The sequence below is a fragment of the Amblyomma americanum genome, chromosome 6, assembly GCF_052857255.1.
Source record: "Amblyomma americanum isolate KBUSLIRL-KWMA chromosome 6, ASM5285725v1, whole genome shotgun sequence".
Classification (NCBI taxonomy): domain Eukaryota; kingdom Metazoa; phylum Arthropoda; class Arachnida; order Ixodida; family Ixodidae; genus Amblyomma; species Amblyomma americanum.
Genome location: NC_135502.1, coordinates 21,922,798 through 22,150,518, shown reverse-complemented (window position 1 = coordinate 22,150,518; position 227,721 = coordinate 21,922,798). Strand labels below are relative to the sequence as shown.

At 47.2% G+C, this 227,721-nt stretch overlaps 1 protein-coding gene across 10 annotated transcripts; it reads left to right on the top strand.

Annotated features, from left to right (window-relative positions):
• Positions 1-73,749: 73,749 nt before the first annotated feature.
• Positions 73,750-197,590, top strand: LOC144136438 (protein couch potato-like). 10 transcript variants are annotated; one of them, XM_077668754.1, is made up of 11 exons: positions 73,750-74,338; positions 175,668-175,745; positions 176,926-176,979; positions 177,830-177,892; positions 180,402-180,543; positions 182,740-182,796; positions 184,262-184,398; positions 185,795-186,027; positions 190,263-190,332; positions 192,778-192,885; positions 196,366-197,590. In XM_077668754.1, the coding sequence occupies exons 1-11, from the start codon at positions 74,261-74,263 to the stop codon at positions 196,378-196,380; spliced, it is 1,035 nt and encodes a 344-aa protein (XP_077524880.1). In that variant the 5' UTR covers positions 73,750-74,260; the 3' UTR covers positions 196,381-197,590. The 10 variants fall into 10 exon arrangements, 6 of the variants coding, with proteins under 6 accessions (XP_077524880.1, XP_077524882.1, XP_077524881.1 ...); XM_077668755.1 differs by having other exon boundaries at positions 73,894-74,338; positions 184,265-184,398; XM_077668756.1 differs by lacking the exon at positions 182,740-182,796 and having other exon boundaries at positions 73,778-74,338.
• Positions 197,591-227,721: the final 30,131 nt, after the last annotated feature.

Here is a 227,721-nt window from a genome sequence, read left to right as displayed (position 1 = left end):
CATGTCGGTCCAAGTTCCTCTTTGCGGAGTTAAATTTTTAATAAGATTGGACAAAAGATGCCGGTTGAAAAACATGATTCCGAGACATTCACTATTGGGCCGCTCACTCCACTTCCACCGTGTGCACCGCGATCAAAGCGATCGCAGTACAAGAAGTTCCGATAAAGCAGTGCAACGTGGGTCAGGGTAGTTATTTGGGTAATTGTATCTCCCGTGCCATGCGGTCGAATAAGAGGCAGAAAATGCAACAAAAAATTCATTCGGGCGCGGGGTCCACTGCGCGCCAAAGCGCGAGCGTTGGGAACAACAACGCGCTGAGTATATTCACTATAGTGCCGCGAACTCGCTCGCGCACGCCACTTCCAACGTATGCTTCGCAATCAAAACAATCGCAGGACAAAAAGTTTCGATAAAGCAGCGCAGCGTCGGTCGTGGCAGTTATTTCAGTAACTGATTTTTCGATCTTCCATGTCATCATGTCATTTTGACCGAAGCCAAGGCAAAAAACGCACCACAAAAATCATTCGGGCGCGCGGTCTGCTGCGCGCCAAAAGGCGAGCGTTGGGAGCGTCTGCTAGCATCCCCCGGCCTAGATGCCGCCACCGTCGGTGCCCGGCAGGAGCCGAGAGAAGGAGCGCCGGCATAGGAGGAGGAGGAGGAGGGAGGAGATGTCGTTGAAGGCTTTAACCGATGGATGAATGGATAAGGCTGAACCCTTTAAATCGGGTGGTGGTTCAAGCCACCTAGCCATGACTTGTGAAATTTTACTCGTCTTGATTTTAGCCACCAATCAGATAACCTTCGCTTGGTTACTTCTACCCGCTTAAAATCTACTTTGCCTTCACTGTCCTTAAACCCCAACGCCTTGGGATCAAAGCGCCATCTCTGGCTGCAACTAGAAAACAGCGCATCTGGCATTGAGACTTGTAGCGCCATCTACAATAGCATTGTTGAAACAACCACCTGCCGCGTGCCAATGATGACGCCACGGTCCGATATGGTGGATAGAGTTGGAACTATGCGAGTATGACGTCAGGGGACGAAATGGAGGCGTAGTTTCGGATTCTCGAATCCAAGATGGCGGGCATTAAAATTGGTTGTGCCCTCTCATCCCGGAAAATTTCTGCCCGATTTTGAAAATACAATGGCCCTTTCTCAAGGCATATACTCTGAAAGCTGTCAGTAATAACGTCCGGCCACTTAGCAGGGTCACTTCGGAGAATCTCGCAACGTACCTCTTGCTGCGGGGGTGTCTGTACTTCTCTGCTGCCGCAACGAGAAGCCGTCTTATTCGTCCTCTCGAGGCACACTTTGTGGGTGGGAACATGATTATTTGAAGCCAAACTAACAGGAAACAAGTGAGTCGGTTCTTGGAGTGTTGTTTCCTGGCGCTCGTCAGTAGAAGGAGTCTCATCGGGGAGGTTTGGCACCTGTTGATCAGCAGTAGTAGAAATCGGGCGTGGCGAACCGGACACCTGGAGCTCTGTGGCAGGGACCCGGCCGAGTAGCATAGGCGTTGCTGACTCAGGAACAGGACAGGGCTCGGTTAGCTTCGGTTGCTCAGAAATATGGACGACGGAGGTTGGCACCGTTTTCACAGGATCCAGACAACCAAGATGAGTCAAACCTTGCTTCTTGCCAGGAAACCGTGGTGATGGAGTTGGCAAGTCCTCCACAGAAGCACAGTCGGTACTATTGGGAGTTTGACGCGGACTCTGGGTAGAGCGATCATACTGCTCCGTGGAAGCTGCATTCAGTAAGTACTTTGTAGTCTTTGGTAGCTTCTTTTCACGCTCTTTATAACTTCGCCTTTTGTTTAGACGCACCACTTTGATCCTTCCGGTCGAGCATTTTCGCATGAATGGATGCTAATTGTTCACCGCATCGGGCACTTCGTCAGTCCGACGCGACCGCAGGTGTCCAACGGTGGCCGTCCCGATGACTGGCGCACGCTGCCTGGATGGTCCGTGGCTGGCCGAGAGTGGTGCGTCCCCTGGGAGCTCCTCAACGAGCGTGCTTATGCAAGCTTAACCGGCGGCTCGGGGCTGAATCGCAGCCCGCGATCAACTTCCTTTCATAGACGCGCGCCGCGTCTGTCTGTTACTAGCGCCAAAGCAGGCGTTCACATACGCATAGAGTTCCTTGTACAAATTCCCTCCTTCTCGGTACAAACTCACTCCTTCTCCTGTTCCTGTTTCATCTTCCTATTGGCTAGGATCAATCGTCTGGTCTGGGAGGTTCTCGATTTTTCTTTCGCCCCGTCGACGCCGAGCGCGAGAACGAAGGGGAGGGGGCGACTCCTAGTGCGGGCGAAGTTACGCGCCCTTCGTTGCCTCTGAGTCATCTTTTTCTACTTCTTTCTGGAAAGTTCGGCGGCCAGTCTGACCTACTTTTTCCGTCGAGCGCGCGCGAGGGTGCGCAGCCACTAGGCAGGAATGGGCCCTGGAGACAGGCCTTTGTGTCCAGCTCTCCAACTTCCCCCTACACTCTTCCGCAACCCTAGCCCGAACAGTGAGCATTCCATGCCCCACGGCACGCGGACAAAAGCACGTGTGACGTCTTCTTTCCTTTCCTGCCTATACCCTGCTATCGGACTCATCCTCCCCCGCCTAAATTACTGTCACGGTAAAGATAAGCCGAATGGGAGGCACTGTTGGGTACTGCAGCACATCCTTTCTATGAGAAGGATAGCGGCGGAACTATTTGAGAGGTGGCGGGTGGCGTGGTGGTGACGAGGGGCAAGGAAGATTTAGGTCTTCATCCCACATTACATGTTTTAGGTGTTTCCCCCTTGCCCCTCCTCTCCAGACAGCACTGGACAGACGGACTGACAGGAAACCACGAAAACTCTTCCAAGCAAACGCACCTCGCTTCGTAGGAAAGAGGGCCCCGCCGGGGTGGCGGGGGATTCCTGTTTTTGCAACTCGACAAGCTCTCCCTAAATGATCAGGCTAAACGCATGCTGTTACATTAGGCGGGGGGCATCGTCTGCTCATTCTGGTTTTCTCGCTTCATACATGTCGCTCGAAGTTCCGTTGCCCATGGTTCCATATACTAAGCAGGTTAGAATAAATGGGCCCCCTTCTCCTACTGTCCGAGGTGAGGCCCTGGGCCGCAGCCCTGTTATCCCCCCCCCCCCCCCCGCCCCTTAATCCAGGAAGGAAGGAAGGCCTCAGACGTTGCTGGCACATACCCACTACGGGGGAGTGGCCAAGACACAGGCGGATAATTGCTGGATACAGGAAAGTTTTGACGGGAAAAGGTGTGGTAATAGTATGTAGTCTGATAGATTGGAAGACGGAAGGACAGGGGTCCTGTTAACTTGGAGATCGAGGACGGGATAGTGGCTTAATGTGCATAACAGTATACAATGCCTGTAATGTTTCAATGTCGTACTGACTGAGAGCGGGAAAAAGAAACTAGAATGGGAGTCGCTGCGTTTCTTGAAGAAAATTTTGCACAGCAGAGCGCACACTCCTGTCGCTTCGTCCAAGCAAAGAAGCGCCAATGGAAAGAACAACCCCGGAGGACACAGGCAAGCCCAGTTGATGAAATGGAATTTGCAAAAGACGCTTCCTCAAATGAGAGAAGCGGCGGCAGAACAGCAGGAAGTATCTATTGTCTCAGGTTGGGCACAAAAAGGGCACAATGGGAAGCCGCCAGGCCAGATCTGCGAAGGTAGAAATTTAGAAGGGGAACCCGGCAACGCAAACACGTGAAAGAGACCTCTAGTCTGCGCGAGCGCCAGTCTTTGCTACTCCAAGGATGCAGAAGATGCTGATATTCGGGAGATGTTGTTAGCCTATCAAAAGATGACACATACCCACACTGGGGGATCGGCCAAGAATCGGGTGGCTATTCACCTGAACGCAGTTAACAAAAAGGAAAAGCACGTGGGAGCGTGGGAGATGATGCGAGCGGTGCGTTCTTCTTCGGTCTCATCATCTAGTAAACCAAACAGCTAACGATCGTTACTTCAACGTTTTCCAGGTGGTGGCAGCCTTTTTTTTTTTCGCAGCGTTCACGGAACATCTGCACCGCCTCAGAACTGTCCTCGAAGCCGTTCGATCCGCCAACCTCTCCCTCAAACCACAAAAATGTCACTTTGGGTTCACATCATCCCTATTTTTCTTTTTTTCCTCTTCTTCTCTCTCTGTACATAACCCATTCCACATCGAGACGATGTTGGCTTTTGCGGGAGGGAACAATGCCACGTGCCTAACGCGCCGCGCGGCCTCCGCGCTTAGTCAGAACGACGACGAAGCGGTGGTTGGCTCTGCTGGAGGAGCCCTTGCAGCCTCTTGGCCTTAGTTTAAGCAGCCCGCTCTTGCTATGATTTGGTGCCACCACATTTGGGATCAGCCAAAGATCTGTTTGTGCCGCTGTTCTAAATTTCCTGCTAGAATCTCACCGACTGCCTTGCTAAATGTTACAAAATTTTCTTTTCTATCAATTATTACATTTTGACTTAATAATTTGGTTTAAATCCCTCTCTTTATTATTATTATTATTATTATTAATTTTGAAATCAAAACCCTTATCCCTTTTCTGTTCATGAGGAAGAATCCTCTGGTGTAGCGCTCCCGTGTGCTTTTCTTTTTTATTAACTGAGTACAGGAGAATAGTCACCCGATTCTTAGCCGATCCCACAGTGTGGGTATGTGCCATATCTTTTGATAGGCTGACAACAACAACAACAGCTGGAAGCTGGCTCTCCAATTAAAAGAGGCTCTCAGTCTAGGGTTCTCCCCGACGTCTACCTGCACGGCTCCTCAGGTCGTGACAAGTGCATTTTTTAAAGTAATTTCAAAGTGCTTTGAAAAATTTTAGCTCCCAAATGAAAGCTGCATAATTACACACAACTTAAGCTTCAGTTGTCACTGGACAACCAGCTGAGCTTAAAAGGGAAGCCACTGCAGCGGCTCAGTGGTTATGGTGTTCTCCTGCTGACCCGAAAGACGCGCGTTCGATCTTAGCCACGGCGCTCGCATTTCAATTTCGATTTTTCAAATTTTCCGCCTCGCTTCGTTCCCGCCCACTCACTATATACCCGTCCATTGCCTTTTACTTCTCGTTAATTACCTAATTGCCGCTGATTTATCATTATTTTTTTCTCCTGGTTACGTATCGATTACTGGCGGCCACATGATTGCCCATTTCGAGTTTTCAAAATTGTCACGCTTTGGCTCCGTCCACACTTCCGGTGTTTTCAAATTTCGCGGTACTTTTGCTCTGGCCCTGCCCACTTTTTGGACATTTTTGGCTCTAACTATTCATCCGATTTCGAAAATTTTTTGTCGGGCAGCATTCTCACATCATCCTCTTTCGATTACAACCACTCGTTTGACGCTACCTCTTCTGAGTTGCCCACAACTTCTGCCGACACATTTTGAGGACACGATCACAGCCGACATAGCCTAGTAAAGCTTTCGCTTCAAAAATTACTTACCTGCGTTAAACTTATCCGAGCGGCAGACATCGTTACTTCTGAATTGGCGCCGACAGCGCGGCGGCATAATCGGAGCCAGCGAAGCGATCGAATGGACTATTCAGGACAACGCTGCTACGCTACCGCAGCATTAAAAAAAGGCAGGGCGCCGCCACACGCCACGACAGGACGACGTCGCACGAGACAATCGAGAACACTTCCAGGAGCAGCCTCAATCGCACAGCACTAGCAGACGCAGATACACCAGCAGCACAGATGGCTGAAATTCCGCCTGTTGCAAACTTGAGAGAAGCGCAAAAATCGAATAGCGCGCCACAATAACCGAAAACGCTTGACGTCACTTGAAAACTGTCACGTGGCTAGGACATACTTCCGTGCGTGGCAGCTCCCTACCGCGCTGGTGACACGCGCCTGGCACCAGCAGTTGCCTTTACTAGCTTTACCCGGTGGCGCGTCTGTTTCCATATAGTTGGCATGACAACAGCTGCTCCGCGGCTCGTTGGAGTGGGCAGTGGGCTTGGCTCGAGCGGCTAGCAAGCAAAAACACGCGATCGGTACCAGGTGGCACCCGGCCTTTATTCGGACCGAAATTTTGAAAGCGCAGGGAAAGACGAGGACAAGCACTGGACAGGACTCAGGACAAGCGCTGTTCGCTACTAGGTTTGTTCAAACGGTGTACAGACCGCCTGCGCAGTCGCAGTTAGCACCGACTTGCACAGCGTAATCGCCAAAGGCAGAACAGATAAAAAATGATGACATACAATCTAAGGAATGGTGCCACGTGTGTGCACCGCTTGATATGGCACAAAATTGCGTGCTAGAGCCGCCAAGTCTTGTACATAAGCAGCAACTTTTTGAAACACTCTCGCAGACGTTTCGCTCCCTCACTTAACACCAAAGCCATAAATGAGCGACGCTTCCAGTATATGTCTTTCAAACTTTTCTGCCGTGTCCTAGATTACAGCAGCGTAAAGGTTTGGGCAAGTTGCTGCGACATGCTCCCGGAGGGTAAAAACACACAAGGCCGACTGTCCTTTACGTCCTTTACGTGGGATTGTTACGTAGGCGCAAGGAGAAGTGTGTCGCACAGTGCTAGCAAAGCAACCTGGCATTACTTGCGGTTGAAAGCCCCTTTCTGGTCAGAGATTCGTTTGCCGTCATTGATTTACTACAAACTCATGGTCACAGAAGGCTCTGGGTCTTGTCCGTTGGTGTTTTGTGGTGCCGAAGGCCCAGTCAGGTGACTTGTACGTCACCTTTAGCCTCGGTCCCATTGCAAATTTGTATTTGCTATAAATTTCAATAAATCAAATCAAAATGTTGGCGCTTGTTTGTGTGTGTGTGTTTCCTTTTATTCGTCCAAGTCTTTCGCTGCCGCGCCATCCCTCCCACAGCTAGATTTCGGTTATGTGCTGTTGATGGAGCACCAGTTCCTGCAATGAAGTCGAAGATTCGCTCCGCTGCTTGTTCCCAAGCGTCGCGCGTGTTCTTGAAGGCGGTCATTATTACACCGGCCCGTTTGACTGTATACATGTAGACGATACCAGTGCAACAAGGTAATTAAAGTACACGTTTTGGCGGTGCTTCCGGCCGCCAGCACGGCGACATGGCTCTTCTACAAGTCTGCATAGCTGGGAAAGCTATAGCTTTCTTCAGGATATGAGATTGTGCCGAATGTATATAATATATAATTGGTTTTTGGGGAAAGGAAATGGCGCAGTATCTGTCTCGTATATCGTTGGACACCTGAACCGCGCCGTAAGGGAAGGGATAAAGGAGGGAGTGAAAGAAGAAAGGAAGAAGGAGGTGCCGTAGTGAAGGGCTCCGGAATAATTTCGACCACCTGGGGATCTTTAACGTGCACTGACATCGCACAGCACACGGGCGCCTTAGTGTTTTTCCTCCATAAAAACGCTGCCGCCGCGGTCGGGTTCGAACCCGGGAACTCCGGATCAGTAGTCGAGCGCCTTAAACACTGATCCACCGCGGCGGGTTAGTGCACATAGGAGGAATGTATTCAAAGCCACCCCCTGTTATGCTTGCCTTATCTTGGAATCCACTCCGTTACCCTTAAGCTCTATTCTGAGATGTCATGTGCAGCTCGATCACCCAATGACAACACTGACATCCAGGGGATGCTCCTTCGAAATCATGACATATCCGCATATTCCCAGGAAGTGCGGAGAAACTCCCGCTGACATCCCTCGCATACCCTATGAGTAAGTCCCTGAGGATTTTCATTGACCTTAACACGGACATATTGGATATTGGCTAAACAATGATAAATTTCCCCGGGGAGTTTTATAGGCCTAAGAGAAAAATGAAAAACTTGCTAGGCATACGTGAAAAAAAAATACAGAATGTTTAACTCGTTTAATCACGGAATATCGTGCAGTAGCACTCCGCTTTCACATGATTATGCTTGTTGTGTTTGAATGATCAAACATTGGCGTCACAGTTTCCAAGTCACTTCAAAGTTCCAAGTCGCGCATGCCAAAGTCTGGCACACACATGTATAAGGGGGGTGTGTTGGGCTTGTTGGTTCACGACCATGCATAGGTAACAGCGCGAAGGCGAGACGTGTGTTGTGTGTTTTCTCAGTCGTGCCGTCCCCGCACTGTTACCAACATGATCTGCCACACACAGAGCACCAAAACCCGAACAGTTTTTCACAAACTCGCGGATGAGGATTTTCCTCGCTACAGCCTTTTCAGAAGACGTTGTTCCGATTTTCGCTTTTGGTAAGCCGCCTTTGCATACAGTCGCAACTTCCGTCTTTCATCGGTTTCTTGCTGACGTCTTCCTGCTGCATACTGCCTGTGTGCACAACAATTCTTTCTCTTAGCCACGACATCGGCCTCCGTTGATTCCCGTTGCCGCTGTCGTCGTACCTGTTGTTTCCATAGTCGCGCACAACGATACTCTTCAACAGACAACTCGGACGACCCTGGGTTAGCCTCCATGCTCACCCGAGAAGCAGGCCATGGCAGAACATGTTCAAACACACCTAGCTGCGAATGCGAAGCGAGGCAAGATTATTCTGTTGCTTTGGGATATTCCAGCTAGGGGTTTCCCTTTACCCCCCGCGCGGCAGCTCCGGCGGAGTAGTGTTCCTGTATATGCTGTATATGCATGTACAGGAACACTACGGCGGAGCAGCCTGTGACGTCACCTGTGGGGCGAGCGCAGAGTTCTTTAATCTCAGAAGTTGCGAAACTCCGCTTCAAAAAATGGTTAGTATTAGTATGCTGAACGTAAAAGCGCAAAAAAGACAAGAACTAGGAATAAGACAGACAACACTCGGCCAAACGCGGTCACTATTGAATTATAGTATTAGTAGCTACTTTCCGGGTGCTTACGGATACTGCGCCATCTGGAAGAGGCAAATAAAAGCTAACGCCATACGGCGCCATTGTCTTCTGAAAAGCGTTTTCTTTTTGCTTCTTTTATTTAAATTTATCTATTGGACTATTATATCTGCGTATTTCGTTATTGCATCTGTTTCATTTATTTTGTTAGCAGGCGGTTGTGCGTTTATCAACAATATTTAAATTTGCAACTTGAACACATTTTACGTTATTCATTGTGAGCGGCGCGCCAATCCGTAAACACCCGAATTTTGGCCACATCAAACCGCCGTTTTTTGATGCATGGACACCACACAGATACAGATTTTAAGGAAATATGCGATTATTACAAATCCACGCACCAAACTCTTCCCACCGCGTGCAAAGGTCTGAGGAAGGCCAACGAGCGGGTACTCCTGCGCCTGCTCACTAACACGATGCTGTGCCCGGCAACTCTAAAACATTTCGATCCTCAATTCGACGGGCGGTGCTCACACTGTGGGGAGGTGTCGGACACCTACCACATGGTGTGGGCCTGCCAGCAGAACCCATCCCAGGTCACGACCCCCAACACCTTTCTCTATGATTAATAAATGTTTTCACCACCACCACCACACAGATACGGGTTGTGACAAGAGCGCTAGAAGTCACCGATCGCCACGGGCTCATGGCCACTTGATGGGGCTATATAACCACACACCATCTGCTAATTTGTCGACGAAAATAAATTTATCCTCCTCCTCCCATGGGAAGTTTCACAACTGGTTTAAGAGCTAAGAGCTCTGGGGCGAGCGCTGTGATTAACTGCGCCGCCTGTGACGTCACATATGGCACGCGCCTCTGATTGGCTCCTCCGTGCTGCGGCAGTGCTCCTGTCTTCTGTGCCTTCCGTGGGAGCGCGCAAAAGTCGGCTTCAGACATCGGGTTTTTGCAAGAAGGCGGGTAGTAGTGCTACTGCACTAAAATATTCGCCTAGCCTAATTTACATTTTCTGCGATTTAGACGTGAAGAAATTACTACAGCTGATAACAATGGTGTAGTTGCTTGGCTCAGTGTTGACATTTTTACAGGTAAAATCTGCATAGCATCACATCAGTCACACGCTATAATGGCAAACTTGTCTAACAACAAGCATAAAGCGAAGCACACATCAGGCGACAGAAACACTATAAGGCAGAAAACAGGCAGCACCAACATATTGAGCATACATACACAGAACAAAGAATTTCCCCGAGCTTATATACTCCAAATCTAAGACCCTTCTTTTGGAGCTAGTGGCTCTTGCACGATAATAAATAATATTTCATTCAATTATGAACCTATACGACACAAACAAGAAATGAAAACGAGCGGACTGCGTTGCAGATATCTTGTATTCGAAAAAAATCCCCAAGTGTCCACTCTGCCATCTCTGTCGCGAACTTTATGCAAACTTAATGTGACGCGATTCAAGTAAATGTTCGTAATATCACCCGAACGGGATATCCACCGGACAACGCGTCCGAACATCTTTACAGAAAGAATGCATATCAAATTAGTGTCCATAATATCACTCAAACAGGATATCCACCGTATATCGTGTCAGGACATCTAACACAAGAACTTGCCACGGACATCCATCGCAATTACTCAAAGGTTTTATGATATTTGGCTATGATTCGGATGTCCCTGTTACCTGGCGTTGCCTCTGGGCGGACGGCAGCACAGTTGCGGCTTTGCGCATTGTGCTCGAGTTACGACAGCATTCTCTCGAAACTTCTGTAAGCAAAATATGGAGGAAGGGTAGAAAATAGGAGAGGCTTGGCGTCACCTTTTATGATTTTGGAAAAGAGCATGGTGCACGTTATCCGGACAATTTCTCGTTTACGCAACCTCCTCATGCCTCTGGTGCGCGCGTGTCAGCGGTGCGCGACTCGCAGTCCTCTCGCAAGAAGGCTTCAGAGCCTTCGCTGCCAGTGTCGAATTTGGCAGCCTTCGCTGTGTTGAAAAATCGAACGTGAGTGCATTTATTTCACGACAGCCGGACTGGAACAGCATCAAAAGACGGTAAATTTCACGCACAGAGAACTACACATATCTGACGAGTACTGGATTACAGAGAGACTATTTAAGAGTCAATGAAGAGCATCTCGAGAAGAAAGAAAACACGATAAAAGGCTCCGGCACCCCCCCCCCCCCCCCCCCTCCGCTAAGAAAAGCTTGACCTGGCCTTGGAAAAAGAAGGCGGTCCGAACTTAAGAGTGGATATGTGCCTGAGACAATCCAGCGTCTGCACCCCTAAACCGGGCCAATATTGAATGCAGTCTACACCGACATTGGTCCAACGTATTTCCATGGTACAGTCAAGGTAAGGAAAAAATGTAGAACAACAATTACATATTCGTGGTAATGCCCGTGTAGTACAAAGTGGGCTATGAGGTGGCGGCCCCTGCATGTCCTATGTGGGTAGCCCATGTGGGAAACGAGCGTCCTGCAACTGGTGCCCAAATGGGCCTTCTGGGGCTGCCCGCAGATCACCTCGATGATTCCCATTCGAACCGACGGGTGCATCCTTAATGCGGCTGCCCACTTCGCCCCGCTTTGCCGAATGGGATCAATGCGGGTTCCGCAGGGGCCAGACCAAACTGGCTTGCCCACATATTCCCCATAGAAGGTCGATGTCGATATTTTTGAGGCTGGCTCAGTCAGTTGCCCCCGTGGGACCCACAGGTGCCCAAAATCGTGAACTAATTTTTCACGAGTTATTGCAATCTGAGTTTCCCATCGGGAATTTTTTGTAGCATAATGCTGGTAGGAAAAAAGTTTATTTTGACGATGGCACGAAGGAGGCGCCGTGAAAATTGCCCATGTGTGTATTTCATGTTACAATTAATTTTTGTTGTTGCAACTCAAGGACTCCTATAGACGTAATGTAAAGATCCATTGAGCAATTATATATGCAACTGTCGCTGAAACGTGGACCAGTCCAGGACCAGACCTGCCAATCATTAGAGCAAATAGCTTCCATTGAAATCGAGAATAAATGCCGTGGAAATACATGCCACATCGACACACTCACCTGATCCGAACTTCATACCACAGGCTCGTGCTTATATATTCCCAATATCTCTCAACAGAAAAGTGTACAACAGCTATATCTTACCGGTACTCACCTGTAGGGCAGAAACGTGGAGGGAGAGTTAGTGAAGGAACAAACGCGGGTTATTGACATCCTAGTCGAAGTCAAGAGGAAGAAATCGGCTTACGCACGGCATGTAATGCGGATGCAAGATAACCGCTGGTCCTTAAGGGTAACGGAGTGGATTCCAAGAGAAAGTAAGCGCAGCAGGGGGCTGCAGAAGGTTAGGTGGGTGGATGAGATTAAAATGTTGGCGGGGATACGGTGGCCGCAGCTGGCAAAGGACAGGGTTAATTGGAGAGATGTGAGAGAGGCCTTTCCCCTGCAGTGGACGTAGTCAAGCTGATAATGATGATGATCACGAGAAATTGAAATAAATCATGGCGTGGTGCTTGAAGCAGATACTGCTCTGATGTCTTCATGCATCATGACTTGTGCTGAAAAACCAAGTTTTTTTCCACCGAAAAGTTAATGCAAAAATTCACCATGAATTTGTAACTCTGATTCAAAACAGTATTGCAAAAAAAATCATATATATTGCTTGATTTCATTGTGATGAAAGAAAGAGTAAAGCAACAATTATGGAGGGCACTTTAAAGATTCCTTTTCTAATTACTCACCAACTCACTAGCATACAGTCGTAAGGAAATGCATGCACTAGGTTCCCTTATATTTTCCCAGAAGCAACGCTTCTTGGCAAATAAAGCTTTGAAAATAGTTCACCTAACTAGAATATAATTACAGTGTAGTAACTACCATGTTTAAAAAAAATCTTTTGTGGCCTACAGGTTGCATGCTCGTCTCACATCCTAAAGGTCCTTGTTTAATTTCTCGTACCTTCGTAAGAAATTTTTTTTTCTTTGCTGTAGACGTCATAATCTTGTGGTCTACTGGTGACGTCGTGCGAGACTATCACTTCACTTCACTTTATTACCTTAAAGGCCCCCGGGATTGGGGGTGTTACATAAGGGGTGGGTTACATGTATAAATCAGATTTAATAAACAAAGAAAACACGTAAGGTACATAAATTATTCGCTGTTAAATATAGTCGCTAAACAATTTACAAATGTTGATGGACAGGTGATCACTGGGGGGTTTTCGGTCCATGGCTGGTCAACGGCGCTGGGTTTCGCCGCCAATGAGCCGTATAATGCCCTCTCATTAAAAACTGATCAAGAATTTACGATAACGTTTTGATGTAAGCGCACTGCAGATAATGCCCTCCCGATAAATTTATGATGACTCGGTATGAATATATCACAATATGATATCAGAAATACAGTATCCATTTCTGTAAGGGGAGTTTCGATACACATCCCCGGTCCTTGCCTTAGGCGCGATCACGCCGTTGAAGTGGCCTAGCCGCCTTTCCACCCCGCGCGAAACACACTGCAGCGTTTCAACAGCCGGCGGGCTCGCTTTACGGCGCTTTGAGCTTAACGCCATTTTTTTCTTTGCGCCGCCCTGCTAGACACTCTTGGCTGTTTGCCTGCCACTTCCATCGCTCGAGGAACTATCGGTGTAGTTTGGTTCTGTCTTCATGAAAAAGAACGGAATCCGCCATTTCTTGTATCCTCAAGCAGACCGACGACGGCTGTTAAGGGAAAAAAAAAAAAAGACAGGCTTCGGTATGCTTTCCTTGGTTGTCTCCTCCATTCAGTCTTGCGCAACTGTTGAGATAACTTTGCCAGATAAAAATGGGTCTTTGGAGCTTTTATGAACCGCTGTTATGTTTTTTTTCTTTCCCCTTTTCATATTGCCCCTAAACGCTTTCGAAAGCACGCACAGAACCGAATTCTTTTTTACATCATCGATTGCATTTTTCTTGGTAGGGAGCAGGTTGAAACGGCACCAGATACCCCAACGATTTCCAAAACGGTGCAAGTGCAGACAAAATTCGGGGAAAGGCGGGAGAGGAAAAACCTGATTACGGAAAAGGAATTCCTAAAGCGCCAAGCGTGGCTCCTGGGCAACATTCCCTGTGAGCTTGCGGGAATATTGGATCCGCGCGCTCGCCGAGGCTGTTCTGGGGGCGAATAAGTTTAATGTAAAAAAAAATAAAAAATAAAGGAATGCACTTGTGACAACGTTGCTTGTTCTGTTTATAGCTGCGGCACTTCTTGTTTCATCCGTGCAAAGTTTATGAGGTCGGCCCGTGTTAATATTGCGCGGGTTAGCCGGCAAACCCTCGAATCGCCGTCCGAGATCCGGTCACCGCAAAAAAAAAAAAGAAAAAGCGTGTTTCTCCACGCACTTTTTACTAGCGTCGAAAGCTTGAACTGCCGACGGACTCGGCGGACTGCGGAGACTGGCTAACTCGGCCTGTAGATGTCGGTAGTCTCTTCAGTGTGAACAGTCTCGGGCTCATTGTGGTCGTTGCAGCGCCGTAGTGAAGACGTTAACAGCTTCGACCGCGTCGAGTTGTAATGTTCTGTCCCTGCAACTATGACCATACTGTTTACACCGCACGCTCGAGGTTGTGTTTTGCTAAAGCAGAATGCGTGTTCAAGATAGCTTGAAGGCGTGCCCTGTGGTATCACATTTCGTAAGTACATCGCCGGAAGCCTGTACAGTCTTGGCCAAAAGTCTCTGACCGCCCTCCGACCTAGTGCCGGCCTAGTTCCCACCTAGTGCCGACCTAGCTCTGATCTAGTGCCGCGCTGCATGCGGACGCCATACCTGAGGATGCACTTCCTGTGTCGAGATTGGTTCAGTGCGCCGGTCTCAACGCCAGAAGTGCGTCGTTAGGTGGCACCCGCATGCAGCGTTGCCTAGGATCACTGGATACGTTTGAAAAACTTAAAAACAACAGTTCACAATTGGTAGCGAGATGCTGGAAGTGGTAAGGGAATACGTTTACTTAGGGCAGGTAGTGACCGCTGATCCGCATCATGGGAGGGAAACAAGAAGAAGAATAAGAATGGGGTGGAGGGCATATGGCAGGTTTTCTCAGATCATGAATAGCAGGTTACCAATATCCCTCAAGAGAAAAGTATACAACAGCTGTATCTTACCGGTACTCACCTACGGGGCAGAAACGTGGAGGCTAACGAAAAGGGTTCAGCTTAAGGTAAGGACAACACAGCGAGCAATGGAAAGGAAAATGATAGGTGTAACGTTGAGAGACCGGAAGCGGGCAGAGTGGTTGAAGGAACAAACGCGTGTTAATGATATCCTAGTCGAAATCAAGAGGAAGAAATGGGCTTGGGCAGGGCATGTACTGCGAAGGCAAGATAATCGCTGGAGTGGATGACGGAGTGGATTCCAAGAGAAGGCAAGCGTAGGCAAGGGGCGGCAGAAAGCTAGGTGGCCGGATGAGATTAAGAAGTTTTCGGGGTCACGGTGAAAGCAGCTGGCGAAGGACAGGGTTATTGGAGGGACATGGGAGAGACATTTGCCCTGCAGTGGGCGTAGTCGGGCTGATGATGATAACTATGATACTGTGTGTCTACCCAGCGCTCAGACCAACCATGTTCCGCCACCTGGCGGCAACGAGTATCCCTCTGGAGCGCGCAGCGTCCTATGCTGCTTGAACACAGGGACCACATCATCAGCACCTTCTGGGCTTGATTCGTTCAACGAAACAACTTCTACTGCGTTAGCAGTATAGTTCCCCTTAGACGAAAAAGCCATGGTCTGTGTTTCTGTGTGCAAATTCCACGCCCGTGTGCCTCTAGCGGATAGGGCAGGATCGGGACACCTGGGCACCCTCCGTCAGGTTTACCTCGGGCACCCTTGACAGGCAAATATTTCCAGCAATCATTAAAGCGTGCTTCGTCTCCTCCTTTGCACACCCACTGATAGAAATGTGCATATCTAATATACGTGTTTCCTCCCGACACTCGGGTGCGGAACAGTGGGAGGGGATGCTCTCCAGCGAGGACCCGGCCTTCCAGCGCGGATTGGTGCGGAGAGCCTACCTGGCGGCATACCTCAGTGGAGCCCTGGACCAGGGGTCCCAACCCTGTTAAGACGGGCTGCGATAACTCATCGGAAGATGAAGAAGACAGCCCGCGACCGCTAATAACACATTTTAATATCAAATATAATTAAAGTTTTTCCTCCTCTTCCTATCCCGACACTCACCCTCCAGTAGCCCAAGCATGGCGGAACGAAAAAGCGATGGCGTAATCAAGTTCAAAGACGCAATCGGAAGGCCGTAAGTGTGAAAGCTAAATGTACAACCAGTACTGCTTACGCAGATTTGTCGCATCACATATCATGATCGCCTGTGCTTTTTTTTTTTACATTCATGTATTGCGTACCGTATGTGCTGTGAGGCGACGATAACCACTTCAAAATAGGTCGTAGACGCCTTGAGCGGTTCTAGACGCTCTGGATTTCTAAGGGCGCACACTATTCGCCGATGTTTTTGTAGCGTTTGGCTTTTAGTGCGACGAATTTCCTGGGGGCGTCCATCAAGAACCAGCTTAAATTATGTGCTAACAACGAGCACGGTTCAGGGAAGTGCGGAGAAGAAAGTAGAAATGTCAAAAGCCAAAGGTGGGGCAGTGTGAAGCATCCTGGAGCTACAATTACGTTCGGTACAAGCGCCAGAATGCGGATACTAAATCTTCTGCAACTCGGCGCTTCGCTACCACACGCAGCAGATCAACGTCGGGTTTATATGTCGCGGGCGTTTGGCTCGGTCGGTCGGTCACCGTTGCTATCACGTTCCTATTCGACAGCATTCCCGTTCCATGGTTTACCGTTAACTCGAAACCGCTGCACGCCCTGACAGTTGGAATCAGTGAATGCGACTGTGCTTTCCAAGGGGGAACAAAAAATGAAGAAAAAAAGGACGCCTAAAAAGAGATAACCATACCTCCACCCCGTAGGAGCGCTGGAGCTTTCGAGCGTTCCAACAAGAAAGGAAGGACTTGTCGGCTGACAGCCCGGGCCCGTCGGCCGCGCGTCGGCCCCCGGCGTCAACTGTTAGTGGCGGCCGCCGCACACCGCTTGCTCTTCTTCCTCAACGGCGCGGCTTCCCCCTCTTGGGAGTCGAGCACGCGCCGACATTTTAATCTCTGGGATACCGCCCCGGGGCGCTGTGCGCGCTGCTGCTCGCTATCTTCGCTGGCGCACCGATGCTGCCTCTGTGCCCGTTTTCTCTCTCTCTCTCTCCCCCCCCCCCCCCCCCGCTCTTTCCAGCCGTGCTTCGCTCTTCCGATACGATTACACCAAAGCTCCGCCCGGGGCGCTTCGAAGGTTGTCGCGCGCAAAAGGCGTACATTTCAGATTAACTTCTTTTCTCTATATGTGACAAGTGCCTGGCCGTTTTCGCTTAAAAAAAGGGGGGGGGGGGGGGAGGGGGAGGGGGGAGGGGGGGGGAGAAGGAAAAAAAAAGTATGCGAGGAGTCGAAATCGTGGGCTACCTCGGGGTCATTTAATATTCAGGATACACCGCCATCATCGGCACATGCTTCCTTCGCTACTTTGGAATTATGCGGATTCGGTGCCGGTAATTATGGCGAAAATTCACGCGGTCAAGAAAAGAGAACGTTTCATTTCCTCTCCGGCGAGGCCCTCGTCTGCGGCCGCGAAATTTCCTTGGGCTCTTCGGGGTTCAGTAATTGTGCGAACTTATCCACAGACTCACCTGGATTCGCCGAGCGCAGTCTTATTAGGGTTGTCTTATTTCAGTGTATTTCGGCGAGCTCAGTTTCTCGGAGCTTTCTCGAGTTTTTGGTTTCCATCTCTTGGACATCATTTCTCGGTTGTATGTTTCGCATACTGCGCTGTGAAGGTTGGATTTACACTATGCAGCGGTATCCAGAGGACCCATATCGGGGTCCCGCGGCGGCTGAAGAACGCAAGCAGCTCATGAAACTGCATGGAACTTAATTCCGGCCTTTTGGCGTGAAGCACGTCGTTAGTATCGAAAATCACTACGATGTAGATGAAGAGATTAAATTGAATAAGGTCGATTACACTTAAAAAGTGTAACGATGATGCCAGCGCGCGGCATTGCTGCGTGCTGATGCTATTCAACGAAACGCCACGCGCAAGCCTCGAGAACTGCGCCTTGCGTCCATGAACTTGATCTTTACTGGCAACAAAACCGTTGTGAAGGAAGTTGATAAAAGTTACCGGCTAAACTAGGTTAGCTATGGTTTAGGTAAAACATTCGGCTAGAGCCGTGTTGTTGTTGTGCCTTTGAAGAATGTCCCTTTATATTCTCCCCCTTCTTATCTTCGTCGTCTTCCTAAGTTTTAAGATGATCGTGACCTGTGTGAGCACTTCCTCGAACCACACAGTGCGTTTACGAACGTATACTGCAGTCCGCGTTCTTGGTAATGAGAATGCGCATACTCTAGCGATTGAGTTGTTTAATAACATTAAGTGCTTTGTGTCTTATGTTTTAACGGAATTCACGCTCAGATCATGAAGGGTAGTTTACCAATGTCCCTCAACAGAAAAGTATACAACAGCTGTATCTTACCGGTACTCACCTATGGGGTAGAAACGTGGAGGCTAACGAAAAGGGTTCAGCTTAAGTTAAGGACAACACAGCGAGCTATGGAAAGAAAATGAGGGGTGTAACGTTAAGAGACCGGAAGCGGGCAGAGTTGGTGAGGGAACAAGCGCTGGTTAATGACATCCTAGTCGAAATCAGGAGGAAGAAGTGGGCTTGGGCAGGGCATGTAATGCGAAGGCAAGATAACCGCTGGTCCTTAAGGGTAACGGAGTGGATTCCAAGAGAAGGCAAGCGTAGTTGGGGGCGGCAGAAAGTTAGGTGGGCGGATGACATTAAGAAGTCTGCGGGGATACGGTGGTCGCAGCTGGCAAAGGACAGGGTTAATTGAAGAGACGTGAGGAAGGCCTTTGCCATGCAGTGGGCGTAGTCAGGCTGATGATGATGATGATGCTGTTCCACATGCGCAAACTTATTCGCAACCTACTGAGTTCGCCACAACTCCCACGCCCATGAAATGCGTACTCTCGCCCGCAGCAGTGAAACTAATTTTATCCTGTGAAGCACATTTACACCAATCAACAGGTGGCAGAACCATAGTATTGTCACGTGCTTTGCGTCGACGACGAAGCGAAGGAGAAGAAGACTGTGGGGGTATAACAAACTGGTAGGCCTGGCCGTGCTGTGGTCTCCGTCCCCGTCACGGAACGTTGTAAATAGACGCCTCAGTACGTGCTCAGTGCGTGCTGAGTGTATAACAGTTTTGGTGGAGGTGATGGGCACTTACGCGAATCCCTCTGGCCTTCGACGGAGCGGCTGACTTGTTCGATTACCCCCACTTAATTCAGTAAGATATGCCTCACGACGGCAACGCCGAGCCACTGGCAGCATCAGTGCGAACCGCAGGCCTTTGCTGGAAAATCTAACGAACACATCGTTGAGTGGTTCACGAATCACGAGCGGGTGATTCGGTACAATCGATGGAATGAAACCGTGAAGCTCGCCAACGTCGTACCCTTCTTGGAAGCAACTGCGCTAATTTTGTTCGACAACCAGGAAGACTCTGTCACTACATGTGGGACCGTTGTACGGACGAAATATAAAGTGCTTTGGTGATGGATCTTTCAGAGAAACGCGCAGAGCAAACCTAGCTTGCTTCAAAGGGCACACTTACCTGGTGAGACTTGCACCACGTGCATAGAAGACATCGTAAAGTTGTGCAAGTCAGTGAACCCAAGGATGTCGGAAGAAGATAAAGTAGGACACCTGCCGAAAATCTCTATACCTTCCTCATCAGCACAGAAATTTTGAACTCTACTGCTGACGTCATCAGGCACTGCAGAACATTCGAGGCCTTGAAGCTTCGACGTATATATGCGAGTAGTGTCGAAGTTGGCGCTGTGCTCTTCAGCGCCACGGCAAAGATCAGCATGTGATAGCTTATGCCAGCCGTTCGTTGAGCAAGTCGGAACGCAACTAGTTACCGAGCAAAATCGCCTCGCGGTTGTTTTTGCGGTGCAATGCTTTCGGGCCTACCTATCGGCAATTCTTTTACCGTCTTCACCGTCTTCGCTCTGTTGTCTCGCGAACCTCCGTGACCTATGCGGCCGGCTCGCCCGCTGGGCTTTGCGCCTACAAGAGTTTAGCTTCACACTGGCGTGTAAAAGCGGTCATCAACACGTCGACTCTGACTGTCTCTGCGCTTGCCGCTCCAAACGACCGGCTGCGATGGGGACAACTTCGATGACTACGTCGCTTCGATATCACCAACGTTTCCCGATCTTCGCCTCTTCAAGACTGGACAACGCGCGATACCCCTGCAACCCGTTTTTGTATTCGTGCCGGTTTGCTTTACAAGAATTTCACGCACGGCGGTGCGCGGTTTCTTCTCGTCGTGCCGGAAAGCTTTCGTATCCCCGTTCTTCAACTGATGCACGGCGGCGCCACGTATGGAGACTTGGGAGTTGGCGGGACGCTTCGCCGCACATAGGAACGATTTTACCGGTCCAAAATGCGCCAAACGCTTCAACGCTGCGTAGCCAGCTACGTAGCCGTTGCGTGACCAGGACAGCTGTACTTCGTCACACCGCACCATTTGAACGAGTGGACATCGATCTGTTAGGCCCTTTTCCACGGTCTGCCAATGGTAACCGCTGCGTTATCGTGTCTATCGACCATCTAACAAGATACTGTGAAACAGCCACCATACCGGCCGCCGCTGCTTCCGATGTGTCTGTTTTTCTCCTGCGCTTTCACGTCCTCCGACACGGCCCGCCTTGAGTTACCATCAGTGACTGTGGGCGCAAATTTGCTGCGGATGTTGTTCAATAACTTTGTCTTTGCGCATGCAATTTTCATCACTCAATACCGTATTATCCCCAAACGAATGACCTCGTCGAACGCACTAACCGCACCCTCACCACTATGCTGGCAAGGCGTCCCGCCTTTGATCACGTATGCGTAAAACACTGCGCAACACGAGACAAGTGGCGACAGCCCCTTTTGCGTTCTGTACGCTCGCGTAGCCCGCAGCTGTCTGGACACCATCCCTCCTGTTTCTCTGCACGAGGAGCCTTCCATCGCCGCCACACACTGCCGAGCTGAAGATGCGCTTCGACTCGCCCGCATCCTCATTTTGGACTGACAGGAGCGCTCTAAGCAACACTACTGCATTCGATGCCTCTGTCTCTGGCGATGTAATGTGGCTGTGGGAGCCGTCTCTCAAGCGTGGTACGAAGCTCCTGTCCCACTACACGGGCCCTTTTGTTGTGCCGGAGCGCATCAGGGATTTGAACTGCGCCGCATCGCGCCGTACTGAAAGTGGCCGATGCTCACGAAAGACTCGGGTGGTGCCTTTGAATTGGTTTTTGTATAATAATATATTATGTCGTACGCTTTTGTGTTGCTCTTTTTCTTCCTATTTTTTTCCCTTTGTTTTGTAACCACCTCAATCTCTACGGACTCCCTGCCCCCTTAGGTAATGCCTTCGGTTCTTTAAGGAAAGAACAAATGAAATGTCCCTCGACTCAGAAGATTCAACTCTCAAGACCCTGTTAAGCTCGCCCTGGGGGCTCCATCTGCGAAGGTGAAAAGTCACGTGCTTTGCGTGGAGGTAGAAGAAGCTGGTCGGCCTTGCTCTGCGTCCCCCTCACTGAGCGTTGCAAATAAACGCTAAGGCAACAACAACAAATAGACACCTCAGTACGTGTTCAGTGTGTGCTGAGTAGGTAAAAATGTGTAGTCGAAATAAATAGCTTTCCAGGTAATACCGATTCGAGATATAGCAAGTCATCCACTCAATAAGAAAACGCAATCTAAAAACAACCTTTCGAAGAGTTAGCGATTTAGAGCTGCTTGTTTACTTAAATATTGACGATATCAACTTCACAACGTATTTCGTAGTACGCTGCATTCGTACTGCGCTCGTTTACAGTTATTGCGCAATGCTTTTGTGGAACCTTATATGTTGCATATTTAGATCAATTATCCGGCTGGTTTGTCGGTGTTGTCATCATAACGATGCTTAATTTCGTTAAGTTTGAAACGTATGGCACAACCCCGAAAAGAATAACACTACCAAATTTAAGGCAGTACATGATTAATGAAATTAAATGTTATATACCACCTAATAGTGATAATGAAAAAAAAAACAATTGGGAACAACCTACACGAAACACTTTCGATATGGAATTGCCCGCGCAGACAGCCCACAATGTGCGTGTGTCCATGACTATGAAAACGTAGCTCACATTTCATTCGATTACCTATAACATGACTATTTTAGGATTTTGCCTTGAAGGCCTTTGATGAAAGGCCTTTGAGATTTCAAAAGCTTAGGTCCACGGCCTTCGCGTGAGCTACGAAAGTGGTTAATCATGGCGCTGAAATCTTTCCTTGCACAGAAGCATCCTTAAGAATACAGGTGATAAATCCACTGCCTCTACTCCACTATTGTGGCTGTCTCCTCTGTCTCTACAGAATTTCCTTCGCTGGGCTTGCATTACTGGTTAAGATGACTGCAGTGGTTGCTTGAACGAACTTCGCGCAAAATGTATCTGTGATAATATCCCTCTTGTGTCCCTTTAGTCGTGCTCATAGTTTATTGTGATTGCTAATTTTGCTTGCTGATTGTTTAGTGTTTATTTTCCATTTACTGTTAGCATTTGTAGCTGTGTCTTGTTGAGTATTTTGTCGTCAGTTGTATATAGGGAGATTTCCTCCCCCTTGCTAGATGTATTCAGGAACAAACCCTCGATCCTTACATGTACATGTAAATAAAGAAAAGCGTAACGAAAAAACGACGCACAGAAGTTTAGTTTCAGTGCGCAGTTTTTACGTGCTATTCACAATTAGCACGAAATAGCCGAATTATTTGTCTTAACTGTGTACCAGCTACCCCACTTCAATACCTTGGCTCATTTCTTTTTAACTCTTATTGTATGGCATCCTTCGCAATAGTTTCGGAGCTCTCCTTTTGTGTTCTAGTGCACTAAGCATTGCGCATAACAACTGTGCGCATTGCTTAAGTTACAGGCACGAGCCTATAGCATGGCCTCGGAGATTGTCCAATAGTCTCGCGCCTAATGTCATACTGCCGGCACAGCATGCCACGTGGCAACGCGGGAAAAAGAGAAGCTGGATTGGAAAACAGTTGAAAACCTTAGCATGCTGGCTGAAGTACGTTTAACTTACAAAAATTTACCTAGTTTTAAATAAATTTTTATTGACTCCCTGCAGTATATTTTTTGGAGATTTATTTTAGTGCTTATATACTTCTTGTGTTGAGTTTCAATTTGAAATTGGCCAGCGTGTTCCTGTTGGCTCTTTATTAACTCAACTCCACAGATCCAAATTGAGGTCTTATACACTGGCAATTCATTACTAAGTGACTTTTTCGCTATCAAGCGGTCCCTAAGACGAGGCCGCTAGTAAGACGCCTTCTCCCTGGCGTTGCGCTACTTCACAGGCAAATTCCGCCCTAGACCCCCACACCGTTCTCTTTTCTTTTTCATTTGTCCGCGTGTGGCACAAAAGAGAACTCTCAAAAATCGAACAACACCAGATGCTTTTAGTGTGAACACGTACATAAGACATTAAAGGGCAACTGCCCCACTTTTTGAGAATTTCGCGATATTCAAGGATTCAAGTCTATATAGACTGAAGGTAAAGCATGAAAAGTATTTTTGCGTCAGCTTTTAAAATAGTGACGCAATCGACAATTGAATTTTGCGCTTCTCCTCAATGCTATGGAGGAGTGCGGGGAAGTTCAGTTTGACGTCACGGAAGGTATGACTTCAAATTACCGCTGCCGTGAGCACACCCTACCGTGCCCCGTCGGATGCTTGTAAACAACGGTCGGCAGGCTTTGCCTTCGGTGCCGTTGGTTTTTTTTTTTTTTCAAAGCAGGCGTTCATGCGTTGGAAATGTACCGATACCTTCGATGACGTCATCATGCGCTCCCCACTTGGCGTTGTGCGCTGCGGAGAAACTTGAAGGCCTTAGCGATTTTGAATCGGCGATTACGCCACCATTTCAAATGCTAGCCCAATAGGGCTTCATATGCTTTACCTGCAAGTCTCACACATTCAACCCTTTTAACCTCCTCGATTTATAAAACATATGCAGATGCCCTTTAATCGTACTCGGAGGCTGTGTTACACACAAAAAAGCTTTGCTTGTCTTGGTCCCTATGCCTCTCCTGGCAGACTATTTCCTTTCACAAAGCCTTGTGTACGTGTCCTTCAAGGGCGCCGCCGTAGGTGACATCTCGCCAAAGCAGTGCTGCCGTGCAGCTGACAGGCCTGGATCGTTCGTTATAATGGATAGAGCAGGCGAACAGGGCTGAGCACACAAGGAAGTGAGAGAGCGGGGCAAATGCTGCTTCGTCTATCCACAGTCGACGCTACTTCGTCTCGCTCGGTGAATCATTATACCGAGTCGTCCATTGTTTTCGTGAAATTCAGAAGCGATGTCTCTTATTACTTCTCGCTGAGAGCTCACGCACATTACTAATCCACTGCCTTGATATGCATATATCGTCTGCTGAAGCGAACGCATGGCGTGCACACCTTTACTGCGCTTTGGATGCGGACGTTTCAGGTGTCTTTGCAGTATTAATCAGCACAAAGGCCAGTTCTGGCACGAACATCCGCTGACGCCGCTCAACGGCGGTGCTTTCTAAATTTCCGCGAGAGACGCTAACACACAGTGAGTTGCAGGAGCTCCAAAGGTGCTTCTGGTTTGGAAACTTCAGCGGACAGCAATGCCTTGGCGTTACGTTCAAATTTTCCACCTCCCAGTGTTCAATCTCCACATTATCTGGCATTCCCTGCAGTGCACCGAAAATGGCAAGCCGCCAGGATTCCTCCGCTTAATTTCCCCGCCCTTCTCCCATTGAAGCACGTTCATTCGTTTAATAGCGACCAAAAATTTTAAGCAATAACACGCCTTCTGATCGTTCTGCGAAATTTAACGCATGTATTTGCCCAGTTGGGGAGAATTACTAAATTTTTTTTTTGCAATGATCGATCCTTGCAAAAAAAAACACGAAAAATAAACAATTATCCCCAACTGGATAAATACAAGCGTTAAATTTCACAGAATTACCAAAAGTCGCGTTATTGTTTTAAATTTTTATTCACTATGCCAGGAGTGCGCGGCCAAAATTTCCACCTTCCTGGATGATTAATTATGCAATTGCTGCCAGGTCCTCGAGTGGCCATGCCGTGGCCAAACACTGATTTTAGGGACTAGATTATACTTCTTTTCACCCATTCCTGTCGTATGGAGTCGCTATGTAACCAAATAAACGCCTTTTTGTCCTCTTAAAATGTCCATGCTTTCTAAGCAAGCAAATAGAAACCTATTCACTGTAGCCATACCAGAGCTACGGCTTGTCCATTATGCATGCCTGGTTTGAAATGGCTCTAGCCAAGGCTTTTCAGATTTCAGTGCATTTTAGTTGCACCCACATTCGTGTATATTGCACCCTATGTCCGCGGATCTGATAGCGTTTAAGGGCCTTTTCTATAACAATCCATTCCGTTTCATTTGGTTTGGACATCAGTGTCACGAAAGCAACCGCAGGTAGGAAAGCAAACGGCTAATCACAGACCCGTATGCCTCGTGCCGCAGCTGAGTCTCAAGACCCACGCTGCGCCAATTCGTCGAACAAACGACGCCCAGTTTATTTTCTGAGACTGCATTAACAGCGATAAATCTCGTCTGGAGCGTGTGGGGTTGAAATAGGGGGACAAATACGTTTTCCGCGCTTAACTGCGGCTGACACAGTTCAAAAACCGCCGCACCCCACACCGTGATAGCGCGCGCTACCTAGCGCACGCCACCACGGCGGGCCTTGCTCTGAGAGAAACAACGGAATGATACTCTCGCTGACACAAACAAGGTAGTATTTATTGCTCAAACAACAATAACGCAACTAACAACCAAACACGCTAAGGAATCGAGGTCGTCCTACTCACCAGCAATGCTACGAGCGAATGCTTGCCCACGTTAGGGCAGGGGAGAAGCTCCGCGGCCGGACCGGACGAGCTCGCGGGAAAATGTTCCCACGAGGCCTCGCCTCCTTGGCGGAGAGCGGAACCCCGCGCCGAAACGTCCGCACGAGACCAGTTCCTGAGCCGAAGAGAGAGAGAGCTGCTGTCTCCCGCGCGCGCGCGGAATAAATCACGCCGTCCGTGGCGCTCGTGTCGCTGCGACGCCGGTGCCCTCCCTTGTCAGGTAAGGTAACTAGGGAGAGGGAGGACGCATTGCGGGGAAGCAAACCAAAGGGGACGGAGCGGAGCGAGTCTCCACAAGTGTTAAACGGGCCTTCGTGCTCCCTCATACGTGGGTTGCAGCGCCGTCCCGCCAGTGCTACATGGACTCGAGACGCGTTTATAAGGTGGTATTGGCTTATACATGTAAGCGGCATCGCGACCGCGTTTCTGTCACGACCGGCGTGACGTTTGCTCTAACGCCCTACGTCAACGGCAGAGGCGACCAATGACTGAGGACCAATGGATCGTTACAGAATACGACCTCAGTGCTCGTCCACAAACGTGGACTAACACCTGAAGGGTGTATAAGGTCCGAGTATTCGCTGACGTCACAGCAGCTGCCAGTTTGCTGTTTTTGGAGCACTGCGAAAGACTGCAGGCGTGTCTAATGGGATTATCCCCCCTGCTTCGGCCTACACTGCTGAAGCTACGCGCTGGACAACAAAATGGCGCCCGTGACGTCACGTGAATACCCCCTAATAGGGGGTATTGCCCGAGTTGTCTTTTCTCCTACACGCTGATCACCCTTAAATATCTCTTAGTTTAATACATCTTCCCACAATCTTATTTTTCACTCCTCCTTCATGTGGTGTCGTTCAGCGTGTAGTCATGAAAAGGAACAAAGTTTGAGCATTTATTTATTGATTACTCTATTATTATGCGTGACAAGCACACTTTTTTCTATTTTTAGCTAGTTTTTTTCTTGGAACGTAATGACCAAAAGTCAATCTCGAATAACCAGAGAATTCGTAATTTTGTGCTAAACCTTTGTTCCCTCACATAACACAATTCGCACGACTGTATACATCCCAGCTGGAGTGCCTCCCTCGCCTTTTCGTTGGAATGCGAAGGAACGCTCTTTCATGCGTCCTCTATGGCTTGCACGCTGCCCAAGTCTACTTGCAGGTTCATTTGGCACAGAGTGTTCTGACTTTTCTGAGAAGAACAATTTTTTGCTTTGTTGCGCAGTCCCAGACAGAAAGGAGACACGCACGGCTCCAGACGTGCACAGCATCACTGCACGCATGCCGGTTCCGTGTTCAAAATTCGTGGCTTTTTTATTTACTTTTTACGCCTTGAACGCGTTGCGGAGCGCCAGGAAAATCAATCTTTAGGGCCAGCGGCGTGCGCATTTCGTCTTCTCGAGACATGTCTGACCGTCGCGCCCCGAAAACAATTTCCCCTCGCGATATTCCTGGAAGTTCGCTGAGAACTAAACCACCTGTTCCTCTTGGCACGGCACGGCTTGCGGAGGCGGCGGCTTCCGCTGGCGTGACGCTTGACCACAAGCTTAGTTTAGGCTGTCTTGCCTCCCTCCCCGCTTCAGGCACCTCGGTGATGCGCCAAGCTCCTGCAGGAAAATCGAGTTCAACTTGATTAAAAGTTACTTCCCGAAATATGGGAGACTGAACTTTAGGTTATGGTGAGCTTGTTCTTGGGCTGCGTGGATACCAGGAAACGTGGTCGCGTAGAGTGCCGCCACTGCCTTCTGGAATTCGCATGGACTTTCGCTACACCTTCGAAAGGCAATCGCTGAAAAGTGCTGACTAGCCCAGAACTTGCAACATTTATTTGAGTGTGTGTCGACACTGCATATAGTGGCCTGGCGCAGTTGATAGGTTATTTTATTTAATTTGTGATTTTTACGCATTAGTGAAACCAGTAAATAAAATATTGACACCGATTGCCCGAAAACAACTTGAGCCTGGAATCAGTGTTGAGCTAAACGAGTTATCTGCTATCCTCTCTATCTCACTGGGGTGGCTTAAAAAAAAACGCCGAGTTGGCTCAGTGGTTGGAGCGCTCGTCGCTGATCCTGAGCACGCGGGTTCAAACCTGACCGCGGCGGCCGCGTGTCGGTGAAGGCGAAACAAAAAAGATGACCGAGTGCTGTGCGATGTATGTATAGGTTAAAGAACACCAGGTGGTCGAAATTAATCCGGACCCCTCTACTACGGCGTCCGTGAAAGCCCATCTGTCGCTTTGGGACTTCTTTAAATTCATTCATCGGGTTTTTTTTCCTAGTGAAGGCTGATTGGTTTCTATAGTCCACGGCAAATACATCTCCGTCGCTCACATACACAAACTTCGAGGAAATCTGCTCCGAACGCATTCGCAGACAAATCGCAATGCGAAGTTTGTGGGCGAAAAACTTTCTTTTATCGCAGTGCATCGGACATAGAAAAGGGCTGAACAAATGTTGACAGTGTCAGTTGAAGTCCCGTCCACTTCTGTTTATTTGTCTACGTCTTTTTTGCGCTGCCTTTACGTTAAGGGGGCACTGAGAAGAACTTCCTTCAACTATTGTCCACAGTAAAGAATTGGTTCTCTGGCTTTTCTTGGATACGTTTATGTTTGCCCACCAGCAGGAAACTTTTTGCTGAAGTGTGTTTTGAAGTTTTTTTCAATTTAGTTCTATTTTCTGGTTGGTTGCTTACTATTGTATAATGGAGTTAAAATAACCATCGTCTATTTGCTTCTGTTTCGCACCCCAGTTATGTAACCCCCTCACATAATAATAAAGTCGGAGCCCGTGAGGTATTTAAATAAATAAATAAATAAATAAATAAATAAATAAATAAATAAATAAATAAATAAATAAATTCATTTATGGCTGAGAAAAACTGATTATAAGAATTTTTCCGGCCACTCAGTTAAAACTCTTGACATCCACACCGATGATGATGGGTGGCCGTCGTTTTGAATCGAACGGCGGTGTACCGTGGCCTCTGAGATCCGCACAAGAAAATCTACGTCGAAGAATGCATTTTAAATGCGAAGTCGGCCGGTGACGGCGACAACTGTATTTCGTTATTTTTTGTCTTTTCTGTAGCTTCTAAAAGCTGCGTTTTCGGTGAGAGTGGTCTCGTTCTGATTAAAAGCGGTACTTTGTCAATACATACCAACTTCAGTTTTACCTCAGTAACATGAACCAATTAGCTCAGACCAAGGTTTTGGCGCAATTCTCCAGTTACAGGATTTTTTAGGTGCTTGCACGAGCAGTGAGAACGGCCTGCTACAACACTGAGCTGTGCCACAGATAATGATCATGATCATCAGCCTGACTACGCCCACTGCATGGCAAAGGCCTCTCTCACGCCTCTCCAATTAACCCTGTCCTTCGCCAGCTGCAGCCACTGTATCTCCACAGACTTCTTAATCTCATCCGTCCACCTAACTTTCTGCCGCCCACTGCTATGCTTGCCTTCTATTGTAATCAGCTCCGTTACCCTTAAGAACCCGCGGTTATCTTGCCTTTGCATTACATGCCCTGCCCAAGCCCATTTCTTCCTCTTGATTTCGACCAGGAAGTCGTTAATCCGCGTTTGTTCCCTCGCCCACTCTGCCCGCTTCAGGTCATGTTGTGCTTTGATTGCTTATTTCACAGTCCTTTCTTAGAGAGTTCTCATCATCATCGTCGTCATCATCATCATTCAAGTAATATTCACTGCAGGATAAGGGTCTCTCCATTTATTTGTACTAACTGTCCCTGTAGTACACGCCAGCCGCGGGAACACTGTCCCAGCAAATGTTCCGATTTCACCTGCTGCCTAATCCTCTCTGTCTTCTGACTATACATTCCCATTACTTGGTGCGCACTCTGTTATCCAAACGGTTTATCGGTTATCCGTTCTCACAATTACACGCTCTTCCAGAGTCCAATTGCTTGTATCCATTCCCTCTAAAATATCGTCGAATTCTTCCCCTAATCCGCGCTGCTCCCTTTCTTGCCGGTGTCGTTTTCTTTTCTGTAGCTCCCTGCGGTGTCCTTAATCTCACTACAAACTTTTTTCGTTCTCCTCTAAATCTCGGCAAATACAGGTGAGCGCTGACAGGAAACAACAACTATTCCATTTTTTCCCCTCACGTCTATTTTAGCGAAAAACACCTACTGAGGGGTGTCAGTAAACTTAAAATATAATGTGCTGCTGCCATCACATGAATGTATAAATAGAAGCAAAACCTATTTTCAAAATTTCCGTGAGTAACATTGGCGACAAAAGGCGAAAGTGTGGAGGTTGGTCGAAGGTAAAAGAAAGCAGAGCCATTCACTCCAACATCGAGTAATGGAGTTCGGGCTGCAGTGGCTTTGCGGCAAACAACTTTTTGTCCCCGCGTGTCATTCTTCGGTCTCTCACATGACGTACTATGCAGTATTAATCGAAGGAGAGAGACGGTGCGGCCTGAAAATAACCGCTCCCAATGGATAGCGTGTCTCTTCCTATAGATTACATTGGACTGGGGGAACTTATAGGGTCTTTGGAAGCGAAACAGAGCCCTTCAGGGCAGTAAATGTGCCGACGAACTTAACGTTTTTTTTTGTTTAGCAGTTATTTGACAAAATAAACCTTTTTGTTCGGTTTTCTTGAAAGATGAATACAAGATTTCTTTTTCTTCAATACTTTTTTTAGGCTGGTATGTAGCGAGCGCGATTGTTTTAGTGTGTAGTTGAGAGCGTTGGTTGGATGGAAACCGTTCCCACTCTAGGGCGCGCTATACAGATAAAGGCAGTTACTGTCTATTAACCGTCAGGACCAGAAATTTCCAGAGGACCTGGTGAATCTGGAAAAGATTTTCGGTTCACTTAATAAGCCCCACAGTTGATTGTACAGCGCCGTGCGTATTGTCTTGCTTTCTCTCTCGCCCATCGCCTTTTGCGCTGCTAAACCATATTTGCTCTCCTACTCATTGTAAATCTAAACTCATTCCGGCACGAGTGCATTAGCGCAGATTTGAGATCTGGGGCCAAAAACGGCGCAGTTACCGGCCACTTATATCTGCCGAGGCCATGAAAAAGTACGAGCCCCATCGGAACAGCAGGTCTTGAAGGATCATCAAAGAGTATGGCATAATGAACGTATACGGCAACGGTGCACTGGCCCGGAGTTAGCGAGTGAACAAGAGAAGCCAGACCGGTGAAAGCGCGCCGCTAATCCTGCCCATCGTGTTAACACTGCTACAGCCAAGAGACAATGGCGCGAAGCAGACACGGAGTTGATGGTGCCAGTTGCCGCGGCGGCTAGGGAGCACCGGCAGCAGATCAGAGAGTCCTCACCGATACTGCTGTAAGGTTTTTTAAGTATGACGAAGGGAGTTACAAGAATAAAACAGAAAATTAAAAAGAACTTTGGTTCCCCGACTTTCATGACATGGTTATTCAAAGAAACACGGTAATGCTCAAGCAGAACGCCTGATGGCATACTTTATATGCTTGCAGCGCTCCTTGCACGGTAATGGCGACCTTCTTGTTACCATGCTTGTTGTTATCTAAGCGTACGCCTGTAGCCCAGGATAAGCGACAGAATTGCTGCTCTGTTCTTCCCCTAGAATTTAAAACTACAATGTTACTGAACTTCATTCCACACGCTACGTAAACCTTTTTAACTATTTTGCTCTTTTCGGCTCTGCACTGTAACAGCACCCGAAACTATAACAGCTCCGGTACTCCGCCTCAGTCGTTCGCGGTCAATCACCAACCACGTCGACACACGTGGCTCACTAGGCGGATGACACGTTCCGATTGGAACGACAGCGGCGACCACCAAGGCCTCCCTGACCGTTACCTGGTTTGGGCTTCCAAGAGTCAGCTGACCTCTGCTATCGCGTACCTCGCGAACCGCAGCATGCAAATTGTTTTTATGCCCCTTCCCTCACCACTTTTGTCTCTGTTTTTCTTATACCCTTGGAGGTGTCTCGTCTTGTGAGGGAGGAAGTGTGGGTCTCCACGGCCCCTTTTTACACATTTAAACTGCGCGCGCTGTCTTCCGGTCATCTAGGTGCGTACGGGTGCAGCGCAACTGCGCATGACAGAGCTGCTGCTCGCGAGATGTGGCCTGTGATCGCTGTGCGACGAATTGATACGGGCGGCGAAAGCAGCGCGTCGACGGTGGATTCCGGAGAGGGCGCTGCTGGAGCGCGGTCACTGCTGTCACGCTTTCGGCGGCCAGCCCGAGCCGTCCCGATGTAGCACACGGATGATACCAGGATGACAGAAGATGGCAGAGGCGTCTGGGAAGATGGAATAGCTGCTTGGTGTGAGTGGCCGCTACGTGTGCAGCCTGGTTTCTTATGCCGCATCGAGCCCCTCTTGTAACTGTGCCGCATCGTCCCATTCGCGCCTCAGTGTGCTTGTTTTGTCGCGCTTAGGTCTTAGCGCCCGTTTCGTTGCAGTCTGAGCATTGCGCTCTCGAGAGCCTAGACCGCAGGCTTTGCTCCGCCGCTACGTTCGCTGTTGTGCCCCGTTGGAAGCGCTGGTTTGGTCCGGAATAAACCGGTGCCTTTTGTGCTGACTGGTTGCGTCACTCGTCGGGTGAGACCATGGCTTGCGAACCACGTTCCATAGAAGGCGAGGCCTTCACCTGTAATGGTTTCTATTCCTCCACCCTTGTTTCCTGCATACCTGCTGGTTAGTTTCCTAGTCTTTTTCCGTCCCTGTGACTTAATGCTCTTTTTGTATCTAGGTATCTAAAGGTGTTTAGATACTGCATAAGTAACTAAATACCGTAGCTGCCCACTTGTTATCTTGAGGCGTTCTTCATTTAAGATTTTACACTGAACTTGCCGTGCTTCGAACGATGCCCAGTCCCTGTCCCCCTGTACCGACTTGTTAGTGGTTTTGCCGTGGACACACTGTGTCAGTCAGCCAGCAGTGCCATGGGCGGCGCCATCAGGCGGAGGAGGAAAGGCGACAGGAAAGGGCTTACGGGGCCAGCCATAGCCTTCCTGCCGGGAATCTGAAAATGGAGAAGGCGCTGCCACAATTCAAGAAACGTAGGGGAGTTCTCTACCCTAGAAAAACTCCACTAAGGAGAGTAAAGCTCCTATGGACTAAAACTCTTTCCAGTAGTTTTGGCATTTCTGGCTGAAAACTTCCGCCAATAAGTGCGCACCAAAGCGAACTCAATCTTCGTCACATGAATTCCACAAAACCGGAGGAAAAGGATCATACCTGCGGCCTTACTGTCATATTTAATTGGAATTAAGCAAGAAATGTCATCCGTGTTACCGCAGGTAACAGTGCAAAACTTCTGCGGCGGACTAGCTGCCTTTCTCCACACGGGGTGCCACCTACATCCGTTCGTTTGAGGCGTTAATTCCGGCCGATACCCTCATCAAAGGACACCTGACGCCAAACACGGGGACAAAAATCTCGGTCCCGCTATGGTCTGCGCCCCTAGTTTAGAAAGGGTGACGAAAGAGAGTGCTCGACTTTTCCAGAGGTTTACTTCTTTTCGCTTAAATATTGATAATGGCGATAGCAATGACACATTTAGAAAAAGGACAAGCATCGAAATTCAGGAAGGAGAATTGCTGCCGGGCTGCGGAGAGCGTGCGGACGGGACGCGATTGAGTCGGCGCTCTCGCTCGCAGTTTCGCGGGGTGTGTGATTAATATCGCCGAAGGCTTTCCCATTTGGTAAACCAGCCGAGACTCGCAGGAAAATTACTTGCCACTCGCGCGGGCCGCCCGACTCTGTCGCGGATCAGAGAAACGGCGAAGGGGAAAACGCGAGGTGGAGCGCGTTCTTCTTCATATTAATTATTTTCTCGCTTTCTTGCTTTTTTCTTTTTTTACCCAGAAGCGGACGCAAAGCGGGTCTTCGCGCCCAATTACACTGCGACGTGTGATTGGTGCGTTCGAGGTGTGAGTGCGCAATTACGAGACGAAGCAAATAAGAACACGCTGAGAACGCGTATCGTCCAAGTCGTTATCGAGACCGTAAGAAATTGGAACAATGCTGTTGTTGCTTTTATTTTTTTTATTTTGAACGTTTCTGTCGGAGCGTAAAACATTAATGTAACGAAGGAAACGAAAACCTAATGTTCACTAGCACGTGAGTGAACGCTGAACATGTTCTTTCCTTTTAATTTTCCTCTGCACTGGAGTGTGTGTACTAAAGAAAAAGATGAAAGGAAAATGAGGTCTGCTTATTTTCTTTTCTTCTGAGCATGTTGCAATCTCTGTTAATACATCAGCCGTGCTCTGCGAGCTTTTTGTTGTCCCATGAGCACTACTGCACAATGATTACCCGCGAAGACGGAATAGAAATAAGAAATGATGGGAATATATGAAACGTCTTAAGCAACGATGGGTATACACCGGTCGGTAGAGCGGGATGGATCCGGGACCACTGCAAATAGCCAGTTATTAAGGTTTGGTGAAAGTATATTTGTTCTAATAATTTCTGAAATATACCAAGCCGCCCACGTAGATGATGATGCAGCAGCTCCACTACAAGCTTGATCTTGAAGGTCACTCTTGAGAGTCTCGGTTACGATGCTCATTGCATCAGACAGGACTTATAAGTAGTCTGCCGGTATGAAGGTTTCAATGTGTCATAGCTAGCATAGACTGAAGGTCACAAATTCAGGAAATATGAACCGCAAGGTTGAAGCCCATACGGCTGCGCCGCGTTGGCTCAGCGGTTATGGCGCTCGGCTGCTGACTCGAAAGACGCGGGTTCGATCCCGGCCGCGGCGGTCGAAGTTCGATGGAGGCGACATTCTAGAGGCCCGTGTACTGTGCGATGTCAGTGCACGTTAAAGAACCCCAGGAGGCTGAACTTTCCGGAGCCCTTCGCTACGGCGTCTCTCATAGCCCGAGTCGCTTTGGGACGCTAAACCCACATAAACCAGACTAAACTGAACCGAAAGCTCTGTTAAGCATGGTCTGCACTGTCTCAAATCAAATGTCAAGATCAAAGGTCAAGGTCAAAGTCGGGGTCAAGGTCAAAGGTCAAGGTCAGATAACCAATGGTCATAGTAATACGATCACGCGGTCATACTACCACTGCTTGGGCCATACGACCACGCAGTTAATTTCGATTTGACCTTGTGAGGCATTGACAGTCATTGCCTCATCCACATCGAAATCGGAATTTCACCCCGAGAAGTAGAGCTGTCGCTCTAAATATATCTTTCTTGATCGCATTCGAAGTCGCGCGCGCCCGCGTGCGCGTCCCAGCTCTCGGTCCTGACTCTCCTCTCCAGATGACCTTGACGAAGAGGCGTGCGCGGACAGAAGGTTCAAACTAGGGAGAGAGATGTAGCTTAGCGCGGGCTGCGGCGCCTACTACTTCTCTCAACGCGGCCGCTTGCTTCAGCAGGCATAGTGTTATTCGTAATGCAGTTATCGGCCAGGCTTCGTGAAGCGAAGAAGACGAGCCCTGGCTTTTGGGAAGCCGTCATCAGCTTTCGTAGTTCAGTGTCGTGGGGCCAGCTTTAGGAGCTCAAGGCTGAGTATTAAAAAATGACGAACACTGCAGTGTGCTCTATTTTGAGAAATACGAAAGCATTTGTCTTTGAACGTCAGCAACTTTTTTTAGTCATCGTTGTCATGTGATAGTGACCCTTGGATGACATTGGCAACTTTTTGCAGGTCATTGTTGTCTAACATCTGTACGCATTCCCAACACACTTTACCGTCGTACCCACCACATCGCGTGCACTTCGTGCCTCTCTAACACGCTTGAACCAAAGACAAGGCCTTCGTGGCGTGGCCGCATGAAATCTGTTTCTCGCCACTGAAATTTATTATGTACTACAAATTATTCATTGCACAAGACTTTATATCCAGCGCTTCCACAGAGTTCTTGCAACTTTCTTGTGGGATTCCTCTTTTAAATCAATGAGGCGTGTTAGGCTTTTCCGGCCTGTAAGTGCTGGCGGCCTCGGTTTAGTCCACCTGTATGTTCGACGGATAGTTTCATGTTTTTCCGGGATACTACACAACCAATAGTGCGTGCATTCTTGCAAGTAAATTTAGTTCATGCTTTACCGAGCCTCACTGCGTCTTCTAATGTTTCTGATCATCCGTCTTTGTGAGGATTTATGCATGAGGTGTAGTTGTCTGTTGCCTACTTTACGTTTTTTCCTTGAGTTCCTTTTTTCAGTGTCGAGGAAACCGTTGTACAAGGACTTAATTTGTATGCTCTTTCCTCCGCCAAATATATTGCTTTGTGTATTTTGGTTTAGCAGGATATGACGTACTCATGAGAGTACGTAAAATGCCCCTCTGGCCATGTACAAAACCATTATTCCTTAAGCTATGCATTGAAATTACCAATTAAAGCATGGCAAGAGAAAGAGGGTATTTTCGTGTCTACGGTTAACTGTCGCCTTTGTGATGCTCCTGAAACAGTTGAGCATTGTTTCATCAATTGTAAAGATGCAATACTCTTCCGGGACATCATGCAACGGACATTGAAAAAAAAAACTTAATTTGATGCCGCATTCTTTACGGTATCTCGCTGCACTGCCATTTGTTGATGAACCCTTAGATAAGTTATTTTTAATTAGAATACACAGCCTCTGTAAAACGCGCATGATGGACTGACATTGTGAATCTGTTCTTTCTGCTAAAGACCATTTCAGTAGAACGATTGTGCACCTAAAAGGATTGTATGCCCAGACCTGGTTTAAACCGGAGTGGCACTCAATCTTAGTGCATTGTTGTTCATTGCCTTTTCTTCTAGTTCTTTGTTGCTTAGATGCGTCGTATTATGATGTACTTAGTTATTTATTGGATGGGCAATACATGGTACTGCCCGTGAGGCAGGAAAAGAGGAGGTAATTAGTCTCCTGACGAGGCCCTGGCTCCACTGGGCGCAATAGCAGCGGTTACAAAATACATGTACACAGTACACGTACCACTGGACATAACAATGATCACCGTACAAAAATGCACATGAAGCATGTAACAAGTTCAAAAAGAAACACATGTCACTGTTAACATTTTGTACACAAATATAGATATCAGCACACAACTTTGCAATTAGAAATCATTATTCACACGTTTGGCCTTCTATTTGAAGTGAACAGAAGTTGCATTCTGCGTTTGAAAGATCTCAGACTTCTACATGTTTTTGCGATCTTGAGAATGTTTGGATAATTATTACATATTTTTATAATTTGATGATAAATTGTCTGTTTAGTATAATTTGACCTTGGTTTTTCTATGACAATGAAAGTCCTACGCAAATTGTGCCCAGTATCTCTATTTAGATAATGACTAACAAATCGACTGTAATTGCTTGATACTTCAGAAAATATGTACGCAGATAATTTCTGTATGTATATTTCGTGAAAAGGTCGGATATTTTAGGTTCTCATTAATGTTACAGGGTGTACATTTTCTTTATATATTGTTCTAATCGCCCTTCTCTGCTGTGCAGATAGTCTATCATTATCAGTCTTAATTCCGGTTCTCTATATTAAGGCACAGTAATTAAAGTGTGAGTGTACAGGTGAAAAATAAAGCTCATTTTTGAGCCTGGCAGGGACAAGATTTCGAAGGCGACATAACATTCCAATACATCTCGCTACTTTGATTCTTATATTTTCTACATGATAGGACCATGTTAGGTTCGACTGAAAAGTAGCACCTAAAATGAATGACGATCTACGCGCTCAAGCAATGCATCATTAAAGTTCAGGTTTATATTGAAGACATTGGGCTTATTTTTTGAAGAAAATATCATCTATTTTGTTTTCTTTGTATTTATTTAAAGCTTGTTTGTTGATACCCATAAACTGAGCTCATGCAGCCATGTGTTTGAAGTGGCCTCAAGTTCCTCAAGACTCTCCCCGGAAAAAAATACACTTGTATCATCAGCATACAGCAACACTTTTCCCGCTATGTGTTATGTGTTCCGAATTGACTCGTTTCTCATGCTTCGTTGCTTATGTGTGTTGATTTGCCACGGTTTTCTTGATATTTGCAGATAGCTCATGTATATAAAACATCACATCATTGCAATAAATACATAGTTGTAAAAAAGAAAAAAAAAACCTTCGTGGGGGCGTAGGCGTTCCGTTCCCGCCTGGCAAACAGCGTCTGGGTTCGAAACGCGATGGCGACGAATTTCTATTTTCGAACTGTCATTTTTGTGCGGACGCGCTCTGCCGACGCGCGCGCTATGGAAGTCCTCTGCCAAATCAATTGAACCCCGGAAGAGCACAAAAGAACTTGGCTTTGCGCGTATCTCGCCTTAGAATAGGCGCGTGCGGACTGTAACTGTGAACGATCATGTTGCTGTCAAATTGCGTTACAAAGAACGCTTACTCCGACCGAGACAAGGAAAGAGGGGGGAGGACAGGAAAGGGCGGCTGCCGATTTCCCCCGGTCGGGTCTAGTCTGGTCAGGCCGGAGCTAGGTGCCGTCTACAGGAAGCTGGGGCCAAAGTGGTGTGTTGCCTCCGCCGAGATCCCTTAATGGTCCAAACGTTCGGCATCGGCTCAACCACCAGAATCCATTTTCCCCCGGACACGGCTGAGCCACGCACGGCTAAGCGCGGGTGCTCGGGTCCACAATGACGCAGTGCTCAACATCACCCCCACTGCGGGGATCTCCCTGCGGATACTCAGGAACCCGTGGTGTCGCAACTCACCAACATCTGCACGTTGCTGACGTCCGTGCGGTGTATACAGACTTGCATACGGCTATGTGAGCTTCTCCATCGTTGTTAGTTGAACCTTACTTTTTCCTGAATCTCCTTACTTCTTCCCAAATCTGCTAACTAGTAAACAGATTGTAAGTGATTTTCACGAAGAAACGGTAACTAACACTGTACTATCGACACGAACAGCGACACGGTCGGGACCCAACATGTGGCTCTACTCTGCTGCGCTATCGTTAACATCAAACGTCCTAAATTTACGCAAGAGCACACATTCACGAGACGTTTCGTTCGCATGTGAGGTTTGAAAGCGAAAAGTTCGTCGTATTTTGGACTAGTATTCATTTCCCTTATACACAGAAAGCGTTAAGTCATAGTAAGATGGTTGTGTTCGGTGGATAAGAAGGCATGCAGAATAGCAGGTTAAGCAGCCGAATGTAGATAGTGAAAACGTCGAGATATTGTACATTACTGCTTAACGCTGTATGTACAAATACTGAACACGAACTAGTTCGTCTTGAGTCCCTGTTTTTTGGCGTTGCAACTATATCTTATTCTGTTGAAAGAAACAAACCAATCCAGATTTATCCCCTTCTTTGTAAATAGTGACGCAGTGCTGCAGAGTTTCAACTCCGTCGGCCAAGCTAACGTGCGCACTATAGCTCCTAAGCGTCTGGCCAGGGTCCACAGGGCGGACTGCCGGCCGCACTTGTCACACATTTAATAAACACTGCTTTCCAAGACACGCTATTAATCACATGTATCACAGACTACACGCGGCCGCAAACGATGCCTTGTTTGTTCAACGAAATGAAAAAAAAAGAACACGCAATACTTCGTCAGCGCTTCCGTTATCGATACAGCGTTAAAGGGTGTCGGCACGCAAAAGCCTGCACTCGTTAGCAAGTGTCTTCTGCCGGAGGTGCCCGCTTGGCGAACGCCGGCTGAGAAACGTGCAAACGGCCGTAATTAGCAGGCAAGCGGCTCTTCGCCAGAGCGGGAAGCGCACTGTTGAGGACTGATTTTTCTCGGAGCGCTGCTACCTGAGGCGGTTAATGCTGATGGCAACACTAACGCGCTCGGAGCGCCTAACGACGCGCCGCCGGTACCAGCTTCAGTCGTTGGGAACAGGCGCGCTAATCGGCGCCAGCGGCGGCTGCACCTGATCGCGGCACATGCGTCGTCGTCGCCGCCGCGTCGAGGCGCAACAGGTCACAAGCCCACGCGCTGGTGGCCAATTTTAGCGGACAAGCCTGTTGCTGAAATCTTTCTCTCTCTCTCTCTCTCCAGCTACTTTACCCTCTCTCCTGCAGTCTTCGACGGGGGCTAATGGGGTGAAAGCGACGACAGCGAATATACTCCCGCCTGTTAGGACTGGTACACCCAAGGTGTCGCGTGTAAACAGCCCCTGATTTCAAGCCCGGTCACTAGGGGAGGACCTTGGACGTTCAAGGTGTATAAGCGTTTGCATAGCGAGAATGCGCGCTTGATATCATCGGCCGCCGCAAGCATCAGCCGTGATTGTGGCGCACACACGGTGCTATTACACGGTGCTGCGTCTAGACGCACACCGTGCGGAGCCTTCTTCGTGATACGCAATCACTCTGAAATCTGTTAAAAGATCATTTTGTACAGAGAAAGAAAATAATAATTGGCGCCATGGTCATAGCAATGTAAGGTGAAATTCAGTCACATCTGCTGCACAATGGGAATGTTCTGGTCGACAGTTGGAAACGCCTCTTGCAACGTGTTGCGGTCAGCCGATTGAGATGGGGTGAGGTCGTTGCGGAACCGGAGATGATCACGCACCCGCCGCGGTGGCTCAGTGGTTAGGGCGCTCGGCTACTGATCCGGAGTACCCGGGTTCGAACCCAGCCTCGGCGGTCGCGTTTCGGTGGAAGTGAAACGCAAAGGCGCCCTTGTGGTGTGCGATGTCAGTGCACGTTAAAGATTTCCAGGTGGTCGAAACTATTCCGGAGCCCTGCACTGCGGCAAATTTTTCTCTCCTTCTTTTCCTCCCACAAACCTCCCTTCCCTCACGGCGCGGTGCCAGAAGTGAGACAGTTACTGCGCTTTTAATTTCCCCAGAACCAATATTCCTTCCCTGTGTGGGCTCCGCCGCTGACCTGCTCGACCAAGATCTCGAACGCCTCCGATGACGACGAGACCTCGGTCTAGAGAGCTAATGCACTAAATGACGTTGCTGGAAGACGGTTGAGCAACTAGGGAGGCCGAGAGTAAAGTACGTCCGCCTAAGAGTTAATATCAAAACTTGTATCGAAACTGAGTATCGAAACTTGTTCCGCTCTGACTGACTTCCTTTTCTCTTCGTACAGTCCTTTAAATCTCTGGCATCAACTGTTTCGTCGTTATATGTTCGCACAATTAGCGCAATCACCTGCCTATTAGGTTTTGGGCTTCTCAGTATCTATGTGATTCCAACTCCAACTATATATCGTTATATATGCATCGCACGACGTATGAAACGATATCCATGAAATGTTTAAAATATTTACGCTTGTTGTCATCGTATGATTACGAATTGGTAAAATTTTCACCCCTACATGTGCCGAAAGAATAGAACACCTGCCAACGAAGTGTTCGAAGATTTGCAGTGTTCACTTCGATGGCAGAAAGTCGTTAATAGATGCGGCGTCACCGTCACATGCTCCGAAAATATTCGCGCCACCACCAGTAGCATTGTGATTCTTTCAGTTGTTCACAACATTTTAAGCGCAAAACGTTAGAAAAAGCGCTAGGGCTGGAAATGCACAAGCATAAGAAATGCCCAGCATATCTCACATATATGAATCCAGTTAATTTTAGTGCCTGCTTAAATCAAGTTCGATATCTGAAAGCATTTGATGAACTTAACACTTAATTACAGGTGTCGGCGAACTTGGCGCTATTCAAGAATTTATGCAAAGCGACGATTTATACAGATTTGCCACTGACTACCACAGCGGTAGTCTAGCGGTTTGAGCTATCGACTCGCATGTGGGAGGTGTATTGTATCACTCACCGGTGATAAAATGGGTATATATTTCCTCTGGCCTGGTTCTCAGCGTTTTTGGAGTGGAATACTTGGCAAATGTGTCGTTTACCTCATCTTGACAAAGCTAAAAAACGCCATATGCCATGGTGCTCTTTGGCCACAGATTCCCTTCCGGCACAAAAATTAATCACTGTCATCAGACTTGCCACTGTACGAACGCGCGATCCGGTCAGACTACACAACATTATAGTCGTTCAATATCACAAATAGTTTCTGTTAAAACTACCATTTAGTCACTCGTTGTGAGACACAGTCAGACATTTTCGGCAGATTAAACTTGTGTTGCTATTTATCCGCAGTTTGTAGTGTAGCTTCAACACTACGACGCGTTTTTGTTTTTCATCTGTACACATCGCTTTGCCCAAGTGGCTAACCTTCATAGACAGGTCACTCCATAATCAACAGTATATTCGTGGAGTACCAGCTCTTGTGTAGACTCAACTAGCGCTTTATAAAAAGAAAAATGCCTACAAACTTGCAATGTAAGCGAGCGCACTTCAGCACATTTGAATTAGTCTGCGGCAGGCAACGTCGCTTTAGCGCATTGCAGTGCGAGCTTACATTTTCTTCTGAAACGTCGAAAACATGCTTTTTTCCGCATAGCTTTGCTCAGTTATCTATCCTTAAATCCCGAAAAATACAGCGCAGTAGAGGCTTCGAAGCCCAGCAATGCTTGCTGCCATCGCGCGCCGTTCGACACGCAGATGACAGCTAAGGGGTCGTCTGCAGGCACTCACGCGAATGCGGACGCAGCCGTTGTTGGCGCTGCCACCACGGTGCACTTGGTGCGCCATCTTCTTTGGGTGTTGCACGGTCCAACGCCCATGTTCTCCGGTCAGGGGCGTCGCAACGCAACAAATCCATGCGCACTGCTTACGTCTTCATCGCAGAGTTAGAAGAACATAGATTCAAATAAATAAAGAGGCCTTCTCATCGGCGGTGCTTGTGCGGCGCGTTGCTGACGTGACTGACTCAATTTTGAGTTAATAGCGCTCGATGAAGGCGGACGCGAAATTATGCCCTACGGGAAAAGCTTGCGCAAATACACACTCGCTTCTGTGATTATATAACGCGGGATGAAGGTTCATGGTGACGGAGCACGCAATAAAATACCAGGTATAGTACTATTTGGCGGAAATGTAGTTATCGCTGAAACTGTGGCATTTTAATGCAGCTATAGGAATATAGTTAACGTCTACAATCGCTTGCTTCTGAATCCACGTTTTTTTTTTTCCTTTTTGTCGGAGCACGACAATCGTAGAACAAGACTGGTCCACATTGAAGATAATATGAAGAGTTTTTTTTTTTTTGTAATTGAGCCAAATCCAGAAAATTAAACCAAGTCAATTTATACTGTAACAGCAAGCAAGCACTTCAGCACAACTTTCCTTTGGAAAAACGATGGTAGAGAAAGTTGCATGCGCGCGAATCATATTTCAGATAACAAAAATGAGCCAGATCTGCTGATGATTTATGGATCAAAAAGAGCCATATTCACTCGTGAGAGCCTTCTTTGTTTCATCATCAAATTTTGGGCTATTTCGAGCGTGGTTTCATTTACTCATTCTCCAGAGCTGCTTTACGATCTACCGCATACGTTATGAAGATATTGCCGGAAGACCTGCACCCGCAAGGCGACAATTACAAAGGGATCATTAGTCCCGTTGCCATGGAAGCAAGGATGGGCCTTTGCTACATTTACAATAAAGTGTTTAGTCGGGCTAGTTTGTGTGGGCTTCCGAAGTTGATTACTGCTGGCGAAATGGCAGACGCAAACAGGAACAAGACAAGCGATTTTCCATTCGTACTGTGTCGTGGCTGTGTCTACCGTATCGCTACTAATGATCAGTTTAGGATGCTAGAGGGTAATAGAACAAGTTCTAGATCCCATACATATTATCTAGCTTAATTTTTCGGCTGCCGAATTGGGAACACTAGAAAAGAAGGGTTTCACGTCAGCGCTTGCGACCGAGGCCTCTTATTCATATTTAGTTGCTTGTGTTGATAAAGCACAGGACTGCCCCTGATTACGCGCAATGAATGCTTTAATTGTTTTTCTGCTCAATTCACAGCATAATCAGTTCTTAAGCGTTATTATAATAAACTAATCTTGAATTTGTACTGTCCAAATAAAGTTTTCCGTGGTAATCTGGCTGACATCTGGAGTTTCCCATCGGAAGAAGCCAAATTCAAATAATGTCGATGCAAGAGGTACATATGTTAGATGGCATTTGACAAACCAAAGTGAGAAGTGAGTCAGTCACTTACGGCGCACCATCACTGCAGCGAAGCAAGACGTAGTGGTTACCTGTCTACAAAGCTGGTGTCTTTGATGGCAGCGACCAGCATCGATTCAGAACTCTGACGGAGGAATTTCCAATTCCATAATCTTTTGGTATAATCAAAACACCTTTAATTATGTGGCCCTTAGAACGCTGGTAACTGCTGTGTTGTTGCTAATCGAAAGTGGGCTATGGGACAGCGCAACGATCCACAGGCAGGATTACGATTCGCTTGAGAAAAAGCTGCGTGTATTATATAACAAAGGCGAGTTGATATGTTCGTTGAAATCAGGGGGCTTAATAAATTTGCGACATAAAATGCGTAGAACATATTGTTACGTAGTGGTGACGGCGGTTCAGCAGTCGGTAAGACAGCAAAAAGGTTTCCAAAAAGAAACCCTTTATTGGCTGAATAGCGCTCGCAAAGAACTGAATGACCCGGCGGCGGGGATAGTAACAAGCGTGCTGGGCAGTCGTCGAACAAAATCCCTGACGATTTTGGCCGCGCTCAATATGAAGCTGGCAACGAACCATCGAGATAAGACGTCAAGGCAACTACAAGTTGGAAGCAGTTGCGCATGGCTGCGATCATTAGAGATAAGTCCCGTCGTATCCCGCGTCACAAGCAAATGCAAAAGCCGTGTGTCTGCGGCTCTAAGCGTGAACAAACAAGCAGTAAAAAGATTCGTGGCAATACTAGCGGTGGCATGTCAGGGTAACAAAGTGGAGAAGGATAGGGATACGTAGCCGGCGTAACAGTCAGGCGGTGAGATGAGATTAATAGAGTTATAGCATCACTTACTACACCTCCACCGCCACCGCTTACCGTGACCGCCAGCTAGCAGTGCTCACGCATAGATGAAGCCAGGTGCTTATACCTCGCCCGTCGGCGTCATCTGCGCGTGCACATTTTATGCGCTGCGCTAAAATTCTCTAACAGGGATATTTAGCATACCGGAGCATAGTATACCGTAGCATACCGGAGATTTAGCATACTAGCTCATACGTACACCGGTTTTACATACGCCTGTCGCTCACGCGCAGTGGTCCTACCCGGCTGCACACTTGCCATTGCTCATGCCCAGCACCGCAGGCAACCAGCGCGCGGACGAGCGGGTGGGCTTCGAGCACTGGCGCGGACGACGCTTGCCTTGCGGAATTCCGGCCAGTTTCCGAACCCGCGTCTGTTATCCCTACCCGCCGCGGTGGCTCAGTGGTTAAGGCGCTCGACTACTGATCCGGAGTTCCCGGGTTCGAACCCGACCGCGGCGGCTGCGTTTTTATGGAGGAAAAACGCTAAGGCGCCCGTGTGCTGTGCGATGTCAGTGCACGTTAAAGATCCCCAGGTGGTCGAAATTATTCCGGAGCCCTCCACTACGGCACCTCTTTCTTCTTTCACTCCCTCCTTTATCCCTTCCCTTACGGCGCGGTTCAGGTGTCCAACGATATATGAGGCAGATACTGCGCCATTTTCCTTTCCCCAAAAAAGCCAATTATTATTTGTTATCCCTGGATCCTGTCCTGAAGCTACGGTTTCCATCCGCCCTAACACGACGTGAGGCAACTTCGCTACGTCGCCTGTGGCTTGGTGTCGCATTCACAAACCATTACTCTACTGTGATCGGCATGGCTGATAACCCCGCATGTGACATCCGTGGCCGCGATGAGACCATATCTCACATTCTTTGCGAATGCCCGGCGTCCAGTTCTGAAAGACATTCCCTACGCCATGCGCTGGAACACATCGATTCACGCCCGCCAACGGAATTCAAGATTCTTGGACATTGGCCGCGGCGATCATCGGCGGCGAGGGCCTGCCAGGCCCTCCTGCGGTTCTTCAGAGTGTCGAGCCTGCACGACAGGCTCTTACTTTGACCAGGCCTTTTCGCCTTTTGCTTTTTCTTATCTCTCCCTTTTCTCCCTCACCTTTATAGCCCCTCATCCCTTTCCACCAGTGCAGGGTAGCAAACTGATTTCATCTACCGGTTAACCTCCCCGCCCTTCCTCGTCCTCATCCTCATGCGCAGCTCCCGTACGTGAAACCGTCACAAGTCTACGCTAGCACGTCTCCGCTACGCTAAATCTATCTAATATCTGGTATACAGACAGGGCTAGTGGAAGTTTCCAATCTGAGAGGCCTTTGCTCTGCAGGGGACTCAGTCTGGCTATTGATGACGTAGTTGTCGCCCACGCCACACTTCTTGAGATTGACCTTGAAAACACCACCGCAAGAACTCCCGTAATAAATGTCAGCGTTGCCGTTTCTATTGTCTGCAGAGCTAATAAAAACCTGCAGAACTCCCGTTCCTCTGTGAATTCCATTTTCAAAGAAATAAAAAAGAAACCTGAAGTCAGCACAATCAGTTGCATTCAATCATTCCCAGCGGCTGCTAAGCCTAACAATGCAGCTTCTTATGAGCTGTCACAACAATTTGTTCCGCTACAGCTTACAGTAGAGAAAACAAAAGCCAGTTCGGATCATGCGCCATTTCCATTATCCATATTTTAATGTCAAAAGCACAAATTTTATCTCTCCAGGCGCTGTTTTTTCTTTTTGCATTACAGTCCTAAAACTGCAGCCTAAATTAGGTTTGGTTAATTTGGTTTATAGGGTTTAAACGCACGCTAAACAGGACTTTGAGTTCGTCTTTTTATCGCGGGTACTCTATCTACAAGCTCTGAGCATTAGTAGAAACTTGCAATTATTATCCTGTGTTCGATTTCCCAATTAAATTAAATTAAATTAAATTAAACGTCTCAGCTGCCGTAATTTTATTTTAAACTGACCGTAGGAAGTTTGGGGGGGGGGGGGGGGCAACCAACATGGTTGCCACGACGAAAAGCACGCACGGAGTGCCTTTCGGGTGGCTTGCCGCTCGGCCGTTGGCGGAGTAATGCGCGGAAAGGTCTAAAATGTGCGCGTTGCTGCACCCAAGCAACAAATGTAATTGGCCCATTATTGAAAGGGATGTTTCACACTGTTCCTTTGTATGACCATCATTTGCCAATATATTCCAATATTGGGCCGATTACCTGTGCTGGTAGGGCGGTCGGACTATGTACAGCGCAAGCAGGCAGTCCCGCGCATAACCTCTGTGGCTGCAGACGAGGAGAAAACAGTCCACCTGCTTCAACCTTTTAATTTCGGTGGTAAGTTCTCTGAACACGAAATAGTCCAAAAAGACAAAAAAAATTACTTTGGATATCTTCGCGGACTGACGCATTTTCATTGGCCATCGCAGAGTGATGAGGTTGAGCCTTGCGACAACAAATAGTCCCATACGTATTTTTATTTCTGTGGTCTCGATTTGCAGCTATGCTGTTTACGACGGAAGCTATTTACTCACGAATCCCTCCGCCCCCTCCCCAGGAAAAAAACAAACAAAATACAAGCGAAAACGAGTTTTTCCCGCAACGCTCTTTAGTGCACCTTTAATGTCCCAAAGCGACTCGGGCTATGAGGGACGCCGGATTGGAGGGCTCCGGATAATTTCTACCACCTGAAGTTCTTTAACGTGCACTAACATCGCCTAGTACACGGGCCTTTAGCGTTCCGCCTCTATCTAAATGCGACCGCCGCGGCCGGGATCGAACGCGTGTCTTTCGGGTCAGCAGTCGAGTACCATAACCACTGAGGCACCGCGTCGGGTAAATTAGTGTGTGCGAGCTGTGTAACATAAATGCTATGTCAAGCAGCCCGCTCCAACCCTTCCTTTCCCTCCAAGGAAAGAAATGGGCTTATTGCCTACGACTGCGGGTAACATATATGACACAGGATAAATCAAAATCCAGGACACAAGTTTATGCTGCTACACCTGTTCACAGCTACAGAAGGTTCTACAGAAACGTTCACTTGACATAAGGCACACATTCACTTGGTTGAAGGTGCTCCCATTGAAGACAGGAACTAAGTTAAATTCCATGTTAATATTAGAGCCAATAAATCGCACTGTCAAACAAAGCGAGTTGAGGGCTCAGGCTAAGTTTCGAATTTGCCAAAACTTGTTTAAAAAGCGATCTAAGCAAGCGCTATTCCATATACTGTATGCGAACTCGCGAATCGGCCTCCAGTGTGACATTTGTGTACACTGCGTGCGCCATGACCGAAATTCTGAACGTAGCTTTACAAACGCTTTTTGAGCGCTCCTCGTTTTCCCCCTAACCTTAGTGCGTCATTTTATTGTGATTTCGTTTGCAGTGTTAGTGAGGGTTAGTTACTGCTGTTGTAATGGGTTTGCCGGCTTGCTCAAGGTGTTTGCACTGGGAGTCGAAATTGTTTGCCAGACGAAGAACGGAACAAAGATCCAGCTTAGTACTCATCACGGAGAAAAAGGAGGTTAAGCAATGTATGGGGAATAAAGGGGGAAAGGGAGTGAGATTAACGACAACATAATCCGGCTTGCTCGCGTCTCACACCGGTGCACCGGACAGAGCGGAAGCGTGCGATGGGCAAAGAGCTTGAAAAGACAAGAAAAAGTAGGTACACATGCCTCGAAGAAAAAACACGTGCCACAGGTGCGTGTTCACAGGCCCGTGGGGCTAAAGAACCGTGGCAGTACGTACCTTTACTGCTTCTAGTGACGAGGCGTAGAGAGGCCGAGGGCGGCACTTGAGGGCTCTCGAGCACAGGTCAGCGCACCGGGTCGAATGCTACACCTTTTGTTTCGTCTTTTCGTCTAGAACATTACCTTTATTTTTTTATGACGGTAAAGTGATTACATTTTACGTGCAAATATGCTCAGCTTTGATTGGTGCAGCGTATAGCCGGAGAGGTAATAGCAATGTATTTTAAGATACAGAGATACATCTTGGGGTGTTGAACGAATGACGGAGAATGTAGACCTTGAGGAAGGGCTTGGTCTAGCGGAGTACTTTTTGATTATTCAAAAACCATTATTGTACAGTTAAACCTTTTATAATGATATCGAAGTCGTGCGAAATTTCTTCGTTGTAATCACAGCTGACCGTGACCAAGACTACTATGCTAAAGTGGGCAGCACTAGCCAGGTGTAAACCGAGTTCGACATTGGAGGGCGGTAGGGAGTGTGAGGGAGTGTGACGCGGTTAAATTTAAAGGCCTTAGTTTGCAGTGCGGTGTGAAACTAATGCATTTGTATCTTACCGCGGAAAAGATAGCGACACGTGAACGTCACTGACAGTGCAGTATAGTTGCCTTTTAAAAACGTTAGGCACTCCAAATAAATAGCGGGACACAAGTGTGCATTGAGTCAACAGTGCGCACACGCGGAACTTTAAGTTCTTTCGGTTTTACGCTTGCATGGGGACCTAAAGCCGACAGCCCGAGAGAACGTGGTGACACAGTGCGAAGCGCAAGCTACTTGCTTCATCTCCAATTTGTTGGCGCTGCAGCCGTATGACCTAACTGGCGATTTTTACGGTCGAGAGGGGTCGCCTCAATTCACCCAATATGGTGGCGTTATGGAGGACTACATCTGGAGTCAGCCTAGGTAGAATCACGCCTGTGTTAGAGCCTCACGATAAACTCGTGGTAGTTTCTGGATAATGGGAACTACATGAGTCAAAGAGCCTTGAATGAATGCGAGACAAGGAGGAAATCGATTTCTGTCGTTTCGAAACGGCCGGCGTGATAGCGGAGAGGTAGGCCGTCGACGCGCTCTTTGGAGCGAATTTAAAATTAATGACATATATGATGAATACTATGGTACAGCGAGTGAATGACCAACCTAGAGGCGCAATTTTTACATTTAGCACAACTGGTAAGCAAGACAGAGCGTCTAAAATGCTCTACGTGCAGTAAACATGCTATGAAATTTTGCTGCTCACTGTCACTCACAATTAACTGCTAACGCAGCACCCTTTTGCGGTTTTTCGTGCTCATAAATTTTATTAAACACGTTATACTTTAGATATCAGTGTGGATTTCTATGCACGATTAGAAATCAAGAACAACGAGGTCGCATTTTTTCTGCGCATCGTTTTCTCGGAGCAACTAATCGCGCCTTGTGTTCCCAGTTTCTTTGTAAGCAGAGAGTGGAATGAACGGAATGACTACAAGGCTGATATCATATAATTCATCTCATTCGATTCTATTCAATTCTTGCCATCTGACTATCTAATTATACAGCGAATCCGAAGGCATGGGGTAATAACGAAGTGGAAAAATTTACTTCCAGTCGACCTTTTTCACAACATGTGGTGCCCTCTCGGAAGTGGCGAAAATTCATCTGCTACTGGTTGAAAACAAACGCTCGTGGGAGACGCAGACGCGATCCGGCTCCACAAGGCGCCAGCTGCGCCTGCGAAGTAGCGAGTGTGTGCTTGACAGCTGCCGCCATCTGTCGTATGCGCCTGTCACTAACATGAACTGCGCATGCGCAGTCGGAGCTGGCGGTTTTGTTTTTTTAACGAGTGGATCTGGAGGAGAAGAGGTGCGCATGCGCAGAGCGGCCTTCTGAAGAAGGTGGGGTACGTAATTTCCAATTCCGCAAGCTGTGAGCCCAAATCGGGCTTGGAACTCGGCCATATGCAGTCAGGGTTGGCCACTCACCTAGGTGGGGTAGGGAAGGAAGGATTTCCCCAAGTTGAAAAAGAATTAGAATAAAGTGGAATTATAATAAAATCATTGTCACCCTCCCTACTCTCCGTGGATAACAAAGCACCATTATCACTATCAAATATCGTAATAAGTCCTGTCGTTCCGGAGAGGTGCACAAAACTACTGGCGCTTGAAATCGTACGGTACTGGTGTGTACTCAGCGACGCTTGTTTACAAACGCTCACAAATAACACACTCGTAGGCCCTTGTAGTCCAGAAAAATAATCTTTAGAGCGCTAGCACATATGTTGGCCATTCCACACATTTGGTCTTTGTGTGTTTGTCTGAGGCCGGTTTTGTGGCAGGCTGCTCATCTGCCCTCCGTGTCAGGTGGCAGCCCATTGAATCGTGAGAGGCTGCTCGGGAAGAGCAGTTCAACCCAAGCAGCCAAATCCCCACCGACGCAAACACCTGCCATAGCACCTACCTTATGCCACTGCGCCACTGCTCACGTGCTCACTGGATGGCTTACTTGCCAAGGTGTAGCCGGTGGTAACCAGGAGAGAACCTGGAATGCTAATTAGACGGCACCACCCCTAAGCGCACCGAGCTAAGCGGAATGAGTATCAGCGGTTAGAAGGAGAACGTGACTCGAATGATGCTTGCACAGCAGCTAAACAGAAGGAGTTGGGGTGGTAATTAGATGGTAGCCTGGTACTACCTAGTAGGTCGTAGCTCCAACCGACAACTGACGTCATGCTAGCGTAAATATTCTCAATTGGCCTAGTTACCCAAATCGACTGACATTTTTTTTTTTTAATACATGCTCGATACCTGATCAGATCTGCCCTGCCACTGTCCTGCAAGCGTTCCACTATAGGCTGGAAACTCCACAAGTACAATGCTGTGTCTGTTGTTGGCACCAGAAAACTGACACAAATAGAATTAGCGACTGTTGAATTGAATTGAATTGAATTGAGTTTATTTCCGTTCGAAACAACGGAGGGGGCTCGAACAAAAAGTGAATCAAGTCCACTTGACTACGTTCGAGCCCCCTTTACATGGCATTTGGTGAGGACAAAATTTTAGTAAAACAACAGATACATTTACAGATTGCAGAATAGAACAAAAAAAAATGTTAGTTATGCACAGAAAATCTTACAAAATAATTTACACAATGCCAATATGCAATTCTAAGTGCAGGGTTCATAGAAATAAGTACATATAAAAATAATATGGGGGAACAAGGCAAAAGAAGTATTAATTACATAGAACAAGCTCGACAAGACAATTCACACAGTGAAATTATACAATTGTAGATAGAATATGTACAAAGCAAGTTAGGAAATAAAATAACGATGAAAGTATTTATTGCACCGCAGCAGAAGCCTAATACAATAAGGCAATGAGAATGATGACATCAGTTAAAAGTGGGCAGTATTGTTCGTGAGAAAAGCCTTTACCTTGGAAATGTTAGTGCGGTTGATGTCAATTTGATTGTAGTGAAGTGTGTTTAGTAAAGTTGGAAGTGAGTGGCGCAACATTTGTTGTCCTAGCTTTGTCCGGGAAAAAGGAATTTCCCAAGGCTGTGAAAATCGCAAGTCACGGCAACTTGTTGACTTGCTTATTTGTGCTATTGCATTAAATTCTAGCTGGTTATTTCGGAGTTGTTTGTATTTTTTTACCAATATCTGTGAGTATAAGCAATGCACACTTGTTATCTTAAGCTGAGTAAAATATTCTTCTGTATGTGCTTGTGGATCGGCCCCTACAATATGACGAACGGACTTTTTCTGCAGTACATGTATGCGATTTAGATTAGTTGAGGTTGTTGTACCCCATACAAGAAAGCAATAGTTTATATGAGAACATATTAATGCATTGTATATGTGTAGTTTCACGGCTTGCGGTAAGAACGAGTGAAATTTTGCCAAAATTCCAACTGATTTAGACATCTTTGTTAAAATATAATTGACATGGTTGTCCCATGACATGTTTTTGTGCAGATATACTCCTAATGTTTTAATTGTGTCTACGACTTGTATTGCCTCTGATCCTAATGTAATAACAAAAGTGTGCGGTATCTGAAACTGCCTGGGCGAAAAAATGACGGCTTTTGTTTTTTTAGCATTAATTTCAAGGGAGTTCTCAGTGCTCCACTCATGAAGATCACGCATGACGTTGTTTATTTCAGCCTCTAGCAGTTGCGAGTTACTGTTTCGAAATAATAGGGTGGTGTCGTCTGCATATGATATGAAATGAGCAAGCGGGCTAATTCTAGTGATGTCATTCACGTAAAGGTTGAACAAGAGAGGCCCAAGAATGCTTCCCTGGGGTACGCCAGTATTAATTGGTCTGCGCGATGACAGGTGGTCATTTATTGAAACGCTTTGCATTCGATGTTTAAGGTATGATGTTATAAGGGATAGAGCTGTTCCTCTTATTCCATATATTTCAAGTTTTTTTAACAATGTTTGGTGATTGAGTCGATCAAAGGCTTTTGAATAATCTATGTATATACCAACTATGATTTCTTTTTCTTCAAAAGCTTTTAATATTATTTCTTTCTGCGTTAGTAGGGCTAGTTCTGTTGATTTCCATTTCCGAAAGCCAAATTGTGTTGGTGTTAATATGTTGCACTTTTCGACAAATTTGCTAATGCGAGTGTGAATTATTTTTTCTAATCCTTTTGAAAAAATAGGTAGCAGCGATATCGGACGGTAGTTAGACAAATTGTTCCGATCTCCACCTTTGAAAACTGTAATCACTTTGGAAGTTTGCATCTTAGCTGGGAAAACGCCTGTGGTAAGGGCTTGATTGAAGATATAGGTAAGATGTGGAGCTAGCAGGTCCAGTGCGGACTTGATAGGCCTTACTTGAAAACTATCAATGTCACACGCAGAACTGTTACGTAGGGACATAAATGTTTCAAATACTTCACTGACGTCTACAGGACAAAGAAAGAAACTGTTTGGATTCCTAGTCATAGTTCTCACTGATTCCGGACAATGAGCATTGGTTACCTGATTTACAAAATGGTTGTTGAATGCTTCAGCTAGTTGCTGTCCATCAATAACTACCCCATTTAAGATTACCTCAAGGGGATCTTGGTTAGAAGATTTTCGATTAAGTAGTTCATTTAACCTCTTCCACATGATTTCTGATTTCATGTTATGACCTGTTTCAAAAAAGTTATATAGGTACTGCCGTTTTTGACTCCGCAGTATGGCATTTGTTTTATTTCTACATTTCTTGAATAGTTTCCAATCCTCAGTGTCTCGTGTGCTCAAAAATTTTTTGAAGAGTTTATCTTTCTTTTTTATCATTTTTAAACACTCCCTAGTAATCCATGGCTTACGTGTTTTTTGTGAGTTTCTTACGGTAACAAGATGGAATGATTGCGAATATGCTTCCAGTACGATACTAAGAAAATTATTATATGCATCATCTGGTGATGACGAACTGTAAACTTGACTCCAGTTTGCTTGAGTCAATTTAAAACGGAAAGCCTTGATGGTTACTTCATTAATGTTTTGAATTTTTCTAACCGGAAAAGTTATGGTATGGGTACGTTTAGGGGACGTTTTGCTAAGCAAGAATCACTGATATTGCACGAAAGTGCTCCTCCTAATACTTCATCTTCAGGTAAAGTTGTGATAAATAAATCTATTAGTGAGCTTGAGTTGATTGTTATCCTTGTGGGCATGTGAATCATGTTACTGAAGCCGTGAGAGGCGAGTGCTATTTGGAATAAGTGTTCCGAGGTAGACGAGTTGAGTAAGTCTATGTTGAAATCTCCCCCTAGAATTAATGTGTAGTTATTTTTATTAGTGAATTCGAACAAGGCTTCAAGGTGATCTATAAAATCCCCCACACACCCATGTGGCGGCCTGTACGCTACAGCAAAAATATATGGCTCATTAACTACAGCTAAACATTCGATGCAGTCATTAATTACTGTGAACTGCTTAAGTAGGTCACACTGAATGTATTTTTTTATGTTCAGTTGTACTCCTCCACCCCGTGATTTGGAGCGGTTCAAGGCAAATGTCTGATAATTGTTGTCTGATATGGCATCACAGTCTGCAGTAGACCACGTCTCTGTTAGCATAATAACATCGAAAGTAAACTTAAACTGAGCAAGAAATGTAGTCAGGACATCTTCTTTCTTGCGGCTTGATCTTATATTCAAGTGAAAACACTTGATACCCTTTATATTTCTAGTTTTGATAAGATCGCCAACCTCAGCAGGCTGTGAAGCCATTTCGAACGATGAAGTAGTATAGGCAGGCTGTACTTTCCGTTCTACTGAATCTTTTGAATGTCGTTTTCACATTGGACACGAAGAACTTTTGATGTTTCATGTTTCCGCGCAAATACTTTTCCATCACGAACCCACACACATTTCCAATCGTGTTCCTTTTTCTGTTTTTTTGCCAAGCTAAGGAGCTTCTTCATGGTAGGGCAGAGGTGCTCATTAATATACACAGTTTCAGAGTCATCAAATCCAAGGTCTTTGTTCGTTAGGTTAGTCTTTTTGGCTTTTGCGAGTGCAATGTCGCGCTTAGCACGAGACTTAAATTGAATGATTATATTCCCTCTTTTGTGGTTGTCACGAGCGGGGCGCGGTGACATCTTTCGATATCATTCTCAGAGATGGTTTCACTGATAGCATCTCCAATCTTGGAAAGGATTGATGGTATGCTTTCGTCTGCTTGCTGTACTACTCCTTGAATTTCTAGGTTCGTGCTCCGTGAGTACTGTTCCAGTAACACTACACGTTTTTCAAGTTCCTCATTTCTTTTTTCTAGAACCGCACATCTTGCCTCAGAAGTGGCTTTTTCAGTGCTCAGATTCGCATTTTTTTCCACTTTTTTGCAAGTTGTTGTTTTAGCGTCTCGATTTCAGCATGCGCAAAATCAAGGCTGTCGGTCAAACTTCTTTGCTCATTTCGAAGCTCTCGGATATCAGTTCGTACGTCCCTTTCGAGCGACAAGCGTGCAGTTTTAATTTCCTGCTGAAAGTTTTTCTTTAACTGAGCGAACTCTAGCTTTAGCTTTAGCGTTAGCGTGCAAACATATGTTAAATACATATTTACCGCAAAACTCTGACAACGCTCTCAATGTGCTGGCGAACCGCTCACAAACGGAGCAAACAACTTGGTCCCGCGCGCGCCCGTCCTTCTTAGACAAATTCGATGCGCCACCACAGCGTGGCGTTAATTTCGAGAATATCGACAGCTCCCGAGTAATGAATGTATTGGGGATTTATGTTTGCGAGGTGAGCTGATAGTTACGTGCAGATAACCAGATTATAATACGATGAACAAGAATGTATAAGACGAAGCGATGAATTCGTCGAGGGCCGTAATGATCCTCCCGCACTACTGGTCACTACACTACCTGTGGTTTTCAACAGACAGGCAAGCTGTTCACGCACTGGTTGATGTATGCTGTTAGCACCTCTGCAACGTTCTTTTGCCCTTGTGCTTCGCTCGAGGCAGACGCTTAGTGTGTTAATAGTGGGCCGGAGCGGTGCATATTCGCTAATGCCTGCTTTTTACGAGGGCCATCGGGACAAAAAAACGCCCTTATTCTCAGCATAAATGAGCACGCCGCTATTTTGGTAATGTGGAAAATATCGAAGGCATTTTATGCTTACCCCGTTGTATACGGCATCCCATTGGTGGAAAACTTGAAAGTGTTGAGAACTGCCCACGCAAGGCGCCCTGGCTATTAGCACACAAGTAAAATAACTTCAACCAAACGAATATAATCGCAAATCGCTCTGGATTTGACGAAGGTTTTTGGATAGCGTGGGATACTTTCCAGGTTTTCTCATGATGGAGAGAGGTGATGATTGGTTGCTTAAACTAGGGTGCGTAATTTCTGAAACTGCGCGCGGTGCTATTCTTAACTTGAAAGAACAAGCCTTTGAAATCAGCTACTCACCTGATGGCTCTCGTTCATGAAACTGCCGGGTATTATGCTCGAGGGCTGTTTTTCTGACGAGCTTCCACTTTTACTCGAAGGAAGAGTAGCGTGAAAAATGTTCTACAGTTTGATAAAACCTTCATGGGCCTGCCAGAGTGAATTCACATGCAGTCAAATGTAGACTGATGATTCGTGGGATGTTCGGAACAACCTTTCTTTCGAGTTATGCGGTATAAATCGGACAATCCTATCTTCGTGCCGCAGTTATAGAGGCTTCCTATATTGTGGAACGAGAGTTCTTTGCTCACACCGTAAATCCGACTTGGCATCTCGCCTTGGCTCTCCGAATTTTTTTTTTCAGGATAGTGGTTTCGATCGTAGTGATAGTGCCCTGAAACTTAAGCCGCACAGACGCACTAGACGTGTTCTTACTAGACAAAATAGGGATGTCTGAAGTCTTCAAAGGTCAGAGTGCAACACACTCACTCAGACACTGCTATTTTGGTTCAAAGAAAAAAGAGAGAAAGAAGTAAAAAACAAAAGCAGCAAGGAAGGAACGAACGTACCAGGAAAGCAACAAAAAATGACAGAAAAAATGATACAAAGAAAGGAATGAATGAGGAAGGAAAGAGAAAGAAAGAAAAAATGAAAGGAAGGAAGGAAAGAAGGAAAAAAGGACGGAAGGAAAGAAGGAAAGAAAGGAAAAGGGGGAACAATAAGAAAGAGAAGACAAAAGAACGAATCAAGGAACGGATGCCTAGGCGAACGAAGTAACTCAAGAAGTAACTCAAGAAGTAACGCACGAAGTAACGCACGAAGTAGCGCACTAAGTAGCGCACGAAGTAGCGCACGAAGTAGCGCACGAAGTAGCGCACGAAGTAGCGCACGAAGTAAAGAACAAGTTAATGAACGAAGTAACGAACGAAGGAACGAACGGAATAAAGAGAAATGAAAGGAACGACCAGAATAAAGGACTTATGCCCCTGTCCTCCCTCAAGTTCTTTTAAATACCGCCAAGCAGCTTTGTACATGGGCCTATTAGGTACGGGAAGAAGAGGATAGCGTAACACTTGCGTGATGTGGAGACGAAGCGCAAGTCACAGAGTTAATTCTGTGATAGGAAGCCAAGTGAGAAACCAATGTGTTTGGTCTGACATTGCAGTAGCCGCTGGAAGAGGCCTCGAACCTCAATGAGCTTTGCTCGACGCGGCCGCGAATCCACTCCCTGATGAAGAAGTAAAAAAAAAAATGAGCCCGTGCACACGTCTAAACCTGAAGGAATTAATCCTAGCTTCTGGTTCCTTTGCTCGACACACTATGGAATGATTTATTGTTTTCAGATGTATACGTAATAGGAAGAATAGAAAGTGTTATTTGTTTTCGTCTTAGCGGAAATTCCGTAACTGTGCATGCAGAAAACTTATTGGCGAATAGTTGTTTAATGCTCATCACTGTTGATTAGCAGTTCTTTTCGAATCAGGAGCGTATTAAATATGCAATCAGTGCATAGGCACCGTGTGCAGCGCCATTTCCAGCTGCCTTGTGGCGTGCTTTTACGGTGGACTCGTGAAACGATGTGGCGAAACCCGCCGCTTCGTGCGTTATAAGAACCGTTGCTCGCAACTACGGCTTTCCGCTGACGAGCACGCGACACGTAGGTATCGCTCATGGACTTCTATTGTTCCTTCGTAATCTAAGTGAATGATTTAGTTTAGGATGCAAAAAAAAATATTAAAACTTCGCACATGTTGCTGAAGGAAAGGCTGCGATCATCAATAAGCAGATGGAGACGAACTCCATTTTACGAAGCAGATTAATAATTTTTTCCCGGTAGTGAGTTCCACATAGTGCTTGGTCTATCGAAGAGTTGTTCAGGAAACTTGAAAGCCGCATTGCAACCTTCAAGCTTGCAAATTTCAAAATGCAGCTGCATGACACACTTTACTTTCTACCAGTGCTATTTCGGTGCGATCTGACGTTAGTCATCGTTACAGAAATGTGGATTAAAAAAAAAAATGTCCCTTTACAATAGGGGGTATAATTTTGTTTTGTTTTCTTTCTCGTTAACAGTGCTAGACGGGGGCAACTAACATGAGCGCCTAGCGCTGTAGCGCAGTGCAGAGGTGGTGATCACTCCGGCGCAAAGGCTCTGGCAGTCGGCGCGAAACGAGGTGAAGCGCGGGAAACGGAGCATCTGTTCCAAAGGTGAAATCAATTGCCACGTCTGAGCACGCACGCACAGATGCTTTGAATTTGGGAACTGTTGGCGGTGTTTTCGTTTCCTACATGCCTGTAGTTTCATTCGAGTTAAAACGTCACGTTTTAATTGCAGCTGCTGAGTTGCAATCCAAACAGCAGGCTTATAAATATAGAGCGTCGCTTTGTTGTTGCTTCATCCAAAGGAAAACAAAAAAAAAACACAAAAGAACGAATGACGTCCGGAACAACGTTTGGTTCAAAGCTTCTGTTAGTCTGATCTCAAGAGGAAACGCGACAGTACATTGTGTAGACCCGCAGACCCTACAGTGCTCACAAGTTAGCTTTGGAATGCTTGTATCGTTTCTTTTGCAAGCCTCGGCAAAACGGGATGGGATAAGTGAGATAAGTCCCGAGGCAGGGCAGTCTCGAAGCTTTGGAACGCTTGACTGGAAATTTCAGTGCGGGAAATTGATGCGAACGCAAAGCTCTTCCTGTGCCTGCGCGTGTGCAGCTCTTCGGATAGGCGAAATAATGGAAAACTACAAACGGCTGCGGGCAACGCAACTGCTTCCCTCTTCGATAGGAGTCGGAACTATCTTTGAATTTTTACGTCTTACACTGCGTCCCGTACTTCAGCCCACTGCTTTGCGACTGGAAGTTACTTTTGAGCGCGTACATTTTAATGCGCCAGCGTTAAAAGCTTCATCGAGGAATAAAATGTGTCGTCGGTAAGAAAATTCGTCTATTGGCTGGGGCATGTGACGTCGCCAGACAAGAACTGACATCACTTTCGGTAAAAGCATCAACAGCTTCTAACGCTATCGCATTGACAGCACATTATGTAATTAGGTGGCCCTGTGAATTTTATTTTTTTCAGGCATCTATGGTCTTAGGCTGAGGTTTCTCCTCTTTATTCGAAGTATTGGCCTTGCATCCCACTCCCATCAGTTGCTTCTACTTAACGACAATTCAGATAAATATTAACTTAAGGTCGTCACCGCTTCCGGGTCAGCTGTATCTCGCGAAGGTATATGAGAAATCGGCAAGCCACCTTCCGCAACTCCCGGTTCTTCCTCGGCAAGATGACATCTCGCATGCACCCATGCGGCAGAAACTCGCGTACAGATACGTCTTGCCATATAAGGCTCCGGGGCAACATATTATACAACGTTGTAGGTCGTCTTAACACTGCCTGAACTATGCCTGGACTCTACTAACTTTTAATGGGGAGCGTCGCCATGGAACGTTACAAGAGGAACTGTACAATGCCGCTCTTTGCATTGTGCAGCTTGTCCAGACGCTGTGCATTAAACAAAATAGTGGCTGCCAAGGCGCATTATATGGAGCCAATCACAGCTGTTCTTGGCAAAAGGGCTGCGCGTAGAGGTAGGTGTCGCTTGATACGCAAGCGGTGTCGTTTGCGCGAGGCAACAACGGAACATAATGCTCGCATAGGACATGCTTTCTTCAAGTATTGGCGCATAAGGTGTACGCAGCGAATGCTCTGGGCTATTTAGAGCATCACTGTGATAGTCTATCAGACTGGCGTGCTCATTTTGCTAAACAAGCCTATTGTGGGGGCCAAAGACATTTTTGATGACCCGGTCATATAGCAAGCCCAGAAATCTTTCCAGCAGAGACGTCTTATTTCACGAGAACAGCAGAACCTGAAAGCAAGGAAATACAGCCACCCTCACTGTATTTGACAAATAGAAAGCAAGATTGAACGTGGACAGGTTTTGATGTGTGCTTCAGACCTGCGTCCTAACCTTCAACGTCTTTGTGACGCACACTCGCCGCCAGTGCCGTCTATAGTAGAGCAACATGTGCCTTCCGCTGAATGGGCTTGAATACGCAAAAAAAAAAGAAACACGCGTCCTCCTGAGACCTTCGGGTGTAAATTGTTTCGCTGATTTTCTTTAAACCACTATAATTTTTAGGGTAAGAGGGTTTGATTTCCAAAGCGTGATTGAAATATCCTTTTCTGCGTTTCGAGCTTTTCGGCTGTGCGCTGTGAAACATCAAATATAGAAATAGTAATGAAAATTGAGAAACAGAGATGAAGATTAGCGGCTCCTCTTTGCCCAAATGTGTGAATATGTGTACTAGTTGCACTGATACGATTGCTAGAAAAGTAAAAGTACTTGTATGAAAAAAGTACAAATGGCTTAAACACATTTTACCCCCTGTATTTTAAATGCGCGTGAATTCGCTCGCGTTTTTTGACCGCCTTAGTTAAATGTGTTCGTACTGATTCCTACATTCTTGATAGCTCCTGAAGGAGAGGAAAACCATACGACTTTGACCATATTCATGAGATAGCAGCACAGGGTTTGAAAGTAGCTGAGAAAGAGCGTTTTGAAGCTCTAAACCTCATTTCATGGGCGCAGACACAGCTATTTTGTTGTCCAATAACATTGAACAAATGCTCCATTGCCGAGTCTCTGGAGCATATAGGAACAGTTATAGGGCACAAATAAGGCCATCAACACCCTCTTCAATGGTTCTAGCGTCTTCATAACAGGTGTTGGGAATGAAAATGGTTAGCGAAACGGCCGCCTACGCATCGGATGTCCTTGGGGCCAACATGCTGAATAGCCATGCTTTGCTAAGCCACGATATTAGGTAGCTGCAGGATTTGAAATATGCAATATATCTGCTTAGGACCATTCCGCCCGCGTTCGTCAGGTTACTACAATTCGCACTCATTTATCAGCCAGTAGAAAACGCACACGTTTTTCCCCGTTTTCTAAGCGTGTTTAACCTTAAGAATGAAGGAACTGAAATGTAATTTTTGCTTCGCAATTTTGTTTCATTTTCATACTTCTGTAAAATGGTTCTGCATTAGCGGAACTCCTCTTGGCGTTGCTGGCGAGACTTTTTTCCTTCTTTCGTACTACAATGTACACGGGAAAAAAGGGAAGCTTGGATCGTGCTCGCTAACTGCGGTGTTTGTAACTCCTTAAGCTTAGGGTAAGCCTAAAATTAAGTTAGTTAGCGGCTGCAAATACGAAATAACCTAACAATATGGGCTCCCCGTGTTTGCCTAAAACGCGCGTGTGTGCAGCATAGAACGCAAGAGAGGGACGGACACCCAAACCGGTCGGCGATTAGCCGGGTGGACTCATCACCACTGCAACAACACCAAAAAACCATTCTTCTACCGCCTTACGGAGCTTAGCGCTGGCGCGGAACAGTCAGTACTGTGGTTACCTTATTAGGCGCGTTCATCGACGCAGATGTCTGGAACACTTTTAATAGTCACCTTCCGGGAAAATCGATACCTGCGCATTTCCAGACCGCAGACCACATGGGTCCCGCTTTTCTTTCGATCGCGTCGCCGGCACTGCGCCCCTTAATCTCGGCTCGAGGCGCACGCTGACGTGTTTCCTGCGAGCGGTGTACCAAGAAAATAAGAAAATACTTATTCGGGCCGTGCACTCGAACGCACTCATTCCGCTAGGATTCTTTCTGGCGGGATCGAAATTTTGTGCCCAAAACAAAACCAAACGACCTCCACGCATTTTGGTCCGAAATCAGGCCTCCTGCAATAGAAATTCATTTTCGTTTTTCTTAATTTTCTGGTTAGTTCAGTCAGAGTCGCTGGCGTCAGCTTCTTGAATTTTGAATAGGAAAGCGCTATCGTAGAAAACAGTAAAAACAAATTAGAAAGTGGGAAAAAAATGGGCGGACGATTACGACAGTCGGTAATGCGAAACTTGAGCGCAGTTATTCACCTGCCACCGCTAACTATACGACACTGCAACCTCCCCCCCCCCCCCCCTGACCCCTTTTTGTTTCCATTCCTACTTCCCACTCTGCCCAAGAGGCTCTTTTTTCTGCAGCCTTCCTTACCTTGCCTCCTATGACGGGCACTGTCATCCGCGCCAACACCCTCCAGGCAGGCACTCCTGCTACGATGCGTCAGTCACAGCCTAATGATTTGCCAAATATTAAACATCTGGCAACTCACATACTTCGGTCAATGCGTATTGCATGGGCTACAGGTACAGGTATATGGGATACAGGTACAGATTATTGGGCTATCGCCCATTGCTATCGCCCAGGACTAACAATTAAGGATCCCCCATCACTGTGCCAACGGCAGTGCAAATATCACATGCAGCGTTTTTAAAGGTAGTAGGTGCCACAAGTCGCCCATCCCATCACAGTTCACCCCGGCGGCACGGCCTGCCTCTGCGCTGTGATGTCTGCGGGAGCCATGTGAGCACCTTACAATTCCCAGGCATAGCCAAAAAATCGAACTTATCGACGCAGGGCCCCCGAGCGCACAAATACAGCATACGATTTTCTGGGTACCGGGACACGCCGGTGTGAAGGGGAACCAGAGGGCCGATGATCTAGCTCGCGAGCTTACTAACCGAGCGAATACATCAACGGACTCGGAACCCACCACGACGGTGGAGCCAAGGCTCGCGGAGATACTGAATTATCGCAGAGGCGGGAGAATAACGTATCCCCCGCCACACCCACTCTTAACACAACACGAAGCAGTCGGCTGGCGACGACTGCAGACAGGAACCTTCCACAACTTACACACACTGCAAAAAATATATCCGAACCAATACGCGGACACATGCACGTGGTGCGGGGCAACCCCCACGTTATACCACATCACATGGGAATGCAAGAACTTCTTCCGTAAGTTAAAAGAGCCCAATGCGGAACAGTGGGAGGGCCTGCTCACCAGCAGCGAGCTGTCGGTCCAAAGAGGACTAGTGCAGCACGCATGCGAGGTGGCACGGCTCAGTGGGGCCCTGGAACAAGGGAACCAACCACCGGATCAACCGGGACTCCAGGCCAAGGGATCAAGACATCCGGAAGCCGCTAACACCTCTGCTTAATAGAGCAATAAAAGTTTTTTCCTCCTCCTCCTCCTATCGATGCCGATCATTGAACGGTTGACACTCAACCTACTCCACGCCGCATATAGTGACCGCACTCATGTGTATACAGATGGTTCGGTCTCATCTACAAGTTCAACCTGCGCCGTGGTCATTCCTGCGAAACAACCCAGCATTAACCAGCTAACATCGCATCGGGCAACCTCCACCGGGTCAGAATTGGAAGCTATTCATGCTGCTGTGCAGTACATCGGTGCACAAACACGCCAGAAATGGGCTGTGCTCAGCGACTCAAAAGCAGCCCTACAATGTCTTAAATCTACATTACGCCATGGCGACACGAGCAACTCGTAGCTGAATTAAGACGTCTTCAACACCAGGTACAGGAAGAGGGTGATGCCATCGTCTTCCAGGGGATACCGGGACACTGTGGCATTGTTGGAAACGACGCAGCTGACGCTGCAGCTCGATCGGCTCACGGCAGTGCCAACATTGTACAGATACCGTTGACAAGAGCAGACGCAGCAAGACATCTGCGAATGCTTGGCCGAAATGAGATTTTAGCGTCATGGTCTTCTCCTGGAAACTCCGCATGCATGCCCTCTGCACCGCCTCGACCACTTAATTCAACTCGAGTCTCCATCCGGCCTCTCCCGCTGCGATGCTACGCTGTTGTGTCGCCTGTGGCTGGGAGTGGCGTTCACAAATGCCTACTCCCACTTGATCGAAATGGCAGACTCTCCTGCGTGTGAGATCTGCGGGCGCGACGAAACAATAGAGCACCTACTCTGTGACTGCCCTCGGTTTCAGCGTGAGCGTGCACACCTGGATGCAACACTCCGCCGCTTAGATCATCGGCCCCTTACTAAAGGCAAGATTCTGGGTCCTTGGAGTAAACCTTCATCGCAGATGACAGCTGTGAAGGGACTTTTCCAGTTCTTGAAGGACTCAGGACTGAGTGCAAAGTTGTGAACCATTAGTGCGTGCCTTGTGTACCCTGCAGGTAATGGCCAACGGACATGTGGAAAAGTGATCTCCCTTTCCTATCTCCCCTTTCTATCTCTCTACGTTCCCCTTCCCACGTGTGGGGCGGCATACCGGGCGTCGCTTAATTATCCTCCCTGCCTTTCCGTTCGTCTTTCTCTCCCTCCCTCTCTCTCTTTCTCTCTATCTGAAGTTACGTCTTACCTAGACTGTTGTAAACATCACAAGTGTGGAAAAGGCGTGTCGTCTTCTCACGTTTTAATACGCTTGCTATTAAGCATAGATATATGTTTCCGTTTTCTCTCGCGTGTGCGATGGGCCGAGTTTCCTTTTTCTTACAAAATTGTGTATGCAGATCACAGATGTGCGAATGTAAGACCCAGGTACCACTGAGATGGTTGAAGGAAATAGATGCTGCGTATTAGTATGTAGCACCGCATTGCAGCAAGTGCAACCGCGAAGGCCACAGGAGCACCGCAAATGCCTTTGAGAATCAGGTCTTTATGTTCAAATGCGTAAGGAGTGCAGCTACATGGCACAAATGTTGCGCCTTTGCAGCTAAAGGCCTTTGGAGGCGAAGGCGCCCGTCCGATGCACTTGGATCCCAAAGGCGCGCCCTTCAAGAACCTGCGATCGCATGCTGTTCAACGTAAAAAGTAAAAACAAAGAAAAAATATTTGCAGCTAACCGTATTTGAAAACAACTTAAAAATGCGCAAGGCTTGTTTGGTTTCGCTATTTGGACGAGTGGTTATATTTTAAGCCCAGGTTTGAAGACAATAAAATTGTTGCAGCAACATCGAGTGCCCCTGTTGGCCTAGGAAATACACAAAACCGGTTGCTGCATGATGAGACTAGCTGTTGGACTTCTTTTAAGGAAGCAATAAGCATAAAAAAATGTCTGAGCTCAACGAATGAATAGAATACCTAAATTTAATTTTAAAACACCTCAGCCACCTCATGCAGAGCAGCGGGGGTTAAGCCTCAAAGAATGTTTCACCTTTAGGCTGCGACGTGTAGCATCGTCGCTGCTCCTTTGAGCTTTCTCTCCTTTGGTGAAAAGAGGTGCCTTTGCTGGAAAGGCAATCGTGGAATGCCGTGTGACAGGGATATAAGCCTGTGTGCTCCGGCGCAAAGGTGCCGTTTCGCCATCGCAATAAAACCGTTCGTGAAATTATAATTTTTTATTGCAAAAAAGGACAACAGATATTGTGTTAGTCAGCCTTTCATAATCCTGGGTGACAAGGAAACGCAAATATTTTAATCTTCTTCACCTCTTTGTCTTTTAACTTTCTGTGCAGTGCACATAAGCTCCTTTCTCCTCCTTCTTCGGCAGGTGTTCCTTGTGAGCAAATAAATTTAAGTTGATAGTCTGCGCCTGCGCGTTTCTTATTCTGCTCTTCGGGGTGCCTATGTTTCGCCTCGATGTGCGCGGTTTTACTTTATCCATGGGTACATAACAATTCTTATGTTTTGAAACTCTGTCTGATTCCAACGGTGCTGTGTGATCAGTGCATGAGCAGCCAATCTATCAACATGGCACGGTTGACAAGTGAGAACACTTTGAGCGTGTCCTGTCGCACTACCCTTGGCTCCTCACAGAAGATTTATCTATGTGTGGGAAAATTCTCGCCTAGTGTATTCTTCACTTAGAGAATTTTTCACCGCCAGATCTTGCCAGATCGTCTTTGCACTTACGCGCCATGTGAAGCTGAAACGTCTCCAGCACTATATATCCAGAAGTGCTTGCTGTTGGGCTAGTTGGTTCATCATAAAGTTGAATGGCGCAAGGGAAGGAACACAGGAAGAACGAACACGGTGCGGGAAGAGGCAAAGTTTATCGGCAGAGGCAGAGAGCAAGTTGAAAGGGAAGTTATAGAAGCATTTCACATACAGAAAGGTTGGCCCACGTGTATAAGCACTTCGTCGGTCAAACTCAGCGGGCAGGAACTGGATTTTTTAGATGGTCATGTGTAGATCTTGTCATTCAATCTTGCTATCATGTTCGTAAATTTTTCATGCCTTGTTCTGTGAGTAGCAATTCTCTGGCTTTTATGCATAAACGTAATCTTTTTCTGTACATATATTTTTCTTGTTAGCTTGTCCTGGCTATGATAACGCACTGGTGGTGATAGTGTACTGGCGTATAAAGGTGGTGTTTTCCGAAATAAACTCAGTTGGTAGTAGGCGCTCTTTCTGTCTCTGTGTCTTCTTGTGTTCGTTCCCTTGCGCCATTCAAATTTGTTTTACTATATATCCACTCTGACGAAGTCTCACGGAAGTTTTGAATGAGGGTGCTTAGAAGTTCAGTTCTCTCTGTACGCGTTAGCAACACTTCTCTCCCCTCTCCACCTTCATTCAGGTGCTTGAAGCATGCAGATGAGTACTGAAGCGCCTTTCGCTCAGAACAGCAGCGTCAAATTTTGAACCAGACCTCGTATTTCCCCGTTCCACATTCCTGCTTCGTCGCTGTCTTTCCAAAAAGTGTGTGATGAATTTCTGATTCTAGCCGCCGTGGTGGCTCAGCTGGCTATGGCGCTCGGTTGCTGACCCGAAAGATGCGGGTTCGATAATGTGCGCGGCGGTCGAATTTCGATGGAGGCGAACTTCTAGAGGCTCGTGTACTGTGTGATGTCAGCGTACGTTAAAGAACCCCAGGTGGTCCAAATTTCTGCAGCCTGGGTCACTTTAGGACGTTAAACCCCCGCAAACAAACAGTTTCTGACTTTTAAGTCAATTATTTTAGGCATAACCCTCATATTATACTTGTGATGACTTCTGAGTTGAGTTTCTGATGCACTGTCGGTTTAAAACTGGCCACACAGTTTATGATTAAGACATCACATTTTTTTCTCGTTGAGGTCCTCATTAATTTGTGATGTACACATGTTAAGGCCATGATACATTTCTATATGGTTTATGACGCATTCAAACTAGTTTTTTGGTCATAAAAAATAAATCTCTCTAACGCCATATTTTTAAACATCTCTTTAACGTTACTCAGAGACACTGCGGTAATCCTCTCTTAGACGTAATGTAAACATCCATTCAATAATTATATATGTAACTTACGCTCAAATGTGGAACAGTCCAAGACCAGACCCGCCAATCATTTGAGCGCACAGCTTCCATCGACCATCCGAAAGGAGAAGGCAGCAACAAAATCGAGAATAGGGCACTACAATTCTGTGAAAACACATGCCACACCGACATACTCACCTGATTCTAACTTCATTTTAGCCACTTAATTTGTTGCCGCAAACGTTGGCTGGAATATGCAATTTTTGTGGTTGTCATTTTGGTTTCCGTAAAACTAGGTCTTAGGTTCGGGAGTGGTCGTCCATGTCTTCGCGATATTCCCTCCTATTCCGCCTTACGTGCTATAGCACGACCGTTGCAGGCTATATGCTCGATAGCAGTGCAACGATTAAGGAAAATCGCCCATATTGTTTGCTGCTGCTACGCGAAGAAAAAACACATTGGACAAAGTCTTTGGTGCTTATGATTTATTGATCGAAGCAGACATTGACTCGTCTGCACGTGTGGAGCCAATTAATCGCTGGGATACGATATATGAACTTTGTGGATTGAGGGGAAATTCACTCCGCAGAACGCGCCGACCACGCTAACACGAAGCCGTTCATGCGCAATTTCAGGCCTGTCGCATTTCGATTAAGCGCATGCTTCCCGACAGTGGACTTATATGCCCCAGGTGTGTTCCGACAGGTTGCTGAACCATGTAACGTCGCCGCTTTTCTAGTTGCCCCAACAAAAGAGCCGCGCTGTCCGCGGCAGCAGCGTCCGCCTCAAAGTCATCATCCGGTAAGAGGGGGCACCCCACTCTGATCCGCTGGAAACAGCAAATGAATGTTGCACCTTCGGAAATGAAATACTGGGGCGCATTAAAGCGAATTTAAATGGGAAGGTTTTCGCTCATGGAATGGTTAGAAGTTACCTGAATGTCAAATTAATGCTCGACTCCTGAAATAAACTAAGACATATTAGTTTCTTTTTCTCCTGAAAAAGGCGTGGCTTTGCAAATGACAACGCTTCGACTATAGAAGCGCTCATAGTGGCGAGCAACTCGTTCTAATATGTGCGCACTGAATGATTAGAACTGAGCCAGAAACGTTACATGTCACCCAAGTGTAGCTGAAGCCCATTTCTGGCTAGGCTTACATTTGACAGCAAACAAAGGATAAAGGTATGGAACTTTTTAGACTCAACTATACAACTTTAGGCAGTAATAAAACTTAAAGATATCAGAAAAAGTCGTAGCTGCCAAAAAAAAAAACAACGATCAAAATGTTTTATATACCACGTTATTACATCGTCGAGCTTGACTTCACTTTCTTCAGTAACCGGAGAAATTTTATAAGTCTTCAGCCAGGGAGATCGGTTGGCGTGCAGTGCACATCTGTGAAGACATTGAAAATGTATATATATACGAAGAACTACACGTATGTTTTATGCTGAGTATTGTTAACATCTTCGCCAAGTTTAAACCTGGGCTCCAGTTTTGCGGGTAAGATTTATTTCTCTATCTTTTTATTGACTACTTCCGAGGACTTAGTAATTTCCCTTGGGGATTTGCATGCTTTCTGAAGGAAGAGGTTTCAGCAAGGCGTCAACATTTTCAAGCACAGGGTGATGTCAATCATCAGATAAAAATTAGCGATAAACTTCGAGTATTTTGCCGCCGCATTTTATTGCTTTGCGAGAAATTTTTCTTGGATTCACAAAAACATTCTCAACATACGGCACCGTTAAAGTTACCATTTGTTGAGTAAATATTCACGGACGAATGCCAACTGAACACTGATACATATTAATCTTTCAAAATACCACAAAGATATACAGGCTTAGGAAGAGTTTGAAAAAGGCTACGGGATTTACCCAATAGTTTGTTAGGAAAGGGAAAGAAGTGCGACATAATTTAGTGACAAAAGAGCACCAATCATTGCCAAATTTCTACTTTTTGCCGAACGGCGCAGGTATATTTCCAAAACGGGAGCAACACATGCTAACAAAGTGTTGGGGGCTCAGCTTAGTTTTCAGTATTTTCCCTGTGTGCTTAATAGTGTCAGTTAACGAGACCCTTTGAATGCATACTACGCTCATGAACAAGACGTCCATCAACCGCTTCAGAATATTTATTTATTTAGTTTCAGCAGCAGGCACTATACACAGCCTGATGCAGGAAGAGAGGCTAAAGGTGGCTGAAGCCTGACGAGGCCTCTGACCCTACACAGTTCGCAGCAGTATTGTTACAAATGTATATCACAACATATACAAAACGAAGCACTTTTTGCTTTCTGGAATTATACATGATTCAAGGACGCGACATTTGACACTGTACTGGAGTCATATGAACTTACTTACTAACCCAATATCCGTAATTCATACAATTCATGGCGCTATCCTAATATAATTAGATGCATAGGTCACGAAATAAAATTTTACCACAGCACACACAACAAGAAAAAATACTTTGTACTGATCAACAGAACATGTTTGAACACAATAACACAGGCGAAAATTTTCAAAGACATGCAGTGTTCATTTACAAGAGAAGACAACAGTACCCCCCTAACATGCCGTTTGAACGTTTTTGATGTGCATTGAAAATTTAGCTTCCCTTGAAGTTTATTTAGGGTGGCAGTTACTTGATATGTCATTGTTTGCTTTCCATTTGTTTTTATTCTCGGTGTTGGATGTTTTCGGTGCCTTAAAACACATTCAGCGTTTTCGCTGTCAATGGCTTCATAAAGTTTCTTCTCATGTATTACTTGCAATACTTTTAAATAATATAGCTGGTCTCCCCTTAGGATACTGCTGCATTTTTCCGTGGAAAGATTTAATACAGTGAAGAACTTCTTTTGTAATGTAATTAGTTTTGTGTAATTGTACTACATAGCGGTTCCCCAAACCATTAGACCATATGCTAATATTGAGCAGAAATGAGAAAAATAAATGTTTCTTTTTAGCCAGAGAGGTATGAGCCGAGATAATTTGTGTAGACACCCACCTCTGCGGGCAGGTTCTACACTAATGTTCTTTACGCCTAAAGACCAGCTCAGGTCTTCTTTAAACCAAACCCGAGAAAGTTATGTTCCTGAACTTGACGAATATAAGTGTCCTCAAATTTGACCTTAAGTTGGTTACGTGCAGGTTTGTTGGCAGGACGAAATATGATATAAGTATTTTTGGAAGCATTCAATCTCAATCTATTTTTACTTAACCACGTTGAAAGGTGTAGAAGGTAATTGTTTACAGGAGATTCTAATGTGAGTAGGCTGCGTGAAGAGATGATATTGGTATCGTCTCCATAGATAATTACTTGAGGGGAACTCTCTATCTCGACAATGTCGTTGGTATAAATGAGAAATAATAATGAGCCTAGTATTGATCTTTGTGGCGCTCCTTCTTTTTAACTTCGCATGCATCGATGCCGCGTCAGCAGTTTTCATAAGTTGAAACCTGTCATTCAAATAACTATTTAGAAGGTCAAGTGCAATGCCACGCACAACGAATGACGATAATTTGCTCAGTAATAAATCGGACTGTACAGAATCAAATGCTTTCTGAACGTCTAAGAACAAGCCTAGTGTATATTTTCTATTTCCTATGCTTTCAATTAATCTGTCTTTCATATGCAAGAGAGCTTTTTCAGTCAACCGACGCTTCCGAAAGCAATATTGAGACTGAGTTAATACTCGATGCTTCTCAAAAAAAAAAAAAACTAATCTGTCATGAATAATGTCTTAAAATATTTTAGATACTGCGGGAAGTATAGAAATAGGCCAGTAATTAGATAAAGTGTTTGATTCTACACTTTTCAATACTGCAGTGACTGGCATTTTTTAATTTTTAGAAGTGCACTAGTATTAAAAGTGAGATTAATTATATAGTTAGGGGCATCGCATATCAAAGGCAATATCAACTTTATTTCATTTGCACCAACTTCATCGACACCAGTAGATACATTTACAAGTTTGTCAATTATGTTGAAATTTCACTTCGGTCAGTAGGTCGCAGAAAAAGAGACCGAGTCAGCATTGGACCCACTGATATAGTGTCATCACACATGTTTGTATCAGTGTTAATGTAGGAACCCGATATCACGAAGTGTGTGTTCCTTGCATTAGCTAACCTTTCACCACTGAGACTTGCACCATCAACTATACGGATTACATAATTTTATCGCTGGTTTTCTTACTGGAAGTGTGCTAGTGTCTCATATTTGTCGTTTGTGATTATAAACGCTTTCAAATAGGTTCTGATAGTAATGCCGTTTTGCTTACCTTAACTCTGTCGTTAAAGCGTTTCGATACTTCTTAAATTCCGCACATTTAGTCGGGTCTCGTAAACGGAAAAGTCATGGTATAGCTTGTTTTTTTAAATTTTGATACGATGATAAAGGTCAGAATTAATCCATGGCTTTCTGTGCTTTCTTCCACTACGAGAGGACGGCATTAATACAAGAAAAGCGGAATTATATGAGGCTCGCAGCAAAGAGAACGTTTCGTAAGCTGTGTTGGCGTCGCCTTCTTGGCGACCAGGAGGAAAAATTCCTATTGTGTTTCAGGGTTTATGGATCGGCGACCTTCTCCTTTATTGCCTATGCTTGCGTCTATCTATCTTATGCTTACATCTTGTGATGGAATTAAACGTTTATGCAATTAGACATTGCAGCCGATTCTCTCCAGCTCGCTGAAATGGCTGACGTGAGCACAGCATGTTTTGAGAGAGTGCCACTCATTCGGGATTAAATACTGGGTAAAACTTCTACCGATATCCTTCTTTTTCTTTAAAGAAAAGTGTAATAATAATAATAATAATAATAATAATAATAATAATAATAATAATAATAATAATAATAATAATAATAATAATAATAATAATAATAATAATAATAATAATTTGCTTTTGGGGAAAGGAAATGGCGCAGTATCTGTCTCGTATATCGTTGGAAACCTGAACCGCGCCGTAAGGGAAGGGATAAAGGAGGGAGTGAAAGAATAAAGGAAGAAAGAGGTGCCGTAGTGGAGGGCTCCGGAATAATTTCGGCCACATGGGGATCTTTAATGTGTACTGACATCGCTCAGCACACGGGCGCCTTAGCCTTTTTCCTCCATAAAAACGCAGCCGCCGCGGTCGGGTTCGAACCCGGGAACTCCGGATCAGTAGCTGAGCGCCCTAACCACTGAGCCACCGCAGCGGGTGTATAAATGTTGCATCGCGCCAATACTCGCCCATGGAGCCGAAATTAAATTGGTGAACGGAAAAGTTTAAAGTTAGAATAATGGCGAGCTATGAAGAGGAAAAAGATAGGGGTAACGTTAGGACACAGAGATGGCAGCGTTGATCACAGATCGAACTCAAGTTAATGATAGCCTAGAGGAAATCAAAAGTAGGAAATGGAGTTAGACGGGACGTGTATCGCGGAGAACGGTGACCGATGGTTTGTTGGGGCAAAACAGCGGGTTTCAAGTAACGGAACACGTAGGGCTGAGGCTGTAGAGAAAACAGCGACAGGAATCCAGCGCTGCCTAGAGCTCGATCCCGCACGAAAAGAACAGCGGTTAACAGACAAAATAATTTTTTTTCTTGCTGTCGCACGAGCCACGAGAGTTTACCCATATCCTGTTAAAAGTTCATAATTCTTTGTTTTGCGATGCGCGGGTGAGCCACAATACCGGAAGAAAACTGGATACGGAATGTTTCACCAGACGGTTCACCGCAAAGCTTGCGAGCTATCAATCTAAATTTGGGTGGGCTACAGCAGTGCCTTGCGACTTAGTAGAGCCCTCGGAGGATCAGTCTACCCAGCAAGTCGAATATTTTAAATCATTTTGCGATAAGGTCCTCGGCAGTCAGCTCATCAATAGGCATACGCCAGAGTCTTCAGAATACTTCAGGGTCTAGAGGAGTTCAGATTTTTCTTGGAGGGCCTGTTCGTAATGATGTGCGGGTCCATGGCACCAAAGAAGGATGTCGCCTCATTTTGGGCCAAGGCCTTCTGGCTGGCCGCGTCATTTGCGGTCTGTATATACTACGGGCGAGCGAAATGTAAGCAAGCGCGCTTTCTTCCGCACTCATTTGGGCACGCTCGTGGCGCCAGACCGCCGCTCCCGCGGTTTCGGTCGCATCGAGTGAGGAAACAGCGTCCATGGTGGACACTGGCGAAGGGACACGCGTGCAGCAGAGAGCCCCGTGCTCGAGGCGGCAGCAGCGAAGCGGGGCAGGTGGCCGACTGGCGGGAATCAATAGCGCAGGGGAGGTTCGGCCGTCTGTCGCGCGCGCACACACCTCCCCCCGCTCTCCAGCGGCGGCGCCCCTATACCTGCCCCTACCTCCGTCCAGGTGTGCGCGACCTCCTCTCCTGCCTCGACGCCATTGGCCCGCCGGGGCCGCTGACGTCAGGTGGGGCGCACCACAAAAGGTGCGCCCTTGGAGGGAGGGTTGAGCGGCGGCGGTGGGGGGACGTGAATTAAGGAAGGCGAAGGAACAAGCACAACGCACAAGAATCGAAAAAAAGAGGGAGAAGACACGAAAGCAAGCGAGCCACGGCCCAGCGAGCAGCGGCGCGGGGCACATGGGCGGCGAGCGAGGCGAGCGCGAAGCGGCGGCGACGGCCAGCAGCAGTTGTTGCGAGGAGAGCGTCTGAGCTGCTGCCGTCGGGCGGACTCGAAGCCAAGGCGCGTCAGCCGCAGGTGCGCGCCTTCCAGCACAGCCCGGCCCTTGAGCCGCGCTCGCGCGCGCCGCTCCCCACGACGTTCTGCCGCTGCCTACCGAGGCGTCCCCATGCGCGCAGTTAGGCCTAGCTAGAGAAGAGCCCCATCCGCTGCCGGACGACGACGACGACTCAGGCCGGATTACGAGAGAGGCGAGCTGCGGCAGCGCGCGACGTCGTCCCCCATGTCCGTGGCCAACACCGAGAGCTCGATGACTCTGAGCCAGAGCATGGATTCCGTCAACACGGTCGCCGAGGAAGAGGTGAGGACCAGCGCTGATGCGGTGTCTTCTTGCACGCGCTCAAAGAGCACGAGGCGCGCGCACCGCACCGGCCCAGGGCTGCTACTCGTGAGCAGAGCCTGAGAATGGCGCCACCAGAGATCGTCGTGAGCAGGCGCCGCTTTTGAACGCTTGGCTTTTCTCTTTTTCCCCCGCCGTCTCCCGTTGTTATATGTCAGCTGTTGTCGGAGAGCACTTAACGGAACATCTGCGGCGCCTGCCTCAAGCGTCGTTGCCATAGCTGCCTCGTGTTCGCCGGCGACGCCGTGCATCGTTGGCACTGGTTTCGTATTTACACTTATCGCCCGACACTTTCGGCACTGGCCGCTGTGAACACTCTCCAAGGGCTACTGTCGGCAGTTTGAAAGAGAGCGCGCTTTTTCACAGCGTATTTCGGTGTCGAATCGAGACGAGCACCTAAGCAGGACGAGGAGTTCACGCCATCTCATTTCTGGCGCTGTCTTCAGTCAATGCGGTTCCTGTAAGGTCCACAGCGGGACGCGCTTTGCTGGGTGGTTTTTCGACTGTTTCTGCCAGTTACTGTAAGTACCTGTGCGCTGAAGTTGGAACTCCACTACTTAGGTTCAACACCCTGTCTTTGCTTGCGCTAGGGCGATAGCGAAAAAATATGGCTTCAACACTGCAAACGCATATTCCTCAAAGCGTACTTACATCGGTGATCCACAGTTGGCTTGATACCCAATTTCAATGCTCTTTGTAGTACCATTGTCTGTCAGCCTTCGTGGCTACGATCGCTTGGGAAGCCGACGTCATAGAAGTAACTGACCAGAGGTCTGCGGTGCAATCCACAGCATAAAACTTTTGGCTCAGTTGACTACGGTGTATCGCCATTTATAAAGGAGATTTACGAAAGACTTCTGTTCAGTGTTATGCTAGTCTTGCGACTTTTGTCTTGAGACTTGAACGTGTTACTGAGCTTCTCCAAGCCTTAAACACATCCTTCAGATGTTCCACTCTCACATCATTTCAGCAAAGCAACAAAGACAGTGCATTGTATTATTACACTACTATACGTGAACTAGTACTCTTAGACCGCTAGAAGAAGATTCCGATTTCCCCAGAGGGTCTGGAACCCTCTCCAGAGGGTTCAAAATTGTGCTCGTTTGCAGGGTGGCGTTTGCAACTTATTTTTGACGCAAGCTCAAGAGACGCCAAATAAGCGCTCAGCAGTGACGTACAAGTGAAATGTACATTTGAGAAGACAATAGAAAGATTTTATTTCGGCGATTCTTGTTTCGGCCCGGTATGGTTGTGGTGCTCACGGGCGCCACTTAAAGGAACTGGTTATGAGCACAGGAAAGGCGCAGTAACTGTACCACCCTTGGTGGACACCTAAAGGTGCAAGAGACGTGCGCCACTATCTGTGGCCGTAGAGGTCTTCGAAAGTATATATGCAGCTGTCCCAAGAGTGAGATCTATTGGAGCACTCGTTCGGAGGTTAGTTCTTGGAGGAAGTGGAACGATCAACCGCTTCTACGGAAGTAGCACGCAGAGGCATCAGCCCTGATTATAGTTCGTCGGCCAAGAGAAGCCACGCCCTTCACTTGTAATGGCGCTTACTCTGAAACGCGGTTTTGTTAGAAGTATAGTGATGCCACTGAAGGAACTGGCTTGAAGTGCTCTGTTCATTAAGTACCATTCCAACGTAAAGAAGTTCTCTGTGGCTGCGTAACCCGATTGCAAACTCAGTGATTCAAGATAGGTCAGCTTGGAGGCCCCCACTTCATACTCGCTGGAAAAAACAATGCAGAATTGTGCTTCTTGGCGGCATCTTTTTTAAGTACGAATGCACTGACCTTGTGCGCTTCAGTTTCGCGTACAAACGATAATTGATTAGTGTGCCAGGCAAATATGCTGGCTACAAACTTATTTTCCGCTGTAACAGAAGCTGGGTAAGAATGCACAATCCTTTAGCCAATAGTGAACTGCTCCGGAAAATAACTCCACGGCAATCGGTCAGCCTTTTAAGGGTGCAGTAGTTCACTTATAGCGAAAAAAAAAAAGGTAAAATAGAGGACAACTTCAACAGAAATACCAATCTTGGTATGCATATTTCTGCAGTGCACCACAAATGATAAGAGCCATGGATACCGTTGCTTCGTCGGTACCATCCACTGATGGTCGCGATGTTCTCCCGTCTTCGGTGCGCACAACCAACGCTGCTTATGATTTTCTGCGACAAGGAGGCACGATAGCTTCAACATAACACATCGTTAATATTTCTGAAATGGTTAACAAGAGTAGGTACTGAACTTATCTCCTTGTAACGCCCCAAGTATATTTATAACATCTCCAAAGCGAGGGCATGCTTAGAAAACAGCGCCTTAATAACACGGTCTCCGCGAAGAGGCAACCCGAATTATGGGTGCAGCGCCCTCTCTGAGAGGCTGTGCTTTAACATTGTGCAAGCGCTCTGGGAAACCTTTCAACATGATTTATAATGAATGCAGCAATGGAGAGAAGTCGTTATTTCGCACAAGGGTTGTGATTTTACATCTCGCACGAAACACTTCAAGCAGGCTTGCAAACGTCTGAAAATCACGTTGAGCGGTACGGGTTAAAGAACTACGTGACTGCGCAGAAAAGTTGGTACCGCACGGATCAAAATTTTGTAAGGGGTGCATCGCGATGGGATGTTAAATTGTGCACGAGCGACATTTTTTTTCTCTCAACCCGTATATAACTTTGTAGCTAGTGGCAGGCGTCAGAGGCTTGCCAGACTACGCTATCTCTGCAATCCAGGCTGATAGAGGAGACTGATTTATGCTTCGATGGCATGCGCGACATTGGTTGTGTGATCCTCTACTTTTCCATTTTCTATTGTACGGGTGACCGCCATATCGAGCATTCTTTCGCGCTCGCGTGGAAGCACTGGCCGCCAATCGAAAATGGTCCGCCACGTAGCGTTCTGCCATTCCCGCGCGCTCGAATGCAGAAATGTAGCCATTGTGATGTGCGCCTTTGATGGACTACAGCAGCTGGTGCAGGGAAGAGGTTCCAGTTGCCTGGTTTTTGCGTCGGCGTAGTGAAATACATTGTTTCATGATCTACACCAATCGGATCGACTTCTTTAGTATAGAAAGAGGAGATCTGTGCAGTTTTACGCCGCAGCTTAATAACTAGCTACGTCTGGTTTACTGCCAAATAACGCTGCTGGCAGTTCGACCAGATTCATATTTAGAGGTCTGTAAAGGTTCTAACGAAATTACTTGTTTTCATGCCTCACAGCTGCAGACTGCGAGGAATGCTTGCACTGAAATCGGAGGACACGAGCGATTGTGAATTGCTTTTTATTTTACTTATCCAAATGCAGCCTCCGTGCGAAGCTACTGAGCGGTAAACCTCACCCACACCCTGGGAAGAATATTATGACCATGCATTCAATATAGAAGTGGTAATACAAACGGGGGGCTGGAAAAAGATTCAAAGATTAAAGTTGAATAAAGAAGAAAAACACGTTTCTCAAATCGCAGTCAAAACACTCCCGGCCTCTTCAGAAGAGATTGCTTTACTGACGCTTGATGCCTGTCCATTTTTATAACTTTCTGACGACACCCAATCGATGGTATTTTTCAGAGCGAACAAAAGAAGTTAGCGAGAAGACAAATCTAAAATACAAAAACAAATAATCAAAAGCGTTTGCCGCTTGGGATCTGCGATTTTAACCACGACATAACTGCTGCTGTCGGTCTTATGTACACTCTAAACACGTATACACCCATATGGGAGTAAAAACTCCCTTTTCACAAAAGGGAGCGCGCTAGAGGACAGTTTACACTCTTTTTACTCCTTTCTGTTTGGAGCGTAGCATACATTTACTTAAGAATGTCAGTTTCAGCCAGTTAAACGGCGAATCGCGGCAGTGATTTCGCTATTCACTTTGCTGGCCTAGCCCGACTATTTGCGATATCGCTGGCAGCGGCAGTTCTCCCTCCCCCTTAATATACCGCCAGGAAAGGAGGCCACAAAAACTGATTGTCTCTTTTTCTCGTTATCCCCTGGTGCGGCTGTCACGCTTCCTTGTCACGAGCGCAAAATGAGCAAAAGTGTGATGCCCAAATGATTCAATTTATTTTGAGCCTCTTTTCTCCCTCTCTCGTTCTCTCCCCCTGTCCCTACGAACCATGCTGCAGGCTCTGTAAATTGAACTGCCGCTACATGCCATTATTTTGACTGGCAGCCTTACATTCCGACCCCAAAGAATTTTGTTTTCCGGAACGAAGTTTACAATTCTGTATCACGCAGCGTAGCCTCGATTCGTTCCCGTCCTCCTGGACGAGCGTGGTTTCATTTCGTTTTTGTTTTGTGAATAGCGCAGCCTACTGCAGCGCGGCACTGTTCCTGCGCAGTACTGATCTGCGTATAGTTTGTTGCCTATTGGTGGCGTGCATGTACCGGTTGTCTCTATGATATGAATAAATTTTGAAGTCCCGAAACTGTACTACTACCTATGGGGCTACCTGAAATAGAGGACACCAAACTGATTCTGGTCACTTCGAGTTCTTTAAACGTCACCGAGATGGCAGTACACGGATGCTTTTGCATTTCGCCTTCAGGTCAAACCGAGTGGCCGCCGCGGCCGCCGGGCATCGAACGGGCTACCTCGTATACTCGGCTCCTTAGGGCGGGTCTTCAGTTATCCGTCGTTCGTGATGACAACAGTTCCAGTCACTAGGCGCTTCTATTGTGGCTATGGCAGATACAACGAAGGCAATTCTGTGTGTCAGAAAGTGGTGGCATTCACTGCTGAATGCACCATCTGCTGAATGAGCCATATGCTGAAGGCTGAATGAACGGTGGCATAAAATAGCACCGTTTTCTGTTCCTCATGTCTTCAGTGAATGCCCTTCGCGGTAGATCGGGCAATCTGCCAGCTAATTTGTGCTCGTGCCGCATTGGTTTGGGGTCGAAAGATCTTGGTGGTGCTAAAGGATTCCACTCGTTGCGCCTAGAGATAGATAGCTGCGGTTTCGAGTGCTCGAATGAAGTTCGTATTCATTACGGTGAAAGCCCCCAAATCTGGTCCTTCCTGGTGTCCCTTATGTCCACTATTTACTCTACAGGCAGGGCAATCATAAGAACTGCAATTTTTTTCTTTTTCGAGCTGCAGGCTACGAAAATATTCTTTTCTTGGAGGCACTTAGTCCGTTCACATACAAACATACAACCTTTTCTCAGAGCCCGCGTTCGGGTTACCGTTGCAGACCTTTTTTCTCTGTTAGTAACGAGTCCGATTAGCTGCTAGGTGCAGCTAAGAGTTCGGTAATGGGAAAAACAAAATAACAGCTGCGTTACTGGATTTTGACAAAGTTGTAGTTTCAAGGCTTTGATTGGCTAATGTTTAATTATGATTTTGTCGTTGTCAACAGGCATTAGGGAAGGGAGCGGTTACAAGGGAGAAATGATCTCAGTAACGAATGCAGCAAACGTTTCTTGCGTAAAACTAACGACCTTTATTTGCACAAGTTAAGTCAAATTCCTATAAAAGTGCGTATATTAATTAAAAAATTAAAATGGCAGTAAGTATTACTCACACAACATGACAAATCGTCTTTTAATGCAACAGAAGCTAGTCTTCGTTGAAAGGGATGGTTAGCGATCAGGACATCTGCAGTATACGTTGGTCCGGACCAATAAAAGAATGTGCAACTCCGATAAAATAACTTTCCGGTGCTAAAAAGGTCTCGCATAATTGCGCAGGAAAGGGTGCCGCTCACTCATTCCCTTCGTCACAAAGGGCAAGACCCCAAGACCAGCCGAAAAAGCATTGAACGATTAGAATGCTGCTCCGAAGATAGGTTATCGCTTGAACGGTGCCAAAAATAGACCTCTCTATCTCTACCGTAAAAACGCAAACGCTAAGGCGCCCGTGTGCTGTGCGATGTCAGTGCACGTTAAAGATCCCCAGGTGGTTGAAATTATTCCGGAGCCCTCCACTACGGCACCTCATTCTTCCTTTCTTCTTTCACTCCCTCCCTTATCCCTTCCCTCACGGCGCGGTTCAGGTGTCCAACGATATATGAGACAGATACTGCGCCATTTCCTCCACCCCCCCCCCCAAGAAAAAAAAATCCAATTATCAATTATCTCTACCGCGGTCGGTTGCAGGATTGTGAGCGGCATATTTTCGGCCAAAATGCGTTCGGGAGCGCACAGAGCGCTACATTTTCGTGTCCCGGAGCAGCTATTAGTTGCAAGATCCTTCCTTGTCCCACATGGCAAACGCTAGAATATACATAAAGCGCAATAATTAAAGCCCTGTTGCCTTTAACATAGTTTGTTGGCCAATCGGCGCTGATAACCCGTGGAAGGACTGAGCACCAAACTGTTCCCTCAATGAAGGGTTTATTTACCCACTGTGTCTACATAAAGAACCACGACACGTCAAGAACAGCGATTTTCGTCGTCCAGATCAAGTTGACTCTTAGTAAAAACCGAAATTTGACTTCGCCGCTATCTTCTCTGACCGTTCGGCCGTACGACACAACTCTATGCACTATGTCGGAACTAAACCACATCTCGGTAGATCTGATCTTGTTTTGCCTGTCTGGAAGGCACAAGACTGCCTCGGAGGCACGTTATGAGCGCGTGAACATGAATAGATATTTTACGCCCCATTTCAGCACACTATACTAAATGTGGGAGATGTCGAGTAGAGAGCAAATACTCGACATTATTGCCGGCCCGCTGGCATTCAGTGGACGTTAGACATGTTCTCCTTGCGGGCTTGTAGCGACATGAGAAACACGGTCACCGAGTGTACTCGTACGATTAGAACTAAACCCTGCCTACCACGCACAGCGGCAGAATGCCTCGCCAACCGAGTCACTGCGGCGCGTGTCAAGATGTGGAACGACAGCTCAGACGCTCGCGCGGTATATAACGCGGAGATGCTGTTTCCCCGATTACCCCAGAGACGGGGCCTTGCTGTCCAGAAAACCACCACATTGTCGATGCCTGTGATTCTAAAGAACCGAGTAAGGCTTTTTACTCGTTTTTTTTTTGTTTCTGAGGTAGACGAAAGGTCAGGAGAAAGGGGCTGCGTGAGCCTTTAGCGGTGAGCGCCAGCTGGGGAGCCGGGGGAGCGACAGAGGTTCTTGCCGCAGCTGGCGGCCGTAGAGGCGCGTGGCGGAGATAGACGCAGGCAGCGGGGCTGGGTGACAGCCCACTAGGCGAGCGGCGTGACAGACGCGTCACTCGAACGTGGGGAAGCGCGTCGCTCAGTTTGGGCCCCGTATACGTCGCCCACGTGATTCGTTAATATAGGGGTACGTCCTGTGTTCGTTTAAACTGATTGCTGTGTTACGGCGCTCGGCTTACACGTAGGCCGGGAAGGACGCGTCGGCGGAGAGGCTTTCGAATTAATTTTTACCGCCTGGATCTTGCAAACACGCAGATAAATGTGAACAAAAAGTTGGTCTTTCTGTCGAACCCATGACTTCGGGCTTAGTGACAGTCACTAATTCAGGTAGAGCTCCTTTTACATGAGAGCGAAGTGGTACCGGTATCTGTGCGCAAAAACTGCATCTCGCTGTTGTCCATTACTCAGAAAGATCGGGTAGATGCACATCAGTAACAAGAACGACACGTTAAGGTTTATTTTTCTGCCAGGGCTCCCCTAAAACCCTCCCGTCGCCACTTCAAACTTCGTTGCTTTCACAGCACTGTGAAGTTTGCGATAATACGCGTATACACTTTCGTCAGACCTCCACTTATTGAGCGTTACCTCCAGTACGCTCGACATGAACTGACTGGACGGTTTATGCGGAGCGACGTCCTCCCTACGTGCGCGTCATCTTTGCACAGTTGTCCTCCACAGCCGTTCGAAAAGACCGGTGCGCACCGCGAGTTGGCAACCCTGGTAGCCGGAACGGAGGCCGGTGGTTCGGCGGGCGGGGGGGCGCCGAAAGGCCGCACTGCCAGCAGCGTCGGCAGCAGCAGCCGCTCATGTCCCAAAGCGGCAAACAAAAGCCTGCATCGCTGCAATTTCCGGACTCCCCTTTGTGTCACCGGTGGCCCTTTTTTTCTTCTTTTCTGCGCCCTCGCATGCGCCCGTTCCCGCGTTTATTCGCTCGTCAGCGACGGCATCGTTATTTATTTGTCCTCTGCGCGAGCGGCCAGCCGTTTCGGAGCGCTGGTTTCGCGGCTGCAGCGCTGCGTGACACCCGTGGCATCTTTGTTCCGCAGCCACAATGCGTCGTAGATATTAGAATGCGCGCCGCCCCGGCGAGGGCGACCAGCAGAGCAGCCAGCGTGTGGTGTCCTCCTCGCCCGTTCCCCTCCGGGCGCTGACGACCTCAGCACTGCCGTCGTACCGCGTTCGAGTCACTTATGTGCTCATGGGCAGCTGCTGAAGCCTCCGTCGGCGCACTCCACGCTGAGGCGATGTCCTCTGGATGGACGACATTGTCCACGGGCGGCGGCGGAGGATTGGAAAACGCGACGAAGCCGCGGCAGCCATCGCGTGTGGACGTGCGTTCGGGTGCGGCCGACTGGGGGGTTGCGTGGTCGGCGGGCGCTCTTCCTCTTCGCCGCGTTAGGAAGTGACGCACCGCTGCGGACGGCCCCAGTCGCGTCAGTGTGGCGGCGGCGGCGGCGAGGCTTGGACGATCGCCTCTGCGGCTGAGAGGCCGCAGGTAGGGGTGTCCCCAGTCTGCGTTTATGGTACGTGCGCGGCGGGAAGCCACGCTGTCACGTTGCCGGGGCAACGCGCCAATCTCGAAAAACGGCCGCTCTCCATACAGGCCACGCGCTCGTTGCGTCCACGAGCAGTGGGGCATGGCTCTCATGTCATCGCACGGGGTTGTCGTCTCAACGTGTAGCGGCGCGGAGGCCCGATCGCGTTTCTTGCGAGAATAATTAGGCGGAGCAGTGATGCGAACCGAGACGATGCGTCTATTGCGTAGGAAAAAAAATGATTACGTATTCTACTTTCGCAGAACTTTGCAAAGTTTCCGTTTGAAGTGCAGTCTTTGTCAAGAGCGTAACCGCCCAAGGGGTCTGCTTCTGAGCCGTGCAGCGCGACTCCTCTTGCATACTCAGGAACCCTAATCTCACGAAGGCGGGAGGAACTGAAGTCCTCAATCCTCGGCCAAGCTTATAACTGTCAAATGTGCTCAAGAGCCCCGATATACGGCTTGAAAGCAGACTCCTTGAGCTCTATATTTTTGACAAAGACTGCACATAATTTGTTTCAGCACATGACACGTGCATATTGAAATGCAAGCCATGGCCAAGTAGAGTAACTTGTAATACTGGAAAAACAAGGAAGATAGGGAATTTAATACATTGTAAAAGTGAAGTCGGTGCATTAAATTCGAAGTTAATTGTTTTAGTTTGCTGATCGTGTTTGAGTACTAGCGCGCAGTGTTCTCATAAATCACCTGACTACCATGCATAAGCGCTGAATTTAAATTACAGTAAGAAGAGTGCGATTTTTTTTTGCGATCATTTGTGTGACTTTTTATACAGAATAATCAGCGACTGTCTTATCGGTTCGCTCCTTCCCCTTTAGGAGCATGTTTCTTACTTCTTTCAGATTATGGCTCAAACACAACGTTGAAGTCATGGCAGTAAACACTGAAGGAGGGTACAAAACTGTTCTTATATATTGACGCTAACAGCCACAACACAGCCGGCAACAGCGCAGACAACAGCAACAAATAACACTGAGGAAACAATGCTCAGTCCTTTTCTTCACTTCTTTGTTGTCTTCGACATCTTCGTTTCTAACGGGAATGGAACAAGCTTACCGACTGGGATGGAACAAATTTAGGAACCGCAAAACGCAATGGCTTCCTGGACAGAGTCCACACGTGTTCACTTGTTCATTGCGCAATTAGTTTATTACCCAGCGCATTATCTGGATCCCTAGGGGTTTAATAACTCTCGTGGTTTAATGTAGGGCGTCTAATAATGCCTGAGGTTTAATGCTTCGTCCTCCAATCTGTCTGCCCCGACTGGATGAAACAATACATCCCATTAGCGAGCTCGATCCGCCTGAAGCGCTACCCAGCAGGTTGGATGATATGCAGGAAGAAATTAAACAAACCAGAGCACACTGAATTCTATTCGAGAACGCGGCATGCGCGTAACACTGATGCACCTTGCTGCGAGCAGCAGGGTGTCTTTGATTGGACCACGCCCAGTGTGCAAATAACGAGCTGAGACATACAAGAGAGAATGTGGAGAGTGAACCCGGCCCTCGCCTCGACATCTACGAGCAATGCCGAAATTTGCGATCGACTGGAGGCAGATGCTTCCATTTTGACTTAAACATTTTTAACCTAGTCATTTGCAGGCGGCATTAGCAAGCGTAAAAATGAAGAAAAAAAAAACAGCATGCGTTCCAGTAGGAAGGTAGATGTGGAGGGCTGCGCTCGCGAATTGCCGTTAGCTCTATGTATATGCCTTCCTGTTGCCGTTGCCATCACGTGAACATGAGGAGAGCTATCCAAGGGTTTGTCTCTTGCAAGGGTTTTAATTATCGGCTGAGGAAAGCGTGTGGTTGAAAAGGAAGGAAGCAGATAATTTAGAGAATGCACTTGGTCATGCGTCAGTCGGCTAGTATAGAGAGAGGCCTCAATCCTCCACTGTGGATATGAAGAATCTCCAGGGCGTGTGACTGATGATATTGGCTCATAGGTGCCAAGTGTGCAATTGTTCGGCTGATTTCACTAGCACACATTGTACTGTCCAAGGCCTAGTTTCATCTGCGCACGAGTGTGATCTGCAATCACACGCTGGTAACAAAGCTATACGCTTTAATGTCGATCGCGTGTCCTGGGCACTTTTGTCCCCTCTAAGTACAGTTGCGGTTGTGTTGCTGAAGGAGTTGCAGAAAGTGCATTCGTTTAAAATTAGCTTGTGTATTCAGCCTTATATTATCGCAAGGTGTGAAGCATTCACGTTTCATTTTTAAATCGTTAACAACCGTTCCACAAATTAACAGAAGCTGTTGATAAACCACCGTTGCTGGGCATCTTTTTGATGTGACGTGCAGGAATGCAAATTATTGTGGAAAACTTGGAAATTTTAGTACAAGCGAATAATTGCGGTCAACAATGTTTAGTTGGTTGCGATAGCTGGAATCAGTAGTGGCTGCAGTATTTGTGGGTAGACTATGCATATATGCGCGATATATTTTGTTTACGAGAAACGCCACCAGCGGCGAGCACACGCTGGCTGGTGCGACCACTCATCCGTGCAGTAGCTGCTCGCTGTTTCAACTGGAAAAGAGCTGTGACGTATAGTACTTTTGCTGTGCCCGAACAACGCAAGAAAAACAAAATTAACTGCACGGAACGCAGAACAATTCAAAACCGAGGCTTAGAAGCCACAAAATGCACCGAATTGATTTCTCAGTGCTGCGCGCAGTCCAGTAATATGCCTCATATGAACCATTAAATACTTCTTAAAACCGGCGCTCGGGAACGTACGGAACGCACTGTCTCATTTTTTATCCATAGCCCAATCTGAGTTTCAGCATTGGAAGAATATCTTCCGAACTCCCGCCATTGATTGCCTGGCTGTTCGAAGAAATAATGCATTTTAATGTTCGAGTAATTGCTTAACGTTTTTTTTTTTTCATTACAGGCAAAATTCTCGGCCAACTACCAAGCTCTTTTTTTGGTGCCCGTGGCCATCGCGGTTGCGATGGTGATCTTGCATTTTTTTTTCTGGCTGTCTGAGAGGAAAAACTGGTTTACCGAACACGGCATTTTAGCAGCATCAGTCACTAGATTAGTTGTTGGTTGTAGCTAGATAGGCTCTATATATATATATATATATATATATATATATATATATATATATATATATATATATATATATATATATATATATATATATATATATATATATATATATATATATATATATATATATATATATATATATATATATATATATATATATATATATATATATATATATATATATATATATATATATATATATATATATATATATATATATATATATATATATATATATATATATATATATGCAACAAATGCAAGATCACCATCGCAATCGCGATGGCTACAGGCACAAAAAAAATAGAGCTTGGTAGTTGGCCGAGAATTTTGCCTGTAATGAAAAAAAAAACACGTTAAGCAATTACTCGAACATTAAAATGCATTATTTCTTCGAACAGCCAGGCAATGAATGGCGGGAGTTCGGAAGATATTCTTCCGAATATGTCTTGGCAGCAAAGAAAGCGTACTTTTGATCTTTTTCCTTCTTCTTTTCAGTATAAATTCCCTCCTCTTTCAGACACAAATAGAGGCTTACCATGCATCATAATCTGCACGAAGTAGCAGCGAAATTTAAGCAAGCGCTGCTTAAGAAAATCCGCACGCAAATGAAACCGCCGAGTCCCACGAACCGACTGACTCCGCGCTGATTTCGCCCTCATTTCCTTAGGCCGCAAGGTTATGGCGGGACTTAAAAAAAGATTTATTTTCCGCAAGCAGATAAGCGAACCACTAGAAAGAGAGAGAGGGAACATGACAGGAAAAAAATGCAAATAAGCGAGCGCCACCAAGAGTTACGGACTGAGCAGGACACACTGCACGCTCGGTTTCCACAGCTGCACTCCACCCCACCGGCCGCGACTGCCCGGTCGATAATCGCGCCTGTGGCCGGCAAAGCGACGGAAGCGCCACGACGCGGTGCACTGAGGGAACTGGGCCACAGGAAACGGCGTCGTCGAGCTCGTCTATATTTCAGGCATAGGCAGCGTCGCCGGCTGTAGGCACGACGACTCGCGACTGCTCGATGTGTGCTCACGTGATCGAGAGCAGCGGTCCTCACCAGAGACGTCGAAATTGGAAGCGAAAAGAGAAAGCGGCTTATTGCTTTGTCCAAGCTAAGTTTGGTTTAGGTTTTGTTTGCGGTGGTTTAACGTCCTAAAGCGACTCAGGCTATGAGGGACGCCGTGGAGGAGGGCTCCGGAAATTTGGACCGCCTGGGATTATTTAACGTGTGTCCATGCTAAGTGTCCATGCACATGCCTTTGTTGGAACACTGCACAAGAGGAGGAGTTCGTTTGCGGCACTCGCGATAATGTAGGGTGTACTTAATATGCAAGGTCTTCTTTGAGCTATTCCGCTAGACACCCATTGTGTGCAAATTTTTCAATGTATATCCAGAAGCTGCTTTGTGAACATCATGAAAAATTCTCGATGCACGGCTAATTGCAAGAACAATTACAACCAGCTTTCCCTTCTTCTAGCTTTTTTGTTTCTGGCGGGCACTTCATGGCCTGTGTGCGTGGCAAAACTTCCACATCCTGACGCAACTTGACCCTCGTTGAATGTATATCGACGCACAAACGAACAGGCCGAATGTACAAACTGCACCAAGTAACAATATCAACGCACAGCGGGCCAGCGTCGATGTCATCGAAAAAAATCCTGCGTCGAGACTTTAGAGCTTCTCTTTTCTCTTCCTGCCCTTGGTGAGGGAAAAAACCAAGAGGCATGGCTGTCGTGCCTGTCATTCGCCTCCTAAATGATACTGGGCACCCATACCTGCAATCACCACAAAATGTATTGAAGGTATCGAACGACGGATGCATTGCTTCGAAGATAAGTGCCTCATCGACTATGCTCTGTCCACACAGCAGGAGCCCACTATCCCCTACAGCATTGTTGGTAACTCTGACCGTGTAATGCTCAAGTAGCGAAAAATGAGCCTCTCTGACAGTGAGAAAATCGGTTGTAATATACCCAAGAAACAGTTTTCTGAGACAAAAAAAAAAAATCCGGTTATACTTCGAGTGTCGTCTTACATGAAATCGGTGGACAGGTTCTCCTCTAAACTTGCGAGCTCCCGCTTGGCTCGTTCAAATGAAAAAGGAAGAAACGTTTAGTGGTAGAGCATAAATGCAAATCTAACGACGTCATCAAAATGCAATTACCGTCCTCGTATATATTCGTTTACTAATGGCGAATATGTAACATTTCACCATTTGCTAAACAAGCGGGGTCACGCTACCGGAGCCCGGTAAGCAGACAGATTCTCGAGCAGCCGGAATAACTGTCGGAGAGACTTGAGACTTGTTAATGTTGAGCCCGCGCACGTTATGATCAATCCGACGTCTCGTGATCAGGGATTTTCGGAACAGTGCTGCCATCTATCGGCAGTGAGTAGCTTCCGCGCAAACCTTGAGGTGACGAAAAGGCCACCGACCAGACTTGCACTAAGCGGGGAAGTGCGATTAGCAATGCCGAATTAAAAAGCAATGCTACGCCTCCCCACGACATGACAAGTGCTCCATCCAGCTGCTCTGGGCGTCGGCTTGCTGGTTCTGTTGAACTGGGCGCGCGTCTGAAGGAACTACATAAAACACTGTGGTAATATTTTTTTTTTTTTGCGGCTGTGATATTAAGTGAGATGGATTACTCGACCGGGTTTCGCTATAGGAGATGTGCGAGCAAGTTGGAAAGCGACGAACGCAGGAGACCAGCCAGCTGTTAATTTTTATATTTGAGACAGTACCCAGCTGTGATTTTTTTTTCGCGGTTTCTTGTTGAGTATTGGTGGGTTGTCTAGCCACACTGGCCTAATGGCGAAATCTTTTTAGCTTGTGTACCTCAGAAGAGGCAGCTGTCAGGTTACGCTTTCGCCATAACCGAATTGCATTGCTAATATCGCATAAAGTTTAATGCGTGCCTCACATAAGTAGCATATGTCATATCAGAGATTATGAGTTAGTCAACGCGTCGCCGAATTTTGCGGAAGTGATCTTGGCTCGAGAAAGACCGTCTAGAAAGTGGATTCTGTGGGCACTGATAGTACTCGGTGAATTGAGTGCGACTAGCGGTAATAAAGCAGCGATAAATTTCCATACTGTCTTGCTTGCGAGTACACAACAGCGGCTAGTAGTTTTCCTGCGCCAGGTGTTCACAGTAATCCCACTTTTCGAGTAATCTGCGCGGGTTCTGTGGGTTGTGTCAAGATGTCCGCACAATAACAAGTGATAACGGGCGAATCTTTTTACGACTAGAATGCGGCTCGTTCTTCGAATGTCATTAAAGATTTTTGAAGTAACTTAGTGGTAGGACCTGATGTGCGAAAGGTACTGGGGTTGAGCTGCGCACCGCTGGGAGTTTAACGCTTGACCTAAAGGGTAGAAACTTCCGTGGTCTGATGCCCGTCTGGTCCAGGATGAAAAGCATAGAAAAAGCGCCATCTTGTTTGCCTCGCCAAGTTGTTCAGGTGTACGTGGACGGGCAGAGGCACTGCAGGAGAACCAAGGTGGCTCGTCTGTTCCTATAGAAATAACGTCATGCCGATAAAACAGCCGATACTGTGACATTTGCGACCGTAACAAAACGCGTGCTCTTTAATTTTCCACTTCTGTCGTGGACGCGCGTGAATATTGAGCTGTTTCGCAAGAACAACTGCGATAGACCGCTGCCCTGTAGCAGGCGACGCCGGAGTAAGCGATGGCTCCCATCGCGCTGCGTACGGTACCTCTGTGGAAGCAAAGTACGTCTGCTTCCTCTGGCCACTGGCTCGAAGTGCGCATGCGCGAAAGGCGCGAGTCCGAGTGCTGCGCCCTTTGCGCGCAGCCGGTCGCGCAGCGACCAGCTGCGTCACGACGTCTATTGCACAGTCAACGTTGTCCACCCGAGGCTCGCACCCGCCGACGACACCACGACCGACACGTGGCCGGAGCTCTCTGTCTGTGGGAACATGTAATCCGCCTGTGGCAGGTTCTTTTGTAAGCCTCCACGTCAGTCACATGTGCGGCGGTGCCCGCGTTCTAAGACAGAGCGCGGCATTAAATAAGCGCGCCTTATATCACTCCCACACGGCACAGAAAGAGCGAAACGCGGAACCAAACACAGAAGGCGGTGCCTGGCCTTTGCGCCGACTAGAAGCTCGCATCAGCTCCTTACGTGGCAGCGGCCGACGACGTGTTAGCCTACGATGCGTCTCGCGCGGTCACGTGACAGCGCGGCGAGTTCAAAGCGTTGTACGGTTCATTTCTCCTATTCCTCGAAAAAATATTGAAGCAACTGCACAATTGTTAAGCGACCTTTAGCTGTCTTCGATTGCTACGCGCCGGTAGAAGTACATATGATAATTTTGCTAATAGCGGAATTTCAATGAGAATGTGATTATTTTTGAGTTGCAATAAAAGGCGCTTGCTAATCTGTCTTTGAAGCACTGTCACCATAAGTACAAATAGCATTTAGTTACTGGACTGACTTGTATTGCTGATTACTCCCGAGCAGATGTTATTTGCTCTGAGTCGATAAGAGGTACGAATTGTGGGGTTGAGTACAGGCCTTGATACCGAAATATATTTACAAATTGATTGCTGTCCACAGCTGTGCGCATGGAAATTAGAACACACCAGTAATCTGGGAAATGTTAAACTGGTAATAATGCGTGGTGAATGAGTGACCAAGTAACGAAGCGAATACGTGGAGACTACTTGGTGACCAGAGAATGTTGTGTGTCTGCTGTTGCACGGGACTCTGGACGTGAATGAGGCTGAAGACTGCATAGGAGGTCGAAGTGTTACGGTTCGTAATAAATTCGTACTGGTAAGGATGCTTGTTCACACACAGGTGGCAGAGGTTTGGATAATTTGAGTCTTCCCGCTTAGCCGGATGAACTGGCGCGTGTAAAAGTCAACGCCAGCAAATCTCCTTTCTTCTCCGAGGCTTGCTCTCATTGGCGCACCATAACTGTAATATTAAGTGGTAGAGAACACCAGTCTTTCCTATTTTTCTCTTGTCTATCTCACCCTACATTTGGCTCTATCAGGGAGCCATTCATGCGTTATCTAGTAGTTTAAACGGGCGAAAGTTAGTTTTGTGCGTTCCACAATATTATACATAAAAAAGGCACGATGGCCAAGAAGTGAATACTGCCGCTCCACTTAGGCTTACATGGCCTTTAAACTTTCATCGCACGGCATGGCAGCGAGGCAGCCTCTTCATTGCAATGCCGATCACTTTGGGTTTTTTTTATAGATGGTACATTAATGACTTCATTCGTCATTCGCTGGGGTAATTATCCTCCGGGCCACAACTCGAAAGTGCGAGATTCAAGTCTGAAAACTACTAGAAATCTGTCGGCCTCGTTTCAGCCGCTCTCACTTTCTCGCAAGCCCAACAAGTAAATGCAGTACAGCCTGGCTTCTATCGATGCAGCTTACACACACACGCACACGCACATGGCGCGTGCTTTTTAAAAGACCACCTTCGCCTTCGAAGGTGTTAAAGCACAGATCCCGGTCAGGCGGGGCCACCGCGGCAGAGCGCGGTTCTCGACCTAAGTCTCGACGACAGCATAATCCTCTCACAAGAAGCTAATCCACTTATTTGCATACATATTGACACGGAACGGCCCGGGGTTGGTGTTAAACGCGGCCCCGGTGGATTTTCTGGCACCGCCGACCGAGACTATACACAGCGCCGTTGACGCCCGCCGCCAGATGTCGCGCCTGCGAGCATGGTGCTCTGGGACGTGGGACACGGTGAACTCTGCTGGGGAATCCTGGACTAGTTACCGCCTGGCTGAAATAACCACACGGAAGGTGCTTCGGCAACAGTATTGCGATTATATTAAGTTCTGCGGCACTGACGCAAGATGATGTATCTCACTCCAAGCTTACCACACCAGCGTCTCTTGACGCCATCCTGGGTGCGTCCTATGCACGGGACGCAGAATTACCTGCCCGGCTTATAGAAGCGTCATCAAAGGTATGCGTAGTAGTCCACACACACAAAGGACGAAAACACTGCAAATCTATACGGGGAAAAGCTGGGCTTCTTCAAAGAAGGCGGCTTGAAGAACCAATTAATGATCATTTAGTTGACCATAATATGTATTGGGCCACATATGAACTTAAAATCGAGAATGACCGATTCCGCATATATGGGCCTTAACTCAATAATGCTATCGCGTCATACCCTTAAGGCGGAGCTCAAATATATACCCTCCAGACTTTACATTCTTAAACTAAGAACCATCTCGCCCGTATGAAAATTCCGTTGAACCTGCAAGAACCAACTAATGAACAAATGAAAGCCGTTCGACATAAGCCGCCAACCGCCGCCTGGCAACTCCCTGTTTAACTCTCACAGAGTTATCTGTATCACTTACGGAGTTATATATATATATATATATATATATATATATATATATATATATATATATATATATATATATATATATATATATATATATATATATATATATATATATATATATATATATATATATATATATATATATATATATAACCGATGACTCTTGTCGCTAATCGTCTGCAAACTGCGATCAGCAAAAAACAAACCGTTAAGGCACCGCATATGATCTTCCACGTCTCATGGGTTGGCGCTCTATGTGCTGCGAATGAAAGGTGCAAGCCCAGATTTGTGCAAGTGAATGAAAGGACCAGGATCCTGAGCACTGTTAGCTGCGCGCTATTGTGCTGCAAAGGCTTAACCAGGGATAAATAATTCTATTATGATCTTTCATATGCGATGACTAATAAAGGAGAATATCTCAGCCAGGAGAAAGCAATGCAGTCGAACCTCATTATAACGAGACGGTTTATAACGAAATATTGAATTTAACGAAAGAATGATGATTCCCCTTGGAAGCTCGGTTAGCATGAGCTATAACGAAACTACGGCTATAACGAAGTAATCGCAGGGCCCCCTCAGCTTCCTTGTAACGAGATTCAACTATATAAGCTTTCATGTTCACATAAGCGAAAGCCAACAGAAGCACGCTTGAAAGGAAGCGCTGTCGCCGTGTTCGTAAAAATCCCTGAAAATATTAGAAAGCAGGCAAAAAATAAATTAAAGAGGACGATGAAAAGAAAAACTTTGTCAGGCCCGCCTCTCGGTCCCGCGAATGTTTGCCCGACACGCGGGTGCGCTGCGCTCATAAACCCGAAACTGCGCGACGTGCGCGCAACCTCGGCGTTCATTCAATTAAGCGAGAACTCACGCTGAGGTCAGCGCGTGTGACCCCCGGACGCCAAGCCTCATATGCCCACGCGCCTGCGCGCTGGGCGTCATGCGACCTTCCGTGCTGACCTCTGACCCTCTAGCCGCTCAGGAGAAACTGGCACAGCCGCCCTTGGTCGCCAATTTGCCCCGCACCCTGTCCTGTATCTGTGTGTGCTTGTGTGTTCTCCGTACACCCCCCCCCCCCCCCCTCCTCCCATCGCCTTCCCTTTTGCTTTGCATTATTCTAAGCTCAATTGCTGCTTTTTGTTTTCCCCTTAATGCCTGCGCTTTTTTTTTACAACGCACGTTTGACGCCAGCTGTGAAGCAGTTGCTCCCGGCTATAAAACGACGCGGCACTCGGGTGAGAACTCGCTGGAGGCGGAATCTTTTCGACCAAGATGGCAGCTATGCTCAAATCTTTATGCCTCATACTTCAAAAGACTCCACTCGCATACATTATCATTCACGCGCAGCAGCAGTGAAGGCAGGTTCCGGGGAATCGTTTCTGTCCACAGTAAGTGAAAGCTTGGACGGGAAATTTGCATTTGAATCTGTCGCTTTTTACGACCAGGTGCGACAGCTGGGCCATAATGGAGCCTCGTGCTGCGCCTACCGGAATCAATTCGGCGAGCTGGTGCTTACTAGCGAGAAGGTGAAAAATAAGCATAAATAAAGATACGCGCGCCCCACGTCACACCTTCGTTCAAGTAAAGCTTATTCGATAACCGATATGATACCCTCTAGGAGATTGTGCGTTGCCGCGTTTGTGTTTTAGCTCATGTCATCGTTTACACCCACTCGCTTCTTTCTCAAGCTAGCGAGAGCTACGCCCTGTTTCTTTTTTTATTTACTTTCTTGCAACGAGCACTGGCGTGTATTCGAAAAGCGTTCTCGAAGATAGCTTTCGCGGCTCAGCTCACCTCAAGCTAAAGCCACAGCAACGAATTAAAGCGCAGGAACGGTTCAAAAATTCGGGAAGCAAATGTTTGCAATAGAACAGTTAATAATAATAATAATAATTGTTTTTTGGGGGAAAGGAAATGGCGCAGTATCTGTCTCATATATCGTTGGACACCTGAACCACGCCGTTAGGGAAGGGATAAGGGAGGGAGTGAAAGAAGAAAGGAAGAAGGAGGTGCCGTAGTGGAGGGCTCCGGAATAATTTCGACCACCTGGGGATCTTTAACGTGCACTGACATCGCACAGCACACGGGCGCCTTAGCGTTTTTCCTCCATAAAAACGCAGCCGCCGCGGTCGGGTTCGAACCCGGGAACTCCGGATCAGTAGTCGAGCGCCCTGACCACTGAGCCACCGCGGCGGGTATAGAACAGTTCCCAGTTCTTCATATAGAGATGGTTTATTCGTGTCTGATGCGTCTGTTGCTCAAATCTCCAGCTTCTAAAAAGACACGCACTGAATGCCGCACTTACAGACGTAGACTGTATACGTAGGAATATGATTTGATCTGGGATATTTTGCCTGGCATGGTGCGCGTTATTTACGGCTGTATGCAACGACTTCAAGTTCGCTATTGTCCTGCATTCTTACAAATAGTGAGAGCGCGTGCACCGTTCCAGCCCCCTCCCAATCACACAAAGCACATTTCGAACCAATCACACTTGGAACCGCGCGTTGGCGCTCGGAACTTCCCCATTAAATTGCGCCAAACGGGGAAGGCAGCCTGAATGTGCCGTAGCCCATTCCGTCAGGCAGAAACGATAAGCCCATGGCGATAAATGCGGCGAATCGCATTTTGTCCCCATGTTCGCCCGTTTCTTTAGTCGCGAGTGCATGGACGCGAAATGTTATCTCCGGTCGCCTTCCTTTAGCTGCGCGCTGTCAGGCGACTCAGAAGCAGCCGCGCATTGCCTTGCGTCTGGGGACCGCGCTTTGTCCTTGGAGAGGCCTCGCAAATGAAAGGGCGGTTCTTGCTAGACAAAAGAATCGGCGCCGAGTTGCGTGTCCTGCAGATACGTTCCCTGGCGTTCAAAGCTGAAGGAAGCGCCATCTTTTCTTTGGCACTGCAGTTTATTTCGAGTGAGGCTCCTGCTGAGTGAGCAGCAGAGCTCGTGCATTCGGGAAGGCAGAATTACGAATCACCTAAGCGCACGTCAGTGATATCAGTGTGCCACACAGTCAGAGCGGAGAAAACTACTGCACTTATGTGGTATGTTAGTTTAATTTGCACTCTAGTGCTCAAATTTTATTCTATTTCCCAAAGCAAACGACGCAGTAGAAGCCAGTAGCACAGTAGACAAGTGCACTCCAGCATTGCACAATAAGGGGTCCGCTTGAAATGAACAGGGCAATAAAAAAGATAGTAAAGCAATGACTACTCATTTGGTTACGCCTTTTTATTCGGTCTATTCTGATTCGTACGTCAAAAACGCTTGCAGCGCATGGACTAATTCTATTTTCTCATTATTAGGGACGAACTCTGTTTCAATCCTTCTTATAATGCGTTAATGCATGGTCCGAAAGGAACTGTACACCATACTAATCTTCCAACTTATTCCTGAATTTACAATGCTGCTAGCTATTATATTTTCTTGATGACTTGATGTTTCAGGCTGTAACGAAACCTCAATGCCCAGATTTTTGTAATCGTATGCCGATGCTATACACCTCAAAAGGGCGGGTAGGGCACTAAGAGTACGTTTCAAGAGTGTCTGTTCTCGCGCTAAGAAGTTTTCCGTACTGAATTTTCTCGTTATACTCAGTGTTCAGAGAACAACTCTGGTTGAAATCTAGTTTTACGCGTGGTACAGGGTGCGGCGACAGCTCTTTCCTCCAATTGTCTCTGCGCCCGTTTTATTCACCATAGAAAAGGAGCGCGAAGCTAGTCTCCAGCAGGGTGTTTTTTGTTACCGGAAGCACGATACGACCTTCCCTCTAGAAGAAGGGCTCCTATCTTTGACACGTCACACAACGGGACATTCAGGGACGTGTTCGCCAAAACTATGGGGGAACCTGTTATTCTCTTTGCGTGCCACCCCTAGCTGTTCATTCATCGAACCTGACGATATCGGGGCAGAACCAGACGCCCCCGCCGACTTCGTCAGAACACGCCTCTGTAGGCGTGGTTGCTTCCCAATCGGCATTCAAAGCAAGTTGAGCCGACGTATGTGACGTATGAACGGTTTTTGCCGCAGTAGGAAGGACTCGTGGTCAGCCTCGCCGCAACGCGCGGTCGGGATCCGCGGTCCGCAGCGCCCTCTATGCCGCATTCGGAACGTGTCCCGGAGTGCCGATGCATGCAGCGCACTTGCCGACGGCGTTCACAGCGGGCCGGTACTTGCGTAACTTTCTATTCAGCGAGCAGCGGCGCGATGGCGCAGGGATTCTGTTCAGAACAAGGGGCTACCCGCGCAAATAGGCGCTCCCCTCTACCGTTCTTCGTGCCTCCATTCTTTTTATGTTAACCCATCCGATCGCTTTTGTGGGCGACGAAGGAGGATTTTTTTTCTTTCTCGCGCGACCCGGGATCGGTGCGTCGTGGGAACGCGAAACCCGACGCAGTTCACATGGGGAGCTTCTTCGAAGGCGCGGCTGCAGGCGCTGGTCGCCGGCGCTGAGCTTGCGGCTCAGCGCGTGCAAAAAAAAAAAGAGAGAAAGAAAGTGTAGGCGAAGGGGAAGGGCCATCCAAATAAAACAAACGGGCCGAGGGCGCTTTCGAGAGCGACACCACCCTTCTCCGCCTTAACTTCATTTCGGTCGGTATTTTACATGGCGCGCCAGCGGCACCCGGGGGTCGGGGCTGTGCCGGTCGGCTGGCCATCTGTCGCCTGATTAAACTGAGCGCGCCAACATGGGCCGTTTATTCAGCGACCCCGTTCGCCGCATGACGCTCGGCCCGGCTCCATCATCGCTGCTCCGCGCTTTTTTGGGAAGGGCTTTTACAGCTGCCGGGAAGAGGGCACGATGTCCTGGAATCCCAATTCGGGCCCTTTTTTGGCGGGAATTTTCCTCCTTATCGCTTTCCTTACGTCCAAAGTGCTCTATCGATCGCCGCACTGGCCCCCAGTAGGCATTTACGAATCCGGTAGGTTTACTAATTAGTTTTACTAATCCGGTAAAACTTATGCTGCTTAAGTTCTTTCAGTGGCGCAAGCGTTAGTAGCAGTTTTTCTGCGTGGCGAGTTTTGATGCCCTCGGTACAAAACAGTAAGTTATTTCCTGAGAGATTTGACTTCCATACCGAAGGCACAAGCCGAAGAACTTCAGGCAGGGTGTGCTCATGCTGCGATATGTAATAAGGGGAAAAAAGGAGGGAATAGTTTGGTTGAAGAGCGATGGTTTCTGCAGCGGGCACAAATTTTGGCAGATGTGGGAGAGAGAGAGAGAGAGATAGCAGTCAAGAGAGGGGATTTACTGACAAGAAAAGCAAAGGGTGGGCCCCTGGCCAACGTGTTCAAACCTGCAAGCATAGGCCGCAAGATAACTGACGTCAACTAGAGTTCAAGTTAAGGAAGGCGTGTTTATGTCGTTCGCTTTGTCTGTTGCAACTTCGCTTTGTCTTTTCCTTCACAGCCCGCACCTCCGTTTCACGCTACCCTAACCTTAGCGCCAAGGAGCAGCTCCCGCGCGTGTTGGTGCTTCGGCTAGTAGAACAGACTTTAGCAGTGGGCCCAAAATCATGCATCCCGGCGCGTGCCGCAGCCCAGGTGTGTTGTAAAGTGGGAACCCGAAGCCCGGCATATTAAACTGACCGCCGCTGAGAGGGGGGGGGGGGGGGGGGGGGGGGGGGGCGTTCGTCGCAGCGGCGGGCTTATGGGCATCACGAAAATATACGCGCAGCCTGGGCAGTGGGAAAGTGGAGGGGTCCCAGTCCCCACAGTGAGCGGACAGCCGGCGAATAGGGCAGCAGCGACTTCGTGTCGTCGCAGGCTGCCAAGCCCAGTCCAGCTGCCCTGCCAACGACGACGGCACCGCCGGCTCCATCTGGTGTCGACGACCACCTGGCAGCAGCGGCGGCGAGCGCAGCACATCTGCCGAGCCGCGCTCTGCGATGCGTTTGCCGCCGGAATCTGTGCGGCCCGGCTCTCTCCCCTCGTTGTTGTGTATGCAGTGCGGAAGTGGGCCGGTCAGCGGGCCATTTGTTGCGTGACCTCTGAATTTGCGAACATACGGGCACTGGAGCCGGGCGCGAGATGAACGCGACGCGTCTATATAGGAGCTTGAATCGAAGCTGACGCTCTTGGCCGTTTTTGTGGGACCGGTCCTAGAAAACAGGAGCTCATGCGACGCGCGCAACTACAGACGCAATCCGTTGTGAGTAAACAAAAACACATAAAAATCATTCTGGACATGCATCCGTTGTCCAGCATTCGTGCTGTTGTCTGATAGCCTCTATACTTCATTGTCCTGGCATAAGTTTTGCACGCGAATTAGGTAACGAGATGTGTGGCCGGACCTTTCGATAAACGTTGAAAACGCACAGCCTGTTGTCAGAATACTGCGGCTGTGGCTTATAACGCCCAATGGCCTACGACGTGCGGAACACACCATATGCGATGACGCATCAAATGAAATAGACGAGTGTTGCTTTAAGTGCTTAGTAGTGGAGGAAGATGAGTGCACGGCCTGTGTTATATTACAGTCTGGGGTGTCATACAAGTTTCAAGTTAATTTCCATTTTCATCAGAAATGAGGGGCCGGATATAAAAAATGAACGCTGATTCATTTGATGGCACTCGGACACAATGGATCAGAGAATTGAAACAAATTCAGGTACTGAACTCAGCGTCACGAATTAAACGCAATGCAAACAACAATCTGCTCTCTAGGGCGCATGATGTACCTTGAAACTGTTGTTTTGAGTGAAAGGGAAAAGAATTGCTCTGCGGGCGGTAAGGCTCTGCATTGCACCGGGCGTGATATCACTTTTTGCCGGCGACAGCAATGGGTGCGTTTGTTATTTGATTCCAGTTGGCGCGTTTGAGAAAGATGGGTTTCCGAGACCTGCCACGACGCATTATAGCGACATTCCGTTGCTTCTCCAGGAGGGTGAGTTGGATCCTAGATTTTTGCAGCGGGTGGCGTGCAAAACTGACACCTGTGAAGGATTCGCCGGGCCCCACGTGCCTAGCCAACATGTCACACGGGAGGAGCGCGGAATCAGGATGCATTTCGCTGTCGAGGCTATGACGAAATGCGCGCGTTTCGATAGGCTCCTGGGTGCCATGCAGCAAGAAGCGTGCGCTGATTGAAGCAACAGCGCAAAAAAAAATAAAATAAAGAACGACCGTTCGGGGGGTTCAGTAAGTCTGCCTATATATAACCTTGAACAGTCGACACCCGAGTTTGCTGCTACCCTGATCATGACGGAAAGTTTGCCGTCATCGATGCTGCACATGACGCTGCTCATAAGGCTGCTTACTCTTTCCTAGCGCTATCGACATTTCAACGAATTGTTTCTCCGCAACAGACTCTGTGCAAGAGGCGCTGCGCCACTTGGATATGTTTCCAGCTTAGCTCATCCGCTTGCATAAGAATGCTCGTATGTTCTTTCATCACCTCCAGCGTCATCAACACGCCATCGTGATCATCATCGTCGTCATCATAATGCTCATTACCTTCCATTTTATTCCCGTTTCCTTGATTTATAGGGCCCACCTGTTACGCTCTTCATTAATGTACACCAACCCCTTTTTGTCTTCCGCTGTTTACGGATCGAACCCGAAGCGTGAAACCTGTGGGTACGCATTTTACAGATAATTTCGGCAAGCGCTCGCAGCGCCATTTTGTTACCAGCGGCACAGTGAACGCGCCAGCGCACCTATTACGCTCACACCGCCGCTGTACACATTTTTATATACTTGACGGAGAAGCGAACGGTAAACGGCTGGGGAGAAGCACCGGTCACTACCGCCGCTCTGACGAGGCAGCAGCGGGGGCTGGCGATTTGCATGAGAGGCCTGGCAATCGCATTGCGATTACGGACGCCGGGAGAACGCGTGTTTCCGGCCGCCCATTAGCGGTCGCCGCCGCCGCATAGCACCGTTGCCTGCCAAGGCTCGTCGTCGCGAGAACACCTACCCGAAGGGGGGAGGGGGAGGGGGGGGAGAGAACTGTGCCCCATTGGTGTACCCCCGTTGCAGTTACAGTGTAGCTGTCCGCGGCCTTTCCCTGCGTCCCAGTGCTTGTTTAAGCGGTCGATACTTGGGTTTTCATTCGGGCGTCGGGTTCAGCAGAGGGCTTGCACTTAAGTGAGAGGCTAGGCTGGCGCTGATTCGCTAGAATGAAATCATACAACACAGACAGCAATAGCTGTTTGGAGTCCTAAATGTAAATTTGCAGGAAAATACTTAATTATGACATCTAATCGATTATTGCCGCGTAGCTAAAATATATTTCAAGAAAACCAAAGAAGATGCAAACGAAAAGAACACTACGCCAGACTAAAGACAGGTATGCAATTGGGGAATAAGTTTATTTCTTTTTATTTTCGTCGAACTTTGATACATTTAGCTGCGTAACATACCCAACAATTCTGGACAGAAGCATTTTTGAGCGGGAAACCGTTTATGTACGCAATTTTTTCATATAGCGTAACATTTCCCTATACAATCAATATATCCGGAGATCACCCGACGGTAGCCTTGTATTTTTTTTCCATTAATGTTTTGCTATCGTCTAAAGCGTTCCCCATTGGTTTTCTAGGCAGTCTCAACTGTTCGATCCGATCGGTGGAAACGCTTTAAAAGAAAGATTTTGCTATATATAAGAAGAATGGACCATTACCTTCAATATTTTCATGACAATGTCTTAGAATTTTTCAATTTTCAAAATTTTTGTCCGAGATTATTGGACATGATTACCCGTCTCTAACGAACTTCTTCCGATACCGATTGCTTTATGAATCATAAAGATGTACGCACACCAATAGTTAAGGTTATCAACTGCGCGTTATCACAGCTGGGGATCATAACGCAAGATGTCGGGTGCATATCCCAGGCAGCAAAAGCAGGAACACAAAGTCTGGTTTGCGCAGCTGCGTCGAAAAATGCAAGCGGATAGGCGAGAGCTTGCAGTGTTGGACCAACGTTATGCGGGTGTCGCGAAAGTGCCTCGAAGGACAGTAGTCCATCGTTTCTCTGTTTATTACTTCGCTTGCGAATAGAACGAGACAAAGCAGAACGTGATGGAAATGCGCGGTGTCCTGGGTTCGGGGCTGCGGCCACGTAGGCCGCGAGGAGCCGACACAAACAAGCCAGCTGCGAAGTGGACAATGGCTCGCCGTGTCTGAACAAAGCCAAGAGGCTGTCGCCCAACCCCGCGAGTCTTTCTTCTCGAAACCCAGTCAGAGGCGGCGTACCTTCGCGAACACGTGTGCGCTAGCCGCGTGGAGGCAACTTATGCGCCCGCCGCCGTGGCGCTGAAATTCGGCACCTGAGAATGAGTTCGAGCGATCGAATTTCTGCGGATTAGAAACTAACAAAACGCCCTTTTCCGAGCTGTGTGGCCTTCTTCTGGTAATTTTATAACTGAAGCTATTACGTCCTTTTTCCGTTTGTTTTACTTATGTAAGACGAATAAAATGAAAATTGCTGAAAGCCGCATGGCTGAGGTCATAGGTGCGGGGATACGCAGGTAGTGTATTTCTCTGCTTTTGTCTTGGATATGTAAGTCTGTTACTTTCTTTTTTGTTTCCAAGTTTACGTTTGCCAGTCGTCCGGCTTTCATTACATGCTCCTCGCTAGCTGTAGAGTCTGCTGCTTTGCACTTATGTGTTATCGGATGAGGCATAGCAAACACTATTCTTGTCTTCTGGACTTTTTTTTTTTGCCGGCTTCTTTGTCTCACGTTTTTTTTTTTATTTTATTGAAATTAACATTATTTTGGCTTCTTGTAGTGTCAGTTGGATGCTTTTGGATTACACGTAGAGAAAATGTCACAAAAGTATTTCGCGCTTCGTGAAACCAGTGAAGCTGCGTGGGTTCATACAGATAACTGAAGGCAACGGCAATGTGTGGTGCTGAAAACTTTTATGGTGATTCTTTTTCTTGTTCCCTTCGCGCTATTTTAAGGCGATAGCCTATAATGTAGGTAAAAATTGCAAATCAGCGCAATGAGTCGCAAACGGTTTTCGCCGTTCCGCAGTTAAGATATATCTAAGTGCTACCAACGAATTTTCTTCGTCCCGAATGTACACCAACTTTCCACTTTCCAACACTCCCAGCTTTACCTGCAAGTGCGTTACAACTAGCAAATGATTCCTTTGTTCATATGAATTTGGCACTCCTAATATCATAGTGCCTTTTCATGTTCTCTGGGCGAAAGCAGCCAGTGATAATTTTTTAAAGTGTACTTGCTCTAATGTCCATCGATTGTACTCGTAAGAGCTTCATGTAAAGATACTTGAAGATATCACTTACGGCTGCGCAGCCACAGTAAGTCATCCATAAAGTCAACAACAGGGTTCCAATAAGGAACAGTGTCAGGCAGGGGAGGCACGACATCGCCAGTGCTATTCACCACGCGTTTGCAGGAGGTATTCAGAGGCCTGGACTGGGGGACAATTGGGTATAAGAGTTAGTGGAGAATACGTTAGTATTCTACGATTCGCTGATGACATTGCCTTGCTAAGTCGCTCAGGAGATGAACAGAACAGAAGTGGGCCTAAAAAATGAATTTGCAGAAAGCAACGTAAGGTTCAACAGTCTGGGAGGAAACAGCAGACTAGAATTGGCAGCGAGAGGCTGGAAGTGGTAACGGAATATGTCTACTTGGGGCAGGTAGTGACCGCTGATCCGGATCATGAGAGATGATCGACTAGAAGATTAAGAATCGGATGGAGCGCATTTGGCAGGTTCTCTCAGATCATGAATGGCAGCTTACTGATATCATTCAAGAGAAAACTATATAACAGCGACACCTTACCGGTACTCACGTATGGGCCAGAAACGTAGAGGCTGACGAAAAGGGTTCAACTTAAGTTAAAGGCAACTCAGCGAGCTATGGAAAAAAAAATGACGGGTGTAACGTTAAGAGACTGGAAGGGGGCAGATGGTTAGGGAATAAACGCGAGTTAATGACATCCTAGTCGAAATCGAGAGGAACGAATGGGTTTTGTGCAGGGCATGCAATCCGAAGGCGAGATAACCGATGGTCGATAAGGATAACGGACTGGATTCCAAGAGGAAGCAAGGCGTAGCAGGGGCGGCAGAAGGTTAGGCGGGGCGGATGAGATTAAGAAGTTTGAGGGGTACGGTGGCCGTAGCTAGCAAAGGACCGGGTTAGTTGGAGAGACATGGGAGATGCCTTTGCCCTGCAGTAGGCGTAGTCAGGCTGATGATGATGACGACGGTGAATAATTTGGAGATTGCGAGCTGTGCTTTTTCGAGAGAGGATTGAATACTTATCGGCTAGCTTCGCGACTAGGGAGTTCTAGAATAGGGGCAGCCGGTCGGTTAGGGGGGATAGAGGAATAGCGGGAGCCAATGTATATGCGCCGAAAAATAACGCCCCACGGGTTCTTGTTCTGCGCATGCGCACTGGCGCCCCACTATTCCTCTATCCCTCAACCGATATGGTCCCCCTGTTCTAAACCTTCCTACAGGATGAATACCAATAGCGTAAATGAAAACCGAATCAAATACGAATAGAATTGTGAAAGAACCCAATCCAATACGAACAGATAATGTGTGCGATTATTCGCTACTTGTGCTAATGGTCGCAGAAAACGAATACTCGTGCGAAGCAGCGAAGTGGGGGTAGCGGTGCGCTGCAAGTAATGGAACTAAAGCTGTAGCTGTTGGGGAGGAAACACTGGTCTCCACTGTAGGGACACGCAACACTAAGTCAGAATATTAACTCTATGACCGCCATGTCAAACGCATCGGAAAATTACATTTTGCTACGGTGACGGCAGCGAATTAAAAAAAAAAAGGCTGGCGGTTTAGCATTGCTAAGCATGAAATATTGTGCGAAAACACTTTTTCTTGCTGGTGGACACCACCGCAACGTACCTGAAAGCGCAGTTGAAGTGTCCACTGACGCAGGGAGCCAGTTATGCGCGTGTTCATCTTTTTCACCGTCAATGCCAATTTACCCAATGTACGCCGGCGTTTCTGTCACGGCGTTGTCCACGCCAACGCATGCAGCGCACATGTCTCTGTCACTACCGCCACATTGCTCAAAGGGCGAATATTAATTTGAGATTAGTAATAGTTGATGAAGAAGACGATGTGCAATGCACAGCGCGAGAGTGCGTTACAGTTTAACACGATGCGGGATCGGTTGCGGTGATAGCCAAGTGGTCTCGCGCAGTGGCCAGCGAAGTTGATCTGCTCGTGCTGCCGCAAGTTCGAATCGTAGTCACGAATTTTAACTTGATTTTATTTATTTATTTACCTTGGCACAAACCGACAAACATCGCAAACCGACAAACGTCGCAAGATCTTGCTAGGGGTTTACCTATGGTGCTCTCTAACTAATACAGCGCCATATCTCAGTATGTGAGAGGGGCGAGAGTTTGAACCATGGCCTCTGATATCGGGCATGAGTACAAGGTTTGGTTAAACTGGCTGAACCCAGTCGCGTCGCCCTTTCTTGAAGGCACATTATGAGCACCGCCACTATGATCATCGTGAGCAGCGCCATACGAAAGGGCAACGTTGCGATGGTGAACATTCCTTCCCGCTGAAACTTGACTCAGGCCTACTCAGTCGCCGCACAGCATATGCTGTGCGTCGAGTGAGTAGTCCTTGTATTTGAGAAGTCGTCGAAAGAAACTACGGCATACCCTATTCAAACTTAGTGCCTATTATATGAAAACCATCCGAAAACTTGTGAACGGATTTGATTCATTTCGGCATAATTTTGATCATGCGCTTTCTGACTCGTTCAGGGGTGGCCTAGTGGTCTGAGAATCCACCTCGCATGTGGGATGTGCGGGGTTCGATCCCCAATGCCGCAGGTTACCCATCGGTGATACAATCGATACAAGCTTTCCCCTGGTCTGGTGCTCGACTTATTTGGGGTGAAATGCGTGTGAAATGGGTCTTTGACCCCGCCTTGAAATTAAGGAATATGTCTTGTGCAATGGCGCTCTTTGTCTACAGATGCCCTTGCGCCATAAAAACCCATCATCATCATCGATTCATTCAGAGAATCGAAGAATATGCTGTTCACTTTTGGAAAATTTCGACTATTCACACAAATGTAGTACAGTCGAAAATCGTTATAACAATGCGTTTTATAACGAAATAATGGATGTAACGAAGGAATGACAATTCTCTTTGGCAGGTCGGTCAACACGTACTATAACGAAGCTACGGCTATAACAAAGTAATCGCTGGGCGCATTCAGCTTCGTTATACTGAGGTTTTTACTGTAATAACACATGACCACGTTTACTGTACACTTCATAAATGAACACATAGAGTAAGAGGGTAGGCTACGTGTGCTGTCACACAAGCTGTGGAGAATGGCAAGGTGAAGAAGAGGAAGAAACAGTAGGAAGAAAACAGATACCCTCGATATAGTATACATGCGCTTCTATGGTCACTCGTTGGGAAGACACTGCTGTGCCAGTTCCACTTAGTCTTTCGCATGTGTACCTGCATTTTTTCGGTTCTTGTTTATTTCCGCTGCGCGCCTCTCGCTCCGGCGTGAGACCGCCCGGGGGTCATGCGCGCATCCTGCCCGCTCCCGAGAGGAAGCCGCAACCACCGCGATGAAGACGGGCGAGGCACCGCGGCCGCTCGCCTCTCGTAGATCGTGCGTTGTGTTTGTGTGTTCGTTTGCGTATGTGTGCTTGTGCCGAGGGGGGGCATCGAGGCCGGCAGCTGATACTACGCACCAGGTGTTTCCCGCGAGCTGAATGGCCGCTGCGCCGTCGTTGCTGCTGGCTGGCCGCCGGAGGAGATCGGCAGCGGGGCACCGCTTCCGGCCTCTCCCCCCCCCTCTCTCCTCTCGTGTCGTGAGAGGCCTCCTCGCCCCTCCGCCAATTTGGCGCGGAGGGGTCGGAGGGCGCCGCGCTAAACGGTTGCGTAGTAGCCGAAGGTCTACTACGGTTGCGCGCGCGGCGGCGACTCGACAGACGACCGCGTTCGCGGAATGCTGCCGCCCGAGCGACGACGAAGAAACAATGACCGCTGGCCGTCGCGACGGAGCGAGACTTCGGGAAAGCAGCTTCAGGGCCAAGGAGCTGCGCGAATGCTCGCTGTGCGCGCAGCGGTGCTGTCGCAGACGGAGACAGCGTGTGACGGTGGCGTAGTTGTCATCTAAGTGGGAATTCGTAACTGAAATATATTCCCGCGCTCGCCACATAGTCTCTGCGAAGACACGCTAGTGGTCGTTTGAGGTGCCGATTTCTTGTTTTATAATGTATGAACTTGAATGAACGCACGTGTTTGCCTCGGCAGCCAAATATTATTAACGTGACAACTGTCCCCGAGAGCTATCTGTTGTTTCGAGACTAAGATGAGTGTTTCAGCAGACGCGACTGCTGCAGTTTCTAGTGCAAGGCCTTCCACTTGCCATGAGTAGTCCGTAGTTAAGCGATGCCATTAAATCCTGCTGTTTCGTCCTCCTATAGTACTGTGTAAGATGTTAACACCGATCTACGTGGCTTGGCCAGAAAAAAAAAATTAAAGTAATGCATACGCAGGTGCAAAACATAAGCCGCGGCTGCCATGGACGCCACGCTGAAATCATAAGCTCACTGTGCTTTCTGCACCTCGCAGAAATGTGGCTGCGCCGGCCTGGTATCGAACCCGTGACCTCGACCTCAGCGTCAGGAAGCTATTAGGCGCAAAGGGACATCGGCGCGCTTTCGTACGCTTTAATGAGTTTAACTACTTCCACGCGTGAATTTAAAATTGGCAGCACGTATCAGCACTGCCCTTATTCGCACTCATTAAACCAAAATACACATCTGCGACTGCAAGGTCGGCCAATCGTCTTGGTAATCCTGCAAAAAACATTTCTCTCCTATAAATCAGTCACTGTTGTAGACGCGTGCACCAGTCCAAAATGCGTTCCAAAATTAAACTAAAGAACAAGTGAGCTCCGGGAGCGAGCGTAATGCTATAAGCCTGTCTCGGCATGTTTTATTAAGAGGAAGCTGTTGCATCTTGGAGCGCCGCTAAGCTTTCCGCAATGCCGTTTCTGTTTTTCCCGCTTTTCATCTTGGCGCCAGGGATTAGGCCCTTAGTTCCTTCCATCGTATTACGTATCGTATATTTAAAGTACCGAGACGGCATTCACCTCTAGGGGCTTGTGCTTTGCATTTTTCGTTGCGTGCGTTATTCACATGACAACGGAACCGAATGGTAGTTCCTGATTTTTCTTTTTATTTGTCGGACTTTTGCTTTAGATGCGTTCGTGGAAAGCGATCCCACGAAAAGAAATGCCGCTCGGATTGTGTTCTCCCTTTTTTTTCCTTAATTTGATTTTAAGCACACAGTGAAGGAAAAAAAAAGAGATGCGTATATATTTAGAGTAGTATGCACGTGTACGATTCAACCACAGCTTGAAAGGAAAGGGCATGAAGTTGGTTAGAAAGAAATACCTAAGAAAAAAAGGCAGTGTGTGTATCCACATCAGTAGACGTGCCGAAGCGAACACAGTAAGCGCTATAAGGATAGATAACAGTGGCGGGCAAAGAGATTTGATTGCTGTTGACGAGCATCGTGTTGCTCCCACAGTCCCCGGTCTGTCTTCCTAGAGAAGCAGAACAGACGTAAAGGCATGAGGTCAAGGTTGTTGGAGAGGTGGAGAGAAAGAGAGTTGATTAATCTCTCCTGTCCCTCTCTACACTAGCGCACCCGATTTCGGCGATCCAATCCATGTAAACAGCAGTGTTTAAGATAAGTATTCATTGCAGTCTTTATCCTTTATGCCGTTTACACAATCCACAAAATAGTTCGGTTAAAGAGTTTTTACGTGCCGATACAACACTGTGGGTAATGAGCTGCGCAGTAGTGAAGATATACGGACTGAAATCGACCACCCGAGTTGTTTAACGCGCGCCGAATACATCTTTCTGCACGTTCGTTGTTGCACTGCACTTTCATCAAAATACGGCAGCCACGAACGGGGTATAAACCTTAAACTTGTGCATCTATGGAAGCGGTCATAATTCTATAGCGCGAAAACGCAAGGATCAGCATATGGAAGGAGCGACACAAGCGCCAGTACCGGTATTACCGGTATTCCGTACAAGCACAAACATTAAACTCCCAAAGGACGGGTGGAAGTATTTAATACCTAAATGTGGTGTCACGGGTACGAGCGAGCCACCCATAGCTTTTCAAAAATGTTAGTTTATTTTTGTGAAATTTTTTTGTAAGCATAAGTTTGATATCCTATATCACTCGGTGTTTCCTTAGTTGCAAGTGAAACAGCGCTTGTGTCGTTCTTCTAACGTTCGTTCTCGTCTTTGGGCTCTGTAGAACATCATGGATTCTTACCAACACGTCCAGTTGTTTGTCACTAGTGGAAAAAGTGTCCGCGAAGCTGAAACTGGGCAGTCTAGGGCCTCCGTGTGCTCTGACCAGGCCTTAAACGCACGGCTGCTGTACGATAGACTGCGTGGGTGCTCCGCGCGGTGATCAATAGGGCGGGGGCCGCTGCAGCGAACTGGCGGAGCGTGCAACCCCAGCTGCCGGTGGCTGCAGCGGCTGCAGCGGCTTCCGTCGCGCAACCACCGTCGCGGAATGCCGCTCATTGACGAGACGGCGCAGACACGCCAACACTGCAGCCGCGCAGCTCACACTACTGCCTGCGGGAACACGCGGCCGCGCAGTGCGCGCATAATCACGGCTGCTCTGCGTACTATCGAATAACTGCGGTTGGCTTCCGCGAATTTTAGAACAAACCTGCTTACAAAATAAAATAAATTTGTACCTGGAAATAGCTCTTGCGCGGCGCTGATATGAAAGAGCATGCTAGAAGTCGGTCAAGTGCCGGGTAAGCGAGAGCGACGCAGCCTTTCCACAACAGTAACCTGGGGGTCAAGTTGGTCCTAATTGCTACTGCCGTGCGAACGGCTTTTCGCCAGAGGTCAGCTACCTAGCATTGTTAACCCCCATTATCACCTCCTTGAGCAGATTTGCGTCCCCTTAAACAGGTCAAACTAGAAAAAGGGGGCATAGTTGCAGCAGTTGGGCCCCTCACGTCACGTGAGTGGATTGTATATAACCATGACCCGAATTTGGATGGAGGCGAAATTCTAGAGGCCAGCGTACTGTGCGACGCCAGTGCACGTTAAAGAACCCCAGTTGGTCGAAATTTCAGGAGACCTTCACTACGGCGTCCCTCATAGCCTGAGTCGATTTGGGACGTTACATCCCTGTAAGCCAAACCTAAACAAAGCCGAAGTAGGACGTCGGTGTTCGGCACAGCTTATCATTAAGCAGATCAGATGGGTGGGCTTGTACAAAGCAAAGATCACCGCGTTACAGAGGCCTCTTTAAAAAAGAAAACAAAAAACGTCTGGCTTAATGCACGGATCATAATCGTCATCCGTTATCAGCCGACTGGAGTCCTCTGCAGGACAAAGGCCTTTCTCACTGAAGTTTAGTTATCCATTTTCATCGCCAGCCACAACCAGTTATTAATTAATTGTGGGCGGAACTTACCTGTGACGGAACCGCTATTACTGAAGCTGCTGTTCGGAATGAACGCTCTCACTGTACTTTAGGTAGCAAGGTTTTAGCGGGCTTCTCGGGCTATACAGCTCTTCAAAAACTTTCTGCTTCTTTCCCTTGTTCATGCGAGCATATGTTATGTGTGGTTCCACAATGCTGGAACACTCCGTGAGCCCCGATCCAGGTGGCTCGTGGCCTGGTTGCAGAGAAGTCGCGCGTTCGCCTTCTGTTCACGTCGTTGAAGAACATCTCGGCCACAGCTGCGTGCCAAATCCCGCCGTCCAGTTCCTAGGCTGGTCCGTTTAGAGGGCCAGGAGGGTGGCAAAGGTGTCGATCGCTTTCTACACGTGTCTGCACGAGGACAGCGTGAACGGGCCGCCATCTGGGAGACGGCGGTAAGATGCACTTAAGACGTGCAAAATGCGTAGATGACCGAAGTGTAGGTGTTTTTCCGTTCACTTGTAGTTTTTGGTCACCGTTTTTGTATTACTGGAGTAGTTGCACCTACAGATTTGACTAAGGGGAAACGGCGTAGGTATGTTGTTGATGTACAGTGATGTGCAGTGATATGTACGGAGAATAAGAGCACCCGGTTTGAAATGGGCAGTAATGGGCGCCGCCAGGCTCAGATGTGATGGTGATATGATTCATTTTCGACGAAAAACAGCGCCTAACGACGGACGGCTGCTAGGCGAAAACATGACAAAAACCTGTTCTATATATTCACCTTGCACTGTTCCATCGTTTGGCGCTCTTTTTCGACGAAAATGAACCTTAACCACCTTGCCCTCCCCCAAATGTCCAATCTTCAGTAGGATGATGATGATGATGATGATGATGATGATGATGATGATGATGATGTGCGGGTGTACCGGGTGTACCACAGCGCCATCTATGACTCTTCAGCTGAGGTAGCAGGATGGTGGGTCGAAGCACGTGAAAACAAGGCAGTTCGCGTCTAGTAAGCGCTACATCCTGAACCCGGAGGGCGTCGGGTTAAAGGGTAGACACGACGCCGCAATTGCCGCGTCTCCCGTACGTCTCCAGGGTTGGCGTGTTTTCCTTGGCCCGCGGGCGGGAGGCGCTCGGAGAGATTCTCGTCGGCCGCACCTGTTCGCGCGCCTGTGCGGACTGCGGTTTGTCGGGGTCATAGCGGGGGCAGCAGCGTGCGATAAGAGCTGCCTGGACCCGCGGAACAGTGCGAGGAATATTTACCCATTCGCATCTGCAGCCAAAGCGGCAGGAAGAAGACAGCTGAGTGGATTGGAGAGCAAACGCGAGTTTATGGCATCAGAGCTAAAACCAAGAAGAGGAAATGGGCATGGGTTGAGCATGTAATGCTCCGAAAGAGTAACTAATTCTCACTGAGGGTAACAGAGTAACGAATTAAGGCAGACTCAGCAGGAGGCGCAGAGAGTCAAACTGGATGTTGAGTTCAAGAAGACAACGGGACATTGGGTCGCTGAAGCAGGCACAGGCCCAGTTTAATTGCAGATCAATGGGAGATGTCTTTGTTATGCACTGTGTGCAGGTAGACTGCTGATGATAATGATGTTTTAGTCTAGGCAATTTCAGCAGTCACACTAGTAATGATACCTTGTCGAGGACACCTCTTTCCTTCCCCCGCCTCCCCTCTTTTCTTCGGACGGAAAGAATGACCCCGTACTCGTCAGGCCCAGGAAAAAAGAAAGCCACTGCCAGGACCTCTGCAGCTGCTGGAGCCGTATAGTTCACGCTGGCTTTGCGGATGAGGACGAAGTAGCCTGGGAAGAAGTAGTATGCTTTAAATCCAGAAAACTAAAAGTCATTGTTGACCGAGTAATATCAACACCAGAGCTCAACAGCGTCTAACCGTGAAGTGACGATACCGACGCCATGATTGTATCGGCCCCGTGCTTCAAGATGCGCAGGCTGCGAGGGGGGGGGGGGGGGGGGGGGGGGGGGGGCTCAAGCATTTAAAACGCGCTCGTGACTAGAGGAGCCTGGGAAGGCCACGAAATGCCGGAGAGTGGCGCAGTGCGATTCCACTCTAAGTTCGTGACCGTCATTTTGCCATACTACACACACACGTGTTCCTTGTTCTTAATTTATTCGCCCCTAATCCTTTCTCCACACAAAAGTAATTGTTCAACAATCAAGATTTCAATTCGAGTCGGCCAAGCGAGCGCCAGGAATGGAAGTACAGCGCCTAGCACGCTGCTTCGAACGTCGGTGTCCCGTGCGTGGTGCAGCCTCATACCACCCTCTCTTGAACACACACAAACACACATAGCACGGAGGACCCCGTAGCGGCAGCAGCATCCGTGGTGGGGACCGGGCGCGGCCATCGGGAAACAATCGTGCATCGCCGCTCGGCGCGTGCAAGCGCCGACGAGGCCGAATGGAGTCTCACGCGTGGAGAGTCGTGACCCTCGGCAGGTGCTCGACAGGTGCGCCCCACAATGGCCGCTGCCGGACGCGGCCGCCCGCGAGAAGCGCACGAGGGGAGGGGGCGTCGTCGCAGTCTCGCGAGTCGTCCGCGGCCTGCGTGCGCCTCCAGATGAGGCGGTGGCGACGCTCTGTTTCAAGGCGCGGGACGCCAAGCGGAACGCCTGCGAGGCCGCCGCCGCTGATCTCATTTGCGTCGCCTTGTTCGCTTTGGCACGCGCGCGCTCCACAGAGATACACGCAGCAGCAAAGGCTTCCTCGCAGTGTCCAGAAGGACACGAAAGGGCGCGGGACGTTGGCCCGGGATCGGGTGTGAAAACGCTTCGTCACGATTATGGGGCATCGGAGGACTGACTGCCCCGAGCTCTCGGGGATCGACTCCAAGAGTGGTCCTTCGTGAGCAGGTGCCGTGAGGACCGAGTTCCTAAGTGGGAACCAGTGGCCTGATGGCATGGAACGGTGCCGACCTTTCCCCCAGGCTTTTCTTGGGCACGACTTTGGTGCATAGGTCCGCTACTTCCGCATCAGAGTTTGCGGAGACTGCTCCTGGGAAACGTAACGTGAAACATTTAGATCCGTACAGGCATTTGTCAGGAAGCAGGCACAAGCGCGTACTCCTCCTGATCGTTGCCTTTAGAGGCGGAATAAGCTCGAACGGCGTACCGGTAGCGCGATTCCTTCTGCTGAGCACTTGATGCCTTTCAGCTGTCGCTGTGTCCTGGTCGCCATGGGGAAAATTGTCATTGTCACAAGTGCTTAGCTATAAGGACAGCGACAGAGAGAGACAGGTAGAGAGAGAGAAGGGAAGCTGCTGTGCTTCTCGAAAGAGTGGAATTGAACAAATTACGGCTATCAAGAGTATGAGTATAGTGCCGTCTTTGACACAGGGAAGCTTGAAAACGCGCGTCCTTCGAGATGAATAACGGGAAGAGGGGACTCCGCGGGTCTGGCTGCAAGGCAATTCTCGCAAAAGCACCAGTTTGCTAGACAGGCAGCAAAAAGGAAAAGTCCTTTATAAAAAGATATAGGACTGTTTATCCCGAACATCGGTGGCCCGTGTAAGCATGATGTGCAAGTGTATGTAAGAAACATGCTCTGGAGTTTTATATGCTGCCATACCGCAGTGAGAACACAGCACCGTCTGTTGAAACTGTTTAACGAATGGTTTGCATGCCATTTTCTTTTTCTGTCTATCAGTTGTCGCTAACTCGAACTGTCGCCATCATGATCAGTGTTTTTCTCACCGCCACTGGATCCAGTGAAGAGTTCACTGTGCCTGTGCCTGAAGCTTTCCTTTTTGGTGCAGGTTTTTCGGTTGTATCAACGCGTGCCTTGTCTTCCGATAATTGCTTTGGTCGTGCCAGGTCATCCAACCAGCTTTTTGTGGACATCTCGTGGGTTTACTTTCGTCTAGCGTGGATCAATAGCATCGTCGGAGGGGTGTACACGTTGTGGCGTACAAATCTGGAGCATTTTCAAGGCACGCGTTCATAGTCTCGCTTTCGTTTTCTTCTGCAGACGTACGACGTGCACTCCTCTAGCATCCGTATAGGACGTAGGCCCTTTAGCCTGCAAAATCAAGCCGGGATTAAAGCACTTCTTGTGCATAGAGGCATTAGAGTGTTCCTTGAACATCACTATGGCGCTTGTTTACCGAAGCATCTAAGCCGCGACTCTTACGGCTATACGGCTATGAACGTATCGGCTATGAACGGTCGTCCAAACCTGGCCACGGCCAGGCTCTCTCACGCAGCGGCGCCGGCCACAGCGACGAATCTAATTTCTTTTTTTGTTGTTCAACAAACAGTAACCTATAAGAAAAGGGCAATGTTGTGTTGCCTGCATTACAGGGAATAACCAATGGCCTGATGTGCATACGCTGCACGCAGTCATGCGTGTGTGCGTTCGTGCGTGCATTGAAGCATTGGCTGTATAATTGGTAAAGGGCAAAGCGCGGGTATAGAAGGCCACGTGACCGGTGGGCACTTGCTTTGAATACGTAGCAGTGTGAGGGTTCGGGCTAGGTTGTCATCCACGTGAACATGAATGAACATGAATGGTGCGTGGATTGGACAGAGAACCGGATTTTTGTGGAGTCTCTCGTCGGCCTGCACGCTGTCTCGAATAGTTCACTGATTTCAAGCAGGCTAAGGTAGTCACGATTACAAGCACAAATACCATGACGCATTCCGAAGGAACCAAAATGAGTTGAAGGCAACTTCTGCTGGTTATCAAGGGGTCAGACGATAGTGATGCAACAGAAAGATTTCGAAACGTCGTACTGTCAGCGTTTTTACTTTAGTGTTGAGAAACGGGCAGGTTGGGGCGTCGGAATATTAGGGAGACCCGCAATTCTGCTCCACTTTTTCGCTTCACGCTCATGCAAGACACGCTAAGACAATTGCAGGCATGCTGTCCGAAGGCGCCGCGGCAGTTCATGGCCGCGCATGTATGTATACGAGTAAAGGAGGTCGTAACGAGTATGCGCTCAGAGGAGCGCAGGTCCCTTAATGGGGACATTTTCTTCGCCTCCGCTCCCGCGTTGGGCTTGCTGCAGAGGCCCAGAAGTTGCGGCGAATCAGGGCGCGATGGGAAAAACGACGGGCGCCACAAACGGCAGTGCCGCGACGCCATTTCCGGTTCGCGACAACAAGCACCGATAGCGGTCGACTGCGCACGGTCGAGGAGTTACGAGCCACGTGTCCACGAAGAGCCCACAAGGGAGGCAAAAGAGATGCGCGGTGCTGTACCCGAGGCACCACGTGCGAATGGAACATTCCACGATAGACCAGAGACTGGTGCGCTGAACTTTCTGTTCTGCCTGGTATTATTTAACAAGAAAAATTGGTCCATCAGAAATATCAATTTCAACAGCTCGTTGTCAAGTGCTTTCTTGGCTAAAGAACGTCCTTTAAGCCAAAGAAAAGACAACAAAGTATCTCCGCTCCTATTGGCCCCGAATTTCAAAACCTTTAGCGACATTCTCCCTGCTTCGTTTTCTGAGAGAATGTTTGGAGAGATGTGAATATAACGCCCGTGTACGCGCGTCGATCGCTGAAGAAGTTTTTAGTGCACAATTGCCAGATGGTACTGCATGAGCCTGCTTTCTGGAGGTCGAAAAGAGAAACACGTCACAGGTCTCGGAACATGTGTTGTGTAGTATACGAGAAAGCATTCGTTTTCTTTTTGTGGTGGTGTTGGGGCAGGACAAAAGCCAAACCGAAAGCCCCGTAAAATTTTCAGCTTCAAATACCGATATTTCTGCGCCTCTTACGCATAACATTCATTACATGAAGCAAAAAAAAAAAAAAAAAAAAACATCGCACCCGCATTCAACCTTAAGCGTACACCCGAAAGCGAATACGCTGGATGTCATGACGGCGACGGTGATCATAATGTTTATCATTATATTTATCGCGCTAAAGCATCAAGCAATCTCAGTGCCACCCGAGCCGCTGTAAATCAGCACGAACATCCCAAACACGAAAGGAAAGCGTGATGAAGCAGCGACTGGCCATCCCTTGCGTGATAAGGCTCCTTTCTTGGAAGGGCAAACAGGAGTAGGAGCGAGAGAGAGAAAAAGAAAAAGCTCTGCGCACCGCTCTATCTTCCTCAAGCAACCATGCAAGCTCTTCTGAAGTACATGGCCACACCCGCCCGTGCGTGCTCATTCGTACCTTCTCGGCGCTATACGACGGCCCTCACAAACCATTGTTCGTAACGGAGAAAAGAAGAACTAAAACGAGATCCCCTTCATTCCAGAGACGGTTCAGTATAGGTGGCGCTGAAATGGCGCTCGGGAGGCATGGCGTCGAGGGCACGGTTCGCCAAAAGCCGGCGAGCGTGGCGCCGCGCGCGAGCAGTCTGCGCCGACGGGTCCCGGATCTGCTCACTTATTCACGAGCTCGGCAGCCGAGCGCGAGCAGCCCGCCGCGTGGGACTCAGTCGGCCGGACTCCGTCGGTGAGGGGGCGGCCGCAGCCAGGGCCCGAACTCGTTTGCGCACTGCCATCTGGGACGGCGGCCACGTCTGTCGCATTAGCTGGGTTTTGCAGACCGTGGAGGTGCCGTGGGCCCTGCGGGACTGTGAAGTAGATGGACAGCTCACTGAGCGATTCATTCGACAAGCGTATGACTTTCTTAACGAGTATACCAAGCTAAGAACAGGCAGCCGTTATTACTGCTGATCTCGTAAAACAGGGACATCAGCTGCAGTGGATCGAACTGAGACTCGGATTGATTAGCACTCCTCCTCAGACGCCGAGGCAGAACGGAAAGTCGTGAACAGAAATCGTGTGATCGAGCGGGAAGCATCGCCAGAGCCGAAAGAGAAATGCGAAATGAAGGGAAGGCAGTCTAAGTTTACAGTTGCTTGGCATTTTTGTTATCTATCGCTGCAGAAAGAAATGGCTGTCGAAAGTGTGCAGAGCATCTTGCTTACGACAGAAAGCCGTTAATCGGCTTTGTAGTACGTGCTCTCCCTCAATGCCTGGCTGTGTGTTTCAGCTGCTATGGTGGCCCACGGAATTTCAGACGGCAAGAATTAGAGTTCGTTCTCTCCCTGGAGGGTTCCAGGAGTTAGTAAATAGCCTAAGGACGGTCCCCATTGCTCGCGAAATGGTTCGCGTAATTCTGACGGGACATTACATCCACGCAGAGTGCAACTCCAGTAGCAAATGGCCATACCTTAGAAGAAACGATTTTGTGATCATAATGCAGCCACGGCAGTGCAGTCGTGGTCTCACGGAGCCTGCAGGTCAAATTAATCGTTCATTTTCTTTTGGTGCACATCTTTCACCGGTTGTCTGTCCTTCTGACAACAAGTTTTTGGATACCCGATATCCATGCAGCTAAATAGTGTTGCACAGTAGCGCATTCTAAGGCGACGGACTCTTTCCAGATCCGTAAATTTCGCCTTCATTGAACTGTGTATTTTCGGTACCCATCGTGCTCACTTCCTCCGACTGAAGGGTACACAACCAAAACTAGGTGAGCTTGCGCTCACTTGGTTTCCCTAGCCGCGACCTCTCTTTCTTTCAACCTCCGAATGCTGGTTCTAACACTCCAGCAAAATGACTTGTCTGCTGCGATGAGCCATGTTCCCAGCACTGCCACGGCACATGGAAAGGCCCGCGCCAACTCGCGAGCAGCGTCACCGCGCAGCGGTGCTTGACGACCGCGGTACAGCTCACGCGCTTAACGTCGCGGCGTTCCCACAGCGCTGGCGCCGACGCTAGCACGCGCTGGCGCCAACCTGGCGGCACCGCTGGCGAAGGGGAGACGACGCGTCGAGCCCCGCCTGATTTCCCACCGCCGCCGTCGTCCCATGGGGGGAAAAGAGGCGCCGTGCCCGCACACGCGGTTCCCCTTTCTTTCCCTGCACGGGGACGCCGAGCCCCAACGAGTGGCAGCGCGCGGCTTGGCGTTCTTTCCATTCTTTCCCTATTCGACCTCCCTTTCTTCCTCAGCAGCGTTGTTTCGTTTTCCCTCTTGCCTCCCGCGTTCCTCCTGCGTTCGCTGGAGGCAATTTCTGCGCGCCTCATCATATTCCCCTTTTCTCGAGGGTTCGCCGAATGAAAACGATATGAAAAACGTGAAGACGCGGTGCAAGATGAAAATACGTGTTCCCAGGTAATGCAGCGCGGACCCGAACGGACGGGAGAGGGAGCGTCGGGAAAAAGGGGTGGGTGGGGTCTGATGGCTCAAAGCTGGCTCTGGGCGACATCCACGGGAATCAATCGGGCCGCGCGCGCCGCTCTTGCCGCGTGCGCGCTGCGATGTCTTGCCGCTGCCTCCGCGTGCGCCTACGGCTTTTGCTTTCGACATACATCGCTCGCGCTGGTGCGCCGTGCGGCGGGGAAAGAGGGAATCCTTTTTGCTGGGCTTCTCGCTTTCATAATCACGGCCGCCGCGCGCCCGCTTTCCTCCAGGCTGTCGCTCCGAGCAAGCAAAACACTATGTGCCTGAGTGCGCCGGCGGGAAATTGAAAATGAAAAGGAGAAGGAGGGACAAGATATGAAGCTTATAAGGCCTTGTGCGGCACTTGTCTTCGGGGCCGTCGAGTGTGTTATTCGTGATTTGCGCATTCTTCGCTCTAGATTCGCTGGATGTCTCTAGCGTCGTTTTACCGTGATTTTCGGTGCCGAGATTAGTTGTTCTTGAGTCCCTTGGTGCTTTTTTTTTGTAAATGGTATTCTTTTCGTGCTCCTAGTGTGTTCCTTTTTAACGCTAGGATCAATTTGTGATTGCGCCGTACATAACAAAGGTTGCCCCGGAGCTTCGAGAAAACATCAAACGCGCTGTTTGTTTTCAGGTGAGCGTTAGCGTTCTCATTACCCTTGGTTTGCTTTGTCAGAAATGTAACACGAGATCACTCTACCTTTGCGCATCTATCGGAATGAGCAATTGGCTTCGGGTAAACAAAGGGCTCGTGTATATATTTTTGGAATGCCTTTGTTGACTATCCATTTAATTCGCGCGCAATGCCGAAGGTAGAAGATCTTAAAAAAGCTTAAGCATTTAATTGCACTTCTTTGCCAGTCAGAGGGGAACGTTAATCGTCGAAATGTGGACAAGATTTTCCCAGATTCGCGAAGACAAGCAGGCGCAGTGACACGACAGATCAGTCTCCTATACGGCTTTCTACCGTGCCGCGGAAATGGACGCGATCCCTTTTGTTATTTGTGCACAGAACAGAGGACTGTTAATGAAATGTACAATACCATGAAACAACAAAATTCACTTGCGCTACTTTTGATACATAGCGGCTGGAAACTGCGCATACTTGGCGCAACATACGCCGATGGAAAAAAAAAATCTGATGTCATGAACAGACAGTGTTGTTTTTCTATTTTCAAGCTAATGGACATTATCTTTTGTCGAATACAGTCGAACCTCGTTATTACGAAACTGTTTGTAACGAAATAATCGATATAACGAAGCAATGACGACTCCCCTTGGAAGCTCGGTCTACACGGGCTATAACGAAGCTGCGGCTACAACGAAGTAATCTCCGAGCCTCTTCAACTTCATTTCAACGAGGTTCGACTGTACTGATTTCAACGGCGCTAAAGAGGTACTTCACGAACTTTTAGCTAAGCTAGCGAAATGAGTGCAGCCACGGGAAGTGTGAGAGCGAACAAAGTTTTTGCTGAAAATTGCGAATTTTCTGGTTATTTCTGCACTAAATTTGAGAATCACTTCTGGATATTATACGCCAAGATAAAAAACTAGTTAGAAAACAGAAGCTGTGCTTGCCACAAATAATCATGGACCAATCAATAAATGAATGCTCAAACTTTGTTCCCTCTAGTATTGACCACGACTGTACGTTCTCTATGCAAAATATACGATGTTGCGGCTTTGAGCTTCGCCATACCGCAAGTGAACTATTTTTCTTTGCCGCCTCTTGAATGGTAGAGATTCAAGGCACCCGCCAGCTACATCAGAACCATAGGGTACGCTACTGCTTTCATTGTTTGCAGACACAATCGCAGTCATGCTGATGCGGCTGTGGCTTCACCTGCCATTTTTAAGCCTTTCACTATCGATTTGTTTAGTTTTTAACGAGAACTCAATGTAGCCGAAAGTCTGCAGCGGTACCGATGGGCCGATCGATAGCTGCAAGTACATTGGTCCTTCTGCATTTCCAGCAGGACAGAAGAAGCTATCTCGATGTTCCTAATGTGCCCATGGCTGCTTTATCTCCGCCTTTCTCTTTGATTACATCGTTATTGGAGCAACCGCTTATTTAGGGGCGTTCAGAGCCTAAGGTTTCTTCTTGACCATTAGCTGTTTACGAATCTATGGCTTCGGGTGTACCCCACGGGATTTCCCGAGACTTGAGTACTTCATCTCTTTTGTATGCAATAAATCAAAAGAACTTGACAGCGGCGAGGCACGCAGAGGGAAACTTGTTTCTTAGTTGAGCTACGTAGGTAAAACGTGCTTACGTAACTCTGGTGACAGAGAGAAGGCTACGTGGGCAAAGTTTACACGTTTCTCCAGCGCGCTAAAACATCTGAGTAGTGTTTGAATAGAGATAACCGTCCGTGTGTCAATTACGAATGGCCACCACCAACCCAGCATCCAATAATAATAATAATAATAATAATAATAATAATAATAATAATAATAATAATAATAATAATAATAATAATAATAATAATAATAATAATAATAATAATAATAATAATAATAATAATAATAATAATAATAATAATCAGCCTGACTGCACCCACTGCAGGGCAAAGGCCTCTCCCATGTCTCTCCAATTAACCTTTTCCTTTGCCAGCTGCGCCCACCCTATGCCTGCAAACTTCATAATCTCGTCCGCCCACCTAACCTTCTGCCGTCCCTTGCTACGCTTGCCTTCTCTTGGAATCCACTCCGTTACAGCGGTTGTCTTTCTCAGTACATGCCCCGCCCAAGCCTGTTTCTTCCTCTTGATTTCGAATAGGATACCATTAACACTCGTTTGTTCCCTCACCCACTCTGCCCACTTTCGGTCTCTTAACGTTACACCTATCATTTTTCTTTCCATAGCTCGCTGCTTTGTCCTTAACTTAAGCTGAACTCTTTTCGTTAGTCTCCACGTTTCTGCCCCGTAGGTGAGCACCGGTAATATACAGCTGTTGTACACTTTTCTCATGGGGGATATTGGTAAACTGCCATTCATAGTCTGAGAGAACATGCCATATGCGCTCCACCCCATTCTTATCCTTCTAGTTATTTTCCTCTCATGATCTGGATCAGCTGTCACTACCTGCCCTAAGGAGACATTCCTCTCCCACTTCCAGCGCCTCGTTGCCAATTGTGAACTGCTGTTCCCTTGCTAGACTGTTGAACATTACTTTGGTTTTCTGCATGTTAGTTTTTAGACCTACCGTACTGCTCTGTCTGTCTAACTCATTGATCATGATTTGCAGTTCATCTCCTGAGTGACTAAGCAATGCAATGTCATCAGCGAATCGTAGAATATTTAGGTATTCTCCATTAACTCTTATCTCCAACTATTCGCACTTCAGGCCTCGGAATAACTCCTGTAAACATGCGGTGAATAGCATTGGCGAGATCGTGCCTCGTTGCCTGACGCTCTCCCTTATTGGAATTTTATTGCTGACTTTATGGAGGACTATGGTAGCTGTACAGTTCCTATATATATCTTCCAGTATTTTGACATAAGGCTCACCTACACCCTGATTGCGCAATGCCTGTATGACTGCTGAGGTTTCCACTGAGGCGAATGCTTTCTCATAATCAATGAAGCCTATATATAGGGGTTGGTTATTTTCTGCGCATTTCTCTACTATCTGATTGATAGTGTGAATATGATCTACTGTGGAATATCCTTTACGAAAGCCTGCCTGATCATTTGGTTGATTAAAGTCAAAGGTTGCCCTGACTCTATTAGCGATTACCTTAGTAAATACCTTGTAGGCAACGGACAGTAAGCTGATCGGTCTGTAATTTTTCAAGTCCTTGGCGTCTCCTTTCTTAAGATTTAAGATTATATTTGCGTTCTTCCAAGCTTCTGGTACGGTCGAGGTCATAAGGCATTGTGTATACAGGGTGGCTAGTTCTTATAGCAGTCTCGCCCCTCCGTCTTTCAACAGATCTGCTATTACCTGATCCTCACCAGCAGCTTTTCCCCTTTGCATTACACCTAAGGTTTTCCTTAATTCCTCTTTCGTTACTGGCGGGATGACGCATTGCTGTACGCTATTGTCTGTATCATTGACGTTCTGCTTACACTGGCTACTGTATAGATTCGTGTAGAGCTCTTCGGCTACTTTAACTATCCTATCTATATTGCTAATGATATTGCCCTCCCTGTCTCTTAAGGCATACATCTGATTTTTACCAATGCCTAGTTTCATCTTCATCGCTTTCGGGCTGCCTCCGCTCTTTAGAGCATGCTCGACCCTTTCCATATTAAACTTCCTTATGTCGGCTACCTTGCGCTTATTTATCAACTTCGATAGCTCTGCTAGTTCTATGCAGTTCTATCCTATATTTAGGGTTAGACGCCCTAATGCTTTGACGTTTCTTAATCAGATATTTCGTCTCCTGAGATAGGTTGCCGGTATCCTGTCGAACTGTCCTACCGCCTACTTCTACTGCGCACTCCGTAATGCATCTCATCGCAACGATGCTCTCCTGTTTCCGTAATGTCGGATTCCGTTCAGCCCCCGTGGAAGTCGGTTGATCAGGTTTCCTTTCAACTGGAGCATTAGCAACTGAATGCAAGGCGACATGGCACACAGGGACTGAAAAGCATCGGGGTCTGCTTAGCACGACTGCAGTATGCACGGTGTGCGGTTAACACTGAACGGGACACACGCACACACACGCACACGCGCACACACACGCACAACACACGCACACCGCAGCGACATCGCATGGAGGAGCATCGATTGTGGCCGCTGGCTGTAGCAGGCGGCGTCTGTCACCGGCTGCTTATGCATACATGATCGCCCACGCGCCCCGGCACAAAATTCCGAGCCACTAGAATGTGTTTTTCTCCCTGCCTTGCTCACGTAGTTTCGATCCGCTTCCTCCCTCCACACCGTAGTATCGACCACAGAGGACTGTGCCCGTGGTCTCCCCTGCGGCACTGTGCTGCTTCGTTACCGTGCCCCCCCCCCCCCCCTTTCTCTCTCTCTTCCTCTAACACCTTGTGTCCAGCCGCATCCTGCTTGACCGTCTCACGTGAAGGATCGACCGGCGCGATACCAAGCCTCGCGCAGCCGCGTGTTCCCTAAACCCTTTGATTCGCAGAGCGCTCGGTTTTATCCTGTCCGACAGGGAATCGATGATGTCTCAATAGCGCGGCAGCGACCCGTCGGCTTCAGGTTCGCCCTTTCCTGTGGAACAGCGTGGTCTTCCTTCTCTCCCTCGGACGACACGTGCTGCCTTGTCCCTCCGAATGTCACCGAAGGCTCGGTCATTTGCCTTGGCCCCTCGGGAAAAGCGGCTGGATTGTGTGCAACGTCACCCGCTTCCTTCCGATACCGTTGTGTGTTGCAGGGCGAGGACATTAATGCAAAAACGAAAAACGGGGAGGAGGTGTGGTGGTGGAAGCTTGCTCCACCTCCGCTATGGTATCGAACACCTTCCGATTTAGGCACCGCCCACCACATAAACTTTTTTTTTCTTGCTTTTATCGTATGAAGGCAAGCTTGGCCGTCTGCAGGCATCTACAAGATATACGTCAGTTCCAGCATTCTTCGATCGTGGGCAATAAGTAACTTGAAACGGTATCCTTTAGAGGCGGAAACTGTAGATTGCAGTTTAAGGCTTCAATTAAACAGTTTTCAGGAAATACTTGAAGTAGAATTGATTAGTGCCACGTACGTATGTTACGTTACCAGTCTGCGTGCATGCTACCCTGTCTTTATAACGAAAGGAATGCGACAGCATCGAAGGAAGAGTCTCGCCTCATTTCACTCGCCCAGATGCTTTCTACTGATGGGGCTGTGTGTGTGCTGTATGCAGTCGCATAAAAATTTTGAAAATTGGAAAATTGTAAGACACTGTTATTAAAATATTGAAGGTAATGGTCCATTGTTCTGATATGTAGCAAAATATTTCTTTTAAAGCGTTTCCATCGATCGCATCGGAGACTTAAGACTGCCATAGAAAACCAATGGGGAACGCTTTTGACGATAGGAAAAGCGTGAATAGAAAAAAAAATACAAGACTGCCGTCGGGTGATCTGCGGATATATTGATTGTTATAGTAAAATCTTACATTGGTATAAAAAAAAAATTGAGTTCATAAACGGTTTTCCGCTCAAAAATGTTTTTGTGCAGAATTGCTGGGTTTGAATGCGACCACGGCGTCTGTGTGTCTTTCAAAAAATACAGAAAACTCTGAATTAGAAGGTTCAGGAACATTGCTGACCTACTTTCTGGCCGCGCTACTGCCTCACGATTTAGTGCATCAGGTCCAAAACTCTGGGCATGAGACGAATACGTGGCGAGCTATCTCATTAATTTTTTGATGAGAAACATTTCTCTTTATAGGACAGGCGTCTGATACTCCTTGGCAGTTGTCAAGGGCTCCACGACCTGCAGGTAATCCCGACACCTGTCATATCAGTTTGCGCTTACTCCCCGATCTGGTCGTCTGGATCAATCTGTACCCTCGCAGGTCTGACGATTAGGGACACCCGTCGACCGATAGGGACGGGTGTGACACGTGGAAACAGGTCAGGACGCTGTCGCAGATGCCAGACAGAGTGAAGTTAGCTCGCTTGCGCCGCGTAAAGATGTTAACTGCGGGCCGACTCGTGGCTAACTTCTGGCTCGTAAAAGTCATGCTTGCGTATCGATAAATGTAACCGTTGTTTTCCAGTTCTACTCTGGTCCTATTCACGTCGCTTTTCGTCATTACAACAAGCGACACCGTGGAACCGCTATGGTCTGGATCTGTCCGTCTACGCTGGGGACGAGAAGAATTTAATAGAACCGCCGGAGAAAAATTGCTGCATCATAAAGGCCTTAGGATCGCATTTGTTAACGATCAATTGTGGATTTCTCTTTTGTCCTATTTACGGTTTCCCATTTGATAGGTGCTGAGAATGACGTAGGATTGGTAGCCTTCTCTTAAGAGATAACATTCGCTTGCTCTGGTATTAAACTCGAGTTTCAGTGCATGAGTCGGCGAAAGAAAAGTACCAAAAATAAGGTTAGAATTGCAGTTTTATCCTCACCTCATGTGTGAATATCGAATAATGTACACAGCATGAATTAAAGCCCAAGAATGCGGCGCCTTCCAGAAGTAACACAAAGAGGGCTTTGTGCCCACACGTATGAAACATCGCATATATAGCTGGAATAGTCAAAGCAAGGCGAAAGCTTACGATCAAACAAAAACAGTTATTTCCATCGTATTCGTCGCACTGCTGTATGAATCTTTGCTGAATCTGACTAAACGCCTACAACGATGGGGATGCTACAATCACGAAACCAACTAAGAGACCAATTTCTCAACATTTCTCAACTGAAGAGGATGACTCCAGATTAGTTATGACTGCACTGGCCTCTTAATGAGCACCAGAATCTGAATAGATGGCCGATTTGGCATTTTGCCTGTTTCAAATGCAGCTGCCGCAGCCGCCATCGAATCCACCACTTTGGGCTCAGCAGTCGAGCGCACGAGCCGCTGAGGAGATATGGCGAGTGAAACTGTCAAAAATGCTGAAGCTTTAATTAGCACGTTCCGTGTCTGCCCGACTCATCGGCCATTGGATGCTGGACGATCCAGATGGGCGAAGTCAGGAGCCCGATGAAATCGCGAATCGTTCCTACTTGCGAACAGAATTGAGAAGTCGGCTTGCGAAAATTTGATGAAGTCAGCTGGAACTTCCGTAGGTTAGGTGGAGTAGGTTGAATTAGGACAGGAAAAAGGAAATGATAAAAAAAGCATCGAAAATATCCGGCGCAGTCGAAGCCAAGCAAACAAGAGCAAGACCAGCGAACCACTGGGTCAATATTTGTTCACCGCAGCCTCATTTCGATGGGGCGGTGCGAAAAAATAAAAAGAACTCTTGTCGAGTGAAATTGCGCTGGACGTAAAAGAACCGCAGGTAATCTAAATTAGTCTGAGGCCTTTCACAACGACGTCCTCCATACCCCTTGGCGCAGGTATACAGGAACTGCAAAAAAAAAAATTCTGGTTATTTGCACGCAGTCAACGGTGTGCGAATTGGAGCGTCGAACAAACTACGTCAAAACGTAAGACGTCTGAAGTAAAAAGAAAAAAAAACACCTGAAAAGGGCGTGGTAAAGAAAAAAAAATGTATGCCTTCACATTGTTACTATTCTGGGCGTGTCGTACATAACCAAACACTGTTCCACGTACCTGGCTGAGTGCGGCCATTGGTATTCGGCAGTGCGAAACAACCGAGACAGGGCACCGTACGCGCATCCACTATCTACGCACAACCTTCCTCCCGAGGCGCTCAGCGATGTTGCAACCGCTGTGACCCTCCTTTAAGCGTCGCTGCCCCGCGCAACACGAGAAGAAGCACCCACGGGAAAGCTAGTAGCGGCGCGGGGCGTTCCAGGCTCGAGAAGCAACGGAGGAAACGCCGCAGTTTGGTGCGCGAACGAAGCGGGCGCCAGGCAGCGGACAAAAAGGAAGCAATAACATGCTTCGCGCGCCGCGAGGAGGTAACAACAACAAGAACAAAAACAACTGCACCATCATCTGCAACAACAACTAGAGCAGCGCCACACCCGGAGCTGGAGTAGAAACGGAAAGGAGAGCAATCACGATAATGCTGTTCCGATCGGCGCAGCATTTCCCGCCCGGCGGAGGAAGGCCGAGAAAGAAAGAAAGAAAGAAAGAACGAAAGAAAGAAAGAAAGAAAGAAAGAAAGAAAGAAAGAAAGAAAGAAAGAAAGAAAGAAAGAAAGAAAGAAAGAAAGAAAGAAAGATTAGGACAAATAAGGATTGCAAAAAAAAAGTCTACGCTCGCGGAGAAATAACTCTGAGACGAGACGTCAGGGAGTATAAGAAAGAGCAAGGAAACGGCTCTGGAGTGGTGCGAGGAAAGAGGCGGTGCACGGAGGGTGAGCGGTGGCGTAATTGGATTACTCCTTTCGTACTCCAACCCCATCGCTGGCGATTCCTCGGGGGGGGGGGGGGGGGGACGCGCCCTTGCAGCCCTGGACGACGCGTTCCATGCTGATGTCAGCCTTGGTGGCCTCGGCGTCTTGGTGTGTGCCAAGAAGGACCACGGTGGCATTGGAAGCCAGCGCAGCTCCGCGGATGGCGATTTGGCGCCCCGGCTTTCAACGAAGAATGTGCGAGAATCTCCTCGTGGAGCAAGGAGATCTTCGGGAGCCCCGCAGGAGTGCCCCGGAACTTCTAAAATGGCCGCAGACTGAACGAGTCGGTGACCGCGGTTGTAAGCGGATGCAGGAATGAAGCGCAGGGCAAGGACCGTGAGTTGCTGTCATCTGTGTTCCTGGTGCGGACAAGCGCGGGGAGAGCTTTCGCTGTCAGAAGTGATGGAAAAAGCGGGAGACTGGCTAAATAGATTAGCACACAACGTGGCACCAGAGCGCCTTCGCATTGTGCCATAGCTGTAGGAAGTCGTTGTTAGCGCAGTTGTATGAAAATGTGACCGAGGCCACAGAATCATTTAGCTCTACATTGGTACGAAACCATCGACATTTTCCTTCGATGCCATGTTTCCGTGCCTGACGTGTTTCCTGATGGAGCGTTAAAAGGTAGCGATCGCGGCGCCCTGGGACGTCAGAAAGCGGCGCAGTGAAAATGTTGAGCACCATTTCAGCTTGGATTTCCTTTTTTTTTTCGCATTTACGCAGCCGCTTCGAGGCCCCTGCATAAGAAAGAGAATAAGAGTGGCTATGCAGATGACTGTGCCTGACCTATATGCCAATGACAAAGTTTCACGTGCGAATTGTGTTACTAATTAGCTACTAGGAAAAACTCAGCTGTAGCGTAAATATTTTACTGTAAGTTTCAAATGCTGTTTCAGAAGGTTCGTTGCCATGTATCTGGAATTACTAGACACAGGAACAATTTTATCAGATTTCCAAAGCTCGCAGTATATGTGGCAAGTAACGTTCATTACACAAAAAAAGCTATTTACTGCACTTTTAAATTCTACTTTGGCAATAAGTTGTCTATCACAGGTGATACCTCGTGGAGCTGGGCACAATCTAAGAAATGGCAAAGCCCAAGCGCACGTTTCACTTTAACGCGCCTAAAGCATTTACCCATTACAGAGCTGACTTCGGATAAAAAAATGATCAAAGTTAACACCGGCCTTCGTGCGGCTGCATGATTAGAGTGGGAAGAATACGGTTTCCTCAATATTCTCCGGACATGAACGTGTCTTTTTTTTTTTGAGCGAGATAATTAAAGAGAGCTTGGACAATCTTTCTTCACAAATATGTTTATGTACCTTTATTTACGGTCTTTCTTAACAATTTTTTTACGTATCTTTATTTACGGCCTTTCTTACCGGTAAACTCTGCTCTTTATTTCGGAGCTGGTGATTGACATTGCGTGCGATATCTATGAACTCTGACGTCAAAGGCGGTATACCGACCAATGGTAAAAAGCCAAGAGAATGAAACGCGGCAAAATTGGTTACACGGGCCATGTGCAGTTTTTATTTTTTTTTCTACCTGTATGTCTGCCCTCTGCTGGCTGTTTAATATCCGTTCCGTCATTAGCAACCGTCGGCTTTCACTGAATGAATGGAGCTGTTATTTCGAAACGCGTCAGCCTGCCTCGACTGACACGGAACTAGATACGAAATGGAAAAGCAACACCGCCAATCGAATAACACCATGGCATGGAATACGGCTGTTTGTGACGGTTACTTCCTCGCGTTAGACGTTAAACAAGAAAAGAAAAAGATGCTGCCACGCACTGGACGCATTCATTCCCACTTACCACTGAGAGAGGAGAGAGAGGATATAATAGGTCCTGATAGGTCAAGAACATGAGGAGAAAAAATATCTGCCCCACGATCCTTTTACGAAGAAGGCCTGGCTTTGTGCTACAGACGCGTTGCGAAGTTACTTGTCTTCTTTTTGCTGAAGACATTCAGTAGATGTTCCAAAGTTTTCTTGATTGAGAGACGGTTAATAAGCATTCTTTAAAACAAGCCCGGCCAAATTTGTTCTCCTTGTATAGCCCAGCATCCAAACTGTTCAGGACTGCACCTGTGGCAACATTTCTTTTAAAACGCAATAAAAGGAAAAAAAATTGCCGACAGACTTTGTTCTGTTTTTCAACCTCAAGAGTCTTTTGTTTCATGATAACAAAAATTGACAGTTTTCTGGAATAAATTACGACAAATTTGTTCGCGGTGTACACAACTACCCCGGAGTTGCCGAGGGCTGCAGGTGTGGCAAAAATGCTTTTTAAACCTGATGAGGAAAGAAAAAGGTCGGGGCTGCCTGCTTTTTAACATTCACCCGCAAGAAATAATAAATTTAGAATATGAAAGAACGATACTGTGAAACACTAGTTTGTCTGCATAATATGTGAGAACGATAGCTCTTTGATATTATGCAGACGAGCAAATTTCGCCCGCTTTGCTCTAAAGAACGACAGTTATTCTTGGAACAAGGCTCTTTGCAAAAATAATTTCTTGGAACAAAGCAGACAAAAATCGCTTGGCCTTTATAGGACTACTACTACGTAGCTGTGCACTTCGCGTGGGGAATCAAGGTTTTTTGAAATGCACAAAGAGAGACCACATTGCCTCATACTTCTCTCCAATATTCGCCTCAGAGGAAAATTTATTCTTAAGCCGGTAACGTCTGTAAGTGCCAGAACCGACTGTGTAGAGAATGAAAGAAAAAAGCACCCTCTAAATCACGAATAATTTAAGATGGAATTGCATGCTTACTGCATCGAGACTAACTACTCGATTTTAGACTTCACTGCTCAGGTAACGTTGTTTTTCGCAGAAATGCCTGAAGCTCCCCTTTTAAACGCGGATGTAAAGGACCGCGAACTTATGCATAAAACAAGCTCGCTGCTTTGGAAGCGCAGGTTTTTTTTTTTGAAAAATTCATGCGTAGCGTATGCCCAGATCAAATGAGCTAGGAGTGCTCTAATCTACTAATAGCGCCAGGAATCCCTTGACACATGAAAAATACCCCGCTCATCCATTGATTTCGTTAATTTAGACAGCCTACAAATTAACTTAGAGGATGCCCGATGCATTAGACTGCGCAGAAGAAGCGAAAAGAAACTCGGTCTACTGGAATGCGCAGTAGAGTTTACTGCAAGAAACATGAATGATTTGCACTGATCCCCGCTTTCTTGTTAAATTACGCACGCTAGGCAGAAGCGCCTACGGCCCCGTCTATGTAGTCGGAACCTTCGAACTGAGCTACTGCGTGGCATGTGCGTGAGTGGTAATGCTGATACCCAGGCTCAATGCAAGGCTCATTTTTCAGTATGACATTTCGTAGATCTTCCCTGAATAAGCAGATTTCATACTGCCGCAGTTTCGATAATTGGATGCAGGGAGACTAATGACTGGAAAAGGAGGGGTGGCGTCGCTTAGATGGCACACAAAGACTTCAGTGGAGTTCGAACTCGGTTTTATGCAGTTTATTGTTACGAATAGAAAATGATAGAACGAGGAACAAAAACTTGACATGGCCGTAACCTCGGTCACCTAAACTACTCTTTTTCTAATACCTCCCTGTTATTTTTCCCACTTTTCTTTCCCTACGCGCACATGGGCATGTCACGTATGCAACAATGCTAATGGCAATGTTACTGCGCAGTGCACATAAATTTGGTAATGCTACATTGCACCAAGCGGCACGACCACATCACGAATTCGAGTGGTGCTATCGCGGGCGATGTATACGGCCTGGTTTGTCCGTCGTTCGCACAAATGTGGTGCTGTTCAGTTTGCACGGTCAGGTGAACTACTCTTCCCTGGCTCTATTCATTAAGCCCCTTTGCCTTCTCCTCATGCATGTGGTGTAGCCAACAGCGCATATGCTTGGTTAACTTCAGCGCCTCTCCATTTCTCTCTCTCGCTTGGTGCGATTGCTGCAATGCTATTTCCTCTCCACCTCAGGACAGGCTTATCCAACGTGCACAAAAATCGGGACGCAGTACGCAGCGAAACGTCAACGCTGGTCCGTCGCGCAACAGACACCGCTACTCGCGGTGGCGAAATCGCCCGGCTGGCTTGAGCTGCCTCGCATCGACGTGCGCGACGCGTCGTCGCCGCGTCGCCGCCGGCAACGCTAGAGGCCACCGGCCGCGCCCCGCGGGATGACGAAGCAGTTACGGCGCGGCCATTAGTTCCACCAGCGCGTCTTGGAGCCCGCCCGCGGCCTCTCAGCGGCGCCCCACTCATGCTGCGCCCTTCCCTGAAGACGCAGTCGCGACCTCTGTGTGCAGGAACGAGGACGAATGCCGTGGTGCGCACGCTACCGCGCTTTGCACCCTGCCTTAAGAATCCGTGCGACTTTGCGCAAGCCAGAGGTGGCGCTAGCTAATGAGGGGCCCAGACTAAGGAGTGTCTTTTCTCTTAAGAATGGTAAAGCTCGTGTTCAGATTGTTCGAATACTGAGAACGTCACATAACACAAAGCTTAGGACTTGCGGCGGCTCTAGACTGGCGCCACGTTGTTGGGTCGTTTTAATATGACAGCTCAGGTGCAGGTCACCCGACACAGTTTTGTTTGTGCTAGTGCTCTTGTTTCGTTCTGCCCCGAGTGACCCCCTCTGGTAGTCTGCACTAACTGTGCCGAACAAAAGATAAGAGACGCATTTGATTTAGGCTCGCGGACGAGAAATGCGGTAAATATTGGCGTTTAAGAACTTTTCGCCCTGGGGGTTTTTACTGTGCGTAAGCGTTCGCCGTGAACGAACTAATACGGGAACCGGAATCGGGGCACTGTCGATCGGTCGTGCGAGTAAAGGCTTCGTTAGTTTAGCTGAATTTAAGGCTGGAAGCGCATACTCAGCCACCTGCGGTGGCTTGTACGTGCATAAGAGGACACTTTCTTGTGAAGGAACAAAGCGGCGATGACATCACGAACCAGAAATAATGGTGGAACGCCATGGACATGAAATGCATCCTCACAAATATATACGGCATCGAACACGGCCTGCTGAGATGCCCGAATCAACGGATACGCTGTCGGTGGCGGTTTAAGAGTGGCAAAATAACATGTCGCCTCCCCGCCAACGCACTCTCTCCCATTCACGCTGCGCTCCAATGCCCCCGTCCTAGCTTTATCAGAATGAGACCTCGCCGCTCGTGCTTGTTACAGAGAGAGACGCGGTGACGCTTGCGGGGCGCCTGGGGCGACACCGTTGACTGCGGCGTCGAATCTCGAAGCGGAAGCGCAGGACCGATACTTGACCTTATCTAAGAAACAAGGCTATAAAAAATATGAACAATGCAGAAGGTTCTATCACTGCTGCCCAGTACAGCCTAGCACCGTATCCATGTTATTGTTCGGCTAATAGCTACAAGAAGGTAGCACTGATGACCGCAGATAAAAAGCGCACAACATGGATACATACCGTATAAAGTTTATAAACACCTTCTTTATCCAGTGCATTTCCGCCATATTGTGTAACCAGCGTCACGCATGATACCAGAGCTTAACATTTTATGCTTGGACCCTAGACATCCGTGCCCACTTCTGTGTGTTTCAGCTTGTAGATCTTTCAGTTTGTTGATGCTTATGAAAGTTCAAGAATTTGGCTTTCCTCTTCTGCGGATTGTATTACGATATGATTTGCCCTAAGAATTCATTCCGATGAATACGTCCCAGTCGCTCCTTTTTAGTACTAAAAGCTGACATAAATGTTGAATTTTAACTTTCATATCAGCCACAAAAAGGTCGCCGTAGACGCTCTATTGAGCGACCTCGAGTAAAGCAAATCTTGGTGGTTGACGTTAGTTTACTGTAGAGGTACACTGTGTACATAGATTCAAACCTCGTTATAACGAAACGGTTTATAAGGAAATAATGAATATAACGAAGGGATGGCGATTCTCGTTGGAAGCGCGATCAACGCGGGCTATAATGAAGTCACGGCTATAACAAAGTAATCGCCAGGCCCCTACAACTTCGGTATAACGAGGTTCAACTGTATTCAGTAAACACATCATTAAGCTTATAGAATGTCACCTCTATATATGTACGGTTATCAGAGTTAACAACTGCCAAAGTAAATGAATTTGGCTAGCACCCTGGGACAAGCTGCATGCGCTCAATTTTTATGATGGAAGTAGCGGAAGGGACCAGGACATGATCTCTTCTTTTAGTGTCGTCTGCCATCGCGCTACTTTCGTCATGAATCCAATCCAACTAGCCAGCTGCTTTCCACTTTACTGCAGTCAGTTCTTGTGGTGTTGTGAAACACGGCCTCCAGTTTCGTACTGCAGTGAAAATTACGGTACGAAACTGGGAACGTATTGTGGAGAGAGAGGAGAGGACAAAACTCTGGTTGGGGGGAAGGGGGGGGGGGAGGGGGGGCTTGAGGATCGGAGAGCATTGACCGAGGCATCAGAGGAGCGTACGCTCAGCTCTGTATTGCCGTGCACACGGAACTAGCGAGGCTCATGCCGGAGGAGCAGGCGTATACATGAAAAAGCGGGGATAATGTACTTCCCGTACGAACCCGAAATGCAGCCGGAAGTGGCAGGAGGGAAAGAGCGAGGAGACCGGAAGAGCGCTGCCCTGTCGGAAGTGGAGGGGGTCTCGTGGCACAGAAAAGCGTTGTTCAAGAAAGAAATAATAATAACCGAGTGCGCAGGAAAGGTGCGGCGTGTGGTCACAAAACCGGAACGGTGACCCGCTGGGCCGCCTTATTGGGTTTCAGCGGACAAAAGGAGTCGGGAAAAAGGAAGACCGACGAAGGAGGGAGTGCCACTTAAGGGGCGGTGTGCTGGAGAAAACGTCACGAGGCCTGATTCGACATTAGCCGCTCACGAATGTCGAAACGCTTTTCTTTTGCTACGAAAGGCGTACCGTTCTCTTGATGCACAATAAAATGCCAGCATCTTTACGTAATATCTTTAGCACAACGATGATATAGGAGAAGGTAACCAGTGGGAAGAAAGCGCGAAAGTAAGCAAGGTTTGTTAGCTTGGCTGTGGATGAAGCCAAGCAATTAATTTTTTTTAAATTGGTTTTTGGGGGAAAGGAAATGGCGCAGTATCTGTCTCATATATCGTTGGACACCTGAACCGCGCCGTAAGGGAAGGGATAAAGGAGGGAGTGAAAGAAGAAAGGAAGAATGAGGTGCCGTAGTGGAGGACTCCGGAATAATTTCGACCGCCTGGGGATCTTTAACGTGCGTTGACATCGCACAGCACACGGGCGCCTTGGCGTTTTTCCTCCATAAAGACGCAGCCGCCGCGGTCGGGTTCGAACCCGGGAACTCCGGATCAGTAGTCGAGCGCCCTAACCACTGAGCCACCGCGGCGGGGCAGCCAAGCAATTACAAAAATGAAAATGATGGAGCCTGTTTTCGCGCTTCTCCGCCGACCACTTTTTGTTTAGTTAGTAGCGAATCAAACACACTGCGGTTACACAAACTGATCTCCTGGCTTGAGACAAACGTCGACTGCTTAAGGCACGGACTTGACGTTTGAAAAGTCTCGAAGCCACTTCGCTGAGGGGCACTGTTGGCAGTCCTTGAGCATTAGAAGGATTCAGACACTGAAGAGGGCTGCCATTCGAATTTGAGAAAAATGAGGGAAAGGAAGAAAAAAAGATTGCATGAACTCATTTACCTGCACTTTTGAACCGCAAATGCTATCACGCGTGGTGTTTCCTAGAGCACAATAATGCACGCAGGTTTTTAATTTGGCTCCAGGAAGTTCTAGGGTGCAGCGCGGCACACCCTCCCGTTGTGGCGCCAGACGACGCGGACCCGCGCCGCAACGGGCCACGCGGCCAAGGCCGCGCTCGTGCTTGCTTCCGCTGCGTCACTTCCGCGCTCGTCACCATGGCGACGGTCACCCACCGGCGACGGGCCGTTACGCTGCGCTTCCAGCAGCACAGGAACGCTCCGTGGCTCGGTCCGTAGACTGCGTGACGAGGGGAAAAACGCGCGCCGTACACGGAGACTCCTCTCACCGCTTCCCTCATACAAGTCCCTTGTTTAGGAGAGGGCAACCGGCGCGGTTCAGCGCATTCAGAACGTGAGCTCATTGTTGGCGCCAAGCCTCCATGCACGAAAACAAAAGAAAGGCGACCACTGAAAGGCCCATTCCGCAAAAATTAATCTTCGTGCTGCGGGATTAGGTAGCCCGCTCCGCTTTCATGTGGACAGGGAACATTTGTTGTACTGAGTCAGTCGAGATTTCCTGACCTCAAGGAACAGACCGTGAACGTCTTTACTAAGAGTGCGGAGCTCCTAAGGAGATAGATAATGGTGAACTGTAAAAATACAACGTGAATATGGGTTCTTTACTATATCACGCTTTGACCTGTAGAGAACGGCAAAAGAGAAAGACAGGAAATAAAAAGAAAAGCACCCCGCAGTCATCTTTTTTTCTTGTCTTGCTCTAAATATCGATAAAAGTCAAGTTCTTTATATTGGGCAGTCTGGCGCGCCATTTTTCTAGTGGGGGCGACAGGGGATTAAGCCATTAATTCGGCTACTGAGGACCCAGTACTAATGAGATTTGTCTCCTTTCTGAGGCGTCCTGAAGTGTCACGGGGTGCCGCTTACTACGTGACAAGCTCAGGTGCCCAGTGGCAATAAATCCCGCCATGCGGCTTCCACGACCCCAGCATCACCAAAACATGTCGCTCTCTGAACTACTTAGCATTAGGTTGAGCAGATGAAGGAGTTGCTGACAGCCATGAACTAACGATTGACTTTAACTGCACCAGGGGACCCTGCACTAATGCGCCTTGCCACAGCGAGCACTGGAAAACCGTTGTACTGTCATGAAACACAAAAGGCCGCCGGCTGTGCTGGCTTTGGAGGATTAGCAAAGCTGCGGTTCGGAACTGCGGTTCGGAATTGCGGCATAAAGTACCTGTGAATGCTAGCGTCCAAGAATTAAGAAACAAACAACCGCGTGCAGGATGCATGAAACGCGGCGTGGTAAGGTTTGCGTAACTTTTAGGGATTCAACACAGAGAGGGTGTGTCATTTATGGAGTCATTCCTCATTAGCGTAAACCTGTGTGCAGCCATACGTCTACAAAGGAAAGCTAGGGAGCTTTCTCAGAAATTTCTAAGTTGAAGAATAATGACACCCGCCGTGGTGGCTCAGTGGTCAGGGCGCTCGGCTACTGATCCGGAGTTCCCGGGTTCGAACCCGACCGCGGCGGCTGCGTTTTTATGGAGGAAAAACGCGAAGGCATCCGTGTGCTGTACGATGTCAGTGCACGTTAAAGACCCCCGGGTGGTAGAAATTATTCCGGAGCCCTCCACTACGGCACCTCTCTCTTCCTTTCTTCTTTCATTCCCTCGTTTATCCCTTCCCTTACGACGCGGTTCAGGTGTCCAACGGTATATGAGACAGATACTGCGCCATTTCCTTTCCCCCAAAAAACCAATTATTATTATTATTATTATTAAGAATAATTACTCTCGTTAGTTGCTTTTCATTCCCTTCCTTTGTAGTCGTTGGCTGCGCACGGGTGGACGCTAACAAGTAATTGAAATTTCCACCCTGGGGGTTCCTTTGAATTACATTGGACCGACAGGGCGGGTATGGAATTCTTCTCAACAAAATCTCTTCTGAAAAGCACCTATTGGTCCTTGACTTCACGGCGCGCTATTCCTTGACTGCGCAGCCTGTGCTTAGGAAAAAAGCGAATAATCGTTGCTTCGGCAGCGGAGAGCGGAACAGCGGCACCTCGCGGCCGGCAGCGAAATTATTTAGTGCGGACGAACACCCGAACCGCACGTGGGCGGATGCGGCAATCGACGGTCGTACGTTAGGCAGTTGCAACGCTGGAACTCGCCCAGTGTGCAAGGCTTGGCTGGCGGCTTCCAGAGATAGGCGCCCTGGAAACAGATGACGCAAATATGTACAACGGCCGTATCTACATTTACACCAAGAACCAGAACAGTAAAGCGGCGTTGGCTGATGGCGCTCTTTGTTGCGAAGCGTCAAAGTTTAGCGATAAGCTGCTATCTTTGCAGGTCTTTTCCTGCTAGTTGTCTGGCTTTTTCCCAAGTCATACCTGGATTGGTTGTCGGGAGCAAGGAACAGATTGGCCATATCTTGACAGATAAGGGCTCACCGATAAAGTTCATCCTCATCACCAATCTAACTGTGTCCACTACAGGACGAAACGCATATCGCTTCATTGAGGAGAACAGAAAGTTGGACTATTGGGTAGTTGGGTAGTTTTTCCGTATGCGCTTCAGTTAACCCCGTCCTGTGCCACCGGCTACGGTTACCTTATCCCCGCAAACTTCATAAGCTGATACACCTACATGACTTTCTGCCACTCTCTGCTAAGTTTGTTTTCCCTTGGAATCCACTCCATTGCTTTATGGGACCATCGGATGTCTTCCTTTCGTGTTACATGCCCTGCCCATGCACATTACTTCTTGATTTCGACTAGGTTACTTTTAACTCGTGTTCGGGACCCGATGATAAGGTCAGCTCGTGACGAAAGAAAAGGTAGAATACTGGCCATGCTACAGGAAATAAAACAAAAAAAAAAGTCGCCACAGATTGACTACGACTACTGGGGGTTAGTCTCCTTAAGGCTACGATTTCTTGATGAGCCCGAGCATACTTATCAAGAAGCTTTTCTGGCATTCGTTAGACCGCATAGGCTAAAGGTGCAGAATGTTGTTGTAGAACTAAGGGACTTCGTATTAATTGCAGAAATGTAACATTAAAGGCGCCTGTATTAAAAACCACATTAACGACAAGGAACGGCGGAATAAATAAAGAAAGGAGGGAGGACCGCGAGAATGAGAGCCCGCAAAATTTCATATTTGCCTTGACACCTTTTGCTGACCACGCCGTGCACGCCTTCGAGCTGCTGATTCACTTTCCGGCGTGTGTGTATACGCATGGCCGAACCCGGTTTCTGCAGTAGGCGAGGGAATCATACTGCGCAGTGTTCTCGCGTTAAACGTCTGCTTGAAAGAACTTTGAGCTGGAGAACGTGACATTTCAAGCATTAACAGCGCAGAGACAGACGTTTAAATCTGCAGGAACGCTAAACGATGATATTACGCGAAGTTCTCGCATTGGACACCTGTTTTCGAGAGGATCAAGCTGCGGAACACGATATTGCGTCAACAAAGAGTGTCGCGACAAGTGTTTAAGCCTTAGAATTCAAGCGAAAGCTATATATGTTAGTTTCCACAGTGCAGCCGACAGGGCTGGTGCATTATGCGGATGCTAAATAATCCTGCCTTTCCTCCATATCTTATCTCATAAAAGTTATTTATCTCCGCAACTGCTCTCTGTGAAAGGGAGGGGGGGGGGGACACTATTTTTTTTGTTATTAACAATCTTGCATTATATTAGATTCCTCCCCGACCTTTCTGCTATGATTTGTGGTTTCAGAAACGAATATTAACTTATTTTAAACACGGTCTTAGAGCCCGCTTTGTTTAGAAAAAGAGGAGGGCGAGGGGGAGGGGCAGGCTTAACGTATGGCGCTAATGAAAACGTATGGCACAAGGCGACAATGATTTTTGCTTATTCTATGCCAGATAGTCCGCATGTTCGCTTGCAAGCTTTCGCTGCATGGGCTTCGGTGCCGCGTTATTTTGCGATTTACTGAGGTGTGCGCAGTAACTTTACTTAATATTAATTTTGGCATGAACAGCGCAGGCTACGCTGGCGCAATATACGCGCATCGCGGCTCACTCGTGGAAAACTGGCGCTGTGCGCGTCGCGCGGGGCGCGCCCTGAGCTGGAGTATACGCCTAATTTTGCTGGGGATCCCAACCGCGATATGCAAATTAGCTCGCTAAACCTCGCGCGTAACAACCAGCTGCTCTTCGTACCTCACTATAGTGACTGCAAGTGCCCAGCGCTGAAGCCAGTGAAGAGCGAAATATCTTTCGTTACGCGCTTTGCGCATAACTATATATATTTATGCGCAAAAAGTAACTACGAGCAAAAAACACCGCTTAGAGCCGTTTTTGTTTTGTTTTTGTGTTTTGTGAGACGCTTACTTCCCTCCACCGTGCCTATGCGACAAAGATAATTCCAGGGCAGAGTTAGCGCTTTTACCGGATTGTGAGCTCCCAGAGGGTATTAATAATCCCTCGCCGCGGAGTGACAGCTGCTGCCTGGTATGAATTCCGTGCACAGCGGACGAGCATGCAGGGTGACCTCTCGGGGCCGATGGGCAAGAGGTCTCTGAAAGTTATCTGCGACATCTTAGCCACTAATGGCAGCTGCAGCATTATCGTGCACAAGCACTAATGTTATAGGCGTCAATGCGCTGCTCATCGCCCTTACAACAATTTATTTAGCCAGTCAATAGACTGTCCATAGACTTCTGTCTATAAAGTCTTTAGACTCTATATAGACAAACCCCAGAGAAGTCTATAGGCAATACAAATCCTATAGACAGTCTATAGACAATCTATAGATTGATGGCCATGCACTTTTAGTAGACTCTCTATAGACAGTCTATAGACTATGAATAGACAAAAAAGCAATATCTATAGGAAGGTAGTCTATAAGAAATCTATAGACGGTCTATAGAAAGTTTTTGTAAGGGCGTCTTGTTCACCTGCTTTCTTTTCCATGAGCAGTAACGTTAAAGGCGTCAGTGCGCAGCTCGTCTTGTGCACCTGCTTTTTTTCTGTTTGTTTTCTTTTTGTTGAGCTGTGTAGTCAGCCCGATAAAATGAACCTCATGCTAAATTGTGCACGACAGAGTGATGAAGATATTACAGGTGAGCGTAAATTGAGACATTGTATTTAGTTCTTGCATTCGTATGTTCAGTAACTGTGAGGTCAGAAAGCAAAACATCATCTACTACGAACGTTGGAGATCGCAGACTTGACGATCTATTGACGCTCGTATATTTGCATATCCCGATTTTTATCCCTAAATCGAAAATCACAAGAGGCGCCGTTAGCAGATGGAGATACATCTTTTCCTCGGTCTGCGGATAAGAGATAAATTTTTAATGTGGTCTGGTGTCTTCAGAAAACGCCGCATACTTCTTTAACAAGGCGCCGAAGGAGCACGATAGCGGTCTTGACAGAAGGATACGAACATTGTTTCATTTATTGATTTGAATGGAACTGTGCTGACGTTGTTTCGACCTTCGCGTCCGACGAGCTGGAGAGACTCCGAGGATTTCGCACTCAAAATGCTTTCCTCCTATTTCACGGCCAAGTGAGCCGCCGCCCTAATTGTTTAAAATGGTTGGTAAAACTGTCAGCGCGGTACTGCAATCCATGGAAACCACTTCTTTCCTATACAAGACTGAACGCAGGTCACCGCTCACAGGAGGTGCTTGTGCAAGCAGTCCTCGGAGGTGACGCCTGCCATGCTACAGCCTCGTAATTTAGCGCTTTGCACCCCCGTCCCCTCCCTCTGTCTTCACCGGCTTTAAATGTACTAGACACTCTAAACACTCATTACACTCCCGTGAAATTGAAGAGCACAGACTCTCCTTCGACTCGGAGCAGAGCTTCGAGGGAGAGAGGTGTTGCGCACACGCTGTTTGCCGACTTTTGCCTTTGCCTTCTTTATCTGCTGTCCCTGTCCCGGGAGCGCTGTAGCGGGCCTTGGAGAGCGAGTACGCGAGCGCGCTGCCGGCAAATCCCATTAGCGCGAGCAAACAACGCGCGACCAGTTTGTGAACCGCGGCTGAGAGGCGCGCTCTCTGGTCCGGCGCCGCTTGCCTTCGCCGGGGCAAACGCCGCCGGCCCCGTCCTCCGCCGAAGCGGCAGTCAGCAAGCCGCGGCTGGAGACTTGGAGACTTCACTTTCTCCGTCAACGGGGTTGCGGCGATAGAATCAAGCGGGCCTTTATCGGGGCCCTCAGAGCACTCGGCTTACGTGGTCGGCCATCACGCCTGACCTATGTCGGTATGAGTCGCGGCAATGCTTCCTAAATCGAATGCATGTTTTCACATGGCCGCGGTACTACTGGGGTTCCCTACAGCTGGCGGGGATTTAGTGGTTTGAGAACTGGTGTAACACAACGGTTGCTGACAGAGCGCGCACTCTTCTATTCGGGAGCGAACTGATCAAGCAGTTCAAAAGGTCAGACGAAAATAGGCTCAGTGATATGAACTGTATCTTTTGTGAGTGGCTCATGGAACGAGAATTTCACTCACTCACTCACTCCCTCACTCACTCACTCACTCACTCACTCACTCACTCACTCACTCACTCACTCACTCACTCACTCACTCACTCACTCACTCACTCACTCACTCACTTACTCACTCACTCACTCACTTTACCTGCGATGTCGATTGCAGCAGAAATTCCTCTCCGATATATTTCAAATTACCGCTGTATGGTACCAAGAGCGATCTCCCTTTCCCCTCCTATTTCCTTATCTCCCCATTTCAGTCTCGCAGGCAGACTGAATGCCACTTACTTTCACTAACCCAAATAGTTAATTATTCCCACGCACGACCTCCAGGTTCCTGGCTCAATCGCTGTCTGACCGAGTCAATACCGCGCGTCCGCACCTGCCGCTGTGCAGCACACATGGCCATTGTTTCTTCAACTGGCTCTTCTGATTCACATCCTCGAACGCCTCCCTTTGTCACCACATGAAAATGCCACAGCTCGGGTCCAACGTGTCGTCGGCGTAAGCACTGTAACGCTCCTGCTTGAGCAAACCCGGCTGACACAGCAACGCAGGCAGCACTAAATTTAAGCCGCCAAATTAATCGGTACCTCACGCCGATAAACGGGGGAGAGGAGAGCCTTGCACTGGCACTGTTTCCGTTTCTAGCGCTCCGCGTACGAGCAACAGAAGCAGCAGCAGCAGCGACAGCAGCCGAGAAACCTAGCGGTCGCTTATCTCGGCATCGCAGCTCCCACTGGTCACGCTGGGTTGTGGAGCGCCGTCGGCGACGCTGCGAGCGCTTAGCCCCGGGTTTCCGCGCCGCTGTCCCGAGATGCCGCAGTAATTGCCGGCCGCGCGAGGAAAATGAATGGGTCCCACTGATTAGGCGGCTGCGGGAGAGCGCTAATTAATAACAGGTGCGTAAGCCACAGGGCGGGATTAGTGGCTGGACGGTAAGACCACGACCGCACCAACCAAGCACCGCGCATCTTGGACTAGCCCCCTTAACTCCCGTTCTTTTTCCCCTGCTGATATTTTTGTTCCCCCAAGGGATTCCTCGCGAGAGAATGGAGACGCAGTTTTGAATTCAAAAAGGTGCGAATGAATAGGTTGGAACCTCGACTATGGCGCGTCTAACAGTCTTAGCTGAGATTCCACTTCGCAAAAAACGCGAGAAAAGAAAACTCACACTAGGAAGCGTAATGGGTGCAGGTCAGTTTCTCGTATAAACTGCTAGACTTCTGTACATTTCGTAGTCTCGTTGAGTCGGCGTTCGCTTCGTCTGATATGACATGGGGGCGTGAGACCGTGCCGGAATCGTGAGGCGGTGGGGAAGTTGCCGGCACGAAAGTAGCCATCTACGCGGCCGTCTGGTCCCCCAATTCGGTTCTTATTGCCGAAATCTCTCATTAATGGAGACACGAATTAGAGAACAGTGAAAGAGGAAGGACGTCCACTCAGGTTTCTCTTTTGTTGTGCTAGAATTTGAGCAAGACAAACCACCTCCCGGTTGCTTAATCCAAGCTGGTATGCATCGTTCGATCTTGAAATAACGAAATAAATCACCGGGGGCCATCACCACTTCATTGAATGAAGAGTCTATTTTCCATTCAAACAGTTTGAAGGGCATGAGGCGAAAAGCTACAAACAAGTAGCGCTTCTTTGTATGTTGCGGTCAAACTTGAGGTCTTCGCTATTTCCTTTGGAAGATTTTGTGGACTTTCAGCACGATTTTTTTTTTGCTTTAAGCCCATAAATGCGACACGCAGTTCTGACATCTATATGGTTTTCAGAGTGACGATGTCGATCTTCCCTTGAAAGTGGAACGCGCTTTGTGTAAATGATGCTTTAATGGCAGCAAATGCGGCACTTGTTTATTTAAGAGTTTGCCGAGTCTTCCATGCACCAAACGATAGCATTAGAGCTTGTTCAAAGCTCGTCAGGAAATACATTGCAAACTCCACGTGGTGTCGATGACGCGATTACGAATCAAAACCGTCCACCCAGACGCGCTGTCATTAACAGCGCACGAATGCCAAGCTTTTCTATGGTTATTGTTTTAAACAGCCTCGCACAATCCGCCTCCAACGGCATAGTCGGAACGGGCGCTTGCCGCGTGTCAGTGCAGTTGTAAAGACAGCCCGACTCTTTGTCGTCCTATAAACACTAGGGACCGCGCTATGGACGCAAAAATTGACATTGACGACACTCGTGTATACTGAAGGGGCCGGATTATTTCCTTCGGCGATGGCAGATGACGGGAACACGTGTGGTCACGGCACAAAGACATCACTGCGTTATTATCCTCGCAACAACCTGAGTCAACACGAAAGAGCTCCGCTGCGAAAGCTTGTCGGCGATCAATGACGGTGCTTTAAGCGACAGGGCCAAAACGCCATACTATACCTTCGAGCAAGAGGGTTTCAGGTGTGCGGTGCGCTCTCAACGTGCGTCCGCCTCGGGACGCGTAATTAGCATGCCGAGGGCGCCATCGCTGAAGGGGGTGGGGGGGGGGGGGGGGTGGAGGAGGGGACGCGAAGCTCTCGAGCTGCCTCGCCTAATTGGGTCCTCGAGAAATACCCCCAGGGCCGTCGCCCTGTTGGAGAGGCCGGCTCACGTACCCTTGTCGGCCACGTGGCGTCGTCGTCATCGCACCGTGGGACGACGTGGCGCAGTGACCAAAGACTGTAATTTGAGGACCCGATAGTTTCCGCTTCTGGTTGCTCGGGACCAAGTGCACGCGAGCTTCGGAAGCCTTGGACTAGTTTTGTGTCCGGAATTCGCTGCTTAGGTGCGGTCGAGCTTAAAACTGGACGTAGATGATTAAAGCTCTTTTTTCTTTTGCTTACTTTGCCGGGGACCAGTCTGGCCAACTTATACTTTCCCTTATCACTCTGAAGAGAGGTCCAGGTAACAAGCCGTTACTGCAAGAGGAAAGGAGATGTCAAGAAAAGAACTGCTTTTCTCTGGTTCGAACTTTAACTCCTGGTGCCGTTCCGTTAAGGAGGCTTGAAAGCCGGTCGCGCAAATAGCGTAGGAACAACAACAAAAAAGGGGTTTTTTGGAGGCGCGGGGGGGTGGGGGGGGGGGGTGCTGCGCAAACGCAGCTGAAGACTATTTGTAAGAGTCTGCAGCATGGTAACAGTCCGTTTCCAGTGCTGCTCTGACCACCGTGTTTGAGTTTGCTTTTGGCCCCGGCGTAGAGATTCTTTTGAAAGGACAGTCGCCGTATACCTATTTGCTCTCGGCAAGACGCGATATAAAAGGCAGTGCAGATACTTATAAGCGCGGGCGGCGACAAGCTGCCTAGGGAAACCATTTTCCCTGCCAGGCTGGAGAAAGCAGATGAAATAAAAAGGGTGAAAGCAAAAGCAAACTGGCCGCTTACCAGATTAAACATCCAGAGTATGTAAAAAAAAAAAGGAAAAAGTAGGACGACGTAAGCGAAAGATTTAAGGGAAGGAAATACCAGAGAGAAAAAAAAAAAGGCGATGAGGAAGACGAAGGAGAGCGGGGAAAAAAAGAAGAGAACAGAAAGGGCAAACGCTCGGAGCGTCGCGGTGCCGCGGAAATTGAATCCAAACGGACGTTCCCGCTCCCGATGCGCTGCTCGGCGTCTCAGCGGTTTCCCGCGCGCGCCGTCACACCCGCTGGCTTTCTTTCAGTCCGGTCTCGCTTTCCGCCGCGAGGTGTCGCATGAATAATTTCCGGTCCGGAGTCGGTGGCGCCGCCGCCTCGCAGCCGTGCTCGAAGCCGCCTTTTTGAGCAAACACTCTCTTGGCAAGAACCGCGCTTTGCGCGCGAAACCGCCGCGCTTCGTGCCTTGTTTTGTAGTGGTTTCCCGTTTCGCCGTTGTGTGCGCCGGTTTGCAAACACGGGTGCCTATTGGTGATCAGACGCAGAGAGAAATGGGCATAAAGATAGCCTGCCCGCTGCATTGAGGTTTATTCTTTCCCGTATTTTTTTTTTTGAAGAAGGCAGGGTCTGCTTAAGCTGGAAATAGAATTCATTTCTTTAAAAAAGCCTGAAACCATTTTCAAAGGCAGCTGAATTGTGCTAGAAGCGAAAAATATGCGGCAGCGCAGCCTCAATGTCATGTTTTGGGATGTGATTTTTCACTTTGTGTCTTGTGTCCTCATATCGCGCGGCCATGGCAAATGAGGTTTGGAGTGCAAGGCGACTTAGTTTCCATCCTGTCTACCATTTTGTGGCAGTGGCGAAATTTTGTACTTATCCAGTGAGATCGCGCTATTCTATGTGGTGCGAGCAGAAGATGGTGTTTGTTTCACTTTCGAAAGGAAAAAAAAAACGCTCATAGTGTAGAGACACTACATATGATGAGAAAAAACGGGTCGTTATGCGCGCGTCAGGCCTAAGGCGCTGCATCGTCGGTTTTCAGTGTTCACACCAGTGCAGTTCTTTTTTTATCAAACAGAGATTGAGCTTGCGCACAGTCTATTAGAAAAGAGTAAAAAAAAGTCTTCAGGCAGTACGAATGCGAATTCTTTCCTATTTTTATACAAGTATCATTGCAACCTTATCATTGCATGGGGGTTGCTGCAGTCTGCGTACATGTCTGAGTGAATGAATTCGGAATGTTACTTACTATCTTGAAGAGAACTATTATTACATCTCACATTCAGTATTCCAAGCCGCCAGAGACTCACGGGAAGCAGCAAAACCGCAGAAACATCCTTTTTTTTTTCATAATATGAGCACCTACTGCGTAAAGAAAATGCAGAACTGAGGAGCGTTTGTTCCATAACAATAAGTGGCAGCGTTTTTTTGAAGGTGTTAATCCGTTTACCTTGCTAGCTCTTGATAAATTTAAATGTTCGCGACCGATGGAGGGTGGATGAATACAATGGACCCTATGTGGGTTGTCTGGAGAAAAACTTTTGCTTGACACTTCCACTCAGCATTCCACTCCACGATACCGCCGCTCTGAGATGTGCTTTGAACATACAGTTTACACTCCGCGACAACCTTTCTGGCAATGGAGCGGAAGCTGTGCAACCGAAACACGCCTGTTCTTCCTATGTAGTGGAATACGGTCCCCGCTTGCAGTTATTAGTTTTCTCTTAAAACAAAGCATATTGTCAATATTCGTTATCTAAGATATATTTCTAACAGAAATGCCAACTTTGAACGTTGAAAGTCAAGGAAAAAACAGGTTTCTAGATTACAACAAATATGCTAAGCACGCCTAGTTACAAGAAGCTACCATAGATGACGCCAGCTAACCCCAGTGACGATGCTACAGACACAGTTACGGGCGCTTCGCCCCTGCAGCCTTCCCTTCATTGTCAAGAGAAGCTGTCGCAGAGTGTATTCCGATACAAGCCAAATGGCTTTGAGTGCTAAAATGTATAACTTCCCAATCCCGTTATCATTTCCGAAGTTATTTAAAGTGTGCACAATAGGAAACATTTTCTGTTATACTTAGTGCAGTTTAAGAAGAAAATGTGAAAACGATGAAATAAATTCAGAGATGTGCCTGCAAATGGTACCGAAAATAATAAGAAACTGCTTTCTTATATTTCTGTAAAGTTTTTGATAATTGGAAAATTGTAAGATACATTTACGGCAATATTGAAGGTAGTGGTCCATTGTTATGATGTGGAGCAAAATCTTTCTTTCCGAGTGTTTCCATCGGTCGCATCGAACAGTTAAGACTGCTATAGAAAACGAATGCGGAACGCTTTTAACGAGAGCAAAAACGTTAATAGAAAAAAAAATTGAAGATTGCCATCGGTTGATGTGTAGATATGTTGATTGTTATAGTTATATCTTACATTATTTGAAGAAAAACATTGCGTTCATAAATAGTTTTTCATTTAAAAATGCTTTTGCCCAGAATTGCTGGGTATGTTTGTGCGAGGCTGCTGACTTTCACGGCAGTGTTTAAGGTTAGAGGTGGGTGTGCGGGAGCATAATTATTGCTTGGTGATTTACAATACGCGTGAAACTAACATTACCTTTGCATTACTCGCAAGCTATTTAACCGCATTTGAGGGACAACTACTGCATAGCTGAAAAGGTTCGTCTCATTCGGCGCTCAAACTCGCTGAGCTGCACAGCCACTCTACGTCTAAAGAAGAGAATGAACAAATCCTGAGTGTAAGCAGCTGACGCAAGTTAGCGAAGAGGCGGCTTCGGAGCCAACAGGCTGCCGCAGGAGCTCATCTTAATGGGGAAGCTAACACCCCATTACTGCGGCGTTATCCTTCACCTCATCAGGCGTGAATATTCCATAAGAACGTGTTGCGATAAGGACCAACTAAAATGCGCCAGACGTAATGGCGACCCGGAAACTCCCAGCTCCTGGAAAGAGCTCGGAGAAACGACCGGCGGGCACCTGGCTAAAAGGCTCTAGAGAGGGCGCCTCCAGCAGAGAGTGCTCGGAGCGAGGCGACGTGCCACAGCCAGCGGCCGCCGGGTTCCTCGGTCCGGTGCCCACCTGAGAGCTGCGGGCCGAGGGTGGCTACGTGTTCCTATCTGTCACCCTCCCTGCGTTGTTCTGGGAAATGGGAGGCCTGTCGGCCACACCTGTATTCACTATGGGTGCCTTATGGAGGCGCTGCTGTAGCGGTGCCGGACGCGGCGGCTCCCTGCGCCTCTCCTCTCAACAGTGGGTGGCAGCTTGGTCTTGTGGTGCGGCGTACGCCGGATGTAGAGGGAAAAAGAGGGAGCTCACAGTGCAGTGATGTACACGGAAACAGGCTGTATGCGCAGGAGCCAGCTACGATTTAGTCACAGGTGCGTCGTAGGTACACTGCAGAGACGCGCGGTAGGGGTGTACGGCAGCGGCGTACTTATATTCAGACAAACAAACTGTGCAAAACTCTGTGTTAAAAACAAGAATGTTAGGAACTGATGCTTATTGTGTATTTGCGGTGATCACAGCGCCGTGGCTCACTTGCACACTCTTACTCACTCATTTCGCCCGGGGTTCCAACATTTCCGTTATCACAGGCTACGCTGCTCGTCTTAAGCACGTCTACTCGTATTCGGCAATTAAATAAATGCGGAGAGCCTTTTCCGAGAGCGCACTGCCGACCACCTCAAGACCACCGTTACTGTAATATGTCCAGATCAACGATTGCGTAACGCTCTTTGTTTCCCACAAAGTCACAAAGTCATTTTTCTCTTTTGCATCTTGGAATCTGTGTCGGCGACCGCTGTAGATGGTGCCTGAAGAAGCATTAATGTCCCTCCTCAAGCGATGGTGCCCGGGTCACGTCGCTCCAAGCGGAAAGGCGTTAACTGGCCTTCCGCGCTAATAGCATGGCAGTCTGAATGGTCGAGTTTTTGCGAAGAGGTATTGTTTGTGAAAGAAAATGAAACTAAGTTACGCCACAAGAGGCGTTAAGCGAAGCGAGAGTAATTACTACCCACGGGCTGCTTAGAAATCACGTGATTTTGCGCATGGCTTATCCGCTTTTGTTTTTGTTAACTGTGCCTTTGCGCCACTTAGTATTTCCTTTGTTTCTTTCCAGGTGAGTGTCCTGCGGTATTCTGTGTTATGCCGTGGGAACCCGGGTGACGTCCTGTCGGTAAGGTGGACCCTTAAGAGTGCGAACTACGGGCAGACTGCAACAAGAGAGAAAGACAGGAAAACGAAAGCAAGCGTATCAAGAGCGCCTTCAAAACAAGGGAGGAAGACAATAAAGTAAAAGAAGATAAACTAAAGAAATCAGGTGGCGCCTATAGAGATAGACCAACAAAGATAGGTGACGTAAGCAAGATGCGCTGGCACTGCTGTCGCCGGATGAGGGTAACAACTCGAAGTATGGCTCAGAGGAACGGATGTAAACAAAAGTTTTCAAAGTACTTTTTTGATTTCACAGTGCACCTGTGATGCCGACTGTTCGTTAACAGAAGCCCAGTACAACTCAGAACAGAATGTCCGAATAGGGATCGTCATTTCAAAGCTGATGTATATTTAAAACAGCCCAATATGTACGTGTCGCAGTTACTGCCGGGTGAGGATACCAGATGGGAGTGCTCCCCATAAGCAGCTGTAAACAAAACTTTCCAAAATTATTTTCAGATTTCACGGTGCACTTATGAAGGTGGCCGTTTGTTAATCGCTGCCTAGGACCTTTAGGGCGAATATAAAAAGTATGCAACGCCATTTGGAAGCTGATATATATTTTTAAAACGTCACGATAAATGTGTGTTGTTTGGGCGGTCAATCAGGTGGTTGTTTCTTGGAATCACGAAAGCTTCTCATGCAGTCCGGCACTCTGCAGCGTGCGCTACATTTGCTCGACAACAGTCGTTAAAGCTGTATACAAGCCTAGACAGATCTACACAGAAGGTAGTACTAAAATAGCATGATAAGCAAAACAAGCAACGTAGCAGACGACGGCGCGGGCGGTATACCCGGCTGCCTCCGGCACAGAGTTTCTCTACATTATACCTAGGGGGAACAGTGGCGCTGCCATAGTTCATCATCCATGCAGAGGCGCAGGAATACTGGGAAGATGAGGTTTCGCATTTGGCTTGGCTAGTGTTGGCCGCGAAACGTGGATTTAACCGTGACAATAAGACTCTTTTTGAGGAAAACCTCGAAGAAGTGCCGTAAAAGTTTGCGTACAAGCTTACCAATTGTATTAAATTTATTGAAGAAGTGAGAAACGCACTATTAAAATATTTTTGTCTGCACGTAGAGGAGAACATCGCGCCGCAGCTGATTCAGAGGCAGAATAAATGTTGTCGGCCCTAACACCAACCAATCCAAATACGAAACCTAATCTTCCTGGCATTGCCGCGGTAGATGAAGTGCTCTTTCTTTTTAAGGAACACACAGACTGTGGTGTCATTTTTCCCTCTAGGTAATATCGAGAAACTATGGCCTCAGGTGGCTGCAGGCTCCCTATATGCTTGTAAAGACGGTGTTGGTCTACAGAAGGTATACCTTAGCAAGCACCTGATATGAGGTTACGAGAACTGTTCTAGCACACACGTTTCCCTGAGACATTATTACGTGCACTGAAAATCAAAATAGCTGCGCTGACAATATAAAAGCCCCTTGGGAGCTTAGTCTGCAAAAGCGTTCGAACTCGGGATGCGTCTTGCTAAACTGCGACAGCATAGGCACATCCAGACCGTTTTCTGGACAGTGATATTACGACGCTATAGGCATTCATATAACGAAAGACACACGGCGTGTGCGGCAACGTAGGGTTTCGGGTTAATGCAAGCGCTATTGTCCAAGGTATTACAGGTCTTGCACAGCGAATGCAATAGTGCACGGTCTCGCCCCGGTAACTCTTCCACGCGTACGTAGCTGTGGAGCGAGTGCAAACTGAAAGGCAACTATATCCTTTCCCTTGAGAGAAAAAAAGTTCGCACGTGTGCGTATTACAAATTAATTATTGGACTCGTCGAATTTCTCATGTTAAGAACACTGGCATAGAGATTCCGAAAGGCGTAAACTTTAAAAACTTCGCGTGCAATCCATATATGTCTGTCCTGAATCGTTTATCCATATATGTCACACGCATCCCTGAACTTGTCAACGAGACGAAATAATAGCAGAGGTCGTTAACTACACATACATCCTTGCAATTGGTGCTTATTGGAACCTATATACCTCTCGTGTTGCTGATAATAATTACGATGATGGTAATAATAAAAAGGTGGCTATAAATTAGTGATTTGGGGTGCTTTAGGTTTCACGGCGGTTTCAAGGTTTCAAGTAACCGAAAAGTGCTGAAACGCCGTTCACAGTGAACGCACCTTTTTTAAAGGCCAGCAGCCGGACTTTTGAGGATGCCGATTCACCGGCTCAGAATGCGCGCAGAATTTGTGCCGGCTGGCATAGTAGGCCTTTTTTACGAATTCGTTAAGCTCGCTCTGAAGCTAAAACAAAAGCCATATTCGCAGGCATACAACTGAAGAGATCCGTAGGTCGGTCCAGATCAGTGAAAAGTGATCGTTCAAAACGGCTTGTAAAGGCAGGCTAAGACATCGGAGAGCTCACGTGTGACGTTGATGCCCCTTTATATTGGCAACAAGAATTACGAAGTTATGCTTACCCCATGTTGAAGACAAGCTTTTCTTCTCGTACGTTCGGCGGCAATCTTTAAGCGGCCATTTAGACAAAGCTCTTAGCGCTCGTGTGCAGTGCACATAGTTTGTAAATTACATTTGTAGCTTTGAGGAAGAGACACACATGGATTCTTGAAATGCACTGCACTGACTGCAGATACTTTGTCTCGTTTGCGGCAGGAGGCAAAGGAAATTGAAGGCGCACTGATTTCCCGCGTTCGACGTAGTGAACAATAGGGCTGAAGGCGTCAAACAAAATGTTAGCAAATCATAATTTCAATCACTTTCAGGTAGTTTTGTTGTTATTTAGTGGCATTAGTATTCAATAGTCGTACCTTATTATCGCGTTTTCGAGTCCTTTTCTGCCAAACATCAACCGGCTGCAGGGCAATATTGAGCGACCGGATTCTCTAGCTTCGCCGTACTTGTGACTCAGAATCGTCCGGTCTGCTAGTGATGTTTTTCCGTCATCATTTACGATCTTCTATCTCGGAGCTCGAAGAAATAAACTCGCTAACTTGTTGTCAGGGGTGCGCCAACGCTACGCTACACGAATAGAAGACGTGAGGTACACACGCACTGATTCAGAACAAGGATAACTGCAGTTGTCGCCAGCGCACACCAACAAGACAAGCTGTGATTGAAAGTCGCATTTCACAGCCAATACGAATAATGCATTAAAGGACAAGAAAAAACTAAACATGCAATGACACGCGCCGATAAAGCTAGTGGAGTGGTGCTATGGCACGCTGTAAGGAAGCCAAGAAAGTCGCAGGCAGCTCCACTCCATCGTGATGTGGTCTAGAACTCAATCCGCTCTTCCATATAGACGGGAAACCAAGAAGAAACCGGCGCGCAATCTGCTCTTCTATATACTTCGTTGCACCCAGAAAGGGGGGTGGATGCTGCGTGATGGATGATGCAAAGCCGTGCATGGCGAAAGGAAGAAAACAAGAAAGATGTCTACACTGTACAAAAGGATGGTTAGGTTAGACCTTTGCGACCATTTGATCACACGACTACGCTTACCAAGTTACTGACAACGGACAGGGCAGGCCCTTTTTGTCTTATGCGGTCTTTATATCACTTTTTTTTCGTGCGCATTGGGCTCGTTGCCTTATCGTTAGGTTGTCTTGGTGTTTCGGTGGCTTGTCTTGCCACTGTTGTGCCGCTGTGTTTTTCGTGCATGCATTGTCTGTTGAGGGACATTTTTACTTCAGCTGCTCATGCAGCTATTTTGAATGCATTATTTTCGTTTCATTTACAGATATTGAACGCGGCGGTTTATATTTTCGCAGTCATAATGCATGAACAGCTATTGATGCCATGGGTTCAGTGATCTGATTTGTTTATTATTTCGCTCTGCTTTTAAAATTGAGTCGCGAATTTGCCCTCGGTAACTGGACTGATCCAGTTTGCCTCATGGCCTTTACGGGAATGACTGAATTTGCTAAAACCAATTGTGCTTTACAATGAACTCACAATAATGAAAGCTGTTCGGACTGTCAGTTGACTGCTAGTTTTAGTAAACCGTCGACGAAGCATTTCAAGAGATCATATGGAGAATGTTACAGGCGGGGGTTTTCCCCAACCCACTAGCACTAAGCAGATGGCATCCGGCGATCCAGGGCCCGAGGTGTAAACAGTGTAATGAAATTGCAGACATGATCCACACGGTGTGGCCATGCCCTAGCCACAACGAAGCAGACAGAAATATAGAGTCCTGGGAGACTTTAATGGCCAGCCAGAAAGAAGAACAAAAAAAGTCACCCGTCTGGGCCTGGACGCCGCTGAAACCCATGAGATCCCAGCCTCCAGAAAGGGGAGTAAGATGACGGCGGTCAAGATTCAAGTCTTCATCGCCCTCTGATTCCTTGACGGGTGCAAATAAGGTTATTTCATCATCATTATCAAGTAATCAAATTTGAGGATACTTCGAGCGTCTTTGCAAACAGCATTTGACTTCGTTTACAAAATTGAAGAGCGGGCAGTATAACCTGAAACGGGTTGCATTTCTTAGAGCCCGAAGAACAAGGAAGCGAATAGAGTTTATCTGCCAAGACAAGTTACGCATTAGGATGCGCCTAATTTGGCCACAGTTACTGAACACTGTTAACATTACAGATACTCGCTAACACCTATGTTAAGGTTTGCCGCCCCTTGGGCAAGCGTCACTGAAATGGCTGGCAACGAACGCATTGATGTGGTCACATTGTCCTATGGTTGTAAGGCTTCCGCCGCTGGTGTTCTTGGGATTTTGCTCTCACGAACGTCGCGGTGGATCATAGCGGAGCTACGGTAGCACTTTAAGAGCTCTTTGGTGGTCTCGCGTTTAAAGGGTCGTTAAAATTTTAGCGTTACTCAGGCGCCTGTTAGATTTGGCGTTTTCTTTACTTTACATATATCGCTGGCAGTACATGCGCATTTTGTATGCAGCCTTCGCCTGCTATCAGGCAACCGCTTTGACCGCTCGTTTCGCTAACGTCGCCGGTGATTGCATTTTAGTCTAAAAAAAACATAAAGCACACCTTAACTGCAATGCGTGCAACCTCATCCGCTCCACCCTCCACAACTTATTTTTCCGCGAGCACGACGCGCCTGCCTCTTAAGCGCAGAGAGTGCGTTTCTTAACTGAAAAATGTAAATTTTCCAGAAGAAAAATGAGCGTAGCTTGTAGCTCGGGCAACAAGCGAAGGCGCTGGCTGCCTCCGAGTCTTTTTAAAAATTCCCTCGAAAGAGCTAAAGGAAAGCATGCTTACTTAACCCTCGGCGGTGGTGGTTTTAGAGGTTTCTCATGCGAGGCGGAGTGCGGTTGGGGGGCGGGAGGTGGAGGGGGAGTGGCGGGAGAAACAGGAATGCACACCGGCGTTTCAAGGTATACCGATTAACGCTCTCTTCCCCACATGATCACCAGGCTTTTCTACGTAGATGAAAGGGCCCTTTCGGCAGTTATTTTCCCTATTAGCAATCTTATATAGGTAGAGAGCGCGAGCTGCAGCCTGGCCTCGAGCACTCGTCGTTTTCAGTGATTTTCGTCTTGTTTGTTTGTTTTGCCTCTTCCCGCGAGCTCGAGTATTTCCTTCATCGGGAAACCTGCCGCTGCTTTTGCAGAGGCAGCTTCTGCGAAAGCGATGCTTTTTCTCCGTGTAGCTGCTTTGGCAGGCTTCTTCTCGTCAGCGTGAGTGGGCTCTGAGGCGCTCTGCTCTTCACTGCTTCGAGTGCGGCGCTAGTCCTTACCGTCTGCGTTTCCCTCTGTGCTGCGGTTCTGGTGGCAGCGGCCTCCTTCTTCCTCTGGTAGCGATTTCTGGACTCGCTCGAGCCATCGATCGCGGGCCCCCGTTGCGAGCTCGCCGGGTGCGTAGCGGCGGGCGTCACGCGTGTTCGCGTGACTCGCGCCATCGGCGGCGCACCGGTCCGCAGCCGCTGCCGAAGTTCGGGCGGCCCGTGCCGAAGAGGCCCCGATGGCCGCCGCTGCTGGGGTACCCGTCTTTCCCTTTTCGGGATGCTCCCCGAGAGTTCTTTCCCCATGGCCTATGGCTATGGAAACCAAAAGCGCTGGCGTGACCTCTGTACCACTCATTCCTTGTTCTTTACAGTCTTTATTTCTGGCTACCATTGTTTCGACGACCAGAGGAGAACCTGCGCGGTCTAGATACATTACAGTCGCGCTGCTGAAAAGCACTGGCCAACTAACTTTTCGTAATTTGTGCCCGATTTCGATGTCTCCCCCTTTCGCTCTTCACAATTTTTTCTCTGGCGCAGTGGATGGCGGTGTTCTTATCTTCCATTCGATACATTCGCGAAGGGCCGCCCCGCCTTTTACCCCTTTCACTCGACCCCTGCTGTGTCGACTTATAAAGGACGATTTCTGGAAATAATCACGCTCGAACGAAATAAAAGCAAACATTGCCCCGCAAGCTATTAGGCTGGTAACTTTGTGCGGTCGGCTTATAGTTTCGACTGGCAAGAGAAGCAAGAGAGAAAAAAAAAGTTGGTGAACGAGAAAAGAAATATGGCGTAGCCGACAGGACGGAAAGAAGACGACGACACTGGCGCCCCGTTGGAGGCTAGGAGGCCCGAGCAGCGAGTGGACGATCTGCGCATGCGCTCGCCTGTGTCTCGAAGGCAATGGGCACAGCTTGGTGCCGGCTGGCCTTTCCGGATCGCGATATTAGCCCGGGCTTGGCTGACAGGCCCCTATGTCGCCGTGGGCGCAATTAAGGCTTTAATTTTGTCCTCGAGGGCTCCCTGCCGTCAGGGTGTAGCCACCGTTGCCCGAGCATGCTTCAGGCGCGCCAAGGTTGAGAGACAGGCTTGCTGCATATGCTGTGCGACCTGGCTTGGTGCGTTTTCTTCTTGCACTGCGCATGTAATTAGCTTGAATGCGACAGCAGATTAAGTAGCTGAGAGCAAGGAGTGAGGAAGGCGGAAGCGGCAAACGTACGTACCGGAAAGCAGCACACGGGGAGCTCCGTAGGAAGCAGGAAATGAAGATTTACGTTACGCTGAAATGACAGAAATCGTAGAATGTTCACGGGAAAGATACTTCCCTAGAAGGGGATACTTCACGAACGAAGCTTTAAAAATGTGCTTTACGGGTCCTATGAAGAAAGTATGTTGGCACTTTAAAAATAATTTTTTTGTTTGTCAGGAAAGCTTCAGAATATCTGCGTAGGTGTTTTAAAAGGGGGAAAGAAAAATTTCAAACGATGGCAGGATGGTCGGGAAAGCGTGCGACACTGCTAGCAGAAAGTGCAGGCGTTGACGTGAAATCCTCAAGTAGCTTCACGTTGTTGTCGCCAATTGTAAAGAAGGGTTCTCATCGTAATACATGTGCTCCTCAAAAAGCTGACTGATTTATACCCACTGAATGCGCACTTGTACTCCTTAAACATGTCTCACGACTACAGCTTGCGGCAGCGCTTTGTTTTGCAGATGGAATCTAGCACCGTAGATTAAAAGCCGCACCGATTGCGCCGATTGTTTTCGAACACACAGTTTGGCGCTGCAGAAACTAAACTTTGAATGCGGGCAATAATAATAATAATAATTGGTTTTTGGGGAAAGGAAATGGCGCAGTATCTGTCTCATATATCTTTGGACACCTGAACCGCGCCGTAAGGGAAGGGATAAAGGAGGGAGTGAAAGAAGATAGGAAGGAATAGGTCCGTAGTGGAGGGCTCCGGAATAATTTCGACCACCTGGGGATCTTTAACGTGCACTGACATCGCACAGCACACGGGCGCCTTAGCGTTTTTCCTCCATAAAAACGCAGCCGCCGCGGTCGGGTTCGAACCCGGGAACTCCGGATCAGTAGTCGAGCGCCCTAACCACTGAGCCACCGCGGCGGGCAAGCGAACATTTTTAGGCGCTAATCATGCGGAACCTTGTGAAAGCGGAAACAGCTGGAAATGATTACTTCAAACTTCAGGTGAATCGATTCGTGCCTTTGAACTTTATTCATAGAAGGCGACAGGCAAAAGTATTTGTCCTAAAAAAAAACGTCATTGTTTGCGGCTTTTTGCCTACTTGGTATCAAACACATGATGGGTAACCGTTAAAGCGTTGGCGTACAGCAGAGACTTTAGTGAAGCGGGTTATGTGGAATAAGTTTTTTTTTCGAGCCGTCACATTGGTCCCGCTTTTTTTTTTTCGTCAGAGAAGACGCTGTAGGAAAGGGGCTTAATGCGTGCACGCCGTAAACCCAGGAATCTAACAACTCCTTTTCTGAATGCATGATATGTAGAAAGTAGTCGCACAGAAGGCTCCATATGCTCATCTGTTGCGTAAAAAAAGTTTTTTTTTTGAGAAAAGGAAATGGCGCAGTATCTGTCTCACATCTCGGTGGACACCTGAAAGGCGCCGCATGGAAAATGATAAAGGAGAGATTGAAATAAGAAAGGAAGAAAGAGGTGTCATAGTGGAGCACTCCTTTAAACCGTCCTCGTCAAACAGATAATCTAGGAGAGGGTCTTCATGAGGAAAGGTTAGGCGCAACAACTGTTGCCCTGACGGTAGACACCTGAGCAGGGCCAGGAGAGCACCTCAGCAGCGGCGCTCGATACTTTCAGCGATCACTTCCGACCGGCCAATATCTGGCGTTAACTCGCCCATCCAAATCGCTTTAAACGGATCCCCTATACCCATCGCACCCTCCCTCCGCATCCTTGCCCTCCACTTGCAGGATTCTGGACGAAATGAACATACCCTCAGAAGACTCAAGGCCTCCACGCAATCCCTGTTGCACCTTCTACGCCGAGTGTCCTCCCTTAACAAGGGTTTAGACGAAGCGGACAACATGAAATTAGTGCATGCATTTACGCTTAGCCGCATTCTATACGCAACACCATATCTCAAATTGAACCGCACGGAAACAAAACGCGTGAACACCATGATCCGCCTTGCGACTAAGGCAGCCCCAAACCTACCTCGTAGAACTAGCACTGCCAATCTCCTTGCACTAGGCATGCATAACACCATTCAGGAGCTAGTTGACACGAACCTTCAGGCACAGACCTTAGACTTGCCACGAGCGCCACTGGCCGCCATATACTCTCCTCTTTTCGCATCAACATGCCGGATAACCAGACAACCCTTATAGCCATCCCTCGACACATCCATATACCTCTCGTTATGAAACCCCTTTCTCGAAACGTCCATCCACAAGATCATATCCCTCGCCACGTAGCCCGCGCTAATGCCCTCTATAAGTAGTACGGGCAAGCCCACGATTCCGTTTGGGTAGACGCCGCATGTACAGCGCATGAAGCGGTAGCAGTTACCTACAATCAAACCCTACCCTACCCCCTATTTCACCGTCTTCCCTCAGGTTCTACACCCGAGGAGGCATAGGAGACCGCCATCGCCCTAGCCCTTGCACATTCGGACGCCCAATACATCTTCAGAGACTCCAAAACGGCTTTTTCCAACTTTGCCAGGGGCAGGATTCACACCTCTGCATGGCAATTGCTGAACACCCCTACCCAAAATTTACCGCGCAGGGTAGATCTCCAGTGGGTGCCAGCTCACTCTGGGAACCCTGGAAACGAGGCTGCCGATGAATTGGCCCGAGGTTTGATTTGCCGGGCTCAGGACAGTCTCTATCCAGGATTCTCGAGGGAGCGGGCGCACACCTTTGCCGACGGTACATACCCCGTTTGTACCGTCGGACTTACCCCCCCCCCCCCCCCATCCCCACCCCTCTCTTGCGAGCTCCCAACAGTTCCTATTCAGACACCTCCAGACCCGCTCTTTGTCATCCCCTCAGCTGTTATCCCACTATTGTGGCATATCCCCTGCATGCTCCCTATGCGGCGACCCTCACGACACACTCTCCCACATCCTTTCCGGCTGCCCTGCTGACCCTCCCCCGCAGGGACAGCATGACATCTCGATCTAGGAGGGCTTGGAGGTCCTGCTCACGTCTGCAGACCCGACATCGCAGCTTGCTGCGGTGACTCGGGCTGCCGACGTCATGTCCCGACGTGACCTGAATTATGCAGTGCGGGACTGCGCAGTGGCCCAGGGACCCAGCAGGGTCTAAAACTCACTTGCGAAATAGTTTTTCTGTCTGTCTGTTCGACCGCCTAACGCAGATGTTCCTACAGAATGATTTTCATCGTGACGCAGCACTGGCTATATGTAGAACACCGTTGTTGAAAGCCGACGAGACTCGAGCAAATGTTTCCCATGTGAGAAGTTCTGCTACAAGCGAAGAAACTGCGAAACCCTTCCCTGTTAACAATGGTCCATTAAAACTAAACCAAACTTTAGTGAGCCGACTAGGAGGCATCTGCGTAGAAATTTGAGCGATGACTAGCGCGCTCGTCATCGGGGTCGCTTCGTCTCTGGCGATGTCCGCCACCGGAAGTTCATGCAGACACTCTCGCAATCGGCCGCGACTTGATTGCACGTGCATCGTGGGCAACGCGAATCTCTCACGCGAACCGGCCCTCACGCTTGTGGCCAACACTGTAAGCTGGTCGCAGGCATACGTTGCATTATCTGTGCTGAGAAAGCGACATGAGAGATTGCTAGCTATGTGTGTCCTATACCGCGAGAGATTTGCAGCGTGCAAACTATCGGGAAGATCACTTTCAAACCAGAGCTCACTAATGTTAAAGGTACGCTCAGGACATTTATACTCCACCTTTTTTCCTCAGCAAAAACCAAATGTGTGGCTCTTTCAGGGTACGTTGCCATTTGTCCGAGGCAAAAGAGGGATTTATTGCCGAGAAACTATGATTAAAAAATTTTCCCGCTACTCGATTAAAACTCGTGACGACCATAGCGAAACTGACTCCGTGATCACCGTTTAGAAGCGGATGGCGGTGTTACCTAGACTCGGGGATTCGCTATAAAAGTCTCCACGCACGGCAGCTTGCTTGTGAAAATGACCGGGGTTGGTGACACCGGGACTGCATTTTCTGAACATTTGTAACTTATAAACGCTGTGCTTGCAGTGAAACCACCACTGTGTCACTGAATCGCGTTAAGCCTGTTTCACATGCAAGCGAAAATACCAGCGAATCCTGTCGCCGCGGCGTAAAAAACCTGTTTCGACCCGCCGCGGCGGCTCGGCGGGCCGGAGCGAAGGGGTTCCAAGTTGGAAATTTTTCGCAGCGACAGCGCGATAGCTCCGCCCTCTGACCAATGACTGCACGGCGGAAAAGCCACGTGACAAGAAGAGGGTTCGCGCGGGAAGACAATGTTTGCTTACAACACGTGCTTCCGACACGCAAGTACGAACTTAAAAAAAATACATTATTCGCATCAAAATAAGAAGTAGCTGATATTTAATAAACAAGAGTTCTTTATTCCTTAACAAAATTTGAGCAGTCTTGAATAAACAATGCACGAACATTGTCCATGTTGATGGTTGCAAACCACCGGAAACAACCGCGAGCTCATATTTTTTGCCAGCAACACTGGGATTCGCAGAAGCAGTAAACGCTCTGGAGCGACCCATGTAAAACGGAACCTTGCGAAAAGCGTCGCTGCGCAGCGCCGCTGGTCGCTTAATTCGCTCAATCGCTTGCATGTGAACCGCCCTTTAATCTGTCGATACACGCCACCGCCGATTTGCGGTCAGTGTCCTTTAGGACGAAGAAGCTATACTGTAACCAATTGGGTACAAAAAACATTGTTTTTGTATCTGCAGTGAACCGGCTCGCACCCGTCAATATCTCTAGCGGGAAGCCTCTCGGGTATTTTAATCATCGCTTACGAGAATTAAATTAAATTAAGTTGGTTTTTGGGGAAGGGAAATCTCACACATCTCGGCGGACACCTGAACCGCGCCGTAAGGGAAGGGATAAAGGAGGGAGTGAAAGAAGAAAGGACGAAAGAGGTGTCATAGTGGAGGACGCCGGAATAATTTCGACCACCTGGGGATCTTTAACGTGCAATAACATCGCACAGCACACGGGCGCCTTTTGCATTTCGCCTTCATCGAAACTCGGCCACCGCGGTCGGGTTCGAACCCGGGTACGCCGGATCAGTATCCGAGCGCCCTAACCACTGAGCCACCGCGACAAGAAAGACAGAATGCGATTTATGTGCATGATGTACGATGTACACTCTTGGTCAAGAATCTTCAGGCGACGCGGTCTGCTTTTGAGCAGCATGGTGGAACAGTTGCGGCACCCTTAAAGGCCAAAAAGCTTTGGAAAACTATAGGCAAGGAAGGGTTCGTCTCGCTTTACCATATCAAGAAATTTCGCGCAACGACATTTTTTTTTAGCAGGAAGTTGTCCATAAAAATAATTTTTTCCATTCGTAAGATTGCACCATAACAACCAATGCATCTGCAGATCCCTCTTTGGGACGCTTGTAGTCTTCTGCTATTTATTGTGAAAAACTCACCCCAATGGTTTTCTGTGGCAGTCTTTACTACTCCTCTCAGGACATACTTTAAAAGCAAGATTTTGCTACGCATCGGAAGATTGGACGGACCCCAATAATCTGTTCATAACAATATCTTCCGATATTCTACAGTTGTCTCACAATCAAAGCTACAGTTGAACAATTAAAAACAGTTAAAAGAAAGCTGGACTTGTGCATGCAGATTAACTGACGAGCGATTTCACAGCACTGAAAAACAATGGAGTCTACACTATAACAGTATCTAGGTGAAACCGGTTGGTATATAGCTTGATCAACATACAGATTTAAAGGGCGAAGAATACTGCAAAAGTCTTTCATGATTTGCTTCAAGCTCTTTAAGAAATTATTACTTACCATATTGTTTGAAAAATGGCACACTGAAATGTCCGGTGTTTTGAAAAAGCTTATATGGGAAAAATGAGGGTGACGTGTTCGCTATATAGTAAAATCCCCAGGAGCTTAGGCATTTCTTTGCAAAATCTCTTAGCGAACAGGTGCGCTGAGACATGGCGTACTTCGGTCAGCGTCGGTAAGTGAAGCGGCGAAGCGGTAACTTGTAGCAGTGTAATGACTGGGCACGGCTTGATGAGAACATTCCGCAGCAAGGACTTATTATGGTTCATCAGGGCGTAATATCCTCATTACAGATTCTAGCAGCATGCAGCGGCAGAGCTGAAACTTGCGCCTTAAATCTTGGTCTTAATGGGGATCTGCAGCCTGCAACATGCAGTCCTTGAGCGCGCCCGATTCATCTCCATGAAAATAAAAACAAAAGCGGGAGATACTGCGTGGCAACACCGCGGCAATGTTGGCGTTGCGAAGCGATGAGGCAGCAACGCCTATAGCTGCTGAGCACGAGTCGGCGTCTGATAGGGTTCATTCCGCTACCATTGTTACTTCGCGTTCTTTTATCGCCCTTTCCGAGCACCACCCCTCTGGACACTCACGGAGTAAAGAACAAAGAATACACGCAGAAACTTGGCAGTAGTCGCATTATAGTTGGCGGGTCCCGAAAGCAGGAAAGCACACCTCCGCATACTGCGTTGCGCCGACTGCAATCGCGCGCGGACTGGTTCAGTAGCAGCGCTGAGCTTGATGCTCTTCCACGCCGCATTTTCATTTCAAAAAAGAAGAGCGGGAAAGGGGGGAGTGGGGGGTTGGGGCTAAATCGTTCCTGGACCCGCGGCGCGGTTTCTGCGAAGCGAATGCTCGACTGATGGCGGCCATCCACGCGCTGCTTCTGAAAAGAAAAGCGCGCATCCCGCAAGCGCCGTCCGAAAAAAACGAGCGCCGGTGAGCTTCCAGCGCACATTCGCCCGTTCTGCTCCTGGCGCGGCGGCAGGCTCAATAATAATGCTTTTCTAAAAACACATTTCCTTTCTGTTCTTTCTCCACTTCGTTGTATCGCGGAGGTGCGCGCGTGCTCGCGCTTTAGCAGAGCTCCGCGGCGAGACTGTTATAGCGCGCGCGGTTATGAGCGTTTTTGTCATGGCTCCCTGAAAAACGCTTGAGGATTGAGCGGGTCCGTTAATTGCCCCAGATTGCCCTTAAGTTCAGCCGCGGTACGCGGTGATTAATCGAGCTGGCCGCCATGATGGATTGTCCGTCGCCCGGGCGGCTCCTTGCTGCGGCGTGCCTGGACGCCCTTTGTTCTTCCTCCCATCGCCTTCACAACGCTGGGGCGCTGTGCGGATGTTTCTTTAGGGAGTTCGCTTGTGCCTTGTCCTCGCGATTGTTGATGTACGCTGTGGTTTAACGGGAAGCACCATCGCTTAACTATATAGGGTTGCGCAAACTAGAAGAATGGAGCAATATTTATCCCTTTAATTAGTTGACCGCGTTCTACATTTTTCGTTAAAGAATAAGGAAAATAGTGGTATAGTTAAACAAGCGTGCTTTTGCACATTTGACGGTCAATGAAATAGGGGAGAACGCAGTTAAATTCTGGTGCTGCAGGTTGCGGTTGGAGACGCTTCCCCCAACTCCTGCATTTATTTAGATCCTACACCGGGCGAAATTAACAGAAGATAACATCGATCACAAATGAATAAATGAAGATGCGCTTAACCGTTGTTTGCGGTTTCATAGGAGCTCTCCTGTTTTTACAAAAAAACAAACACAAAAAAAGGTCTGGATCTAGAACTCAAAACACCCGAACATCAAGCTGCCTCCTTTAAAGAGAATGATTAGAATGCAGCGCAAAGCCTGAGGCTGAATCACATCGGCCTTTTCCTCGTTCGTTGCAAGCAGTGAACCTCTGCAGGTGATCGCAGGCAGACGCGAAAGGTTGGAAGGGACAGTAATAAAGAAAGCTTTATGCTAGCAACGTTCCCGCATCGGGAACCTCCTTAAGCCCTCGCAGGCGCGGCGCCGTCGGGAGTTGCCCGAGTTTCTCAGAAGGCGCGCACATTTGTGCGAGCAGGCAAGTGATTACGGTTATGGCTCCCTCCGCCGCAAAGTCATCAGTAGCGCCGGTGCAAGTTCACCACAGAATCCTGGCGTCTTCACTGCGGCTCCCGGGGGTCCTTTAAGGCGCGAATGATTTCGTTCGGGCTCATTTGGGAAGCGGAGGGACTGGGGAGAACGCGGGGGGAACTGGCCGAGAACCGGCTGCACTCACCAACCTGTTCGGACTGCGTGAAGCTTACAGCTTTGCGGAAGGCGGCACGTGCAGCTTGGGGCTCTTTAGGGTTAGTTCATCTCGGCGATCTGGGACATTTGCCCTCTACCGCTGCCTGGTGGCGCAGAGTAGCGGCCTCTGAGATTAAGGTGCGCTTGGAAGTTGCTGGTTTATCCAGGTGGTTCCACTTTGCCCTGTGCAGCGTCTGGAATGCTCTTCCTTCAAAGCAGATTTTTTTTACCTTTAAACAAGATCGTTCCAGCTCGTTTGAAAAACTCTTGTACAGTTTTATTCGGGTGAGACCCGTTTCACTCATGCTCTACTTATAGTCACTTTTCGATCAATTATGCCTTTATAGGCCTATGCAAATGAAGGAGCACTATTGTCTCCATAGCTGACGTATAAAAACTCGAAGGCCTGCATACGCGACAAATAAAAAAAAAGAACGCGAACCCATGTCTTCGCCAGAATTTCTATGCATTATCGGGGTCAGATAGGGGCGGCAGAAGCAGCAGACCAAGGTACAACCTATGTCCGTAAAGTTTCGAGACTGATTTATTTTATTCTCTAGAAATGATTCCCCAAAACAAATGTTGGTGCGTATCTGGAGTGCCATCTTTTCGGGCTAACCTGAGCTATTTATGCTAATTGCTGTGGCAGCCGATAGATGGCACTACATGTAGAAAAATACGTTGTCACTAGTCGTCTGCGCATTCTACTGTGAGTGAATGTGGGGAGATGGACGTCCACTTCGAACAGCGTGTCAACATAAAATTCTGTTTGAAGCTTGGTAGGACAGCCACACAGACGTATCAGGTCCTTCGTGACGCTTGCGGCAACGATACATTATCGCGGGCGCGAGTTTTCGAGTGGCACAAGAGGTTCGTTTCGGGGAGAATGTCGGTGGAAGACGACACAAGGCAGGGGCGCCCTTCAACCTCACGGGATGAAAACAACATGGCTCTGATCAGGGAAATCGTACAGCACGATCGCACCATTACAGTCCGCATGCTATCAGATTCTCTGGGCATTAGTAAGACAACATGCCACCAAATTTTGCGTGAGAACTTGGGGAAACGAAAGCTGAATGCTAGACATGTGCGGCACTCCCTCACACGGGACCAGAAGGACACGCGGGCATCAGTGAGCGCTGATTTGCTCTCCGAGGCAGAGAAGGATGCTGCATTCGTCGACAGCATAATTGCTGAAGACGAAACATCGTGTTTTCAATACTATCCTCAAACAAGGAGGCAGAGCGCCGAATGTCGGTTCACAGGCTCTCCGGCGTCGAGAAAGGTGCGGCGACAGAAGTCCAAAACAAAGACGAAGATAATCGTTTTTTTCGATGCCAAAGGTGTCACACACCACGAGTTCATCCCACAAGAGCAGAAGGTGAATCAGGAGTTTTATATCCATGTGTTCCAACACATGCGTGATGCACTGCGACGCCGTAGCCCTGACTTATGAGCATCTGGACAATGGATCCTTCTCCACGATAACGCAAGGTCCGCACACTGCTCTCAGCGACCCAAAATTTCTCGTCAAGCACAGAATTACTGTACTTACCCATCCGCCGTACACGTATGACCTCTCCCCATGCGATGTTTCCTTGTTTCCTGTGAAGAGAGCCCTAAAAGGCCGCTGGATGGGAGCGTTGAGGCCATTCAAGACGCCAAGACAAAGAAGCTGACAGCCCTGCCAAATGAAGCGTTTTCCAACTGTTTCCAAGACCTCAAGAAGCGTTGGAAGCTGTGTATAGGCTGCAAGAGAGACTATTTCGAAAGGGTGGTGCACACAAATTATTTCAATGTTAAACTCATTTTTTAATGAACTCAGTCTAGGAACTTTACGGACAAAGGTTTTATATCTTGGCTCGAAAAACTGAAACAAATTTTAAAGACTCCGTTTCTACTTCTGGCAAGACTAGGGTTGAAGAAAAGTCTCGAGAGGAAATTGTCTAGCCAGTGCACTTCCTCAGTACACTTTCTTTTTCACTATACGTACTACGTGCCTCTGCAAGGGCTTTTAGCTTTTGTCGCGGACCGAGTTTAGTCATTAGATCTTAAAAAGGAAACTATACTTTGCTGCAAACTATTTTTTAAGCAATTAAGAGGCATCTATAGAACGCGTTGTTTATTCTCCCCACCAGGCGCTGGCATTACGACAAGAGTGCGATGCTAGATGCGGCTCGAGGCCTGTTTTATGCTTTCGGGCACTCTTAAGGGGAAGCATTTTAATGACTCCTCACAGGACAGAAAATGGTCCAACAAGGCCTGAAACTTTCTCCAGCCTGCTTTTTTTCATGTATCTTTGCAAAGCGACAAGTCGCGGCCCCGCAGACATCATCCTGAGTTGGCCAGTTACCCCACGCGCTGCTCTACCTTCCCAGACGCTTCCATCGCGTCCCTCAAAGTAGCTAAGGGGAACGCAAAGAAGAGATCCGCCCCAACAGTTTTTCCACCGCGTGCAATTGGTCAAACGGCTTCGAGCTCGTGAAGACCATTGGACAAAGGGCGACGTCTACGGCGAGCCAGGATTGGCTGGCCGCGGGACAAAGGCCATTTGTCACGTCATTCGAGACTTTAGAGCCGCGTTTACCTGTTGCTCGGGAAACGAGGCGACTATTTACGGCGCCCTCATAATGAAAGCGGCGCCTGGCACCCGAGACAGCGGGCCGCCCGATCGGTTTATGGATCTCAGATGGCGCCGACTTCCGTCGGCGGCGGTTAGCGGCGCGCGCACTGGCGCGCAAGCTCCCCTCGCCGGTGGTCCAGCATACACGGTCGTCATGGGGACCGGCCCGTACACACAGCTGTCCCGTCTGGGAAACAAGAGGCTCATCGCTGTTGCCATCGGCCCGTGTGTGCCTCGAGTCACTTCCCCCCGCCTTCAGCAGGCCGCGCTGTTTTTAAAGCGCCACGCGCTTGCAAGATAGATCGATTGTTTAAACTTGCGCATGCCGCTTATCATTTCTGCCGGTCGGAGACATGGCCCGTCGAACGACGCAAAACAAGTCATATTCGGGCTCATATATTTCGTTCTGTGGACAACGGTCGCTGTCGGTGGGGTTCGGGTCATACATTGTTCCCCGCTTCGAAAATAGCTCGGCGCCGCTTGCGGTAGGGCCGACAGTGCCTAGCGTTGACGGGCCGTGTGTTTTCTGCGAACTAGAGCTGCTTCTGGGGCTTTGACGGCTTTCTTCTGATGGTTCTCGGGCGCACTGGCATAGTTTGAGTCCCTGCCGCTTTTTCTGCGCTTCAAAGTCGTGCCGCTGCCGGGGCTGTCTCGTTTCCCAACACGTAGCAGCGGAAGAGGACAGGGACAACACAGACGTGAAGGCCCAGCAGCCTACTACCAGGTGGCGCTGAAAGTCACTCTCGTACTGCGTGATAAGCGTGTTCATTTCAGGCGACATTCAGTGCCACCTTTGGCTCGGATAGATTTTCAAGTGTACCGGGCTGCTTCACTCTAGACACGACAGGAGTTAAAAGGGACTAAGCTGTCTCTAGCGCACTCTCTTTAAGGGGTAGAGTATACTGCCCAAGCCTTGGAGTACATTTCCATCACTAAAAACGCGGAATACTTGCGGTTGGCAACGGCAACAAATTTCCGCTTGAAACCATGCGAAGTTCTATCACTTACGAAGATTTTAATCAAAGTTTCAATCTCCTCTATTTGCTAACTCCAGTGCCTCCGGTGCCACGTTTAAAAGCCCCCTCCCATCGCTAACAGTTTACTATGCTTTGCAGTAGGAATATAACTCCATTGCCAAGAGTAAGCATTCTGTGCGTTTAGTGATCGAAATTGCTCTGGAACTTGGACAGAATACCGTGCCCCTAGAAGGCAGTGCGCTAGGAGACAGCTTACTCGTTTTTTACTTCAATATAGGGTTACTCATGTTTGGAGTGTAGCTTGCCAGCGTTATGATGTTTAGGAACAAGCTTTAGGGAGCAGCCGCCACCGGCACAAGAGAAATCAGTACAGCGGCGCGGTTTGCCGCACTTCAGGAGCTGCGCAGGACGAAGCTGGAAAGCCAGAATGAAAGTTAATAATAATAATAATTGGTTTTTGGGGAAAGGAAATGACGCAGTATCTGTCTCATATATTGTTGGACACCTGAACCGCGCCGTAAGGGAAGGGATGAAGGAGGGACTGAAAGAAGAAAGGAAGAGGTGCAGTAGTGGAGGGCTCCGGAATGATTTCCACCATCTGGGGATCTTTAACGTGCACTGACGTCGCACAGCATACGGGCGCCTTAGCGTTTCGCCTCCATCAAAACGCGGCCGCCGCGGTCGGGTTCGAGCCCGGGAACTGCGGCTCAGTAGCCGAGCGCCCTAACCACTGAGCCACCGCGGCGGATAGTTAGCTTTTCCGAACAACACGTGCCTGCCGTGCTGCTCCAATGGAAAGAAAACTGATACATCGTTCATGACAGCGGTGTGGAACTTTTGGTGAAGAAATTTTGTCAAAGAAAGAAAAAAGAAAACGTCGCATTGGCCGCCCGTTTGCCGTATGAGTACACACCATACCAAAACCTTTGCTCAAATGTTCCGGCTGAATGTACTGAGAAAGAACCGCAAAAAAAGCAGCTGTTGCTGTGGGAGGGACGAAATATAATATACTTGGGGACCTAGACAAAAGGATAATGTTTCACCATCGGTGAAACTAACATAGAGACCGGACAAGGAGGGACACGCTGGATCACTCGTCCAAAATCTAGTGCAGTCTGGGTTTTACGTTTCAGCGTTCAAATCAAATCAAATCAAATCGAATCAAATTTATTTTCCAGCAAATGGATGGTCGCCTGGGCTAAAAGCTGTACAGCCAGCTTGACAAACCCCCCGGAAAGAAGAACATGGTTTGGCAGCAGGAAACAAAAACGAATGAGCAGTTCATGAACAATACCGAAGTAGACATTAATAAAAACTTATAAATGCATACATCACTATTACACAAGAGAAAGAACCTAACAAAGGGTTTGTCAATAATAACCGCAATAGGTACAGTTCAGCAATATGAAAGCAGTGCATAGAGACTTGGATAATAACTGAAGTAATTACAGATGGAGGGATACAGATTAAATTCGCACAGAGTAACTTTTCAATTGTTTCGAAGTAAATCCAGTAGTGTATTTATATTTGTTAAGAAAAAAATGTAAGATTATGAGCCAAGGATTGTAGTTTGTAATGGGGTCTAAGCTGTGCTAGGGACCAAGTGTCAGTACATCGAGTGTTGACAATAGTAATACGATTCTCAAGAGCTGCAAGTTGTGCTAAAAAATTGCTCCTACCTGCGGACAAAAAGTACATTAGTTGCAACAAACGAAATTTATAGGTATTCTCCACACGGATCTTACTGAGCGATGGTATTCTGTGTTTAATACTCGACGTTGCTTCAAAAGTTTACGATGAGACGGATAATTTTTCTTTGCGAGACGACAGCTTTGTTCATATTTGTTTTAGTTGTTATCCATACGAGGGTACTGTAATTTACATGACAGAAAAAGAGAGAATAATATATTTGCGGTGCTTCATCTGTTAATACTTCAACCATTCTTAGATAGCATTAGGCAACGTAAATTTGTACAAAGATAAAAGTGCGTACTTTTGCGCTGCAGGTAGGTCGGCATTGGGCTAGTTTAAAAGTGTTGGCATTATATTCGAGGCACTTGAAAAGCGTGAAACTCAAAGCAGGGTCACATCATGAAGGAAGCCGGATCTATTGTCTGCGCTGTCCAGGGTATGCTTATAAACTTTGAGCTAAATTGAGAGCAGGTGCCGACGCTGGGCATTTGATGGCTGAAGGCTCGTCAAGTTACAAGCCACCGTTACTATCTCGATAAACGGAAGAAGCAGAAGGCAAAGGAAAAAAAAGAAGACAAGTGATTAACCAGGCAACTCTGTCTGGATAATCACTTGCCTTCTTTTTTCCTTTGCCTTCTGCTTCTTCCGTTTATAGAGATGGAACTCTGTCTGGCTACCTTCACTCGATTGCGGGGAAGGAGGGGGTAAAAAAAGAAAGGAGGGGGTAAAAAAAAAGACCGCAGCGAAGCCGTACATATCGTGCCTATGGGCATCCGATGAATAAACAGAAGTGTGCAATTCAAGAAGGAAGCTAAAAAATGTTTTCATTTCACTTAAGCAGATCTCGTTATGCCTTACTGGTTTCATTGGCCATTAGGGTTCATATACCTAGTTTTTCAGCGAACACTTTCAAAAATTTTCAAAAAAAGGATTTTTGGGTAAAAATGTAGCTTTTTCGGCATAGTATTACCAGTGTTGGCAGACACGAGAAAACCGACGAATCGTCTTAACTAGTACACTAATTAACTAATTTTTATTAATTAGCTTTTTAACTAGTAGAGCCAGGCGCCTAGTTGCAGTCAGAGATTTGTAGCCGGTCGTTAGTAATCGCCATATCAGTTTATAAAATTTCGAAAACGCGATTACCCTTGGCGCTGTGGCTCGACGAAATTTGGCTTCTTCGACTAGTTACGTGCACGGGAGGTGTTGCTTTGCCCGCATGCTTTCCAAAGGGCAGGCATTTTCACACGATGCAGCCAAATTTTGTCGAGCTACAGCGACGAGGGTAATCGCGTTTTCGAAATTCTAAAAACTAATATTGCTGTTACTCACGACCGGCTACAAATCACTAATTGCAAGCAGTTCCCTATCTGTGATAATTAAAGAGTTCGTTACCAGAAATTAGTTAAGCATCTTACTACTTCGGACAATTCATCGCCTTTCCGGTGCCCTGCAACACTGGTAATACCATGGAGCAAAAGCCATATTTTTACCCCAAAAAGCCTATTTCTCAAAAAAATTTACGCAGCTTCCCTGAAACACGTGACATACTTCGGTCTTATACGCTTGAACCGCGTATGACACTAATTGAAACAATGATAACGCCAACTCTCGCGTGCTTGTAATCTGATAACAGAAATTGTATCGATTTTCTGTTTTTCAGCCAGGCTACCTCCACCTAGGGAGCCTCAGACTTTGACATAATGCTTTCGAATGTCTGCAACCTGTGACCACTCGTTTCTTTGTTTCGCGATTTTCGGTGGCCAGCTCAAGCAAAGCCAACCCTAAAATATAACCTGAGCTCTAAATAACTTTTTCTGTTTACACTTGAAATCTCAAGAAGCGATCATTTGAGCGAACACAGCGCTTCTGGTAAATGTTAGGTTCGTAGTGAAGCCAGCTTAATAAATAGCGAAACATTTGATGGATCGACTGGCTCCTGTGTTGAAAACGGGCGAATGCAGCCAAGATTTGCTCTGCTGGAGCGAACAGAAATGTTAGCGCTAAGTAGACGGTGATAGGGGACAAGAATGGCACGGCAGACCTGCTGTTAGACTCCGTGGTATTATGGAACTATGCTGTCTAATAGCGCCGAGGCTTCGGAGAGTACAGTGTAGCCACACGTTCACGCAGAAACCACAGGGAAATAAATTCAAAGGGCATACAGTAAAAGATAATTCATTCAATCCAACATTCTTCCACGTGACATCTAAAAATAGGACCTAACGTCTTCTCCGGTGGATAAGAAGCGTTTGTCGCACAAGGTCCCAAAACAGCCCATGACAAGCAGGACAACAACAACAAAAAAGCCATACACATTTCTTATCGAATTCAGGACATTGCAAGAATGAGGATTAATGAAATTCATTTAAATACACAATGATTTCAACGTTGCCTAAACCGGCAGAACAGCAGTCAGTCACGTATCTCGTTTGAAATTTTGCCCCTCTGTCATCTTTTACGCTCGGCTTTCCCTCATTGTCATTCTTCTTGAGCCGCTGCCGGAGCGGCCCGGCCTGAATGCTGTTCCAGCGTAGAATCCCGTCTCCGAACTGACGTCTGAGAAGGCTTAGCGTCTCGCCTACAATGACGCGCTTTGCCAAGGCGGCTGCGATCTTTCTCTTGTGTAGGCTGAATACGCTTTGGTTCACGTCAACGAGGAACAGCTTGGGTGCAGAATCTCGACATGCAAATAGGCCGGCTCTTGCCGCCGCGGTATTAACAAAGGCCGCGGAAACAAGCTTTGAGTCACGAAGTAATATTTGCTAGGCAAACTCGCTGAATTCACGTGTTCGATGATTAGCGAAAATCAGGCGTTTGCGACAGCCTTTCCACATGCATTCTTGCTACTACTTTCTTTCAGTGCCAATGTATGCAGCTTGACAAAGAGAATTCCAAAGAACTCTGGAACCGCTTCGCGATTAAAGGGCTTCCAGTGAGAGCTGGCGAATGTCATAAAAGTCGAAGAAGGTAATTTTATCTTAGGTAGAGGCATAATAATGATACTTGTCTTCAAAGCGGTCACATGCATTTGAACAAAATATAACTGCTTTGCACACTAATTCCAGCAAGTAATAAAAAGTTTCCAGGGCACGATTATATATTTTGGAATTTGCGCGTTTGTATGTACTTAAATGCCTGACGTTCAGTCGGGAAAAATGATAAGGAGGACCGGAAAACGTTGATCTCTCGCTTGCACCAATAGCAGCTGCTTTGAGGTGCTTATGACAATTTAGTTCCACTGCTCACGAGCCAACACGTTTTGTTTGTGGACAATCGCTAAATTTCTGCTAATATTTGACGCGCAGTACTTACAGGATTCTCTTTCAAAACGTTGCTGAAGGGAACAAAGTTGTGCAGTGATGTAGGCTCTCTTTTTGTACATTAACATGCAATAAGAGTCTGCCGCATTTCGTCGGGCTTTCCCCACTTGAGCTCGTCAAAATTCCAACCTTCAAGGCGTTCGCTCACCGCGAAGTGTGATATATGTTCTTCGAGAGTGCTGTTACGTGTCGCTGTAACCATAATACAGTCGCTCTATCACGCCGCACAGATGTTCGTTCCTCATTTTATTTTTCGCACTGAGATAAGCAGTGCCTAAGAGAAGCCTGTTATTGGCCCCTGTGTGACTAGTAAGATAGCATTCGCGGTAACTCAGAGATGGTTGCGATAGTCACAACAGGTTTCAAATCCTTACTTTTCATCACTTACTTGGATTGCTGTTTTTATTGAAGAGTTCAGAAACGTTCCGTGCGTTGGGAGCTTTAGGAATTTCTACGGATTAGCTGGTAGTGTTTTTCACTGCAAAGACAAAAGCTCGAAGCAAGAGACTGAGTCTGAAGAAAGTTCTTTGCCTCGGAAAGCATTATATAGTAAGCCTTAGCTTCATATGATGCGTGGAGAAGGGCTGAGCGAAGTGACTTAGGCGAAAAGACAAAAGTTATTCATCCTGCCATGGTGAAAGCATCAGCGCACAATGAAGCCTTTTGTCAGCTTCTCGCACACTGCTCCTTTGTCGGCTAGCCGCAAGAAGAAAAATTTTCCCGTGCCATGCTATGGTATTATGTGCCTATTGTATGCTGGTGTCTACAGCACTGGGTGGCTAGCTTTTTTATGTGTATAAAAATTTTTCTTCACCTAAGCACACACTGAAAAGCGAGTGGAAAAGGCGACTTAACGGGCGAGCGCACCCTTTTTTATCGCGCTGCGGGACACTGTCATGCTCACTTATTTTGATGGGATTTAGGCAGCTGCCAAGCAGAAAAATGCGATTTGGGATTAGAAAGATGTATCTGATGTCATAATTTCCACAGCAAAAATGTATTTACTGTTAAAGTAAAAGGCTAGCGTTTCTAATATTTCCTTGTCTCCTGCATTTAACGCTTTGCGAAGAGCTATTCTTAGATGTTTTTAATATTTTACGAAGCACTCTTTTTTTCTTGAATTCAACGGTTTGCTAGAGCTACTTTCAGGTATATTTGCTATTTTACGAAGCTTGTGCAGCATTCCGACGTCTGATGTCTTAGTACATCGCTGCAGGCAGGTTTCAACCAGTAAGCAGTGAAAATTCCTGTTTAGCAATACATTGGCAACGCGGCTTGTGCCTCATTTTTTTTTTGTTAACCAAAATGCGTATACCATATCCCATCTATACTTTATCTTTGGTGAGTGGCCAGCTCATGCTGTTTCCGTTTGCTTGTAAGTTTTCGCTACTGTTCGCGGAAAACCACATGAAAACAGTGTCATTAGTTTCGTATCCCACGCATTCATAAAACTGAGAGCAATACGACGACGTCTTTTTATGCCTCATTTCGCACATCAAACATAGGGAGTATTGCCTGGTTTAGAGTTGGTGCATATTAGGTGATTAATTTGCACGCAGTCCATTTCAAGCTCAAAATCTACGTTCATTTTCTTTGTCGCAAAATAAAGTTTACAGCACCTTGCCCTTGTTTCTGCGATGTGCCTTTTTGATGAAATCTGAAATAAAATAACTACGAAATCGGGACAGACGCGTTTACACTCGAGGTCAGTTCCACAAGGAAACATGAGAGACACAAAAACTTGCGATTCATTGACCGTAGCGAGCTTAGCCTGAACGTTATGGTCATTGAAATACATGGATGATTTAAAAAAGAAAATTAAAGCCCGTTCTCAAGGCCAGGTCGGCCCTCAAAAGTAACCTCTGCTCTGGCTTTTTCCATACATTCCAAATAGTGATAACAACTGTTTGGGGACGATTTCCGGTAAACTGTAGTCTGATACAACTCGTGAACGAAACGGCAGATGCTCCTCAAAGGAGGCCCTCGAGTCAAGTGGCGTCGACCCATTTTCATGACGCCGAGGTTGATCACAATAAACCGTGGTTAGTCCCCTGTCATCTGCCCACCCCAGCGAAGTCACGATAGTAGGTCTAGTGGGTTACCACAACGTCAGGAGAACCGGTCGACGCCACTGGCTGGAGGGCCTCCTTTGAGCGGCGCCTCCCGCTTCATTGGCGTATTTCCTCGACTTTAGTGGGGTTCTTAGTAACACGAAAATGAAGCGCGAAAACTAACAGAGAAGAAAAAAAAACAGTTCATTTCAAGGCCACCGCCACCGTTGTTAGGACAATTTCTGATGTGCGCGAAGCGATGCTCCCTGATACGCTGTCCAGCTAACATATCAGCATGCTTCTATTCGTCGTGCTTCCCTATACAATAGCTTCTCGAAGAAAGACAGCGGCTGCAGCCGCAGCTGTGGTGGCGTTCCAAACTAGAAGCAGTGGGACGACTTCTTGGAATCTGTCTTTTCTTCCCGGAGTTAAATTCGTACCTCCGCGGTGCAGCTGTTGTTTTCGCCGACCGAAAACCCTGTTCTGCGTTGGGACAACAGGACTGCTTCTGTGCCGTAGTAGGGAACTAGATGAAGCAACGCGAAAAAATACGGCTCATCGCGCGAGGCTCGTTTGCAGTTGTTGACGCTTGAATGCGGACTGATTCATGACTCATTCGTAGAGCGAGGCTCACGATCTAGGCTGAGGTTCACAATTTATTCATCAATCCATGCCGTGAGGTCTCTTAATGAGTACATCCAGCAGTCCACTGAGCCACTCGTGGTGCGGATTGCAGTGCGGGTGATAAGGTGAATTTTAATGGCCTAAGGGAGACGCGCGTGATAAAGCTCATAACACGATATCATTCATCAGCTTTGCAGCACGTTTAGTTTTTTAGTGTCCTCTTGTACCAGCTGTGTCGCCGGAAAACTGTGGCGACTTCTAAAGTCTACACACCCTGATATGCCTTGCCGTGATCGTAGAGCTGCTCCTTGTACCATTTCGTTTATCATTGTTTTAATTAAGACTGCAGTTTTGAAGTCTTAGACCGGCCACAGCACGACAGAATGCACAGCAGAGAACCAATATTTGTGTAGCCTAGTGGCCTGTCTGATTATGAGGTGAATTTAGTGGATACTAAAAACCACGCTGTATTGTTTGAAGCGGTCGAGTCGCAATGAGAAACTTGGACATGCATTATTGAGAACATAAAACGTTTTGGACGCAGAAAAATGACGCAGATGCTTGTTGTACTGGACACTTTCGCGCCGAACTTTATAGACGAGTGCCGTGGAATTTAAGTGATTACTCACGGAGTTTTTTTTCTTCTCGCAGGTGCGAACCCTCTTCGTGAGTGGCCTCCCTATGGATGCGAAGCCCAGGGAACTCTACCTACTATTTCGCGCCTACAAGGTTTGTATAGTCGTGAGAGTGCCTTTGCGAGAAAAGGCTGTTTGGGAAGGTAGATGGAAAGTCAGTGGTCAATATTATTAATGCAGCGCCTTTAATTGCGCTGTTCGTATTTAACTGTTATAGGGAAACGCGACTAAGCCAAATAATGCGACAAAGAAAGTTACAATTAAAGAAAGCGTGCGGGATTCAAAAGATCTTGAAGAAGACGAAATGCACACATTTGTACCCAGAAATCTCCCTTTCCCTCCCGTCCTCCCTACCCCCAAAAGAAACTTATACACTCCAAACAGAAAGGAGTAAAAAAAGGAGTAAAGGGCGTGCGCTATAAGACAACTTACTCCATTTTTACTCCGATTTAGGCGTATTCTTGAGTGCACTGGATGCTACACAACTAAGTTTCCTGAGTACGGGTGCACATTTATGTTTACTCAATAAAATTAGAAAGGTACTGAACTTAATGTAAGCAACGGTAGTAACAGCTTTATTGAAAATCTGTGTATTAGTCTTCAGGTAACATGGAAATGCGTACATCGGTTCAAGGTTCTTTTAACGGCTCAGGTTAGCTTAGGAGGAATTTCCGAAATATCAGCATTATGTCTTTTAAATGGATGCTAAAAAATGGTTGGAACACTTCATTTGTGCTCTTTTAGTGTATGTTAGTTACTGTGTAGTTCTTAATGGAAGAAAGCAAACGCCTGAATAATGCGTGTTCACTGAGCGACGGTTTCTGGGCTCCTAGTAATTACAGCGAGAGTTGAAAACGCGGTATAAGCTTCAAAGGAGGAGAGTCGAAAGTGGGGAGGTTAACTGCAATGCTTTAAATGGATTGTTATACATAAATAATTATAATTGTATTAATGTTTTTATAACTCTATAAATTATGAAAGTTTACATCTTTTCATAGTACGATTTCGAGAAAATCACAGTTATATGTCAGAAAAAAAATACACAGCAAGCCCGATGCCTTCCCCTATCTTCTTATAGCTCAGTCCGTAAAACCTTTAGTTATCCTTCGGACATAATTAGAACGAAAGTACAATCCCTTTAACAACTGTGTTAATTAAAAAAATAATTGCGCCGAGATTTAAAAATGGCCGTCCGCGCCACATTTCGTTTTTGCGCTGAAGTCAGAAGTGCTAGGTCTTTTTAACAGCAACCACAATCTTTGTTTTCTCCTTAGGGTTATGAAGGCTCTCTGCTGAAAGTCACACAAAAGAATGGCAAGACTTCTTCGGTAAGTTCCACTCATTGTTATTGTAGTCACTGCACTAGCAAATAGTAATTTCCTGCTTATACGTGAGGCCCAGTTCAGAGAGTTATGGTATACTTAGAGGAGAATTGTAAGCTAGCACGTTTCCATATTTGCTTGTCTTCTTGTGACACTTCGAGTGTAGATGGTGATGACGAGGTTAGTTGGACTGAAATAATGAAAGGGCGTAGAATCTGTGAAGCGACAAATGGTAATGGTGTCTACTAAAACTAGAGAATTCTCAGCAATCATTCGTTCAAATCTTGCATTAAACATCAAGAGTGCCTAAATAAAGCCAGTGGAAAAGAGTTCACAGAGGTCGACGCACCTTACAAAAACTGGACAACAGAATCGTATGTTATTCCCATTTAGGAATGTGGCAACAAGGCAGCATAAGACCACTTATATGTAGAAAGTATAGCTTAAATTACGATAACATAACATAGTTTGTGGGGTCTACTTACACAGTATTTCGGATATATTATTTAATAAATCTCGAAGAGTACGATAGCATTAGTCACCATATTAAGGAAGAGTACCATAGCATTAGTCACCATAACAAGTGCGTGTTTTAGACGGAAACCAAGTGAAACCCATACGCATGGTGGACTTAAGTTCGTTACATTGGTTTTTGGGAAGTATTTAAACGCTTGTAGAAGTGTAAAGAGATTAATTTAGCTCCCGAATTCTGTCCTCTTTTCGCGCATAAATAAATTCGCGTACTCAGAAAGCACATTTTTAACTGCTCACACATGTTACTCAACATGCTGGTTTGAAAGGAATATCACCAGTCTGAGATCATGACCTTTTTCTTTTTACTTTTTTTCGCATGCAGCCCGTAGGTTTTGTAACATTTTCATCACGAGCGGGAGCGGAAGCCGCCAAGCAGGAGCTTCAAGTAAGTTTGGTTAGGCATGCTTGTGACTACTGACGAAACATCTGAAAACGCAACTTAAAATTCTGATCGTTATGCTGGCCGAGCTCATTTTCATTAGGTAGGTTTTGAAAATATTAACACACAGGCTATTTAAATAGCAGCGCAAACACAACCCGCTACAACCTGGAAGCGCTCTGAAGATACTTGAGTTTGAGAATACGAATTATTTTACCTTACTCACCGAAAAAGTGCCCGAGTTACCATAGAAATAATGCTCTGAAGGAAGAGAGAATTAGTATGAGCACGTTTTTACGATGGGAGCGGAATCTTAAATAACTCTGTAGAAGCTTCGCCGCGTACTTTAGTTTTGCAGTTCTTAAATAACTTCGGCAGAAACAGCCAGTAAAAGTAAAGCTTTCTGAGAAAATCTGGGAGGGGCAAGATAACACATGCGGTACGCAGGACTTGAAACTTGTTTGGAGAAAAGTACAACTTATTGGCCAAGTACAAGTCCAATCACCAAAACTCGTCTAGTTTCATAACCAGGAAATTTATTTTATTAGTATACTTCTTTGCGAGCGCTGTAATAAGTACTCGTGGCAAAGAAGCATAACTAGCATAATCTCAGTTCGTGCCGATTGTGCCCAGTTTTACGTAGTGAATTCTATGCTTGAACGGTTGGCCAGTTCTCAAGGCGCACTACGTGGTACGTCTTTGTTGTTGCTTCAGAACTTCATGCGAGTTTAAATACTCCAGCGCGCGTAGTGTATTAACTTTGAGCAACGAATTTGCCACATCGCATTATTCCGCGATCCCGCAAGAGCAGTTTCACTGCAGCTTCATAAACGATTCTTTTAATAAGGGGCCCGCCAGAAGCGTCGCTAGAGTTTAAGCACAGTATACAGAGCAGGAGAGAGGCTGAAACGTAAGCGGGAGTCTTTGAGCCGAGCACCTTGCCAGAGGTAGCCAGTGGCACGCGCGGTGATGCGCTCAAATTTGGCAGCGCTAGGCGGCCATTATTCATTCACCGCAACCACCCGCCGCTCGCAGCTCCGGCGCGGCGCGGCGGCAACTTTGTTATCGGCCTCCACCGGCCGCCATTGCGAGTTGGCGGTCTTCATTAGGCTTTCCACCTGAAGGACTCGGTCGCCGCATGGCCAATGAGGCTGGCGATTATTCGCGCGAGGCACACTCGAGCCTCTAATGAAGCTCAGACTGACGCCGGGTCCCCCGATATGCGCGCTGTCTACCTGCCGAGCCTTGCTGGGGCGCTGATCGCCACTGCGCTCAGCTGGCCGCGCGAATGGATACAGCTTGTTATAACTGGCCCGGCCCGCTGAGTCGGCTGCGTTGTGGTGGGCTGCAAAGCGCTTGATTCGTTTTTGTGGTCTTCGCAGTAACGGTACTGGTGTTCTAGTTTTGTGTTGTTGCGGAAAGCTACAAAAGAAAAAAAAAGTGTGTTGAAAAGTAGAAGACGGAGGTGTCGGCTTTTTAAGTTTTAGCAGAGCGGGAATGTGCAAGCGAAGAAGTGTATCGTGTGCCTGCGGCACATGCGCAGTGGCCAGATGGGGTTGTGCACCTACTACTGCACATGCACATCCCACCTGTGCTAAAACTCTCTATTATATAATTTTATCATATCTAGTGAGCTGGGACAGTTGGTGCATGGTTGTACACAACAAACCCAGCTGAAGGGATGCAGACTCAGAGAATAAAGGACTACGATGGGCGTACTGCGTTTTCATTTTTGTATCCGCTCTTTCCGCTGGATTCATTGTGTGCTAACGCAGCGTTGTCGTCTACCTGTGCATTGTTACACTACATGGACATGAGATGTGCTGCGGAGAACATATAACTGACAGTCCGTTAGAGTAACAGATTGGATTTCAAGCGAAGGTTAAGTAGCGGGGATCGGCACAGAGTCAGGTGGGTAGATGAGATTAGAAAGTCAGCAGGGTGGCCGCAGCCGGCGCAGGTCAGTGTTAGGTGGAGATCAGTGCGATAGGTCTTTGTTATGCAGTTGATGTATACGTCAGCTGGTGATGATAATGGTGATGATGCCGCTATCACCGGCTGCCAACTGTGCATGCTGAAATGTCCCCGTCTGGGCACACCTGGCTACCATAAGAGGTAGCGGTATCGGCAGAAGAGTGGGGTAACGCTGTGCTAAAACGCTCTATTGCCGGCATAGAAATCCTATAAAGCCTGCTTAGTGCTTAAGGCGAACGCATACCTCAGCGGTGATAGTGAATGGAGTCTGTTAGAAACTTAGTCACTAGAAACCACCAGAGAAAGGATGAAGGCGGCGCTTAAGATTTTAAATAATTTAACATAAAAAGCGGCTCTGCGTATGGTACGTTTACTGCATGCTTGTGTATATTGCGGTTAACTAAGCGTAGTGTTGAAAAGAGGAAGGGAGAACATTAACCCAGCGATGCCCGCTTGGCCGCCAGCTGCGAGTGGGCAGCGGTCGTGGCAGACTAACCGGTGCACTCTCTCTCTGTTGCGTGTGCGCCCTGGGCGCGTGCAGCAGGGCGTGCGGTTCGACCCCGACCTTCCGCAGACCATCCGGCTCGAGTTCGCCAAGAGCAACACAAAGGTTAGCAAACCGAAACAGCAGTCTCCTCCCGCCGCGGCCACGCACCCGACACTCCTGCACCCTATCACGGGACGTAAGTAGCCGATGGCACCGGCACACGACTATCTCTCTCTCTCTCTCCTCCTCCGCTCCTACGGAGAAACGATGGCCGCGCAGAGGGCAGCCGGACGGCTTGACCGGCGCGCCTCGATCCCAGAGGCGCGCTTCGATCCCTTCTTTCCGTTCACCCAACGGGAAACTTCCCGGAACCTTACGCAGGAGAAATGCTATCGCGCCTTTTGTGAGGAGCGGAAGAGAAAGCCCTGAAGGGACACTGTTGCGCTAGATGGTCTCGCTTCGGCTGATGAAAGAGTACGGCTCAAGTGGGATGCAGTTAACGGGAACCACACTAACCGAATCATTCCGCCTGTGTGGTTTCCCGATAGTCGTCTTTTACTTTTTGTCCTTCCCTATTTAGCAGGCATGCACTAACGTGGGATGGTTTAGAACTGTACAGGAGGCGTGTAACAGTGGTAAAACGTGGCGGAGCCTCACAAACACAAAGCATTCGCTGTCATGCTTGTATACCTTGCTTTCATTCACTGGCTTAAGCTCTGCACTATCACTGATTTCCGAACAGGGAAGATATTGCTTCACAGAGGAAGGGAAAAGCTTTAGTCACTTGCCGCGATGTCCATTGCTGTACAAATCTTGATGCAACTTTAGAAGTCAAGAGAAAAAGAGAAGGCAGCGGATTTAGTGTTTCTACTGGTCTTCACATGAGCTGATAGCACTGACATTCGTAAATGGATACTGAGCATAAATTTCAACATTTTGTCCTTTCCTCTACAATCTTAGCAATCCAATTTGCGTCGTCGAAAAAGCGAACAAACGAATTAAAATAGGAAAGACAACAAGATCTCAAAGAAATTGCAGCGCGACAATATTCGGCATTGAAATCATTGGCTTACCGCTGTCAGAACAAGCATTAGAAGCGCAAGGGTAAAGTTAGAAAATGATGGGCCCGAAAAACTTCTTTCGAAACATTCGCTACACTGACCCTGCCGGTTCGCTTCCGTTTCAAGGAATAGCCGTCCGCCTGGTCACTGGCGGCCACTGCACTTACACCTGTCTCTTCTGTGGTCTGAACGTTGAGCGAGCATTCTGTATAACGCGAGGCCGCCACCATTCGAGTGTCATATAATAATGGGATGACTTATTTTTCGTGTGACTAAGAGCGGTGTCACAAGAGCCTTGTCCAGATTCAGTGTAATCACTGTACGTGGTGGCATGCGTTGTCCAGAAAGCCCGCGCACATGGCAATGCTGTTCACTCTCTCTCTGTCTATCTTCATTTCAAGGCTGTCTGGCAACGGTGTGCTGAGTGTATTTTCACTGGAGCAAATTCTGTCCACAAACGCTCCACACACACGGCCGCTATTTCTTGCGTCAATGTGGTTTTGCACATGCAGGAATGGCACATTGTGTGCACAAAACCATCTTCGCAGGCCTTTCGCCTTTGCCACTTCTCTCAGGTCTTTTCACCCACCGTGCAATTGATGTTTGGAACACGTCGCCAGATATATGGGAACGGTTCGTTCACGATGGGCAATGACTGAGTTGCATTGCTCCTCCTCGAATGTTTTTATCTTGAGAATAGCGATGCACCAAATTTTCAACATATTTATTTGCCCCGCCTGTACAAGTGATCCTGTTGCTTTCTTGGTGTTACCACGCTTCAGCAAGAAAGTTTTGCGCGCTTGGAAGTAGACGAATTGGAGTTTGTTCTTAACTTTTTTCCTGTTCTGGGTGGAAACATTCGAGGATAGCGCTGAGCTCTAAATTTCTTCAGCACCAGCACACCTGTTCACCGAGTCTACAATCATGTCTTGTGCGCCGTTCTCTTTATTGTGTATGGTGTCACATCTGCTCTTAACACGCAAGCTGCATGTGAAATAGTGCAGCTGCACTTTCACCACCTTTCTGTCCGACACTGTGTCAGGCTTTGGTTCTTGTTATGAGACACCAGTTTTCTTTGCCATTCCAGGGATTGGGTGCGTAATGTTAAGCGCCCTATTTCCGCTGCTTTCATATAAACATACCGCAAATTCCGGTATACAGCCCGCAGACTACACATGATTAAAGGTTACAATTTTGAGCTCTGCGGACGATATGTAAATGGGGACACTACAACATTTCTCTTTTCAGTATCGCCAAATATAGCATGACATTCCCGAATTGATCCTGTGTACCGTGTGCCGACAATCTAGAGAATAAATGTTTATTTTCAGTCAATGTTGAGGCCTGCGGACAATACACCGGGTGCGGACTGTATACCGGAAATTACGGTAAATATTCTGCAAGTCTGAAGTGAATACGTGATTTGAGATTTGGAATTACCTGAACACGCAAGTTAGAGACATGTTAATTAACAATGACGCCTTTTTGCAATCAAACCTATGATAGATTTGCAAGCATATATTGCGATTTATCAGTTTAAATTGTTGATAATTTTACGAATTCTGGCTTTAAAAGACGCAAAATGTGAAGTGCTGAAAGCAAGTAATACTAATGCTGACTGTCATGCCGCCAGTTATAATACTGAGAAAATACAATAAACCAATGCGTCAATGGGTCTGTTCAGAGTAGAGCTGACTACATTATACGTGCAGAGGAACCATACTCAGGTCAGCCCAAGTGCGTGTGCAAGAAGCCTGGGCCAAGCCGTGGTAAAAATATTGAACTACACCAAACCCCTCAAAAAAACCTCAGTTGCCCGTTATCCACCTACTATGCTTCTGTCCTCTGATATGCTCGCTGTTTGTTGCTTCTGTTTGCTCTTTCTTACCATGATTAAGACCCTAATATGGGGAACATACTTAACGAATGCTTATTTTTAAACTGATACTTTTAAATTAACGCTGTAGAAGTATAAGCAGTGCCAGGAAGCAACTGTGTTCTTTCACTTGTAGTTTGTGTGCTGCGAAGATCGAATTCTTTTGAAAAGACAAACAACTCCTCACCACGATTTTAAATAACTAGGAATAAGCAGCCAAATCGGCCAATTAACTGCAAAACTAATTTGCAACCGATGAATGCGGCACATGAGGACGTCTTCTTCCTAGCGTTGGCAGGCCATCTAAGCACTTCAGTCAGATAAAGAAGGTGATAGGATGCACTCACGGCGTACTGAGGCGCCTATGATGCCCGATTGAAGGTCTTTCTAAAAGCACCTCTTCGAACTGCTACTCTCCTCAGAATTGAAACTCAGGTGACTGTCATAGCTATCGATATGTAAGTGAGAAAAACATCAAATGTACTTACTAGCGGTAATGTTACATAGAATAATAACCTGCGAAGAAGTAAGGAAGCTTTATTTTAATGTTTTGTTGAGGAAATCGGATGTCAGAGATGCGGAAACGCTTAGACGGTATAGGTGCAGGAAGTTGGAGTTTTCAAAAACGAGCGAAAATCCTTTGGATAATTCACACTGGTTGCTACATGCGTTTGCTAGGTCGAGATGCTGATCGTTCTCGGCTCCATTACATGCTAGGGGATGTACTCCGCACGATTATTTTTCCACCTTATCTGTTTTTCGCCTTTGGCATTGGTGGGCACCACTACCAGTATCAGGGCCAGTGACATACATGGCTATCATTCCCGACGTCACCTGTGACGTCGGGAACCCGGCCCTGTGCAAAGAAACCCGCTTATCGTTCTGCTCATAACCGTAGGCAGCGTTGGTAGCGCTCGAATGCGCCTGCGTGTATGCCCGTTGTGTTGTGCTGCGAATGTCCGCGGTGTCGTGCACAGAAGAAATCGGCGCCGCCTTGCTGCCGGGGACCCATGACGGCTGGCCACACCACCCGCTCTCCTACGCCGAAGTGCCCGTCACCACTACCCTGCACACTGCGGCTCTCATGCACCCGGCCCTTCACGCGCAGTTGCCCGTGAGTACACGTGATGTCGTGCATTCCCTGGCTGCTCTTAGGACAGGCGACAGCTTCGTGCTGCTTACGCCGTGCCAAGGCTGGGGCCTTCTCAGACGCTTCTTATCGCAAATGTCCCAGCGAACGGAAGCCGCCAGTTTGGAAGCAAAGACAGCGTTGCTTCTTTACGAAGGAAATAAAATTAAGACTGTGGCGCGAACTTAGAACAGGCGAAGACGGGCAACACGTTTGGAAACTACTCACTTCGCAACGTTGTTATGTTGATCGTAAGCCAAGTTGAGGCCTATTGCTGCCGCTCTGTCGTTTGCGCCTGACAGAGCTTGTCAGTGCACTCTGCATATAATTTTCTGAGCACGTGTTCAAAAAAGAGTGCTAAGAATTTCGTGAGCGGTGGGTTTGGGAAGAGCCGAAACTGCGTTAATCTTACAGAAAGTTAAGAGAATCGACCTTGGTTTTGTGCGCCCAGCTTTCAAGAAGGGAATGACCTAGAAATTTCTCGTAGTCTAAAGTAACTCCTGTATAATGCTGAAGATGTGAAAGGATTCGCTAACGATGTCAGCGCACTCGAGAGGGATGCCTTCTGACGCTGGTTTGCAGCTATTCGCTGCCGACATTGCATGCGGCGTCTACAATTGCACAGATACATAAACTTAGTTCATGATCAGAGCAAACACATACTAGCACCGCTGGTCATGCTTATGTTGGACACACCTTTCCCAAAGGTGAAGTTATTTTTTGAGTGCTGTGCATTGTTATAGTACTGAGCCCAGTATGGTCGGAATGTGACGCGAACGAATCATGTCAACCATAACATGCTCTTGAACTTTCGACTTCATCTATTTGAGCAAGATACGTAACAGCGGTTTCGACGTGAAGATAGAGCACTTAGCGCAGGCTGAGCTGTGGGTGCAGAGATATGTCGATAAATACCTTGGTGTAACAATATCTAAAATGCATTTCAGTTTCATGTTAACACGCACGCTGGAATGCTCGCATTAGAGATGTCCACTGTCTTCCACGTTATATGCCACAGCAGCGTCGATGCCTTGGAACAGCGTATGGATGCCCCTCAGCGTGCCCTCATAGACCATTAGGTCCTGTGTTTCATACATTTTGCAAAAAAATATACAACCCGTTCAGTTTGCTCCTCGGGTCTGTCTTTGTACCGAGAGTGCTTATAGTTCCTCTTTACTGAGGGAAATTTTCGCTATAACCTTTCCGGAACTTGGGTGTGACGGGAGCCCGTGTCCCGCCAGCACTTTGTGAGCGTTCAAGCATTCATAGCTGTAAAGGTATGAGTGACAAGCAAAGTTTTCTCTGTTTTCTAAGTGCCACAAGCATTGAGGCGACACTTATCGAACGAGACGAAACAGACGCGTGCTTTGTGCCAACGCAGCCTCCGTTGACAATGACACACCCGCTGTCGCACGCGGCGCTGGCCGGGAGCGCGGCTGCCATCCACGCGACCATGCCGCCGCCGCACCTCGTGGCGAGCCCGGCGCTGGCCTCGCCCGTCGGCTCCACCTCGTCCTCGGCTGCCGCAGCGGCTACGCCACCGTGCTCCACGCTGTTCGTGGCCAACCTCGGACAGTTCGTCTCCGAGCAGGAGCTCAAGGACCTCTTCGGAAGGTGTGTCTCTCCAGTCGGCCCCCGACGCCGAGCACTGTTCCGGCATGCCCGTACACTGCGCGAAAGCATGCGCAGATGTGACGCCACTTAAACGACGTCCGCTGAGAGATGTGATCCGGGATGAGTCCGGTGCCCGCTCTATCTGCGAACGTATTCGGACAGGTTTACGGGACAGCCTCGTGTAGGTCTCTCGATCATGGCCTTGGGTGAGTTTATAATGGAACACTCGACCACTTATATTAAAATTTAACTTGGCTGTATGCAAGTCGCGCTTTTAGACGCTAGTCAAGGAAAAACAACTAGAAATAAAGTGCCGCCCACACCGATGATAAATTGGAATCAACTTGAAAACAAACAGCCACAGAGGCCCGTAAAGACCGAAGTGTTTTTTATCCTAGATTAAGAATCTAGACTGAGAGCGGTCTGTTCAGTAGCCGACCACGTATACAAATCATCGTACTTTCTAGTGCTTTCGTCGAGTTGCTGCACAAAAGCTGCAGTAACCATCAGGCCAGAAGCTAACTAAATAGTCGGAGTCCTAAGACATATTTCAGTTTGATTTATAATGTTCAAGACGCATCCGAGTTTTAGCACTTTCCTTGCTGGTAGCCATGAGAATGGAGAACATCTGGGCCGGTATATTAAAACAACTCTTTTGCTTCAATTTTCTTCACTCCTGGACCGCCGCGCAGACTTGCAGGCAAGATAGCCAACAAGAGCGTGTCGTCTCCTAAACCGGGGAAAAGGGTGAAAAGAATGCAAATGGAGCGAAATCGGAATAGAATAGTTGTAATTTTCCGCCCCTTGCGTTTCATGAACTTTGGTCACTAGCAATTGTAGCAGGTTATGAGGCTCATGCGTCCTGCAGATCCCGGGGCGGTAAGGGGCAATAACTGTTCCGTATTAAAATTAGTGTTCTGCTCTTAAAGCCATAGCTACCCTCTTCACGTGTGGCAGAGTACGTTCCGGGACTATTATCCTAAATGTGGTCAGGCTGCGACATTTGAAATCAAATGGTAAAAGCAGCTACGCGGGGTAGTCGAGAGGCTTTGGAGATTCCCTTGTCCAGTTTACTTTGAAAAACACGATTGCCTTTCCTAATCTTCGGCTTCTTTTGCAGCATATACACACGCAAAAAAGTCCAATGAAGGCGCTCTCAGTGCACCGTTCTTTTGTGTTCAGTTGCATCTGCAGATGAAACACAATTTTAGGACTGTTTATATCAGATTTGCGCAAAAACTTAGAAACAGGCTATCGCTTGTGAAAAAAAAAAGCAGAAATACTTACCCACGCTTTTTAAGTGTTCGAATACTGCGTTTGAATACCCGAATACCACTTTGAATGGTACGTGACCATCTTAGTCTTTCGAATTTAGTGTCGACATGCTAACATGGTATGAAGTGCGCAAAATTCTAATCAGATTGCGCTCTCCGGTACCTGAAAACACTCTTAACGCATTCATTCTGACAATGCGTGAAATCGATGTTCTGGCCACATTAAACGTGGTAGCTACAAATGCGTTTAGGGAGTTGCGGCAACAGAAGAAGAGGATCGTATTTTGCATAACAGTTGGGCACCGAAGCTTTTTAAAAGAAATAATAGTAATCTTTTCTTGATAAACTCGTTTTTTATTTCAGGCAAACTTATGCGTTAGGTTATATTATTTATTTTGCGCAGTAGGCGCTTCACAAGCATTTCAGACCAATGCAGATATGCATTCTACAGCAGGTGTTTTTTTCCAAGGTGAACAATAATGCTGACGACGCGGAATTTTTAAAGCAGTACTTGAATCTCGAATTATCTCGAGAGGCTCAACGGCCGACTCTTGACTTTCTGTTCACACACACAAACTACCAGCAAGTACATTTTGGCGCACATAAGTGCGAAATGCTTAAATGGAGAATGAGGACAAGACCGTCCAGTTATTATTCTCAGTAAAATTGAATTCTATGGCTCCTTCTGGGTATGTCGATGTTTAACGCTAAAAATAAAGACGCATTTATTCCCCGGAAAGTCACCGTTAAAAATTATCCGGACGGTCGATTAAAGCTAGGGACTTCCACACCGAGGACGATTGGTTGCCGCCATTTTGAAGTGAATGGCGGTGTAGCATAGCCTGCGCGATCTGCGAAAAAAATTTTGTAATGGCGGTGTAGCATAGCCTCCGCGATCTGTGAAATTCGGTGTAATGGCGGTCGCGAAATATTCGGTACCGTTGCACGTAGTTTATTGCGAAATGGGCCGGTGATGGCGACATTTGTATTTCATTGTTCTATTCGTTCTTGCTTGTAAAAGCTCCGTTTTTAATGAGAGTAGTCGCCTTGTTGTTAAAATGCCGTAGTCTATCAATACAAGCGAACTTCAATTTGTCCTCAAGGTCCCTTTAAAGCACAGAAGGGTTTAAATCCAGGGTTGCACAGCAAAGGTATTAGCTGCGCAATGCAGATGCAGATAGAATAAGAAAAGCAGAATGCAATACCAGCTCCGGACAGATAGGCGAAAGTCCTTTGTCGATTGTTCCATCATGCTTCAGTGAATAGATCGGAGCCGCCAATCAGATCCTGTACACTTAGCCTCCTGAAGTGAAGATAAAATTATGCGTAGCGATGAAATCCCTTTATATGCCTTTTGTTTCAGGCCTTATCTCTTCTGCAAGGATAATTTCAGTGCGTTCATACATGCGAGGATATGCGGCCTTGCAATGTCAACTTGTGAGAGCTGCCAGAATTTTTCATTATGGACTAGCGGGTAGCTAAGATTGGTTGCTTACGTATTGTGCTCTGGGCTTATCTTTCGCTGCCACTACTGTGTAGAGTTAATGCTGCACAAGTTATGCGCTGTGCGCTTTTAGCACACGTTGGTGCGGACGACTAAATATTATGTCAGTGTAGTTAATTGGCAAATGCTTACGCCAACAGTATCGCTCCTATTTTAAATAAAATCCTTTGCGATAATTCGTTGGACCAAAACGAAAGTAAATAGTGACTGCACTGAGCCTGTGCCTTCTTTTTATGTTTTCCTACATTGGGCGTATTTTTTTCTAAACACAAGAGTATGCATTCAGATATGCATCGATTTTAGCAGGACACTTCTGCACTTTCAACGTTTCGGACCGTTTAACCAAACATTTCCCCGTCGTCTTTCACGCTCTATCTCGTTTCTCAGCAGTCGTGATGTTAGCTCGACGTTTACTTTATTTGCAACGTTAAATTTGAAACGTTTTAGTTTAATCCCCTCATGTTGTGTCGGTGTTGTTCACTGAAAGCGTTGTAGCGGGCTCAGTTCGTTGGCAGCGAAGTTGCGCAATGATGTTGCAGTTGACTTTGCGCTGGGTCAATCGTTCTGGTTTAAGAGCAAGCTAGTCGTTGTGCTGCAATGGAGTACCGCGCATAACTGTTTCGATTGTACCATTGGCCTGCTACGACGCTTTCCAAACTGTGCTCTGCATTGTGCTGAGACGGACCACCTGTAACGTCACTGTGCTCTTTACACGCCTCTCTGACGTTCTTCTCTCCGCTCTGGACTAACTGTAGTGAAGCACTTGTCGGGCTGCACGTTGAGACCATGAACTAGACTATTCTCGGCGCTTGTTGTGACTCACATGTTATGTATCTTGTGTGCATGCCTGTAGACATTGTGCTAGTACGCATGAGATATCCTTCTCTTGGACGCTTGCTTCCAGCTGTTCCTTAGGCAGTGTGTGGACAGTGTGGCAAAGAGCTGCTCGTAGCGAACAAATTGCATTGGCCGTGAAGCCGACAGATTTTCGAAGGCAGGCATAATAGGTGGCCTTGGAAACAGCTGTTTGCTAAGAAGGACCGGGTCGGGAGCAGATATTGAAAAGACAGCAGCCGCGGAGTAAGTACTAATGAAATGTACGGCTCTAAAGATTGAAGTAACAGCTGTCGTGAATGACAGCATATCATGCCAGGAAATGCGCGAAAGAAATCGTTAAATTTTCGAGCTACGCTCATACACTGAGCTTACAAGAGGCGCACAGCTACAGAGGATGCACTGGGCCTGTGAGGTTAGGGCCCTCGGTCTATCCCTCACTAAACGCCAATCAATTTGTTCGTTATTGCCGTAAGCGGCCTTACTATGTGGCCTAAAGTCCCTTCCGGGTCAGGCTTCAATGCTAGCTAAATGGTTCACAGCTAGAGCAGCCCAAGGATTATGTTAGAGCAGAGTTCGCGAGGACGAATGCACTCACGGGAACCATTATTTTCTAATTTCAGTTTCCCGGGTTTTTGCCGCTTGCGTATGCACAATAAAGGTGGCGCTCCCGTAGCTTTTGTCGAATATCAAGTAAGTACTGCCTCTGTACACATCTTGAAGAACATGAATCATACATTATGAGAAATGCAGGCCTAGCAGCCTTGAGGGCGAATACCAAAGAAGTCTCCTGAAACGGAGAACGAGAACCTCGGTTCCGTGTTTGCCTATTCTTTTTGGTTGTGTTGCGCTCGCTTCTTTTGTAGCGGCCCTCTGTCTGTCGCGAGCTCCCTCCTTGTTGTGCGCTGCATGCCAACACACCTGCATTTTGCCTGCTTCCTTGCTTGCACCTGCCGTCGCTGCGCATACAGCCAAACACGGGATCTAGGTTCCAATAATCTGGCAGCTCGATCTGTGGGTAGTGACAGAAAGCGGCGAGGTTTTATTTCAACCTGTCTGGCTGCGTAAGGAGCCCATCTTGCGCTGTTGTTTTGCATGCTTGTAGAACACGCAAATCCGCTTACACATGAGCGTGTACATAGCCGTTATGGGGAGTCAAAAGTCTGAAATAGGGTAAGGCACATGCATCCATATTTTAATGCAGAGTAGCCGATGACGCTGTTCGGCTGAGATTTGTGCGACTTAAACGAGCCGTATAAAATGCAGGGCCTTTCAATGGTAGCACAACTGTAGCGCTGGTTTATGATATCTGCTGAATATTTTATTCTGCGGTAAGTATCGCAGCTTTAGTTGACATCGTACATCATTAACAGGACTTGTAGACGGGACTTAGGGTTTGTACTTTACGTCCTCAGAGGGACATGCTTTAATTTCCAGTAGGTACGATAAGGGGCAGCATCATGCCAGGTGTTTATTGAGTATTTCTTTCGTAGTAAGGAAATCCACAAACCTATGCACTTCGTCTGTCATTGCGCTTGGCTAATAAGGGAATGAAAATGCACTCTGCTGGAAGCAGAAACGATGAGGTGAACACTCATCACGCATTTAAGGCGCCGACAAATTAAACATGCCATCGACAAAAAAAACAAAAAAACATTAACAGCGCCGTATTGTAGCGCTATGCAAAGGAAGTACTACTTTTAATAACAGAATTTGTTCTTGTCCATTAGAGCTAGTGATCTGCACTTTCTGCTTCTTTCTCTGCGAAAAAATATGTGGGCGACCGTGTCCTTCCTTATCTGTCACGAACACAAACAGCTCTCTTTTCATTATGCAGATTTGCCGTTTTCTTTTTTATAGTAAAAAATCCCCACAGCTGCATAGTATAAATCGCTATTTCCGTGCTTCGGTTTGACCAATACCGCCAACACTGAAACTTTTGCCGCTACGAAAAATTCGGTTCTGAGGCTCCGGCAAGAGACCAGCTGTCTGCTGGAAAGACAAGTACTGACCTGGGAACACAAAAGATAAACAAGTACATTTATTAAGTCAAATGAACATTTATCAGCTTCTGTTTAGCACTGCTTACTTGTACTTTTGTTTGCTGTACGCTATAGCATAATCACATATAGTGAAATAAAAAAATAGTCAAGAACCATTTTCTTTTCAACGTCTAGTTAGTTCTGAATGGGTTGGTAACTGTTACAGCTTTGATCGCAGTTGATCTTGACTGGCACTCACTTGTATTATTCAGTAATTTGTTAGAATATATTTTACGAATAACTATAATAGTGCTTGCTTAAAGTGCATGAAACTGGCGTACATTTAGTTTAAACCCCAGAAAAGATTAACGTAACGGGCCATGGCGTTGAACTATATTATGCTGCCACATTCTCAGTTTCATTTCTTGTATGCCTACTTTGCGCAAGTTCTTTTCTTACCTGCATGATATTTGCTTCCGGGCACTTTCTGTTTGGCGCGCTGCTTCTTCTAAACAAGAAATACCTTAATCAATGCTTTATACTGAAAACACTTTTTCTTGCGCACTTCATTTTTATTTTTTCAAGGAGCTGATGCTAGTGCTTTGAAGTAACGCCCGTAACATATCAGCGGGCGAAAAAACCACATGTCTTCAGTTTAGCTGGAATAAAGACTAGAAGAGTTGGAACCGGTTAGGATTACGGTTACTGTCGAGTGATTTCAGAAGGGCGATATGTAGAGGAAACGGTTTTCAGAAACCGATGTCTAAATGTAGTGAAAAAAAAAGTATTGAATTCATTAATTCGATGTAAAGCACGGCATAGGGTATCAGTTGTCAGTAACGGTGAAAAAAGAAGAGGGCGGAATTTTTAAAATTCTATTTGGTGTGCGTTGGCGCCATCAATCACGCTGAAAAGAATATTAGCATCAAGCTGAGTACAGAATCAAAAATAATGAATATTGTTCCGCTTTATAAATAAATGAATCCGTAATTGCGAGGAATGAAAAAGGTGACTTCGGAGGCTTTTTTTCCCGCTCTCAACCTTAAAACTTGGCCTGAGGCAACGTAGGAATATTTGATCACGCAATCAGTGTGCTTGTGGACGAGTGACTTAAGACTGCGGCTTAACGTGAGGCTTTCTGTTTGCTTATTTGCAGGACGTCCGCCTTGCAACACATGCTATGAATGCCTTGCAGGGCTGTGTACTGTTCTCCTCAGATCGAGGTGGAGTCCGCATTGAATTCGCCAAAAACAAGATGGGAGAGGTGAGAGCACCGAAAGTCCTAATTTACAAGTGCAGCATAAAATGAAGCAAAAGACGCAAACCATAGTAAGGGTGCAACTGGAGAAAGAAGGTAGGAAAGGCTTACCACCGGCTCCTTACAAGCTTGTGTTCAGACTGCTTTGTAGAGTCAGAAGTTCACTTTTATTGCACCTATGCTATGGTCGGCGTGTCCTCATTTATTTTTAGGGCCTCATTTATATGTCACGGATTTCTTTCCAGCTTTCTGCCTTTCCTTTTTTCTGGGTAGTTTCCTCCTCCTCCTCCTCCTATCCTCTTGTCTGGTTACGCAACTTGTTTGTTAGGTTCACAAAACACAGCGGCTCGAAAGCCAGGCTCCAGAACGTGAAGAGGAAGTGCAGAAATCAGGCAAAAAAAAGAGAAAAACATTGTCGTTTCACAGCCGCGGGGAACTAGTGACTTATATTTTAACACTTTGTGTTTACCTGAGCATCGGACAAGATAAAAGCAGCGGAATAATGACGGTAGTATTTGGTGTATAAGAGCACAGTATAAGCACAAACAGTAATAGTAAGGAAAACTGTTGTTTGCTTACAAGGGTGAATGTAACTAAAAAACGAAGTGAAAAACAAATTCCACTGAGTTACGCAATTTGGCTGCTGCTGAATTGATTGGAGTGCCATATTAAAAAAAAAATATTGCACCTTCATGATTGAATCGCACGTGTTGCTCTTTTACCGGAGATTTTCCTAGTAGAGTGGGCCTTGCGCATTTCTCACCTTCAAAGGCATTTGGACCAGGACCGCCATCGGTTGCTTTCATAAGGACGCTGAGATGACTGCAGTATGTCTTTTTTTTTTTAAAATTCGTATCTATAAGGCTAGCTAAACACAGTATCCGCTTCCAGCCAGCCATAATGGTGTCACTAATTTTCTCGATGTTATTGTCACAAAAGCAGTGGTGGAAAAACATTAAAATTTCAACTTTCCATTTCTCCGAAATGTCTACCGAACCAAGGTTAATAGAGCGCAAAAAGCCGAACAATCAAATTTTACTGTGAGAAAACAATGTATGGAGTTGTCCCCAGCGTCCTTTTAACGACTGGCCCTGCAGGGTGTCAAAGTGCTGTGTACAGAGAAACTTGAGCTGGGATAAAAAGGCATACTGACTTGAGGCAAAGTGTTGTGCTAAGTTGCAAAAGTGGGAAGTAAGCCGAAGAATGAAAATAAATTGTAATATCGCCACTATAACCGCTGATAGACTATTCCCAAAGAAGCAAATTTTGTTATGTTTTGTTACGCTCATGTTGCTTTGAGCTAAACGGGATAGCTGCGCTTGGGTGGATGCCAATGAGCAATTACTACCTTAGTATAACGTACGGTTAAACTTTATGATTAATCTGAGGGCTCTTTTTTTTCTATGCATTGAACGAAGCGCGCAAAACAGTCACCATACGCGAGATTGTTGCAGCTCGAGCCTGTCTAGCAACCCTGGATTCAGAACGCTGGCACAGGTTAACACAAACTACGAGAAGGAGGGGAGGGGGGGAGGGGGGGAGGGCGCTCGAACCGTCAAGCGCTTGTCGGTGGAGGCTTTCGAGCATGAATAAAAACCTTCACCGTGGGCCTGGTTTTGTAAAACTGAAGCCATTGTTCTTTCCTTTTCGTGCCCTGGTGGTTTGTAATTCAATGTTCTGAATCGTCTGTCGGTTGTTCAAAATCCGCTTAATTCATAATAAGTAAATAATTACTTCAGCCAGAAATACAGAATGCCATGAAGCAAACAAGGCGACCTCAACGATTTTTTTAGGTGTATTTTCGGGGCATGCAAAACTTTATTTGAAAACGATAGTTCCAAATTTGCCACACACTTCACATTAAAACAGCAACTTTCGTGTATTAAAAAACTTTATCTCCATCTGCATTAATGATTGAAGCGGGTGATCCAGTTCTCCAGTGTGATTTTTAAGATGAATAGATGTGTTTTAAAAAATATTGTGTTGCAACGCACGTAATTAGTTTATTTAATCTAATTGTATTCAACGAATCTCTCACAATCCTATGGTATAAAAAAACAAAAGCATGGGAAAGAAGCTGGAAATTACTGGAGTGATGAGAAGTGGAAGTTCGGCAAAATAAGTGTCATTAAAACGTCTGAAGGTCATGCTGCGGAACGGTGGCATGAAGCACCTTTTTTGGAAGTGCTAGCAAAGCTCTTTCTGGCGGTGCGAATTCCTAGAATTACTTTTTGTGCTTTGCGGGTGACGAAGGAATTATTTGTGTTGTGATTTGGCTTTCACCTTCCATATGGTGACAAGGGTTTCAATCCACTGCACGCTTCAGGGTTAAAATTATCATCTAAAAGATGCAACATGCGCATCTGGCTGGTTACCGTTTTCTGTTGACAGATGCTGCCAGCATGTGGCCTGAGATGTGGCCTGGCAGTTTTGTTGGCAACTTCCAGAAAAAGGGCTTTACTTTTGATGGCTGGGTTTGGGTGACTGAGTACAAAACGCTTTCGGGAAAGATTTTTTTTTTTGCCGCCGATGATATTCTCGACTGCTGCACGCTACACAAGGAAACGATATAGCATGTCCTTGCGCACTTGCACCCCCCAGCCCTCGGCAAAGAAGGCGACCGAAGAGAGGCAAGACGCTTTGTTGATTCCAAGGCAGCCAAAGGTGAACTCAACATTCAGCGAGGGGAAACAAATAACAATTACCTAAATATAGGCGGGAAATGCGGAGAGAATAGTTTTGTTAGGAAGTGAAGACTACTGCCATAATTGTTTCTGAAAAACACGCGTAAGACGTTTTTTTTTTAAATAGAAGGCAGCTGTTCCACATCTAGTCCGAAAAAAAAAGTTTAAATAATCGATCTTAGGCCTATTTGTATCCATACCACAATGGCGGCGATAACAAAAGTTTGCCCACTGTCATCAAACATGCTCCCCTCGTGATTCTGGGTTGCGCATATGATGCCGGGTGCCTGGTTGTACGGCGACAACGCGCCTTGCATGACCGTTGTCGAGAGAATGTCGGAGGCGAAAAATGAATGTCATAAGAAATTCTTTTGTTGATATTTGGTAGGTATTGTGCGCGAGAAGGTGCATCGCAAAGAACGCAAGAGACGAACCTAAAACCTCCCGAAGAAGTTTTTGACATTGCGAGTAGAGAAAGAAATTTACCACGGTCCAGACCCGGGTAGTGAAAAATAAGTGTCGTGTTAGATTTTTTTGTTAGATTGTTTTTTTTTGTTAGGGAGAAGGCAGTGACATCTCGAGACTGTCTGAACCAATCGATAAGGACCGGTGACTTAAGTATCTCGGGACAGTAAAAATTGGCATTAGGACACGCTGTTTCATAAAGCAAATTTTTGTTTGTATAATAGTCAGTTTCACATAGTTACATGTAAGTGCGAAGTTCTAATACACGGTTGTCACCTATGTTTAATTTTCCGACTCTCATCAAGTTGTACCTCCCTGTTTGCTTTTTTCTTTGCAGGTTTCCCGTGAATGATGAACTGGAACGGTCGCGAAAACGCTTCAAGTTTCCGTAGGTGAATCTCGGTGTGTGCTCGAGAGGTGTACACAGCATGCTGCAATGCAAGCAACCAAAGGCGAACGCTTGGACTATATTTTCAGTACATTGCATTAATCGCGTTTCCCGAAGGAGACGACTCTAGTTTGTGATGAAAAAAAGTGTTATTTAGGCAAGCAAGTGAGTGTTTAGCGAAGAGTTTTTGATTTTTCTTTGTTTTGTATCACTCGACTGTCATACTGTCTTGCGAAATCTTTATCGCAGCGGCAGATCGTCGCAGCATTGCTTTTATTCACTTGAGGCGACGATAATGTATCGGTGTGATAGATGAGTAGCTTAGAAGTCATGTTGTGCAGAAGCTTGTGTGAGAACGCCTTCTACCCATGATGCTTTGAAACTTTGTCGCTGTCAGAAGTGTCTTAGCGCACGACCAGGCTTGTTCTCCTAAAGTCTGAAAGTTGCCCTTGCTGATACTTTTACCGTAAACCATGACATGTAGTGCTTGCCTCCTCGCGGTTGTGCCATGCATTGAATTGAGTTTTCAGAAAACTGTGCAGAAAACATTTGTGAACTCTGTACGATACTCCAAAGTACATCCAGTTAACGCAGAAATCGCGGTTATGAGTTGAAACCAAAGAGACAGCTGCTGGTAGCGAAAAATTGAGTTCACAATGTTGTACTAGTCACAGTGTACAAAGAGAAGCTGTATTCAGTATATTTATAGTAAACCGACTTTATGGTGTGTTTCATGAAGATTTCTCCCAAATTTACCGCTTAATTTATTTAGATCCTTGTGTGAAGTTTATTGTGCTAACACTCAAAATAGGATGCCGACTATTTAGTTACTGTCAGCAGGTGAAGCATAACATAATAGCTATAAAAGCATACTTTGTTTCAAAGATGTATTTTTATCATAGAGCTGATATTCCCAGTGACCTTTATATGCAGTTGTTGCTGAAACAGCTAACGCATTCTTTAAACTCATAACTAATGCCTTTTCTCTATCAATAATCATTTCCTTTTCATTATTTTTGGGTCGTGCCGATATGTTTGTTTTGTTATGTAATTTACAAGTGCTACCTTTTCATTCATAACCATTGAATATGTTACTGCTTGTTTGGACCATTTTTTGCATGATTATTCTGTATTGTATTTTTTGTTACTAAAGCTATTTAATTATGAATTTTGATTTGGAGTCTTCCTTGTTTTTATTCAGATTCGATACCTAAATGGTTGGAGGGAACATTTAAGCTGCTTGCTTTTGAGCTGGAAGAAGTATGAAGTGTCTGAGTGAATGTCTTAACAGTCATCATCACTTGGACTGTAAAACAAATATGCGATCCATGAGAGGCCAAGCTCTAAGTATGTGCGTGTTTAAATTGCAACAAACAAGATACTGCACACACATAAGTTACCATTGACTATGGTGTTAGCCTTACAGTGAGAAATCTGTGAGTGTTAGTCGCGGTTACAGAACATTTCCTTGGAAGCTACTTTGCTACGACGTTAGGTACAGCGATGACTTGACTATTGCATTTACGTCAATTTTTGCTCAAGAATGTTCTATACAATGCGCACATTTAGAACTGGCACTTTTCATACAAAATGATTTGTCGACCCTCCTTTTATTGTTATATATTCAGATGTGTTGAGCACTCAAAGAAGCATTAGCAGTCTGCTCTTTGTAAGCACTTTGTTATCAGCAACAGAATGTGTGGACTGTGCGCATTCTTGATTGATGCTACGCAAAAACTTTTAGACTTATTCACTGCTTCTGATTACATTTTTTATAACAATTACTATTCCCAGCTGCTTAACCGTGGCTAGGTTCGAGCATAATTTAAAGGTTAAATTATATGCACAGGTATTTCGTGTCGTGGCTCAGTTTTTGCGACTTTCTGACGGCTAGGAAAGGAAAAAAATATAAAACGAACACAAGTGGAGTCTGGTCGAACAGCGGAGCTCGTGCCTGACAGAAACCAAGGGACCATATCGGCTTTTTAATTTTGAAAAACTGTTGCAATGCTTCATAAAAATCTATCTCAGCGTTTGAGGAAATGTGAGAGGGACACAAAGAAAGCACACGACGGTTTCACGCAGTTTTCAACTTTCCGCTTGCAGTGGAAAAGAATGCGAAGGTGGAAAGCTTGGCAGCGCCACAAAAAAAGCAATAGACGCGACACTCGTTCAGCCATCTGCAGCGAATTGCTCTGAATTTGGCTAAGAATGAATTGCGGCCGAAATAGTGTGTGTATGACGTAAAATTTTTACGTCGTGCGCGGCAGTCACCCTGCGCTGCAGTCGCCCTGACGAGAAATACACGACGTACCTTTTTTTTCTTTTCCGTACAAATAATCAATGTAACGTTAATGGGATATTTGTTGAGTGCACAACCGGCTTCAAGGCGCTACGTAAGGGCTGTTTGCTTGCCAGACACGGGAGTTGCGCTTCTTTCATGCACTGCTATCATTGTTTCGTCGGTGTAGTACTCGTATGCGCACTCAGAGTAGAAAACCATAGTTTTTGAAGGTGACCCTTACGCGAGTTTATTTTCAGGTATTCGCGGCTGCGTGTAGCGGGAGGAAGTGCGTTATAGTAGAATTCCATTGCACCACTGCATGCTATTAACCTTTCTACTTCCGTATGAACACCATAAAATCGTTAAGCTTTCTAGAAAGGCCTGTGGGAAGACATATCTGAATGTACAAATATCAATTGAAGCCTTCGCAGTTCATATTGTACGATGATAATTTGGTGGTCGCCTACCGCATTGATTTAGAATGGAATTACGCCTTGTACGCGTGTCTTAAATGTTCCACTTTACCCATATACTGTTGCTCTCGAGTGGTCGCAGGTAAATCTACTATTACTATTGAGAAGGTGTAATAGATGCGGTGTCATTACTTTAATGCAATGACATCGTTTAGTTCTTGGCGTTACTTTTGTGCCATTGCTAAAAATTTGCTACCTTTGACATTGTGTATAAAACATTTAATTCATGAAAAGCTTTAAAGGATGATCGGTCTCTTGAGCGCCCTCTGTGACAAATTTGTGTCCAGAAGATTCTTGCAATTTTGTAGACACTGTGACGGTAAACACGGAATATTTGAGAATTACTAACAGGAGCGAAGCCAGATAATTCCTACAATAATAGGGCTCTTTGAGGAATGCCTTAGGTCCACCTGCAAGGTGTTCGTGAGCTTGCGCGTGCAGTACATTTTTAGAAAACGCTGGCTTGTCTGATTGAATCAATTGAGACGATATTCTCAGCATGCCCCAACCTTTCTTATGGGTTAAAGCGGAATTCTAAGCACATTTTCATGCTAAAGATTATAGTGATCATTCTGAGTTTTTCAAGAAAATCGGAGCTGAAAACGCTAAATAGGAACAGGATATGTGCTATACTAAAATGTGGAAGTATTAATATAAAACGAACAAAACCCCTGAATGCTTGACCAGTTATATCGACATTTGTTCGAGTGGTGTCATGTGAAGGAGAGGAATGTTTTTTTTAAATTTTTTTTGGTCGTGAAGGTAAAACTTGGATATGGGGAGATATGACGCTAAGAAATTTTTTTAATTTCTCAAGTACTTTAAACGCCGTCATTGGGGAAATATTGGCTGCTTAAAGAAAAGTACTTTGTAATATCTTTTACTGAAAGTTTGGTTATTGCTTGTTCTCACATATAACCTAAGTTCGAATATTCTTTTTGTTCTCCAGATGTACGCAGCTTTGCTTAACAAATGCTCACACGGAGGGCTTAGGATATAGCTCAATTCATTATGCAAGAATTATGGCAGATGCAAGTCAGGTGGTCACACAGACGCCCCATCGCGAATAGTATAGACATGTTTATGCAGTTGCGACATGTCCTAACTATACAGGCTAGTTACAACTAAATTGTGGGCAATAAGTATAGCACTGTTCTACTGCATAACATTGCTTGCTCCAAGAAACTTAAAAAAATTAAATGAACCGTTTACATCACAGCCATTATCATATTATTGCCATTTTCACTTCGCTGTAAGAACAGCCAATGAGCTCTAACACAGAGTTGATGAAATAGCATTTAAGTGCAGAAATAAGAGCGCTACTACCTATCTTGAAGTAAATCTGTTGCAAAGTGTGTATCAGTAGGCAATCAATTTCTTACAGACTTCACTTACAGCACGCACATGTGAACATTGAATTGTTAAAGTCTCTGAAAATGGTCCTTTCTATTTTCTTGAAAGCTTAAAACATCTACCAGACAGAAAAAATATTTGATCGGAACTTTACCTTTGTTAAGAACAAATATGCTTTTCACAGCTATAATTTGTTTCTATTTTTGTTAGGCTTACAGGTGGATTAGGAGTGTAGCTGAGTGCTATGTTCTAAAGTGCATTTCATAGAGTTTTTTTACGGTGTCTTGTTCTGAAATTTTAAATGTTTACTTTATTCCGAGAAATATTTCGAAGGCATTCGGCGCAGCACTGTAAGAATGTACGTATTCTTCAGCAAGCTCGAAATTGTTCTGAAACTAAAATTGGAAGCCCGGCTGACTTATGGTCAATCTAATTAGCTTGCAATGCTTGTTTTAAAGGATAGTAAAAAAAGCATGCCTGCACCCTTATGAAGATAGTATTATAGTGCGTGAGGAGTCTACAGAGAAGAAATCGTTGATAGCGCTTAAAAGCTCTGTGCGCCACGTTTGAAATTTCTTCGCAACGAAGAAGTGAGACATCGTTGGAGAGTAGAATAAGTGGAATCGGTCAATGCTGTTTTTCATTAAAGTTAGGGCAACAGCTGCAATAAGTTCACTCAGGACATGGCATGCTCGACATGCGTTTTTCTTCTCATAATGCCAGAATGCAAACGGGGCTGTACTTTGTCCAGAACACTCAGTGTTTTTCATTGTTCCGAAATGAAAAGTGAAAATTTGTATCAAGCAGGTCGTGTTGTGCTCTGCCAGTCATTGATCAGCATAATTAGCTTTCTTGCTTTTTCCCTGAGGCCAAATTGCAGAGTGAATTTGCACAAGTTTTCTCGCGTAATCTTTCTTAAAAAAAAAGGAGGCAACAGCAACACGATAAAGTCGTTGCTCTTGTGGCCCGACAGTCTGCACAGATCTCTATTATAACGCCTGCTAAGAAAGATGAAGTTCAGTCCTAAATATGGCATAGTCACCGCTTGAACCTTGTAGCCACAGAACACGTAGCGCTTTCTCTCTGAAGAAGTCATTTGGTAAACGTGAACATAGCAATACACATGTACGCAAAGCAGTGCACAGCCGGTTTGATGGGACCACTCTTCAAAAACAGGATATGCCTCATGCAGAAAACGCATCTAATCTACCGGTCTTAAACTCGCCATGTTGTTTGAGAGGTGCGACGTGATCATGTCTTTTATTTTATAGAATTTGAGTAGATCGCAGTTTTTGGTTATATCGTTTGCACACTACTGATAAGAAATATAATTTGTAGAGACCAGCGCGCTGAAGATGTAGAAACATTAGGACTGTTTTTATTGCCTTTACATTAGGTAGGCTAGAAATCGCTTGCACTAAGTGCAGTGCTCTTCGATTGCGTGCGGATCGGTGAATACCTACTAAAATTTACGATGACTGAGTTGTTTCCTTGTTAATCGGTCGTTAGTCATGACAAGTTTGGTTCCTGTTATATGCGAACGGACGCTTTCAGTGAAAAGGCACTCATAATCCGCGACTGAGTCGTTGGTGTACCGATTTCTCGCATAACGTAGTGCATCGGGCAACTAACTACCTTATGCTCCGCATCTTAGCGTTACCACACATCCCCTTATTAACTCTCATATTTTCTCAAAACTTCTCTTGCGTTTGAATGACCGTGAAAACATCGGTCCAGTCTACGCTACCTAGGAAATGAATCATTCTCTTTTGACGTTTTCATTCCGTAGGATGACGTGCAGTATCGCACCTTCCAGATGTGACGAAGCCATCAGATTATACGCTGTCAGTGGTCGTGACAGGAACCAAAGGACAATCATCATACGACTGAAATTTGCAACTAGCTATTCACAGCGGTTTGTGTTGTCCTGTTATGCATCACGGTCTTGATTCTCCACTAGGATACAGTATCGCTGTACAGACATTCTTCGAAGCAACTTGCAATTTTTTTTTCAGATACACAATCGGTGCGTTTCGCTTTGAGAGATTTAAATTTAGCTTGTGCGTGGCTTGTATCTATTCCTGTATAATCAGACTTGCGTTGTATCAGTGCTACAGCTCTCTACAAGGACAGATGTTGTATGAATGGGAAGACAATCTCGCTGCAAGTGCTGCGTGCATTAGCAGGTTTTAATCCAGTAACATTTGAGCGTATTGTGCATTGCTTAACCATAACACTGAAACATGGTATTCATTTTTGCCTGATAGAAGCTTTTCCACTAATGGCCTGACAGCAGAAAGACGTGATAACAAGTTCGCAGCTACTAGGCTTATAACAAACAGCAAAAACCATATGAAAGACATTGTTAATGAAAACTCCAACTCAGTCCGAGGTCAACTAAATTTAACTTCGTCATCGCAGTTTTACTGCAACAATGAAGACGCGTCGACTGCATTGATGGGAATCTTCATTCATTCTAACGCTTCGTAAGTTGCCCAATGTAAGTGACCGAATACTTTATATTGTTTGCTTTTGTCTGAGGAGGACTGTTTTTCAGGCTGCATCCTCTCGCTCTTTGCAGAATGAAAAATGTGTACACACGCACCAATTTATGCGCGCAAACCTCAAGTACTGTTGGAAATCGGAGATTAATCTATGGGTGGCAGTTGAGAAACTCTATTATTAGATTTTTCGGAAAAGAAAGAGTGTTGCATTCATAAAGACAGTGAGATTGCCTCATGCTTTCTTTCTAGGAAGCAGTACTGTGCAAACAGGGCGAGATAAACAGAAAGATGTAGATGAAATGCCATGTAGATTCAGAACTGAATTTTAATATGACTTTATAGATGCAACTAAATATCGCCTTTGCTCTAAAGGGCCGCAAAAATAATAACAAACTATACAAAGGATCAAGACTCGAGAAGTTTGAAATGTTCAAGTCAAGAGAAATTATATTTATGTCATGCATTCACAAGTGCGTTGGCTTTGGAGTTTTCTCTGAGAGAGGAGAGCTGTCAAAGGATGCAAATACTGATGCAAAGCTGTAGTTTTTGTACAGTGCACAAAAGTTTTGTGAGGAATGTTCCGCTTGTTAACCATACTCTTGCCCCAACACCATCAATAAAAACCTGATGTCTAGAGCAGGTGTAGAGTAGGAAAACCCCTATAGCCTTATGAAATATCTACGCTTAGATTTTGTTTGCATTCCTACAAACAAGCATATACTAACAATATTCATATATAGCTGAAACCGCTAAGCGTTCATACGCTTAAGAATGAAACATATCAGAAAGACTGTAGGGCCCTGCGCAACTGATCTTTATATAACCCATCTGTGTGCCGCCGTGTTTTTATTTCAGAATATTTCCCTACCCGTCACATATAACCGACGCCTTGGAAGATATATAGCATTTGCATTTTTGTAAAAAGTTTCACAGCCATGAAAATACAAACTCCCCATTTTCAATGAAGACGCGCTTGGATGAAAGGAAAAAAAAAGCATCAAAACAGTGGTTTCAAAATCCACATGTTTTGCACCTGTTAAAAGAACACTCTTTCTATAGAGTTGAGATTCTTGTGGTGTCAAGACTTAGATATTTTAAGAAATACGAACAAATGCGTGGTACTTAGTACAGATAAGCAACATGCAGCTACAGTAACACTTCAAGCAAGATAAAAATGAATGCCTTTGATGCACTTCAAATTGAGATGTGACTGCGTTCCTTGAGTTCTTCGCGCATAACTTCCAAATATCATTGAGTGCCTCTGCAGGAACGTTCTATACCGAAATATTGCAGTACCCTCACTTGGCGTAAAAGTTTCTGGAAACAATCATTCTGACCAGGAGGACATGGCCTCGCAAGCTTTAAACTCATTCGCCGCTTGTCGTTTTTGAGAACCGTAGGCACCAATGATAACGCTGCAGTTGTCTGAGGACCAGATGTAATAACATCCAGTCTGTATTGTACAAACCGGACGCGTAGTGTGTAGCGTTTAGCTCGAACCATTTGCAAGAATACTTTCCTATGCCACTTGTGCCCTTCCCTTGAGCAGGAATGCGAGCTATTAGTAATCCTGGACTGCCTCTGCCACTTGCTCTAACGTGGAATACCCGATGCTGATATCTTACGTCAGTAAGCGAGCAAGGTTATGCTTGAAAGAAAACTCCTCTGCAAGGCACACGAGTAAAGGACCCCTTATATTTGATGTATCCGTGCCCTCTTTGAGTGAAGATCACAAAGCAGGCGAGTGAGAGCTTGAAATATAAGCACTGCTAAAATGTTTTCTGGGCGCTGGTGTTCCCGTCTCTGGCAATTATTAGGTAAAGTAAAATTTATGCTGCCGGCAAATTTAAATTTAAAGACTCTAATTGTCGGAAAGGTGGAACCATTTCAACCATGCGCCTCGACCGATTTTAGAATTCGGTGCGAGTGCTCTTTTATTGCTGACGGAAATGCGTACTTTGATTTTATAATATCAGGCTGATGAATTAACAGGTCAGCACAAATTCTTTCCTTCTACATTTGCGTTGTAGTATTATTTCACGGTCTACTCGTCTGGTTAAAAAACGAGTAACCAAACACGCTGCGATAAAGTTATAGGAGGGGGCTAGGTTTTTCTCACCATCCATCTTAATGTAATACTTAAAAATACCATAATTTGTAACAGCAATTTGCCTAGAAGAATTGTAATACACAGGGAATTTTAAATAAAAGATCATTTTAACGACCATAAAAGATATCTGCCACTTGAAAGTATAGAAACTTGCTTCCTGTGTGGCCTGAGCTCAAGGAGATGGCTGCACTGTATTTGGTTGAGCTTGCACCTCACGATTCCGATCATTGTGCGCCTTCACAATGCCACCCGTATCTATGTAATTCTGTTTTATTTCGGAATGTCGAATTGTACCTATACTCGCTGCAGCAGCTAAATTCTATCTGGTAAGCAGCTGCATAAGGCGCCAGAGACGGGACAAGCACGAACCAGTCGAGCGATTCTTGCCTGCTGTGCCTTCAGAGGACACTGAGAGGACCAGACAGCGCCTTAGACCCCCAACCTCCCGTACATCACCCCGCAAATGTTACGCCATTGCAATACGCCCAATGTTTCCGAAAAAGCTGCTCGACTTGTCCGCGAACGGGGACGCACCATAAGCGTTTTGCAAGACGCATTTAACTCCGGAGGCGTCTGAATAAAGAGGAACACTGGTTAACTGGAAGGCGCAGTACTCTTGCAGGTTCATAATCTAGAGCGCCAGTGCCACTCCTCTGATATCAAAAGAAGTGGTGTCTCGGCTCCTTTATAGGGCTAGATGCGAGTTGACGCTTCGCCCAGACCAAGCTTGCGTGAAAGCGCTTAATTACCCCTGCTCTGAGAAGTATGAGCGCGCTTACTGCATTATTGCAATATACATGTGTCTTAGAATGATGCGTCGTGTAATAGGTTTGACTGGTAAGTCGCATTTCTTGAATTTTTATGCGTCGTGACTATGGCAATGTTCTCGCCTTACAAGCGTTGCATGTGCGACAATGATATTGACTTTTTGCAAGCGTGCGCATCATCAGCAATGATTCCGTCCAGTCTGGCTTCCAACTTTTTTGTGTTGAGCCAGTTCAATGCCTCTATAATGTATTGAGTGTTCGTATAAGCCCTGTAATGTTTCCTCGTAGAAGTTTGTACCCGTAACCTATGAGCATATTCTATGAAAAATAAAAAAAAGGAAATGGCTCAGCTTGTTCCTTATAATAAGCCATGTACTCGTGCATGTTCGTAAATACATGTTTGTTGCATATTTAGGCTTAAGCAGAACATTAGTGCGATATATTACCCATCTTAAAAGCTGTTCTGAACCTTGGCTCCAATTGCTGCTATTTGTTGCCGTAGCCTTGTGGTTGTAAGTTCTAGAATAGTGGTGATGTGAAAGCAGATTTGTGAATCACCCTAAACGAATAACGTCGTGCGACGATTCCTCGCCTACTTTATTTACCTGGAAAAAAAAATTAAGCTCTGAAAGGAGCGTACATAACGCACAGTTTTCAAGAGGATTCACCTGGCAGACGAAAAGTCCGTTCAACAGGCTCAATTTGTTTTACAGGATGCTCAAATTTTTGTTTAACATTCGGAATCCTCTGCAGAGTAAATTTTATCGGCCTAAAAGTCTGTATTTGTTAGTGCGCGAAGCTCAATTTTATTCATTCGTGACAGATTGGCACAGTGGTAAGAAATAGATGGCTGTGTACGCATTTACATGGACACATTAGACCTCGTTTTGTTTATAAGCTTGAGGTTTGCTTTCACATCTCCATTTTGATATCAACTGATACACCATGCCTGGCGATCTTATACTGTCTTGCTACAACACTGTGTTTTTGAAAGGATGTGTGTGTTTTGCGCTTGCGCTGTTGACGTGATTGACATGTACTAAAAATAAAAGCGAAGCAACTCGGAGATCTCTTCTCAGTAACCGCTTTATGAAATAAAGGGACGATCGACCTATGCAAGTCAAGCTCCACTCGACTGAGGACTTAAGAGACTACGCAGGTAAGTCGTGCATGAAGAAACGGAGAGCTTGATTTCAGGGAATTTCGAGAAGGCGCTATCACTGCTAGGATCATTTATTAAATTAGCGATTATCAATCAGGCACACAATCAGTATAATAATAATAATTGGTTTTGGGGGAAAGGAAATGGCGCAGTATCTGTCTCATATATCGTTGGACACCTGAACCGCGCCGTAAGGGGAGGGATAAAGGAGAGAGTGAAAGAGGAAATGAAGAAGAGGTGCCGTAGTGGAGGGCACCGGAATAATTTCGACCACCTGGGGATCTTTAACGTGCGCTGACATCGCTCAGCACACGGGGGCCTTAGTGTTTTTCCTCCATAAAAACGCCGCCGCCGCGGTCGGGTTCGAAGCCGGGAACTCCGGATCAGTAGTCGAGCGCCCTAACCACTGAGGGCGCTCGACTACTGATCCGGAGTTCCCGGGTTCGAACCCGACCGCGGCGGATCAGTACCGTCGTTGGAAGAATGCGTCCATTTACGGCACTCTATATATGAACAAAATGTCCAAGTGCCTGATAAGAAAAGGCAGGTTGCGAAGTGGTAAGGCAGGACCAGGAAGGAATTACGGGTGGTTGACTCGATCATCTTGTGAATGGGCTTATGTTTCAAAAAGAAAAAAAAAAGACGGTGAGAGGCCCATTGAAAATCGGCTGCCAGTCTCGACACAGCGTCTTTTGCGCTGGCGGTGCAATGCGAGCAACAGCTTTTGCGATTGCAACTTGTTAACACGCAAGAAAGATGTTTTTCTGAAGCGTGTTTAGTACTTGTAAGACTAAAAGAACAACAAAGGGAACTCAGGAATGAGCTTGGTAGCATTAGCCACATTCGTCCTGGTAAATAGGAGCACTTCGTTTTGTTTTGCTATGCTTAACAAATGAAGGCCGGTAAAGATTAAGCTGCATAAGGTTTCAGAATTGACGAGCATGGGGAATCTTTAAAGTCTGAATTCAGTCGGAAAACATGAGACGAATGGAGATTGCACGTGCTTGTCTCTTCATCAGTCTCGTCATCTAGGTCGTCTTCCACTTCCTTCGGGACATTAAACGTGGCACTCCACAGCACGTTCAAATAGAGGTACTTCCTACGCTTACTGAAATGGAGGACTGATAGTCGCCGATTTGAATCGAGCTGATGTGATCGCCTGTAAATAAACGTCTGAAAATTTTTACTAGGTACTTGATGCCCATACAAGCAGTGTATTTTGTAAAGAGAAACAAAGTCTTCTCGAAACACAAAAGATAACAAAAGCTGCTAGTCTACGCTAAGACAGTCACCAGCACTTTGAAATTTACTTTGGCCAGCTTGGGCAAGCCCTCACTTGATCGCGTCACCTCGCAGCACAGTTCTGACAAATTTTTCCAGTCACAGAAATTTCCGAGTTTTTTTGCCGAGTTGGGAGCATTCAGGAAGAAGAAGAAAATGAATATGTCAGCAAGTAATGTGAGTGCTGGAATAAAATGAAGAGGGATACTTCTCTTATGCAAAACAGATTAGCCGCTTGTGCTATCAGCCACCAACAACTCATCTAAGTCCACGTAGGTAATAACAAAAATAAAAACTATACAGTGCTATTACATGCCGACTTTAGCGATTTATTGCAGGTCCATATGCTGCTGAAAAACGCGAGCGGCCTCCCACGCAGTTGAAATTAGGAGCGTGACTAGGCATGCGAATGTTGCATCTGTGCAAGAAACTTCACCTAAGTTGACATATCGCACACCAATCTGAGCCAAAACTTGAAGAAACCGTGTGTAACGGAGCGCCAAACTAAAAAAAAAACAGCGGATCTAACTTCTCGGCTCGTCCTCTGAAAAGGAAAAAACAAGCGTCGCTAGTTTGAACAGAAAAGTCAGCAGCCATGGTATTGCTAAAAAATCACTGGAGGTCATTTTCCGCTACGAACTGAATAGCTGTATTTGTTCGAAAATCGAATGTCGTAAGCCTCCATAGTATCAAATAATGTTGTTGTGACGTCACGTGACGCAGCAGCAGTGTATAGTTGGCTAGCCAGCAGCCGCTTACGCTGTACGCTGCTGCGTAGTGACGTGATGCTCAGACCAAGAGGGAAAACTGCAGTATAATTTGTCCTGAGCGACGCTGTTCAAAATGTTAACTATTCTTTTCTAGCAAATGAACTACAATTTCTATAATTGCACAAACACCGCAGAGAGGAACTCCATCTGTAAATACTGCGGTCATGACAAATCCCTGGAGCAGTCAAATCCTAGATACCTCAAAATATGCTGAAAAGTTGTGAGAGAGCACAAGCTTGTCGTATTGATTTCGCTGCATGAAAGTAGGGCATCTCAGATCAGTGCTTTTTAAAATAAATTACAAAGTCGGTGTTTGTGTCTTCTGGAAAAATACTAATGCATAATTCCTGAGGCACATTCGTCCAATGGTTGCTCTGAACACATACCGTTGCCATCGCAAGCTTGTGTTCTGATTGTGGTAGGTGGAAAGTTTATTTGAAGCTACAAACAATATCATAGCCAGCTGTGGAAGATACGGTGGTTCGTAAACTACACAATAGCAAACGATGGCACTTTCTTCTCTCTTAGCAAAGCGCGCGTCTCACAAAGGGCTCCATCCATGAATACACTACTTCTAACTACAAAGCTCTCGAACTCCAGTGGAACCTTCATAAGAGCATTATATAAAGTTTTCAATCAATCAATCAATCAATCAATCAATCAATCAATCAATCAATCAATACCACTGTCCATTTTGTGCCGCTAGTTCGAGCTGTGTGAAAGTCCACATCGATGGCCTCGAACCAACTGGACGGCCCACAGAAAGTAAAAAAAAATTATTCAAAAATTGTTTTCATACTTTTTTTTGCAACAGCTGTCAGAAAACGAGAGGCGAAAAGTTCTCCAACGCTGGCTGCAAGTCGCACATTACAGCCTCCTTTTCCTCGCGCAGCTTGCTCACAGTGGCACCAGATAGGAATGTGCTGGCTGCTTTATATGCGAGCTCCATGTACTAATGAGTAAACGGCTTGTAAAGTTAAATCGGTATATCGCAGTATATCGCGGCGGGCTATGCCTAAGCTCTTTCTGACCATTTGTTGGCGCTAGAGTGGACGTTACATCTGCCGCATACAAATCAGGCACCGAATGCAAAGACTTGTTCATACCCTATAGAGTTGTGAAAGAGTAGCGGACAATTTTGCTGCTCCACCTCGGGCTGCAATAGGGCACGACGATTGCCCATGCGACCAGTCGGACAACTCCCAGACTCTTCTTACAAGACAGATTCTCTGAAAGCTCGGCTTCCGATTGACGAGCTTGAAACGTGGCATCCACGTCGGAGTGAAAAATGTATTGAGCATACGTTGACACCTCGGGACAGGCTTCCTTGTCTTGCCATGTGCCAAGCTTAATGAAGGAGGCTCTTTATGTGTTACTGCTGCGTTGACGGCAGAGTTTAACTTGTTGCAAGAGCTTTTGTTCTCGCAAAAATGGGAGTAAGTGCAATAGCTACACGTGTAGCAATGTAAAGAAATGTGGTTCAATTACATAACCCTTCCAGGACACGCTGAAAGTAGCCTGCATGAAAGTACCGATATAAATTCAGGAATTAATGAAACGAGTTCCTCACGAGGTCGCTCAGTCGGCCGTGTCTGCGCTCAGCTGAATGCCACCAATCATGGGCACTGCGACTATAGCGATCAGCTCAAAGGCACGTAGGTGATGAACACGCATTGATTCAAACAGCTGCACTGCGATAGCAAAGTTAATGTGTGCACAACATATTACGTAAGTTTGACGGAGCTCCCGGAAACGAGCCATGCATGGTTTACTACAGAAAAGTCGAACGCTGGCGTGCCTTCCAGCCCGTCAAACATATAATTTTATGCCGCATTCCTTCGTGTAATATACTAACTGCATTCGGCCTAACAAAATGAGTTGCGGTGTGCTGGCGGCGCCGTGCAACGCGCGTTTGCGCAAAGCATGATCTGTTCGAGCCGCTGAACTAGAGAGACTGTGTCATGCTGCACTCTGCCGGTTAACGCAGCTGCGGCACACTGGCTCCTGAGAAAACTTTGAAGTGGGGCAAGCTCCGCCTTTATCAGAACATGCTTCTGGCCTAGTTGGTCTGAAGCAGATGAGATGTATTGCCCTTGCCTAAGGTTGGAAAGTCACTTTGTTCACTCTTCAGCCTTGGTTGACGGCTTGGATAGCGTCTGAAGTGCTTCAGATCTCTAAAGAGTCACCAGATATTCCCTCCTAGCATATTCAGAGCATTTCGGAAAGCAGAGCAAGGGAAGGTTCATGAAAGAACACCGAAGGCAAACAGGTGCAGCTTTAGTGCAAACCGTTTAGAGCTTTTGAGTTTCCAACGTAGACCTCCCTTCTATGGCTCAGCAGCAAATCTGGGGGTCTTTAGAATTTTGTCTAAAGATGTACGCTTTGACGATTCAGATTTGAGAACAGACAAGAATGAAGTATTGCCAGCGCCCAGAATTGCGTAGGCGAAGCGTACAGCTTGTATATACCCTTGCTGTCATTTGCAAAGCCCCAGTCAGCTTTTCGAGGTAAGCAGCAATGATCATTACCAGGAATTCAGGACAGTGCTCAGCTAGTGCCACTAAGTCTAGCGGCCTGTAGGGCTTCATTGGCAGCCACTCGGCCGCTATATTTCTTTGTTACGTCACAGATGACGTCAACGCGCAATTTTTAAATGGTAAAAGCCATGCGCCACGAGGTGGCAGCCAAGGGAACGAGAACGGCTTGTCCAGAATTCCTGGCATTGTTGAGGCAGTTCATTAGGAAGCAGATCATTAAAAAAAAGATCACTTTTTGGCCGGCGCCCGCGCACTAGTCAAGCACCAAAGCGCTGTTTTGAAGCGAAAAGCTTCACTACGCGGGTCAGAGACCAGCTTCGCGTGAGCCGAACTGGTGAGTTCGCATGCGCGAAAACGAGTGACGTCACGCGCCGCGCAGGTGGTCGCTCCTCGCCGCTGCCGACTGCATCGCCTGACCTTTCGGCGCAGCCACGCGCTACTGCACATGTGCGTCATGTGCATGCGCAAGGAGGCTATATAATCCGCTTGCCAGAGAATAGGTGTACGCACTCGACATGGAAGGGAAGGAGAGTGCGGCTGCTGCTAGACTACGCAGAAAAGCTGAGAAACTAAATTCGTCCGATCCAGAAGTATCGCTTGGGAGTTGGCTGCGCAACAGGGAAAAAAATGATAAAGCCAATGTTAAGCGTGCAGCCGAAACGCCTGAACAACAAGAAATACGCCTTGCTAAACGACGTCGGAAAGAAGCCGAAAAGCGTGTCTTGGCCGCATCTTCAGCCAGCAGCAGCCAAGCGAGTGAGGAAGAGGAAACAAGAGAGTCAGAAGAGGAAAATCCCAAGACTTGCTGTTACAACGACCACGTGGTACGACTTAGTGATAGTGCGAGTGCAACTTATTCGGTCTATAGATAAACAATGTATACAATACCAGCTAAGCTACGAAGCATAACCATGACGTCAAACCAAGCATAACTGAAGCTTTTCGCTTGTATATCCAGGCTTAACCAGAGCCAAGCCACTGCCTATTTTTTTTTTACGATAACCATTACGAGAGCTTTTCCCAGACGTTATGAGGAGGCGAATATTCTTAATAATTTTGTAACAATGAAACTTTACTTAATTGCCCCGTACACATCGTTGAAGAACGACCTCGATATCATTAACTCTACATATCGCGACAAGTTATGAACTATGTGCCTCCCGAAACGTTAGAGAACTTGTATGCAACTGAAAGTCGAGCGAAAACCATAGGCCTTGTATCGTAATAACGGTTCGTTTAGTTTTCCATTCCTTTGGTCCTCTCATTGGTCGCGGCTTTTCAGTGACGTAGGTCGTGGTGGACGACTTGGTTGCAAGTTGCAGAGGTGAGGAGTACTTTCTCACAGTTCCTTTTTCATGTTCTGGGGCGCCAGTCCACTCAACCCTCTTTCACTTTGGCAACCACTTGGGACGTCCGCCAGTAAACAATGCATGCCGCTGGCTCTGCGGCGTTAAAGACGGTGGTTACCCAAGGCGAAGATGCAAAAGAATAAGACCGCACAAAAGTCGCCACAACCGAGTATAGAGGGCCGGTAAAAAAGTGTAAATTTTATCAGGCCTCGCGGCTATTCGGGCAGCTCCTAGTCCAAGACTGCACTTTTCTGACACAGCCACTTGCAGCATGCCCACCAGTGGCCAGCATTTTTGCATTACAGCTTGTGCTGTTCACCACTACTGCATTGCTTCCCCACCCGCACACTCCTGCGAGCCGGTCCATGGACGTCCGAGGAGCGCCCTCTGGGACGCCGGTCCTGATTGCTAGCACCGCCTTTTGTGCACTGCAGACCCCGTGGTGGAGGCCTCTTGGAATGCGGCCCACGACTCGTTTCCTCAGTGCTGATCAGGTTTTCTTCTATCTCGCCTTAACGTGGCCCAGGCCTTCAAGCGCTGTTGCCGCTGGCGCTGTGCGCAAGTTTTCTGACATGCTTGGGATTTTTAATGACTCCGGGCGGCCTGCTTTATTTTAAATGTGTAAACTTGACGTATGGAGCTGTGTCAATCAAAAAGCGAACACGCACACATCCTCTTTTCATTCTAATCATTACGCTTCATGACCCACCTTCTGCTTTCCTTTCTACACCTACTCCCAGCGTGGTGTAGGATGCGAGACTTGTATAAGTGCATCTGCAGCCAAATGTTAAAGGAGCGCAATACTCGAGAACAACCTTCATTTCAGCGCAGTTTTCGCACACAACCTGATACATGTACGTGGAGCCTTTTTCCCAAAGTCGCGTTCCTAACGACTGATGGCGGGTGGGCATCGGGCACAACATCCGAGACTTTTTTTGTCTGTCTTGTGGACGCAATACTGTACGCATGCATTTCTGCAGTAAGGTAGTTCGTGATCTTTGATCAACCAGCGCAAAATGACAACGGACACAGTACAGGGAGGACAACGTGGATGAAAGTTCTTCCTGCCATGTCGTCCTCTTTCTAGCCTGTCCGTTGTTTTTTTTTTTGCTGGTTCATCAAAGATCATGGAAGACCAACTAGCGGAACAGCAAGTGTTGCTCAAGCGTAGTCCATGCGTAGCACGTATTTATCTGTAAATATTTTTGTCTTTCTTGTAGCAAACTGCGAGCCTGAAGCAAGTTGTATTGTACTACTTAGTTTTGACGATTATATCGGGAGAACCCGGCCGACTCTGTCTTAAGTGACAGGTGAAGTATCGCATGCAGAGATTTAATTGAATGCCAGGCATACAACCGGCTCTTGAATTTGAACGTATAATCTCGTAGTTTTGTAGCCACATTGGCATGGCACTGATCTCGAAGCTGATAATGTTTAGAAATCAGTTTAGGATATGAAAGGAAAATAAAACACCGAGGCGGAGCCGTCCCATATGCCACAAGAGGGCGCTCCCTTCAAAGCGCACCAATAGTCTCTGGACCACGAACGGCGCAGCGCGGTGTTGGGAAAGGCTGCAGTCTTTTATAACTTGGGATTATAAAAGTATAGGTACTGCTGCGGCATGCGTTTGCCTGCAACGAACGCGCTGGCGGAAAACGCATGAAGAGCAGCGCCTGCGACGGAATCTTAGTGTTTACGTACTTCGCGGTTCCAGCTTTCCGTACAATATCAATTTTTCAGAAATCGTTAGATAAAGGCACGCTTGAATGAGATTCCGGGTCACTCTCCTTGCTCCGACATGCTTCTGTTCGGCTAATATTCCTACCAGGGTGTGAAAAACCCTTTAGGAGTGGTGCCGCTTTTTGGCGAACGATAGCTCAGCCTTTAAGACGGTGTCTTTGGCAGTTCTGCACTGCACCGCGAGTGGAAATTGCAATATTGCACGCTGTCACACTCGCTGTTGCCAGCCGTGCCAAGTTACCTTAGGTGTCCTGGACAAGATTGTCCCTGCGAGGAGTACTTGGTCTGTAGGTCCCATATCTTCCTGCCTTTGGGGAAACATGCCGTGGATCGCACCAGGACGATTCAGCGCCGACGTGGTCATCGTAAACCGTGCGCCCAAAAGCCATTCGCGTGCTTTCGTTTTGCTTGCCCGGCGGCATCAGCGGAAGGCCGTGTCACGTTCCCGCGTCTGGAAACGTCGCTGCGGAGCTAGGTCCAAACGAGAAGTGGGCACTGAGACGCGCATTGTAGCGGGGGTTAAGTGTCACGTAATTGTGGGACTTAATCCGATGAAGATCTTTCTTTATTCTGGTCGCTGCCAGCACTATTGGATTGGCGCGGCCCTTATTTGTAGTCGGCCGGACGCGTGGCCAGACACTTCCCTGCCCGGAGCCCGCGCGCGTGCTCGGCCCGACAAATCAGTTTCCGAATTCCCACGGTGGCCCCCAAGGGTGAAGCCGGGCGGAGGCGCCGAGCACCACTTCATTGCCGGACCAAGGGCGGTCTTGGGGCTGTGCGCCTAATGAACGGTCGGCCCTCCTTGAGCCGCCGCTTGCTGCCGCCGCGCCGCCCGTTCAATCCGCCGCTGCATCGCAAATTGTCGCCGGCCGTCCCGAGTGGCCCGGCGCGCTGCTCCGCTCCCTAATTCGCGGGCCTCCGGGCTGCGGCTCCCGGCGACTCCTCCTCCGACGGCACCCACGCGCACCCTATAAGAAGCCGCCGATGTCATGGGCCCGGACACTCTGGGCTGCCTCGACGTCCCTGGAAGGAACTGCCAAGTCTTGGTGAGTGTATGGACGCGGTGCCCGCCGCTGATGCGAGCTCTGAGGCTTTGAACTCCATGTTTGCGAAGCTATCACCGTGGTCTCTTGAAATATATTGGGTGCTTTCCTCTATGTGCGATACAAGCTCACACTCAGCACGCTTTGTGCATGCCACAGAAAGAGAAGAAAGTTGTACAGGAGTGCGCTTCGAAGGAAAAGCGAATTTTAAACCACGTGGGCACGCCAGTAGACCATGTAGGGCACGAAACTGCGGGTACAGAACTATTGCGGCCACCTATTTTATTGGGCGGCGGCAGCATACCGGAACTATGCCGTGGGCAATTGTTAACTGCAATTAACGGCAGGCAATGCGTTTACAGATTGAATAGCCAGCCAATGGCAGTTGATCATTCCAGGCTATTTCCTTAGGCATGCTTTAAATTTTATGACCATCGTTCTCTTTGTTTTTGAATGTTGCTGACTGAATTTTGGGTGCTGTGCTTTTATTGAACCGTGAAGTTGGGAATGCATCAGTCTAAATTCACGTAAATGCGCCTTAATGAACGATAATATGTTTCAGATATATAAGGCCTAGTTGACTTAACTATCTCGCCAACAAAGTTTAAGACAATGTCCTACTGCTTTTTAACAAAGGAAGAGAATGTAAAAGCTTTAGTTGACTACCCCGACACCGAAGTTAAAGAACCAATGTCTTGGTGCTTGGTAATAAAGGAAGAAGATGACACTGGGGTTCATCAGATTGTTTTTCGACTGCAACTGATGTGACTACAGAAGGATCAGTCACAGTTGTCGTCAAAGTGGGATTTAGAAGAAAACATAAAAATAGAAAAAATAGCAGTTTGTACTTTTAGTTTAGACATTATGGCTCATCTACTCGTCCAAAGCGCTCAAAAAGGCTGCTAAGCTTTTGATTGCAATCGCCTGCTACGGCAAGATCGAAGACGGTTGGTACCGGTAGTCTTCCCTTATAAAACGGCACGCTTTCAAGTGCAGTTGAGCAGCGAGTTGTAAAGACTTTTGAAATAGCAAATTTATTGTTAGTGGAGCGCGTAAATAATCTTCATAAATTTGTACATGGTAGTTCTTGGATAGGCGCCTGTGTTTTCCGGTAGTACATTGTAATTATTTCTAACGCTGTCATAATGTCACTTGCAGGGTAGTGCGGCTATTCATTAATGACTCAACAGTTAAATGACGGCCTAAGTGAGCAGATGCAGAGAGGATATGTCAGTGCCGTTATAACATGTAACGTACTTGAACTGAAAGCTAATGCGTTTGCACTATTAAAAGTTTTAGTCGTTTATAACGTATGGATATGAGTACGTAGGTTTACTGGCATGTAAAGAACTGCGTTTTCTCCTGCCCTGGATACGGACGAGCTTTGTACCTTAAGCGGTTGCTAGCTTGTATGAGGCGCCTTGGAGGGTATCTAAAATGTAATATGCAGTTCTTACACCATACCTTGCTGTAGTTCTTGCCCTGCAGTCGAAGCCAAACGCATAAGGCGACAGCTTCTACAAGCGTGCTGTCCTATAATGTGCTCACAAGTCAACCGCTTATGTCTGGAAGTCGTCGTGAGGCGTCCCCTTCCAGTCATGAGTGGTAGCTTTTATTCTTTTGCAGGAAGTAGTGAGATAAAGTATACATGACCCATGTGAAACACCACAACCAACTAGCTCAACCCTCCGTTTTACTACGTGAGAGGAAGATTTCGAAGACAAAGAAAATTGACGCCACGGTTACATCAACGCCACAACTGGAATCCAGTGAGGTCAGCATTCGGCCACGCCTCTTGCAGTGCCCAGTGACAAGCCGACGGTGATGCCGCGAGAACATTGCAGAACCACAGACAGTAGCACACACAGAGCAACTGACTCTCCTCCGGGAATTTCTTGTGAAAAGCCTTCGCGGCTCTATCAGGTTTCTCTTTCCTTCAATGCCTCCTTCCTCTCGCTTGTGTGCCATGCACTAGTGTGTCTTGATGCTGAATGCACCGTGACTCAGCTTAGGTGGCACGTACTGGGGGGTCTTGACGGTGGGGCTTATTTACCTCCCATCCTACTGCACCAAGTGTGGGGTCGTGACTGGATATATAGCCACCCGATTTCCCGCTCTCCAGCACTTCGTAACGCTTACGCAGCAGCAGTGTCTGTTATCGCCGACTTTCCAATTGTATCTGAGAGAAGGAACACTACGAATCCAACCTGCCAGCCTGCCAGTAGCGAGTCTCTACGTGTCCCTTTTGAGGCCACGCGCTGCGGATGCCGCCCTAAGAGATCTGTTGGATGTTGAAGCGCTAACAGCTATCGCTACAGAAATTTTTGGCGGAGGAGGATTTAAAGAAGAAATTAGCGGCACTGGGCTCAAGGCGAACAATGTACAGTTGCGAGTGAAAAAGACTAGCACAAGTGAGCGATGACCGGCAAGGCGGAGGACGACAAAAAATTACGGAAGGCAAGGACTACTTATGTGTTTTGAAGGTGAAATAATTAATTGTTTTTAATTTATGTTTGTTCCTTCTTTTTTAATGAAACGCCCACTCATTAGCACACAGTCGTAAGGCAACGCGTAAACTTTGTTCACATTTGTTCGCCAAAAGCAACGCGGTTTTGCGGGGTTGCGTGCTCGCCTCGCAATCTGTAGGCCCCTGGTTGAATTACCGTCACTTTCGGAAATTTTTTTTTTCTTTGCTGATGACGTCTTTGGGGGTTTCTGGACCACTTTTCCTGGGCGCCGACAATGACGCCGGGTTTCGCTGTCATGGGCCATATATGACTTTCGCATTAAAATTGAGTACATTGCAGCCGATAACGTTCTGCTGAACTTGCCGCAAGAATGGAGGTTGGGGAAGGCCTGCCAGACTTGTTATTGGAGCTTTGATGAACGAGAGCACCGCGAGTGGCGATTATTTCATACCAGTGATCAATAACTTGTGCTACACAATTTTGCTTGCGACTGTACCTTATACAGGTTGTGTGATCTGGTCAGGTGGGTGAGACCCATATCAGCCTTCGAGCGGGCACCAAAAAAGCTTGACGCAGGAAAGCGTATGCTGCTATCATTATCACTATTTTGTATTGGAGGCGGTCAAAAAATCTGCGTTTTTTTGGCTCATGATAGGCTTTCCCCGTAACAGTAGCAATCTGATTTGAGGGGTCTCACGCCTTAGGTGCGAAATGTTCACTTAGCTTCAAGAGTCTTGGTCACAGACGTTGATTGGCGTGAAGTTGGCGTGAAGTTGGCGTGATTGTCTAAATATCCACAGTAGTAAAGCTGTTCGCACGCTAGATAGACAATAGCGACTGCTGGCACCTTAATGATCGCCTAGTTGGCTATACTGATAACCATCTCCAGGGAGTTAGCGTGTCACAAACCGTTCTTACTGGCTTCGAAGATACCTAAAATGCTCTAGCCGCATAGTAGTAGTCATCAAAGTGCTTTATTCCTTTCATTCACAGCATTATAGCCAATGCTTTACATCAGTAACGCATAAAGTGATATAGTTATACTTGATTCCAATGTAACAGCCCTTACTGCTGGTCACTCTTCGGCTGGCCCTGCCAGCGGCTATCATGGCTTTGGCTGTTGTCTTGCTCGCTGATGCAAGTGGCTTGTGTACAGCCCGCCTGCGTGAGACAGCCTTCAAGAATAAGCTGCACCTTGTTCCCAAAAATCCTCTTGTCTACGAGCGCTTCGCCAAACGGCAGCGCAGAGCTACTGTACCCTGCTGATAGGAACAAGGGAAAGAAAAACAGATGCCCAGTCATAACATAGTTTCCGAATATAAGGTGACAAGCACTGAGGATGTAACATATAGGGAGATGCTTGAGTAGTGGTTGTTTAGTGTGAGGGCTTTCTGAAACACCGCCGCGGTGGCTCATTGATTATGGTGCTCGGTTGCTGACCCGAAAGACATGGGTTAAATCCCGGCCGCGGTGGGCTAATTTCGATGGAGGCGAAATTCTCACCTGAACCGCGCCGTAAGGAAAGGGACGGAGGGGGGACTGAAAGAAGAAAGGAACAAAGAGGTGCCGTAGGGCACGTTAAAGATCACCAGGTGGTCGAAATTATTCCGGAGCCTTCCACTGCGTCATCTCTTTCTTCCTTTCTTCTTTCACTCCCTCCTTTGTCCCATCCCTTACGGCGCGGTTCAGGTGTCCGCCGAGATAAGTGAGATAGATATTGCGCCATTTTCTTTCCCCAACAATCTTTTTTTTTCAAATTCTAGAGGCCCGCGTACTGTGTGATGTCAATGCATGTTTAAGAACCCCAGGCGGTCGAAATTTCCGGAGCCCTTCACTACGATGTCCCTCATAGCCTGAGTCGTTTTGGGACGTGAAACACCCACATACCAAACCACAATCCAAACCAATATTTCTGCAACTTTTGCGTTTTGACAGCGTTGGTAAGGTATGCATGAGCGATCTAACGTCCAAAAACGACACATGGGCTATGAGGGACGCCGCAGTCGAAATATCCGGATTAATTTCGTCCTCATGGGGTTCTTAAACGTGCATAGACCTCTAATGTACACAGTGATTTGCATTTCGCCCCCATTGAAATGCAGAAAAACCGGGGAGAGGTTTTTATGACTTCATCTCGCGTCCACTGCCCTCTGCGCATGCGCTGCGCTGCTAGTGTGACGTGGTGCTGCAAGTTCAAGTGACGCACTCCGTCCAAACCAGCGGGCGGCGGAACGGCTATAGCGTTGCAAGCTTCGTCCGTTACCAGCACTGCGCCTCGCCATCGCGAGTGTCGTAACAACGGCATCTTAAAAAGAAATACTTTCAAGACGTTTGTCAGATTTAAAGAAGCAAGGAAACATGTGGACAGGATATGCACCATCTCGCGAGTAGTTTGTGGCCCTTCAGTGCGACCTCGCCTATATCAACATAACTTTCAGAACTGAGCACTCATGCAATCTAAATCCAAAAGGTTCAAGCATGCGAGTTATCACAGCTGCATATTTCTCGGCATTGTGCTTGCGTCGTCAAGTCAGCTTCTAAAGCTCACGCTAAGATAAGGATACAGCATCCATCGGAAACAGCTTTGAAGGTGTCAAGTGACTGTGAAGAAAAGGTACTATCGTGATGAAAAGAAATTCTGACACGGAGCGCGTGGCTTGCTGCACGATCGGCGCAGCCGCGAACCTTTAGTCCGAGGTTGTGCTCCTCGCAGAGCATAAACGTAGCATTCGTGCACAATGGGCGCCCGGTCACTGCAGCATAGACGGCAACGAGAGGGCCGACGGTCTCGCCGCCGCCACATCAGCTTCCCCTCTCACGTTCCGCTCGCCATGGAGGACGTTTATGCGGTGATCCACGCTCACCTATGTCAACAACACCCGGTCCCACTCATCGCGCAAGGAGAGCGCATCTTCGTCATCGGCAAGCGCTCATTGTCGCGCCTCTAGCATGCGATGAATGCGCATCGGCTGCGTGTGGCCCGGGGAAAGACGCGTGCGCCACGGAACTTCGCTCGGCGACGCGTGCAGTGATGGTGGTGCAGTGGAGACATTGGAAGTGGAGACGTGTGACACAAAAATGGTGAGCTTCTGTGCATTTATCGAGCAGGCTTGCTTCCCTTCCCGCCTGCTCATCACCACGTAGGGCGCGCGTAACGTGAACGCCTCGTGTGGGCTACTTCGGACGATATGCGAACGGGCGCCCCATCCCGGCCGCTTACCCAGCGTGCCGCGCGAGCGATTTTTTAGTGACAGGATGCTACGTCCGTGCAGTTTTGTATATGCAGTGCATTTAAATGTTGTGTAAATATGTACACCCGGCCAATTCTTTAACAGTACCGCGCGAGCGCCGTCTAAACTATTTGGCAGCGCCTCATCACGGCGCGGAGCAACAAAGCCAGCGAGAACAACCACGTGCGCGCAAGTTCGCTCACACGATTCTAGTCTGTGGGAAAACTTGTGCCTACGCGCTGATTCTCGCTGGCGTCGCCGCTCCGCGCCATGATAAGCCGCTGACAAGGAGTTTGGACGACGCTCGCGCGGTACTGTTAAAGAATTGACCGTGTGTACAGTGGTAGCTTGCGCGCGGTTATACTTCGGGCAGTGCCTAGACTCTTGCACGCTTGAGGGGTAAACATTTAGTTTTTGCATTTTGTAAATACTGCACACAGCTCTCCCCTATCCTTATCGCTATCGTATCGCTATCCGTTCTCGGCATCCTCTCCCTGTCACTTCGATTTCCGCCGGCCGCAGCTCCGGTGCTTCAGATATTAGACAGCAACTGCCGTGGCCGGCCAAATGATTTCCTTCCTTTTTTATATTTTTCTTTCAATAAACCACTACTAGTAGCGCGCAGTGCTCGAGGGGAGCGGCGGAATGCTCCCCTTTCGCAAAAAAAAATGCAAATGAGAACAAAATGCATAAGAAGAAAAGATAAATATGCGCCGTCGCCTTGAAGCGGGGAGGGCTCTGCGTAGACCTTCGTTACTGCTGTTGAGTTCGCAAAGCCATCCATGCGATCCGGCAACGCTGATCACCTACGCGCATATTCGGTAAACGCAAGAAGCAGACCACTCAACTGTCTGCCTTCTCCCTCTGCGTTGCTGCTCAAGTAGAATACTCTAGCACGTGACTTGAACTCGAGGACAGCTTTCTGTGGTTATGCAGTGGAAGATGTGAGCGCGAGACGCCGGCTTCCACAAGCGCACTGTTCGCACCCTCTCATGAGTAAAAGGCACAGGTCTGCGAGCTGGCGGCGCACGCTTCTAGCAACCGCTGCCACAGGAAGCTATCCCCTAGCACCGCTACTGCCGCGAACAGCTTTGGGGCCGTGGCGCCGTGAGAGGCAGGCGACGCACATTGCCGCGTCTCCGTCGCATATAGCAACACAGCGCATGCGCAGAGAGCGGTAGGTGTGAAAACTCGGGACACGCACAAAACTTTATGGTATGTGTCATCGTCGAGAGCAGATGTAAGCTCTAAATGCATTGAGAAAAGGCGCAGAGCATTCTTGGACGGCTCATAGGTGGGGTAACCGCACTCGAGTCTTGGAGCCTCTGTCATACCCCCCTTTTTCTTGGCTCTTCATAATGACAGCGCGCTCAGCTACCTTCACCCCTTTGGTAAGTGGCGACCCGTGCTGCGAACGCTCGCTTCCGAAGAACAGCAGGTGGTGTCAGCTCGCGCTACATGTCGCGGCTGCAGTTGAGTTGAGTTGAGGTGTTGAATGCTACAGGTGGGATTAGCCTTGCTTATTCTGCCGGCAATTGCTCCACCGCAGCGTCACGTCTGGGTTAATAATGTCCTAAAACCTGTCGGATCTACCCCGCTATGTGCACAGTCACTTATAATAGCCCATATTCCATTACCGCAGTCAACAGCTATGCACACATTCACTGCACGCAGTCCACTCCAGAAGTCACCATCTATGCTCATATTCAGTCACAGTAGAACATAATCCATTGCAGTGCCACAATCTATACACACATTCACTTACAGTATAACTTAGTCCACTCCGGAAGACACCTTCTACGCACACATTCAAACACAGTAGGCCATAGTACGTTCCTACTGTCACCATTTAGTAATAACATCAGTGTCCTGCAGAAATGTTAAAATAAAGTGTGCAGCCTTCCTTCTGAATGTCTGGTTTCCATTGCGGTAGACAATGTCCTGAACTGTGCTGTGACGGGTTCCTGTCTTCTTGAAGGAAGCGAACATCACATGCCTTTCCGCGTTGTACTCTGGGCAGGACATAGTGTAATGTTCGATACCCCCCCTACACACTACATAAAGAACATAGCGGAGACGATGCCATTCCCCGTCTTATGCATCCAGGCAGGAGTGCGAGCAGAGGCCATGCGAATTCGATGTAGTAGAGTGGCCTGGGGTCTTTTCAGTCCCTTGGTCACACATGGCTCGTGGCGCGCACCCCACAGGGTACTGAAATGATCGAGCACCGGTTTCCTGTAGAGATTTTTCCACCTTGAGGTACTTTTTTTGATGGATTCCTTGGCAGAGCTTTTTGGGCGAGACTGTCTGCCACTTCATTGCCTCTGACTCCTATGTGAGAGGGCACCCATTGGAAATATAGATTAAAGCCTCTGCTCTCCAGATTCTGCACCAAGCGTAGAGAGCTTATAGACAAGGCACCAGTAGGGAATCCGCGCTCTAACCTCTGAAAGGCAGATTTTGAATGAGTTAGGACGACAACAGGTTGAGCCGGACAAGACCCTAACTTCCGTAAAACCGCCTCAATAGCAACGCTTTCGGCCGTTGTTGAGGATACGACAGCAGTAAAGCGTACAGACCACTTACAGTCCAAAGAAGGAATGTAAAAAGCCGATGCGGTAGCTTGTTTGACCTTGTCCACAGAACCATCCGTGAAAATTTGAAGATGGCGGGCATACTGTTTCCAAATGTTCAAGTACGAGCGAAGGCGTTGCTTCCAAAGGGGAATTGTGCTTTGCGCTCATATGGGGAATTGTGAGCTTACAGTCGAGGGTCGGAAAAGACCTGGGGGGTTTCGACCGTTTTCTTTGCCTTCGTACATTAAGGCCTAAAGAACTAAGAGTATTAAGTGCCAAGTAGGCCTTCGACTCATATCTCTTGCAGAACCGCTGGAGAAGGGATCGCCCAGCTACCGTCTCTCCTTGGCGGCCAAGATGCATTAGTAGCCTCTCAGAAGCGACAAGGCTAAGAGGTTTCGATAGAGACTCATGAAGTACTGCCTTGTTCGCAGCCGCCCGAGAAACTCCAATGGCTCTTCTTAGGCCCTTTCTGTAGACAACTTCGAGACGTTCGAGCTGTGATGTCGAGGGGGAAATTAAAGGTAATTGATACATTATGCGACTGACCACCGTTTCATGAAGTTTGACCATTGAAGAAGGATGGCCTCCCCATTGCTCACTTGCAGTTATACGGATAACATTGAGACGCGAACATATATAGATGAAACAATCGCGTCGACAGCTTTTCGCCACTGTAGACGGGAGTCAATAATGACGGCCAGGAAACGCGTTTGGTTGAATTGGCGGATGCAAGAGTGACCAAGGCCTATCTTCAATCGCGCTTGACGTCTTCCTGCACCTGGAAACAGAACAAAGTTGGATTTTTTCACTGATAGAGACAATCCCAGACCTTGAAAGTAAGCTTGTACCGAAAGTAGAGCCTGTCGAGCTATCCGGGCTAATCGCTTGTGTTGGTAGCCAGTAATCCAAATACAGAGATCGTCAGCATGTATTGACATACGCACTTGCCTGCACTTTTTTTTGCAACGAATCGGGAAGGCCAGCCATTACGACGTTAGAGAGCGTGGGGGAAAGAACACTTCCTTGAGGCACACCTCGTGATAGAACCCTTTCGGTGCTTAAGGTACTCCCTAACCGAACACGAATCGCACGATCACTTATAAACTTGTAAATGAAGCTTTTGCAACGTCAAGAAAAATGGCTAAGGTGGAAAGGCCGAAAGTCGCGGCTGCAGTCGTCTGCACGACCACGACCATAGTTATTGCAGCTGCGTTGGTGCGGCGGTCAACGGAGCAGTGGCGGTGAAATACGGCCGAGGAGAAAGCCCCTTCTTTCGGTGTGGCACGCACTGGTGCCACCTGCAAGAACATGTTAAAGTTGGAGCAATTATTCTCGACAGGGTGAAAATGGCTTGTATAGTGGTCGGACAACACGCCTTATTGTACACAAAAACGTGGGAAACCGAATTCAGGTCGAACAGTTTATGTACCAAGGGTACCTTCCTTGTTGTTTTGATTATATATTGAGTAATTCTGCTTAAGTATCTTTCAAAGCAACTACGTTACTGAATTTCGATTACACAAGAAAGACGTTCGCGTCCAGGTTGTTGTTTCCTGCGCTAAGTATAAATATCTAGGAAGTTGTTAAAAAGGTAATTTTCTGCGAGGTAGGTTGGAGTGCGCTGAATCGGTAAAATTGCCTGAGGCTTTGGGACGGCGAATGGCCGCGAACCTCTAGATTTTTCGGCGACATATCGCGAACCACAACCCCACCCAAGCACTTAAGCGTGCCTCCTGAATTTTATTGCGAGAGTGAGGCGTATTAGCGTGGAAGGGCTGCTCACTAAAGAGAGAAAAAGAGAAGGATTTTAAGAACTGGACCTGTCTTTGCTTGAATGTGGCACAGTTTGCCATCTTTTCTTGGTGAGCAAACTGTGGTACGTAATTAAGCTTCTATACTGTCTGTATGTGAAAAAGCTGCACACTGTTTTGCAGTGTTTGCGTGGTTTTTTTCCTCGGACTTCCTTCAACCGTCTTTCTGCTTGACCCCCACGGCAGCAGACACCCCCAGATTGAAAACGAGGACGGTGCGCCGTACGATCTCGTCATTGCTTTGTGCCTGTATGGTGCAGGAAGGAGCAGGATGGCGGTGCGTCACGCAGACCTCGACGCACGGCCAGCTAGACGGCAGTTTAAAGAAGCGATTGCAAAAAATATTGAAGTAGTCAAACTTCATTATCCGGCACCTGACTGGCTGCCGTACATTGTAACCTTAAAGCCAAATCAGTCACTGTGCAGCTCATGGCCCTACTCAACATATTGTACATATGATAATGACGGCAATACGAGAGAAAAAAAATAAGTGATATAATGCAGTGGAACGCGAAGCTTATATATGTTAGCATCACCGCTGGTTCAAAACCTGCTAGAGTCCGGACATTTTTTTTTCGTTGGCTACTATGCACACGAAGAGTTTCGGAATATTTCGGATACGTTTGCCGTCATGTTCGGCGTCAGGCTGATGTTCGCCCTAATATTCGGCGTCAGGTTCTTCCTTGCGTTCGGCCTCAGGTTCGGGCGGTGTTCACCTTAATTTCTCGAGAATGGGATTTAAAAGCATTTCTTGTTTAAAAAATGCGTGGGAGGAGGAACTCAGGTGGTCCAGGGAGCGCGCCCTAGCGTAAGAGCAGCACAATGGATATTAACGCGAGATCGTTAAGGAGCTCGTGTCGCACAAAATCCGGCGTCGTCGGCGTCGTTGACCGTGAGCGAAAAATCCCCGAAAAACCCCAGAGAAGCAATCTAGGAGGCAGGTGGGCCATCTAAATCACGTGACCTTGTGGCGTCATCACAATCCGCCCACCGGATTGTGAGAAAACTGCGCACCGTGGCAGGGGGTCGTTAAATTAATGACTGGTCGCGAGAGGTTGCCCGCGATGAGCGACCTGGGTCTCACAAGTCCCACCGGTGGCAGCACCTGCCATCGCAGGCCAGCGGCGCATCACCTAACCGCTGCACCAATGAGCCAGGAGTGGTATAAGGACTCCCAGGGATCTATGAGTGTAAAGTCGAGAACGGCCAATTCCGCATATATGGGCACTAACCCATTTACGAACGCTATCGCGTCATACCTTTAAAGCGGAGTTTAAGTGTCCCCTCCAATTTTTATGGTTGCGTTTGGCTACAGGCCTGTGTTGTTGACTCTGGCTCGTGCTGCGTTTCATCAAGGTTGGCGGTAGAAGTGCATAACTCATCCTACAGTGCTACGCCGGTACTGCGTACTTACTACTTCCACGGTTCTTACATTTGCTTACGATGACTAGAGAGCCTGCAATAGTTTCTTTATGCACCTTCCTTATAGTGACGTCAGACAAACTGACCAAAACGCGTTGGCTACAAAAAAAATGCAGACTTGAAACGTTGTATGCATGCGAGCTCCGTGTAGTAATGAGTAAACGGTGTGCGAACAGTAAGTCGCGAATTCTGGGCACTGTGCGTTAAATGGTAAAATAAGGCGAGGCATACTATTTTATGCGTGCCAGTTTATACCATACAAGACGCCAAGTAGCTCGAAACTTCGTAATCACTCAACCGTTGTCGCAATGCGAATTTGTTTAAGAACTGCGTTGTTAATGACACGTTTGGCGGTTGAGCAGGGCGCCGGTGGTCGTGCTGTTGTAGCAGATAACGTGAGCTCTGTTGCACGCGGCTCGCGC

Coding starts and splice junctions, on each gene's coding strand:
- LOC144136438 (XM_077668754.1), top strand. CDS start 74,261: ATGTCCGTGGCCAACACCGAGAGCTCGATGACTCTGAGCCAGAGCATG. Junction 74,339..175,667: donor ACACGGTCGCCGAGGAAGAG/GTGAGGACCAGC, acceptor TTCTTCTCGCAG/GTGCGAACCCTCTTCGTGAG. Junction 184,399..185,794: donor CCCTTCACGCGCAGTTGCCC/GTGAGTACACGT, acceptor GTGCCAACGCAG/CCTCCGTTGACAATGACACA.